This window comes from Perca flavescens, chromosome 4 (assembly GCF_004354835.1).
Source record: "Perca flavescens isolate YP-PL-M2 chromosome 4, PFLA_1.0, whole genome shotgun sequence".
In the NCBI taxonomy this organism is placed as follows: Eukaryota; Metazoa; Chordata; class Actinopteri; order Perciformes; family Percidae; genus Perca; species Perca flavescens.
Window position 1 is genome coordinate 32,354,180 of NC_041334.1, and position 239,213 is coordinate 32,593,392.

Below are 239,213 nucleotides of genomic sequence, written 5' to 3' on the forward strand. Positions count from 1 at the left end.
TTTCTTTCAAATTTTATATTGATCATCTTTTAAGGAAATTTAAATTAAAATTGGGCTTCTTTTTTTAGGAACCAATCCTATTTCTCCTTTAATGCCGGGAAACGTTGCTGCCACTTTCTTGCCTCTACTGGACTATGGGGATGTTTTGGACATAAACGCTTCGGCTCACTGTCTTCATCTGTTGGACGCAGTTTATCCACTTACATGTAACCTAAACAGTGCAGCCATACCCTACAATCCCAGGGCTTCATCAAACTCTCCATCCCCTCAGTCCGTAAAGAATTTAGTAAAAAGGTCTTGTCTTACTCACGACAATTAACACGACAATGTATAAAAGGCTCCATTACCTTGTATCTCACGTTATGGCCCCGTAGTAGACGTTTTTGTAAAAATAGGCTAACGATTGTGTCATAACCACGTGACTTTCTGTCGCATAGTAGAGAAATTACCGTATAGTGCAGGAGAAGCTTGCAGGCAGTTTATTTCCTTTTCATTTTCATGACTATTTACATTGTAGATTCTCACTGAAGGCATCAAAACTATGAATGAACACATATGGAATTATGTACTTAACAAAAAAGTGTGAAATAACTGAAAACATGTCTTATATTTTAGATTCTTCAAAGTAGCAACACTTTGCTTTTTTATTAATAAGAATAAAAAATAATAAATAAAATAATAAAAATTCCACTAATTAACCCTGACAAAGCACACCTGTGAAGTGAAAACCATTTCAGGTGAGAGAACACCAAGGGTTTGTAGAGTTATCAAAAAAAGCAAAGGGTGGCTACTTTGAAGAATCTAAAATATAAGACATGTTTTCAGTTATTTCACACTTTTTTGTTAAGTACATAATTCCATATGTGTTCATTCATAGTTTTGATGCCTTCAGTGAGAATCTACAATGTAAATAGTCATGAAAATAAAGAAACACATTGAATGAGAAGGTGTGTCCAAACCTTTGGCCTGTACTGTACATCAGCTGTTTAAATTGAATTACTAATGTTAAAGGGATACGCCACCGTTTGTTGACATAGGACTTATCACGGTCTCCCCTAGCTGTAGATAGCATGCATTGCATGCATTGTTTTAGTCCGGTGCAACACCGGCAGCGCCGCCGCTAGTTAGCTTAGCATAGTGAATGGAATCCTATGTTGCCCGTTAGCATGTTGAGAGTAAAAGTGAGCCAACAAAAGACAAAAAAACAACCTAATTACTTTCACTGAGACAAACGATGCGTTGGCCCACCTAGCCAGGGTAGAGGGTGATAAGCCCTATTTCAAGAAACAGTGGCGTATTCCTTTAACTTGCATTTTAGTTAGCAATAATTAGCTTGTGCCTATGTTATCTCCTTACATATATTTACGATCTCCGTCTCTGCAAGATTCTAAATGATTTAGATTTCTCTTGACACAGCTACCAGAAGACTTACAACTTTCAGACAGGTTGCTCAGGTCACATCTACGTCGTCAAGCTCAGGTGGGGGCTGCGCAGTAATGCTCAGCCATCACTGGAAAAGTGCCTCTAATAGACTTCACTGCTCTCCCGTGGAAGTCTACAGCGTCGCTTTGTCCATTAATTTAACTGTCTATGGGTAAATTGCATCTGAAATGGCTTTGAATGAAAGTGCAGTTATTAGAATGTTTGTCGATAAGAGAAAATATTAATATTTTATTTTCTATAATTCCCTTTCATTGTAGAAGAAGGTGACTCAGTAGCGCACTGAGTGTGTTCCCCTCTCTTTCAAATGTCGGTTTGTGTTCTGCTCTCTCCTTTGCTTGCCTGCAGTCTGTTGGACATCCTGCTGACACTATTTTAGCCCCTTTCACAAGGGTGTGCTGACCGCAGCCTGCCTTTGTAGTTTGTATACTAAATGCACAGCAGAGAGGGATCCCTTTTGGGCCCGTGGTTTCCTGAAACAAGCCATCTGCAACTGCTCTGCTCTCTACATGGCCTGAGGAAAGAGGACAGGCACAAATGAAGTTAATTCATATACTGTATGGACCTCAACAAAGAATTCATTCATTTTGTTGTCCTGCTGTGGACAGAATTACTTCGACCCATAAAACCTTTTTATGGGTTCCACTCATGGCAATTAGCCTCTCTTTTTGATGTCTGAGAAAGTCCCTTCTCTCAAAATCAAGGTCCATTTAAAAAAACAAAAACAGCTAAGGTTTATGGATGTTCATGTTCAACTGGTAGATTTGTCTTCTGCGCTTTATTGTTTGCTATTTCTTTCCATCCTTATTTCTTTCCTGCTTTCCATCTATTTAACCTAATGATCCATCCTTAGTATCTACATGATGGGGAGTCATGGCAGCTGATTATGATGGTGGGCAGTGGTGTTGGGGGAATACGATGCATGTTTAATCTCCAGGAAGCTTTAACAACATCTCTTTAATTATTAAATGTTTCAGTAACTCACTGCCAGGATTCTGATGGGCTGCAGGACAATAGCAAACAAGAGCGTTCCTAATCTTCACTTAAGATACTGAGCGTGCTCTGGGAAGTTTCAGTTTGCAGATGAAACGAGAAGAGGAAAGAATGAAAGTGGGAGGGAGAGAGAATGAGAGTAGAGGAGAAAGAAAATGGGAAAAACAGTGTTAATCCTAGTGCCATTTCTCTCCAGGTTGCAACAACATATATGGAAATATCTAATTTACTTACACAGAGGTTATCATGAAGCACTAAATATAAAGGTTGGCCTCTGAAAACAATAATGCATTACGGTATGTACATAAAATTGCATTGGTTTTATCCAGCTGTGCAACTGGCTCTAGGGGAAGCCTCAGGGAAAGGCAACAACATATTTCCCAATTTATGCTTTACCATGACTTTTACTCCAATGCGTGAACCATAAACTTAATCAAATAATAATTTTAGCTTGAGATGAATCGTGGAAAAACAAAATGTAAAGGTACTTTACGTTCATCTAAGAGGATGGATTTCATGTTCATTGTGTCAAAAAAGAGCTCTACACAGAATGGTAAAAAATGTCCAACTCTAGACTGCTTTCTAACAAACCCATTATTGTGGAGGTAAAGGGGAATCTGTTTGATTTACTGCCCTACATTTACATTTCATTAAACATAAACTCATGTGTATTACGCGTCAACATTTTACTGCACTTAACGTAGTAATTTCTTTACACTTCACACTGTTCAGATAAATATACTCTCCAGTCAATAGATACGTATCTCTACACTGGCAGTAATGAAAGAGCAGGCAGCAATTAACTGTCTGACACTCAACAGGGCCTGGTGAACAATAAGACATTTTTCAAGTAGTTGACTTGTCTGCAGACCTCTTGCTACTCTTTATACATTTTAGTGTATAAACAACATAGTACAGAAACTTGGACATTGAGTTCAAAATTACAAACCCTGTCATTTTGTCGTAATCAAATTGAGAATTACTCCAAAACCACAAAAAACGAATTCAAACCCACAAAATGACTGCATGCAGTATAACTACACGATGCCACGGCCAAATTTCTTCAGCACTGTTGAAATCAGGGAGTATTTCAATAAAACCATCATATAATTGTGTCACATTAAATTGACATAAGCATAAACATGTAATCCCTTAATCTGGAGTTGGCTTCATAAAAAGCCACTTTCGTCAAAAACAAAAAAACAACGACAACACTATTTTAATATTTCTGATTTGCTTGCCAAGTCAGGGGGGTCTGAAAGAGGCTTGTGCTGCAGCTGCTGGACACACTGCTCTTCTGCATTAGTGTCAAAATTAGACACTAAAATGGAGTGGTACAATGTCAATAAAGACCTCATGAAGTAGAGTGCAGAATTATCAATCCATAATGCTGTGATAGTTGTGATTTAAACAATAAAGTGCTGTAGTATAGACTATTGCAGACGTTGAAAGAAAAGGCTCACCTCTATTTGCAAACTCACTACATGAGGACCGGGCAATTAAATGAGCAACATATGAATCTGATTACATAATTTCCATTTCATTAGTTTAAAGCTTTTAACTGATGATTCCTTCAGGTTTTTCTTTTATCTGATAAGACAGCCACTAAGTGCTCTGCAGGGCAAAGGGCAGTTATCAGCCAGCCCAACAGCCCCCCCCCTAAGATTACCCAGCTTGCTGTGCTCCCCTCAGACATGCAAAAGAGTCAGTTAAATCAGATTTAACAGATTTTTTCTGATGTTTTCTGAGGTTTTCATGTTTTGTTGTCGTTCATTCAGAAATACTGCTCGAGTTTGGCAAGGGGAGGACAGAGCAACACTTGTGTGTCGTGACACTGGTATTGCCACAGATGCTCTAATTACAGTTTTCAAATGTTCATTTAAGGATGTCTCCAAGAGGTTTTACTTCCAATGGAATTGCTGGAATCTGGAAAAGCTCTTTGTGTGCATCGAACAGGGTATGTTTTAAGTCTGACTCTGTTGGAATAATTTCACTGTGATTATCATACAGAAACAATCCCAAATGTATTAAAAAATGCAGTCATTATTGCCTTTACATTTTTTTCTCTAATCATTTTACATATATATATCATCCTGTAACAGAACAATAGCTGTGTTATTTGTTTTTTAAAGATTATCTTTTGGGGGTTTTTCCCTTTATTTGAAAGTGGATAGATATGAAAGGGGGAGAGAGATGGAGGATGACACGCAGCAAAGGGCAGCAGGTCGGATTTGAATCCTGCGCCGCTGTAGGACTCAGCCAAGATGGGGCGAACACTCTTACTGGGTGAGCTAGAGGCCGCCCCATTGTGCTTCTTTTTTTTTTTACCAGAGATCTAACATTGAAAGTATGAAAGTCAATAATTATGTTCAAACGGAAAATAGGAGAAAATGAATGCTGCTTGATGAAACCACACATCTCATTCTTGTGTTATTGTGTGTAATCAGTGAGTTTTTCCATACGGTTTCCATGTGGGGCTACAGCTACTGACATCAGTCTCCTTCTCTTTCTCTGCCTGGTTGTTATAAAACTGCAGAAATCTACTAAGCAGTGCTCTCTGGACCTAGGGCATATGTTTTAGATGCTGAGATAAGCACCGTCCTGCACTGCATGCTTTGATGATGTTAACAATAAATGTCATTCTCTTTTGCAGATTTAAAGACTAAATGAACAGATGACAGAGGTAAAGAGAAAGGGAATCATTGTTTAATTTAAGATCAAATGTATCTCTAAGTAAACCCACAAAGTGGACCTCAGTTAGAATCATGACAGATGTACATTATGGACTTTAATTTCACTTTAGGCTCGTCTTCCATAGTGTCACTCCATCCTGTTGGATCTTGTCAGCATGAGCTTTTAGCCGGGCAGCCATTTCCAGTGTTTTAATCAGTGTTTATAAGAGAGGCTGCCTGACCCTGATATGGGTTGAATGTGGTAGCCCAGGGGAGCAGGGACCCGGCACCCTCCCATCCTGCCCGTTGAATGGAAATCAAACGGCAGATTACATCTTCAAACACAACCATGTATCATACTACTACCCAACCAAATCTTTAGACCAGAGGAACTCTGTATATTCACCATATCCTTTCACAGGAATCATCACCCCACACCCCACCCCACCCCAACACCACCACCATCCCCACCCCGCCCTCTTGCCTCTTGGCAGGAGTGACGACACAGCCGGTGAACAAATCGTTTCCAGCTCAGGTCACATTCGGGATGTTTAATCTGAGGGAAATCCAGATGTGCGCCACAAAATCTTTTGTTTATGAGGATTTTTTGGGGAGAATCTTGGAGATGCAATAATTTTTTTCTCTTTAAGGGGAGAAGAAACTTTAGACACAAAATGTTAGGCAACTGAACAAAACCAGAGGGTGACACAGTGCTGTGTCACTGAATTGTATCATGGAGTTAACCACTGATGTCCTTAAACTGTGTTGAATGTCTATTTGAAATGCCCTTGATCTTCTCAAACATACTATGACGCTTTCACAGGAAGTTCTATAAAAAGGCAAAATATATTTTGTGGGGACAAAAATAACCTAACATGGCTAATCAAATTTAGTATGACGAATTTAAGTACTCAAAGAGCAAGAATTCTAATCTCTTTGCTGTGTTGTTATTCTCAGGAAGATAGTGTGTCTGGCAGTGTGTGTGAGAGAGACACACACCACAATATAAATGATCCTATGGCAGTGTTTCTAGGAAAGATGTGATGAGCTCATAAGTGTAAAAGAGCTGAGCCATATGGTGGGTCACACTAAAACAAGGAATCATGGAAACACAGTGATCCAAGGGGGTAAAACTGGCTGACTGCAGAGAGATGTGAACGTCCATAAAAGTACTCCTTATACATACTCTTGAGCACATACTGCAGTACACATGATGTGAAAAAGGTGATTTAACTGAAGTTCAACAATAAGATGATTCTGGTACTACAGTGTAATCTCCGGGAAAGTCCTTTACTTTACGAGAGAAACTTTGGTTACCGTTGGTGACCATGTCTTCATGATATCACTTTACTCACTCTCATGCTGTAGGTTCCTGTAGGTTTGTTTAGCATCAAACTGGCATTGGATATAAAAAGATATCATTGAACATAATCAAGGGTTTGCGAAACCATCTAATATTGTCCCTCTTGTCTGGCGATTGGGTTGACTGGTACTGGCTTTGTCTGTGATTTCTTAAAAACATTTTTCTTAGTCTAAAGCCTTACAGGTAAAATAATGAAAGACTCGTCATCATCTCTTTGACAATATGTTTCCCTCTCTTTCCTCTGCTTTGACTCCTCTAACATGCAGGGGAAGCTCTGCAGGAAACAGAATCTGCAATTAGACCCCAAGTTTGTGCAATCCTGTCCAGACTGACATACAACACAGATTTACTGTCTAAATACTGTACTTTACTTATTTACTGTGGATCTTTATATGTATATTGAAAATGATGATTGATGACGGCATTGCTTGTTTGTCTAAAACTGTTTATATATGCAACAGCCTTCTTGTCTTCCACTGTTTTAGATCTTAGTATAGTTAATGTGCCACAAAGGTTGGGTTACTGCTCATATGTAAATACAATAAATAAGATCAGTTGACAAGGAAAAGAAGGAAGGATGGCAAGCAGACGGAAGGGAGGGAATGAACGTAGGATGGTAATAGAGAAAAAATAAATTGTGCCACAACCTCAAATTTGTGCTTTGGTACCATATTTGAGTAAATTAAGTTAATTACATTCCACCGGTTCTTAGAAAAGCAATAGTGCTGGATATGTGGGATATGATAGACTGCGGCATCAGTTTGGGACTGGCTCCAAATAAGTGATACTCAAATGCTGCCTGCTGCACCAACATCTGAGGAAAGAATACTGACATTTGCTGCATCAAGACCTTTCAGGACCAACAAACCGCCGAGGGGGCAAATATCATTCAATATCTGTGTGTTTTTGATACTGATGTGTTCAAAAATAATAGTGTAGAACAGGTCAGGCAGTGATTTTTAAAAATGCATCAACAGATTTACACACGATAGCTTCTTTTTGCTAATGTTTAGGTTTTATGTTTATTTATTTAAGAAGGGACAATGCACATTAATAGACATGAGCACTTGAGTCCAACATGTAAATGTGCCAGATTTAGCCATTCAGGCTAATTTGCAAATGCAGTCCCTTTCATTAGCCGTTTAGGACTAGCGCTATCATTGCCCCCACGTAATTAACTCAGTTGCTAGCAGGCTTTGACTTTGAATAGAATGCAACCACAAAATAATCCTCACTGCTAGAATAATAAAACGCATAGTACTCAGTGTTAATTTTCATTGGATTGGAAATGTGTTCACTTGCATTAGCTGTTGAATGAAGAAGCTGAAGGAGATGGGTATGGTAACACAATGTGAAGCAAGAAGAATAACATGTGAGCTAGCATTGTGTTCAGATGAAAGTTTTTCTGCAATTTATTTTTTCACCCAGCTGAGAGGGTAGGAGAGAGAGAGAGAGAGAGAGAGGAATAGAGAGAGATAGAGAGTGACAGACACACAGTTACAGACTACTCAGTGTCTTAAAGAAAACAGACAGTGGAGACAGGGGAAGAAAAAAAGCAATATCTGAGAACGAAAAATATGGACTTGGTTTGCAAAGGCCTTAGACAACTCTGTAATTGGTTTTTTTACCCTAACAACAATCATTATTGAACTTTCTTACGTTGCCTAAACTTAAACCAATCATGTAGAGCTGGCAAATAAAAAACAAAACCACTTACATGAATCATTTTTGTAACAATCATATGGATACAAACAACTTTGTCACGCTGGGGAATGCAAGAAGTTTTTTAAATGGATTAAACAACCAAAATGTAATGGATTTATTTAGTGGGTTTTGGAGGTGCTGGCAGGCGGATTTTATTACCTTATTACCCCAGCACATGTTAAACAAATTATGATAATACACTAGAACAGTGGTTCCCAACCTTTTTTCCTTGGCGCCCCCCCTACTCATGTCTAAGAAAAGCTGAGCCCCCCCGAAACCGAAGTTGAGGTAACTCTCCAGATAGAGCCTTACTTTCTTTTTTGATACAGAGGAGTTATCAGCACGGTTAAGATTCTCCTCCATGTTTCATTTATAAAATAGTGATGCCGTGGCGGCTGGAAAAACGAGGATACAACAAAATACTTTTGTATACATTATATATTGTAGTGTATTATCATAATTTGTTTAACATGTGCAAATATATATATATTTTTTTCCTCAACCTCAAACCAGATAAAGAATTGCGCCCCCCCTGTGATCTTTGCCGCCCCCCCTGGGGGTGCCCGGACCCCAGGTTGGGAACCACTGCACTAGAATATATAATGTATACAAAAGTCTGTATGAAAACTATATATTTTTGTTCTCGCTTAAAATTGTAGGCAGGCTATCCTGCCAAACCTCCGGGACCTCTTAACCTGTAACCCTTGCTGTCATCAGGTCAGCTGGTAGCTGCTATCATCCTTGTTTTTCCTGCCGCCACTATTTTATGAATGAAACATGGCGGAGAAACGTAAAAGTGCTGATAACTCCTCTGTATCAAAAAAGAAAGTAAGGCTCTATCTCGAGAGTTAGCTCATCTTCGGTTTCGGGGGGCTTTTCTTAGACATGAGTAGGGGGTGCGCCAAGGAAAAAAGGTTGGGAACCACTGATCTAATAGTATGTTCCTGAAAGGATATATGAACATAAGCTTGCATGCACTGTACATGAACACACAGAAACACACTGTGGACAACTAACCTCTATCCCTGTTGCCAATAATGCTGTGGTTTCTGCAGCAGTGCTCAGTGTTATCAATTAGTACATGGGAAATTATGGAATAGACTAAATAGTCTAGTTCTGTTTAATATACACTGGTTCTCTTTTCCTGTTTCCCTTTGATTTGATATGTCTGGTCAATGGCCTCATGTCCGGCTGGATGATCAGACCACATCCACATATTAACTCTGCATCTGCCCTCATTTATCAGCCGGTAAAGCCCCTCCCCCCATGCAATCTTTAAGGGATCTCACACACATTACACATCTGCAGCACTGGAAACAATTTGTTACTTATATTTAAGGTTACATTCTAACATTAAACACAGGACAAGAAACCAGAACTTACAAAACAGACAGGCTTGGAATGAGTTTGGTTGAAACTCAACCAATCACATTGACAGGAAGATGAAAGGCAAGTGTTAGAGGGGCTGGTGAAATCCTGACAGTCTCGTTTGTTATCGCCTGGTACCAATCAAACTGTCCATGATTTAAACTCTAACTCCATTTTTGCAAACCCAAGATGGTTTGTTTGTGATATGCATGGCATTCCATAGAGTTTCATGTGTTTACAACCTCAAAATGGTTATGGGCAGCTTTTCTGTCATTATCAAACCCTCAGTAAATCATTGAATTCCAGACATTTCACAGAAAGCTCAACTGCCTTCACAAAAACATCAATACATATGTAAATCAGGGATTGGTCAGCCTGCATGCGTTCATGCATATGTTTGCAAATATTACCAAAACCACAGCCCTTTAAAAAGCAATTTGTTATTTGTGTCTTGACTGATTTACAAGGAAATAGAACAAGAAAATATTTCCAAGCTGCAAAGATATACAACCTTTCAGTTTGAGGATGTTTATTAATTCCAACAATTGACCTGAGGGGAAAGAGTTTGTCCTGAACTCCAGCATGTTCCCCCTACTTCAGGACGGCTTTAGTTTTGTAATTAAGAAGGTTTAATTAGGCTTATCCTTTCATGTTGGGAGAAGCGTGACCACATTTGTGCATCTCTCTGTGAGAGCGCAGAGGAGATAGGGATTTAAACTGTGCCAGAATAACTGCGGTCCACCAACCACAAACCGCCGATGCATTTTATCTGTCTGTAACTCTCAGCAAGAACATCCTCGATGAGGTCATAAGATCAAGCTGAGAAAGGGCACATCTTGAATCTTTTCTTTGCACATTGGGAATTGCACCCTAGGAAATACTATGTGAACATTGATTAATTGGAGAAAATGGGGAGAAAGGCACACCAATCCGTTTAATTACTGAGGAGGCAGAAGCGTGTTTCAAAGTATACCAAATGTTTTTATTTCTAATAAATAAATCAGGCAGGGGCTTTAACTGCTGAAAGAAAATAAGGTTAATATACAAACAACTTCATAAAATGGTGAGGTGGGTAAATATATTTTTATAATAATTTAAAGGAACACGCCGACTTATTGGGACTTTAGCTGATTCACCGTAACCCCCAGAGTAAAACAAGTTGATACATACCCTTCTCATCTCCGTGCGTGCTGTAACACTGTCTGACGGCTCCAGCATTAGCTTAGCCCAGATATTTACTGTTTCCTTCACCAGGTTGTGCTACAGCAGAAAGACGGTAATGATTTGACATCCCTGACCATGGTGACCATACACCGACATTCTTTAGACCAATAAATAATCACTCAAGGGGACAATGAGACGCAGCTCTATCATCTGTATCTATAAACTGCAGCACCAAATAAACATACAATGAAACAGATACTTGCTTTCAAAACATCATGAATATGGATGTGACCACAGAAATTCACGGGAAAATTCAAGTCCCAAGTTTACTGTAACATAAGTTAAGTGTAATATATGCAATATGTTCGTCACTGGAGTTTCAGTACTGGGATTGTTCAATGTTCAATTGGTTGTCAAAGACAGCAGTTTCATTCATGCACATCTTTGAAACTTCAACTATTCAGAGAGATGAGGATTTCTGAAATTCTGAACTACTTACAGCTATATTCACGAGTGCTGTTCAACCTTTTTCAGTAAACATGTAGCTTGCTGCACACCATTACCTTGGTTCATCTCAGTGATATCCATTTCTAAAGTGTGTGAAACTTTATTCTCCAGGTCTGTTGACAACTTGTCATACAAATTCCTTGAGGAAGATAAGAAATGGGAAAGCAATGACAGATCTAGAAAGTGTGAGCAGAGAGAGTAGGTTTATTTACAGCTTAGCTGGAGGAGGGATGATCTCACAGACCAGCTGTATCTTGTAGGGAGCGTTAGAACAGGAGTAAAAAGGAGGAGGAAGGGGAAAAAGAGAGGAGTCAGATCAGAGATCATCTCTCATTCCCCAGACTCAGCTTCAAAGTCCTGCAAACACAGCAGGGAGGTAAAGCCACAAATGTGGCCTCCAAACTCAAGCAGAGATGCACAACATCTTTTCCTGTATGCATTTGCATACAGAAAAAAAGAGTTCTGCTGACTCTGTGAAATGAGCCGTCTGGGTTAGGATGTGGAGGAGAGGAGGGAGGGATGAGAAGAAAGTCGCTACTTGAGAGATTGTTTGTTGTTGTGTTATTAAGTCACACACAATCAAACACAGAGTAATTTTCCTGCTCTTCTAAATCTGCGTGATGACAGGTGTCACCTCGCGGCTCAGGTCTAACTGAGCTGTTTTTCATCGAGGGGCTTTCGAAGCAGACAGTGCTGTTTGTACAAGGAGAGAAGTGACGACAAGAGTTTGTGGCTGGTGAAGGTGTGCCTTATTACAGTTCAGATTACAAGTTAACGACTGGCTGGGGCGGGTACAGGATGGCTCATCGGAGAAGGAACATGACAGAACACATAATGCACCAGCAATGTGACACCTTGTACACATGCAACATTTTTGTGATATAATGCTTAGCAAAATTGAGTAGATCTTGGTCAAGAAGTGGCTTGACGGACCCTACTGATTGGCACTACTTTTTTCTCTACAAAACCTGACAGAAAAAAAAAAAACACCACAGGTTTTCAAAACTGGCAGGAAGCACTGCAAACCTCTTATTTCTAATGAACAGTCCTCCTCCTTTCTCAGCTCCTGTGTAATATTCCCACAGTGCATTGTTGTTATTTCGCATTCCACAAAGGTATTGTCCCATTTTTGTGCCGAGGTATATACCAGAGGTTTCCCAGTAAGTGGTGTAATGAGCAGGGGTTGACAGGGGTTGACAGAGAAGAATTAGTGCCTGCAGAGTCCCTCAGCTGGGGGCAGATGAGGGCCAAAGCCAAGGCCTTTGTCTCCACCAGCAGGTCCCAGTCACCAAGCACTAAAGAGAGGTTGTAAGTCCCAAGCATTTGGCTGTACACTCTGGGCTGCAGCAAGGGTACAATTGTATTGCAGATTTATTCCCGTTCTGTTCACAAAACCTGATTTCAAATCCTTAGCTTAGCCTCGTCCAAAATCTGGATCTCACCACTAAACACTTCCTTCTGAAACCAAGTGTGGAGTGGGAGCAAAACAGTTACGCTAAACTCAACCCTTTGCACAAACACACTGGGTAGGACCACAAAGATGTGGAGCATTTGTCAGGTTATTTAAAATCTGCTACTCCTATTAAATTACTGATGGAGAAAGCAGGGTTTCAAACTGGATTTAAAAGTGGCTCTTTTAGATATTCCAACACACACTTGTGTGAACTTATAGCGTAACTACTGACTCATTCCTCCCAGATCCAAATTTCCACCCACAAAGATGAAAGATAGTTCCTCTCAACAGCTTCGCTCCCAGGGTGGGAGGCTAAACGAGAACCTGGTGGCGTGGCAGAGGACCAGAGATGCAGATGAAAAGCTCTGTAGGCTGATAAGGAAGCTAGGGAGACTGGATGATGAGAAACAAGAAACATAGCCTGTAATGGGGAATTTGTGATTTAGCGGGTCTGCCTGCATACTACTGGCTGTGGTTGGCTTCAGTGACAAGACAAAGCCACCTAGAGAGAGAGAACGAGAGACAGAATAAGAGCAACGGGATGTGTCGCTAAGTTAGGGCATGATTAGTCTATCTCCATTAGTCCATATCCACGACGTTCCACTTCCGGGATTGCTCTGGTGCCGCAGGAAATTCCGCCTGATGTATGTCTTTTTCGCCGATGTCCTTGCGCTTTCTTTGTGTTGGAATTTTAAACTCTGGTCAATTTATGAGGACTATGGTTAACTGCTCCTCAGATCTCTGCAGGGTAAATTGAGACAGCTAGCTAGACTAGCTGTCCAATCTGAGTTTTTCTCCCCTAAAACAACTCTTGAATGTACACGTTCCACCAAAAGAAGCTCCTTCCCGAGTCTATTTTGCAGCAGCTCCGTGCAGAGCTAAGCGCTGCCCATGACGATTGTGATTGGTTTAAAGAAATGCCAATAAACCAGAGCAAGTTTTTCTTCTATCCCAGAATGCTGTGTGGACTAGCCAGACCCTCCTCCGCAGCACCGTTGATGTAGGTCTGGCAATACGAGACTAGGGCATGATAGAGCAATAGAGAGAGACTGACCATAAGCAAGTTTTAGAGATATCGCTACTCGATGCTCAATGTCATATCATTGGAGAAGTTTGATTATTTTGTTCAAAATTAGCTTTAGAAAATACGACAGGGATTGCAACTTTTGCACACAATGTTTGTAACCATAACCTTAAAAAAAATAGTTAGATTTTCGCTTTCTTGTCCACAGCTAAACAAGAAGATCAATGCCACTCTCCTATCTGTCTGTTTATATGGAGCTGTAGGCAGCATCCGGTTAGCTGAACTTAACTAGCTTACTGGCAAGCTCACAGTGAATACAAGAATAAGAAAGTTATTGCACTTGTGCTGGTAGGCTAGCATTTCCCCCCTGCTTCAAGTCTTGAGAGTGGTATAAATTTTCTCATCTAACTCTCGGCAAGACAGCCAATAAGCGTATTTGCCAACAACTTTTCCTGTAAAATCAACTGTGAACGGGAGAAAAAAATATTGATTTCATTGCCTTTCATCCACTCTAACAGTCATTTCTAAAAAAACTTTGGATTAGTTGGTGACTACTGAGAGACACAGGCCAGGCCTACTGAACAGATTGGAGGTTTATAGACAGATCTGTCACATCTTCAAAGAGCTTTTCAGCGCAGTCGTCTTTTTACACTTTTCAATACCTTATGGCTAAAAACAAGAGCCAAGTGTTCACACCATATGCCTGATAAAAAAAAAGAGCAAAGACAAACGTACAGGTGTCATTTAATGAGAGCCAGAAGAAATGAGAGCATATGTGTGCTTAAAAGTCATCTAGGGAAGTGAAAAGTAGCCAGGCAGCAGTTTTGATCTAAGATACCACAACACAGAAATATTAAGCTAAAACTAACACAGACGCAGGGGAAGAGGAGGAGGAGGAGGAAAAAGAAGGAACGAATGAGGGAAAAATGAAAAGAGCAAAATAATAACTGCAAATTCATCAGTTTACTCTGATCACATATCTACCATTACCCCAGGTCTGTGTCTTCAATCTCAGCATGTACACACACACACGTACACACACACATATGCACGCACGCAACACACGCACACAAACTCCCACTCACCCCCTACGGTTTGTGCTCCTGGCCCCATTCTACCAAACTGATAGCTTTAACATCCAGGGAATGTACCTTCATCAAAACACTCTCTCATCTAATTAACAGCCTGAACGCCAGATAAAAGGGAAAGGATGAGATGGTCTCTGTTTCACCCTCTAATTCCTCTTCTCTGCCCTACCTTTACTGCCAGGTTTTTGGAAGACGAAAAGACATGAAAAGTGAACAGAAACGATGGTGCTGCAAATGGCTGTGTGGTTTGAGGGCATCAGATATCATGACATGGAGCAAAAGCTACAAATGGAGTGAAAGTGACGAGACTTTCTTGCACCACCGAACGTTGTGCGTGGAGTATATGGGTTTACACTATGGTAACCAATAACGACAAAGACCTTATCTCTGGAAATGTGAGGAGATGATATTGTCTTTAAGAAGAGTTTACATTCTAATATTACAGACCTATTGGATTTGGGTATTTTAAAGGCTAATTCTATCATTGATTATAGTTAGTTATAATTAGATTAGATTTTCAAGCTAAAATCTAAATACACTAAAGAAATTAAAGGAATTTAGTATCCTCCACCCAAATTACCTCCAGGCAACAGCCCATATTGTAGGGAGATAAAAATGGATAGAAAATATATTTTAACTGTTAAAATAATTAATAAAGTGGGAAATAAAATACTAGAGACAGATTTTGGTTGGTGGCTTGTAAAAAAACTTCTCCGGAGGAATTTGGAGTTATGGCCTCAGTATTTCAAGAATCCTGTCTATAGCCCTGCCTGCAGGCATAGGCAATTGGCATGATATATAAGAACTGCTGCTAGACATTGGTCAACTTTAATAACGTTTCAGAAAAGAAATATCTTTTTTATGGCAGGTAATCTCTCCCCTCATAATAATGAAAAGTACAGTCAGTAATTGCCAAATATATTCTATCCAACTGAGAGTCACAATGCAGTCAAAATAAATCTGATCAATCATTACTGATGTTTTTGTTAATGTTTTTTTGTAACCTAATGGTGAAAAGCTTTTGGGAGACTAAGACCATCTTGAGGAGGATGTGAATGTACGCTTCTTCCGTGCAGCTGTTACTGTAAGCAACAAACTCTTGAAGGACAGTGTTTTTACTTTGTTGCTCTTAGATATATAACATATATATGAATTATACCGATATATAAATTTGGTGCCTAAACATTTGGGGTTAAATCCAGAATCTGGAGCTCTGCTAGTGCTCAAGAGCAACTTATTCTTTGAGTGTGTGTGTGTGTGTGTGTGTGTGTGTGTGTGTGTGTGTGTGTGTGTGTGTGTGTGTGTGTGTGTGTGTGTGTGTGTGTGTGTGTGTGTGTGTGTGTGTGTGTGTGTGTGATGGGGGATGCTGAGTTAGCATGGAGTGGCTTATTTGACTACTGTCAGTCTGGTGGGAGCATTCAAACACTCAAGGCCAAACTGCTCTAATAGCCGGTTGTGATAACCCCTCGTGACCCTGGTGTCTGACATCATCACTGCCAGACAGAGGTCAGTAGGACAGTTGTAGGGTCAGCTAGGGGGGCGCACAAGGGTGATTCATACGAATATACAAAGGCGGGATGAATGTGTGCGTGTGTAGAAAAAGATGGAGTCTGAGTGCATTTGTACAGTCAAAATGCCCAAGTGTAGCTGCCTCCGTCATTTGTCTTTCTTAAGTGTGGATATTTGGTAATATCTACAATATTCTTTAGAAAAACCACAAGTTTCAAGACGAAAACTGTATTTATATGAAATTTTCCATAATAAAGTAAAGAGAACTACCTCTGACTGAATGTCTGAGTCACACCCCAAATAGAAAATAATATTTAAAACAAATAACCCACATGTAGAACAGTAGCTTCAATAATGACATGACCCAGCTGCCATAAGTGCAGTGACGTCACACTGATGCTGTTCTTGTGTCAGACTCTGTAACAGTGGCAATAACCATAGCACAGTTGTAAACTCCCGAATTTAGCATACGTCACGGCACTTAAGTGCCCCAGAGAGTGTTTTCAGGTCTGCTACGTCAGCAGGGTGAAGTATGCTTTAAGAACGGAGGATTCCCTCTGTGAGCCCTGAGAGTCTGGGAAGTGTCACTGCAAGTTTATGGCCCTCTTTGTACACAACTGTTTGTGTGTTCGGTGCACGCAGAGACAGACGCACAGACAGACGCACAGAGGGTTTGACGAATAAATGCAATACAAGGTGATTACAAAAAATGATGCCAACAATATGCGTACGCAATCATGCACTCACACTCTTACATGTACGAATCTCTGTTTAATCTGTGAGATAAACACACTATTTTAGAGGAAGGATTGTATCTTTAACAGGAAAATACTGTATGAGAAAAAGAAAAGGAAAACGAGATCCAGAGATTTTCTGTGTGATTTACTATTTTTTCTGCACACCAAGCGAAGCAGTGGAGTATCCTCTGGGGTCGCTCCCTGGAGAAATCCCTACCAGACTGTGGAGAGGTTGGTCAACAGGGGTCACAGAGCATGCTCAGTGCCATTTTCCCACAGAACTGGCGCGGTTTATGTCCTTAGTTCTGCTGTGTGACCCTCTTTTACATACTGCCATGCTGCTATAGGATCTGTCACTTCCTTGAGACTGCTGGTCCGCTCTGCCCCTCAGTCTCAGCTAAGGCACCAACCAGCTCAGCTTTTTTTTAATAAAATGATAAATATATAATGATAAGATACCCTAAGAATACTATTTAAAAAAAGAGATCAAGATAGGTTATGAATTAGAACATGCAGTATCTCTCTATTTTTAGAGACAGGACTTTATCCTTTCTTTTTTGTCTAGCCCCCTCCCACCCCGGTCTTATGGCTCCAAGGCTCCTTCCAGGATGCATTTCCCAGTCAGACTTCATGAGGAAGTCCACGTCCAAGCTCATAGGCGTTTTGCACAACCCATCCGGCTACTAGAGGTATTAGACAGCCCCTGTTAATCACCAGCCCACCACCCCCTGCATTGTCCAGGACAGGGTAGGATGTAGGGGTGTGTAGGGAGCTCACACACACACCCCCTTTCACAATCTTTATTCATCCCTTCGCTGTAAGACGTCAGATCCTGGACACACACATGCTTACTCACACTTACCCTCAGAGGATGCGATACGGAGCAGCGAAGAATTCGTGGAAGGAACACAGATTTGCACACGCACACGCACACAGAAAATCAGTCACACACAACCGTCGATCTGGCTCCCCCCACCCAGTGTGCGTGCCTCATGCAGGTGTATGTCCTCACTTATTACGTTTTATTGCTCAAAAGAACATTCTATGAATCAAATCTTTTTGGCTGATACAAACAGAGGCAGGAAACACTCCTGTTTGTTCTTTTCTGTCTTTGTACATGAAGTTTTAAAGAGATCAGTCACGATTTATGGTCAAAACCACTCCCCTTCCTTTTCCAGTTGTCTTCAGCTCCTTTAACACAAGTCAGTCTTCCTGGAAAGAAATAGGTAGAGCAGTTCTGCTGGTGTCTCAGGTGATAAAACAGGCTCATAATAATGATAAACTTAGCAGTAAATGTGGACTTACTTGGTGGTCTCCTGGCTGGTGCCTCATGTATTTCTTACAGGGCCTGTGGGCCTCTGACAGTCTATATACAACTATGATGATAATTTTATTTTTTATTTTTAATCCAATGAGAGAAAAAGAGAGACCAAGAGGTCAACTGGCTATTGATCGTCTTTGTCCTCTTCTCCCTGTGGTAAATTGTTGCTCAGAGTTATCAAACACATAGAATGAAATACCACACATTATGTATTCAAGGCCATTTGTCATTGAGATACAGCCTCATGGATTGTGTTGTTTACAACATTGGTTTCACAAATCACGGATGATTGAAGATGTTCTCAGTGGCTGGAGAGACAGGAAAGAAAGGGAAGATTAATGAGGAATGTCAGGCAACTGCACTGTCTTACCTCAAACCTTTTTTGATTCATCTATTGCCCCTTGAGGACTCAAACCTGCTTCTTTCTTGGGAATTAAAATTGAGTTGATTCATTTTTGGTCCATACTATAAAAGATAGAGCGTAATTATTCACATGTACTGTAGGTGAAAGGCTTTAGAGCACACACACACACACACACACGCACACACGCGCACACACACACACACACACACACACACACACACACACACACACAATGTTGTTCATTTTATGTTAGTAGCAAGTGACAAACAAATGCCTACTTAGACACCCAGCAGACAGAGACTAATTTTAATATTTACCCTCCTACCTTTTTTGGTCAACACCAACTACTGAAAAATAAAACTAGCTCTAAAGCTGCTAAAAGCTTCTATGTTTACCAGCTAGTGGCAAACTTTGTCTGCCATTTGGTGCTGGATAGGTACAGTGGGTTCAGGAGTTGGTGGAAAACAAAACCAAGCTAAAAGGAGAATAAATATTGTACTTTATAGTTACATTCATTAGGTATCCAGAAATATGACTAAATGCATACTGATGTTGTTTAGTCTGCTGCATACAGCACAGAGCAGCAACTGTTTGCTGTCATGTTTGCCATATCAACTGTGTTTCAAAGCTTGTTGCACTGCCCCCAAGTGGTCAAAAGAAGACTGTAAAAAAAGAAAAGAAAAAGTAAAACATATTTGGAAAACTTAAAAGTTGTAAGCTGAGGCCACAGCTTCCATCTTACAATACAAAATCACTTTGGCATCACTGGACCTTTCCAGCTGTGGCAGTGTACCTAGAGGTAGGGATGGAGCCTGGATTTCTATAATGACCACCTTGCATGCCCACTTCAAAGTTTCCTCTGGTCAGCTGCTCCACACAAGTTGACTGCAACCAACAGGAAGTTTACAGCCACCACAATCAACTCAAAGTGTGCCTGCCTTTGTTCGAGAGGCCAAACAGTTTTTGTTCTACTGCAACAAAGAAGAAGTCCCAAAACAGAGAGCACGGAGAGAGTCTCAGGACTGTCTGGTGCCACTATAGCTCTGAGTACCATGCAAAAAGAAAGTCGTGTAAGCTAGTTTTCCACAACTCAGGCATGCTAACAATAATCAGGCCACACAAAAAGCTATTGTTTGTGGAAATGTTCATTCCAAATAGTATATTTCATTATTTCTACTTTGTTTTCTGCTACAGGCCAGTGGCGAGGTCAAAACGCAGATGTATATCTGATTTTTGTTTTTCTTGGCTGACTGCAGGCTTATTAGCATGCTGTGTGGATCTCCTTGCAATTCCCCCTGCAGTGGAGATCGACTGTGTGTGTGTGTGTGTGTGTGTGCATGTGTGCGTGCGTGCGTGCGCGTGCCCTGCCATGCCCTGCAATTCAGTTTGTGTACATTAGATACATCAGATAATGTCACAGCTCAATTATATATGCCAAAGCCACACATTTGGGACTGAATTAAGTCAGTTAATTTCAACAATGGCTTTATATTTTGGTGACTCTATGTGCAGTGTACATCGTAACACGACCTCATTGTGTTGTCTTGTGCTCTCTAATGGAAGCTGTAGTTCAACACAAATCTTTGTAACGATTAGCTTGTGCATTTCCTACTTGGTTATTACAGAGAAGCTGCTTTTAAAAGAGGAAAATAATCGTGAAAAGGGCCCATGAGAAAACACTTAACTTGTGCTAGCTCAGCATTTCTTTGCTGATGACTCTGTGTCCAGACCCTGCAGCCTTTAACTCTTAAGTCTTTAACTTCCCCATGCGATATATGAATTGGTACTTTGATGTTGTGATGCATGAAGGGCTATTCAAAAACACATCATGTGGCAGTCAGGCAGTAACTCAACTTGAAAGCAAGCCATGTGTTGTTTGTCGGACAGCCATGCTGTGAATAGGGGTGTGAGTCATGTAGTAAACACTGAATCGGCCCACGCAGGGCATCCCATCTTTTCTGTGCCCTTGCTGGAAGACTTTTTATATCATTCACAAAATCATCCGTCAATCTCACAGGCCTTACAAAACCTTTTTAAGGTTCGTCAGGTTTGTGTTTGGAGGTGCACAGAGCTCCCTCCAAAAGAGCAAACTAAGTGTGCTCAACTGATAAAAGTTGTCCACTCATCTCCAGTACAACGAGATAAATCACTTGAAAGTGTATTGCTTATTCAATAAGTCAATGTTGTGTGTATTATTTGAAATACACAGTTAAAAAGAAATCTGAAATGTGGAAAAAAGCATTTCTCACATGTAGATGCACACTTTCTAACCCCAACCCAAAAGATCTATTCAACCAACAGTATTCATGAAAGAGAAAAGCAGCTTGAATTCAACCTCATTGAGTAGATCTCTTAACCTATTTCATCCGAGCAACAGTAGAGGGCGTTTCACCTCCACAACACTGACCCTGAGCCAGCATGCTACTGCGTTACATCAGCTCACTCTCTGCTAGACTCAATCAATACCATGAACAAAGAAGCTTCAGATCATCATCTCCTCCTGACCCTGACTATGACAAATAATACACCAACATCCACACACAAATTCCTATGGTGACACATTGATCCGTCTCTCTCTGACAGAGTCCTTGGCCTCAGATGTTGAATGTGTGACACCCAGGCATAAAACCCACTGCTTTATAATGGAGAATGAAGGCGTAAAACGGCGGATTGCTCTCGTTTTAGAGCATCAGTCACAATCGAGCCTGTGAGTTATAGCTCGGGAGGTGATGGTAGGTCTGCCACAGAAAGTGGTCTGTTGACTCTGCGAACTGTCTGTGACGTTAGGTTGGGAGAGTGTGAGGTCTTAAACTGGCCACAAGATGACACTGTGGGACACGCACAGTATGTGATCGTTGTGCTGCTGACATGCAAACACATGTACTTTTATTGTCATTATAAAAAGTAGCTTTTTTCTAGCCTGACAAGCCAGACCCACATCCAGATGTTGGGTCTGGGAACTCACCATTGACAGGGCTCAATCTGAGGGGCGGGATAAACGGTTGTCTTTCAAATTCCCTCTGTACGCAATAGAATAGCGCTACAACCAGGCAGAGCAAAAAATAAGGTAGCAGAGCTAGTTGATAGATTAAACTTTTGCTGTATCCGGTCAGCAAAACTCCGAACACATCTTCCTTTTTTAAGAATGACTTCTGTGCCGTTCTTTTCTCAAAGATAATCTGAACTCCAAGTCTTGCAGAAGACCGCTGTTCCCAGCAGCAGCCATAAGCCCCGCCCACCCACTCTATACTCTATACTCCTTCCAGGCAGCGCTGCGATCGTTGACTCCAAGGCAACTAACCCTAACCTTAAAGGAGAACTCCGGGCAGTTTTTACGTTAATCTTGATTGCTATATGTATATGAGTACTGCCGATAGCAAAAAAAACGAGCGAATCGGTGCTAGCAACACGGAGCTGCTGCAGCTAATGCCGAGAGCTCCCACTCAGCTAAAACGGCAGTTGTTTTATGCCTTCAGTGAGAATCTACAATGTAAATATGAAAATAAAAAGGAAACACATTTGAATGAGAAGGTGTGTCCAAACTTTTGGCCTGTACTGTATATAGATAGATATTTTATTTATTGTATGTATTTATTTTATTTCTGTAGGAGAGACACCAGGGTAGTTGTGGAGTTGACCTTTTATTTAAAGTTTTAAATTTCCCGCTGTCCGCCCTGTCCAGTGGTTTTTTTAACCTTCTTTAAATATCTGGCCGTCTTTTAAACAGCCCCCTCCTCCCCTTTTTTTTTATATGACCGAACCCGGTTTTTTAAGGAGTTATTTAAAGTGTTTTATTCACAACAGTGGTCCCCTTGTGCCCATGCCCCTCACAGCACCCATCCTGGGCGCTGCGTTTTAACCCAAACCTAACCATAGCCTAATCCTAGTGCCTTCCAGGCAGCGCTGGGGGCTTAAAACACAGATAAACACGCCGAAAGGACCCAATAAACAGCTGTCCACAGAGTAAGTGATTATTGTAAACATGACGCATAGTTATTTTACGGGATAGATCGACCCATATTAGACCTGTACTCACACAGCAGTGCTTCGGCTGTGCTTCGCCCAAATATAGTCCCAAATCAATATCTGCCTAGGAAATCGTCTAGTCTTAATCTGCATTGCTATTTGTACTCGTTGTGAATACACAGGCCACAAGAAGTAATTAGGTTGTTTTTTGTTGGCTCACTTTTACTCACGACATGCTAACCGGCAACAAAGGATTCCATTCACTACGCTAAGCTAAACTAGCGGCAGCGCTGCCAGACTAAGACAAAAATGTGTTTGCCCACCTGTCTACATCCAGGGGAGATGGTGAATAACCCTATTTAAAAAAAAAGGTGGCATGTTCCTTTAAAGTTAGAAATAAATGTTCTTTGTGCGTTAAGGGGGCACTCCGGCAATTTATCTCTTGTGTGGTGTTCATATTTTTGTTACACAGCCAATGTTCCCGGGTCTGGTGGACCCACCGCATTATTAGGCTTTTAAATCAATACAGCCATAACAATTAATGCAAAAATGTACTGTGTGCAGTCATTGAAAATAAGTAATTTTTTTATGTTCTTCACAGAAAATGAGTTTTGAATGAATGAATGTTTGAGTTAGAAGAAATAATAAATAGCATAATTTTTATTTTAGCAAACATTGAAAATGGGTCCCACAGACCTGAACAACACACAAGGGTTAATATCACATCTCACATCTGTTGAAAATATCACAGATTCATGTCCCCCAAGTATTGATCCTGATAGCACTATACAAGTGGATGATTCTGAAAATGTTTTCTGCAGGATAACAAGTAGTACTATTATTATTCCAGTAACGTGTAGTACTAGTGCTATTCCAGTAACATGTAGTACTAGTGCTATTCCAATTATGATCAACAATAGACCACACAAAGTGGTGAATAGAGGGGCAATACTTAACAACCTAATTGGAATTAAAACTACCACTGCAATGATAGAAAAGGATAGGAAAATTAGATGTGGATTAGTGAATGTCAGATCTCTGTCTTCTAAAGCAGTACTAGTAAATGAATTGATATCTGATAATCAAATTGATTTATTCTGTCTTACTGAAACCTGGCTGGGCCATGAAGAATATGTTAGTCTAAATGAAACGACTCCTCCCAGTCATATTAATACTCAAATTCCTAGAGGCTCAGGCCGAGGAGGGGGAGTTGCAGCCATATTTGATTCAAGCCTGTTAATTAACCCTAAACCCAAACTAAATTATAACTCTTTTGAAAGTCTTGTTCTTAATCTTCAACATCCAACACGGAAATCAGTAGAGCCAATTATATTTGTTGTTGTCTACCAACCTCCAGGTCCGTATTCTGAATTTTTATCTGAATTCTCAGAGTTTTTATCATGTGTAGTACTTAAATCAGACAAAGTACTTATTGTAGGTGATTTTAATATCCATGTGGACGTTGACAGCAATAGCCTTACTACTGCTTTCAACTCACTACTAGATTCTATTGGCTTCAGTCAGAGTGTGCATAAGGCCACACACTGTTTTAACCACACCCTCGACCTCGTGCTGGCATATGGTATCAAAATTGAAGATGTATTAGTATTCCCGCAAAATTCTTTATTATCAGACCACTTCTTAATTACTTTCGAATTCTTCATACCCGATTATACGTCATTAGATAAAAGCTTCTATACTAGAGGCCTATCTGACAGTGCTATAGCTAAATTTAAGGAAGACATTCCAACAGCACTAAACTCATTACCTTGTTTTAATACAACAGAGGACCTGTATGTAAACTTTAGTCCCTCTCAAATCGACAATTGTGTAGATGGTGTTACGGCCTGCCTACGGACTACTTTAGACTCTGTTGCTCCACTAAAAAATAAGAAGATGAAGCAAAGGAAACTAGCACCTTGGTATAACTCCCAAACTCGTAAATTAAAGCAAAACTTGCGAAAACTTGAAAGTAAATGGCGCTCCATCAAGATGGAAGAGTCTCGTTTGGACTGGCAAGACAGTCTGAAAACCTATAGGACGGCCCTCAGACATGCCAGATCAGACTATTACTCAGCATTAATAGAAGAAAACAAGAACAACCCAAGGTTTCTTTTCAGCACTGTAGCCAGGCTGACAGACAGTCACAGCTCTACTGAGCCATCTATTCCTCTACCTCTGAGTAGTGATGACTTCATGAGCTTCTTTAATGATACAATTACAACAATTATAGATAAAATTCATCACCTTTTGCCCTCAACTTCTAATGGTTCACCTTTCAACGCAGGACTGCTAGAAAGAACGACTAGACCTGACATTTACTTAGACTGTTTTTATCCTATAGACCTTCAACAACTAATGGTAAAGGTATCTTCAGCAAAGCCATCTACCTGTCTCTTAGACCCCATCCCAACGAGATTACTCAAAGAAGCATTACCCGTGGTTAACACCTCTCTACTAGATATGATCAATATGTCTCTATTAACAGGTTATGTAACGCAGTCATTTAAAGTAGCCGTGATAAGCTAGCTACTGGCAGGATCGAGACAGGGACCAGGGTAGGTGAATTTAAACAATGTCTGAGTTGAAAACGCATCTTGTTGACACGTAAGGGCCCTGTTCTTGTGGCACAGACATATTAATTGCATTTTGTGTCTGTTAAGAGGCACAAAGGCACTCTAAAACTTGCCCCAAGCACTGCCGTTTTAGCTCAGGGGACGCTTGTAGTACGTAGCTGCAGCTTCTCAGTGTTACCTGCACTGATTCGGGTCGGGATTTTTTCTATCGAAAGTACTCGCGTAGCTATAGCGATCAAGATTAACGTAAAAATTGGCCGGAATTCTCCTTTAAGACTTATTTTTCTGATTGATCTCAATTTGTTAATGTTAATGATAAATCCTCTAAGTACGCGAGGGTTATGCATGGCGTTCCACAGGGCTCGGTGCTTGGACCAGTTTTGTTCTCCTTGTATATGCTTCCTCTTGGTAATATCATTAGGAAACACTCAATTAACTATCACTGCTATGCGGACGACACCCAATTATACTTGTCAATCAAACCAGACGAAACAAGTCAGTTAGCTAAACTTCAAGCATGTATTAAAGATATAACATCCTGGATGACCTATAATTTTCTGATGTTAAACCCTAACAAAACTGAAGTTATTGTGCTGGGCCCTAAACACCTCCAAACTTCATTATCTACAGATATAGCTACTCTGGATGGTGTTGTCCTGGCCTCCAGCACTACTGTCAGAAATCTAGGAGTTATTTTTGATCAGGATATATCCTTTAACGCCCATCTAAAACAATCATCGAGAACAGCCTTTTTTCATCTTCGTAATATTGCCAAAATTAGGAATATCCTGTCTCAAAACGATGCTGAAAAACTAGTCCATGCATTCGTTACTTCCAGGCTGGACTATTGTAACTCCCTACTGTCAGGTTGCTCAAATAAGTCCCTTAAGACTCTCCAGCTGATCCAGAATGCTGCAGCACGTGTTCTGACGAGAACTAAGAAAAGAGATCATATTTCACCTGTTTTAGCTTCTCTGCATTGGCTTCCTGTAAAATACAGGATTGACTTTAAAGTCCTTCTCCTGACCTACAAAGCCCTAAATGGTCAAGCACCATCCTATCTAGAACAGCTCTTAGTACCTTATTGTCCCACTAGAGCACTGCGCTCCCAGAATGCAGAGTTACTTGTGGTTCCTAGAGTCTCTAAAAGTAGAATGGGAGCCAGAGCCTTCAGCTATCAGGCTCCTCTCCTGTGGAACCAGCTCCCAGTCTGGGTTCGGGGGGTAGACACCATCGCCTCATTTAAGAATAAACTGAAAACTCTCCTCTTTGATAAAGCTTATAGTTAGGTTAGATATGGGTCTAAAGTGGAGTGAGGAGTTGCAGCGTCCGCCTAACCCGGCCCTCTCTTCTCTTCGTAGTCATCAGATTTATTGATCATATAATCAATAATATAGTGTGAGTAGAGGGGGGCGGGCCAGTACAGCCTCTCATCAATGTTTTCATTTGTTTCCTTTTGTATGCATCCTGTCCCAGAACTGCTTGTTACTAACCTAGCTCTGGGGAGTTTACTCCCCGGAGTCCTTATGTTTCTTCTTCTATGCTCTGCGATTCCCTTCAACGCCCGGCCGCGTCCTGCTGCGTCTGCTACACCCACCCATGCTCTGCAGCGCCACGTTTCATCCCGCAACGTCCTGCTGTGACATGAACTACAACGACTACCTTCAAAGTCACTGTTCCACTATCTTCAATGCGACTATTATCGCCTTCACTCCCCCAACCGGCCCCGTCAGACACCGCCTACCAAGAGTCTGGGTCTGCCGAGGTTTCTTCCCAAGAGGGAGTTTTTCCTCGCCACTGTCGCAATAGCCATTTATAATGCTTGCTCTTGAGGGAATTACTGTAATTGTTGGGGCTTTGTAAATTATAGAGTGTGGTCTAGACCTACTCTATCTGTAAAGTGTCTCGAGATAAATCTGTTATGATTTGATACTATAAATAAAATTGAATTGAATTGAATTGAATCTCCATAAAGTTGGATGACCAACAAGCGACTACAGATTTAAAAATAAGAATGGTCAATACAGATGCAGCACACACAGAGACATCCTGACATTTAGGTTCTAGTACAGGTTAAGAAAAAGACACTGTACCTTTAAGAAGGTACTGTCTAGCCATGGCCTAATACATTTGTGACACGTAACATACCTAATTAATTTGCCCACAGTGTATTGTCTTGATAAGAAAGATCTTTGTCGCCTCCAGACGGTCCAAAATTCCGCTGCTAGGCTCTTAACCCACACTAGAAAAAGGGCACACATCACTCCGGTTTTAGCTTCACTTCATTGGTTACCAGGGAAATTTAGAATACACTTCAACATTTTGGTTCTAACTTTTAGAGCCTTACAAGGTCAGGAGCCCCCATAGATCTCTGACCTTATTCAGCAGCGTACGTCCTCACGTAGTCTGAGATGTGGCACCTAGGCTGTGGAACGCATTGCCTCCTTCCGTACGTTGTTTGGACGGACTCAGTTACAAATTTTAAAACTGAGTTGAAAACTCTTCTTTTCAAAGAGGCGTTTAATTAGACTATAGTGTGGTTATGCCGGTTTTCTGCTTATTTTGTTTATGTACTGTAATGTATAAATGTTGTGTATCCATCCATTTGTTGTGAAGCACTTTGTGATTTTTATCTGTGAAATGTGCTATACAAATATATTTTACTTACTTACTTACTTACTATTGTAATTGTAGCCCCTTAAATTATGCAACAAAACTCAAAGTGAGAATGAGTGTAAATAATAAAAAAAGTGGGAATGATATTACTATTTGTTTTTCTCAAGGTACTCTGTGATATAATGTGACCATGGCAACTTTTCACTGACCATGGGAAGTAAAAAATGGCGACACAAGATGGTAACATTTAGACAAAAACATATTACTCACAAATGCCAAGTCATACACCTACTGATGAAAATGACAACTATTTCTGGGTAATTTATTCAGCTAATCATTGAAGTTCTGACTGCCAGAATAAACAGCCTCCTTGTCGTAATCTGTAATAAGTCATCCGTGTTAAAGATGACTTACCAAATAATGACAAATAATAAAGAGTGAGAGTAGAAGTTCCTTTAAAGACTAAACAAGGAAATTGCAATGAGTTTCAACATTGTTAAAACACTAAAGGGTTTGTCATTTTCAATGGTTTGAATTCAAATTAAAAACACTAATCAGAAGGTCTTGATAGTATGATCAACTTAGAATAATCATTACCCAACAACCGTTTTTTACCATACCGATTTCCAATCATTCCTGTGTAATTATCAGGCTCCAATTGGAAGTTATCAGAATAACCTGATTGAGCACAGTGTTGCATCTAATATACACTCATTTAGGTTGAATTAAATTAGACTGTACTGGGTTTTGTGTCCTAAACCTGCTTCTATTCGCTCACTGTCTTTGAAGTGTGACTGTAAGTGTTCTGGGAACTCAGGATCAAATCTCTCCTGTCTTCTGCTTTCTCCTCGACGAAAAAGAGAAGCAGCACTCTTCCACTCAGGATGACGATGATAATGAACCCTCTTCAGCTGAGTCCTGTCCATTAGCCAGGTCAAAGTGGAGCCCTTTTCTCTCTTTACTTATTATTGGGCCAATCAGAATTGCTCTTATAGTCAGGGGACCAATTACAGAAGCATCGTCCCATTCAATAAGAGCGCTTTTACTGAAAGGCCTGTGAATCAAGGAGATGGCTTCTTCAAAAACACCAACATTACATTACTAAGACAACCAGTGGCCAACCAGTTGCCTCTCATCTATCAGATTACAACCACCAGTCTTTTCCCAAACACCTGTGAGTCATGCCACAGTTTAACCAATCACACGTCATGTCAGCCGAAGGATTTTAAATAAGAAAAGAATCAATCAATCATAATTGCACTTCTTTTTCCATTACAACTGAATTCCAAACAGAAAATTAACAGTTAAATCATTTTGTGTTTCATCACATCAATTACATATCCACTGGCAATATGAAAGGCAGCAAGACTGAAAATAGCTACTGTTAATGGTTTTCTACGTGCTACTCATATAATATTCATCACAACAAACTATCACCCTTGCATAATATCATGGTGCACATATATCACATGTGAAGATAGGGGTTCAATTTGTGCATTCACATCAGAATAGAACACTGTTACTCGTACATTGCATTTGAAACATTAACATTTTGAATGTCAATTGGATGTTTACATATTTATTAAGCAGATTGTGCATTCAGAAATGTGTCAGGAGGTTGTTTATTTAACTATGTATGGAAGTTATACATGAATTCATCTAAAGATGCAGTGATATTGATATTCACGAAATGTGTCTGATCCCCATTTGCTTTTGTCTGACTACTAATGCAGTGTTTGTAGCAGTGCATGCATACATGCAAACATCATAACTTAGCCTTGACACATAGCATCTCACAAAATATTTGGTCGTTGTAAATTCAACAATCATTTGAATTGTGAGTGCTACTACTCAAGGTCCACAACCTACTGTGTCTGCATTTATATAACACTAACTCATTTGACTCTTTTTTGGAGCTATATTTTTTTTCTGATATGTATAAGAGTATTACTATTACAACTAGTTTAGTAAGAATGGATTAGATTTCCTTTTGTCTTTTCCAAATTCCTCACCAATTTAAAGGTCCAATATGTACTATATTTACTGTAATAAATCCAAAAATGACCCTAATGCGTCATCAGATATTAAGAAAACATGCTAAGTTTAAATACTATCTTTTCTAACAACAACGCTAACGCCAGAATTTTCTCCTTTTTGAAATTTCAATTCCGTGACGGAATTTCTGTTTATGTTTAGGTCTGTGTGTTGTTATCAACGGCCCAGTTTGACAGCCAGGCCGGGTTGCCAGATATACCTGTAAAAACGTAAACCCAGCACGCTACAGCTGTAACGGTAGTACAGCCATGAAAGCAGCAAACAAACGAACAGGATCAACGGAGATAGATTCTACCTGAGCAAAAAAAAAATGTTTTTATCAGTTGCGTGACCAGAGACGTAACAAACTCTGGGTAAATATTGGAGATGTATTTGAAAGATGGAGACTGCTTAGAGCCCAAAAGGACGCCGAGTTGGCTAATTTCCTCCTGAACAGGTAAGCATTAGCTTCAGGCTAATTTATTATTTGTCATTTCAACGTTCATTATATAGCTAGAGTACCCAGGTTGGTTACTCGCAAAAACAATTGAGACACAGCCAGTAAAGTGATCCCGACTAAGTGGTCCTGGCTAACGCCACCATGCTAACCCTGCTAACTGCTAGCGTTACCGGAGGACCAGGCAAGCAGGCCACGGCTGTTTTCAACGTGTAGCCTGTTCAGCAGCCGTAGCCGAAAACGGTGAGTTATTTTAAGCCGAAAAAGTGTGCCTGTCAGTTGGGCACGGAGCTATGCGTGAGCACTGGCTTTTATGACTGTCAATATAGCTAGCCTCTAACGTTAGCTACTCCGCTGTGTGTGCTGTGAAGTAATGTCTGGCTATGTGAAACAAGCGTCTAGCAACATTGTTGTGGATGCTGCGGTCTCAGCCTGGCAACCTCCGTGAACTTCAAGTCTGGGGGGGAGGGGGAGACAACTCTCTCCAGTATTTTGAATTTGTACTGCAGTAAAGTATTTTAAACACTAGCTGTCAGTATTACATATTGCACCTTTAAAAAAATCTTAATCCTCCTTTTCTATGTTGCCAAGGTAACACTCCCCCTTCCCTCCACAAAGCCTTTATAGCAACTTCAGAGCATTGATATTTAACATTGGTAAAATCTAAAAAAAAAAAGAAATTACGTTAAAAGGAAGGCAGATCTTTGAAGAATATTTTGCCTGCTGAACACATGATTGATTTCCTTTCCTGGATTACACAGTCAGAACACACAGATTGCATTATTATGCTCTTGACCTATTATGCAACGACCTGAGCACGGAACAGCAGAGCACAGTGCTACTTGACATAGGTAACAGATTATTTCTATTTCTGCTGAAAGGACAGTAATCTCATGTAGTATTTTATAAAGAAGGGCAGCTTGGCCACAACAAAAAGAATAGCAAGTATTGTGCTCACATTACAAAACATCCAGGTGCAATGCATAGAACAGAAGACATCTTACATCCAGGTGCAATGCATAGAACAGAAGACATCTTACATCCCAAACCTCAAATCTGTCATAACATGTTTGTGGCTTTATGATAGGGCTCGATGGTGTTTTAAGCCCCCAACGTCAACTTCAAGGCACCTAACCCTAACCGTTGCCTAATCCTAGTGCCTTCCAGGCAGCGCTGCCTGGAAGACGTTGTTGGGGGCTTGAAACACCATACACGATGATAGGAGGTGATCAATATCCTATCACCTCCTATCATAGGTTCAAAACTGCATACTAACATACTATTCATTCTAAGTATGGAGTAGAATTGAGTATAGTGCATTAAAACTGCATAGTTTGTGGCTTTTGTGACAAGAGAAATGCCTGGATCTATACTAAATTAGGAAGAATTTCTGAGTATGTGGCATGAGCTCACTGAATATACTGTTGGCAGCACAAGAGGGAAAGTCAGAGGATCATAAAGTGATCAAAACCCTTCCTCCAGATACTGAAATATTTACACCAACATTTACAGCAATAGCTTTTAAGATATTTTACTCAAAACCAAAAATGACAACCTTAGTTGTACTCACTTAGTGAGTAAATGTCAGGGGATCACCAAAGTCAACAGGCTGAATTTCTGCACACATATCCATGGCAATCCATCCAGTAGTTGAGATATTTTAGTCTGAATGAAGGTGGTGGACCGACTGACCTACTGACCGACAGACTGACATCGCCATCGCCATCCACCAAGTCATGCTGCCCAATGACTAAAGATATTGATTAGTGTAGCTTTAAAAAAAAAAAAGGCTGTTTACATATACCCTCTAGTATTCGGATATGTAAATATAGACACAAAGAAATGCTTATAAGTGCTCTAACTAGAGTATTAGGTAAGAAGTCTCTCATTTGTTTATTTTGTGGAAATATGAATCAAGCACAAAACTACCAGCTGTTAAGAAAAATTAAAAATCAAGTTCTTTTGGGATCTTTGGTTTGCCAAAGATATCTATCAAGTTACCACTTGGATAAAATAAAAATATGCATGATTTCAATTGAAGGAAGAAAATCCCCCATTTAATTAAAAAGGACTGACTGCAGTCTTATGAGGCACGGTGTCTGTGGATATCAGCTGCTGATTGATTAGTGTGGCTGCAGCCATTTCTCTACTTAATATAACCATCCACCACAATAGCCTCAAGCGTTACATCTACATCGCCAAATCCTATCGAGTGCTATTACTGTAACCATGATAAGAAAGACACACACTGCACGAAAGGCCCTTCGAGCAGCCACAACACATTCTTCCACCACACCTCTCTCCACGAGAAGGCCGATTTCCATGCGCAGCCGAGCATGAGACAGATACAATATTAGGACAAAGAACAGCTACTACATGGCTGCAGTGTGTATGTCCATAACATGACAGCAGTGGGTATCACAACAGGCTTGTTAGCTATGATGCTGAGCTTCCTGACAGAAAAGTAACTTCAGAATCTAGAAATGTTCATCCTCTCTTGAGTGAAAGCATCTTGGAATCCTGAGCACACAGCCAAAAATAACCCTGCACTCGTTTTCTTTTCATTTACTTTCCTCCCTCAGCCTTGTGTACACATCTGCTCTTGTCTGCTCTAGGCAGCTGGAGGAGAGAGCCTGTTGCATTGTTGTTTCCATGGCAACGGGGGAGGAGAGGGTCCCAAGGTCGGCGCGAGAGCACCGGGAGCCGAGCTGATGTGAGAACGGAGGCTTGACCCCGCTGGCTGTCGCTGTGCTGGGCTGTAGGCATGATGTTATTGGACTTTTCATTACCGTCTCTTCCTCCTGCCTGGCACTGACATGATGAATGGTCACCAGACAAGGGCTGTTAATCATTTCTGGGGTCGCACAAGCAATAAAACATGGAGCTCTGTTCCTGCATTTGATGATGAGAAGGAGTGGAGTATGTCCTGATAAAGATGGAGAGTTTTAAAGAGAGGGGAGCTGCTGGAAAAGTGGATTACATCCATTATTTAGGAGCTGCTTCCCCTTCACTGTGAGAGAGGAGAGAAAAAAGGAGGAAAGTGTTTGCAGGGTACAAACATCTCCTTTGTGCCTCTTTGTTGATGGCAGTATGTCCTGAATAAGACCCAATTCTTACACAAGTAAATAATTGACCTAATTATAGTTTAGAAAAAAAATTATGTAATTATAGGTACTTATTTAAAATAAAATCCTTTCTTATTGTAATCAGAAATCTTAACAAGTAAGTTGCAATGCATGTCTCCTTCACTAGGACAGGAAGCCAGAGCCATATATGTAGCCATGTAAAACCCTTTCAGATCATTGCATCAAAAGGAGTAAAATGCATTGAGGCCCTGTTGAATCGCAGAGAAACTAGGCCAAAAAAAAGCTCTGATATGATACTGTTTGATCATGAGGCTTCATCTCTGCTTCCCATTTGCTCCTAGGAGCTGCACAGATTGTGTCCATGGGGTAATCTTGAATGCACGCTTTTGAACATATAGTATTAAGTACCTTGGCGTGTGTTGGAGCAAGTGGAAGGAACTTCATATGATGAAAACTCAGATACTCCTCTTAGAGTTCTCGGCATGTTAAAACAAACGTTCATGCATCCAATGTCTAAGTGAGGGTGTGAGGAAGGTACTGTAAATATAGTCTCGCTTTGCCAGATCATCCACACGCTGCGAAGCGGAGGGGGCTCTGGCTACTCCACACAGCACTGCGGGATGGGAGAACAACGTGCTCTGGTTTATGGGCATTTCTTTACACCAATCATTGTCGTCTCGGGCGGCGCTAAGCGCCGGAAGGAGCCGCTGCAAATTAGCCGTGCGAGAGAATACTCAGGTTGAACAGACAGTCTAGTCTGGCTGTCTCAATTTACCCTGCAGAGATCTGAGGAGCAGTCGACCATAGTCCTCATAAAACCACCTTTAAAATGTCAACAAAAAAGAAAGCGGAAGGAAATGGAAATCGGCGAAAATACATGCATCCGGCGGAATTTCCTGGAGCCACCGGAGCAATCCCGGAAGTGGAACATCAAGGATATAGACTACTGTAAATACAACCTAAACAGACATTATCAGAAACTTAATAGACACGGGCCATATTGAATATTTAAATGCCAGTATTTTAAAACGTAAATGTTTTGAAAAAAGATAAAAGGAAGAAAGAACAAACATGAATGTATCTTAGACTGAATTCAGCAGTTGCAGTGTCGTGCCTCATCTGTCTCTATATCTCAGCATCAAGCACTGCCAGACAACATATTCCAGGTCTCTGCAGTAGTAGATCCCTATGGCATCACCAGGAGTGACCACTCTGTTCTCGGCTGTTTTCTCTCATCTCCCCCATTTTTGTTTCTGGGAGGGGGGAAAAAAAACAAACATGGCAGAGGCCCTCTCAGGCGTCATCATCATCATCATCATCCACCTACCGCTGTCACTGTCCTGAAATAGGGACGCAGCTTCTCTGCTCTCTATCAAAAGAAAAATCTTTAAGCAAAAGGGAGGAGATACAGGAAGAGGAGGAATGAGTGTTGAGGACAAAAGGAGAAATAGGGCATAGAAAAGGCACAAATCAAAGTAAGCAGGGAGAGGAGGAACATTTTTTTAAGACTGGTCTATCCAGGCTTTGATGTTGTGAAAGGATGGGAGCTCCTTACTTTACTTTTCTTCAAAGACTTCAAACACACACACACACACACACACACACACACACACACACACACGCTCTCAGGAGGCCAGAGAAAACAATGTCAGCCTCTCCACGTTCTTGTTTGCTCGGTACTCTCCAGACTCTTCAGGATACTTTTTCTACCTGCCACCCAATATCTGCCTTGCTAGGAAACTTAAACCTGCTGTAAACCTGACATTTTAATGACTTTAATCCCAAAATGATTCTAATGGCTGTGACAACCAAAGAGACCGAACCAAAACAACCACACACTTGTTTATTCGTTGAATATATTATTTTATTTTAACATAATCATCATCATCATCATAGTTTAACTTTTAATGTTCCCTTCATTCATTTAAAATGATCACCTCTGAATGTACACATACTGCAAACTGTCAAAAATATACAAACAAATGCAGGCTTGTGCTATAGTCTGGTCAAATGTCTAAAAAACAGTGGCACTGGGGGGAGAGAGAGAGACAGAGAGAGAGAGAGAGAGAGAGAGAGAGAGAGAGAGAGAGAGAGAGAGAGAGAGAGAGAGAGAGAGAGACATTGAAACCGGTAAAGACATGCACAGCATCATTGTGAGCACCGGTTACAGTGATCCAGGTGCGTGGTACTTCCATGGGATCCTCGTGGAAAAGTACATACATTTCATCATCTGACAGTGCGGCACAAAATGCCCGTCACATATCAAATCAAAAGCAAAATGTTGCTTGTTAATGGAACTGTTAGGCACATAATTGTTTTTTATGGTTTTATATTTTCTGGAAAAGTCGGAGTTACTGTAAATGTAGAATGCTTAACCAAAAACAATAACTGAAAAAAAGGAGGAAAAAAATAACATACAATTTAAAAAAAAAAAAAAAAAAGGAAGAAAACAGCTTTCAAAAGTCATTTTGGAATCACTGTCTTGTTAGTAACTCAACTTTGTTACATCATGTGTGTGTGTGTGTGTGTGTGTGTGTGTGTGTGTGCATGAGTGTATGTGTGTTGTCTGATGTGTGTGTGTGTGTGTGTGTGTTAGTTCACAATTGGGTGCATTTGTGTAGAACCAAGTGGTAATGTGTGAGTGAGTACTTGAGGTGTTTGTGGGTAGTGGCTGTGATTGGCTGACAGCCGTCCATCAGATGCTCAGGTCTTTGGGGCTGTCCTTGTAGGTCTTCTTGGGCTCAGGCAGGACGGTTGAGCGACTGGTGTTGCTCTTGAGCGTGCTGTAGTACTCTCTCACCTTGGCCGCTACAAAAGTGTCATCGTCCTCTTCGTCCTCCGAGTCGTCTCTTCTGAAACTCCTCACGGGGGAGATGTCTCGTCCCAGGCTGCGGGCTCGGTACTGTGGCTCGGGGGAACTGCCTCGGCTGGCGTAGCGCCCATCCCTCTCCGTCCTCTCGGTCGAGCGCCCCCTCAGCAGCGAGCTGTACCTCTTGTAGCCTAAATCGGAGTCGGGGGTGCGCACTCTGGGCAAGGTGTTGTCTTTGAAGGCGTCTCTCTGGCCACGGGATGCCACATCCGTTAGCAGCCTGTCCCCCCTGTAGGCTCTATCCATGGAGGAGGCTTTCAAAAGCAGGCTGTCCTCCCCGTACAGGCGCTCCTCCCGGCGCAGCGGCGGTAGCGTGGCCTCTTTGTTCAGGCGGTCCAGGGCTGGGGGCTCACGGAGGACGCTGTCCTCAAGAAGGAAGCTGGGTTCAGGAGTCTTGGGTGGCTCCTTCAACACGGACTCGCCCCCGTTGGGCTTCTCGTTGCTGCGGCCCCGTCTCTCTGGGGAGGCGTACCGGCGGTAGGGCTCTAAGGAATGGGCGTGGCGTCTGGTGGGGGAGTGGTGCCGAGAGCGGTGTGGGGACCTGTGGCGGTGAGGCGAGCGGTATGGAGAGCGGTGGCGGCGATGTGGGGAGGAGTGGTGACCTTGGCGTCTGTCTGGGGAGCGGCCGTGGCGGCGCCCCCCGTCGCGGCTATCCAGGGTGTTTTCTGCGCTGCGCGACCGGCCGTGCCCCTTGTTAGGTGAACGGTGGCGGCTACGGTGGTGGCCGCTGGAATGGTGGCGGTGGCCGTCGCTTCCTTTGTCATACTTCTTCTTGGACGCAGCCTTCTCCGTGGACTTCTTCCCCCTGTGTTTCCCCGTGCTGGTTTTCTTGTTGGGGGAGCGGTGGCGGTGGTTGGAATGGTGGTGCTTGCCAGTGCCGGTAGAGTGGCGGGTCGGCTCCTTCTTGCTCCGGGATGGTTGTTGGGGTTCTGGTGGGTAGTCGGATTCCGATGGCGTGTTGGTTGGGGGCAGGGCGCTCACTTCCGCAGCGTTTTGTAACCCTGAGGCTGGGTCGGCTGGGCTGATGTCGTTGGGGCTGCCGTCTGTAACAAAATGGGACATACAGACGAGGGCAGGGGGATCAAACATGCATCTTGAGTTAAAAAAAAAAGAATCTCCTGTCTGCTTTCACATTAACCATGCGGAATCACTCAGACATGAAGCTGAGAACATTTCCAATGGAAGCCATTCTGATGTTGATGCCAGCTAAGATGGCTAGTTGTTAGATGGCACAGCAACAGCCAATGAGTAAAACATTAGTGTAGCTTACGCGTGAGAATAAAAGGCAGTGACACAAAAAGGCAGCCAGTGCTTGAAGAGACTAGTTACCCACAACAAACCTGTTCCCAGGTCTACCTGGGGTCACCTCTCTGAAGCAGAATGGGAGTCGGCTGGTTGGGCAGCTGGACTGGAGGCTGGTCGGTCAATGTGCTGCATGTAGATGATGCTGCTTGACTGTACTGATTAGCCATGCTCTTTCATGCACGTTCATGATGCCCTAAACACTTTGTAAATGTTTACAGCAAATAAAATGCTCAAGATGAGATCCAAAAACTACTGCTATACTGCACGTGCGGTTTAAGTGGCATTTTATCAATAGGAAAATAATTAAATGTTATGCACAATTTTACATAGATTTCGCTTGTGCTACCTTAGCGACGTTCATCCGGTTATTCTTACTAAATCCTCTACACATGCAGCCACCAGAATGAGTTGTTTATCAGATTCTTAGGATTAAACTTTACAGTCATTCTAGCCAGTTGTAGGCTACTTGTAAATACGTCTTCAGGTCTACATTTAACTGCAGGAATACAACTACAGCAGAAAACTAGCAAGAGCAAAGAGGATGTTCTGTGATGGTCTAAAGTAGTGGGACTATCTAAACTTATAAACAAGAACAAACTAACACTCTGCATTTCACCTTTGGACGGGTTACCCAAAGGTTAAATACAACCGGGGCAGACATATGCATGGAAACAAGTATCCGTAACAGCGGCTACGGCAGCGGCGGTAGTGGCAATGTATTTTGGGTGGATGGATTTGTATGAATGGGGTAGAGCATGGGCATGGGTGGGTTGAGGCCACATCACACAGAGGATCAGGATGGCGAGAGAGCGAGACCGAGAAAGTAAGACAGGAAGTGGGAGGAAGAGCCAGACGACAGGGGAGGACAGTTACAAACCGTGGTCTGATTTTGGAGGACAGAGGCCTCCCCCATCTTGTCATTTCTCATACATGCAGTGAGATGGGGAACGGCCATCCCTGAAGGAAGACCAGAGCCCAGGGCAATACAGGAAGAAGGGAAGATACAAAACAAAAGAAAAAAAAACAGAAAAAAGAGAAGAGCACAGGGTTTAGATCGGTTGGAACCAACTTGAAGGAAGAAAAGGAGAATTAATTGTGTTGATTTTTTTTTAATGAAAAAAAAAGTGTTTATTTGATCATTGAGTCATTCAGAGTAAAGAGACAGTCCAGGAAATTACCCAAACCCTTCAGTGGAACCCATCAGTTACAGAGAAAAGTCCTGGAACCAAGCGCACACATACACTCAGACACACTAACCCACACACACCTAAACGTGGACACAGAAGCAGCAGAAACCCAAACCCCCAAAATAAAGACAGTGAGACTCACACACACAACAATAGCATATGAAGCAGTTTTACATTGCTGACAGAAATAAAAAAAAATAAAAATTAAAGAAACTAGGCAAGAGGTTGTGCCAACTAAAAAGTTTGAATAATGATCCAAAATATACAAGTTCACATGATGTCATATTGGTGCAGGTTAAGACAGCACATTCTTAGCGCAAATAAAATTACATTGACAAACTTTTCAAGACAGGCAAATGTATCTCCACTCAAAAGAAAAGTAACAAAAAGAAAACATTGATGATGACTCATGACTATCAATCAAAACTGGTCAATACGGTTAAAAAAAGGAACGTTCCATAAATATTATGGAAAATAGACAATAGAAGGAAAAAAAAAATCCAATTTACACTTTTGACAAGATCATGCAGCAATAGACTTTTATCCATTAATATGTGGCTTCGATCATGGCTCTGTACATGGAACAAAAATACTTGTAAAAATGCCTCTATTCTTTTCATCACTGTACAAAACGTCTATATAATTGGAGCGACTCTTTTTCTTTTTGAATGGGGATGGGTGGAGTTCCTATTGTCACAGCTTTTCAATTACATTAACAGTGGGTGCAAATAAAATCCATGGATTAGTGACAAGCACAGTATAGTGAGATTTTCCTCTTTGAAATGGCAAAAAAAAAGCATCAGACTGCCTTTTCTTCTCAATACAGGTCTCACTTAAAACCCTTAAGAGTTCAGTAGCTTACATTCACCTTCAATAAATATCATAAATATGCTTGTGTCATGTCCTAACCAAAGCTGTGAGATGTCCCATTTCATCATGGGATGCAATGGATCAAGTTTTCTTTTCCTCTTAACGCTAAATTAGTGTTTAAATGAGGATTTGGAGCCCTCAATATTACTTCTTACTCACAGGAAACACTGATTTGTTACTACTCTGGTTATTCAAACCCTGTAAACAGTTTCTGTTTTCATGGAGCACTGAAATCAGACCCACCACCATTCTGTAAAGTCCCAGCAAAGTGCTTTTGCTCAGTGGCCAGAAGGTGAAAAGTGACAGCGGGATGACATGGAAACTGAGAGCAGGTGACAGCAGGAGGGGGCAACAGCACCCAGGGGAGCAAGCTCCACCCCTGCTCCCCCCCCCAAAAAAAATCCCAAAGCCCAGTAGTGACCTCCACCAGAAAGAGACACAAGACCAACCAACCCCTTCCCCCTCCCTGGTGGGTTTGTCCCAGGGATGGGTGTAGGGTCCTGGGAGGGTAATATCGTTCTTTCCCCTTCGACCCACCACCGTCCACTGAGTGTCCCCTGGCTCAGGGCGTGAAGATGGGGGAGAAGGGAATGTTTTCGTAGATTGACCCACCATATTCAGGCACAGAGCCATCACCCCTCTTGAGCACCAGATGGGCCCGCCGGCCTCCACTCTTGATGAGCTCGATGGCTCGCGCATGCTTCATGCCCTTGGTGCTCTCGCCGTTGATCTCCAAGATTTCATCGCCGACCTACGGGAAAGGTAGAAGACCGTGAAGGAAAGGGAGAGAGAGGGAGGAAGCAAAAGGTGGGAGGCAGAGAAGAGTGACAAAATGACAGGTGAAGATGGAGGGGAGAGGAGTAAATCAGAGGGGGAAAGGAGACGTGACAAAAGCCAGAAGAAGGAGAGGAGACAGCAGAGCAAGGCAGAATGCAGAAAACAAGTGACAGTGGGGAAGAAGAGGAAAGATAAGAGGCACGAAGGTTCAAAGGGACACGATGACAGCAGAAGGGAAGGAAAGGGAAGACAGATTGAGGAGAAGTTACATATCAAATCTTCCAAACGGTAAACCGCACAACAGCAAAAAAAAAATAAATAAAAAATGTTTTCTAAGTCAACAGTTTCCAGAGAGGGCAAATTGCGTCGAAAAGCAGCAACTGTGACGCTGACGGAGGAAAACGAGAGAAAGAGAGAGGGGAAAAAATTGGAGCCAGAAAAACACTTTTTGCTTCCCGGTTCTTTGCCTCCACGCCTCAAGTTATCTGACAGTGCTGTCTGCGCCGAGGGAATTCTTCTCTGGCAGAATATGGATCTCTCTCACTGACACCTCTCTCTGCCTCACTGAGCTGCTACTATTAATAGCTCTGCTAATAAGGTGCAAAACCACAAATGTATATATTTATACATGCATGTACAAATGTGCTACTACATGCACACCCACACACTTCCTAACTGTAGCGTATTAATATATACCAAAAACTCTCTTATAGCTCGCATTCACAGTATCTGCCAACATGCTCTCTGCATATGTCTCGCATGCAAACAGGCGAGAATCAATTAACCCCACATTGTATATTCAATCAAGCAGCCCGGGGGAAATGCTACTGACTTAAACAATTCATCAGATTAAAGGTTAAATATTACAGTTTTATGACAGCTTCTGTAGCATGTATGGATGCCACTTTATGAGCTAGTAGAGAAACGCCAATTAATTAAAATGTACATATTCTGTGCACAGGTATGCTCCATGACTGTGCAATGTTTGCCTTGTGTTTTGATATTGCACTCACACAATGAACCTCTTATGTGCTCAAGCCTGGAGGCACCCGTGTTTGTATTCATATATGCATTATGTACATTATGCACAAGCAATTATATTGATAGATAATATTATTCTGATGGCTGTTAAGTCTATGAGGCAGTATCATCAGCCCCCTTGTTAATCAACAGTCAAGTGGCTTAGACTGCACCTGAATATGTATTATTCAGGTGCAATATTATCATATCAGAATCCGTACATAACATCTAGTAGTCAAAATGTAATCACGTTTGAGACAAGTTGTTGTGTTGTCAGTGTAGAAATGCGCAGCACTGTCTAAAGCCTATTTTTCCAATTTTGGTGTGTTTTTTTTTTTTTTCTAAATTGGTTCAGAAATCTCTCAAAATTCTTAAATTAAATAGACAATTTCTTGTCCCATTCTTACTGTTAACATTTGCAGTGGTGACTAGCAAGTACTGCCCTGATCAATAAATCCACCAGGTATGTTCCTCATCTCACACAAAAAGTAATAAGACATCAGTTAAATTAACAATAATTCACCCAAGTGTAAAAATAAAATAAAAAATAAAAGCACATAAAAACCAAATAAAAGCTACATGGCAGGATACCGAAGCTACTATATCATTTGCAATAACCTTTATTTAATAAAGTAAGTCCCATTGAGACTAAGGTTTCATTTTCCTGACTTTTACGCTCTAGTATGGGTTAGGGTTACTGAGACTGTCATCTTTCTATGTGTCTAAACGGGGCATTATATTTCACAACAGTTGATGATGTTTTGGTGTGTGAATGCTGTTGGTACACCGTGTCCGTACCCTCATCTTTCCGTTGCGGACGGCCGCTCCGTCCTCAGCTAGCCTCAGCACGTACAGATCCATGTTGTATTCTCTGCCTCCCCGCAGGCTGAAGCCAAAGCCTTTGTTGTCTCGCTCCAGGTCTACTGAGTAGAAGTCAGAATCCTGATGGAGACACAGACCGCAGGTTTATGATTAAAATTTGGTGTGTGTGTTTGTATTTGTGTGTGTGTGTCTCTCCTTTGAAGTGGGATCCTATTTCAGGAGCATGGGACAAATGCCACCTTCAGGAAAGTCACACCTATTTATAAGGTGTGCCAGACACTGTGGGTGTGTGTGTGTGTGTGTGTGTGTGTGTGTGTGTGTGCGCACATGCATATGCACTGCTGTAAGGATGCGGAATTATTGATGCTTTGGGCTCTGGGTGGACATTAGAGAGAGGGCAAAGCTAGAGAGAGAGACCGGGCACCACAAGGACAGGCAGACAGCCACAGCAGCTCCTGTCTTCACGCCCTCCTAATCTCCTCTGCTAAGGGATCAATGCTATCTGTGCAAGCCATCTCCACACCACCAGATTAATTCAGCAGCGAACACAGTGGGCTGAGGGGTTTACTTTGAAAGCAAACAGACTTTTCTTAATGCAGGGACTCCTGATAACGCCAGCAGGTGGACGATAAAGGAATAATAAACAAATAAAAATGCACTTTGCGTGTCCTTGGGAAGGTGGGTGGGTGGACTGGTGATGGATGTGTGAAAAGACAAATGCGGACATGGTTAGGAAGTTGACTGGACGGAGCGCAGATTGCTGGGTTGTTTGATGGAGACAGGAAATGGACAGATGCATGAGTGAAGCGACAGGTGAATGAATGGATGACCTAAATGGAGTGGCCTTCCTTACCTGAGCGGAGACTTGTGTAGGGGGTTGGGGAGGAGGGCCTTGTGGTGCTTTGAATTCAAACGATTCCTGTTTTGGTTTGGTGTTGTTCCTGAGGCAGAAAGATAGCAGTCAGTGTCAAATATTGTACATTATATAATAATATATGTATAATAGGCAGTTCATAATAAACGTAATCTGCATATTTTCGACACATCGTCTGAAAAACATTCTACTGACTGAAAGGTCATCATTTTATTTGGAATCTAAAAGCACAACAACTCAAATGAGTATCATGACACAAAAAGCACTTAAAAGCACTACTGTAAACAACATTTATTTCCAAAGTGGTCCTTGATGGAAACAACAACTTTATTTGTTTTGTACAAACCACTCAATATCCCATTGTGGCCCTTACCTGGCCTCAGGTGCAGCCTGTTGCTGAGGTGTGTGAGTGGTGGTTATAGTGGCGATCTTCTCCGCATTGGTCAACAAAGACGCGTTGGATGACTCTGAGGAGGGCGAGAGAAGGCGAGTTATTGCTTTTCATGTCAATCATCTGTCACACGGTCCAAGAACCTTTTTCTCACCCATGCAAATATAAAAACCTTCTCGCTACATTGAGTACATTTCTTCTGACATTTGCTTTTTGCATACAGCTTCTAATTTAATACGTTATCATTTCTATAAAAGAGTAAAGACTGTGGGATGGAATTATATCCATATTCCACATGTGGAACATTTACATTTTCCCGTGTTTATATTGGTGTCCATACAGAAGTTGACAGCTACAAACATTAGCTGACCTACAGGGAGCTCCAGCAGCTCCAGCAGCCTCCAGGCTTTCTCCACCACTTAGCCAACATCTGGGACACCGGAATAACACATAATAACACGCTTTACATTTGTGCTATCAATCATTTTTGTCGTGCTGCTTGTAAAATTGTGTTTCAGTGCACAGTGCATCTCACTGTGGACTGAAACTCCTCCTGTCTGCCTCTGAATTGTCAAACAGGAAACGTCTTTTATCTTAACACTAGTTCAATCATTTTGTTTTATCAATGAACCACGCTGAGCTCGACAAAAACACACCATCATTACATTACTCTTGCCACATAAAGAAACCTCTCTTCTCCTCAACAATCTTATCTTTCTTGTTTATGTACAGTAAAGGTATCCTTTATTTGAATACAACTCTCCACTCTCTTCTTAGTCCCCTACTCGCTATTCACCTCACGGTCAGTTCCTCTTATCTATTCATCTCCTCCACCTCCACCACTCTCCTTAGTCCCCGTTGGCTTAACTCTTCTATTGCTCAGCTGCCCACGAGGCGCAAAGTCAACCAGGCAAGCTGCAGCGTGGGTGGGGCAAGCGTTATTTCGGACTACGTTTAGGAGAACCTTCTTGTTCTGGGTGTACGCGAGTGAGTGATGAATCTTTCAGCCCAGTCCTCGGCATAAGGTCCGCGCTGCATCCACGAGAATTTCTGGCAGCAACAATTTCACATATTCTTCTGTTGCTCATTTTTCACTTTCAAACCGTCAAATTTGTCCCCGTAAACCCTATTCGGCCCTCCGTCTGCTCATCTGCATAACCCACTCCTTCCATTCTGCTGCCTCTCTCCATTAATCTCTCTACTCAAAACGGTTTTCTGTCTGGAAATTAATCGAATAAGCCCCCAGTCTTTCCGTTTCGCTGGCGACCCACTGCCTCTTTTCTCCTCTCTGGCTTAAAAACATTCACGGCGCAAAGAAAAAGCAGTGAGCGGTTTTTGTAATTTGTCTCTGGCCCTGGCAATTTGCCCTTTTGCCCTGAATGGACCGAGTTAGAAAAGAGAGCAGGTAAATTCACAATGAGAAATTCGGGAGAGGGAAAGAAAAAGGAGGAGCGGACGGGGAAAGAAAGGGAGACGTAATAAGAGTGGTGGGAGGGCTGTACTACACAATATACTCCAGGTTTTGCAAAGAAATTAAAAGAAAGGCACATCATATCATCTCAGGCACGTCTGTCTCCCTTTTCGTACACAATAGGAAGCAATGAGGTGTGCTCTAGTCTATACTGCAGAGACATAAGCTTTGATGAAGGCATTAGTGGTTTGTGCGTGTATTACTGTGGACCAGCAGGAACAGTTCCTGTTTTCCTCGTCATTGCAAAAGTATTGAGCATCAGTCGCTAAACTACTCTGGCTGTGCTCCCACACAGGGGAGAGGTGATTTCAATGGAAAGGAGCTGAACCTGATTTCAACTGGGAAGAACCTCCTGCGGTGGTATTTATGCAAGAATGTTTAGACAAGATAGATCCAGTCAAAAATAGGAATGCTCAGTCATTGTGAAAACTGAAGCAGAGAGAACAGTCACTCACAACTTAGAAACACAAGCCACAATCTTTCCCTGTCACTCTGTCTGTCTCCATGTCAGACAGCGTCTGTTTGTTTGACACATGCACATAAACCCGAACTTTCCGATAAAGCATATCCAGTTATTTCTCTCTGACGCCTTCTCTCTTGCTCTCTGTGTCTTCTTGGCAGAGCAATTTTGGATCACTGTTCTCATCAAGTGTTCTACGGGAATAAAAAAAATCTTCATCTATTAAGAAGTGAGCCGGAAAGCAACGAGCGGTGGACAAATAGCTCCAATTTCTACCAGTGTGCAGGTTGAAAGGGAGTATCGCCTTCCTCGCACACACACACACACACACACACACACACACACACACACACACACACACACACACACACACACACACACACACACACACACACACACACACACACACACACACACACACACACACACACACACACACACACACACACACACACTTAATTAACAGCATTTGTGAAGCATGCCAGGAGGAACTGTCAGCACAAAGCAACGAGAGCTCTCAGCTGTACCGCACAACATAATGTGCACAAACTTTTCCTTAAAACCACTTTAACAAAAAACACACATATACAGAGGAAGTTCTGCAGTTCTCTATGTATCATGGTATTTTAAAAGTGCAAAACGCAAAGGCTGGGAAAGTTCCCAAATTATCCCCAAAGAAGCAGTTCTGTCAACGCTGCAGGGAAAGTGTAGTCTGGCTATCACCAGACCAAGCTCAATCTTTTAAGATTAAACATTAGTCTGGGGAGTCTGCTCTGGATTTTCTACTGCACAAGAGGCGTGATCAACGGGTATAGTTCTAATGACTCTGTACGCAATTAGATAGTCCTTCAACCAATCAGACCAACGATCTGGGTGACGTACTTTGCAGAGCGAGGCAGAGCGAAAGCTGGTCAGTAGTAAGGCAAACATCCTTCTTTTGTAGGAATTGTTCCAGGGCAAGATTCTGTTCCGTTTTCAGAGAAAAGTTGCGTTTGAAATCTTTTAAAACAGCAGCGACAGCAGCATCAACGGGTTGCTGCGCTTCAGTGGCCGCCATGTTGAATGTAAACAAAAAGCTACTTGGACGCTTCTCTATCGTCATCGTGTTAAACCCGCCAATAGCGCGCCAGGTGGATAAGCCAGTTTGTGATTGGTTCCCGCCAATTTGTAACGGAAGCAGGAGAGATAAACGGACAGGTTTCCAGCCTGAGCTGCAGGGAGAAATCAAATCGCCGGCACATCGGGCTGGGTTTACCCAGTCTAGGGAGAGTGATGAATTGTCCTGCTCCTCAAATATACCCATAATAATACGATCAAGAGTTGATGATTGTATTGTTTGACTGCCGTTAATGTATGATTGAGCAAAGCCACATTGAGCAAAAATCTGCACTTCTACTTAGACAACCTTCATGAACACGCTCTTGCTCAATAGTTTGGCAAAATGTGAATTTTTGGCTCAAGGCTACCGACTGAATGTGATATTGTCAGAATGTGTGAGTTGAAAATATCCCCCACGGTTGTCAGCACCTTTTAGAACACTGAGGTTGCACTCTCGCAACAGTTTTTCAAGGGAATAGAGACTGTTAAACAAAATCAGAAATTATAATAAACTATTCTGTAGAGTGGAGTGCTTAACTGCCACCCTCTACTCACCGTCTCCAGGAATGATGCGTAGTGTGACGGTGTTCCCGGCCTCCTTGATGAGGTTGACGATGTCAGAGTGGGACTTGTTGGTGATGGAGCACCCGTTCACAGCTAGGATGCGGTCGCCGACTTTCAGCTTCCCGCAGCGGTCTGCTGGGCTCCCTTCGATGATGCGCCCTATTTTGTGGGGCATGGCCACACATGCATTGCCAGCTATAATCACCATTGTCAAGTTGTGATGTGTGATTCAGTGTGTGTGTGTGTGTGTGTGTGTGTGTGTGTGTGTGTGTGTGTGTTTAAAGTGATGTTGGATTGTGTTTGAAAAGAGAAGGGAAAGGAATGGGAAAGGAGCAGAAAAAGAAGATCAGAAGGTTAAGGGTTAAATCCCCACCAACAGCCAGCAGCCAGCCAAGCCACAGTAACTGAGAGAAACTGATCAGAAAAGCGACAGAACAAAATGCAAGCATTGGTATAGTAAGGCAAATGTGTGCTCTCCAAAGAAATCACTGGAGCTGGTATGCTGTAGTTCTCAAGCCTTTTAATGTAAAGTGTTCTCCAATGATTGAAAAAAACTAAATCTACCAAAGTGTTCGTCCTCCTGCACCCTTTCTGTCTTATCCTCCTGTTACACGTAGAGCTACTCCAGCACCACATTCCTAAAATGGATATCATTATTATATTTGCATGAGAGTCTCTCGGCAGTAGAAAGCTAATAATAATAAAAAAAAACTGTGTTGTGTCATCTGCATCCCAAACACCTGCACCCGCAGAAAGGTGGAGACGACAAACATACATCAGAGCTGACATCGCACCAACTACCCTAAGGTCTCTCTCTTTTTCTTCCCCCCTTTCTCTCGGTCTGCAGTCTGACATCAGTCACTGCAGAGTATAGGAGCGTACAATCACTCTTTCCTTTTCATTATTATTCATCTCTCCCTTCAACTGCCTTGCTCTCTTTTATTCCACTACAAACTTGTCTAACCCTGACCTCTTCCTGTCTTTTCAACTGAATCTAGCTGTAAAATATTAAGTGGAAAGCAGATGATGGAGGGACAGAGAAAAAGAGAGGCGGAGGTTCCCGTGGGATTTCTGAACGAAATAAAGTGCTTCTCCAAATACTAACAGTATGTGTGGACTGGCTTCATGTAGCCAATGTGTTTCTATTAGATTTTGCAGGTCAAATCAAATAAAGCGTTTATGCTGTCCCATGCTTTCTACTTTGGCCTGTGAAAAGGAGCTTTGCCACTTTGTGAGCCAACCTGGAAAGCTGAGCATTTCCCGGCCTTTTCAGTCCACCCACACCGACAGAGATAAGAGCACAGAGAAGAGGGGAATGCCATAGTGGTCTAGGCAGGAAGCCATGGCAGTTGGGCAAAGAGTGCACTGCATAGAAAAGACACTACTAGTTTGTAAAAAAGCAAAGTAGAATCAATTTGACCAGCTTTATATTTCAACAATACAATGATTCCTCTATCAGCTATGTGACGCAAAATAACCTTAAAAATGTAGACAAGGTTATAACGAGTCAGTGCATCATATGTTGTAAAATAAATAAATTGTATCCACACTGATCATTTGTCCTATTTATCCTGCTTGCAGCACTCATTCTCATTAAGTTGTCATGCTTTTAGTGCCGTCCTGCTCGGCCAAAGCCATTTAAGTTGAGCTGAATAATACAAATGCCTTATGTAAGACCCACTTCACTTGTGATCAATTATGAAAGCCTTGTGAAAGTGTGAGTGTAGCAGCAGCTGCAGGCGAAGAAAGGGTTTCAGTGTCTTGGTTTGACAGGCTCAGACGAAAATGAAAAAGAAGAACCAGTTCTTTGAAGAGAGTTGGTATTGATCTGGTTGGACTGTAAATAGCCAGAATCGGTGCTGGTTGTCAGGCTATTTAGTGTTCAGTGGTTTTATGGATGATACAAAGGCAGCCCATAAAGAAGATAAAAGACCCTGGTGATGAAAAAGTGTGTTTCATGTTTTGCTGAGTAGAACTGATTTCTGTACAATCAACAATTGCGTGTGGAGATATTTAGTTACGCTCGTCACAGAAAGGTGTGACAGCTCTTACCAAAAGTGGTGCCAGCTTCAGGCCGCGACACCGAAGAGACAATGACAAAACCGAATCCTTCGTTCTCGCCGCGGCGGATCTCTACGTCGTAGGGCTGCAAGGCGGAGGGGGCGTTGGAGATGGCGCTGGGGGGCTGAGAGGAGGTGGTGGCGACTGCCGCAGCGACCACAGCGTTACCGCTGCCTCCCGCCCCTCCCCCGCTGCCGATGCCGGAGGTGGAGCCGCTGCCAGAGCTCACGGTGTTTAGGGAGTTCTGGCTGCCCTGTGGGGTGCGCTTCCCCATCTCCTCCGTGAAGCTGGGCGCCTGGGTGCTGCTGTGGTGGGAGGATGCCGGCGATGGGGGCACGTCTCCCTCTGCTTTAACTACAGATGGCGGAGGGGGATAAGGTGAGAAAGATGAACATATATAGAGAAGGGTGATAAGGGAAATGGTGTGGAGAACGAGAGAGATTTATGGAAGAAATTAAGGGAGGTGAGGCAGAAGAGATTAAGGAGATGACACAAGTGAGAGTGTTTGAGAATGAAGACAAACAGATCAGCATTAGACCAGACATTGTTATATAATAAGTTCCGGAAGATAATAGAACAGAAAAAGCAGAGTTAGAGACTGCTGCATAATAGGGCAAGATATGACAACACAGCAAAATGTTGCATCATGTGTGCAATCTGAAAAAGATTGTAAATAAACACAGACAGTTTTCTCTCCTAACACAGCTAGTTCATGCTGATATGATAAAAGACAAGCTGGCAAGACACCTTGGGGAGAAGAGCCTCTGCAACAATCTGTCCTCTGATCTGTTCTGAACAAAAGATGAACTAAAGACGTCGTATCTGGACATTTCATTCCACATTTCATTTCCTGTGCAGCTGCTCACGGAAGGCGCCTCATATTCTCGACGCTCTGAGGCAGACGGGGAGCAGCAACGCACTAATGTATGTCTGCTGACAGCAGGCCGAAGGTTGACCACCCTCTCCATCATATTTATGGGCCTTTCTTTATCGCCTTCCCGAGGAGCAGTGTGGAGCTGAGCAGAGCAGTGAAATGGCAGTGATTGGGGGTGGGGGGCGTTTGCTAGCAGTAGCGGGCGAGCGCTTCCAACCAATACACATCCAGACTAATACAGAGGAAGGCGACCACTGCACATAGCGAGCAGGTCCCCGGGTCCCTGATGGAATTGTGATTAAAATAAATGGAGCTCATGGTGATGTGAAGTACACATAGTGCTTTTCATGCCGATATATGACTTTGTTGGCGAAATAATTTGTTAATTATATTCATAAATTATAAAATACACTGCTGATTTAATATGAAACTGACATGCAATTGATTTGTTGCAATTTATTTCCTTTCTTCCAACTTTCCAACCAAATTTTTCAATCGATACAGAATTGCCAAAGAAAATATCGTGTATCGATTTTTTCCCCCTACTCTAAATATTTGTACATGGATATCTATATCCATACATACTGTATATTCAGTATGAGTGGATGAAACATTGACTTTTGAACCCCTCAGCAGGTCTCTAACAAGCTAGCAGGTCTCTAACAAGCTAGACTGCTGATCTTTATCCCTCTTCCTTCTTACCGGTATAGTTGGTTTTGCGTCTAACAGTGAGGTTGACGTGGCCCTGCTTGGCAGCCTGTTGCATCAGTTGCACCACAAGTTGGTGGGACTTGCCCACCACTGCTGTGCCATCCACGCATATCAGTTCATCCCCGGAGCGCAGGCGTCCGTCCTCGTCTGCCGCGCCGTACTTCACTATGTGGCCAATGTAGATCTGAAACGCAAACAAAGTAGATAAAGGACACCTGTGAGACTGTGCTCACAAATCTAGATCATATACAGATAGGCAAAGATTGCCAAAAGGGCAATATATAATATATATAATTTTAGACTTCACACATGGAAGGAGTTCAAACAAAGCTTTAACTGAGACAAAAAAAATAATTAAGAAAGATATACTATTATGTACGTACTGTATATGCATTAAATAAGAATTCAAAGATGTCCCATCTTTTACAGCAGGCATTAAGTTGCCATGCAGTTGCAGGTCTGCTACAATTTAAACAGCATTATTGCGTCTTTCCTCTTCTTCCAAGCCTGCTACAGTAGTCACCCCAGCTCCAAAGTAAATCATTATTTCTTTTACTTCAAAAAACGCAGTGCAGGCCGGTGAACAAGAACAAACTACTTTGCCTCTTTAAGAAAGACATGGTGTGTGCATGGGATGGGTGGTTTTCTTTTTACATTGGCCAGATCAAAGTGATACTGTGTTGTAGAAATCACTGACAGATAAATAGAAAAAAAAAAAAAAATCTATAGATGCTGATCAGACTAGTGCTGGGAATGTAGCGTCCATTTCATTATTCAGGTTACTAAATCTTGTCAGTTGTATGATAGTATACACTTCACACACATATGAAGTGAAAATTGAGGACATTAAAAAGCTAACTAGACAGAATCAGCAGTGGGAGATAGAAAGAGTGTGAGAGAGACTCACCGGCTCTCCTGGCTCGTTGCCTCCTAGGATCCTGAAGCCGAACCCTGTGTCTTTCCTCCACAGAAAAATGTCCTGCTCCTGGAAATCTGGAACTGTGAAATTAACAGAGCACCATTAACATTTCTGCATTAATATCAACAGCCAGCCCAGGGGACTGCCTGTGTCTGCCCCAGTACAAGATGAGCTCAGCCCTAATATAACTCCCTCAATATCACCCTATTCAGTCAAAATACCATGGTTGAGCTTTGAGAGGACTGCAGAGAACGGTATGATCATAATGGATGCACCCATTGTTCTAAGGCAATCAAACCCCCTGCGTGCATATTTCAACATGCAAAAATTCATTCCCCCCCCCGCAACTGTTCCAAGCTTTGTCACCAAGATAGCACTTTTGCACAAACAATCTGTCTGGAGGCTTTGGGAAAAGAACAAACATCTGATCATCAAAAGATACAAAAAGATCTATTTTTGGTAAAGAGCATAGGTATAGAGCTTAAATAAACTATCAAAAACCAGAAAGGCTGCCAAAACAATTCAGAGCACCTTCATTCATTGGTCCCATAATTAGAAATGATCAGGCTGAAATTCCACTCTGAAGTCTGAAATAGCATAGTTTTCTTTTTTCTTTTAGCTTTTTTAAAACATTTTCAGTGACGTTCCCACGGCCTGGACATTTCTATTCAAATGGACTACACTGTTTCTTTCATGAGGTGATGTGTGACATGCAACTCCATTTCTACTCTTCCCTATGTTGGAGAGCACTTCCCACCCAACAGAGGTGCTAATACAGGCTGGAATACGCCATATATTATTAAGTATGGCTAGTTCACAGCCCACTCCCATCCACAAGAGACAGAAATGTGTGTATATTAGTCAAAAGAAAGGTACTGTGCTATAAAAGAGGCATTGCACTGCAGAGAATGACAGCTCATGGTTCATGTAGCAGCGTAGATGGAGGGTAACCTGACTCCGCCAGATGGATTGCTTCGCATTTGCTCGGCATATCCATCTGGGAACTTTCCGTTGGAGAACTTTTGGGAAGGGGCGGAATACTGGTTATTTGATTGGATGAACCATCTGTCTATCACCTATGTTGGTGATAGACGGGCCAAATCAACCAATCAGATCCACGAAGCGTATGAAAATACAACCACAAGCCCGCCCCTGCTGCTGCAGGCAAAGCATAGCTCGTAAACTCAGCATGCAAGCAACATGTCGGTAAAGGATATTTGCCATTTGTGTAACGAGAATTTAGGAATAAAAGTCACCATTTCAGGTTCCCGGACCATATTCCAAAAGAAGGATCCAAGAGAAAAAAAGCATTAGCGAGCGGCTAACAGAATTAGGGCTACTGCTGGCTGATAATACTGGTTAGCTGATTGGATAAACCATCGGTCTATCACCACCTAACCCACCTCAAAACCAACGCTGATTGGCCCGGTCGTTTGACTAACGACTCCAAATTTTCTCTGCCTCAAGATGCCAGACTGATCTGCGAGTGGAAAACTGGAGCTCGCCAGATCAGGACGGTCTCACGAGGCTAGATGGAGGGAGCCTCAGGGGGGCTACTGGGAGCCAGTAGATAGACGGAGCAAGTGTGCATGTGTGTGGCCTCACCTTGGTGTACACGTGAGCTTCTTTGCTTTAAGTGTGTGTATACTTATTCACATATTCATGTTATGTGCATGCATTTGTATGGTCACAGCTGTGTTGTATGGGCTGACAAACATGCACCTCTGAGTAAACTCCCAGGGAGATTTCCTTTTGCTTCAACATAGGCCACTGCTGCCAAGGCCACTGAAGCCACGAAGAGGCGGCAGGGTGGCAGAAGGCATAAACAGCCTGCGCCCAATCTGTTCCATCAGTCAACAGCTAAAATCCCTGCCACCTCTTTCCAATCTATCACAATGTAACCGTGGAGGAACTAGGAAAGAAAGAGTTGGAGGGTCGCAATCTGTACCTGTACTCGTGGGGTCACACCCTGCTCTTGTCGAATAATAGATCCATAAGTGATCCCCGCAGTGAGGCAACTGGCCGTGAATTAGGGGTGGAACGGTACATGTATTCGTACTGAACCGAAACGGTACGGGAGTCACGAATTCACACGGAGAATACACGGTATAAAAATAAAACTTGTGTGCAAATGAACTAATGTAATCTGTAGCCCCGCCTTAGCTCTGAAGCTCTGACTGGCGCCGCCTATGTAGCCGAGCTCCGCCTGTGTGCAGTTTGAGTCAGAGATAGCGCGAGTGGTGGCGACCCACAAGAGTTAGGACCCGCTGGCCTCTTTAAGATCGCAAGTTTGGGAAAACTTTGGTTTCCCAGTCAGTTACAGTAGTACAGAGAGTGGTGGATAAGACTGCTGTTGTAGATTAGTGTTCCATTTCCAGAGCCGCGTCTCCTAAGTTTTATAGCTGATTGTTTTATTTTGTTTACAAGTTACGGATGGAGTCTGGAGATGATGTGGGGTACTTATTGTTTACTGTTTACATCTTACTTTACACACTTCAGGCTGTTGCAGCTAGCTCAGGGGAGAGACCATATGACACTAGGTGGTACAGCCTGAGACATGCACAATAAAAAGCGTGAATCGATCAATATTTTACAAAGATGGACAGGCCTGTGGAGAGCTATGAGAGAGGACTGCAAATAACAAGCATGCATGGTTCAAACAGGGAAGGAATTAAACTGGGAACATGTTAAAACCAGACAATAATCAAAATGAAGGCCAATAAAGCACGGGCGATCCTCTCTGGCCCCTATTTTTTAGAGCAGGTAAATGCTGTGTGAGTTTTTAGGGTGGATTTATTTCTGCAAATGGAAATCATTCACCACATGGTGTGTTTAAAGACCTTGATCTCAGCAGAACTTTTCATTACAGCGAATGACGCGTAGAGAAATGCCTTTGCCGCAGTCTTGAGCCCTATGGGGTGTAATGTGGCGTGATTTACACCTGCTGATACAGGTAGGCTGTCCTCCCTGTCATTCTTTCTGTGCTCCTCTCTACTTTTCTATACGTCAGAATCCCTTGATCTCCCAAAGCCCGACCTGTCTCTTGTCCCAACATTTCTCTTTCATGTCCCATTTCTGTCCCTTCCCTCTTCGTTATCCTTTGTGCTCTCCTTGCAGTCCTCCCATTTGCACCGAGCAAACTGGCTTAGGCAATTTAGAAAACCCCTGTTAAGGCTCCTTCACCTTAGGACAGGTATGTAGACACATCCCCCCCTTAGTCTTGGTTTCTTTTTCTCTCCATCACTATTCTTTGTTTCCTTTTTAAATCAAACTATTGTCCTCTCAACTTGTCAATAGGCATCTGCACTCCTAACCCACGCTCAGCCCTTCTCTTCACATTCTCCATAGGCATCTAAATAATGAAAATCCCTGATAAGTGGTGCCTGGGAAAGCGATTAGATTTTCTCAGCCATTACAGACTCTGTTTTCGCTTTTCCTCTCTTGTTTTTTTTTTACACTTGACAGTGGACCTGAGGGTTATTTTTTTTAATTGGAGCTATCCCTTTGCTTTGGCAAGGCTAGAAAAAAAGGAGGGGGGTATGCAATCCACTGAAATCCACTCCACTATTGCTGCTAATTATACACCCATGTGTCTCTTACGGTAAGTGTAAAAGGGTGTCAATGGTGGCAGTGTCGACAACTGGACCACAGCGGAACCTATAGTAGCTTTTAAACATCTGGACAAAGAACATGTTGGAGACCACTGCTTCTAATGCTGGTTTGAAATCAATACTTATATTAAATAAATACATGTATTCATTCATCGTTAAATGAGAGGATTGATACCATCTCATGTCTGTATGCTAAATATTATGATAGAACCAGCAGGCGAGCTAGCTTAGCACAAAGACAAGGGGTTAACGGCTAGCCTAGCTCCGTCTAAAAGAAAACTAATCTGCCTACCAGCTTTAAAGCAATATTTTACTAATTAACATATTATATCTTGTTTGTTTAATCTGCACACAAACAGAAATGTAAAAACTGCTTTAAACAAAACAAGGCTGGCTGTCTGTTTCCTCTGTTTTCTGTATGAGGTAAGCTAAGCTAATCGCCTGCTGACTAGCTTTTTTATTGAGTGCACATATGTCAGTCGTCATTCGATCGTCTCAAGACAACGAATAAGCCTACGCCCCAAAATGCTGAACTACTCATTCAATTTCACATTTAAAAAAATATTTAGTTGACATTAATGTATATTCTACAATGCTATTTCCATCCTTAGTCAAACGTAAATATAGGTGAATATACCGTATTTGAATATAAACCAGTTACTTACATGCACAAGACTCATCTCTTATCCCAAATCTTGCTCCAAAACGTGCAGTACCATTTAAACACACCAAGGGTCTCCACTGAGCCAACAGCCCCATGCAGCCCTCATCCAACCGCCACCAAAAATGTATATACTTACGCCTACTTTCATACATGCTCCTGGACTGGGCCCAGATCTTAAAGGGGTCCGGTTTTCTTTGGATGGTCCCGTCTGCTGGGGAGTCCTGGGGCGGCAGGCCTGGCAGGGGCTGAGAGGGGGGCGGGGGAGCGATGCTCTCGCTAAGAGGGGGTGCCAGGGACGTGTGCACGGGAGAGTCTGTGTGGGTGCTCCGGTGGCTGGAAACGCTATGCTGGGAGCTGTTCTGACTGTCCTTTCTCGACAATTGCTGTTGGAGAAGCAGATCAATATCATTTGACAATTGAAAGGCAGCTGTTTCAGTACACTTGTGAACACGGATGCTGAACTGGGCGGGGACAGACTGGTAGGGACAGGGGGCAAAAAAGGTTATCGCATGCAAGGGGTTGTGGTTTGTTAATGGGGAATCAATGGGATGAAGATTAGAATACAATGACATTTTGGATCAGAGATTAAAATTTTTTTTTTTTTTTAAAAGATTAAAGATTGCTGCTTCTTGGGGTAAAAGGAAGCAGGACCTGAGAGTGAATATTGTCAACAATTCTTGTGTTGCTACTGTATTCAACAAAGAAAAAATAAACCTGTTTTATTCAGATAATTATTTTAGCATACAAAAGGGAGAAAAAAAAACCCTCAATGGTTTCTCATGATTAAGTCATTCAGCTGTGGGAGAAACAACTGTAGCTCAATTTACAAGGGGTACATTGCCTATTCCTTTTGTTAAACAGAGTGGAATGTATTAAAAAGGAACTGCATCCCCTGCTGCATATGGAAATATAGTCACAGTGAATAAAGCACTTGTGAGGTTTGAAATAAAAGGGGGAGATTTTACTGGTTAAGCCAGAAATGTAAAACTCTCCATAAATTGCCACTGGCCCCTCAATAACATGGGCACTTAAGCACCTGCTGGAGTATTCGAAGGGAACGGTGCTTAAGCATGCTAGAGCACACACAATCCTGAGCTCAAGTACAAGTACACTGCAAGTACAAGTAAAACTCCTTTCCATGACCCTTGTCACAATACCTTTCTTTACAGTCCCATCTTCAACATTGGGCAAGGGTTACTGACAAAGAATGAGAAAGAAAGGAAGCTATTTTCAGACAATAAGATTAAATGACAGCAGTTCAGTCTCTTCACATCATGTGACCTCCCGGTACTTCGGATGCGGTGGACAAAAATAAACCAGGAAGGGGCGGAGGCAAGCGGCTCATCTGTTCTCAAATATCAAAGTGTTTGGCCTTCAAAGTGAAGCCATGTCTTCAATAAATCCAGACTCATTACTCCCTGAATCAGCTCCACACACCTCTGCAATTCATGTTTATATTCATCACCCTTGTTAGACATAAAAGAAGCTTGACACTTTAGCAGATATTAAGTCAGAGCCGTGGATCCAGGTGGAATCCTTACTCCACCAGCGTTATGAGTAGAACCTCACTGCGTTGTGTGGAGAAGTAAAAATTAATGGATTCATATAATTAGTCACAAATGCAGGCCTTGTTTGGTGCTAAAGTCACACCTTAGGACTGAACTGATGCAAAATGATGGTCATTTTTATTCCATCGAACGAAATGGTGCCTCCATCAGCCAATGCGGTAGCATTTTCTTGGGTTTCTCTCTCAGTTTGATGTATACAAAGTCCAAATCCCATTTCCCTATCAAATGAAAACAAATCTCTTGTTCTTGATGGATCTATTAGATTTGACCTTCTGTAGTCATTGTGTTTTTCCTCTGTCCTCTGGGACTGGTCTAAATACATTGGTTTCTGCTGCTCCAATAACTGAGAAAGAAGATTGGAAGAAGGGAGGCTTGGGCAATGAAAACAAATCCTTGCTGCTTCCTCAGACTCAGCTCAGTCCTGCTTTTCCACCAGCAGGCCATCCTTAGGTTCAGTGCATTAGTGCTTTAGTGTGTTTTGTTGCATCCAACCAGCCTAATACAACCAAACATTATGTTAAAACATCACGTATAAACACTATGGGTGTTGCGATTCTCCAAATCTTCGATTCAATTTGACTTTTGATATTAAGGTCACGATTCGATTCTCGAATTAAACATGTTAAACATGTTCAACGTATCACCTCTATTATCTGCTATAATAATGCTATACCATCACCATTATTATCTAACAAATGACATACCCAGCACCAATAAGCCTACCACTATACCTCATTCCCCAAAACTTTCACCCCAGCTAAACAACATCACATACCATCCTAGTGTAATCTCTGTATGGAGGAGACTGCTCAAAACCATCCTGCAAAACAAAATTGACAAACGCATGTTTAGTCAGACACAGTCAATAGGGTCCCATCATTAGTGCAGCAGGTATCACTGGATCAGGCCGACTCTCAGCTGTGATCCTACATTCATCTCTCACACTGCAAGCTTAGCGCCCTGCGTGATGCGATCATCAGCGTGTTAGCAACCCAGCTCACGCTGTGCATCAAAGCCCCTCAACCAAGCCCCCTCCAGAGAGGTGGGGGTGCTGATGTTTAGCTCCAGGGATACACCCCCGCAAAGCACAGCATCCAAGGTTGACCAGACAGACCCACAACACCAGCACAAGTTACACCTAACGGAGCAGAGTTAAAGACGAGGTAGAGAGGAGAGGAGGTGAAATGAAGCCAAATAGCCTTATGACAGATACAGCATGTAGATAGAGGACAGAAGAGGGATGGATGGATGGGAGAGGACAAAAATATAGAAAAAAGAACAACTACTTACCAGTTTGGGGCTCTTTTTTGCAGGTGCCACACCTGTGAAGCCAAACAGAAATGGGAAAAAGAAAAAAAGGAGGTTACCAATGTAGTTTTACTATATCGTCCATGTTCAGAAAAAAGGAGAATGCAAAAAAAAAAAAAAAAAAAAAAAAAAGAAGAAGAAAGGAACAACAAAAGCTAACGCAGACTCCAAAACAATGTCACAACAGTGCTCATCTAGCCCTCGTCTCCTTCTCCCTCCTTTCCTCTCTTTCCCTGCTTGGCTCCTTTGCTCGCCCATCCGCGGCTGGCGTTTGGGGAAGGAAGGGAGGGGAGGGGAGGGGGGAGGGAGGGGGGCAGGCAGCGCGATCTATCTGCATCACTGCCGCGGCCAGCGCTCGGCTTGACTGGTGCAGCGGAAGAGTGGGGCCAGCCCCAAGGGCTAACCCAGCGCTCGCAAGAGCCTGGCTACCCAACGGTGGAGAACGCATGTGAGTGAGTGAGTGAGTGCGTGCGTGTTTGAGGGACGAAAGTGAGAGTTAAGAGAAAAGGACAGAATCCTGGAGAGCAACTAAGCCGGAGAATAAAGAGAGAGGAGTAGAGAGGAAAAGAGCGAGCTGTGCTCTGGAGTTCCTGGCCGTAGCATTACCCATGGAGAAGGAGTCCAAGATACTGAACATTAAATTATAGGCAACCGTCAGTTCCCCTCTTACTGAGACCATCTTCCTGAGTCCGCTGAGCGCCGCGCTCCGCTGTCGAAGGCTCCAGCATCTATAGGCAGTTGTAGCGTCCTCCCGTCTCTCCCTTTCCTGCTGTCTTTTCCTTTTTTTTTCCCTCTCTCTCTCTCTCACACACACCTCACTGCACACTGTCCTCCCTCCCTTTTCTTCCCTCAGCATCACCACCCACCCTCCCTTCCTCTTTCTCTCTCCCCTCCATCTCAGCCTCTCGCCCACCCCCACATGCTGGTAAACATCCACGCAGCTGCATACACACAACACAACACAACACAACACAACACAAGGGCATCAGGCGGCTTTGTGCGGCGCTACTCAACACAAATCGAAGTGTGCTTAAGGTATGACAGACGGGTTTCTGCTAGAGTGAGAAGAAATATCATTATCGCAGAGAAGCACATAAAGAAAGACTGACGGATGACTAAAATGTTAACACAGCCTGGATCTAGCCGGGGAAAATTGCTCCTTATGCACATCGCTGCCCTCTCCCCCTCCCTCAATCCCTCCCTCCCTCCCTCCCTCAACTCTGCACGAAATAAACAGTTGTGTGAAGTTATGGAAATGAGAACGGGAGAAGGAATGCATGAAACAAAGAGAAAATGCAATACTCGCGTTGTGTATTTACCTCTATAATATTCAAAATGCAACAACGAGTGGAGTACAAACCACACACACACACACACACACACACACACACACACTTCTGACATACAACAGGGGTGTGTAACACAAGTAAAGCATGAGTGAGACCAGGCAATGTCTGATCGAAGAAAATGGGCCAGTTTTGTGTGTCAATCCTTTAGGGAAACAGAGAGGATAAGAGAGAGACACACACACACAGACACGCGCACACACACAGACACGCGCACACACACAGACACACACACAAACACACGTCTTCTTTATCTCTCAGACATCTGGGTTTATTCACAACCGACAGCTCCAACTGTGTTGCGTCTGCAGCTTTTTCCTTCTCTCCATCCTCTCCCTCCCCCATCATCCTCCCCATCATCCTTCCCCTGACTCCTGTTCACCCCCTTTTTTCAATCAATAGGAATCATTCATTCAGGAACACATAGCAATCCCCTAAATCAGACACGGACGCAGATGCACACCGTCAGTCCCGAGGTATTTTCTCTGGCCTAAGCATGCTGTCAGTCAAAGTGTCAGGCGGTCGTTTGATTATCCTTCATCTATCAACTACAACTGATCTGCTGCTGCTGTCCGTCAATGTCTCTCAGCACGCTCTCTCTCCAAGCATTTCGATCAGACTCACTGATAAACAGAACAGACACGCCCGTGAAAGCGAGAAACAGACTCAGACACAAGTCAATTCTGGTCTTGGCAATGCACTGTACTTTTTGAAATTGTACCTTGGAATCTATAGTATATGCTTTACTGTAGAAGCAATATTACTAATTGAGATATTAATTTAAAGATATAGAGCTCAACTAAACTATAAGGCACTGATAGCTGTTGACAAATGAAGCAAAACTGTGTGCAGGTCAACACTACATTGGTAGGCAGAAGCAGTGTGTGCAGTGTGTGAAGCACCACGGTGTGTTTGAAGCTCCCAGATCAAAAAGCATTGTGGGTGTTTGGGCCAATCTCCAGTACCAATTACATACAAGAGGGAGGAAACAGCGGTTTTGGACAGGTGGGAGAGCTCGGCTGGCCTGAGTGAGAGAGCGCCAACTAAATCCTCAGTGCCACCAGCTTTCAAATAATGTACCAGTAAGCTCATTTTATTATGCTTACTAAATAAAATATGTGGCACAAAATGCATTCTCAACAATGAATAATAAAGGACTGCTCAACCTACGGGGCACTAAATTTGTATAATATGTGGTTTTTATGATTGATATATCAACTGATTATTGTGAATTCCAATTAAGCCAAAATAATAAAGTATTTAGTATATATGAGGATTGCAGTAAAATATTGTATTGAGCTTGACAGAATAACAGTGTTCTTGTTTTACTGCCTGAGGGGAAAAACTCCATGATTTTCAGTGAACACAACTTGTTGTTCTCTGTGTGACAGCCCCACAGCTGGTTAAGTCCCAACAGTTTGGGTGCATGAAGACGGTGTGTGGTGGACTCTTTTGCCAACACTGGAAATAAGGTGTGGCGGAACACAGCATTTACAATGTGTGAACTGGAAAGATGAATACTCCCTAAATAATTGCATTTGGCTGAACTGGTTTCAGGTTGACAAGAGGTACTGTACCCTCCTGCTTTTTCCCCTTCAACAGATAGATATTGTTGCATAAAATCTGGCAGCACACCAATTACTAAACGAAAGCCATTATTAAGCAGATTACGTTGTCCGCCCACAGTGCGTGTCTTTGTATGTGTGTGTTGGTAGATCTCGGCTAGGAGTGATGGCTTCCAACAGGCAGGTCCATCTGTCCCCGTGGAGACAGTGCCTGGTGACCGTGGGGAACCGACAGACGGTCTCCAAGGAGTAAAAGGCACACTTCAGCAGCCAGGATGTGACAGCGCTGCAGAGTACAGCTTTATTTAGCTTCTTCTGTGTGTGTAAACAGTGAAATTGAATGTGACAGAGGAGCATAGCAATGTGGCTAAATAGATACCAAAGATGACCAGGGACAGCATGCATGCTAAAAGTATAAAAACATATATGAAAAAACATACCTATATGTATGTTTCCCTTTATTAAGTCTTCCCTGGCTTTTAAAAAGCAGAGGTTAAATCTCCTCCTCCCACAATGCACACATCCATCCAGAGGAGACCCCAGCGCAGATTATCTGCCGAGCATTGTCATAGAAATAAAGGATGGTGCAATGGTGGAGATTTCTAACTCGCCCAACAGCTATGGAGGTGTGAAGACATTGGAGATCGGTGAGGGGTGAGGCTCACCTTGTCCCCTGTGCAACAAGCAGTGATTCACAGGCACACGCCTCTGGCAAGCCTAAAATGAGGGATGGTGAATCGTGGGCACCTGGCGGGCAGGCCGCTGCCCCATCATTGCTTTTGAGGAATGCAAGTGCCATTGGAACGTGCAGTCAGCAGAATTTTTAATGTGAAGTGGGCAGAAATACGACGCTTCCTGCACATATAGTTAATTGATTTCCTACTTTGGTCTGTGCAGGGACCCATCATCAACGTTTATCTCTTTCTAATGGCTGTGTACAAGACTGTCCACATTATACGGGCCTCGTGAATGTGCATGCCGGTAACTGCGAGTTTGTTTATGTGGGTTATGTAAGTTCACGTAATTGTGGGCCTATCAGTGTGTGTCCTCAAAGAACACTGGTCCGTGGAGTGCTTTTTGACAGGAGGTATTTACAAGCTGTCTGCTCACTAGCCCAACATTATGCCAATAGGAGCTATCTAGTGTGACGATGCTCCACTTGATGTTTTACCTTCTTTAAGCTGCACGTCAATGACAAAAAAAAAAGGAAAACAGACATTTCAAACCACTGTCTGTCTTCAAGGTTACAAAACATCTCTTTCAAACTGCACTTTAAGGCAATGAGAGGAAAGGCAGGCAAACAAACGTAAACAAGAGGAAATACACCCCCTTGTGCTTGAACACTGCGGCTGCTTTTTAAATAAATGCTCTTAAGATGTTTCCAAGTAGTCATGCAGATAATCTCAGGCCTTCGACATTTGTTTAGGTATTGAGATTACTATCTATTCAAAGGAGATAACGAAAGTAACTGTGCAGTGGAGGGGTTCATCAAATAAACTGACATTTGCAAAATAGTTTAACACCTCTTGCCTGTGTTAGTCCCTCAACCTGCCATTTGTCTGTCCGCTGGCTACGTGCGAGGAGAGAAAAGGTCCATCTCTCATTCTGAGAGGAGTGCAAGGCCTGATTGCCCAGCAGGGACTAATGTGCCATCGTTGATTGATGAGTCATGACGTGCGGAGAGAGAAAGTGGAAAAGAGAGAGAGAGCAAAGCATCATGGGGGTTACTGTGCCATTCTTTCGTCCTCTCTCTAATCCTCTGACATCCTTCCATCCACCATTCTCTTCCTTCACCAACTACAGCTGTCTTTCCTTCCATTTCCTGTAGATGGCTACAAGCAGCCCAAGCCCAATTTACCTTTGCATTTATTACAGCACCTGCCAGGCTTTACAAACAGGTAAAAAAAAAGAAAAAACGTAGAAAGACACTGCATCCATGCTGAGACAAATTGGGCTTAATTTTTCTTCAGCTGACTAATGACATGAACTGCTGGGCTATTGGAGGCTGTGTCTCAGAAATTTGACACCCAAACAGGTTTTCGTTGACAAAAAGGTTGTACAGCAGGTGTATGCGTCCCTATGGACCCTGTTACACTTACACCTTTTAAAAGGGAACAGGGGAGAGGAAATAAGCGTCTGTCCAATGGCAAGACACCAGGGGCCAAAAATGAATTATGTCAGCGCATCAGTGAGGGCAGGAGAAGACCGGCATGGGGAAATGAGCACATTAGAGCAGTGTAATTAGACAAATGAAAGAACAATGTACCACGAAACACAGAGCTGATTCAAGTACCGTAATAAATCATGCGGGTGTGCTTATAGGCAGTACTGTATATCTCAGTACAAAAATGTCTTGTGTGCATAAACTGTCAAAGTCTCATTACCTGACATTCTGACCTGTGGGTGGTTCTTCCTCTGTATGTATTAACTGGACCAAAAAGGGTCAAAAAAATTCATCATAGCTATCGTAGCTTGCTCATACAAAGAATATGAAAGACCCTAAAAAACCCTCAAATGAGATTCACATTGCCGGGTTTTCACAATGAGATCCATGAATCGCAGGTTCTTTACCTCAACGTTCAGCACACTGCCGCTTGTGTGTCATAGAAACACATGCTCCCATTTTCACACCTGCTGACTTGGGGACATGCTCATACATAGTGAGAATGACAGAGTGAAAAGGGAGAGTGTGCATCTTCGTGTGTGGGCCGCAGGGATTGGCTCCCATCTTCATGTGGGCGAGAGGGGGTGAATCTACATACTGACAGTGGGGGAATGGAAACAGAAAAGGGGGATGGAGGGTTGGAGGAGGGGTGGACCTGCACCAATTAAGATCAGGCTCGTTCTGCCTGGAATCCATAATTGGATGCATGACTGTTTGTGTTTGAGACTGACATCAAGTGTGTGTGGATGCGTGTGTGTGTGTATGTGTGTGTGTGTCTGTACATGCACCAGTGGAAGAAGAGATTCTTGATAGATGGAAGGAGAGTGGGAGTAAAGAGAGCACAGGAGAGAAAAAGATCTATGTGTATGATAAGCAAAGCTGACATCAGGACCCTAATTAGAGGCCAGTGTGCCTTGCTGCTACTGGTGGAGAGAGCCGGAGTGAGAAAAAACCGAGGAGAGTGAGAGCAGGAGAGTAATTAAGGCACCGTATCTCAAACTTTATGTTCACATGAGTGCGGCTGTGTGTGTATATGTCAGACATGTAGGAATGATGCAGTGTGATGTAAACAGATTCTTTATTCAACATGGGGAAATCTGAAGGAAAATGTGTAGGAATTCAGTATGAGGACAAAATAGAAACTGATACGCACATAGTGTATGTCCATAAAGGGTTGATGGAGCAAAGGCATCTGATCTTTTTCCTTAAATAATTCATTCACTAAATTAATTCTTATTTTATTTATTTGTAATGCCACATATGGTCTATCTAAAGTATTTGTATTTGCATATAGAGTACTGTATACACTGCATTGATCTAGATAAAGATAATACTAAAACAATGAGTAGATTAATCAATTAGTGGAGAAGTCCATCATTGTTTAAGTTATTTATCAAGAAGAACCACCAATTACTCTCTGGTCCCAGCTTCTCCAATTTGATAAATGTGATCATTTGCTGCTTTATGTGTGTTTTATATAATTGGAAACTAAATAGTTGTTGGACAAAACAAAACATTTGAAGATGTCTTCCTTGACTCTGGCATTTTTCACTTTCTCTACATTTTACAATAATTTGATTTATAGAAACAAAACAAAAATATGAATCAATAATAGAAATAATCATTAGTTGCAGCCCTAGATCAAATACAATTGTGGTTGTTCATATTGACAACAATTCATTAATGAATGAACGATGAATTAATTCTCAAATATGCACACAATTCACATCTATGTCCAGGCTAGATGGGGCTGGGTTTTATTCAGAAATATTCAATACTACTACAAGAGCCTTACCTAAATAACATACAATTTATGCATGTGATGCCAGGTTGTAGGACTTGACAGCTTTTAATACATAGAGTGCTGTGGACACATTCTTGCTTGGTATCTAAAAAACATGGAGGTTTGATTCCGAGCCCTAGTGCGGGACAAATAAAAAAAGAAGTATACACTGCACTAGTCCAATTTGTAATTTGGCTCACTAATTACTGCCTGTGTTGTGATGTTGGAGCCATTAGGCTCTTCATCAGAAAGGATCTTTGTAAAACATACAGAAGCCAGCACTTGGTACTTAAATGTGCAGATGAGAGAAGTGCAGTGAGCAGACTTCTGTTCTATTATTAATCTGCATGAAGCACCAGAAGGGCAGGTCCTGCTGTAAGACACTACGTATTAAATTGGCTTTCACATTTGTTTCCTGTGTTTGTGCGTTCCTCTGCTGACCGGCATACTTTGTACTAAACTGCCTTCTGTTTTATTGACAGCCCATTCGGCCCTTGCCCATGATTAGGCTGTATGACTTCATGAGCTTGTCTACACTAGCAAGATGAAGAAAAGCTACTCATTAGCAAAAGCCAGTGAAGGTGAGTGGAACGGTTTGGTCTGTGTGCGACTGGAGTGTGGATGTGTGTCAAGAAGCGAGACTAAGAGAGAGTGACAACATGGAGAAAGAGACAGAGCTACAAATTAAGACAGATCTAGAGAGAAACACTACAATGACGACTTGGCCGCCATTCATCTGACCAATTTCCGTCAACAGTTCTGAGCACTTAACCCTACAGAGGAGATAAAATGCACGTGTGCACACAAAAAACCTTTTAGTTACTTGAATTAATAAGCCCCAAAGCAAGCTATGGACAGTCTGACAGAGAAAATAGTCCAATTACTTGTATCACACAGTGCGTTTAGAGCTCTGGAGGTCTGCAAGTCTGAGGGGGATTGGAGGGAAAATACCAAAATTCAATCATTTCAGTTTTATCCTGCATTCACAGTTGCTTTGATTCCATTTAGTTCTTCTGTGCGACAATCTGTGTTCAATCAGAAACCATGACAAAACCTGGGTGGCAAACGTTGATTAGAAGCATTCACCAACGCTAAAAATGTAAATGACTTCAGCTCATACCAAGCAAGATAGCCAGGTGGGTGGATAAAAGGTATAAAGTGACTCGCCTTGACATGGGAATACACTAAAAGCCTAAAATAAACTACACATGTTTGTCAACCAACAGACACAGCAGACTGAAGCAGAGGGGAGTGAATAAGAACCTGGGCAGAGAGAGTAACTGAGTATGAGACAGTACACATTCAGACTCTCAGACCAGAAACACCAACTAAACCCATCTGTCCCATGTTTACCCTTTTCTCATAGTTCCTTCATCTCCCCTTTAAACCTTTCCTTCTCTCTGGCTCCTTTCAATTTCAAGACCGCTATAATCCTCTGCCTGTCAATGCTATTCAGTGTAAACATCTCACTCTCCTTTCTCACTTCTCTTTCAGCAAATTCCTCAAATGTTTCAAATTGCCATATGATATTTATCTTATCTTCTTTGCAATCTCTTCTTTGCTTCCAACCATTTACATTAATAAATGTGTGTCAATAAAAGAGCTTTCTGTAAGCTGGGGCAGCCTGTGAGGCAGAAGCCTATTATTTTTTGTCAACAGCATCGAACAGATTCATTGAAAAGGTTTTGGTTTGTTTCGCGATACTTCAACATAAGGGCACATAAATCAGAAACCTCCCTATAACTAAGTGTGTCTAGCGCTTTACAATACCAATGACAAGTTCACTGAGATAATAAGCATGCATACAGTAAGGAGGGATCAGCCTCCACTCACCTCTCTGCACCAGCATGGTGACCTCGCTGCCTTTGGGACACTTGCTGAGCAGGTCGACCACCTGGTTGTGGGACATGCTCTGTACGTTTCTCTTGTTCACCTCCACGATGATGTCACCCTCTTTGAGGCCGCGGCAGCGCGGGTAGTCCACGATCTGCTTCACTCTCTGCCCTCCGCCTCCGGGACTGTCGGCGATGGTGAAGCCGAAGCCCTTGTCTCCTTTCTCCATGTGTACGGTGATGAGCTCCGGTTGTGTTGCGATGGATGAGGCCAGGGTGACCACGTCGCTGGGGTAACCGTGCTGGGACGAGGTATCGGAGGCCACCTCTGCCGAGGGGCTGTGGGGTCGGGGCAGGCCGTTGAGGGGTGCTCCTCCGTTGGTCGAGCCGTTGTTAGTGTTCTGACTGCTGTGGCTGGACGGCGAGTCGTAGCTGTTGGAGGCCTCCTGGCCGTTGACAATGATGGGCTCCTTGTTTTCAAGAATGGCCACTGAGGTTACCAGGCTAGTGTTTGGGTCATCGGGGTCAAAGGGCAGTGGGTAGCCGCGGCACAGCTCCAAGTTGACCATAGAGCCAATTGGGATGGACTGGAAGATCTTTACAACTTGGGCATGGGTGTAGCCTAGCACACATGTGTCGTTGACGCTCACGATCACATCACCTTAGGGGTAGAGAAGAGGGAGAAGTTTTATTTTGTATCCAAGGAATGCATTTGTCAAAAAGCTTTTATTTGATACAAAATTGTAGCTTCCTTACTTATACACTATCAGCATGCTAAAGCAATATTTAAAAGCAGCATTTCTTCTTTCTAAACTTTAATAAATGTAGTCCACCAACCTGTCTCCATTTTTCCATCGAGGGCAGCAGGTCCATCCAGGACCAGGCTCTTGATCTGCAGGAACTCGTCTGGCTCGTCGCCTCCAACAACAGTGAAACCGAACCCCCGACGACTCTTTTTCAGCTTGGTATTAATGAAAGTCCCTTTCAGTTCAGATCGGTTCCGAGTAAAGAAAGGCTTCCCTCCTGAACACACAAACAGATAATTACTTTTAGATCTTTCTGATATACATATGGAACAGCACACACTGAACAAAGCAGCTTTGGGTTCTGTTTGCACGTCACCAAAAATGCTAAAAATGTTCTTGGTCTGGTGATATAATCTGGGTTTCAGTAAAATGCTTTTGCTCACTGGCATGAAAAGAGTACGCCTCAAAAAAATATGAACACTTTATCATTAATTTATACGCAACTAACCTCAACTCTTAGTGATCAGTGCAAACACGAACAATGAGTGGAAAGGCAATTGATGGTATATACTGTATATATATTAGTGATGTCACGATTCTCCAAATCGACGATTCGATTGGACTTTTGATTTTAAAAGGTCACGATTCTAATCGATTTTAACATTTTTTTACAACAGGGATGTCAATGCCACAATAAGAGCCACTAGATAGCAGAAGAGTACTGCAATGAGTTTCTGTTTTTCTTAGATAGAATAGATCTTTACTGTCATTGTTTTCAACAGCGAATTACAGTTTAACACCTCTCAATATGACAGTTAAATAGCAAACAAACAGAAATATAACATGCAAATAGTAAAATATGAAATAAAATAGAAACACGATGAGGTGGCACTATATACATAATGTTATTGCACTTCTAGTTTTTGGGGTTTATCGCACACAAGTCTTTATAAGATAAGATAAACTTTATTAATTCTACACTGGGAAGGAGGTGGAGAGAAGGGTTTGTGCTTTTGACTGCCTGGGGGAAAAAGCTGTTTTTTAGTCTGTTGGTTCTGGATCTGATTGTCCTGCAGGGTGATGTCCAGGGTGAGCGGGGGTTCTTTATGATACAGCTGGCTTTCTTTTGGAGTCGGCCAGTGTATAGGTTATGTCTCGGGGAAATGTAGAGTGAATGTCGAGGGCAAAGTGCTCGGTGCGCTTGGATCTTCTGAAATCCACAATTACCTCCTTAGTTTTTGTGGTGGTTAAGTCCAGGTTATTGTGGGAGCGCAATTGAATGCACCATTAGTTTAATGACGTGTACCTAAAGTCACCATGCATGCTACCAGCCAGTAAGCTACACTGTGTCTGTTGTATTTTCTTTCTTCGGACATGCGCAAGTAGACAGAGGTGGAGAGAGGAAAAATATTGGGGTAGTCGCCGATCCTGCTTCTGAGTTCAATAGTGAAAAGTCAGTATTTGTCATTCTTAACGCATGAAGGTTACATGATAAAAGCATTTGTATGAGAGAGGGTTCTGCCTCGGTGAACGGCTCTTGCCAACAAGATATCTCTGTCATTCAACACCGGTTGTGAGGGTTTAATTAACACGGAGATATGGAACACATTTCACAGTAGTGAGAACAATCTAAACCCAATTAATCAGTCATCCTTGTTCTTCTTGCTTTCTCTACCTCATTATCTGGCATTAAGGATTAAATGAAGAGAGATATGAGATGGAATCAATCTAAATTAAAAACTTGAGTGAGGAATTCATCCACCGTCTTCACCGTCGAGAATGTGAGGAATTGGCAACTGCCGTTGAATACAAGGACTAGCTGAGCTCTAACGGTTTATTGATACAAATAGTTTAAGCGATATTCACTGAAAAATGCATCACCCATGGAGTCAGTTAGTGTCCTTGTGTTGGTGTTTTTTGCGGCATGTGTGTCTGTGTAGTAGAGTAAGAAAACTGAGAACATAGATGGTGGCTTTATCCACGAGGGATCCAGAGATGTATGAACAGACCAGGAAGCAAGAGAAATATGAATGGGGGAGTTGGATAAAGAGATTTCAAATGACGCCTTTCTCTGAAAGAATATCAAGGTCGAGGACAGTACAAAGTAGCGAGAGACAGATAGTAAGATAGATGGACAGAAAGATGGACAAAACCCGCAACTGAACCAGAGCAGAGAATGGCGGGAGACAACACAAAAGCCAGCAAGACGCCAAATGTGATCTATAACATAAAGAGACTGATGAGGGAAAAGGAAAATACGTCCCACAGAGCAGCAAGGGAGAGTAAGAGGTAAAGACGGGGTGAGGCAGTTAATTCTCTGCCATGGCTGTGCTAATTAGAAAAGCTGCTAGTGGGAGGCTGGTATAAAAGGAGCTGGCAGGCAGGAGAAAGAAAGACAGTAATGGCTAGACACTGTGTCTGTAGGTGTGTGTATCGCTAAATGGTGGTTGAAATCAGGACATTATTTGATCCAGACAATGGAACAACTTAACAGAGGTTCCATGAGAAGCAACATGTGGCCACAGTAAACACAGAGGGGGCACGTATATAAAATAAAGCTGTACTTAGCAGAGTCATATTCGGTTTGTTGGTTATGAAAATATAAACACTGCCTTGAGCACTCTCTTGGAAAAATGTAGTCTACTGTACATACCAGATGAGTAGAATTGTATTTGACTTATTAAGAATTTATAACGAAATATATACAGAGAGCAGCTTTATAGTGTCAATTCATAACTGGGCCTCCATCTCGAAAAATCAAACACGGCCTGAGGCTCAGGAAAACAAACTACACCCTAAGTCATAATAAGTCGCTCTGGGTAACACAGCCTAGAAACAGAAAGGTAATGACTAATCCTGTTTCACGCTTTAGTTCTATAGAGATGTGAACTTACGTTTTTGCCCCATCGCGTTGGGCACTGGAGGTCCTGTCTTAGGGTCCCTGTAGGTCTCCTGGTTGGCAGCATAGCTGGCCAGTGGGGCCCCTGCTAACACAGAATCCTCGATCCATTCTGCAACAGCAAGAGGCACATTTTCTCTAGATGGGGTCTAGACAGTTGCATAGCAGCCCTACTGTGTGTGTTTGGGAAAAAAGCATTTTGCTTTCGATGACACTAGAGGAACTGATACATTTCCTGGTATGGTGTCTGCCTGATATCTAGTCACAAAACCTTCCCACAGAGCAACATGTGAATGGAAGTGGTTAAAAAAAACGCTTGACTACCAAGATATCATGTTAAACCTACACTAGAGCTTCAGATAACATGTAACCTCAGGTTAAATAAGTCGCACAAACTTCATGAAGCTTTTAACACTGTTTCTCATCTCCCTATTGAATAAAAATGGAGGTGTGTAAAAATAGAGCGACCCATTTCCTTACAATGGCTACTGCTTTGATTAATCACCTTGTTACGGCATCACAGCACTGATCAGACTACAACCCTTCATTAATATTCTTAACAGTGAGATAGAATCAATGCAGAAGAGGAAAAAAATGGGTGAAAATCCCGTTTGAAGGTTTTGAGTTCTTTGGAAGAGAGATTGAGTTTTCAGACGGGGGGAAAATCAGCAGGTAATCGAGTGGAATCGAATGATTTCTGCTGACTGAGCAGAAGGTGGCGCGCGACAGGAGAGTTCCCACATGGGCCGGCCTGCATTTACCATTAATCTCTCTTCTAGGGCGTCCTGTAAATGCATACGATTTAAAGTGCTCATATTATGCTCATTTTCAGGTTCATAATTGTATTTAGAGGTTATATCAGAATAGGTTTACATGGTTTAAAATATATTTTTATATTTTTGTTGCTACAGCTCCTCTTTTCACCCTGTGGGTTGAGCTCTTTGTTTTAGCTACAGAGTGAGGCATCATACTTTTATTCCATCTTTGTTGGGAGTCGCACATGCGCAGTAACTAGGTAAGGACTACTAGCCAGTCAGAAGCAGTGTATGCGTGCCACGCTAGCAGCTAGGCGAGCATTATAACGTGTGTTACAAAAAGTGACGCACGTTCGTCACGGAAGTAAAGGCTGGACTACAATAGAGCTGTTTGGAGCAGTTTGTGAAAAGTGTTTTCTGTTGGAGATGGTATGTCCCTTTGGGGTGGACTTTGGGCTTTTTCACTTTGTAAACCTATAACGTGCACAAAAAAATAACAATATAGGAAAGGGAAAAAGCCAAAAAGCATAATATGAGCACTTTAAGACAGGAAGCAAGAGCAACCTATGGTTACCTATTAGTTGTGTTTTGGCAGCTGTGTGAGCTAAATCATCCCTGTTATTACTGGTAGCACTCAGTGCTTTCTTAAGAGACACAAATTAGCAAAGAAACACCCTTTAGCAGGCAGGTCCTTTTCAGTTGAAGACGAACTTACCGGTCTTCACCCAAGAAAAAAAAAAGCTTTCAAGTTATTACCACAAACAAGTGTCCGAAAGCAGAAAACATAAATTAAATTGAAAAAGGCTGCGGTGTACAGCCACAAATAATAGTTATGCCTTTATGGAAGGGCACTTAGCAAATCATAAGGCAGTAGCAGGCGACAAGTAATACTGTAGCAATAGTTGCTATAAAGACACAATCTCACACACACACACACTTACAAAGACATATGCAGACAACTCAATCGCACACATGAATATAAAGAAAGGAAATGACGCCCTTGGTGGGGGCTTGTGAACGAACCTCGGATGTAGCGCTCACCTTCAGGTGGCTGCTGGCTTTGGGGCTGAGGCTGCTGAGGCTGCTGCTGTTCCAGCTGCCTGCGCCTCTTAGCCTCCAACACTGGATTCTCATACTGGGTCTTCCTGTTGATATGACTTTGGGACAGCGGAAGGATGAGTGAGTGGATGGAGGTTGAGGAATAAGAAATGAAGGACAGGAGGAATGAATAATAGGAACAGAAAATAAGAATAGAAAACAGGATGTAGGACAAGAAGTAAATATCAGCAGGAAAGTGGAGCGCAGCAGGGAGGGAAAACGGACACAGAGGAGAGGATAAGGCAATACAAAAGAGAGATAGGGTCAAAGAGAGGGAGGGGACACATGGTGATAAGCTCTGATTAATACACAGTGGCACAGTACACATGTATCCATCCATACTCACACAGGAACCCCTCTGAGACACATGCGTGACACAATCCCGCCCACAAATCACATCAAATAAATTTGATGACGACTTAATTCAGAGAAGCTAAAAACATCTTTCAAATCACAGACCAACCCTGGGAGGTTTCCACTAACCTATCAGCACCGGAAAATTACACCTGAAAGCACACACACATTGTACTGCAAATGAAGGAAACGGTGAATAATGTATATTAGGATAACATAAATATTGCAGGGACAAAGAGGGTAAGAAATTGAAATGCCACAGCATTGAGCCCCCAGGTGCTGCTTTGAACAACATCAAAAACGCATGAAACACATTTGTATTAATGCTGAAGCCCAGGGGCTTCACACAAAATTAGATGCACACATATGCACGCACGCACCCGCATGTTTTCCCAAATGGAAATGACACGAACAAAATGGCCTACATTTTCAAATACACAAAAGACCAAAATAGATGCCGCGAAATCTAGCTGTGACGTCTTAAAGCAGAACTGTACATCCATTAGAGCAGCTCCTTCTTACAGTAAGGTCCACAGTTTCTTTTCTTAGAATGAAAATGTATTAAAGCATTTCTATTAATTTTTTTTTTCCTTTCTGCATGTGCAGTGTCAGCATGTGCATTTGCATAGGAGTTTTCTTGTGTGGTGTTGGATTCTTTTACATACTGTACATCACTTACTCAACATAGTAGACCCCATACACTGGATCGTCTATTTTCTCCCATCCTTGTGGAAGTTCTAAAAATAAAAAAAAAGAGAGAGAGAGAGTGAGCGAGACAGAGTAAACAAGGAAAACTCAAGGCTGTGAAGTTGCAGGCAATGTATTGAGCCATTAGAGGGGAGGCCAGTAGAGACCTTTTGCCTCTTTATTGTGTCAGTCAGTCTCCAGGGCCAGAGGGAATCAACATCTTCACAGCCCCATCCCTCCCCCTCCCCCCCTTCCTTGTCCCCTCACACTGCTGACATTTCCACACATCAGATAACAACAGAGCAAGACCCCCTTGGGTGGGAATGGATGAATGAATGAATGGAGGAATGGAGATATGAAAGGAGGTGGGAGAAAGGAATGCTGATGGGGTCAGAGAGAGAATGAGAAGAAAAAAAAGCAAGGAAGGACATACAGGTGAAGGTAAAAAAGAGGGGGAACTTGAGGAGAGCAGGGAGTAGGCACAATCAAGGCTTTGAAACCATTGTACAAAAACACAAAAAAATACTTGATTTGAAAAGACCTGAGTCTGACAATGTGCAGGGAAAAGTGAGAAAATTATTGGATGTTTTTTCTTTCTCTTCTTACATGACATATAACCTCATACCAATGACAAACAGTCCATAGATTATGAAAAATACACACATTTCTAATTAATTTGATTCCTATAATAGTGAAAAGATACCTGCCCGTGGTTAAACACAATGGTAGTGTGACTGGGGTCTCTCTGTCTCCTAAAGTTTGTGTCTTTCATTTTTTACGAGTCACCTTTCGTGGACTAAAAGACTGCAACTTGATTCGAGTGAAAACCTGCTTCATTTGAGGAGATGACATTGAAAGTGGCTGCCTACTCACAGTGATGCTAGCACACATCTGCAGACACTTTTACAGACAGTACATGTGAACTTCGTCGTAATCCACGCTAATTGGGAAAATGTGTGACTACGACTGGGCCCACTTCAACAGCAAGATTGCACCATCGGGCAATATGTAATTGCCCGATGGTGCAATCTTGCTGTATTTCCACAGTGTTTGCCAGTGAAAGTGATGCCGTTATCTCCAAGAGAGCCATCTGATTACAGCAGCATTGATTATTGGCTGGCCTCCACATAGATAATGTCAGAGCCTTTTAATTGGCTACAAACACAGATTGTCCAATAATCATCTCCTGTAATGCATCAGTTTTACATATCACTACCCTCAGCCAATTTAGCCTCACCCTGTATAGATGGTAATTACAATCATCCAACTTGGAGAGCCACCCTCTGCTTTCTAAAGACGAAGTCTCTTGGTTGGAGTGGAGTCAAAGCAGATGCAAAAAAAAAAAATGAAAAAAATGAAAAGCCAGATGGGAATGTTTCAATTGTATGTACATGACACTACAGATTACAATTTGTCAGACCAGGTAGCCATGACTTGTCAGCTAAATAGATTTATTGCAACCACAGACAAAAATCTGCAATCTGAGTCGTCAATTTAAGTCTTGCAAGCAACTCGAGTTACTCCAATTCCACATTATTTACAGCTGCTAAATGCAGCTAACACAAAAGCACATGCAGCTAAAAAGAATGCAAAGGTTACAGTGACAGTATCGTTCTACAGGGTGAGCCCACAAAGTAGGCATGGTGAATTAGCCTTCAGATTTTTGAACTGGAACATTAAATGGAATGCGGTGCTGCGTCGCCTCGCACAAAATTTTAATCACCCACTTGATTTCACACTGCACTAGTTCTGCTCCTGGAGGAGCACCGGTGTGTGATTGCGCGTGTGTGTGTGTGTGTGTGTGTGAGAAAGTGGAGAAAGGACATAACCATCTTAACAATACATACATTTCTGTGATTGGAAACCCAAATGAGAAAGACAAAGAGAGAGAAATATGTCACTCATTAAGCCGTGTTTTTTCACACTGTGTCCCTCTTCCCACATCCCACCTTCCAGAATTTAAGTGGGAGTCAAGCATGATGAATTACATGTTCAACTATCTGCATCTTTATTTTTTGGGATGCTGTGCTGCGACTGATTTCTCTTGAGTAAGCATGTACCACAGAGGCACAGTATGTGTGTCTGTGTGTGCTCATAAAATGCTCAAGTCTGCTCCTCCTCAGAGAGTTGAAGTTAATTGCGTTCCTTTTCCCACCTCTATTGGATTTTGCTGATCAATATTTATTGAACATATTCATCCAGTCGAGGGCTGTCTTATGGTCTGATCTGATGGTTATAACATGAGGGCTGTTTAAGATGCTTAACAAAGGGAGCTGCTGACGAGACTGAAGATCTCTAGATGGCGGGTTCGCCTTTACGGTGTGTCGTCAACTTCTTCTGTCTGTTCTGTATTTATTGTTGTTGCTATAAACAGCTGCCTGCTGCTGGAAATAAGAGCTACAAAGAGGCTAAAAGCAGTGGGATAGTTCTCTGTGGGTGACCCTTTTCATATGACATTTAGTTATTTGACTCAATGTTAATATAAAAAAAATATTGATTAATGCAGCTTTAGCAGATGATTAAAAACCATATCTGATTCTGATACTTAAAATAGGGTTCCTGAATAAGTCCCTGACGCTGGGGCAAATCCAAACCTTTCAAATCCTTTTTCAACAAAACTGAAACTTGTTACAAATCAAGCTCAAAGAAGAACTTTCATTCTTTCACTTGTCAATACACATTCAGTGTTATTCCAAATTCTATAAAAAGACAAGAGGATAATATGAAATGTGTGTATGTATTCATCATTTTTTGCCCCTGTGTTATTAACATACTTTCAGGTCAAAACACGGTCATCATAAAGGGCTACTACAATCATTAATCAGATAGCTCCCCTAATAGAATGACATAATTCATTACCCGTGCATAACAGTGCAGGGAGCAGTCTCCAGACACCATTTATCCTGCACAAGTGGCCGTGCTGCTTTGTCTGATAGGCTAGTTAGGGTGTTGATGGGCCTCAGGAAAAAAAGGCATGTTGCTGTCTGGCTCAGACAGACACCCATTAGGAAATCATCATTGTAACAATCTTCCTCGGATCAGCCCTTGTCTCTTATGTATGAGTGTCTGGTTTGCTGGTGACAGCTGTGTTCGAGGCTGGCTTTCTGATCACACACAGCGTGAGTTGGTTAAAAGCTACATACTGAGAGTAGGCTTGGTTAAGGTCAAATGTCTGTCAGCGTGGCATAATGTGTCATTTATAGATGCGTCACTGTCACAGTCAGTCATAGTTTACTCATTTTCTAAATTCAGCCGAAACCTTTTGAATTGTGACAATGAATCAGATGTGTGCGAACTCATGGTGACACTGGCGGTGGGATGGTGAATGTATTTGTGTACCAGCAGAGAGGTGTAAAAGATGAAAGAAGATCTTACCGAGATCATTGTCCAGCTCCTCTGTGTGTACCCCTTCTACTCAGCAGGTTGGACAGCACAGCAGCACAGGATCGTTGTTAAATGGAAAGAGAAGGGGGGCAGATGGGGGCGGAAAGGTGCACATCTGTGAGTCACTCAACTACATCTGAGAGTTATTCAAGCCAGAGCCTTGTGACAAAAATATAATGTGACAAATATAATGTGACAAAAATCTCAAGGCATGTTTTCCCCCAAATTACTGGATCTCTGGGTGTGGTTTTGAGTTGGGGTTTCATTTTAACCTAAATAATAACAGAAAATTCCAGCTAATGAAATGATGACAACTGTTATCCCTAAGGTGGTCAGAATTTTAAACTTCAAAACAAAAAATACAAAAAGAAAAAATGTTTTAGCCTAAAAAATTGGATAATTATTTTCTCTTTTGTCTATTCATTAACAACCCACACACAGTGCTGGTACAGGAAAAGTCACAGAACACATACCAAGATGTTTGCAATAATGTTAATAACATTACTAACTATTACAAATCCTAAATGTTTTTAGATCTAATCGGTTTAAAACGCGTAGTATCGGAAAAGTATCAAAAAAGTATTGATACTTTTGACAACCTCGTACCTGGTGTGGAAGCCACAGATACATCGGAAAATCTAACGGCGTCGTTTCTGGATTAATAATCTCACCTGGCAAATTTGCATGAAATGCATTTGGTGTTGGTGGGGACACGCCATTAGTTATCACATTTCATTGTGGGAGTAGTAATGCATCCTCCAGAAGGAAATAAATGGAATGTATTTATTTGTCTGTGTTTGTATGCACCTATTTGAGGTTTAACATCTATGAGCAGGCACGACACCTCAGCGTAGGTCAGGGAGGGCCGTACTTTTTTGGAGGTAAGTGAATGATGCCGTTAACTCCATGAAGCTGTGGGGCATCTTGCTCTGACAAGCAGCTAAAAGAAGGAGCACAGCAGAGCAGTGCCGCCAAGTGACTGCTCGCCATTGACAACACTGACACCTAAAGGCTGCTCTTGTATAAACATCTCTGATTTTCACATCAACACAGCATTGTGAAATAAGTTAAAGAAGGTGTTTTCTAACCCATGTTTTTGGTTGGGAACTAGAATCTAAATACAAGGCTAGATGATTGGACACATTTGTGAAAAGGATCTAACACTAGTTATCTTTAATTTACTCATGAACAGGTGACAGTCCTTCAATAATAACGAAGAGAGAGTATGGGAGAAACCTTTAGCTTTACAATTGACAAACAAAACAAAAATAGAAGACAAGATTAAAAGTCAAGGAATGCCTGAAGTCCTGTTCAATATTTATATTGTTATAGTAAATAAAATTCAATTATAGTAAAGGTTCAGACACACAAAGCCGATAATCGGCCGTCTGACAGTCTGGCGAGGTCAGTGACTCGAGTCTGTTCGGTGTGTTCCGTGCCGTCGTCCGTCCGAGGGGCCGTCGGCCTTCAGTTTGGCCGATCTGACATGTATAATCGGCGGGGCGGGCACTGCCGGCAGTCAGACTCAAATGACCCATCTGATTGGTAGAGTGCTAACCCGGAAAACGAGGAGCGGGATGAGCGGGACTAGAGTCTCTCAAAATCGGACAAAAATCTTTTAAACTGACCTTTGTCGATCTGAAATGAAGACAGATTCAGCAACTGCACGGCCCATTTCTGGCTTAAAATGTTTTCAAAAACTTGTTTCGGTGAACTATTTTAGTACAATATGAGATTGTATTCTGAACAAGCCGCCATGACAGTCTGTCTTTGAATTTCCGGAGAAACCAGACCCACGTGACGTGTTTGTACAATCAGCTGCCGGTTTTCATTTTTGGGTGACAATACAGATTAGTGCTGCCTGCTGTAATGGAGACGTATTACGTCTCGTCGCTTTGGTGTGTTCCGAGGCACTTTTTTGACCAACTCGGGGAAACTGATCAGTCCGACTGCCTTTTCTGCCGAGGGTCGGCCGTCTGGTTGGTGTTTCTCGACCTTAACACGTACTGTATGTGGAGGATTTTACATAAAACACACATAATCTCGGAGGTAATCATGCTCAAAGATGAACGTACCATCGTCTTCACATTCTTCCAGGGGTTTCTGAGGCTTGTCCAGGCACCGAGGGTCTATCCAAGACGTGGTCTTTGTATTGTGGCTAAACAGAAAATGCACACAAAAAATTACAAAAATTACCTTGAAGTTATTGAAAAAAAATGGAAAAATCTGGTATGTAGCGAGAAGGAGTTCTAAGAATTTGACAGGATTTAAAGATTATAGTGCACATTTTAAGATGATGAAGATTTTGGTGGTTTATAATGAACTGAAGGGTTGTGATCTGTTAATTATATTAATGAAAGTCAATAGGACTGAAAATAAGTGCCTTCATAACAATTTTGTCCACAAAATTACAGCCCAAGAACACACAAAGAACTCTAGTATACTTTTTTCTAGGAACATTTACTTTGATAACAGACTTTTGGATGTACAAAAGCTGTTGTCTGTAAAGCACAGAATTAAAGTCTTTTATAAATCACTAACCCTGGAATATCATTTAAGAATCTTCATTAATGGACAACAGAATCTCATAGGGCCACAGTACGTATTACAGTACCTCATGAAACTCAGTATTTTGAATGTGTTAGGATCTAGGTCTAATGAGTAACAGTAAAAATGAGCAAAATGGCGCACCTATAAAATGTAACCAGGTCGCCGTCTGCGGTTTACCCGTGATCAATTTCTTGACAAAGTTCTTTCATGTAGATTTAATTTCCCATATTCTTATTCAAGTTTACCTATAAGCCTTAAAGTATAGTGGCTGCATGTGAGTAACTTCTTCTTGGTTTATGGGCCATTATGTTGTTTGTAATGTAGGACTTTCATATCTACAGTACAGGCCAAAAGTTTGGACACACCTTCTCATTCAATGCGTTTCCTTTATTTTCATGACTATTTGCATCGTAGATTCTCACTGAAGGCATCAAAACTATGAATGAACACATATGGAATTATGTACTTAACAAAAAAGTGTGAAATAACTGAAAACATGTCTTATATTTTAGATTCTTCAAAGTAGCAACCCTTTGCTTTTTTTAATAACTCTGCAAACCCTTGGTGTTCTCTCAATGAGCTTCATGAGGTAGTCACCTGAAATGGTTTTCACTTTACAGGTGTGCTTTGTCAGGGTTAATTAGTGGAATTTTTTCCCTTATTAATAAAAAAGCAAAGGGTGGCTACTTTGAAGAATCTAAAATATAAGACATGTTTTCAGTTATTTCACACTTTTTTGTTAAGTACATAATTCCATATGTGTTCATTCATAGTTTTGATGCCTTCAGTGAGAATCTACAATGTAAATATTCATGAAAATAAAAAGGAAACGCATTGAATAAGAAGGTGTGTCCAAACTTTTGGCCTGTACTGTATATATATCTTTTTTTAAATTCCACACTTTCTAAAGTTTTTAATTAGTGTCCAAAACACCGTATATTATATGAAGTAGAAACATGGATCTGCAACTACATCTGAATAGGTAAACGTATGAAAGCCTGAGAAGTTTCTATACTTGATGTCTGATTACAAACTGCATACTGTATGTACATACGCACGCAATTTCTTTTTAAATATCAGCTCTTTAAATGAAGCTCACACAATGGCTACAGCAACATTCACCAAGAAGTGAACACTGACGACTGTAAATGCCTTTAATGAGTTACTTACTCTATGAAGTAGACCTCTCCGTTCTCGGTGTAGGCCATCTCCCAGTTGTCAGGCAGAGGTCCCAGCGGGTCCTCCGGGGGAGGATGGCTCAGGTGAGAGTGTGACTGCTGAGTGCTCTCCGTGGTGGCCGATGGTGAGGGGGTTCTCCCAACGTAGGGCGGGTCACTCTTGCGGGGGGCGAAGGGGTGAATCTCGTCTAGTTCACTGGAATCTCCTGGAAGATTTAAGGCAAACAGGACTTGGTGTTAAGAACATTTTGGTTAAAAAGGATGCTGAAAACACTTTCAGGAACAAAAAAATGAGCAGTGAAAACAATTTGGGTGCCACTAGAGGAGCCTCGAAACCAAAGATGTCAACTACAAAAGGCTTTTGCTGAAACAATTGCTTTTAGCTCATACTTCCATGAAGCATGAAGAAAAATTTTTTTCAGAATAGGGACAAAAATGGAAAGGGAAGGGTGTCAAAAATTACAATGTTACTGTCATTGCGTTTCTAAGAGTCCACATCAATGAAAATCTTTTACCTGTGCAGTCCAAATTCTTCCAAGATGAGAGTAGTTCAAGAGTTTTTAGAAAGCTTTATCTTTGCTCCTAGAAAGCTAGCTACACGACTGTGTCACACTTCTTACAGCTATAAAGACATTTACTGAGTGGGCAGTTGACACCTAAAACCGTGGCCTCTGAAGTGCTATCACCTAGTTTCCTGTTATCTCATTTTCACACTCACACTTGACGGGCGCCCTCAGAGCTCGCACAATCACAGATGGCAAATAAACAACTTTTGGTCCCACCTTCTAGAAACTGCATGCAAACAAACATGGCAGAAACAGCTTAAGGGCTGAGTCAACCTCCTTACAATGCCCACTGACCTACTAACACACAAGATGAGATATCAAAAAAGGACAAAATAGTAATACTATTAATGATCACTAACAGAGCACCTTACAAAAAAACAGCATTGACGTCAGCATCACACATCCAAATTAATCTCCCTCTAAGACACAAACGCAAATGACCTACCAAGTACTAATGATATCATTAAGAATCATTTCAAAAATGGAGGCTGCTCAGTCATCCACCCTCTGCGGTTTGCAGCCAGATGGCACTATTTTACATTTTTAGGCGCATAGATACAGGCAGTTGTAGTCAAACCCAGAGACCACTTACTCACCAATCAAAGAAGCTCTTGTATTCTGCAGCCCCTCACCACACCAAAGTGCTCTCTGCTGCTCTCTCTTCCCCTCCTTTGCGCTCTCTCCTACTTCTTCATTTCCTGAGCTTATCCTCCTTCGCAAAATACAATCCTCCCTTGCTTCTCTGCCTCTCTGTCCAATCCTTTTTAGTCTTGCCCACGTTGGCCTTTCCCAGCCACTCCCTCTTTCTATTCAATGTCCTGCTACCTTGTCTCCACTTGCATCCCCACCCACTTTATCCATCAGAATTCAGTTTCTCCTTCTCCTTTTAAACAGAGCTGCAGAAAGGATCCCATTCTAGTGCTATAATCTTAAATAAAACACAACACAGCATGTTCTCAGGCTGCTGTTGAAGACGGCTCTGCAAGCAACTGCCTGTGTACTCACTGTTAAAGTTGTTTTAAGAGTGTCCACACCAGCAAATAATAATATTAATAATAATAATAACAATTTCTATAGCTAAAGGAGCACCTGAATCATCGTGTAAGTTCTGCAAAACAAGGCGTTAATATACAACTACAACTAGTACAAAAAATGACAATAAACCAACAATACGCGGCATGCAGCCGGTCACATGACAGCTGCTGATTAGTTGCAGGCAAAATTGTGAGAAGGTGGAAACACCTAGACAGGTGAAGCTAGCTAGCCTGTTCACACTGTGTTGACCAATGCCAAATGTGGCACTTCATGTTGGCCGTTGCCTCTGCAAAGATGCCAAATTTAATTTAGTTTGGAGTATAGTTCCAGCCTTGAGGCCTGTTCCGGCCTGGTATTTTGTATCCAAATAAAGAAAATTGTGCCTAAATCCATTGGAGATGGACTGATGTTTAAACCTGGCTTCAGAATTTGTTTTAGATGTGCCTTGAGTGACCGCTTGTTATTGGATTTCACCTCTGTACTCACAGTGTGAAGCTGCTTAGCAGAAAACAATGCACATCTGTGCTGAACCAAACAGCGAGAGAAAAGGACTGTGCAGGCGGTTTAGTAGCCCAGCTTGAGTCCAGACTTCAAATCAACTGTATTTGCAGGGTTCAGCATTCATATTGCATTTCAATATTGCACAGTCTGAGTGATCAATTTTAAGTGTATCTTTTAATGTGTTTTGGTTGTGGCAGGTTGCTTCCATTATTGATTCACCTATCAATTATGTTCAGAATAATCAGTTGTTTAGTAGATGTGAAAAACTCAATTATAAGTCACAACAGTCTTATGTGATGGCTTTGAAATTTCTTGTTTTGTCTTACAACTATATAAAACCCAATAGTATTTACGTGAAGGGGTATTCCAGCTATTAGGTATTGCACCCGCATAAAGTTGGGGGACCTGAGAGTGACAGATAAAACAATACAAGGATAAATAATACAGCGTGAGAAAAGCACATTGCTATTGCCAGATGGGTGACAACTTTGTTTGGGTCATTTTCTGTAACCAGTGTAACATGAAGCCATGTTGGGTGGAATTAGCGAGCTAGCGAGCTAGCTAATTAGCGCTGCTTGGTCCCTCCGCAATTTGTAGTCACCAAATCCAAGCAGAGATAACCTTATTTGCTCAGACTTGACAACCCCCTCTTCGAGAGTCACAAAAGACATTAAACAAATGTTTTTACAGGCAGAGTAGTACTCGTCATTAAAAGTCTCTATTTAATTAGAACAATAAAGCAAATTGTTATATTTGAGAAGTTACAATAAAGATTCTCCTTTCTACTTTTAGGACTTTAAATCATGTTGAATATAAAACTTTGTTTTACAACTAACATCCTTACTTTTAAGGCTTTAGTCTGGCAATCTCACTATGGCTAAATTGTGCTCTTGTACTGGTCCCTGTAAAACCTGTAAAGGCATGCATCTATTCCACTGTCCTCTCATCCATCAAGTAGTAGGGTGGCAGTAGCTCAGTCCGTAGGGACTTGGGTTGGGAACCGGAGGGTCGCTGGTTGAAGTCCCAGTACGGACCAAAGTACAGAGTGTGGATTGGTAGCTGGAGAGATGCCAGTTCACCTCCTGGGCACTGCCAGGTGCTCTTGAGCAAGGCACCGTACCCCCCCCAACCGCTCAGGGCGCTGGTCCAGCACTGGCAGCCCACTCACTCTGACATCTCTCCATTTGTGCATGAATAGGTCCTGAGCATGTCTGTGTGTATTTCAGGCCTGTGTGTAGTGATTTCTAACAAACAGAGTGTAAATTGTAATTTCCCCCCTGGGGATCAATAAACAGTATAATTAATTAAGTAATTTTCCTGCCTGTACGTACCTGTAAAGCTACTGTTCATGTCAGGAAGGTCCTCGTCGTCCTCCTGCTGCTGCTCTCCAGGCCCTATTCCAGCATTTTGCATGTCATTGTAGGACTTGGTGCGTTGGGGAGTGGAGTTCTGCGAGCCCGGCAGGCTACCGCTGAGCCCGTCGGACAGTGGGGCATCACCGCCGCTACTGCTAATCACTTTCCCACCAGGGGGCTGCACCGGTGGCTTGGGTGTCCCATAATAGTTACCTAGGCAATGAAAGAAGGAGGCAGGGGGGGGGGGGGGGGTTAAAAAGACAGAGAAAAGAAGGGCATTTTAGTGGGAGTTACAGCCTTTGTATGCAAATAGAGAGACTGGGTTTGTCTATGGGACAATTTGAATCTCTGAAGCAAAGCTACATTTCTTTCTTGTTTGACCCTAATAAAGTTCAGACCACTTCTTTTTTGACTTAACCACAAACTGATGCATGTTTAACTTTAATTATGTTTCTCGAACAATATTACAAAATTTTTCATCATTAGAACACACATAAGTTGGTATTTTGTGAGTCCTTGAGTACCAAGAAGATACCAAGTAATGTTTTGTACTCTGATTCACAAGCATAGTGCTAGTTTTCTTCCAAGTAGTTTATAAAATTGTCTGAAGACATTTAGTGAAGCAGTTTGCAGACACATCTTCCTCTAGAGCCAGTACCACACTTACAGCTAAACTGACAGTTCCAAAAGGCGAGAAAACGAGCAGAACTGATTTATTTGATTTATTTTATTTTCATCTAAAGTTAGACCAGGCACACATAAGGAGACTGTACCATCTAAATAGCAGAATATAAGCAAACAAACATCTTAATGTGACAGAACAGCATCAAAAATATAAAGGTTGTGGAAAAAAGAATTTTCACGTTAAGGTGGCGAAATTACAGTCAAATTGGCAAACTACAACTTTAAATGCCATCATGTCTGCCAAGAAAATGGTTTATTAGCAGCTGTCTAAACATTTAAGATGGCCCTAAAGAGCCAACAAAAATGGTTTCATTGTATTCCCAGACCAAAACACGATAATTTTACTGTTGAAGACTGATTGGCTTCTATACAGATGATTCATACTTTGAAGTTCACAGTTAATAAAACCTACAAACCAAGCGGAAACCAGCGGTGCTGAAAAAGTGCCAAAAACTGCAGTTGATCAAGTATACAGTCTATGAGTCAAACATAGTGATGGAAACTTTCAGGTGTGGGGGTATTTGTGCTGGTCTGTTGCCTAAACACCACAAGAGTTTATTCCATACACGGACTTAAACTGGAAGCTAGTTGGGTAATTTTTGTCATTTTTCAGTCACATCCTCACATAGTCCAAAACAACATGGTGTGTTTGCCCAACATGGTGTCATCTCACAAACTGAATTTAAATTGAGAACTACAGTAACTGAGATATTACCAATGTATTTACTGACAATACACAGCCGTGCACTTACAAGCCAATGCTGCCTATAGGTAGCATATATCTCTGTGAAGAGCTCTAAACTTTGGAACTCATTACCATCTGACATCAAGACCTGTAACTGACTTTAAAGTGTTTACTTTCAAGCTCAAAAACTGGTTAAAAACAAACCAAAACTGTACTCATTTTTAATTATTGTAAGTAGGTAAGAATTGTATATGATATGCATGTTTAGATTCTTTTTATTAGGACTGGCGTTGTTTATATATCATGTTTAGATTTTTTTTTTTATTATTTTGAATTGAAATAGTTAAGTATGTAAATTTTATTGTGTATAAAAGCCCAACCAGGGACTGGAGTTGAAAATTAGCATCTGCTATAAACTTTTTATGCAGCACTTCAGTGACAAGCTTTGTTTTGACACTACTTTGTCAAATAAATAAATAAATGAAATGAAAAAATAGAAGCCTTTAAAGTGAAAGGAAGAGGTTTAAAAACTTCCGATTTCCTTCATACAGTCATCGGTGGAAGTTAGTAAGCTAGTTGGCCTTGTTTGCTCCTCCTTGCTTGCCGTCAGAGGGAAATTCTTTGTTATGGAACAGTGAACAAGCTAAGTGGACACAGCAGACAGTTAATTAAACATTTTCTGACTGAATGGAGGTGATGTATGGTAGTGTTGGTGTTTACAGTCCTTCCAGTGTGTCTGTAGTGACTGGTTTGGTTTATCAGCAAAGTGTTATGTGACACACACTATTTGCCATGGGTCATGATGTGTAAAGAATTCTTTGGCTTTGTTGTCTAGGGCAAAACTTCAAAACTTTCAAAACTCTCTCACTTCCTGATAAAATGGACTCTTTTTTTTGTCTTTCTTTTAGCTTTCTTCTTTTTGGATGGCCAACATGTTGGAATTATGTTGCATTTTTTTTCTCCAACAAGTAGAAAATGGGAACTGCACCTCTATGTGATAAACTGTAGCATCTAAATGAATGCATTTACAGCGGTGACTTTGATACAGAATCATAATTTTTGCTTTGATTTGAATGTTTAATCTTAAGAGACTGAATACAGCTTATACACTGTATATGAAGTCAACGTTTTTTTGTCCTAAAACGTTACATGCTAGTAGGGAGGATGATCGTTGCGCTGGGAAAGGACCATTGAAACCTTTCAAGACTAGGTTACCCACACATGACGACTATTTCCACCAACAATTGTATTTTGTTTTTGCAGCAAGAAAAGGAGCACATACTTGACGACTGGGTAGATATAAAAGGACAACACACAAGCTAGGTATGTCGTAATTACAGTCGTGCCCCAAGGCAACTGCCAATCACTCATCACCCTTTTCAACTTTCAAACTCACTTTTCTCGTCTACTTCTACTTTAGCCGGTGTTTTCCAATATGTCCGAGAGCTACTTCCAACAACCCCCAGAGATACAAGGTAAACATGTTATGGAGGGCTTTCTCACCTACATTTATGGAGGACAGAGTGATTGCAATAGCGGTGCATTATAAAAAGTGAGAGAATTACAATTTTTCCATTTGAGAAGAATCTTCTGAAGTTGTCCTTTCTGGAGCATTGCACTATGATGTACTGATGAGACTAGCTGTTCAGACATTAGTATATCTGCCGTTCTGCAATGGATTTCTTTCAGTGTAACGTCTTGAATGTCGATGCTCTTTGACTCAAGGGGACAGACACCAATACTTGACTGTGGCAGAGGGGACAGGCGTGATTTGAGCACCGGCTGGAAGCAGGGAGGAAACATGGTTCCCTCCTGGCTATGCCAACAGGTGCACCTGTCAAAAAGCAGGCTGTTTGGCCGGAACAGGGACACTGTGTCTGCTTGCAGATAATGTACCATAGGTGGGTCAGTTTAAGCAATGGCTGAAGGTAAAGAGGAACTTAGTTATTTTCTGCCATGCAAGCTGGCACGCTGTCCAAAGTCAGGTTTAATCGTATTTGACAATTTAAGTATGTAGTGAACAATAAATGATATTGACACACAGCGAGAACAAGAGTGAAAGTTGCCCGAGAACTCCTACATACAGCCACTAAAGGTGTTCAGTACATTTGGGTTACTGAAAGATTATGGGAGTTTGAATGGAAGTATGTGGAGTCCCACCGTATCCCTATGCCTGCAAGCTTAGTTTAAAATGCCACTTATGTTTGCCGTTGATGTTTTAGGTATCTGAAACCTATAAGACTAGCAAACCTCTCTGAGATTTTATCCGTAGTTACAAATAATACACCCAACCAAATGTGTGATTTTCTAATTTACCGTCATACGTTCCTATCTCCAACAGGGTCCCACTCTTCTCCAACTTCAGGAAGTCCTCCACTGAGAGGAAGTTGTAGTCCACGCCAGAAACTTCTCCTTCACGCGGGGTGCGGGTTGTACCTGGAAAACGAATCAGAGAGTTAGCAAATTAGACAATAACAAGAAATGCAGCTGGCAATTTCTGCTGGTGTGTAATAATTGACTGGCAGCATTGCTTTCATCTCACTTCATTTCTTGTATTAACTCAGATAAGTTTTTCCTTTTTTTTTTTTAGACTCACCATTTGAAAACTGGTTCAGCAGTCTTTTTTTTTTTTTTTTTTTTTTTTTTTTTTACTTACACTTTACAATATTTCAGGGTTTAAGATAAATGAGATCGGCAGTAAGTCGGACTCGTTTCAGGTGAGGGTTGGCCTCCGCCAGGGCTGCGCTTTGTCACCAATCCTGTTTGTAATATTTATGGACAGGATATCGAGGCGTAGTCGGGGTGGGGAGGGGTTGCAGTTCGGTGGGCTGGGGATCTCATCGCTGCTCTTTGCAGATGATGTGGTCCTGATGGCATCATCGGCCTGCAACCTTCAGCACTCACTGGATCGGTTCGCAACAGAGTGTGAAGCGGTTGGGATGTGGATCAGCACCTCTAAATCGGAGGCCATGGTTCTCAGCAGGAAACCGATGGAATGCCTTCTCCAGGTAGGGAATGAGTCCTTACCCCAAGTGAAGGAGTTCAAGTACCTTGGGGTTTTGTTCGCGAGCGAGGGGACAATGGAGCGGGAGATTGGTCGGAGAATCGGCGCAGCGGGTGCGATATTACATTCAATCTATCGCACCGTTGTGACGAAAAGAAAGCTGAGCCTGAAGACAAAGCTCTCGATCTACCGGTCAGTTTTCGTTCCTACCCTCACCTATGGTCATGAAGGCTGGGTCATGACCGAAAGAACGAGATCCAGGGTACAAGCGGCTGAAATGGGTTTCCTCAGGAGGGTGGCTGGCGTCTCCCTTAGAGATAGGGTGAGAAGCTCAGTCATCCGTGAGGAGCTCGGAGTAGAGCCGCTGCTCCTTTGCGTCGAAAGGAGCCAGTTGAGGTGGTTCGGGCATCTGGTAAGGATGCCCCCTGGGCGCCTCCCTAGGGAGGTGTTCCAGGCACTTCCAGCTAGGGGGAGGCCTCGGGGAAGACCCAGGACTAGGTGGAGTGATTATATCTCCAACCTGGCCTGGGAACGCCTCGGGATCCCCCAGTCGGAGTTGGTTAATGTTGCTCGGGAAAGGGAAGTTTGGGGTCCCCTGCTGGAGCTGCTCCCCCCGTGACCCGACACCGGATAAGCGGACGAAGATGGATGGATGGATGGATGGATGGATGGAGATCGGGGTAATACAGTGTCTGGGAGATAGTATTTACAATGCTATATAACATGAGATTTTTTAATACTGGTTTAAAAAAAGTCACAAATAACGTGATAGCAGTCTCCAAAAGGCATGTGCTCCATTATTTGCTATGATCATCCTTCACACTAGGGAAGAGTGTGAGGTATCGTACTAGCACCCTAGTGGGATCTTGCCATATGTAGGGTGAAAATGGGAGTATGTGTGTGGTTTGGCATGTAGCCTGTTAGATTGTAGCACTTCTTTAATGACTGACAGTTGGCCAGTGTGGCGTCAATGGTAAACAGCTTTACAGCTGAGACAATAGTGAGACGACAACACTGCTAATTTAACTGACGACAAAAGTCATGCTGTATTCTTTTTTTTTAACACTCTGCTTTCTTTGCTCTCATCAATCATCCAATCTTTGCCTCGCTAGTGCACATTTCCACGCTATCTGACTACGTTTCCTTGCTCACTCTCTACTGCATTTATTGTGTCCTACTACAAAAAGGAAATTATTCTGTCAGTGGCTTGAAAAATGGAATAAATGTAAGAATCTAGATAGTGCTCACGGCAAATAATCTTTCTCATCTTGTTCTGACACACATCTGTTTGCCGACAACTGAGGGCTTTCCCTTCTATGCTACCTTCCCTTCTCTCGCTTCCATCTCTTGATCTATCCGTTGTATCTCCCAATCACTGACTCCAGTGGGCTGGTAAGCAATAAGCTGATAAAAATAGATGTGTGGGGATTGGGGGAGAGGCTCCCGTTGCAGCCGCGTTCAGTGACACTAGTGATAAATCACAGATGCGCGGCCCCTAACTCAAACAAGCATGCATTACACTCACACAAGCATTCAGTAGAAAGGCCTACATGTTGCAGTGTCTGAAGACACTGAATGTCTCACAAAATATTTGTGACATTATTCAGTTCAATCAGCCAGCTTTTACAATCACAGTTTAGTTTCATATTTGAGCTCTGTTATAAGCTACTGTGTGGGACACAATAGAGAGGGAAACTCCGGTTTCTCCTGTTAATCACTAGCACTTATACGTTACTGCCCACAAGATTCCAAACTCCACTATTGTGACTAGACACTCTGGCAGGAAGAGGAAATTGATCTAATGTCAAACAAATCCCCTCAGAAGTCTATGAAACAAACAGTCAGTCCACTCATTCCCAGGCAATGAGTCTTTCACAGAACGTCAACCTTGGAGAGTCCTCAGCCGAGCCCGAGCGTTCAGCCGACTGTCAGTTCACTTCCCACACAAAGATGGCCATTGATTGGACTCCATTTAGACACTGCTGCTCTTAGAAAACCAAATAGGAAGTGGAATTGTGACCAGTGTTTCAAAAGGGATAGAAAAGCAGAGCTTTGGCTCAGACCCAGGGGTGAGACACTGTCATCGCTATATATGCCTAATTAATTCAATCCCCCCCACCACCACCACAAAAACTCTATTGACAAAGCTGTGAAATAGAGTGAGAAGGAAAGACAGTTGGGACTGACAGTCATGCAAAAAGAAAAGACTCCTGCCTGGAGTTGGGATTTAATGAGCCTAACAACAACTAAAATGCAGAGGAAGCGAGAAGCAGGGAGACTACCAAAGCTAAGAGTTAGCATAATCCAGCTACTTGCACATACAATAAAGCCTTGAAGACTTGCTGTGAGGGTGTTCATCTACTCTAGTGCTGGCTGGGTCGTAGCTTAACAGCTTCAACATCTTCACAAGCTGAGATGGGTGGGTGGGCATTGTGAAAAAAAATAAAAACTGATCATTAGCAATTCAAAAAAGATGATCAAGGAAACAAGTGTTGAGATGTTGGCAGGTGTACTGTAGCGTAGGGAGCTCAGAGTCACTACTGCTGCATCAAAACACATGCCCAAAATTAACACCAGCAAACGTACCATGACCTGTACCTGAATAACACGCAACAATAAATGCTCCAGGACTGTATGTTCTTGAAAGCAAACAACAAAGAAAGAGAAAGGAAAGGAATCTTCTGTGTATTCATGCATCATACCACCAGGCCTCTGCTGTTGCTAGGGACAACCCAGGAAAGATAGGATAGAGAGAGAGAGAGAGAGATATGGGGAAGTTTGTCCTCCAGTGATGACGCAGTCCTCTACATGGTCTCCTCTGGTTTCACAACCCCCTTTTCAATTCCGCAACAGAAATATGAAGTACTATGGAGGTATGACTCAAAGGCCTGGTCCGTATGAGAAAACATAAATGATGCATGCACAAGAAAAATGGGAGAGTGGAAGAAGGCTTGAAAGAACGGAGAGTTATTGGAAGAGAATAAAACTGAAGAGAAAGTAAAAGAGTGAGAAAAACACATGGACTGCCACGATCCTGACAATGAGCTCAGTCTAAATAATATGGTATTCTTATTAAACGGTTTACATAGGTTGCTTAAAGGGCTGAGCATCAATAGGTAAATAACATATTTATTAAGCAGCGACTGAATTGTTTACGGTTAGTTTAACTATAGAATTAAACCTCAAACCTCATCTTTCTGTTGTGTTGCCACAGTAGTATATCCTTTTGGCTAACTTAAAAGGGACAGGGATTTTTAATCTCAATGAGGCTTTCCTGGTTAAAAAAATATTAAACAAAGTGTGTCACAGAATACAAAAAAGAAAGAAAGTAAATATATTCATTACATGCTGCCTTTTTTAGTGCTGTACCTGTAAAATGTAAATTCTTTATCTAATACACAGCATTTTCAATCAATCCCTTCATGAACCCAATACTGGACTAAAAGCAGCGAAACCTAGGGCTGGGCAATATATCGATATTATATTGATATCCTGATATGAGACTAGATATCGTCTTAGATTTTGGATATCGTAATATCGTGATATGACCTAAGTGTTGTCATTTAAAGGTTTTAAAGGCTGCATTACAGTAAAGTGATGTCCTTTTCTGAACTTACCAGACTGTTCTAGCTGTTCTATTATTTGTTTTTTCCCCACTTAGACATTATGTCCACATTACTGATGATTATTTATCTAAAAAAATATATATCTGTGAAGATATTTTCTTAGAGCACCAATTGTCAACCCTAGAATATCGCCGCAATATCGATATTGAGGTATTTGGTCAAGAATATCGTGATATCTGATTTTCTCCCTATTGCCCAGCCCTAGCGAAACCTCCAAACATCAACCATTATGCCCCTTCACAAAGGGAGTATTCGTTGGAAGGCTTTACTTTATATTAGATCTGTCCTCCCCCTTTACACAGTACAGGGAAATATTCAAAGCTCATGTTTGCTGTCAGAGCAGTTGCGAATGTTAACTAGCAAGCCAATTAGTCTAGCATTACTTGATTCTCTATAGGGAGGCAACAGGCAGTTGGGGGACCAGAGTGCAATAACTCTACCGCTGAACAAAAGAAAGCATTTTGTGAATGTTCCATGCACTGTATGTAGAATACTAATTTGGCATATGTGAACACCTAAGATTTAAAACTGCAGTGAAGCAGCAGCCTAAAACTTAGAGCACTGGTGGATACAGAGCAGAATGGTGTTGTGTTTAACCCTCAAAACACCAGAAAATGAGTCAGCTTGGGGAAAGCGCGAGAGACTTGAACACTAGTGCTATATGTAAAATCTGTATTCACACCGGACGACGGTTGACTACATACTGGGTGTTGCTGAAAAATGGCATTGGCCAACTAAACGATTTTAGTGGTTTTGTGTTCGAACATGTGGAACTCTACGTAACCATAAATAATACTTGGTTCTGTCCCCCCCTCTCTCTCTCCGTCCATCCTCCTGCCTTTCCCCTTGACACCGATAAAGGCAGAATGCTGAGCCACCTCTTCCCTCTGGCAATCCAGCAAAGGGTTGAGTCAGATACCAACAGTCACAGAGGGCTGACTTGTGTGCACGTATGTAAATGACAAACTTTGGCTTGTGATGGTACAAAAAGGGTTGGGAAGGAAACACCTTTGCTATAATCAGCAGCTGTTTCACCCCCTGCCAACCAGCACATGTACACACATACACACACATACACACACACACACACACACACACTGACAATGGGGAAGGAGGTGCGTGGCCACCAAATGGCACGGTCTGGGCTAAACGGGAGCTGTGGGTGGAGGGTAATCACTTAATGGAGCTTTATGCACCCATATCCCCTGCACCCACACACACACACACACACCCACACACACACACACACACACACACACACACACACACACACACACACACACACACACACACACACACACACACACACACACACACACACACACACACACACACACACACACACACACACACAACAGCCACAGTGGGAGTACTGTCTCGTCTATGCTGTGAACCACCTATGGTGACCAGATTAGACCCCCATAACGAGGAGAGCAACTTAAGAGTTCAGTACCTCTGCACTGTACAGTTATTCAACCCCAAATAACAATTTTGTAGTTAGGGCTAACCACATCACAGCCATACCACAAAAGGGAACCATGGGGTGGACCGCGTTACCACTACTTCCATCAATCATCAATTGTTTCTCCCCATCTTCTGAGAGTGTTGCCATCCTGGTGGTGTTTATGTAATTTCATCATTAAACAGATATGACTGCCTTTCTGCGGCCAAATTTGACAATTGGCCAGTGGGAAATAGCTTTAAATAAGTCTCCAGTGACACAGTAATAGTAAGAGCACTTTCAGACTGACCGCAGCACTGTGACAAAACAACCCAAGCATTGTTGTGGGTGTGCTGCGACAGGTAACTTAGAAAAGTTAGCATGGCAACAATCATTTTCTCAAAGCTTTAGGGATACTTTTAATATGAGGTGTTGCCCAGGTGTTCATTCTGGAATGTGTCAAAGCTGCTGTTATCATTCCTGTGCTAAAGAAGAGTAAGAGCCAACAATTACTGGCTTGTGCTTCTCAAAGTAGTCATAATTAACAGCTCAGTCATGGGCCACATGAAATTCAGTCTGTCCATCTCATTAGACCCCTCCAGCTTGCTTCTTGCTCCAACTGGTCCACAACCGTCCCTATATAACGCAAGGTCTCAACACTCCACAGTCAAGTCGGGGTCCCCAACAACATCTCCACTGCCAACACGCAGTGGTGGTAGCAGTAGCTACTGGCCTACTGGATATCAGCCCCTCTCCTGAAGAAAGAGTCAGGAATATCACATTTCTCAGTGTGGACCTTATTAAGGATCTTACCTGGGGGAAATCGCTGATCCTGTTTTTGATTTCGATAGTTGAAATTTGCGTTAAAAGCATTTTTTTTTTTTTTAACCTGTCTCTTTTCTAATTACTAGCCTCCTTTAACACAGCCTGTTCAAGGTGAGAATGTTGTGCCATTCTGTATAAAACCAAAAGGTATAAACACGGAATGGGAGGACAGAGTTTTCCACCATTAATACGGCAGCAAAGGTAGTCTTATAGCCGAATCGATGTCTGTGTAAAAGGGACAGCCGGCAGGGCAGGACCCCACACACACACACACACACACACACACACACACACACACACACACACACACATATAAACGTGGAGTGAATGTGAGAATTACATTTATAGCAGAGCTAAAAAAAAAGGTTCCCATTGGCATGCTTATGTTGCTCTGTGTCTTCAGGATGTATACGGGTAACTGTTTGCTAACACTACTTGGCAAACAGATTATATTTTAGGGCTTTGATTCTCCAAGTTGGTTTTGGAGTTTGTCTGATGCTTGCTGGTCAAAAATCGATTAACGCACCTTTAAACATTAATTAGATCATACGTAGCTCAGAATTGAACATGTAGTGTTTCTGTTGAAAGGTAAAAACTGCTACAAAAATTCAGAATTCAAATGTTGTTGTTTTTTTTAAACAATTGGCACGGTCAATCAGAAATGTCATGCCTCCCACACACACACACACACACACACACACACACACACACACACACACAAACAAACTCTCAGGATTGGGCTGATCAACGACAGAGAGCATCCAGTTACACCACGATGTCTTTCAAACCGCAATCAATATATGACAGCAACTGGTCACAACGCTCGCTGTGACCTTGGTCTTCCCAGTTGGTCTACGCCGTCACTCAGCTTACAGAGGATCAATATCAGATTGTCTCCTCTCTGTCATCTTCCCGTCATCTCAACTGAATTGATTCAACTGGAGGTGTTTACGGTTCATATCTTGGTTCAAGGATCATGGTTTGTATTTGTATTTTTGCTCAAGTTGTCATGTTGAATGACACATGCAAACATTACTAGAAAATAGCTGACTGTTGGGCTTTTGAGGACTAAAAAAAAAAATAAAAAAATTATATTACTAGCTCTCCTAAACAGTCTCCACCTAAGACTTTACATAAAAGCACAGACCTACATTTCCTTCTTTCATTGTACATTGTATCCATGGGTCACCTATCTAGCTAGTGCCGAACAGTAGGGAGGCTCTTACTCTACCTTTATGGGGATACATTAGAGATAAAAGTCTTTGTATGTCTTACACTGAACAACACCTACACATCCTGAAATAGGCCTCATGATTTAAATATTGCAAAACAAAATGGATTGCTTTATTGCACTTATTATATGAAAGATCCTCACCTCTCCCCTTTTCAAGCACAACTAACGCTCACTGGCAGACAAATTAAAGTGCCTCATCTATATTTAATTGATGCCAGACTATTTGAAGGGAGCATCTGCCCTTCTAGTGGCATGATAGACTCAGACTAAGGTTGATGACATTTGTGAAGGCAGAGGATGACACTAAGATTAGATTTGAGAGTACAATGACATTATATAAAAGACCAAAATGACTACATTATTCAGCAATGCATCACTGAAACATCTTCCACAACACGATGAAAGACTGAGAGGTAAATTATGATCCCTTCAATTGTGCTATTTATTTCAGGAGGACAGAAATGTGAAGAGAATAATGTGCTCAGTTTGGCAACAACTACAGTACGTTTAAATGACAGAGGAAAACACGTGATATTAAAATGAGCCGTCTTTCTTTAAAGCAATGGCATCAACACACATTGAAAACGTAAAAGGAGGCTGTACAGGCATGCACACAGCCACAACCCAGCTCCTAAAAATAACCATGTGTGAAAAATCTGTTTATTTCCTACACTTGCGTTTCCCCAGAGCAAAAGAGCACCCTGGGCCCGCATATTCCCCAGGCCTGGCCTTGCATTTAAGCTGTGACCTACATTTGATTCCCTCCACAAGGACAACGTTGGGCTTGACTCCTTCGACGACTTTGGGTTTATAGCTGGGAGCCAGGGAGTCGTCTTGTTTGACATCTTCATTGGATCCAGTTTGGCGGCGTAGACTGGCATTTTTCATAAGTCTGTCTTCATCTTGCTTAAATCTCACCACTTTTTTGAGTTTGAAAGGTGCAAGTGAACCAGACCGTAGTACTTCTTTCATATTAGTACCAGGTTTCCTTCTTTTTTTGCGGACTCCAAAACAGCCACACAGCTTTAGAGAAAAAAGAGTGAACATGACTATATGCTGGTTCAACCAAATGAAAAGGAGATCCAGGTGAATATGTCCAAATATCCTTGAATGTCACTCTTCAGACAGTGAAAACTGTCACAGCACTGTGGTAAAAACACGCCAACTCTTTGTTTGCTGAACAAACTAGTAGGAGGACCGTGCCCTGACCCCAGGGCTCCAAAGACCTTAAAGGGAGTACCGCTGAAAGATCACTCCACCAAAAACCAAGTTTTAAATATCCACGAGCAAAGAACATGTGGACTGAGAGCGGGCTGCCGCTGCAAAATGTATAAAACGGAAACACGGTTGTCTGAGAACATGGATAGTGAGCCGATTGGTAAGAACAACCATACCAAGGATCCGAAGTAAAGGAAACTATAAATAAAATGGTTAAGCAATCTAACTTGGATTTATCTCGAAAATCTCTTTGCCTAAAACTGACAGCGATCAATGTTCCCCTACTCTACACTAATGACACTGGCCGCCTCACACATGTCGGTGTGGAACTTCTGATGATATAACAGCATCAAACAAGACCAATTGTGTTAATGCACACATACCTTGAATGTCACCCTGTATGGTTCCTGTATGCTTTGCAATATTCTGCACTCTGCAGCTCTTTCTGTGCATGGAATTAGTATGTTTTGGCAGCATCTATCCAGTATAATAATGTTTGTGACAGGTTACTAGTAGTCTCAAAATTCTTGGAGGCATTTAAAATGACTGTTGTGGAATCTAACTGTCATTGCAAACTACACTTAATTTTTTCCTCATCATGCACCATTAAAGATGAGGTACTCTGTGCCCTGTTGCTGAACCTGGAATTACTTCAAGTCAAGTGGGTTTTATTGTCATTTCAACTATATGTATGCATATGTATATAGTGAAATGAAACAATGTTCCACCATGGATCAAGTGGTGTTACACGCTGACCATGCGGTTAAATTTAAAATATATAAAAACGACATTTGAGACAGGCTACATTTAGTGCACATTGTCACACATTATAGATGTACATAAAGTGCAATTACTACTTAAAGTAGAGTATTTAAGACAGACAAGGGACAGGACAGACAACGAAAGACAGGGCATAAGCAGACTTGGAACAGAGCACTGACAAAGTTAGGTTCACAGTGAGGTGGAGGTAGAATATATAGAATTTAGCAGCAGAGAAAAAGTGCAGGAGTTCAGTTCAGTGTGAAAAATGTGCAACATGTTTTGTTGTTCAACAGTCTGACTAGCCTGACAAGCCAGACCCACATCAAGATGTTGGGTCTTAGAACTCACCATTGGCAGGGCTCAAACCGAGGGGCGGAATAAACGGTTGTCTTTCAAATTCCCTCTGCACTCATAGCCAACCAGAGCAACGCTAGTTGACAGATTAAACTTTTGCCGTATCCGGTTGGCAGAACTCAGAACACGTCTTCCTTTTTTAAGAATGACTTCAGTGCTTAACTCCAAGTATCTAGAGTCTCGCCCAAAGCCGATTCGAAAGACCGCTGTTCGCCAGCAGCAGCAGCAGCCAACTTCTTTGTTTTCAAGTAGCAGGGAATTCACGCGGATTCGTCGCAACTCTGCCGTCCTTATGTTAAGATGTTGACCAGAATTTGGTTTTTCCAGCTCGCAAGCCAACGGAGGGTGGCTAGACTGACCCTGGGTGGGGTGCGTCTAGATTTCTAGGCTACAGTCTGACTGCTGGAGGGAAGAAGCTCTTTCCCATTCTGGAGGTGCGGGCAGCTATGCTGCGGTACCTCCTACCTGATGGCAGTGAGGAGAAGAGTGCATGGGACGGGTGTGTTGTGTCCTTAACAATGCTTATGGCTTTGCGCAAACAGTGGGTGTTGTAGATGTCAGGGAGGGAGGGAAGAGTACTTAACATCAAGGAGGAAGGTGACTTGACCAAACAAGTTAGTTAGTCTTAAGAAGAAATACCTACCCTAACACTGTGACATTTAAGAGGTGCCTAAAAGCTCTGTTTTTTTTAAAACATGTCTACATAGGCCAAGAAGACTAAGATAATTATGAAGTCTGCGTGTAGATTCTGATAATTTCAGACACATAGGGAGTCAAAAGACAAATAATGTGACCAAAAAACATTACGGTCTCTCAAACAACAAATAATCCAGACAGTCGGCCCACACTACACCCAACAGATACACAGACTTCAGTATGACCTAGATACAGATTGTCTTCAAAAGTCAGAGGGTTCAGAGAAGCAACATGCACTGTAAGGTGGAAAACACCTATAATTCTGAGTATTGTGGGTTCCTTTCTTAGGCAATTGGAAATGCAGGACTGAAAATAACATGTAAACAAAATAATGTGAAAGACATTATTTGTTTTCAGCATACTCCGCATAGTGAACTGATCAGCGCCATGAGTGAAAAGTAGGCCATCATAAATGTGTTTGGCATGATTCATTATCATAATTGTTCTATTAATAGGCCTAGCTATTCTTATTCGGCTTGTGCTGCCATGCAGGTCATGCAGGACATGAGTGCATTTTAACTAGACTGCCATGGAAACAATAGCTCACAAACTCTGACATTTCTTCACAAGACACATGAATCATGAACAAACAGAGTTAAGTGTATGTGCTAGGTTAGAGAAGAAGCCGTTATCTATAAAGCTTGATTAAAATTTTCGTGACCCAGTGGACAGCACAGGAAACTTGTGGTACTCCCGCCCTCTGCTCCATCTCTCCATTCTGAATCTTTCACTCCTCCACTTCACTCTTTCCTTTCTGTAACACTAGCAGCTCTCTTTTTTTTTTATCTTTAAGCCACTATTAATCTACTCTTACTTTTATACAAAGAATCTTAAGGAAGTGAATACCACAGACTCCGCCCAGCCTCTGATCTGCTCATTCGAGCTTTCTCGGTCTCCAGTACGTTTGGCAGATGTGACGAGTGCCTGTGTGGCCGGGCAAAACTGTTCCTGCTTTCGCGTTTGTCTGGAGGACAACTGTGGTTTTTCTCAAGCCGCCGACTGTGTCCTGCCAAAAGCCCAAACTCCATTTTGCTGCTCTGATGTTGATGATGTCATGTAATCCACAAGTACACCAAATAACTGCTGCTTCATTCCTCTTGGCTGCCACACTCATTTAAATGACCAGTGATACCAAAATCCAGACTTAAAGATTAATGGAGATTCTCTAATATTTGACATACAGTGAAACAGGACTCAAATGTTTTAGGCGGGCTTGACTAATGAGAATAACACAAAATACACTGTATACTACTGATAATATCAATGAATATCTCCTAGGGCTGGGCGATACGGAGAAAATCAAATATCACGATATTCTTGACCAAATACCTTGATGTCGATACTGCGATGATATTGTATGGTTGACTATTGGTGCTTTAACAAAATGTTATTTACACAATGAGATTTTTGATAAATAATCACCAGAAATGATTTAATGACTTAGTGGGTAAAGGTAAATAATAGAACAGCTAGAACAGTCTGGTATGTTCAGAGAATTACATCACTTTACTGTAATGCAGCCTTTAAAACCAAGAAAAGACAACACTTACCATATTACAATATCCAAAATCTAAGCAGATATCTAGTCTCATATCGCGATATCGATATAACACTGATATATGGTCCAGCCCTAATATCTCCTAACAACCACTGATCACCCATATAAACCCTTAAATGCCATATTGATACTTGGAGTTGATACTGATGGACTCAAAATCGATGTACGTAGCAGAACCAGAAATATCGTCTTTTTCTACTTCAAGCATTTTTCTTCCTTGTCAAAACTTGAAGCCTAAATTACCCATGATGCAACGCAATTGCTGGCAGTTTGGTCAAAGATTCGGTTGCGTTTTGCCCACGTCTGTTAATATAGCCCGGAGCCACTAGGCTCAAACAGAGATGAGTTACAGAGGGCAAGTGAGGTCACTTCTCCACACTCCTGTAAACAGACTTTGACTTCCCCTTTAACTAATCAACTTAAACATTACAACAACGTTTGTAATGTGTAATAAAACAAACCAATATCAGTTAACCCTCTGGGGTCAGCAGCTTTAGAATACATTTCTCATGTATAGGTAAAACCTGAGGACTGTGACACTGATGATGACCGGTCTCATTTTGAACAGCAACTCAAGCCAGCTAAAGACCAACTAGAGTAAGTGTAAATATTCCCTAATTATTTCAACAACAAAAAAATTGACAACAATATTAGAGCATGCCAAATTGATCCATGTGAGAACACCCTTGAAACCCAGAGGGTTAAAGGGTGGACTCTTTTCCCATGTATTGGTGTCTAAGTGATACTGGTCCTGTATTGAGCAAGAACGCTGTAACCGGGCTGCGATGTAACCCTATAAGGCAAACGCACATCGTCAATTTATGTCTGCTTTTTCTGCCACTGACGGGCTCAGCTTGTTATTCTAAGTGTCTGACAAGATTATGTAAAGGATCCCTACAGAGACAGAGCTTTTTTGTTAAAGAGTAAGATCCTTTTTGTTTAACCAGAAACAGGGCATGGAGTCTGGTGCGTTTGGCGACAGTGATTTCGGGGCTTCATGCCTCATGTTAAACAAAAAGGATCTTACTCTTGAACAAAAAGATTGACCTCTGTAGGGATCCTTTCCATAATTTTGTCAGACACGTTAATAATCTGCGAATGTCAGTGGCAAAACGAGCACTTTTCTGACATCACTTGTGGACATAAATTGAAGATGGAGGTGAATTGCACATTAACTCTCTGCGCATATCTCACGTGACAAAGTGGAGCAGAGGGGTGAAGCAGTGGGCCAATGTGATCTGCACGCTACCAGTTCTGGCTCCCTCTCTAATAAAGACGGGCGCCTCAACATATAGCAAGCAAATGTTTTACCCAAGTCATAGTCTAGATTAAGTGAAAATGAAATTGCCCCATCCTAGTAGTGGATAGAATTAGCCCGCTGTCTGTCTTTCAGAGAGTCAAGTCATTTCACTTCCAAGTCAAACTCATTGCATGTATGCCATTTACTATATTTTCTACACAAAAAGAACACAATGGAACTATGCAAAATCACAATTTACCACAGTTTCTCATTATATCATACATCAACACTTTTACTCTGCAAGGTATTTATGGTTTTTCGACTTATGGCTGTCAGGGATAACACAGGAGGACAGTAATGGAGGTAACACACATTGCTGTGTATACCATACAACTGTATCTATTTTTTTCTGGTGTAATCTGGGAAACATGGTTTTACAAAGTGGTTATGTGTAGGTTTACTGTAACATCTACTTTGTGGAAATAAGTGGCCATGTAAAGAATATTGTATGTAGCTGTTAGATTCTGATGGAGACACGATATGGGTAATGGCCCTGCCTTGAAAATCTGGCAACATTCATACACCCAACTGTTGTGCAGAAGCTATTACAGAAGCATTTCTCTAAATCTCCACAATTAACATGCTCCGATGTCAAGCTAGCCAGCTAGTCCACATCTTCCAAGAAGATACGGAGGCATGTCTTCATGGATCATTTTCAAGACACACACGACTGCATGCATGTGCGTACACACAAACACAAGGGGAGGGCTAGCAGACTGCCGTCATATTCCCAAACCAAAACAGATCCATCCACCATCTTCGCCACAGCTTGCCTGCCAGTGCTTCTTTTTTTTTTGGGTGAAAAACATGCACACGAGCACAGACAGACACACACACAAATGCAACCGGGGTGACGAGCTGACTGGGTTTTGTCAGCTCTGCAGGGGGATGGAACCATCTGTCCCAGTAAAGGGTTAATCCAACCAAAAGCACAGGCCACAGATACCAGCATTTTCCAGTCCTCAAATTTGTAGCTACATTCTGGCTATGTTTTTTTTTTTCGTTTTAGTTTTGTGGGTAGGAGGAGGGGTTCCAGTCTCCAGCCTTACTGACACCCCAACCATCCCACTTCATTCCTCAAACCACACAATCTCAGCCCTCTCCATGTGGTGGTGGCAGGGAATTAAATGTTGAAGGGGGGGGCAGTTTTAGCTATGTTTTAGCTAGAGTGTTTTGTGTCGGGGGGACACAGGGTATTTTTACTGCTCCGGCTGGCCAAAAGAGGCTTGCAATGAAGAGACGATTCACATACACACACACACACACACACACACACACACACAATAGATCAAAACAGGCCTTTCTCTGGACCTGTGACATGCTCATTCCCCCCTCATAAGCAATGCTTTCAGCTCTAAATGCTTCCCATACAGAGGTCGGAGGACCGGGGGAAGGGAAGAGAGAGAGATTAGAATAAGAAGAAAAAAAAAACCTGAAGGGCCAGTAGTGCAGTGTGAAGCTAAATCAGCCAGAAACCTGCCTGAAAATGCCCCCCCTACACACACACACAGCCGGCCTTTGTCTTTTTATTCCACCCAGAAAAAAAAAGCACCACGGGCAAGCTACTACCTACAGCAACATGGAAATGGAAAAGAGAGGCTTTAAAACGATACATTTAGAGGGGCGGGGAGAGAGTGAGAATGGAAGGATAGAGATATGGTGGGGGGGTGTCAGCCAGACACGAGATGGATCGAGAGGGAAAGAAAGAAGGAGGGAGGATGAAGGAGAGGCAGAAGCTAATCTTAGCATCCTGGAAGCTCCAGACAGACAAACAGACAGGCAGCAGTTTACTGCTGGAGGTAATGGCTTCCAATGTGATGAAGCATGTCAACAGATCACATCGCCTTAATACAGACATTGTAGAGCTGGAGTGCTTCCACCACAAACACACATACTGTGCACACGCACACACACACACACACACACACACACACACACACACACACACACACACACACACACACACACACACACACACACACACACACACACACACACACACACACACACACACACACACACACACACACACGCGGTAAGTGACACTTTGCACAAACACACATACATACACACAGGCATCAAACCGGGGCACAGATAAACACACGCAGACACGCGCATACCTGAGACAGACAGACGCAGACAGACACACACAGCTTCCGTTTGACCACAACACATCAGCCTCCATTACTGCCAGCGATGTGCCTCCGTCTCTCTCGCTCTGCTCCTGATGCCTTCCGCCTGATGCACAGCCATCCTTACCGCCTGCCTCTCCATCTCTCTCCATCCCAACCCCCAAACCATTAAATCACAGCAACCCTCAGCATCCCTTCTCAAAATGAAATCACAAAAACATAATACCTCAGTTAGGGAGCCTGTGAGGGGCTTCTCGTCCTCCCCCTTACAGTCCAGAACAACACCACGTCGACAGGAGACAGTGGAAGCAAAAAAAAAAAAAAAAAGAAATCCAATCAGGTGTGGATGAGTGGAAGAAAACCCACTGCAGATTCACTTCTCCTTCTCCTTTCCAACCTCCCCGTCCTCCTCCCGTGTGTCTGTCCTCTGTCCAGCTTTGGCTTTGTGATGCTAAGCTAATGGGAGCTAAGCAGCATCTACACATTGGCTTATGGTGTGCTCCGTCTCATACCCACACAGACACACACACAAATGTTAGGCTTCTGTCTCTCTCTCTCTCACACTGACTGAGCCCCGCTGACTCCCGTCTCTCAGGCACCCACATGCACCCGCCCACCCCTCTCTCTCTCTCTCGCGCTCTCTCTCTCTCTGTTCACCCATACCTTCTTCTTCTCACAGTTCCAATGAGTTTATTTTTTTCTCTTCCCTGTTTCTTTTTGCCCTTCCCCAGCCATTGATTGTACACAAAAACTCATACACATGCTCTGGGTGTTTAACAAGTTCTAGATGACTCATCGTTGACATGTTGTGAAGAGGACAAGAGTCAGGAGAAGAATCCTAAAGGCAAGGAGGTCTTAGGATTCATACAACATTGAACATAAAAAATGTACTAACCAAAACTGATTATGCTTAGTCAAACTGACCAACTGGCACACATCTGTGCATGTACAAGTTAAAGAAAAAAAGACAACTCTGCATGTAGGATTCTTTTGTTATGCTCTATGGTCAGAGGAGGGGGTTGGGAACAGCAGTGAGAAAAGTCAAAAGGGAGGTCAAACAGTGTATGTGATGTGCCATTTTCTGTCAGATACCCCTTAAATGCATCCCAAATCCATACTTTATACTACTTCTAAGCAGGTATTTACATGTAAAACTCACAAAAGTAAGAAGTAAGTTAGTATGCATACTATATGTACTTGGTTGTTGAGTGTGGTGTCGATGGACACGTTTGTTCCACAATGCAATGTGTAGGGCTGTCCCCAACTCAGAATTTTGTCGCTATTTGTTCAATATGATTATTTAACTATTCGTTCCTTTTTTATTTTGTAAGGTAACCTTATTCAGCATCAAGCACACTCTGGTTGGTTCGGTGAGACATTCAGGGTGAAAAAGACGTTCACGTAATAAAGTAAACAAGCCAAGGGTTATAAAATAAAAACATGGATGCTCTGTAATACAAACCAGCGTGAACCATGACAGCCAACTTTTATTAACTCCCATATTGACGACAGCAGCACATAACAATAGCATCACTTCTTGTTTTTACCTTTCACAAAAAAAGCCCAACTCAGAAGAGGCAACTTAATAAAATAGCTTACACTATATAACAAAATTTTTTGCCGACACTAAATATAAAACTAAATCCAGAGACTATATTGTATCAAGTTGCTGTGACCTGTAAATTCACCACTTCTAAGCGTAAGGACGGGCATCTCCCTCTCTGGGTCCGGTTCTGCAGCTGCCTGTACCCATCGCTGACATCTTCACCATGCGGACAGGATGACTTGATGTAGTGGATTGAACGTAACTGTATGTATTGTACTATTACTAGTGCCCGTTGAAATAATGCCTGTTTTTGGAATGGGCCGATTGCTTGGCCTCCAGTATTGCTGCTTGCAGCTTTCTCGAGAACTGCTGATCCAAATAACTCCACACTGCGCTTCCTTGGGTCCTGAGCGATACACCTGCCATGACATAGTTGCGTCCCCTAGCAATGAGGACAGAGGGAAGGGGTAGAAGAGTATACGCAACATTTGCTAACAGTTAGCTATTTGGGAACAGGCTATTTTCGGGAGCAAAAGCATAAAGTTACTCTTGAAATGGTTGAATTTGCTACATGTAGGATCTCCAGCGTGTCTTCTTCATCTTAATTGTTCTGTAGCGAGCGATGGAGAGAATGCTGTACTCAACATGTCGTTCGGCATTTTTTGTAACAGTTAATGGTGGTCCCCTCGCAATACACTACAGTGTGTACATAATGCACTACTAACAGGCCTTTTCCATACACACAGGCTGGCTCAGCTTGACTTGGTTTGACAGCACAGCAGGGATTTGCATGTCCATTCCAAAAAGGGCTACTCACTTGAAGGGGTGTCTTTAACTGATGATGTGCTTGAGTTGATGACGTTTAAAAGCAGCGGGCTTATCCATGGCCGAGACTAGTTGTTAAAGGAGCAGCAGTGAAATGGTGGATAAACACATTTATTTCCTATACATTCTATACACAAAAAAGCTTGGAGGAGGGTCGGTTGCACTTTGACCCAACTCTGGAGATGGCTCATCAAATCAAACATGGTTTGATTGGCCGCAGCCAAAAGGTGCCTATAGAAAAAGACCATAATAAATATGTCCCATAGATCTTTAGAGTTTGCACTCGACACTGCATTTCCTTGAAGTTTGAAGGACAGAAATTGAAGACAGACATACAGACAGAGACTCCTTCCATTTTAGTTTGATGATGGCATTTATAATATAATCATACATCATACACAGTTAATTGTGCCATTGTCAGACAGAAAGGCATCATTATCTGCAAACTCTTATAACCATTTCTGATTGGTCAAAACAGACTCAGAAGAGAGGAACAAATAAGCATCCACATTTAGAAATACATCATATACTGCCTATACTGACGAAAAGGCCTAATTTGCTCAAACTACCTTCATGCCTACCGTCCTACATTTGTATGCAACAGTGTCAGTGATCGAGTGTGTGGGTGGGGCAGCGGGGGCTATGAATCTGGGGGACTCCACCCATTATTGACTCTTTTGTTTGACAGCATTCCTTTGACTCTTCCTAATGCTGTTGAGCTATGCAAAAAACCCACCAGCATAAACTCAGCTCCTATTGTTTCCTTAACAGCCTCCCTCTGATCAACCTACAGCATGCTGGAATCCCCTAGTCCAAATGTCATCAAACTGATACTGGTATGGTGTTGTGCCTCTAGTCCCTCCCCAAATGGACATGTATGTAAACAGGATTTGAAAGATTTGAAACACATTTATAGGGGAAGGACAGCAAAAATAGAAGAGAAGATTTTAATGTACGTATATCACAGTATATTGACTAAACTCAACTTAGCCTATCCAACATACAAAAAAATAATATATGAGCCTCAAAGGAATAGTTTAACATTTGTGAAATACACTTATTCACTAAGCTCCTGGCTCTAGCTTAATATTTAACAGACATATATGGACAGGTGTCAATCTTCTCATCTAACTCTCACCAAGAAAGTGAATAAGCACATTTCCCAAAATGTCAAACTATTCCTTTAATTTAAACAAAATCTAGACATAGAATTTGTTTCTACCAGCTAATAGCAACCAGGTTATAATATATGCTTAACAATTTATGAAGGAAAACAAATCCATGCCATCAGTCGCCTAACTAGAGTTAGCAAGAGTCTAACAAAGGAGTCTTACTGAGAGTGTCTCCTTACTTTTACAGCGTCCACTCAGGTCAACAGAGAGTCAGTCCATGGATCTACCAACTACTCCAGAGTCTAGATTAACAGTTGTAATACAACAATTGCATTCAACTGTGGCCTTCACGTGAGCTGTAGGGTGAAAGTCCAATGCAGGGCAAAGTAAACTTTCCTTTGTGATCGTGTAATTCAACTGAGAACTGGTAGAACAGGAAGGACATGGCATTGGAAAAACATATCTAAATGTGCTCGCCTAGGCCTGGACAGAAACGACATCCCTTGCGTAAGGCATGTCAAACAGCGAACACAGAGTATTGACTGACATACATCCTTCTTCCTACCTGATAAATGTCAACAAAGCTAAAAGGGTCTCAAGTTTACTTCTAAATCTTCCTTGAGCTTTATTTTTTCCATCTTGATTTTTCCATCACCTTCTGGTGTTTAGAAATGGCACAGTGAGCGAGAGCATTTCTTTTGTTCAGGTGACACAATGTGATTGCATCTTTGGATGCAACCAAACCAGCAAAGCTGCTTTTGTTTCAACTGTCGGGACACACGCAGGCAGAAACATGCCCAACTCGAATAGCACAGTTAAGTCCCATACAAACACAAGTGATAGATGCGTACATATGTTTACGTTAGCTTGACTGGCTAGCTAGAGCCGGCATTGATTTGAGTGTGTCAGAGTGCTTTTGCATCTCTCCATTCCTCTCTCTCTCTCTCTCTCTCTCCATCCCCCCCTTCTTCCCCCACTCCCACACCCAAACTCCACCCCACCCCCATCTCCATCCCCGTGGCTTCAGCCCACACCTCCCTCCGAGGCGTCCTCTTAGCCTATATACGGGTCGTCATGTCGCCTGTGCTGCTAGCCCCGCAATTCATCACAAATGCACGTGAAAACGACCCTCTGCAGACCCTCGCTCATTTGAGAAACGAATACCAAACCATCAGCATTACAACAATTACAGCAGACAATAATTCCACTTGCCTAGATGCAGGAGAGACCAGAGCTCCCTTTTCAGGGCTCGCAGACCCAATGCTGAGCTTTAAAATCAGGTACAACTCTCTTCTTCTTCTTCTTGCCACTGCTCTGGCAGTCAACCGGCAAAATGAGATAAACAGAGTGATACAAAGGGAGAGAGGGAGCAGCAGTGGCAGTGAGAGTAGGGGAGGCAACTGTGTCATGAGTTGAGGGGGTCAGAAATGAGAGCAGGATAGAGAGGGGGGTGGAGGGCTGGTGGGGATAATGGGAGACTGGGAATGCTGAACGTGCGGAAGGGGTGACCACAAGGGAAGCCGACGGACGCCTCAGCAGATGGGGGAGGGTGAGAGGGAAAGAGAGAGTGTTATGGGAAACAACTGACTTTTTGGAACATGTGAGAGACAAAACTAGTTTAAGTTTACAACCAACTTCATGGAACTTGTACAACTACCTGAAGGTCTGGTGAACTTCACTGCTTTATAAATACTGATTCTCCTCAAACTCTGTAAGTAGTTTTACATTGTGTTAGGGATTTCTCCAAATCTTTCTATAGTCTATGTTAGCTACTTTTTTAAGGGGGTAGCATGAACCTCCACAAGTATTATGCCTCTTTTCCACTGCATGGTACAGCTTGACTCGCTCTTTTTTATGTTTTCCATTGACAAAAGTTGTGGCTAGTACCTGGTAATTATTTTGGTATCACCTCCGTCTAGGTTCCAAGCGAGCTGAGCCAATAATAATGTAGAGGGTGAAGTCAAACACTGCAAACCACCGATTGAGCAGAGAGAATTGTCACTTGCGGGACATGGTGTCCCGTGTCCTGCACAAACTAACTAACCCATTTTTAAACAGCCACGCTACCGTCAATAGCCACCGCATTTTTTAAATTAATTTGACAGATGTTTTTTTTAAATGGCAGAAATGTTCCAAGAGGACTATGGCTAACTGCTCGTCGGACCTCTGCAGGGTAAATATAGACAGCTAGCTAGACTATCTGTCGAATCAGAGTTTTCTGTTGCATGTCTGAAACAACTTTTTAACGTCCACCAAAACAAGTTCCTTCCTAAAGCTATTTCGCAGAGGCACCGTTGCTTTGTCCGGCGCTTGGTTCGTGATTAGGGCTGGGTATCGTTCAGAATCTTTCGATCCGGTGCCAATTTCGATACCTCAGTTCCGATACCGATTCCTAACGATACTTTTTTCGATACCATATGTTTTAAAATCCATTTCAACATCAACAAAAACACAAAGCTTTTATTTTCCACCTTAATTGTGAATCTAAACAGTTATCAAAATTTAAAAATTCTGGTAAAACTGCTCACTCAGAGTAACATTAATAAAAGTGCCTTGCCTTGCAAGCTTAGCCTGTCAGTCAGTCATCAGGGCAGAGAAACCACCGTTGTGGCTGCTTGTAAGAGGAAGTGTAACGTCAACAGCACCGCGATCGCTTTCATCATTAATATCATATCGCAGCAAACGCTGCCTGGGTGAAGTTTTAAAAAAAACTGGAACCACACTTGAAACCAACCGTGACTCTCTGTGACTTCAACAAAACTGCAGACAGTTTACTCTGTCCGCACCTCTCTGTGTGCGTGCGTGTGTGTGTGTGTGTGTGTGTGTGTGTGTGTGTGTCGGTCGGAGCTCCCCTCTGTGTCGATATGCAGAGAGGACAGATAAGCTTGCGCTTACGCGCTCAGACGCTTTTGGAACCGAAATTTGCCACCGAAAGATAAAGAATTTTTCGATACTCATAGGATTGGAGTAATTTTTTTCGATAACATAAAAGTATCGACGTTCGGCACCCAGCCCTATTTGTGATTGGTTTAAAGAAATGCCAATAAACCAGGGCACGTTTTTCTCCCATCCCGGAATGTTGAAGAAGATGTGAATCTTACTTCGCAGCGCTGTGGAGATAGGTCTGGCAAAGCGAGACTAGGTTACGGATGAAAGGATCCAGCAATAGCTGTGTAGCATTGATAATGATGTCATGACACTTACATGCAGCAACGCTATGACAATCAGCTAAGAACCCCACCTACATTGCAAGAAATGCACTTGGTACCAAAGGTGAGTCGAGTAGAGTCGAGCTGTACTATGCAGTGGAAATGAGGCATTAGTGAAGCTAGATAAATGATGCATCTAATCAGAGAAGATGCCACACCATGCCCAGGCCAACATGGTGAGTTAGAAGAGATAATGACTCAATGACTTATGTACATGGAGAATTAGCCATTGAAGAAGAGACGAAAATGTCTCAGGAATGTGAAAGCTTCTATGTCTTCAATTAGAGCACCATACAATTACAATTACATTACTGGCATATTCATTAAAAAAACATTCCCGATACCAGCTTTAAAAAAAAAAAAAAAAAAAAAAAAAATGTGTTTGGAATGTTAATATTGTTGCATATTATATTTCTCCAACTGCGGCTGCAACACTGCGGAAGAACAACCAGTGTTTGCAATTACGACCAGCTGAGAAATGCACAAAATTGTTATTTTCTATAATTTAGTCAAACTCACCAATTATGAGTTTGGTTGAGATTCATAAAATAAAAATAAAAAACAGATTGGGACTTAAATAGAGGGATGATAGAGGTAGGAAAAGCCCTAAAAACCACAGACACACTTGTCCATCTGTTTCTCCATGTGCTTGCTGTGCATTATTCACACCTACACCTACACCTGCTCACGGACAGTGCTTTGAACAACCTTTGGACATTCGTCAACATGGACACACACTGACCTTTCACAATCACAGGCCAAAATAGTCACAGCAAATCCATCTCACTTATGAATTAAAACTACATAAATAAACATATGCTTTCATATACAATGGCTGGGTTTGTCTTATATTATTCTGGGACTGAAGGGCATAAGGGAGTACTTATTCATGGACTCAGTGCCTACTGTAACATGTCTTCCCATAACACAAAAGGGAAAAAAATTAAACTGCAGCAAATTATTTGTAAATGTAATATTCCGGTGTGAGTCTCACACTCCACGAGTGCAAGACAACAAAAACTTTACAGTCCCATAAAACACATGGCCTGGGGAACACCTTCATGCTTTGTTTACTGCTAACAACACCATGATTTTTACTGGTGTGCCATAGACCACTCAGGGATTAAAATGGTCATTATGGTAAGAGACCCCCACCCTCCACCAATGTCTGGCTGACATATGGCAGTGGAGGTAACACAGATAAAGTCCCTTAAACAAGCCTCCTGAACACAAAATTGTAATTTGCGTGAGAGGGCCATGAATAAACTAATTGAAAAGCCAACAGATGAGAACCATTTAGGTGAATATTGAAGTGGTGCAAAGGAAGTAGAGAAAAATAAAATGATGCATGAAACTTGCATACAGCCCAGTCATTTCTGCAGTTGCACCTTTTTATCTACTTGTCTTGTCTCTTCCCCTCTTTTCCCCCTTTCTCTCTCTTCAAAAGGGAGGCATGCTGTGTCTAAAGCCAGTAGGGATTTCCAACTCTGGTATCATGACAATTATGAGCCTGGCTTTGATTGGTCCACGCAGTTGATTTTGTGTTATATGCAAATCAGGAATAACAACATAAGATTGGCATCATGCAGCATGATTCATCAGGCCCCCCACACACACAGAAGGGGTTGCACAGTTACCACTTTCATCACTCTACTATAATGTTCATGCCAGATCCTTAGCACCAATAGCATCTTCAATGGTTGTTTTTCATAGTAGGGAAGAAAACACCTCAAATATCTACTTCAACTTTTGAGCAGCAGCAGTTACAAGAGAAATATGTGGCATCAACAAACAAATATACAAATTCAGATCTTTGCTATATTGACATTGTCAGGCGGGAAAAAGTCAAAGACACAAGCCTGTTTCCTGGATTACACAGCCAGTTCTGGCTACAGTTCTGATACTGGTTAGTGATAGAGGGTGAGGGACTTGGATGAAGCCTATTGTGCTATTGATCCCGTGGACATGAGATACTAGCCTATTCACTGTAGAGTCACCAGAAAAACCTCTAACGGATCAGACAATATTAGTAAAGCATACACTTGTGTTGACTGAATGTTATCAGCTTGGGAAGCAGGCAGAGAACTCCATTTTAGCATGAAGATGGGATGATGTGTGATAAAACTAATCAACATGAGGCTAGTTCCAAGGAGGGTATGAAGTAATCAGCCTGGCTAACTGTACGGCCAATATTGGTCAAAAGGCAAGTGGAACCATGCTCGGATTAGACTGAAATAAGCAGCCTTAATTAGATAACCATCCAGTGTGTCTGTGTGAGGCAGCTATACTCGCAATCATTACATACAGTAGATCTAAAACTGATCATGCCTGGAGCTGAGACACTGACCTCAGTCACCTCAGGGTTTGTTTTTTTTGTTTTTCATGAGGAAGTTCACAAAATAAATGGCAATCTTTGGAGCCACGATGATGTTCTGTGGGAACTCACACAAACAAAGTGTGTCAAAGGCAGCATATAATCAGGAACTCAAAGAATGGCTCATATAAATGCAAGGAAATAGAGAAGACAGTCGAGCAGCGGATAAAAAAAACATGAGAAAAAGGAATGACAGAGTAAGGTTCAAGACGGTCATGGACTCACAAGGCACGGCGTGACGGTAGAGGTTGTCTCGGATAGTCTGCTGCAGTTCGTGGTCAGGCGAGGATTTCTGGAAGCGCTGGCTCAGATAATGCTTCAGGTCCTTGTTCAGCTTACTTCCTGTCATTGCGAGCACAAACAGGAAAGCATGTGGTAAGTGCATCAAAACAACAACAAAATAAGGCAAGCAGACAGGAGAACATCACAAGAGTCAAAATGACGCTGTTAGAATTCACAGTCAAGTGTCAAACGGCCACACAGTTTGGCTCCCACAAAAAGAAATACACAATTGTTCCCTGCAACCACAGCAAGGCTAGCTGCTGAGTGCATAGCCATGAATTGTACACTTGCCATTGTCACTCAGAGGGGTAGCTGGCTGCAGACTCTCCTTCTCCAACCAGCCGTGGCTAGCCAAAAAGCTACGACTGCTAGCACTATGGCTAGCACTGTGAATCAGCCCTCCTACCGCTACGCCATCTGGACCTCAGACACACATTAGGCTACTGAAGGGCAGCGCGGCTGGAAAGTGTCCGTATGTGGGTGTGATTGATTCTGAACGTGTGTCTGTTTGTGGCCATTACAGTGAGTGTCCATATTACAGGCAGAGCTACAGTATGCATGTGCAAAAACAACATAAACAGTAGGACATCATAACAGAAAAAGAGTCACACAAATAGAAAAATTAGGGAATGTACAGTATCTGATGAATAGGACACTGTCTTGATCTAAATTCAATAGCAATATGGCTTCAGGCAACAACAAACATCACAATATCACGTTCTATATTAGTACATGGCCCATTATTTATTATCCAAATGATTTATCTCCTCCTTGCATGGCTGCTGAGACCATTTTTAGTTGTCTTGGGCAAACAACCATAAAAGGCCCTGGATCTTGTTTCCATGGAAACTGTGTGTGTGTGTGTGTGTGTGTGTGTGTGTGTGTGTGTGTGTGTGTGTTTTAATAAGATGTTTGAGATTGTTAGCATAGTACAGGAGAGCATTCTGCACCGGCTGGCAGAATGATTATAGGTTCATATGATACAAATACAATTAAATCATAACCCAACACACCCCACAGAAATGATACAACTGCTTTTTATTTTAAATGTGACCCAAGGTGTTGTCTGTCATTCATATCAACATATGTAACAAGAGTGGGTAAGATGCAAAAATGTAGTTATGGTCACATTGCTCCGAATCAGATGGTTAATGCTGGTTGAGAAGCTGTAAGGCTCACGCTGCAATTGAAACATTTAGTTCTACACTTTTAACAAATAGTACTGTCTAAAATGTCACTCTCTAAGAGAAGTATTTAAATGCTTGAATTGGGTTTCTTTAAAAAACAAACTAAAAATTATTTGAATTATTTGAAAGCAAAGCTCTCACATAATTCAACATTTTTCTTTAAAAATGTGTTTCCAGACTTAGATAATTTTATGTTTTGATGTATTTTATTGTGAGAAAGTAATTTTGGTTTCATTGTACTTCCTTCTTGAATCCAGGCCCATGTCTAGAAAAATATTTAACTGAAGTAATGAGTGACACATTTGATGAGCCATAATTAGTGTCATGGACAATGTAGCCGTTTGGGCAACAGTCTGAGTGGAAAGGTTGAGTCTTCGCCCCTCCATCTAAGCGCCTGCTGGGAGGAAACTCCCCTCCTGGCCCTGTCCCATCCAGACATATCACTGGGTTGTAAATCCTCACAACAGGTCACAAGCCAACGCTCAGCCCAACAGAGAGCCTAATGCACACCCTTATGCGCTCTTGTGCACACCAATTACCGGAAGGCAAAGGGCATTCCTCGCTGGCAGACCCCCAACTGGCTGGTTTTCATTTGGAAACCTGTGACATGAAAAACTTAAAAAGAACTACCAAAGGTGCCATTTAGGAAGAGATGAGAGTGCTCCTGGGAAGGATTCAGGCATCAGAAACAACAGGTACCCAGTCTTAATAATAGATAGCTACAATTTGTTAGCCAACCTTACACACTCATATCAAGTCATATTCAAATGGAACAAAGTTCATCAACACACAAAATCGTGTTTTACCTCATAAACATATATACATTGTATTGTATAATACAACATGTTTCCCTGCAGAATATATCCATTAATTTTACATCTTCTAGCATCAGCACTACTTGTTGCTCACATTCTTCATGGTATTGTTAAAAGGGCACTACAGCAATTTTGTATTGCACTTTCAGAAAATTGGGGCACTTGCTAGGAACACATTTAAATCAGAATTGATAAAACAGAGGCAAAGACATTAAGTCCTATATATTCTAGTATGGGTCAAGCTCCCAAAATTGCAATTCCATTTGTTCGGTGTCTGTATAAATGTCCAGTCTAAAGTGCAAGCCCCATTCATTTTGAGGTTTTTGTACTTTCTGTTAATCAAACTTTGGCTAGAACTGAGCGAGCTAAAAAGAAGTTGACAAAATAAAAAAGGAAATAAATCGACTGACTGTGCTTTATATAAAATGTGTTACAATATTTTGGTTGGTAAAAAGTTCTTAGCATGTACAGGTGAGTCATAATAATAATAATAAAAAGAAGAAGTTAATTTTTGGACGGTGGACAATGTGAGCAGTGTTTAACAAAGCTAACTTAGGCATCCTGTGTAGTTGGTTGATCACTGGGGTGCAAGCAACATCACCTCAAGGAGCTATTACATAAGCTTTAATCCAGTTCCGTAGATTTTGTCCTCCTCTCACTCTCTCTCTTTGTTTATGCCTATCTTGATGAAAACCATGTTGTTTTCATGAAAATAAGCATAAATCCTTCAAAGGCAGAACAGTGCAAATGACGGGGCCCTGAAGGAACTGCTGCATTGATGAATGAGAGGAAGGTAATCACTTAGGGACGTGTGCATTTAGTAGATAGCACTATTTGTCCTGCTGTTTTTGGCTCCTTTGCAGTCATGAAGTGCTGACATCAGGATGTCCACTGTTCAGCACCTGGTGTGAATGTATTTTATTTAATAGTAGGAGTCTCCGAAAAAAAATTCGGACCAATGTCTAGTACTGACATGGACCAACACCTGGCTTTAAAAGGACTAGTGCAGTGCCTGTCAAAAATGTGCCTGTTTGGAACGGGCCAATTGCTTGGCCTGTGATATTGCTGCTTGTAGAATTCTTCAAAACCAAATTGTACCCCCCCCAAAAAAAGGACCCCAAACCACTTAATATGCAATTCCACTGTATAGCCTACTACTGACTTACAGTGTAGGCTACTTCTACATCAGAGGAAGACATTGTACTACTATATTTACCTGACAGAGAACGCTGCAGATTCAGAATGTAATCACAAAATATCACAATGAAATATGGAGTAATCAGACATTAGCCTCATGGACTTATGGCAGTGTGCTACCCACCCAGCCTGTTATGAGAGCTAATCAGCACATATCTCCGTTAATCAACAACCAGAATCGCGGAGAGAGGGAGAGAGAGAGAGAGAGAGAGAGAGAGACCGTGTTGTCTCGTGTCGTACGGTCGTTAACGAATTTAACATTTCAGCAATGGTGTTCATTTCCATAAAGGTTCGGTGGCTTGACGGTTAACGGTGAAGTATGGATTTGATTTGCAGGGTATTTTGGCGACGGTAACGTTATTAGTGTTGTAAATTAGCAGTAGACTTAATTAACTCGGGGTGAGTCTGAAAAGTGCTGCGTCTGACCAGTTCAGCTCTGAGATTTTCTCGTATCACAGCGCTGTGAAGGAATAATCTCAGAGATTACGTTATGTTCTGCCAGCTCACAGCAATTGCAGGAAAAGAGTCAAAGGCTGTAACACCCACCCACCCACCCGCTGTTGTAAAGTGTTCTGCATGTGGCGTCTGCATGTGATGTGCAGGTTAACTTCCCCCCAAACACGGACACACATATATGATACGTCTCAACTTTATTAGACAGAGCGTGATGCCACTTACAGGCAGGCTATCTGTCTGCCACTTGTTGTCTGTAGCTGGTTGTGCTTCGCATGTGTGGGATTCTGAAACGTCCTTAAATTCGGGAATTGTTGTTTATTCAAAGTCAAAGACAGTCCAAAGTAGTGCTTTTTGTTGTGGGTCTGAGATGTATGTCACATTTTAGCTGCCAAAGCTCCGCTGCTTTCTCCCTTCTCTGTGCTCAGTCAGTGTGCAGTGTGAGAGGGGGAGTGGCCAGTGGCTAGAGCGGCAAAAGCCAATGTGTGCTTCTTTTACGGATATATATTTAACGATATCTTTTGCATTTCTAATCCAAACAACGTCAAACCTGGCACTGCACTTACTCGTGCCCGTAGCAAGACACATGTCAAGTGTGAAATCCATCGGACTAACGGTTCAAGAGATATGCGCGACACACACACACACACACACACACACACACACACACACACACACACACACACACACACACACACACACACACAATTTATAGATAGATGATTGATTTAGACATAGTAGGAAGCTGTTTGGCCAGTGTGACCGATTGTGAATTATTTAAACGATTATGTCTTTAGATCACACATAACAGATCTTGCCTTGCCTGTCATATTCTGATTTCTTGCCCCCTTTAAATGCCCACTACCTTCAACAGTGTCCTCAATGCCCTCACAGGGAGTGAAAGATGACCATTAGCTTTTCAATGGCCTGTGCTGGGGTGTTGGCTTGGACCAAAGTATGCATGAGGTCTGGGAATCAACTCAAACTCATTTTTGTGGTTACCCAACATAATATGTTGTTTCTGGTCTAAGGTCAAATACTTTTACATCGCATTTCCTTTCCCTTTTTTTCTTTCCTGTCCACTACTTAAAACAACAACAGACTACTTTAAAACCACTCTTCTTAAGTGCACCCGCAATGTGTGGATTTCAGTCTTTTGGTTGGCTCCAAATTGGGCCTAGGTTGGTCCAACTGTAGTATAAATACAGTCAACTGTGTTATCTTAGAGACTTCTATCCTGTGGATGCTTTACCATGTGCGAGAAGGTCAAAAACATCACCACTTCCCTCAATTTAAGCCTTTAAAGCAGCTAGTCAGCTCCTTCAAACCTATTGCAAAAATGTTAACACCATAAGTCCATTCACTGCTACTCTGGTGCCTTGCTCTATTTTGGTACTGTGTGACAAAGCATACTGGCCCTGATGGTAAACAAAGGTCACTGTACTGATCCTGAAGACTTGGAAGTGGACAGACTTGATTAGACTGACCTAAAAAACGATATAGACCCGAGATGTTTAGATTGTTTCTTTTATAGCTAATTGGGTCATCAATGCCTCATTACCACTGCACGGTTCAGCTTGACCTTTCTCTATTTCGTTTCCCACTGTGAATCGTTAGTACGCCCTCAGTGTAGGCAGGACTCTCAGCTGATCAACATAGCTATGCCGCATGACACTGCCATGACGTTATCTTAAACTTAACACTTGCTGAATCGTTTCATAGGCAACCAAAACAGAGGAATGTCTGCACTTTGTCGATTGTACGGCGTAGCGTGTGGCGTAGTTTTGCAGGCTGCCATTTCTTTTTTAGATCTGGGTCGAGTGAATACAAAAAAATTGCGTGCGCTATTGACGGTAGCTTGGCTATTTAAAAATGGCGGGTTTGTGAAGGATGTCCCGTGTCGCCCAGGTGACAATTCTAATTACGATTCTTGCTGACCAATCAGTGGTCTGCAGTGTTTTTAACTTTAAGTAGAGGCACAGCTCACTTGGAACCTTGACCGAGGTGGTACCAAAAAAGTAGCAGGTAGTAGGTAACTATCTAAACCTTTGCTAATGGAAAACCAAAAAAAGAGCGAGTTGAGTACCATGCAGTGGGAATGCAGCATTAGATTCTTGTGGCTTATCATGGCTTCATTTACTCCCTGTATTTGGTATTAACATGAATCAAATATTGTATAGTACATTTTGTCAAACTGATGACCAACTCCAGGTGCTTAACCACAATGAAGTGCATTTTTTTATTGATTGATTATCTAAATTGCATGCAACATGCAACAAATAGCAAGTAAGCAGGCAGCAAGGCTGGGTTGGGAGAACATTTGGCCGCACACCCAAATCCCTTAGAAAACAAAATTAGAAAAGACATATCCTTCAAACACAGCCCACCTGTTATAGATTTTCCATAAGCCCCCTAAAACAAGCAAGATTTTGAGGAGACATGCAATCCATGGCAGAAGGGAAGTGGGGGAGAAGGGGTTTATGCAAGGGAGAGAGAGAGAGAGAGGTAGAGTGTGTCGCACAGAAAGAACATCCGATTAGACCAAACAACACACCAAAACAGTTCTAGACACAGCTGAAACGTGAAAAGCTCCACTACTTTCCAGGCATCTCCCATTCAATCCGCCCCTGCACCCCTTAGCTCTGATCAGCCAGCCAAGGCCCTGCTCAGACATGCAGAGCCAGACATGGCACAAGCCAGACCCTGCGCTAGCAGTTGACATCTGTATTCACAGCATGGAAAAACCAAACTTCACTGAAACTCTATCCCCCTGCTTGTAGTGGGAAAGGAAAGGTTTGACCGATTTCTGCTGATTTGGATATGGCAGGAGTCACGGAGTTGTACGGCCCTTCACGCTCCAGACGAGTGGAGCCATTATATAGCGGGGAGTCCCGGAAACTTGCTTGATATTCAAACCTACAGCTACTTTAATGGTACATAGAGGTCTTTGTATGATCCGACTGCCGTTCCTGGAATTAATCTTACTTGTGTGTACTGTAGAAAAGTAGCTGAGGCTGTCGATTCCTGACCTGGGCTGAGGCAAAACCTAAACTTACTTAACACTTCATTACTTTCACTGGAAGAACCAAAAAGTAATGGAAGTTTTAAATGCCGTCTGTATAATTCACAGGAAGAAATTCACAGGAAGAAATTCACACGAGAAAGAGGATCTGTGTTGTTCCAAATTACTGTTTTTAACTTACAATATATGCAAAATATAAGGCCATTATTTACAATTTTCTTACGTTTGTACACACAGGATAGAGATGGCGGAGAAGCGGAGCGGTGAGAATTTCGGCTCTGGCATGCTTTAAACTCATGGTGTGAGCGGCACCCGAGCGGGGGATATGGCGACACTTTAACTTTTTTAAATAATTTGCCCTGTGCTTCATCCAAAATCCTCTCCACATTGTAAAAACTTGAGGTGGTGATTGCTTAACTTTTTCTAAGGGCCATTATAGGGTCCAAATTTTTTATTTCTCCAATTCTTTGTTTTATGAACTAAAACATGAAAAACTAATAACATTCCTATCTGCCGTACTTTGTGTTTAGCATGCTAGCATTGTCACTGTGAGCATTTAGCATGCTGACTTTAGGATTAGGTTTAAAGCCCCAGTGTGCCCAAGTTAAGGTTCTTATATACTGGACGCAGCCCAGCTGGCGCTTACAAATGTGACGTCATGAGATCGCCGTGACTATTTATACCTGCGCTGGTGGTCGCGACACTAGTTGCAGTCTTCTCCTGAACAGCGGTGGCGCTAATGAGCAAAGGCTACCGACGTTGCCCTTTCTACGGACTAGAAGAAGAAGAAGAAAAAGATAAACAACGGCAGAACTGGCAGCAGCATTGCCGTCAATGCTTCGATTTGATTCAATGACCTACTTCGTCGGATCGAGCCTTTCATTCACCATAAAAAGAGCTCATCTTAACCCAGTAAGTTTACCAGACAGACTTGCAGTCACTCTGAGAGTCCTGGCATCTGGTTGTCGGCGAACTCATTCAGGCTTCCCGTTTCCGCTTTGTCGCGCCGCTGAGAAAAAAAGAGCCGTGCTCGCGCGCCATAAATCCGACGCGCTGGCCGGATATTACATCATTTTGGCGTCACGATGTCGCAAGCCACCTTGGATGCGTCTAGTCTAAAAACCCCTTAAAGCATCCTAGAGCCCGTGTTTCCACTATATGCAGTACATTTAGTAGCACCGCGGCTACTAAATTTGAAAAATATGAAAAGGTCATTTTGCAGAGGCATCTAAGAAAGTTCTAACTTCAATCAGCACACTGGGCAGTCATAGACACAGTCACCATCTTAACACAAAGCACCAGTCTAAGTGACAAAGCAGAAAACAGTCATATGCCAGGATGCCAGCCTGTTTTACACTAAGCCAAGTCAGATTTGGCAGCGCCACCATGTTTGGCTGGGCACTGAGTGTTGTATCAACGTAGAATACACAAACAGACTGGCATACAAGGTAACAAACAATTTTTTTTTTCTTCCTCTCTTCAATTTTCTTTTTAACATCACAAGGGACATGTTGCCAGGCAGAGGCTATGTTTAGAATAAAGTATTCTTTCAGTGGGCTGTTTATTGCCATATTTAGTATCTCCAAAATGGGACATAGTAAAGCTTTAAATTAAAGGGATTTGTGCCATTCAAACCTGACCTACTACAAGTTATATTCAGCTACGAGACATACACAGGCTGTCCAAAGTCATGTCCTAAGTAATCAACTCTTAAGTGAGCAGTCCATCCATGGCTCTAGTTAATCAGATAATTAGGGCTAATCACCATTTAATTGATTCAACCAGCAACAGCTATCTACAGTTAACATTTTCATCGCCACTGATCAGAGCTTAACCATATGTCCTAATGATTAGGCACATGTAGAGTAGTCAGAAAGATTTCAATCTGACCCTTTAACAGTGATTAAGGATTATTCTCTATCCACTAAAAGTGCACGTACGCCCAAAAGCCAAAAATGGCGTACGCCAAAAACAATTCAGATTTATAAAACCGTGTGTATGCACATCTATAAACAATGTTCCCTTTATTTAGTGTTTATATGTTTACAACCATTTGGGATTGTTAACACCTTGCCAACACAGCATCAACTAGTGGTATCCCCAACCCCGAGATACGTTCGTAAATTGTTAGCAAGGTTAAAATTTCAGGCTAGTAAAAGCACTGTTTTTTGGTTCACTTCCCATATTTAGGTCGGATTGCATTCTTACCTAAAGTGAATCGAACTCTAGTGCACATGGTAAAGACCCTGGTGGTCAAGCGGGCCAGAGTTTGGTTGTTTAGTCTGGACCAGAGTTTAGGGTTACATATTGACAAAATGTGATATTGCGATAGATATTAATTTAGATATTTTTAAAAACATATATAAAATTACAAAAGTTAAGGGAAAACGCATCAAAATAGATTCATAACAAATACAACACAAGGTTTATTTCAACCGACGGTCACATTGGACTGGTACAATATGAATAAATAAATAAATAGATAAATAAGGACCATGTCTACAGAACTGGACATGTTTTACTGGTTGGACAGTATAAAATAAATAAAGAGAACAGGACACAACTTTTCTTTCACATCTCTGATTCATTCCGTGTTGTTGTCTATTTCTTCACTTACACTGTCACGCTGTCGAAATATGCGCACACGTGGTACGCTCCATAGGGTTTGTCACGTAGTGGACGTGTGCAAGTGGCACGGTAACAATGAAACATGATCATTATAGTGTTTCAAGCGGGCTCTAAATTGAACACAACTAAGCCACACAGCCAACGGATATATTGCGATAACGATATTGAGTCGATATATCTTGCACCCCTAGATATAATATTGCGCAACGTGATATTGCGATAACGATATTGAGTCGATATAGCTTGCACCCCTACCAGAGTTCGAATGAGCTTTCATGCCACCACAAACGAACCAGACTATCTGAAGAAACACTCGGTTAAAATGGACCAAACTGCTGAAAGCAGGTGTGAAAGCAACTTTAGTATGATGACTGACCCACACTGCAGCCAGGAATTATGCAAATGAGAGAAAATGCAAATGGTTAGAAAATCTTTTCTTTCAAGCTCTTAAGTAAGGCAGTTGATAATAGCATTATAATCTGTAGCGCTTTGAATAAGGAGTCCCAAACCATACTGCAGAGATGTGGAGACCAATCTTTCATATTAACTGAGCACTGAAGGTGTGTGCGTCTGTGTGAACATCCCTGTCTCTGAGCTCAACACTACCCCCTATGTTCCTCTATTAGATGTGGCCTGCATCACACAGCAATGGCCGGGCTCTGTATCCATAGCAACAGCTGCCAGATGAGTACAGATTGTGGTGAAGGTGGTGATGGTCACAGCCAGTCATCGTCTGCTGCCCCCATCTGGTGTAACAGGATGTTACAAAAACAAAGGAGAGATCTTCCTAACACAAATAGATTCTGAGCAACACTGGTCTCGTCACAAGTGCATCAGAGTTTGCAGTATGAATGTGCTCCTCAGTGGAATGTGATGCACTCTACTTAGAGGACTTCAACGTCACAAAAACAACCACATGGCACTATCTAGGCAGGTCCTATTAAGTCAAAGCTTGAAAAATCGGTCTGGATATCTGTTCTGAGATCTGTGTTTGAGTTGATGGTTTCTCCAGCACCCTGCTTTATTTGATGGTTTATCTTTTCCGTTGCATGACAGGGAGGATTTCTAGTGGTCTCACATGCACCAATATTCTTCCAACACTGTCATGCAGTAGCATGTATGCGTTAACGACTGCAGTCTAGATACTACCATACTCATACACACACTCATACACACATATTCTTGCAAATGCGCATGAACCTTATGAACCGAAAGTGATAAGCAGCTTTCCAATAAATGCTTGTATGAGATGGTGAAGCTCTAAATTGAGGACATGCAATCAGACACTGAAATAATGTATATGAATATGGCTTTAATCGGTTTTTTATCTTTATTTTTTTAATATTTGTTCTTGTATTCTATCTTATTATGTATTGTATAATCTGTACATGTGCTGTGTGTCTGATATGTTTCTGCTGTAGCACTGATATTTCCCAATTTGGGATCAATAAAAGTCTATCTGTCTATCTAACTATCCATGAGCCCAAACTGTCAAACGGAGGAAAATCTCTTGTAACCAGCGATGTCGTTTCCCCCCCACTACAGCAAATAAAAACTCAAAGCCTATCATGAACCATACTCACTCCTGTCCTGATCATATCATAAACAGGACCGGAACAGGAACTTTTTTGTGATATTGTTACAGAAATCATTATCCACCCAAAATGGGAAGAAATACATAAAGAATATAATGTTTTAGCCGCTCAATAACATGCTTCTTTAAATTCCCTGAGCTGCTGATATGTGTGAGCTTTGTATTAATCACTGTGGCTCACACTGCAGTCAAGGCTGTGAAGACAGACAAGTCCCAGAACCTGGTGGTCTTATCCGTACAGATTTTTATCCTTTGACATCTGCTCCTTGTTGAGTCGAGATAGAAAAACACCAGATCCAACGCGGTCAGGGTTAAATCTCCGACACACTGTCAATCCTGTCTATACGGCTGTGTGTCCTGGAGCTGCTTGCCTGTTTACTATGTTCCAGATTGCTTTCATTGATCGTAGTTCTCCACGCAGGGAATAAAATCCTCAGATGATTCATTTCAGCACGTAGAGCAGCAAGAGGGCTGTGGTAGAGGTGTCAATTTACCTGCTGCGATCTGACAGTGGATTGAGGGCGTACTGTACATGTGTGCATGCGCTACATTTGATGTTTCACGTGTATTTCTCTTTCGTGTGCGGCGATTTTTGAAGTCCATTATTCACACAACACGAGTGCCGATCTAATTTGGCAAACATCAGCATTCGCTAGCCAAGTGCTCAAATACAGCGCCCGCATTATGATTTGTGGGTGCTGAACGGAATACTACACGTATAGGTACTATACTCTTTGTTATTATTATTCTTGTGATGATACCTAAATACAGTATGAGCCTCTACAGTTGAAGCTGCCTCCAGAAAGGCTTTTGAATGAGACGATCCACTGACACAAAGGATGGTTTTGCATTTACTGTCAACAAGTATGGCAGTAGATGAGATTGTCAAACACTAATATTTAAAGTCCAGAAATATGAAAAACAAAAAGGTACAAACCAATAACTATAAAAAAGGTCCTTACATCCAGCTACAACATTTAAACAAAAACATGAACAAAACAAAGTGACCCTTGATTAACACCAAATAGGAGGTCTCTGCTAACCTTCTGTAAGGCCGAGATGTGCCCAGCTGATGATGTGATTATTGACTGAAGGATGCGTAAGCCAGTGAGGAACGAGTATTTTGGAGGTAATTACCTCTCCATCATGGCCACTCCTCCCTGACAGGCGGCATTTCAAGACCAATGGGAGTATTAGTCTCCTGTGACAGTCGAGCTGATTGGGTCCCAGATTTAAAACAGCAACTCCCCCTCCCCCCCCCGGCTAAGAAGGCAGATCAGCACTTTCACACAAAGACGGTGAACATGAGTATGAGAGAATAAAGAAAGACAGAATGGGAATAGGAATGATCAACAGAACAGAGGAGGATGACTTGGAAGGTAAAGCTGAGAAATTAAAAAAAGAAAAAGTGTCCCTTTAAAGGTTAATATGACCAAAAAAAACTAACATATTTACAGTCAGTGAGAATTGTGACAATGAAGGCCTTATTGTGTGTGTACAGGGAAGACATCTAGACACTGATAAGGGGATCCTGGGACACTGCAAGATTAATCCTTCACACATTTCAACTATCATTTAGCAAAGTGCTTTTCATGTTCAAACACAACCAAAGAGGCATGTGTCAGCAAAAAGAAAATCATTCAAAGTCTACCATAAATAAAAGCTGCAAGGCAGTGTTTCTCTATGAATTGTATTAAAGCATCACATCCATTTACAAAATAAAAGGAATTCTCTACTTAATTTAATGATTTAAGTACTGTTTAATTTAAATACCATGAAAAAAGACTAGTGGTGCACGATCAGAAAATGTAACGATTCGATATAAATTTTTAGGCTCAAGATTCGATTCAAAATCGATTTTTAATTCAAAAACGATCCCGAAAATGCCCCAAAAAAAAAAAAAGAAAAATTCACGGTATGTAAATGTAGTTACTTTTCCCATGTGATTGCAGTAGACCTACAATAAAAAAATTAATAAAAAATTAATAAAAAAGAATATGAATTGATTTTTGGAATTCTATGAATCGCTTTTTGAATCGGTAGAGCTTGAATCGCGTTATGAATGTGAATCGATTTTTTTGGCACACCCCTAAACAATATGTTTATATTTTGTCAAATACAGTCAGCCATGTCTGCAATATATATCATACACCCATATGGAAGCAAACACAGACAAATGAAAGGTTACTAATCTATTATGTACCCACTTTTGCAAAAGAAAATGCTTATATGTCAAATACTCTACTTGACTCAAAGGGCTACTCCACCGATTTATCTTGCATAAAGTTGGGGGATTTTGTTAGGAAAAAAACTTTATTTAAAACAGCAGAGTCCAAGATATCCTGAGTTATAGTCTCTTGGTTGCGTCAATCTCCACAAATGCCATAATGCAACTCAACAGCTCTCATTAGACCTAGTGAATGCTCATTTCTTTCAAACTCCAAACCCATCCGCAATATGATATAACCCTGATGACATCATCAGGATTATATATTACTATATATATATATATATATATATAAACTTTGGAAACCTCCTCCAATGCCATTTGTAAAGTTAGTAAAGTTAAAATTAAACATAACATGATATATCAATAGAAATGTCATGTCCTAATTTAAAATAATTAATAAAAAAAATGTTTTCTGTCATTAAATTGCACATTTATGCAGCAAAATAATAATAATAATATAATATAATAATAACAAAGGATATCTATGTCTACAGAAACTACAGAGGCTCAAGGAAAAATATCAGAGTATCAAAAAAACAACAATCCAATGTAAAGCAGTAAAACAAAGCAATCCAGAGAAAAAAATAAAAGGAAAGACCATCAGCAAATTACTACCAGAGCTACAAATGAATAACTATATAAACGGATGACTAAGCTGAAAATTTCCAAGTTTATTAGGCCTTAACAGTGGTGAGATGTATTACCATAATATCGTCTGGCCCCTCTCCACCCCTATTCCGTTTCACGGCAAGATAAATGGGCAACTGCTGGGGTGTAATCAGAGGCAGTGTGCTAAGTCACCCCAGGCCCGCAGTGGGTGAACACTGCACTGACAGACCAACCGCTGGTCACAGCCGGGGAGGGAGGGCAGGAGAGGGTGAGGGTGAGGGTGATGGAGGGAGGGATGGAGGAATAAGGTAGACAACAGGAGGAAAGATGGAGAAATTAAAGCTAGAGGAGCTGTACATGTTAAAAGCAGGGGGTGTATGAATAGACACCAAAGCGGTTAAACAAAAAGGGGATAAGACAGCAAAATAGACGGTAATGAAGAATAAATAAAAGATTAAAGAGATAAGACATATTAAAGACAAAGTGGGAGGTTTATGGAAGTGTATTAATATCCGAGACAGAGCCGGAGTGATATCCAAAGGGTGAGGCATGTTCCTACTGTCGGTCTACAACTGTGTAACCAGCTGCTGGGACTCTGTGTCTTTAACACGGATTTGGACACATGGGGGAAAAAAAGAGTTGGTTATTGTCCATGATTAACTAGCGCAAGCTCATTAACTCTGCCACCAGGGGGCATATGTCACTCAGGATCATTAAGTGTGAGGGACAGCATGTACTTGTGTACATGTGTGTGTGTTTATACTGATTGCTGGCTGCCGGTGTGCGAGACCTGTAGTTGTAGGTGTGTGTAAGAGGGTTCCTGTAATAAAGCTGATCACCACAGCTGCCTTCACAGATCAATACGGTTGTTGAGCTGATCGGAGCAGGGATCATGCACCGAGGTGAAATACTGGCTTTACAGAGGAAAAGCAACTGTACTGAACTTCCCAGCGCTGGGTTGCACGAGCTTACTCAATATATTTGATGCCAACAATTCAAATCCCTAAAATATTCCATTTAAAATGAAAAAAAAAAAGAAAAGAAAAAAGGAGTTTGGCATTTTTGCTTGATAAATGACTAATCATTTTCTGTTGATCCACTAAGAAATGAATCGACTAATCATGTCAGCAACGTTACAGACATTATTATTGTTATTACAGTTTTATAACTGCTATATAAAGCATCTACAAGATACTAAATTATATTTCTTAAACTTATGAGTTAACATTATGGCAACATCTAATATGTAATTAATTAATTGTCAGCTTAAGGTTACATCATGTAAATTCATGTTCAGTTGAAAATGTGGCAAACGTCAGTTTAGGTTCCTGTGTCTGTGGTTATCACTACTGATCAGCCTTGAGTTGACTACCAGCATTGTCCACCATTTCTTTCTGTCCTATCCTTTTCATCCCAAGGTCTGCAGTCTGCTTCTCTTCTTCTCTCTCTCTCATCCTTTTTCTTTGCCTCTTCTCTTCTTATGTAATTCCCCCTTTCCATCCTTAAAATCCTTATTTCCGTCCTTCTACCACACCCCTTGAGCTGCTGTCATCTTCTTCATTCCATCCATCCATCCATCCATCCTTCCATCCATCCGTCAGTTTCCCTCATGCCTGGAGAGGGCATGACTGACCCACTTTCTTGTCACCCTGTTACACTGCTGACTCAAGACGCTCTCAAGATGTTGTGTGAATGCACAACTATAGACATGCAACCATGCTAATGCGGATGAATACATTTCGCAACACATGCATACAAAAGGGACACTCAAACACACCACATCTGTTCACTGATCTAATTTTAGAAACAGGATGGGATCAGGCATACACATGCACACTAACAAAAGAAACCGGCATAAATAGAGGTAGAGGGAAGGAAACACTTAAAACATGCATCTATTCATCATGTCTGACAGGACACAATTAACACAAAATGAAAACACAAGGTTATTATAACCTTTGTATTGAGTACCGCAGATACACAATCCATATATTAAAACCGTATCATTTCCACATCTTTGTCCATCATCGTCACCAGGCCTGTGGGTTATTCTTATCAGAGGATGCATTGCCCGCCCAACAACACTTCCAATGAACAATCAGCAGCAAGATGTACATACCAGGGGACACAGAAAAAGAAACTATCAAAAAAAAGAAAACCTCCTTTAAAAAAACTTTTATACAAGTACACACACATACATTAAAAACAGTGTGTGTTTCACGCTTGTGGGCTAATGGGGCAGCAGTCGCTGCTGGTTACGTCTACATTGGTTTCTGGGTCAGCATCAGGCAACGCTCATCCAGCGCTGTGTCCCTTAACAGCTGACTCCAGGCCAGACGTGGAGGCAGGCACAGACAGAAACTAACTAGAAATTAACTTAACAGCAGTTTTTAGTAACAAACCACCATAGCAAACAATATGTAAATAAACACAAATATTAGGAACTATATCTAGCCTACTCAGTTTCATCCAAGATAAAACTTCCCCACCACACCTCAACACAACGAGATGCATTTGCCCTGTGAATAAATTACATGCACCCAGTCACCAACAAGCCATGTTGCGAGCAAACTTCATCACACACAATTAATGAGCTTGGAAACAGCTGGAGTGTCTACATGGAGAGGATTTCATGTATCAATTACTCCACATTGTACTCCTGTCTTTGCAAGTGCAATGTGAGGCTGTATGTGTGTTGTGCAATCTGCTGTGAGGAGTGAGTGAGTGAGTGAGTGAGTGAGTGAGTGAGTGAGTGAGTGAGTGTGTGTGTGTGTGTGTGTGTGCGGTTACTGCCTGTAAACAGAAGCACACGCATATTGAAATATGAGCTATACTTATCTGCAGTGTCCTAGAATGATGAGCAAGATGAAGCCCAGTTAACCGTGAGAAGAGCTTTGTGTGAGTTAGCGGGTGCTAATAGTGTGTGTAACTGGGTTGCTCAGCTTGCTCTTATAAAGAGAACACACCCATACGCACAGGTACGTGCACAGACATTTGGAGGGGCCGGGGCTCAAGTGAAATAAAGGGCACTTCTTATAATTATTTATTAAAATAAACTTCTTTGACAGAAAATCCATATATATACATACATACATACATACATACATACATGTATGTATGTATGTATGTATGTATGTATGTATGTATGTATGTATGTATGTATGTATGTATGTATGTATGTATGTATACATACATACATACATACATACATACATACATACATACATACACCCGCTCGCGGTGTGAAGCGCGTGTCCGCGCTATTCTCGCACATGTAGGGAACCTTGTGAATTAACCTGCAACATGTCAGCTGTTTGGAAATTCTTCAGCGTATGTGCAGCACAAGGAGAAAGTAGGGCGTGGAGGGACGACACCAAAAACAAAAATCTAATTGTTTTTTGTTGGATATTGGATGTGAAAAGAAGGAAATGGTTCTAACATTGCTCTTTAGATGTGTGTGAATTTCCCACACCAGGAGTAATTTATATAGTTCTATTTTATAGTGATCCATTATCTGTTCAAAAAATTTTCTATGTTCTGTGCAAAATGTTCTATTAAAGCTATTAAAGAATATATATATATATATATATATATATATATATATATATATATATATATATATATATATATATATATATATATATATATATATATCTTTTTTCTTTAATAGAACATTTTGCGCATATATCTATCTATCTATCTATCTATATATTCATATACACTTACTATATATATATATATATAGTAAGTAGGGCAGTTGCTCAATCCCCTTTTGATGTTTGTGTGTGCTTGTGCCTGCATTCGCACATAGTGAGTGTGGCAGAATCTGCTCACAAACATGCACAGATGCATGCTCAAAACTCTCAAACACTGTCGCCAGCGTATTACGACGGAGGCTCATGCTGGAGCGGGCCCAGGTCCGAGGACTAGGCCGGTAGTTTGCAGCCTTAATCCTCCACAGAGGTCTACTTCCAAACCCTGGTGACGACTCACTCACAGACAGACACACCTTCCTCTCTGCTTCCAAACAGTGTCACAGTTTCTACTTGGTTGAACGTCTGCAAAGAGAACTGAGGCAAATGAGGTACAATGGACAAGTTGATGATGGATGATACTCATGTTCTCAAGGGGACAAATCCACCTTAAGTAGAAGCGAGAGTTAGGAAACTATGCCATTTTAATTTTGAAACCAAAAAAATGGATCGATTTAACATATGTTCGGGGTGAATGACACATTTGTACTCAGCAGTGTGCCACTGAGCCATGGGAGAATGTCAGCCAAAGATGAGGATGAGGCTGAGAGTGGAGCAGGGCAGGCCTACAGTATTCTCCAGACAGACAGAGACAGACAGACAGGGGATCAGCTGGCTGGGAACCGTCAGCCAGTAATCACTGTCAGCAGCTCACATTGTACACGATCGTGTGCCTGAACATAGCAATGCAAAATGTATCCAAACTCACAAACACATGGCTGAAACACCAGGGGCTAGATGTCTAAACAAAGTATACACACAAAAAAAAACACACCTATGCCTTTTCTCATACACAAACAAAAGGAAGAATGTGTGCACCTCGGGCATACTTTAGATCCATTTGTACAAACGGTTATCTAGAGCAAGCCAAGTGTGACGTGAAGTAGAAATGGGGGGCAAAAAGGCAGAAAAACAAAACAGCCAATGTCATGTCTTGCATTTAGGTTTCATCATTTCTGCCTTTGTCTGCAGTTTTAGTCGTGAATCTATACAGTTTCATGCCCCAGGTCTTGGGCCTTTCCTTATAGACAAACCCACACACTGACACTGACAAAAAAAAGTTGAAGAGCTCCATCTTTCACCGTGACAACGAATACTTAACAGAACAAAGAGATAAACACACAGTGAATAAATGTTGCCCACCAAATGACAACGGAACCACTCCCCCACGCAGGGAGACTATTGATCCAACCCTCTGTTACTTTTGTGTGTGTGTGTGTGTGTGTGTGTGTGTGTGTGTGTGTGTGTGTGTGTGTGTGTGTGTGTGTGTGTGTGTGTGTGTGTGTGTGTGTGTGTGTGTGTGTGTGTGTGTGTGTGGGGCAGTTGCAAGTGCTAATGGAGGTCAATTCTGAAGTCGGTCCCGATTTGTCTCTCCCTCTACCAACATTTCCCACAGTTCCTGTTCACATCACACTGCAATTTTAGTTCACGGAGACAAGAAGTAGTAAGCCTCACAGAGCAGCTTACAACACAGACAAATTATCTACAACCTCCATGTTTGGGGGCCTGATTAAAGGCCAACGTCCTTACTTACAGGACGTCTGTATGCCATTTTTAAACATAAAGCAAAATTGATGTGGGCCAAGTGTTCCGAATACTTACATGCCAACCAGGCGCCACTTCTGCTATGTCAAAGGCAGAGGTAAAGAAAATGAGGATGCTGAACTATATGGTAGCTTTATTTTTTTGTCTGTAATCAAGAAATTTGGTTATTTGGTGAACGGCGAGTGCAGACAGGCATGGAGTCCAAGGTCTCAGCTGTCACTTTTATAAGCACCAGCGTGAGTTAAAGTTTTTTTTTTTTGCTGTACACTTGAGATGCCAAGTTTGAACAGAAAACCTACATTACAAACTGGGATTCAACAATTTTGCAGTTTGACCAATATTAAAGGAAAGGATATCTCGGCCTTTGTTAGTTTGATTCGTGGAATCAAATTGTGTGCTGAATGTATCTTTTGGCATAACTTCAGGCCTAATGCTGCGTTCCAGGCAGCCCGTAACTCGTGTTTTCACAACCTTCTACCAGTGAAAGTGTCCTGGAACGGCAGTCAGACTCGTAACTTACTACCCGTGAACTCGTACCAGATCGTTGTACTCCCGGTTCCAGTTTTTGACGTCACACACACATAAACAACAATTGCGACCCCCGTTGATGCTGTACAGACGCCGTTTATTAACAGTGATAAGTAGAAATAAATAGACATAAATAGGCAACGTAAAGTAACCTAGATAGCTAACGTCAATGTTAGGTAGCCGCTAGTTAGAAAGGTTTGTGGTGACTTTGCCTGGAACGCTACCAACTTGTGAGTCGTGACTTGAAGTCGTAACTTAAAGGCTAAAAACTGTGTCTGGAACGCAGCATATGTACACCTTCTGAAGGAGATAGGGAGAAGAACGGAGCAAGAGAAAAATTTGGAATTTGGAAAAAGGGACACTGAGAGGACAGTGAGGGGAAAGTAGAGGTGGGAGGAAACAAGGCAGGAACAACCACAAAGAGGGGAGGGACATGCAAAAAACAGAGGAAGGGAAAAGGGAGTGATGGGGGGGGGAGGAAGGCATGGAGGCCTGGCAGGGCGCCAGGGCAGGGAGTGTGCCACAGATGTGCCCCCACCACCCGGGGGGGGGGAATGTGCTGAGTGGCCAGAAACTCCCTCCTCACACGCACAAGCTCCACCAGCTTATATTTAGCCAAAGTCACCAAATGACGAGGACCACCCAAGGAACGACTGTAGAAGAGACTGTAGCTGTCAATCACATAGTCAAGTGTTTCTCAGGCCTCACTTGGCTGGTTGATTCAAAAGTATTCACTCTGAATAAGGGCTCACTTCTTTTTTGACACCCAAACTATTGGTGACCCTTTGTTCATCTTCAACACAACAAATTATAAAAAGGTATTCAGGAGCTCAGTTAATCAAATCAAACGTATGTGACTACAGGAATTCACGAGGTAGGTTGAGGAGAGGTGACAAGACTTCTCCACATCAATATTCCACTGACCATACTGGATCCTCAAACATCAATAGGATGGAAGAGTATCAAAGGATGGATTTTTGCCTTTTTACTGAGTTACATAAGAAAAGACCTTGATTGACATCTTACCCCTATTTTCCACCAGGCTCTGCGCTGTGTTGTGGTAGCGCCGCGACCCCCCGCGAGCAATCGCTGCCATTCAAGTCAACGCTTGATATTCCACCAGCGGCGCCACGGAGCGTCCCAGAAGCGTGCGTGAAGCGGCTCTCCGCTCCGCTAAAGATAGGCTACGTGACAGGTCTATTTCCACGCAAGCCGCGGGCTGTTCTGACAGCCGGGCAGGAAGTGAGACAGCGAGCGTATCCAGTCAATTTAACCAAAAGACACCCCAATGTCATTTATGTCTCTTTTCCAACACCACGGACAACGAGAGATTCATCTTGGAGGTGGAAAAACATAATACCACATCACAGATCTTTTTCTTTTTTTATAAAGACAACACCAAAAAAGATAAGGCACGGTGCCCAGATAGCTCAGTTGGTAGAGCGGGCGCCCATATATAGAGGTTTACTCCTCGACGCAGCGGGCCCGGGTTCGACTCCGACCCGCCGCCGTTTGCTGCATGTCATTTCCCCCCCCCCCCTCTCTCTCCCCTTTCATGTCTTCAGCTGTCCTGTCAATTAAAGGCCTAAAAATGCCCAAAAAATGCAATAAGAATCTATAATAAGAAAAGAAAAGAGAAGGCATGGAGTTTAATTACAGGAGTGCCTGGAGTGTAAGGTAGATACTACCTTAATAAACACAGGATTGTTCTGTAAAGTACTTATAAATTACAATCAAATCTGCGAGTCGGGCAGGCAAAACGCTCCGCTTCTGAGACGCTCCCGGTGTGGTATGTAGCGTAGCGTGGCGGAGGACGGAACAAAACCGGAACGCAGCACAGACGTGGCCAGTGGAGAATCGGAGTAACTGTAATCCTCAGCGCTGTGGTTCAGCCACCAATATATATATATATATATATATATATATATATATATATATATGCACTTAATAAGCATGCACCTTCAACGGAAGTGCTAAACAGATCGTTTCTGTCTTTTTGTCTGCTCGACCTAGCCCCTACGGGTGGAGATGACAGGTGGCTCACTGGGGTCTTCCATGCTAAATATGAATACACTCAAAGTACTATAAATATGTCCACAAGTGTCTTATCCATGAGTGAAATAGATGAAAGTTGCACTGCAAGAACACCTCCCCCCTGTGATCCCGCTGCCGTTTCTTGTTAGCTTTATCTACGGCGCTTTAGTGAGCTGTGAAGGCTGGAACCTCACCATGGCTCTGGAGTTTTAGGAGATCAAGAGGAACGGAATGGAAAATGTACTAAGTGTCTGTCACAGTGAGCTTGGTCGGAGCTCAAGGGATTGTGGGCCATTAAATAAGTTGGGGGGAAAAAAAGATGTCGTCATTTTTACAAATCGGCAAAGAAAAAAAAAAATCCCATCTGGCTTTAAGCCTCTGTGATTTTATATGTGAAGACTCTCCACCTGTCCACGTCTCAGCAGCCTCGCAACACCTTGCTGTATCACTGCTACTACCATCATCAGGCTTCTGGTATGTAGACAGACACAGTCATCTACTGTTTAAATATTATTTTAAACCCCCCCACTGAACAGACAGCAGTGCGGAGACATCTACATCTTTATTTGTGTCCTGGCAGGTGGGGGAAGGGAAGTGTGCTTTGCTGTAAGAACAACAATCTTTATGATGTGGGAGACAGGGGTGGCACATTCTTCATATTACATGTGTACCCAATGCACAGTAGAGGCTGAATTTTCTTACCTGATGGAGTGATGGAAGAAGAGTCATCATCGTTGCCAAGCAACATCAAGAAAACCAGGATCATGGAGGAGGGAGAAAAAAAGGGAGAAGAAAAGGAAACATTTTTTTACAAACTGGGAAGATGAGCTTGGTTTACATGAAGACTAAAATCATACCCGATTAGGCATTTCTATGGGACATGTATTCAATAAGAGTGCTAGGAGTCTATTGGCATGTTAGCATAAACGGTGCTTTGAGCTAAATGCTACTGTACGTAAACATGCAGATGTTTAGCAGGTGTAAAGTTTAACCATTGTTCACTATCTTGGCAAAACAAAGCACAGCTGAAAATGAGGGGAATGTAATCAACGTTTTGTAGGTATTTGGTCATGAACCAAAGTACTGGAGAAGTTAAAATAGTGACCTGATGATGGCGCTACATGAAAAGTTAAGGAATCACATCAGTGGTTACTATTCACCCTGAGGAAGACCTCACTATCGGTACCAAACTGAATTAGCCATCAATCCAAAAGTTGTTTGAAACATTTCACTAGAGGCTGTACTCAATATTCAGGAAAAAGAGGAGCCTGGGATTGCCTCCACACAGCTCGCACAGACTCTCCCCTAACTCTTCAAATACCAGCGCTTCATCACGGCCCTCGGCGTCTGACACCGAAGCACAAGGCACTCACACGCATGCGGCTATCAAAACAAAGAACAGAAAAGCTTGGATTATAACACACACACACACACACACACACACACACACACACACAGAGAGTGTGACTTAATTCTCTGCTCAGGATGCCAATCAGCACTATATCTTTCCATAGCAAATAGTTCCTCACTGCTATATTAATGTTCTGAATATCGAGTACAGCCCCTTTAAAACTAATGCCAACCTCATGGTGGCATTTCATCACTTAAGTCATTAGGATGTATCTTCTGGGCACCATGCATGCCTGTACAAAATGTCATGGCAATAACAGTAACCGTTATAGACAGACTATCTTAACTTAACATTGCCATCAACAGAGCCATGCCGCTAGTGGGACTAAAATTGAATATTCATTGTTGTCCCATCTACTGTAACTTCTACATGTAAAAATATTTTAAAAATGCTGCATAAGGAATATAAACACTGCCTAGAGAGCAAATCAGGAAATTGACCAATTGGACCTGAAACCAAGATAAAACTGAGAAGAGTTGTGCAGCGTATTGATACAAGGCACAATCTACATGGATTTTGCCCAAATACCACCCAGCTGACCGATGTGCTGACTCTGAAGCTTGGTACCTAATAATCCCTATCACAGACAACACATCCACAAGGGGCCATCCACACAGAAACGCTTGTCCGATCGTCCAAAACGAATGCTGTAAACGCACTGCCTGAAGACGCATGTCTCTCGGCCGTGGCTTGGTAGCATTCCATTTTCCCCCGACTCATTTCCTGGTTCTCCTTCCCCGTAAACAACATGAAATCAAGGAGAGGGTTAACTTTTCCTACTAAAGATGTCTCACTGTAGTCAGAAAGAACAGGGGAGACACTTTGTTTCTCTCACTATGACTCTAGAGTCAGTACTCGCTCCGAAGCTAATCGCCGTCACTCTCTCACAAGTATAAACACCAGGCCACTTATGTAGGCTACGGCGAAAGCTCTGCGTGGAGCCTCCGCAGGACCATAAAACGGCCTTAAGACTGCCTGCATCTCTACAAGCTCTTGTAAAGTCCACAGAAAAGGACACCTTCAGCAAAACTGCAAAAGTAAACAAAGGTTAAACAAAAATCCATAAACTGAGATGACGAACATGGGCACAACTAAAGCTTTCACTTTGTTCTGGACCAGCACAGTAGAGAGTTTCAGCATAATTTCTTTTCAGAATTTAAAGGGGGGGGGATAGGTGATTAGGATCCAATCACAAATCATCTCAGTGTAAGAGAATCTGGCCTCGGTGACCCAAGACCAACACTTAAGGGATTCTGTACTAAACATCATCACCATGTGCCATCACCACAGGTCCTGGCAAGCCTGAGAAGTCACAGATGAAAATGTGGGTCGCGTTGGAAATTGACTTTGTTTTAATTAGGTGTATGGGCTCATGGTGTTGATGTTAGCGCTCATGCTAAGTCCCGGGCACAGTCAGAAGCCTTAGCGTTAATTCAAGAAATGTGCGAGAGCCAGACCCAAAGCTAACATTACACAGAGCGGAGGCTGCTGAGGCTACAGACGTGTTTACCTTAGAGGGTGGCTGGGGAAATGGAGAGGTGTAACTCAGCAATACTCTCAACTCATAAAAGCTAAAGAAAGACATCAAGACTCATCAGCACTAGTAAAACACGGACACACACACTTTGACACGGACACATGGACCCAAAACTTACATAAAAAAAGGGGAGGGGGGTAAAAAGACTTAATAATGTTCAGGTGCACATACATAAATGTTAAGTTGCACAGGGTAGGTGCATCTCTAGGGCTGTCCTTGATTAAAGAAATTTTATGTCAACTAATCAATAAGTTAATTTAATCAACAGATCTGTAAAACTGAGTTTCTCCACAAAGAATCATGCAAAAGCAGCACTTGAAATCTTATGTTAACCAGAGATGTGCTCATAAGTTTCATGGAAGAAAAAAAAAAGTCATTCAGCATCTAATCGACTAAAGAATATTTAGTCAACTAAGACGAAAAACGACCGATTAGTGGACTATCGACTAAGAGAGGGCAGCCCTATTTACATTACACATGCAACTGCCAGCTGCCACATTTAAAAAAAAAAAAAAAAAAAACTCATCACATCCCTCCTCTTGAATTTGATTTGAAGTCAAACTAAATCAGAAATAAAACACAATTATTCTGAGCTTCACTGAGATCTTGCTTTTCAAAGAGCGTGCTTGAAACAAGTACATTTCTGTTTATTTAGCTCTACAATCTGTTTGGGTGACAATGTGATAGGTGTCTACAAGATAATGAAAGATATATCACAGTACTTTGCTCCTCATAAATTCAATAAAGAGTCATTTGATGCTAAAGCAAACCTAGGCATGCTAAGAAAGGGGGAAGAAATGAAGCCAGGCTCAGCACTATTTCCACCACTGCACCCTCATCCTATACTCTACCTCCGTCTGTACATTCACTTGGAGCGTTCACATAGGATATTAAACCTGAATTTAGTGATTTGTTTGGTCAGGGGAACAAGCTGTAAACACAACACTGACATTTGGCCATTTGATTAACGTAAGTCCAATATTCACTCTCCTGTAAGCTCTATTTTGGTCTCCACTGACTTGTGAGGGAAATATCTGGCTCTTTAGCTGCTAAATGTTCCATTATACTTAGCACCTATAGTCACCAACGTTGTCTGTATGTCTGGTATTTGGTGCTGGGCAGGTAGAGTACAGAAACGATGATGATGAGAGCTGGGAGTAGGGTTGGGTACCGAAACGCGGTGCCAATAGGGCACCGGTGCTGACGTAAACGGTAGTAACGAGACTGAATAAGAACGAAAATTTTGGTGCCTCATTTCGGTGCCTGACTTTACACTACACTCGACAGCCGGTAACGTTAGCCTACCTTTAGCTAGCAGCTGGATTAAACACGGTTAAAATGCTGACAGCTAATGTTAAACAGTGTAAACTGTATATCACTGTAGAGGATTCCAACAGCGGGACGTAACCGTCTGCTCTGCAGCGCAGCAGCTGCCGTTGTTGGAACTGAACAACACAGACGGTGCGTTCGCTTAAAAACAGGTAGCCTTGTGGTGCATTCAAAGTTATTGTAAAATACAGTTTTCCCATCTGGTGGTTGTTTTTGTTGTTCAACAGCAATTTACTGGTGAAATAAGTTATTTTTATAAGTTATATGTTATTACATTATTATTAAATCTTTAATTTGGACCATATGGCAATAAACTAGCCGATCTTTAATGTCGCCAAATGTTTAGTACCCTTCTTTTTTTTCTTTTTACTTTATTAAAAAGTATCAGTTCAGGCACCGTTTAGGCACTGGCACCATTTTAAAAGTATCACTTTAGCACCGGTATCGAAAAAAAAAAAAAAACGATACCCAACCCTAGCTGTGAGAATGAAGTCTTATTATAGACTTCATTAGTGCTGCTTAAATATTACTATTTATGCAATGGTAAAGATTGCACAAAATTATTTTGACAGCTGGGTGAGCAAGACGTCTACAAGTATCCATGGTTGACCGTAAGGACTGGCAAGTCTTTCACACTGTTTACCAGTTTATTTATACCGCCACCCTTCACAGAAGGCACTTTCCACAGCTCTGACTGAGAGTTAAATTGGAGTGACACTTGGGAAAAGTCCACAGACAACTTTACCGAGGCAGAAACAGACAAAAGGTTTGCATCATCCGTGGCCATGGCTTGGGTTTTAAACATCAGGCACTGAGAGGAATACAATTAACTGCAGACGATGCAAAATGACAGTTGTGACAAATGCTACACAAGCATCTGTTTGTTTCATTGCCTGCGAGGGTAAACAACTTGTTGGTTTTTGGGGGAGGGCGTTACTACTAGTAGACTCTGTCAACATAAGTCTATCAACAAGGTAGACAGCTGACACCTCTCACAACATCACATCCACTGATAAAGTGAAGGAAAAAGACCAAAAAGGGGGAAGAAGAAAGAAGAAGACATCTGACAGGTAAAGGTAAGAGCCTTGCTGAGGAGAGGAGGTAAGGGGTGTTTGTGAGTGATGCTTCATGATGAAAATAATATAATATATTTCTGCCTACTCAGAAATTTTGCCTCATTAATCACCGTTTTAAAGGAGGAAGCCATCTCCCGCCGCAGAAAAAACTAAATTCTCCAGTAACTGTGAGCAGGTAAAGCCCAGATTATGGTGCCGACTTGTAGTGAGAGAGACTAAATGGAGAGAGAAGAGATGGAAGAGCGAGAAAGAGGAGTAGACGTTAGGAGAGAGTAGGGGGCGGGCGTGACACTGACGAGCTAATCTAGAGGATTCATCAAATAGACGCAGAGAATGACGAAGGAACGATGAGAGACAACCAGAAACTCAGAGAGGGCAGTTGTGAGACTATTTGCCACACACTGTCAGACATGAGGCTACTTCTTTTTCACTGAGCTGGTCAGTCAAAACGCAGCATTAGTTAAGTCAATTTAATTCCCACAGACAACAAGAACAGTATTGATTAGGGTCAGTATAACGCTTATGAGTTCAATTTTCTAAGCACAAACGGACATTTGGAAAAACAGAAAAATGGGTTCCAATATCCAATTTTTCATTTTTTTCTGCCTTGACAAAAAAAATTTGATCTTTAAACTGGTTTTATTCAGAGGATCAGAAATTTAGAAAATTAAAAAATTGCGTCCGGGCAATTATTCAATACTGCAATGGTATTCTCTCCCTCGTTCTGCCTAGCTACGCCCCGCCCCCCCCCACTCGAAACCATCAGTTGCAAGCACCTCTGACCCCAAAGTCTATCAGTTTTTTTTTATTTTGGTCCATATGCAGTTAATGACCTACATATTCCGCAAAGTAGAGGAAGAGAATACCATTGCAGTATGGAATAATCGGAGCTCAGACGCAATTTTGAAATTTTCTCAATTTCTGATCCTCTGAATAAAAAACTGAAAATTGGAAAAACAGGTTAAAGATCCAATTTTTTTATTTGTCAAGGTGGAAAAAAATGAAAATAATTGGATATTTGATCCCATTTTTCTGTTTTTCCAAATGTCCGTTTGTGCTTAGAAAATTGAACTGATAAGCGTTACACTGACCGGTTAGGTTAAAGAAAATGTTTAATAAAACAAACTACAGTCCAACATACCAGGTACTCAGCCAGTGAGGGAATGTGGACTGTGTGTTTGTAAGGCTGCATTGCTTTTGGCGGAAAAGATGTTTTATGTTCTTAGCTCACGTTAACTTTCACCTAAACAGACAGGTCAGGTCAGCATACAGCACAGGCCTCCACTCACAGGGAGCTACAACTATCAGACCGCAGGAGTAAAAACACAACTCCTTTCTCCTTCTCAAAAACACACAAACACTCTGTTTCTGCCTCATTTTTCAGTCTTGCTGATGTAGCCAAAAAACGTAGTAATTAGACGTTATGAGATTAGCGGTGTTAAAAGCGAGTGTGTGTGTGTGTGTGTGAGAGGGAGAGAGAGGCTCTGTTGTTAGTACCAGTGTCAGCTCCAGCTGCTAGCTGACAGGACAGGGGCAGAGTGTTAACTGTCAGCCTTGTATGCAACTCCGTCCCATGTTTTCTCCCTCCATCCCTCTCTACCTCACTGGAGAACATCAGGAGTTTGCGAGTTCAAACTTAGCCTAGTTGAAATTGAAGCGTTTACAAAAGCCGAGATGGGGTACCGAATTCAATTCTTTTTAGGCACCGACCGAATTGCCTCTAAAGTATTGAGTATCCAAAAATGCCTCGCCATTCAATACCCAATTTCAACACCCAAGGAGTAAATCTCCTCGGCGTCAGTGAGCCAATAAGCATGCAGCATGCGTCTAACATGATCTAATAATGCTGGTGATTGGCTGTCTAACGTTACATGGCGTAGACAGACGCAGGAAAAACTCTACTTTGCGCACATAGACAGAATCATGTAGAAGGAGCTGGGAAATAAATAAAAATATTTGTGCTGTAATGTATCATTTTGTAATTTATTTTTGTTTTACAAAATTGGTATCAAAAAAAGTATCGTTTAGGAACCGGTATCAAAGTCACGATATTGGTATCAGTACTGGTATCGAAAATGTTGGAACAATACCCAGCCCTATGTACTCGTCACAGATTTCAAAAGGGGTTTTATCTGAGCACACTAACTAACTGCCAGGATTATAATGCAGTTTAAGAATTATGTAAATTAGGAACATTTTATAAGACATTTCCTAAAAAAATAATGTCTAAACTTTTCTGTACTCGATATTCAGGAAAAAAGTGGTCTGGCATTGTCTCCACACGGCTCTCACAGACATGGCGCGTTTATGCCCCCATGGTAATAACAGGGACCGCCCACGTGATTACGTTGTTTTTCCGACTGCCAGCGTTCACATGGTCGGGATGCGTGTTCTTCTTCTTCTGTTATATCGGCGTTTGGCATAACAACTTGTTGCATGCCTGCCACCAACGGTTGGCTGTAGCCTAGAGCATCAGGTGTGTGAAAACATGGAGGCCACAATAACAAAAGATTTTCTGCTGTTTTCTTATACGAGCATCCAAACAGCATATCGCCAGGTGTTTGTTTGTGTTATCTGCAGGACAACCAACGGGAAAGGACACGGATAATGTGTGTGTTTTTTTATACATGGGCCTATTTATGAATAATTGGAAACAGGTTATGTCTGTGTATGTTTCTTGGCAGAGGCGTTTGTCACTACATCAAACGTCAGTTGTCAACAACGCGTCACCAACTGGGAAACTCGGTTAGCAAAATCTAGCCCGAGTTTCCCACCTCTGATTCCCACAGGAAGTGACGTTAATGGTGACGTTTGCACTGGGAAAAATGTGTTTCCGATGTCCATGAACACACAGTTCCCCAACACACAGAGGGAGTGTTACCTCATTCTCTGCTCAGGAATACTCCACTATATCTTTACATAGCAAATAGGCCTAGTTGTTTACTGCTATATTAATGTTCTGACCATCGAGTACAGCCCATTTAAAATAGGCTTACAAGCTACCATTCTCAGTAGTTGTTATTTATAAAAGTAGTGCAGCTTACTGTGGCAAATTATATGGATATTAACAGCGTCATAAGATATATTAGGACTGCAAAAAAAAAAAGATCTATGAATCAAAGTGCAAAACAAATAGTGCTGTCTCAGTTTACTAACATGTTTCTGAATGGATGGTCCATCACTACAAAACAAATAAGTTTTTTGTATTATGTGGCAATTGTTTGCATCTCAAAATAGCTGATATTTGCTGTGTGCAGCCATGCCTCACAATTATACTGTAAATGAGTTGGAGAAGCACTATCAGAATGTTTGGAATTTGGTCAAATGGCCATAGGGCAAAATGGTGATAAATAGCTTCTGTAATAACATGTACGGAAAGTACTTCCAACACTGTTCACAAGAAATGAAACAAAAATAGTTTAGATAAAGACCCAGAGGATATTGGGTGAGGAACAAGAGGAGGAAAGAGGAGAAGGAATGCAGGGAGGATATGAGTCAGAGAGTAGGGAAGGAGAGGGAGAATGTCAGGAAAAGGGGTAGGGGGGTAGGGGGAAGAGGAAGAGAGGGGTGGAGAGGAGAGGAGAGTTTCATAGGTTTGCCAAAGTCTTGTGGTTCTTCTCCTTGTGCCCATCTGCTGCCTCTAATGGATGGATAAGGGATAAGAGAATCAGAGTAGAAACTGTCTACAGAGAGAAAAAGGGAGATCCATCTTTCCCCAAATGAGATCTGCCATGAACTCTGGAAGAGAAGAGGAAGACTAAGATAGACAGAAATACCCAGAAAGAGACAGGAGAGGAAAACACACAGAGATAGCATGGCAAACTAGGATGACCTGCCTGGACTCCCTCTATTACTGCAATCACATTATCTGCTCTATCAGATGTAGACGCAGACAAAAGCACTTTTTTAAAGTTTATATTGAATAAAAAAGACTTTAATTTGAGGTCAAACGTGGAGATGTGCCTACAACTTTGCAAAAGCTGTTTTTGCTCTTTTGTGTTGAAATCTTTCAACCAAGCACTATTAAGAAGTAGAGAATTAGTTGTCCATTTATATGCAAATGAGCTTTAATCAGTGACAGCTCATTGAAAGGGGTGAATGCAGTGAGGTGTGACTAACTCCTAAATCCACTAAAGAAGTTGTGGATAAGATGGCTGTGTGAGTGATGGGAGGTGAAGCAGAGAGCACGGTGAGCCAGTGTGCTCGCTCCATCAGAAAGAATGGGAGATCTTCACCAGCTCGGCTCATCAGCCCTCCCATGACTTAACGAAGACGAGAGTAACGCATTAAGCATGATGTATGGCTACAGTTAGGAGAATGCAGGGCCAATAGGGTAGGTGCATGAAAAAAATTGATGAGTAAAGTTTTAAATAAATAAGCCCCAAAGACGCATCGACATGATATCAGGTCTGAGGACGGCTATTCCTTAGCGGTCTTCATGGGAGTTGGAGAAAGAACTTTTAATTTACAATTCAAATGGGTCAATGGTGCATTTTATGGTAGTAGGTTTTATTTGGCTTAAGTAGGGTCTAAAGCCTTTACAAACAATCCTGGATCCAAACCAAAATCTACCCATGGCCCAAATTTCCACCAAATTTCCTTGGAAATGAAATTGAAATGCACCCCTGCAATACTATGGAACTATGGACTTCCTAAAGTATATCATGTTTTCATAATGTTGAATACTAAGAAGAATTAGTGCCCTATCTATAGCAGGTTTTAAAAAAAAAAAAAACTTGGCTTTGCGAAAAAGGAAAGCCTGGTTGAATATAAAGGGAGACTGCATTATAATTGTTTCTAGGCAACAATATGGGCTGTACAGAGCTCTTATCAATCAAATTGCTCTTCTATTCCCCAGGACCCAATCATTTGCATAAACTAGCATTTAAGGTTGCATTGCTCATTTACTGGTGTGACCCAAACTATATTTAAAACATATAAAAACTACACATTTGCATTAGCTAATCCTATTACCAAATTAAAGTAGTCAGGGTTCAAAGGGACTAGTGGGCTGAATATCAGGATATCATTTCCTCCACCCAACCCAAAACAGCTCTGACATATGCCGACATAAGTCTAAATAACAAACTCTGTAGATATAGACATTGTCTGTAAGATGCCTGTAAAAACTCAAATATCAATGACATTTTTTTTACAAGCCTGTGATGTTTCCAAGCAAAAACATCATTGTGACCTATTGCTTACACTTTTAACATGGAAACATACTGTATGTGACTAATCAATAGCAGAATAATCACTAAAGAATGTAGGCTAGATGTTTTTTTGGTCACATACTGAGTTTCCAGCAATACCAAATGGACAATACAGTATACTAGGGGTGTATGATTCAAAAAACGTCACGGTTCAATATCAATTTTTAGGCTCACGATTCGATTCAAAATCAATTTGATTAAAAAATGATTCTCGATTTAAAAACAATTCACAGTATGTACATATAGTTACTTTCCCCATGTGACTGCAGTAAACATACAATTAAAAAAATAATATTTTTTTATTATTATTAAAAAATATGAATTGATTTTTGGAAATCTATAAATCGATATTGAATCGGTAGAGCTTGAATCGCGATTCAAATGTGAATTGATTTTTTCTGCACACCCCTACAGTATACAGTACTATAGATACCAGTGTTCCTATAACCCAATATCTTGTCACATATTCATGGCAATACAAAACTGCAAGACCAGCACATTTCAAACCCAGGGCCAAAAAACTATTTTTTGTTGGTGCCTGCCAGAAAAATCAACCTTCCTAACCACTACAAAAGTTCTCACCATTTCTTTTTAGTGACCACAGGACACACAGAAAATTCCATAACTTCACAGCATGCAATCCCCCATTACAGCTAACCAGAGCTGAAGTCAATAGCAGCAGGGGACTCAGTGGGGAAATCGCGCCTGATGACATAAATGTAGGAAAAGCAAACACTGCAAGGGAGTGGATAAACTTAATGATTCGGGTGTGTGCGTGTGTGCGTGTGTGTGTGTGTGTGTGTGTGTGTGTGTGCGTGTGCGTGTGTGTGTGTGTGGGTCAGTCCTTCTGTAGCGCTACTTTGTGCATGCGTGCATGACAGTATGCATTCCAGACGGAGAGAAGCACTCTGAGGCAAGTCGATGCCGAATGACAGAGATGGAACGAATGAGAGTCGTGCATCAACAATTAGTCAACTGCAGCCCCCACCTCTCATAATACCCCCCCATCCCTCTTCACCCTTCTCACTCCGCCTGCAGGGGAGTCTGTACGCAAGGCTGCTGAACTAGAAACAGCTCTCCAAACAACTGCGTGAACGTACCGACTTAACCCCTTGTCTACAAACTGCAGTTAGCAATGGTCATCCAAAGCTTTCATGTTTCATGTTTTGTACTTGCTTATCAGCTTTAGTAACATGCAGTGTATTTATATGCACAGCAGTAACTGCATATAATTAGTATGGTCTTACCCCGGTTAAGTGAGTAACTAGGTTATGCCAGTTCTCCCCATATAGTACATGAGCGGGGAAGAATGACAGGAGTAACTCTACCTACGGTACAGTAGGTGGCGCTCTGCCAAGGCACAACTGGTCAGAATAAGCAGAACGAGCCAACAAGCCCTCTTAAAGGTCCCATGACATGGTGCTCTTTGGATGCTTTTATATAGGCCTTAGTGGTCCCCTAATACTGTATCTGAAGTCTCTTTCCCGAAATTCAGCTTTGGTGCAGAACTACAGCCACTAGAGCCAGTCCCACAATGAGCTTTCTTTAGGATGTGCCATTTCTGTGTCTGAAGCTATTGAGGAGGAGAGAGGGAGGGGCAAGGTGGAGGGTGGGGTTGTGGCCTTGACCAACTGCCACTTTGCTCGTTTGAAAGCCATGATGCCTCTCTCTCATGGGTTGGCCAAATTCTCTGGGCAGGCAAAGCAGAGAAAGGGGAGGTAACCTTGCTTGTTATGACCTCATAACAAGTAGATTCCAAAATGGCTCATCTGAGCTTTCATTTTCTCAAAGGCAGAGCAGGATACCCAGGGCTCGGTTTACACCTATCACCATTTCTAGCCACTGGGGGACCATAGGCAGGCTGGGGGAACTCATATTAATGTTAAAAAACCTCATAAAGTGAAATGTTCATGCCATGGGACCTTTAATACATCCAAAGATCCTCTATACTAAAAGATAGCGCATTTCAATCAGCGCCAATGGTATGAAACCAAAGGGGTAAGCCTCTCCTCGGAACTTGTAGCTCCTATGGCGCTATTTTGATGCTACCAAGCCATCACCTCCCGTTAGCATTCCATTGACTGCCATTCATTTTGGCGCCACTTTGACAGCGAATAACTTTACATCTGAAGCGCTTAAAGACTATATTTGTCCATTGTTTATTTCTAAAGAAACACAACAATGTATAAAAGGCTCCATTGCCTTGTACTTCACGTTATGGGTTTTTCTTAAAATAGGCTAACGATTGTGTCATAACCACGCAAATTACTGTTGCACAGTAGAGAAATTACTGTACAGTACAGGAGAAGCTCGCAGGCAGTTTCGACTCACATTAGCTGTTTAAGTTTAATTATTAATGTTAACTAGCATTTTAGTTAGCAATAATTAGCCTGTGCCTATGTTATCTCCTAACATATACATACGCTCTCCGTCTCTGCAAGATTGGGAATGATTGAGATTTCTCTTGGCACAGCTACCAGAAGACTTACAACTTTCAGACATGTTGCTCACATCACATTTACGTCATCTCTCTCAGTTGGAGGCTGCGCAGTTAACGCTCAGCCATCACCGGAAAAGTGCTTCTAATATCCTTCACTATCATATCGTCTCTATCGAGAGCAGAGCAATGGAATCTGTTGGTCCATTTTATATATGTCTATGTATGAAACAGTACACACTTCCTGTCTCCTAAATGGGCGTGGCCTAGTTTGAAAGTGTAGTGAACGTTGGATGAAAAGTTATATTTGTTTAACTTATTAATATTTTCTCTTGCTAACGTTAGATATTTACACAGCCGTAAGACATATTTAGCATCACGGAGAATAGCTTTGTTAGGGTGTTCACAAATGTTAGTTGACGCTAGCTTATCTGTGTTTGGTCCTGAGACAGAAACAGGTCTCAAACTAAGTTAATTTTCTCCTGATGTGTCGGTCTGAAAAATGCCATTTTAGTGTCAGAATGTTTAGGAGATATGTGGCTTGTGAAAAATGTGTAAAATGTAACAACGTAATGTTTCAGTTAAACACTCTTGTCGCAGCGTAGGAAAGCACACTTTTCTTGCCAAATGAGGGACAAATTTGTTCTAAATTTGTTAGGCTCATTATCTAGACGCAGTGTCGCATGAAGGCATTCATTTTATTATGTAAGGTGGAATTAGCAAGCTAGCTAACTAACTAACGTTAGCCAGCGGCCGCTACTCGGTCCCTCCACTTCTTTGCCCAGACACAGCGTTGACATCCCCGGAGACGGACAATCTGTTTGCTTGGCGGAGGGATTTAAGCAGATGGACCGGAGGCTGCCGCTGATCCAAGCAACGTGTTTTTTTTGTTATAGCAACGGTCACAGCGCTGACGGATTATTTCCGGGGTTGGGAGGGGCAGTTATAACCTAAGAGCATGCGCAGACGCTTACATTAACCCGACCATACTCCGGTTAAGGTGTATACATGCAGGAATTCCCCGGTTCCTGAAGGAGTTCTCTAGGTCTGTTAACCTGGGTTATGAGAGCTCCGATTTTAACCAGGGTAAGATGTTTACATGGCGTTTGAGAAACCAGGGTATTCCCTTAACCTGAATACTGTTTATTTGTAAACTGCATGTAAACCCACTGATGGTTACAACATCTGTCCTTTCACCTTCCAAATATGCTCAGATAGATTGGCTTGATTGTCATTGATGAAAAATATGGCCTAACAACGTTTTTCCCGATGTGGGGGTCGGCATATGAAACCAGTTAAGTTATTTTGGGGATTTTCCCCCCCTAATCTTTGCTTGTTTTCTTGTGAAATACTGTATAGTATTATTTAAATTAAATTAAACAATTGCAAGAAGACATTGCTTCACATTAAGGGGTCACAAACAAAAAGTGTTGGGAACCACTGGCCTAACACACCACAGTGGGACTCTTCTCGTAAAAAGAAAAAAGCAATATATGGTAATAAAAAAAATCCATTCAGCGGTTTGGAGTAACTTTTGTGAGCCATTTCCCTAAAGAGTAATAAAGACAACTTAAAGTGAACTTAAGGAATATGAGGGAGTTTCTCCTGGCACACCATATGAAGAATAGTTGAAACTACAACATTAGGAGGAGTGAAATGTGTTTGACTTTGTCCCACTGACATGCACTGGATTAACAGGGGAATTACTGCGTTTCAAAGAACTCACTCAAACTCAAAAGGTGATCCCTCTGTGGTCAAGTTATTAACTAAAGTCAGCTCCCGACACATACCTGAACATTCATGTTAAATTACTCATACAGTATATCCCCTTTATGGCTTCATAGGCAATTTACGGTCATTAAAATCCCATTTGGCCAATTGGTGATCACTTATCTATAACCTTGTAGGGATGGTCTGTAATGACGTAAATTAATTCTTGATCTGGCAGCTACTTGGAGTAGCAGTGTTTGATAGCCCACCGCAGCAGCAGTTCAGTAACTCAGATAGATCAATGAATCAACAGGTCAGTGTGGACACAGCATGGGTTGTAAGAGTGTGCGGTTATATTGGTGAGTGATTAATTAAGCTTTAGCAAGACATCAGCATTGTGGCCTCCATGCCCCCATCCCCATCTCCCACACCTTCAGATTCCCACAAAACATTCTGATCTGAAAGTACTGAAGTTGTTGGGGTTTTTTTGTGAATAAGGAGAAGAGGGCTGATTAGACAAGACAGCATGGGTGAGGGGAGAGGTCAAAAGGGATTGCAAGACAGAGAAACTGAGCAGGTATCAAAGAAAGACCACCTTGAGTTCCTCTACATAACTCCATGAGAACATTAATCAGTGGCAAATGGACCATGGCGCTCAAAGGTCTACACCACACACTGCCGTTTCAGTAACATTTTCAGCATGGCAGCAAAATCGATTAATTTCTATGACCTGAGAACATTTAAACAATTTCGAAAACTCACAGTCTAGTGAACACTGAAATAGGCTGTCAAGGGTCAAGAAATATACGTATTACTGAGAATGACACCGAATACCACAGTACAACCTGATAGGTCATATCGTCTCCCTGAACTTGCACATATTATTTTCCATGTTAATAGAAAAATATACATAATCATTTTTACTAGGAGTTTATCTAACCCCAGTCAATTGCATCAGAGTTTCATTGTAGCATAACAGTGAACGCAGCCCTCTCTTTCATTTAAACTGAGGTAGCCTGGTGGGGGTCCCAACGCAGAGGGCCCTGACATTAATCTGTTAGTCATAGTGGACTTTGTTGATCATATTTAGTGTATCATCTTTGTTGATCATATTTAGTGTATCATCGGTACCTTAAGCAACACGTCCACACCAACGTAGCCCTGTTTGTTTTTCGGACTGAATCCCCCGTTATAAGCAAACATTACTTACAGTTAGTTAACTCGGCTTCACTGTGACACGTGAACCAGTCACAACTGCATGTGGAGCGCAGCTCCAAAATGATGTCATTTTCACAATCTACAGGTTGTTGGGGGAGGTTTTAATAAAAGGTCAACCGCTGACATTGTTATTGAGAACACATGCATAAAAACTTGCAGAGAGACTTTGACCCACTGTTAATACTGGTACTGTACGCTGATCCCTTACGTTGTACGAGCTCAGTTACAGTGCTAAATGGCTGGAATGTAACATAATGGAATAACATGAAAGCCTATTGTAAATTACCCTCAAAAAGTCAGGATTAAAAGAGTGTTTTTACTTCACATGCTATGTTAAAATGGCTAAAGTGCATCAACAAAAATAAAAAGGGTCTTTTAGCTTAGTGTGATTTCCCCAAAGAACCAGGTTCATACACCTCCTAACAAAGCCAGTGGCTTGAGAAAGCCTGTATGAATCTAAATTGTACTAAAGAAAGTAAGTATCCTTCTAATAGCAACATAAAAAACATACTGTTATAATTCAAGAATTACACACAACTGCTTTTAATAAAAGACTGGGTAACAGTAACATCATATAATGTATACAATGCAAGGTTGAAGCATGTGGTCAGAATTTGAATGTGTACTTTTAAAGCACATAACAATGCATACCAACAGAGCTACGTTATACTCTATCTCTCTGAGTCTCTCTGCCTTCCACTCTTTGCCAAATCTACAAACCCATAACATCAACAAATGGCATTGGTTAGAATTATTTCAATGTCTTTTTAAATCAGATGTAATGCATATGATCCTCTTTTTTATTTGGCAACATTAGGGACTGTCAATGCTCTGTTATTTCTGCACTGCACTTCCAAGAATGAACTTTGCAATTAAAGTTGCGTCACCACTTCTTTTCCTGAGACTTTCTTGTTTGAGTTTGAGTATGTGTTTCTCTGTTCTTGGGCTGTTGAGTCTTGGTGGTACTAAACTAAATACTACATTATTTGTATGTCATTGCATTGCTGCCTGCATTCTATAGTAGTACAGAGTAGTAGATTTCCCTGGAAAGACCTGCCATACACAAAGTTTTAAATCAGTAAATACAAAATCTTTAATCATCTGGGTGTAGACCAAATCATTTCACAGAGACACAGAGACTACTCATTAAGATTCCTTAATGAAATATATGAAGATAAGTAATGTAAAGGTATATTGACCAAGTTTAATTTGCTGGAATTTTCACCAAAAAAAATGGGGAAATAAAACCTGGGGTCCTGCGATTTCTATCAGTGATCCGCTCCAAATAAAAAATGGCAGTGCACAGGTCTTAATGTTAGTCATCACTCAGCACCAACCGCATTAGGCCAACAGCCTCATACTTTCTTTGCAGATCCATGCTAACAATGTAGCTGCGGGGGCTTCGCTAAGGTAAAAAGGTCATCAGAGATGGTAAATTAGGCTAAAGCCATCTAATGTACTGTGGGCGAAAAAAAATCGATGACTAATCGAGACGTATAAGGAGAGAGGTTAGGATGGCATGCTGGGCCTTGGAAGAAGGAGAAATCATAAGGTTACTGTATAAGAATGCATGTAAGTGGACTGCATCTTAGGTCATTTAAACATGAGACTTCACAAAATATCAGGACAAAGTAAGAGACAGCAAAGACAATATGGGTGGACCCCCGTCATGGTGACTCAAGTCAGAAAAGCCAAATGCACATGGAATTTAAAAAGCAGACGCTGCATTATCTTAGGATCCATAAAAATGAGATTCACAACCATGAAATAATGTGAATCCTAGCATCATAAGGTGGCCACATAAAACTGCATACTGAAAGATACGCTATACATGCCTATGGAGCCTCGTTGATGCTTGACCAATGAAAAACTGCCGTTGGCCCTTAGTTATAGCCGGGTTGAGCCAATCCAAACATCGTTTGCCTTCTGCCTGAACTCCTACTGGCTGGCAGTGATGTTGTGAAGGAACGATGGACAAATTTGTGCTGAAACTTTTTTCCCTGTGTTGGCTTAGGACAACTTTTTGGTCTGCTCCACTGAAATATCAGCTCTCCGATACAACCCACTCAAGTTTGGGTAGAGTGGAGAAGATCTCCGATAAAACGGTCGTTTTGGTGCGTGTTCTCTGATTCTATCAAACTCTAAACAAGGCTGCTTTGTGATACAAACACTCTACTCGCTGCAAAGTTATTTAATTACTGAACTTGTAAAAATGTGGAAAGACTGTGAACCTCGGGCTATTTAATTAGTATTCTTAACTCGCTATCGGTGCTATCACGCCCTATTATTTGGGATGCTCAAAGAGGTCTGCCAAGGCGAACACCGGCACCGTTTGCAATTAAGGAAACAATAATGACAAAGACGGCGATAAAGCTCTCCATTACAGTCGGTGCCGGAGGAATCTGTCTCCTGATAACCTCCATTTGATTGGACACTTTAATCAAAAGGACCAAATGTCTGTGTTCCAATCTTATCATGCACCAGAGAAGAAGAGAACACACTATTGAATTAGCTTCAAAGTGAGCCCGGAGCCTCCATGCCCTCACAACATTATGCCTACATCTGCAGAGCTGCAGTGCAATGCCACTTCGTCTTGTTGTGAGTAATATCTGGCGCAAAAAGGGACGAGACGGAACTGGATCTGTGAAACCTTAGCGGAGATGCATTTTTCTTCAGGGTCAGTCACTGTTTCTTTTGCTTTTCAGCCTCTCTTTTCACAAATGCTGTATATGCACTTGCTTCTCATTTTCCTCCTTCACGTCTCCTCATCTCGACCAGCCCAACTCAGCACTTGGATGAGCATGTAGTCTGACTAAGTTTTGAGTACGCACAACTGTAAAAAGTTGCATCTCCTCAGAAGCACAGATGAATCAGGTTATAAAAACATAATTGGCAGCTTCTAGGTGCTGGTGTTACCATAAAAAAACACCTCAAGGCGCCTGGAACACTCTACAGCCATAGACACATAGCCGATTGAAAGCTGAGGTAGAGAAATCGCTGTGAGGTTGCTGTCAAAGTTTGAGAGCTGGGCAGTAAATAAAGTTAGCTTTGATTCCAGTCCACCATGTCAGGAGGCTGAAGTGCAAACAAACAGTCTCAGTGATAGATTTGTGAAGAAAAAAGTTGGAAAATCAATAGAGGGTGAGTGCTAACTCAGGTGCTGCTTGTGCAACATTTGTCACAAAAAAATGCTCCATAAAAATTAATAAAATTGCAATGCATCTATATTAAAACATACTGATGAAGCTGTTGTTTATATTCCTGCTGGCTTCGCGCAGCCCCCTGCATGCTACCATTATTCATTTACAGATGACAAGATAAAAAAAAAAAAAAAAAAAAGACCTGTTTATTGTCATCACCTTATTGCTTATTTGCATAAATCACAAACGCAAGGCTGCATTTGAGTGGCTAAGAGAAGGAAGCACACAAAAATGCAATTGCTCGTTGGTGAAGATGGCTGGCAACTGACTAATCACATCTCCCAGCGCCAGGACAACACAGGAGCTCACTGCAACACAATTGCCTGCTAGCTCTTTAACCTCAGTTAAAGTTCTAAATGTGATACAGAAGTAGGCCATTACTTTTGGAACCTACTGATATGCGATCAGTAGCCTTATTACTTGGTCTGAAAAATTCATATTTCATCAAATTCCAGGTTCTCTAAGTAAATATCCAGAGCTGAGCGTTGTGAACCGATAACACCCCATAAACAAATCATTACACTAACTGTCCCTTAATGATGTGAGAAGCTGCTTCCCTGTCTGACAATCTCAAGGAAATCTTAACACACTAAGGGGTGGCACTGCAGGACAGCCAGCCAAATCAGCTGGAAAGTCACATGATCTAAATACAAATACTAGTAAAATGTAACCAATGGCCTTAAAAAGGAGAATAAATCAAATCAAGATGAGAGATGGCATGTTTGCGTGAAGATTGGCAGTGTAAATTGATAAACACACAGACATAAACTCAAAAGTATGATCTTTTATGTTCGTGGGCCTATGAGTTAACCTGCTGCTGACCACAGAGTTCTCCGTGCCAGCTGCTGACATGCTCAGTCACCTCTACGCAAATCCCTCACATTCCACAAATGAGTGCAGAGCTGACTGGGGCTGGAGCGTCTCTGCCCTGCAGACAATCAACCCCTGCCCTACTAATGAGGCCCTTTAATTAGTCATTAAACACGGGGACCGGCCAGTGCCTTTTTGCCCCGACTCTCTCTGATCAATAGCCATGACATTTCTGTTCTCAACTCCTCTAATTGCATTTTGGGGGAAAGCGATGGCAGTTTTTATTCTGTTGCTGTTCCAATTTAGAAGAACAAACATAAAAACTCACTGACCTTAAAAATGAATGATACAATGCCTAATGCATAATGTAGTGCAATCCGATGTAAAAGCTGTGCAATACTAACTGACACTAACACTTTTTTTTGTGTTGGCTTTGTATTGGATTGCATTGTACTGAAATGTGCTCCCAATATTACTTCACCAATATTCACACGAATGGGAAATGTTGGAAACACCTTCAAATACAAAGGCAATCCATCACAACACCACCACATACTAACAGCCCTTGACCGTAGAGTTGAGTCAACCAAATGTGTACCATAGTTTCTTGTTGTCTGGTCACTGAATATATGGCACAAATACAGAGAGAGTGACACGGACACAGGTGCTGAGGAAAGGGGGTTAGGGCTAGCTATTGATTTGTGTTTGTTTGTGCTGCGACATCCGTTCCTAGAGTTCCCTGGGTGCGTACACGTGTGTGTCGACAGCATGCACTGGCCCCCGGGCTTCTGGGCTCCCCATGTCATCAATTACATGGAGCCACCTCCAAACTCTGTAACATCCATTCTTGCGCAAGCCCCGCCTCTCTGCTGGTGTAGCATAGCAACCAGAACTGTGGGGGACACCGCTGAGGGGCGGGGCTCCGGGCCCTGTGGCACAACCTCAAGGGTATAGCGATGGATGATCTGTGTGTGTTTTATCAATGCATGTACACATTCAATTTACTACCTGAAAAATGAGCTACAATGGGAAGCAAACATGAAGTGAATGGTAACTCAACCCTCTCCTTATTGCTTCTGACAAAGCACACTGTGGCACAATCAACCTCCGGAATGACTTGCATTACATCACTCCCCTCTGAAGTTCCCCCATCTCCATAAACCAAAGTGGGATCAATTACGGTATAATCTCAAAGCGGGGGCGCACACCACACCACCTCGGAGTTTTATACATGGTGGTCGTAACCCACTCCTGACCTCAGCCTGACTAAATGCCCTGAGCTGCTGCCAGCAGTGCAGCTAAAGCACAGCTGGAATAATAAGCGATGCACCGGCAATGACACAGTCGTCAAAAAGAATGCGTGGAAGCTAAGCAAAGTTCTATGTGCGGTGATAAAAAAAATAAAATGATGTGTGGAGGCTAAAGTGTTTATGGCCCTTTTTACTGCAGTTCATACGACTGGTCCTGAGATCTTCCGTAACGGGAATTGGAAGTGACAGAAACATTACACGGACACGTCAGCCGACTCTTTCTCACAGTCATTTTTCCATCCCCATCTCTTCCACTGGTCCAGTGATTACAGAGAGGCTGAGGCACCATATGGCTGCATGCAGCAGCAGCTACCACTGAGACAAAAGCAGCTGGCCAGCCCCTACTACACCCCCCCCACCCACCCCCCTCACACACACACACACACACACACACAGCAAGAAGTGTGTTCCAACTTTCAACTTCCTACGTGCAGCAATTTAACGTGAAACTGTTAAATTTGCATTGTGACAATGAAAAAGCAAGACCGTCAGCAGTAAGACAAATAATTACTAGACTTTGAACTGCATTTAATATGCTCTGCTTCCAGATTTGAGAGGAAATGTGCAGTAGTACTTATGACACAAACGGAGATCGCGTTATGCTATGTGTTTGGTCTGGTGCAAACATGAAAAATAAAACTTTTTTTTCTAATGTTAAACAATAAAATTCACATGGCAGGGAGAAAGATGAGGCGCAAGTAGCAACATCTTTGCGAGAAAAAGCACTTGGCTTTATGGGGAAACCACTGGCGTGAGATAAAGGCTACCAGTCGTACCAGCAATGGTTTACGTCTCCGTTTCTTTCAGTTTTCATTTAAAAGTAGTCTAGGATCTAGTGGTCTGAGAAACATCAGGTGGAAAACAATCAGATTTCTTTCTCTAGCACCTCTATTTATTTCTCTTACAACTACTGAAAACATTCTGAAAACTTGTGTGGAAGGATGGGAAACAGGACAAGAAGAGGACACTGAAATGGTAAGTACATGCTGTACTCACTTTTCTTGTTTATCTACATTTCCACGACACATCACAGTCATACACACGGTGAAACAATCTTGCTAAGCAGAGGTGTAGAAACCGCTTACGACATTCACATTAGAAAAAATAAATAGTACTTTCATTCTTACCATAAATACAGGCTGGTGAAGGAAGCTTTTCTCTGCCTCTCAGCACTTCCATAGCCCACCTCAACAATGACATCAACCTCAGCAATAGGACTAGCAATAAAGCCCTCATATATGAATAGATTACAGCGAGTCCTGTGTTTCTGAAACGTTCCCATCTTGCCTTGAATGGTGTAATAATCGCAGAGTGGAAAGATTGCTCTTAGCATTGTAGTAGTGTTTGTAAAAAGCATGCCCTACCTGAGGCCAGCTATTAAAACTCTGATTGTTCAGGGATGACAAATACAACTTCCTAAGAGTTCTTATTCAGCTGAGAAGGCATTTTCCTGGGAAAAGGGACAAAGGAAGGATCTTACCTTCATCCGATCTTGTCCCCAAAAAGATTGTTCAGTGCAGTGTGGCAATATTAGGCCATGTTCCTGTCTACACGGCAAGTCTGATTGAACTTGTATGGGACACTGGCTGGTGCCTGGGAGTGTGTACATGCATGCTCATTTGTCACAATGCCACAGTGGGAAGGGCCATAGGCATGACCCTATCACTTCACAAAACACCAAAATCGAATGGGTGATTTGGGATGGGAAGTTTCCATCAGCACACTGACACATGAAGGAGAGCTGATAATTCACAGCTGAACAAAAGACCACCAATGTTCTTTCAGGATATCTCCTTTGTTAAGTTGTGTCAAAGGGTTGGGAACATACCATTCCTTGAAAATGGAAGTGGTGGCCTGGGATCAGAGCACACATCTGTTGTTTGTACAGCTATTTTTTTCCTCCTAAAGAGTGGAGGAGAAAAAGGGCCTTGAGAGTGCTCTCCGAGTGCCTTAACAGTAGATTTGATGGAAGATCAAAGAATAAGCAGATAGGGAACTGAACATGTGAACACTGAAAATTAAGCTGGGCCGTGCAGCATGAAGGCAGAAACTGGCTGCATGTGTGAATAATGACATCAGACCACCCACACTCCAACTGAGCAGGTCCAACCACATATGTAGCATTCAGTAAGTATGTCTTTCTTCAAGTTCACGCACGCACGCGCACACACACACAGACACACACACTTGCATTCCTTGTTTCACTCTGCCAAACTGGACCTAACTGGCCTCTTTTTTTTTTTTTTTTTATACATCAAAGTTAATACAAATGTTTCTTGTTCTATTCCCCAGAGGTCATACATGAAATACAAAGCCCCAGTTCATACAGTGTCTTCTACAGAATTTAAAACACAAAAGTATACTAAGGCCATGACTACTCCTTATGTAGGTTCTTATTTAGGTTACATGGTTGCAAAACAAAACCTAGTTTATAGACAGTGAAAAGAAATCTTGTTTTTCAAATTAGTCAGAGGAGCTGAGGAGCATTTGGCCTAGTATACACAATCCATCACAGCCTCAGAAGACAAAGCAGGGGGAAAGTGTGAAATGTCAGACAGACAAGAGCGATTGAGCGCAAGTGAATGGACGACAGGAGAAGACCAATAGGAAAACTAGGGTGAGTGGAGTGGATGGGAGGGAGGGAGTGATTATGTATAAGACACAGGTAGTGTCAGATGAGACAAACACATACCAAGTCACCATCTGCGTGCCACAGTGGCGTGTGGTGTGTCCTCAGATAACCCCCTTTAATTGAGCGAAGAGATAGGGGCCTGATGAAGCAGCAATTAATCAGCCATCAGTCACACATAAAACAATGCAATACAAAATTCCTACGGAACAATGAGCCACATTAAATAGGAACACAAGGGGTTAGTATCAGGAGCATTTACGATTACTCAGCAATGCCTGGAAAGCAGTGGAACTCTGAAATGAGGCTCTTTCAAGGCAAAAGTGTTCCATGACGTGTTTTTAAACCATGCAAGGTAACAATAAGGAAGAATATTTATTTCCAGGAACAACTTTTCCGACCATGTTCCAAATTTAAGGCTCTGTATCAAATAGTGTATATTCCATACAGTATGTGCCGTTTTTTTTTTCTGCTCCTTGTGTTAGCTAGAATAGCATTTTTATTTTATTTTTTATTTTTATTAGGGATGGTTATGTCGATCGGTCAACCACTTTGGTCCAGACTGAAATATCTCAAAAACCTTTGGATGAATGACATCCACAGGATAAATCCTGCTGACTGGGGTGAACCCCGGACTTTTTATCTAGCACCACCAACAGGTTAACATTTTCACCAAAGAAATACCTCTACAATAATCAAGATGACCTGGCATTCATAATCTCCAGAGGATGAATCCTAGGCACTTTGGCGATCCCCTGAACAGGTCAAAATGTGTCCGATAATGTTGTTTATGACCAAACACCTGCCAAACGAATGACATTCTCATCAGCTTCTTTGTTTAGCAAATGTGAGCATGCTTACACCCTTACCTAAGGCGGTGAACACGGTAGACATGATTATACCTGCTAAACATCAGCATGTTAGCATTGTCGTTGTGGGAATGTTAGCATAGCTGACGTTAGCATTTAGCTCAAATTCCACTCAGACTGACAGAGCCCCTAGTGTGGCTGAATAAACGGAGATGATCATCAGGACAAAGAATTCTAAATCTTCTTTTGTCTTTGTAGAGAGCCTTTCACACAGTACCTTATTCTATACACAGAACTGCACCAAACCAAAAGGAAAGGTTTCCCAAAATGTTTTGGGAAAAATGTATTTGTACACTGGTTAGTAAGTAAGGTAGAAAGTATGGATATTAACACCAAAAATCTGCCCATTCATCTTCTACTGTCGGGGGGGGGGGACGTTGGGGATAAAGGTCTTGCTCAAGGGTACGACGGCTGCGATATGAAGCAGCAGAGTGCGTTATTCATCAGCTCTCCTGCAGCTTTCCAGCCAGTCCTGACAGCCCAACCACAAAGCGTGCTTTTACAACTGCTAGTCTCCTGCCTCCTCGGGTGTGATATTAACTCGACTGAAATATAATATTTAAAAGGCGGTCTGCTGATACGAAGTGTTTCAATTAAGCAACTCAACAAGCTGGCTAACAGAGTGGCTGTCGTGTTACTGGCTGACTGCAGGCTGAACTGGGGTCCAGGTCCCCGAGGGGAGGAATGCAAGGCATATGGTTGTGATTAAAACAGGAGCAGCAGAGCACAGCGTTTACATTAGCATGCTGCCTAAGGGGCTGAGGAGCTTTATGAAGGGCTGTGCCAGTCACGGTGCTCAGTGTGCCATGCTCACAGTTTACAGAGGCTCAACTCAAAGTTGAGACCATATGAAGCAGAAGTGTATTTTTCTACCGGGTTGCTGTATTGAGCAAGTTTATTCGTTTGCAACGAGATTTGACGTCTCTTTACTGCTATACCTCAGCATGACGAAGCGTCGAGACAGAAGAGTTAGGGGTCACTTTATTAAACGTTGCAAGAAATGATCAATTCATATGAAAGAGAGTCTTTATGCTATGTCCCTCTGTTATGCCTGTGTGCCTGTCTGCCATTTAAAACTGCTTCCATTCTGTTGTAGCTGTTCACAATTGGTGTACCACATGGAAAAAAAATTATGTATGAAATTCATTAATGATAATTTAAATTCACTTTAAAAAGGAGAGCGAATAGGGCACCCAGATAGCTCAGTTGGTAGAGCAAGCGCCCATATGTATGTTTACTTCTCCACGGGTTCGACTCCGACCTGCGGCCCTTTGCTGCATGTCATTCCCCCCCCTCTCTCCCCTTTCATTTCTTCAGGTGTCCTGTCAACAAAGGCCTAAAATGCCCCAAAAATAATCTTTAAAAAAAAAGGAGAGTGAATAATAAATGACACAACATAAAACTATGTTATTTGTTATGTTGCTAAAATGACCTAAGGGCATATTTCAAATTTGAACATCAATGTTTATTTTTGACTACTTTGTTGGATAAGATAACTTGAGGAGAGGTTAGAGAGAGGGAGAGATGGATGAGGAGGAGGGTTTGTCTGAGTGTGTTTACACTCCTCCTCTTGGGAGCAGTGGGAGGGAGTCATTATTACAGACGAGCACCCGCATCGGACACATTTGAGCGTGCAGCATATCCATCACACACAAGATCACGCTCACAAACTAAGGCATTACAGCAAAAAAAATCCTACCTCAGACACTCTCTTGTACTGTATGTCATCAAGCTGTGATGTTCACTGCGCTCTAATTTTTTGGGATGCAGTTTTAACTTTGTTGAAACCAAGTTTCCTGCAACCAGCCGCATCTATACTTCTAATTTAGTTAGGGAGAAAAGATGCATGCGCTTGTTGCATTTGGTTGGGTGTTTTACACGCAAAGTATGAGCAAGAGCAGGAGCATTTTTATGTTGTGGTGATGCAAGAGTCATTCCGCCTTAAAGGGGAACTCCCCCAATTTTACACATCAAAGTCGGTTTACAAATGTATGTGAAAGCCTTTTGTAGTTTCGGAGGGAGCTGCTGGTAAATTGCCTCAAGTGATGTCACTTGATATAAAGACTACAAGTTTGAAAAAGCACCAAAGAAAGCTGGGGGTGTGGAGCGTAGCCGACCTCTTCATCTGTGCAAGAGGCTCGCAAATTTGTAACTGCACTGTCGGCTGTCGGCGAGTGTGGCCAATGTAGGCGCCTTGTTTGGAATTTTTTTTATTTGGTTTTAAATTGGTGGAGTACTCTTTTAAAGTGGAGCGCGTCTAGTAGCGGCTTAGCTTTTGGGTCTACTAAGGCTTTTATTGGTGAACAAATCCCTTGGTCTTCAAAAGATTTCTCTGTCTGCCATAACTACTAAATATGGAATAAAATTAGCCCTCGCTCTTGAACTCTGAGGAAGTGAAACTAACACTTGATGTTCAACGTTGATAATTGGGAAGTTTTTCCTTTCCTTGAACCCACTCCGAAGCCATTTAATAGCAACAACCTTTCCAGGTCTCAATTCACTATATGTATTTTTCCACAAAATACAGTTTATTGAAAACTAGGCAAATATTAAAATTAATGAAGCCAATCCAATGTAGATGTTGGAGAGCTCTGCATCAAGAAGGAACAGCTTTCTTTTCATGGTTTCCTGTAGTGTCTTGTATGATATCCACATAAAGAGGAGCTTCAGTCTCTAACTGTTGGACAGAATTTGGACTCCATCTCATTATCCCCAGCATGAACAAAAATTGCAATTTTCAGCAAACAGCTCCAGGCACATTCTTGCTCAAGACAACCCTATAGCTTAAACCTTCAATGAAATTCATGGTCACCTTTTTAAGCGTTCTAATTGTAGATACTGTACGAAAAATACTTAATATAGACCCGGTAATGTGCTTTAGGAGCCTCCAGTACATAACCATTTGTCATGAGTTTTTCCCTATAATTTAGTTACACCTGAGTGGATGGAATATCACATATCAACAGCACACATGTACACATCTCTCACCCAGTGCCACTGCTCCAATCCATTTATAGCATATTGCCCCAATCTACAGTACACAGCATGCTGCAGATTGAAAGCCATGGTGGAATCTGTGAGGGAAAGAATGCAATAATAACAACAACAACAACAACAACAACTACACACTTCGCCCCAAAACAGGAAATGAGACTGATTTGTGGCTGCTGATTATTGGCACAGTCCACTTTGGGCTGATTAGACAGTGGGATTGGCGGGGCACGTCCATTCTTCCTGACATGAAATATGGAGGTAATATCTGTTGCCTTCTGTTGGAGGATCCCGACAGCTTAATGATTCAGCCAGCGATGTCTGACAAACATGCAGAAACACGCACACGCACACGCACACGCACACGCACACGCACACGCACACGCACACGCACACGCACACACACACACACACACACACACACACACACACACACACACACACACACACACACAAACATGGAATATAAACCACCCCATCCACCTCTACATTACTGCTATTGAATAAAAAAAAACACATAACTATTGTGGTTCAAGTAAAGCAAATTTGATGTTCCATTTATGTCTCGAAGAGATTCACAAACACTGTGAATACCTCCTTCACTGATCATTTTCAAAAATGCATACATCATTTTTTTGTTCGTCTATTTGAGACATCATTTCTGATAATTATTACTATTTTTGAAATAGTAAAAGTTCCCAACAACCAAATCCAATCAATATTAACACCATTCTGTCAACTAGCTCCACCTCCTCCCCCAATATCCCCACTGCCATCATCCATGGCCTTGCTTTGGCCTTGTTCTCATTGTTCACCTGCTGTGTATAATTTAAAAAAAACGTGACAGCCCCGCTAGAACAGTGTAAACACGGCCACTGTTTAGTGTGGGAACGCAAAGAAAGCCAGGCACCCATAGCCCAGTGAGGAAGGGGCCACGAGATGACACTGACCCAAGACAGAGTGACACGCCTGAGGGTAAATACCCAGGGGGTGGCGGATCTTCCTTCACCCACTGGGAGAAGAAGTATTAAGAAAAAATGAGAGAGAGGAGTTTAAGAAGGAAAGGACTGAAGCGGGAGAACAGCAGTAGCATTAGACTGGGTCTACCCTCATGTGATGTAATTGGATTGCTGGCAATATGGGCTTGGGGAAAAGGATGGAGGACAGGAGGAGGTGACTAAATGGAGAGAGAATGAGGGAGATGAGAGTAGGAGGAGGGGTGCAGCGCGACAGGGAAGAGGATTGATTTCAGTTTGAACGATGGAATGAGTCTCAGGGGAGGGGAGTGAAGGGGCTTGGTTGGTGGAAAAGCCCCGCCAGTTTTCTCCTCTGCTCCTAAGGGCTCCTTCGGCTCCGTAAGGCCGTGGCAAGAAACCACACACACCCAGACTTTATGACCCACAACATTTTCTGTTCAATCAGTAAAGGAGAAAGACAGCTCCCCAGGGAGAGAAAAAGAAGGAGAGTGAATTAAGTTAAGGTGGGTGTGAGCTAAAATGCTAATGAGAGCAAAATGAGGTAATCTCTCCTTGTTCTTTCTGGTTCCCACGACTTGAGGCATAGGAAACTCGTAATCTTCGCTTGTTATTTTATTTTGTTGTATTTTATAGAATGATCAAAAATGTACTTGCCTATAAAATAAATTCAACCACAAAAGGAGAGGCTGCTACAGTGTGCTATCTCAGACTGATGAGTGGGTTGGTCTGTGCGATTGAAGCCAAGCATGAAAACACAGACAATAACTCACTTAGGATCTTTATGTTCATGAGATCCTATTGTTACACTGCTTTTTTTTACAATCTACATGTCATATTACCAGAAACAGATGTTGTCGGTTTGCAGTTAGAACATCTGGAGAAAGTCAACTTTGCCAGGTGAACAGCCATCAAATGCTACACATCCATGATACATTTCTCCATCTGTTGAAGCTCAACCTATTTGTCAGCCAGGAATCTTTAGTATTTGGCTCAAATTTCTAAATAAAAAGGTCTTTCATTTCAAGCAAAAAAACTTGAAGAAGTTTCACAAGATGAGGAACATCCTACACCTGAATTCGACTTACATTGTCCTCTGCCTGTCATTTATTACCACTACAAACTGACTGATGGCTCTGTGGTTGACCTAGGCTGTGGTGCTGAGCGATCTTTCCACAGTCAGGTAGACTGAAATACCTCCCTGTACAGCTGGCGCTTAGCAGGGCAGAAACAAGTCAGAGAAATGGAACAGAAGAGCAGGTACACACACACACACACACACACACACACACACACACACACACACACACACACACACACACACACACACACACACACACACACACACACACACACACACACACACACACACACACAAAATAACACAGATCCAGCCTCTCTTCCTGTGTCTGCTCTAATTCATCTGTGTCAGGCAGATGGGAAATGTGTAGTATGGGGTGTGTGTGTGTGTGTGTGTGTGTGTGTGTGTGTGTGTGTGTGTGTGTGTGTGTGTGTGTGTGTGTGTGTGTGTGTGTGTGTGTGTGTTCTAGCTGGCAAAAAGCGTGAGTTGGAGGTTAAGCCAGGATCACAGATTCGATGGGCGATTTCCCCCACATTTAGGCGCACGGCACTGAACCTCCGAAATACCAGTCGGTTACATTTCTGTCTTGCAGAGGTCACTGACACTATGAACTATGACCGCCTGATGGAAAGGAAATCTACAATGATTATACCAATTTAGCTTGGCTAGCATGGCTAAATCAGTAGACAAAATGGCAATCTTCCATTGAGAACAATGACATGTAGCCAAGTGTTAAGGACAAAAATATTGCCTACGGTTGACATTTCATGAGCAAACAGTAGCTGAATACAGACCCACTGCTGACTCATATCCAACAAAGACACAATCGCCCGGGGAAAACGGTTTCAAAATATGGAGCCGGTCTATGTTTAGAGCGACAACACAAAGTCACTTTTATGACCTTGTTTGTGCCTTTTGGCGCACAATGATTTGGGCAACAGTAAAGAGCTGTATTTAGACCACAAACTAGCACGTATGCTAGTGCACAGTCAGTCTCACACAGACACACAGACACAGACATACACACAGACACACACAGACACACACACACACACACACACACACACACACACACACACACACACACACACACACAGCCTGTGGTCAAGAGTCTGAATACTTAGAGAACAAAGCAACACATTTTTCCTCTGCTCTTTTTTTGCAATGTGGAGCAAAGCTATGACATCATTTGTTTAAAACTGCATTCAAATACAACTACCTTCCCAGCAAAAACAAATCCTGTGGAAACATTAATGCTACTTTCCCATATTTCTCTACTGCTCTTCAACTCTCTAAACTCGGCATTCACTTACATCTTGCAGACACAGCGTACATTAAGTACAGCCTGCATTTGTTATATGTGTGTTTCCATCTTAGTCAATTTAGATACAGGATTAGCTTCAGTGATAAGTGTACCTCATTGCTAAAGCTTGATTAAAACATTTCCACATGTATAATGACTGAAGTAAGTCATCGTCAGACAGTTTGTCATGCTAATCCCTTGGCCTTCTCTGTTCTGCATGCCGTAGATTACTAGAAGCTGGGACTGAAGCGCAGCCAGCCTATAGCTTATCTGTGAGGGCAAAGGTGCAGGAGAGCACTGATGAATCCACTTCCTAGAGCTTTCTGGTGAAACTACATGCTTCTATTCCCAAATGAGAGGACTGGAAAGAGGCTCTTACTACAGTAGAAAAATCTGAATGAAGTAGTAAAAGGTTAAATACTACTCCTATAAATCTCATTTAAATGTAGGGCTGCAACTTCAATTAATTTGATTATCGATTAATCAATTGTTGTTGTGTCTGACCAACAGTCTAAACCCCCAAATTTAAATGTACTATTATGTAAAACAAATTCTCAAATTTGAGGAGCTGGAACTATCAAATATTTGGCATTTTAGCTTGGAAACAAAAAAGAAAGTATAAACTGATTATCAAAATAGTTGCAGATTAATGATCAATGAATTGACTAATTGTTGCAGCTCTGTTTGGACTTATATATGGACTGATATAATAGTATAGGGATGGATAAGCTCTTTTATATTAATACATCTGAATGCTTGACTTGATTTTTGAATTATTAACACAAATTTAGAAAAGAGTTAAAAAAATAAAAATAAATAATGATGTAACCTCCATGGACACCTTAACCATAACGTATTGTACTGTGAACCTGCCAGTGAATGGATTTCAATAAATCTATATTTCATATACATCTTTAAAGGTCCCATGACATGGTGCTCTTTGGATGCTTTTATATAGACCTTAGTGGTCCCCTAATACTGTATCTGAAGTCTCTTTCCCAAAATTCAGTCTTGGTGCAGAATTACAGCCACTAGAGCCAGTCCCACAACGAGCTTTCCTTAGGATGTGCCATTTCTGTGTCTGTAGCTATTGAGGAGGAGAGGAGGGGGGCAAGGTGGAGGGTGGGGGTGTGGCCTTGACCAACTGCCACTTTGCTCGTTTGAAAGACATGATGTCTCTGTCTCATGGGGGGGCCAAATTCTCATTGACATATATAAAATGGACCAACAGATCCCTTTGCTCTGGACGGAGACCAGTGAAGGATATTAGAAGCACTTTTCCAGTGATGTCTGAGCGTTACTGCGCAGCCTCCAACTGACAGAGACGACGTAAATGTGACGTGAGCAACCTGTCTGAAAGTTGTAAGTCTTCTGGTAGCTGTGCCAAGAGAAATCTCAATCATTGCCAATCTTGCAGAGACGGAGAGCGTAGGTATATGTAAGGAGATAACATAGACACAGGCTAATCATTGATCACTAAAATGCTAGTTAACATTAGTAATTAAACCTAAACAGCTAATGTGAGTCAAAACTGCCTGCGAGCTTCTCCTGTACTGTACAGTAATTTCTCCACTGTGTGACAGTAAGTCGCGTGGTTATGACACAATTGTTAGCCTATTTTTACAAAAACGTCTGCTACGGAGCCATAACGTGGGGTACACGGTAATGGAGCCTTTTGTATATTGTTGTGTTTCTTTAGAAATAAACAATGGACAAATAGAGTCTTTAAACGCTTCAGCTGTAAAGTTATTCGCTGTCAAAGTGACGCCAAAATGAATGGCAGTCAATGGAATGCTAACGAGAAGTGATATTGTTGTAGCATCAAAATGTTGCCATAGGAGGTTCGAGTTCTGAAGCCAAGCTTACCCCTTTGGAAACAACCCCCAAACTGTATTCACATTTTCATTGGCTTGTTAGCATCAAAGTAGCGCCATAGGAGCTACGCGTTCCAAGGAGAGGCTTACCCCCTTGCAAATTCTCTGGGCGGGCAAAGCAGAGAAAGGGGAGGTAACCTTGCTCTTATGACCTCATAAGGAGAAGATTCCAGATCGGCCCATCTGAGCTTTCATTTTGTCAAAGGCAGAGCAGGATACCCAGGGCTCGGTTTACACCTATCGCCATTTCTAGCTACTGGGGGACCATTGGCAGCCTGAGGGAATGCATATTAATGTTAAAAAAAACTCATGAAGTGAAATTTTCATGCCATGGGACCTTTCAACAAAATAAAACAAAAAGTGTCCAGTCAGTGAGCTCAACTTCAACCAGATGTGGACAACAATGCTGTTGTACCTTGCTGTCTATGCAGACAGACAGCAGGAATGTGGTCTGTCCATACTCAGACAGCTAAACAAAGTTATCTGACTGCAACATCATGAGACTAAAAGCTTCTCTCATCTCCCCACCACTGTTTATCTACCGCTTTCCAAGTCACTGTGTGTGTGTGTGCGTGTGTGCGTGTGTGCTTGTGTGCGTGTGTGTGTGCGTGCGTGTGTCCATTTGTGTGGGAAGATTTTATTTAGTGATCAGCCAAGCCCCTGGAGATGACCGGCGCCTTGATTTAGGACCCCGCTGCCGTGACAACCAAAAGGTCACCTGACACCAATCACCTCAGACATCATGTTTACACTCTCCGGATGAACATAGGGGACAAGAGTGGCGTGATAGAGAGCGCTCAAGTGTGCCATTTAACCGGGCTAAAGACACACAGAACCAGACTGTAGAGAGACAATCAATCTCTTTGAAGTGCCGTCTACAGTGAATACGCAACTTCGGACACTTTAAACTGGGTGAGACCATTTAAATACTGAGTCCAGAGGAGGTTTCAGTGGCTCTGGGGAATTTGCATTTACCAGTGAGGAAACAAGGGTGTAATAAAAACAGGGACGTATGCGGGTGTGGTCACACAGGTAGTTTCCAGGAAGCACAGCAGCCTCATATCCATATCTCGCTTCCCCATCATCCTGCGTTCTGCGCTGCTCAGTGCACCTGAGAGGTGTAGTAGAGGTGTAGTTTCACCCCAACCTGTCTGACTGGATCAGCAGGTGTCAACACACACACACACACACACACACACACACACACACACACACACACACACACACACACACAAGAGATTATATCATCAGATACTGATCATTAACGTGTGCAACAACTTATTCATGGAAATTGCTTACAAAATGCATCTCAATTACTGAACAAAGCCTCGTCCACACCTAATAAATGAGAAATGCTGTTCAAACAGAGTTTGTCTGTGTGATCCTGTGGCTCCTATGACAACTGAACTCAAACCATTCATTCATTTTTTTCTTATGTTCCTCTTCTGATGTAAACGGCTCATAAAGTCCTTGGGCTGTTCACTGACAGCAAAACTAGAAACGTGAAGATAAACAGCCGGGACTAGCTGTGTAGGATTCCAACTATTCCTATCAAAAAAGACACTGCGGCTGCATGGAGCTAATAAACACAGACTCACCGGCAGCATGGGTGGCGCCTTTACTGCAGGTGACTATTTGTCTTACATCTTTTGGAAGACAGAATGGAAAATGTGAGAGCTCATATCCTTCTAGAAAAGTTGGCAGCGTAAATATCTGTATTTGAATGGATAAAGGAGTGTCAGTGTTTCAGGAATGGAAGAACCGTGTTGATCGGACATTCGGAGCCTTAGTAATGTCAAGAAATATTGATTGTACAAGTTACAACATGAAACAAGTTCACATTAACAGATTTTGTAACTTATATTATTAATCTTTGTCTCATTGATTTTGGGGTAATCATGCTTGTTTTGGAACAACAGTTCCCATAATATGGGGGCTTTGGGGGATTTAAATGTACATTTTGCCAATTGGCACCATTAAAAGTATATTGAATTTGCGTTTAGCAGTTCCTGTTTGGAATGCACCAATAGATGTCACTGGATTACTCTGATACTGACGAACATAAAATTGTGATGATACCAAGGCAAGCTCTAGTTCAGGAGCGTCTTTTTTTATGCGCGATGGACATCTGAGATAATGGTATCCTAGGAAGATGTAGGCCACACTGATTTAAAAAAAATTATGTGTATCATGTCTGTGTGTTCAGATTTGACTGAGTTATGATGCAGAAGTAACTGTGCCTTTATATGTTTTGAGGAGATGAGACAGCTATTGACCAATGAGACATTGTGGTTTAATGGTAGAGAAAGGGAAGTTGAACATGAATAATAAACCAAACAAATATATGACTTGCATCATTGTATTATCTTCAAACTAAAAAAATGGATGGCACTGGATTAGCCAGTTATCTCCAGTCACCAGTTGACAGGTTTTATGGACATCCATCTGAGGGGCTTGTTTGTATTTGAACACAGGTAATAAAAAAAAATGCACCCTAGCCAAACGTTTACATCAAGACCGGTCAGACTGTTGAACATGTTCTTGAAACTCACAACAGTGTCCCAACCGTGTCTCAAACTCTACCCTACAAAGCAGGACATGTCCACAGTACCTCTGCGTATCAACCAGAACAAAGTGCATGGTGCATAGAGGTGACACAATGGATTGAGGAAGTGACACGCAGGAATTAAAGTGTGAGCAACGGAGAGTCAGAGATAGTGAAAATGGATGTATCTAAAGGAAAGCTGAACTACAACAACAAAAAAGCCCCTTCAAAAAAGGACACAAGAACTCAACAGCAGAGCTCAGTAACGTATGACAATGCTGAAATGTACTCCCCGTATCGCAGTCATTCCCACTCCAGTTTTCCAGCTGCTTTCTGTGATAACATTGTTTAAAAGTGTGAGGTGCTTTCTGTGGCCCTCAAGAGCCTTGGGACCAACACAACACTTGCAACAAACCCCCCGCTCTCAAAACTACAGAATCTCCAGCTGCGAGGAGACAACTGCAAACAGGCCTGTCATGTGCACTGCTAAAAATAAAAAAACAGTCAGTATGACCGAAAGAGAGGATTACTTGTCCACTGTGACTCAGCAAGCAACTAGGCCACAATCCAGTTACAACTGTCCCCTTATCAGCCCATTTACATCAAGAAGAATAGAAATCAACCGCCCCTGAAAAGAAACAGTGTGTCTGGAGCACTAGGATCCTAAGAGCCCCACAGGGAAATTAGATTTCTCGTCTAATTTATGAGCTCTGGAGCCAAGCAGAGCTTGAGGTCATGGAGGGACGTCTGTGTTCGACAGCAATCTTCTGCCTATTTGCGCCAATGGGTTTTTAAGGAAATAGGTGATTCTCTGTGTTAAATACAGATTGGTGCAGTACATGACTAGTACAGGAACGGTCATCTCCTGACAAGGTGCATCGAGTGGAAACTTTAAAGAGGGGTGGGGGGTCTGAGAGATAGAGAGAGAGAGAGATCGTATAAAAAGGCGTGCTGATGTTGAACACTGCATTTACAATGATGCAGTTTCCTAGGCTAGGGAGATTCAATTCCACAAGCAGACATAAAAGATGCATTGTGTTCGACCATCACTGTGGCCCTCATTCGCAGCACACAGTTTGATTTGATAGGCTTTCTGCAGTCACAGTTATGTAAACTAGCCCTATCTTATCAGTAGCACTGATAAATGATGTCAGGTAGGTTAGTATAGGGCTACAGAAGTCAGTGTAGCCTATATGCTGAGGATATGCATTCAACCCAGTGTGGGGGAATTTCCAGAAAAGACCATGTTGTGGTATGATAAGACAAAGGGGAAAGCTTGGACAACATCAGGTCATGCATAGGTCACAGGTCAGGGGACGAGACTATTCGGCCAGTCTCTAACAACCAGATGTATAATTAGGTTTGTCTCTCAGATTCAGGGAACCTAGGCAGCTGCATGATAAGGGAATGTTTTGTCTCAGGACTGTCTCCTTTTGGAGGTCAGTGGGCCAGCACTTTTGCTCACTTCCCAGAGAGAGAGAGAGAGAGAGAGAGAGAGAGAGAGAGAGAGAGAGAGAGAGAGAGAGAGAGGCTGAACTAGGCGTTAGCATCTGTGTTTAGGTGCGTGCAGTATCTTTGTCTTAAAGGTTCAGCTCCAGCATGAGTTTAAATACAGAGAGTTGGGACGGCACTGCACGATTACACATCGTCGTTAAACTGTACTGCCTGCTTAATTGTCTCCTCAATTGAGTGTTCAGTAAATGCTCCTGTGTAAGTCATCAAGGTCTCCCGAACCTTCTTCACGTATGTGAATGTGTAAATGAGTTGTGCTGCTCCTGAGTTTTTCCTTAACACTCAGAGTTAATAGCAGGCCAGGTGAAAAAGTCTATCCTTTCCTTCAACACAGCTAACAAGGTCTCCACGAGGTTTCCTACAGAAAAATGAATGAATTGAATTAAATGATTGTGCCTGTGAAACTTCCCTAGAGTCTAGGGGCCATTGTTTCCTCCGCAATCCCCAAGTATAAATCCAGTAGACAAGAGGAGAGTTGAAAGCAAGGGGCAGCAGCATTTGCTTGAGTATGAGCCATACTGGGGCCCTTTAAAATAACTGCCAGTGACACACAGCAGACACCTGAGAGACTCAACTACTAATCTTGGCCAGCTCCAGCTATGTAAACAGAGCATTCCTGAACAGTACAGAGTGCAAGGGTGTGTGTGTGTGTGTGTGTGTGTGTGTGTGTGTGTGTGTGTGTATAATGCTGCAGCGATAGTAGTAGTGGCATTACCAAGTAACCCATGGAATTCAGACACAAAGTCCTGCTTATTTGATCCAACACACAGCTAAAAATCACATGATGCCCACATAAAACCCTTGCAAATAGTATTCAGCATTCAGTGTGCTGCTGAGCAGTCGTTAGATAAACTGAAAATACAGGCATGATGACAACAAGGCCTGGAGGGTGTGTGTCAAGTCATAACACTGCTGTATGACACAATTTTCATATGGGTATCGTCACGGTGGCCAAAACTAGTGGTGCGACATTCGCTCCACAAGCCTACACCAGTGTACATTTGCAATGAACATGCAAGAATTTAACACTGTGGAGTAGGAGATGTGATATCAGATAGATAAGGGTGCCGATTTGGTTACCAAAAGCACAAACAACTGCTCCAGTTTGATAGTACAGCCTTTCTGAAGTGTACATTTTTTGTGAGGACTGTTTTTTTTTTTTAGTGGCTCCGGAATTTGTTAACAACATTTATGTGAGAAATAGAGGTTTCTGCTTAAAATATTAAAACTTGAGAATAAAGCCAAGCTTGTCCGTCTCATAACATTTGTTCACTGCAGCACAGGAAGGCAATTTAGTCAGTATTTCACGGTGTCAAGTCTCGAAACTAGACTGGCAACATACTGCTTGGAAAAAATATATACTTTAGAGGGATGCTTCAACAAAACTGCAAACCCCTACAGGAATATTGTAGTGAAACCACAACAGATTAGAATTGAGTCTTTGAGTACAACACAGTCCTGACAAGAGAATACAGAGAAAGGCCCCCCCATTAAGCCTCTGCTGTCAACAGACGGTAAAATGGTTAAGTCTGGTGTCGCCTACGTTTCAACTGATGTCATTCACAGAAGGATGGGTTTTTGAATTATAAAAGCAAATGGACTTCTTTCTTGTAAGTTCAGCTTTCATTAGAATACTCAACTGAGTCTATTTTACAGCAACTGCTGTTGGAGGGAGTTCAAATCTAAAGTGGATTTAACTTGATATCAAATTCACCAAGGAGGGGCACTAAGGAGAGAGTCGTGCGGAAGATGTAAAATATCTTCTTAAAAAGGAGGAGGATTATCATAATCATGTGAAAATGTGTAGTTAATGTGTGAAAATTTACATATAGAGTAAACTGCTGTAATACTGGCTTAAACTTCCAAGATCTAGCATCACATTTACTAGCTTAGGTTATTATAATTTATTTATTTTTAAAGCAGGGCAATGGCTATACTACTGCCAGACTGACTGACTGCTTTGCAAATTCATAGTAAAAAATAAATAAATAAATAAAAAAGAACCACATCGGACAGCCTTGATGCTAGTTGGGATGTACAGTATCTAAATTAAGTTTTTGTCTTGTGTTCAATTAGTGTGGACATTTGTGTTCAGGCTGTGTTCTGAACACAAGAACAGAGTGGGTCAGCTGCTGACATTGAGATACAGAGGGCACGGTGGCGTTGTCACATAACCAGACGTCACTTCAAGAGACTAGACATTAACATCTGTGACGGATGCCAACAGTGAAGAGAGAAGGTGGACACCAGTGACCTTAAATTAAGACCCAATCCTTTCCCTGTCTTTGCTAATTAGTCTCTGCTTGTCTCATTAAGATTCTATCCATAAGCGGTCACGTTTTCCTCACTGTACTGGTTTAATGAAGCTTGGACAGTAAGCGATGAGTGTATAGATTGCGTTTGTCTGTGAAAAATGAAGACATAGTTCTACATTCACACCACGAGTCTTAATGCTTAATTTGGATTTTTTTTGCTCAGATCAGATTTTTTGGTTTGGCTGTTCACATCACCTTTTAAAATGTGGCCTATATCGGACTCCAGTGTCAACTGTTTGCGGTTTCGAACTGACCCGCATGCGCAAAAGAACAATAACAATGACATCAGACGCAGCACGCTGTCGCACTGAAGTTAGGGAGGTTATGGAGGAAGTAAGCATTTCATTGCTTTTATTTCAAAATGTTTGTGTAATGGATGCAGAGACGAAGCCAGGAGTGGTGGGACTGCGTTGTGAATAGCTTCACAGAGACACAGTTGAACTCCCGCTGGCGCATAACTGTGACAAATGTCGATGTAGAGTAGACTGACGTAAAAGTCACATCAAATCCACCTTAGTTGGTTGGATTTGGGCCATTTTTGCCTGCAGTCTGAACGTAGTCAAAGTTTCTCTATTGTAGTTTCCATACAGTACGTGTGCTGACCTTTAAGTGCTCAGACGCAGTGGGACAGCGTAACTTTGTGCTGCCATTGTGCTTGGTACTACTGATCAAAGCAGGAAACCCGCCACAGAGCTGAACTGTGCTTTTAAGGCTGTTTGCAAATTGGGTCGGATAAAATTAGCAAATAATTTTTCTCATTTCGACTTTCAAGAGCATTATATTCTGCTGCGTGGCCAATCCCAAATACTATGACTAAAGGATAAGAAGAATTCCTTTGAGTTTAATCAAATTTGGCCCACATTATCCGTCTCAAACAGTATCTGAACTAACTCGGCTAGCAACAACAGTCAAAGGCCAAAAGAGGTCATGATAATATTGAATTGAAACCATGTCAGAAAACTTACTGTATAACTGGACTGTGCTAAATATGCAGCATGAACATTAAGTAATACACAGAACCTTTCTCCTACGTCTGCCTCGAGCCGAGCTCACTGATTTTGCACAAATGAGCATACACCCCTCAACTTCAATTTCAGCACAATCAGTTAAAAACTAAAATCATGACGTTCTGCATTTGTTAGTGTTTCAAAAAGGAAGCAACGTTAACATTGTTGTTATTTATTTTACTACGTTGCAGTTTAAAATTTGCACAATTAAAATGGTTTACATTCTGGGGCGGCCTCTAGCTCACCCAGTAAGAGAGTCCTGCAGCGGCCCGGGTTTGAATCCGACCTGCGGCCCTTTGCCGAGTGTCATCCCCCATCTCTCTCCCCCTTTCGTGTCTATCCACTGTCACTATACAATAACGGGAAAAGCCCCAAAAAAAATTATATTTAGGGGCCAAGCAAACTCTATAGTAATCAAAGCCTTCAGTGTACATGATGACATTAAAATTTGTATTTTCCATGTACTGACAGTAGAATACAGCCACTATAAACCTATATAAAAAGGTCCAGTCATGCCAAAGAAAAATTAACGTCCAACAGCCAGTATATTAAAAACCTACTCTGATACATATTTTTGGTCATACCGCCCAGCACTACGTGACTACTGGAAACCACAGACTTTAAAGTGAGTGGTACAGGGATCGGTGGTCATGGAGTCAGGGGACACACAAGCACAGAGCCATGTAGTCCGACACAGGGATATCAGATCGTTGTGATAGCTGTAAGACACAGTGTCACTTGGCCCTTAGCTGCTAAGCACTGGGAGGCCACCTGCGAAGCTGATGACACAACCATATCTCCCCTGTCATCATAAGAGATTATCAAAGCCACTTGATGTCCTGAAGGCTTCCAGCTAACACACATGCTTTCTCAATCAAGGATGCTGGTCACCCTCACACAGGCTGATATTTCCAGATGGAAGAACTGCAGGCGCCTTTTTAACAGTGTATTTGCCATCTAGCTACAAACTGTACAATCACATGAAGATCCCCATACACAAAACATAGATTTCATAAACACTGCTTACCAGGTCATTTTTAGTGACAGCACAGCTAAATGAATTGCAATTCACTGTCATTTTCTAAGGGATATTAAAGAAATAGTTAGACATTATGGAAAATATGCTTATTCACTTTGGTCCAAAAACTGAAGTGTGAGAGTGAAAATTCACCATTTTACAAGGGATTATTTTATTGGCCAGGAGCAGCTACTACCTGTCCCACTGGTTGCCTGGCAACTGCTCTGGGGCCAACAGTCTGTGTTAAATGGAAAACTGTTGTTTTTATGCTTAGTTTTCATACAGAACAAGTTATATTGTGTTGGTGAGCTTAACAAGTGCAGGTACGGTAGACGGATTGAGTTACCTTTGGAGGCTAGTTGTTTTCCCTGTTTCAAGCCGTTATGCTAATCTAAGCTAACTGGCTGCTAGCCCCAGGAGCAAATTTCCCTTACAGAAAGTAAAAAAAAAAAAAAAAAAAGCATTTTCCCCAAAATGTGCAAGAGCAATAGCACTTGCCTTACTGGCTGCATATGCATCAATTGCCAAAATAGCCTACTTCTGTGAAGAACACCACCGCTGTTGGATCATAAAGAGATACTTCAACACCCTTCTCGTCATTTCCTTACCATAAACCTTAGCACATGTTGCCGATATGTCTTCCCAACTTTAAATCTTTTTTTCAGCTAATTTTTGTACCCATAATTCAGCACACTCTCCCTTCACAGTGACTACCACGAACCACATAAAGCTGTCATCCATAACTGCTGATGTGACCTGTTGGAACGCTTCTTTTCATTAGGACTTAAGCAGGAAAAGGACAGGGTGGGGGCCCAGTCAGAATGGGCTGCCCCTTAATAAGAGCAGTCACAATTCCCGTACTCAGACGACAATGAGTGCGGAGAGAATAAATAAAGACTTGAGAGGGGAGAGATAAAGCGAGCAGACAAGATGAATAGAGCAGCGAAAGATGAGGAGGAGGAGGAGGAATAAGGCAATGTGGTTCAACGAGGCATTGTACTGAGTCACATAATTGCCACTGCAGGAAGACCCCAGGATTTTGGGCCTGTGTGTGTGCATGTGTGCTCACTGCCGTGGACAAACAGACAGACTCGTGTCTAAATCCTCTTAATCAGGGCTAGACTGTTCTCTAAACCTGTAGATATCGTATCTAAACCCTTGTTTAGTGTGCGTGTGCACATGAATGTGCATGAGTAAGCTTCCCAAAGACTTTAAATTAATGGGATTTGTGTAAACAGACCCCAAGGCCTCAGAACGTAATTAAAGGTAAAGAAAAGAAGGAAACAGACAGGGGAGGAAAGGCCTTTATATTTCAAGGAGCCTGAGAGATAAAGTAAAGATTTTCTGGGTGGAACCATGACTAGAAAGATAACAAGCCGATGATTAGCTTTAACCACAACAAATTAACTCAATGTAAGCTTCCGAGTGCCTTTTTACTATCTTGTGTCTGAAAAAGTGAAATATGCTGCAACATGATATTACAGAAACATGTGGAGGAGTTAAAAATGCACAAGTACTTTATGTTTCGCTGTGCAAAAGTAAAGTCCCTGCTGGATTAAAAAATTAAAAGAATACATGAAACTTTCATTTTTTCAGAGACTAGCAGAGTTTTTTCTTGGGAAAATCCACTTGCTACTGGGTCTAGTCTCAGCCATATTAATGATGCCCACAGCCACTACCAATCCCATCACTTTGCATCCTAGTCTGCCTGCTGCAGGCATAACCACATCTCATCTGATATTAACAGCAGCAGAGTTGACAGAAAGATGTGGCCAATTCGGCCTGTCTGGCACGCAAACGGGCACACATGCATGCACGCACACACACCATTGCTATCTGCAGGCATATGATCCCATCCCTTGACTTAACACAGGACACAGAACAGAAGTGACTAAGCTCAAACGTTGTAAAGACTGTGAAGCATCCGCTGCTTCTAAAGTCTAGTCAGCTCAGCTACTGACTTTGCATTTAGAATAGAATAGAATGGAATAGACTTTATTGTCCCCTAGGGGAAGTTTGTCACGGACTCAAAAGTGCGTAGTGCATAGTAGTAGCTGCCATTACAGACAATAGATACACATAAAAATACAAATAACAGCTAAAAACATACACATAGGCTACATACACACAAAAATAAAAAAAATGCAGAACACCGGGTTATTGCACACTTCTCAGGCCTATTACAAATCTTACAATCTATTTAAAAATTGTATTTAAAATTTGGATGGAGACTGGTACAAAGGTTTTTTTTATTATTTGTTGCATTTACTGTTCAAAGCGTGGCTCTGGTTCTTACTGGTTGGTTGAACAGCAGGCTTGAGACACCCACTTCAAAGAATGCGACACACACACACACACACACACACACACACACACACACACACACACACACGTTAGTTAGCAAGCCTTCAACATAAACAATGGAGAGTGATAATCACAGAATAGAGGATGTGATTGAGTGGTAGGGCCAACACTGTAAACCACTACCTAGTAGTGCTATAGGAGGGGGCAATGGGGGGGCATAAACGGCTTGTCAGTTAATAATCCGGGGCGTGGTGTTCCAGTGTAAGTCATAGATTTTTAACAGACTTTTGGGGGTTTCTGGAGAAAGAAAATACTGAATTTTCTCTGGAAAAACGGGAAAATAACTTCTGTTTTAATGGACACTAGAAATAGGGCCAGGTTGATGGTGTAATAAAGAGCCCATACACATTATTTACTAACTCAAAAAAGGTGGATTTAGTGTTAAAATACTTTTTAAGCAACTGGCAACATGCAAATATCAGAATATTAATGCTAAAAGCTTGGATTAAGACTTTCACCTGCCCTGAGATTGGAGGCTTATTAAGTTGAATTTAAAACAGTGATGGTACCTCCCAGATGGGGGATTATGCTAACCAAGCAGTCGGACTGACAGTGTGGGACTAAGTGAATGCCTTTTGAGTAGATTTGTCAACTCATCCTACACTTTGGCTAGGTTAACAGTCACCTTACTGAGCCAAAGCAGCCTGATATTAAGCTTTGGGCTTTAACTTCCCTATTTGTTCGGACACTCATAAGGAGCTCAGCATTTCATGGTTAGGGTTACCCAGCTGCCTTAGACATCTATGCAGAGGCTTTGGTTTCCAGGGTGGACGCCTAATAAAGGTCATTCAGAAAAACAGCAATTCATAACGTCATGTTGTCATCTAACGTTTAACGATCTAACAAACGGTTTCTCTTTGGTCCTGGTGTTCCTTGGTATTCGCGACTCTTTTCAAGTCAATGTTGTCAACCGTGTCTAAATCTTGATGTATTCCTCAGAAAACAAACTCCTCAACTGTGTGCATGTACACAATTTGAGGATACTGGACAATAGCAGTCTTCAAAGGAAAAGGAACTGCCCCCCCCCCGATCCCCACCCACCCCCCTACCCTACTAAAACTCACTCATCGTAAATTAGTTGGTCTCTCTCTTCCTCTGACAGTGTAACTGCAAGGGACAAGTGTGACCAATTCCCATTCACACTCAATACAACAACCTACACTTGAGCTAATTAGGGGAAAAAAAGACCATTCTTCAGCAAACAAGAAAAAAAAATAAAAAGACTGCACACGTGCATATGTTCCGCTCTAGTGGGATTAGAAAAAGCGCTGCATTAGTGATACAGCATTTCATGGTCTATTTAGTCAGTGACTGAGTGTCCCCCCCACCACTGTATTTAAATGCAGAGCTTAAGCGGAGCACCAACACACAAACACAAATTCAGCTTAAAGTAGGCAAGATGCTTATACTGTACACATGTGACTTCTATCTCTCCCTGTTTCTCACTCTCATACCACACACACACACACACACACACACACACACACACACACACACACACACACACACACACACACACACACACACACACACACACACACACACACACACACACACACACACACACACACACACACACACACACACACACACACACACACACACACACACACACACAGAAATTGAAGCCAGAGATCTTTCCTAAAGCCTGCTATGAGGGAGGAAGTGAAGTTGTTCCACCGCTGTCAGAGAATACAAAGGTGGAAGAACAGTTTGGGGCGAGGAGGGGTGTCCAACTTCCTGCTGGGAGAAAGGAAATAAACACTTCCATATGCAATGCCTGCCAGAAACACTACATGCACACAGAGCTTAAAGTTAATGCAGTAACACAGTGCTGTAAATTTGAGCAGCGCTGGTAAGCAACTTGCACCGCCATTATGAAAGGGAGAATATTTTCTGCTTACAGAAATTTATAGTTGTGAGGCCTCGTTCATCACACCAGCTTCATGATATAATGCTGCTTGGGAAGAAATACACTCTTCCGAAGCGATTCAATTCCTGATTGGTCTGGGAGAGCAACGGTTGGTTTTACGTAAAGAGGATTCAAATTGTGCGTGCGTGTGTGCATGCATGCTCAAATGCAGCAAATGCCATATTGACTGGAGTAACCCACACAAAGCATACCTCCTGCCCAGGGAAACCCATGAACTCTTGTGCCACTTTCCATGTCCAGAAAGCATGTACACATTCATACGCGGAGATTGGTTTTACAGTGCTCGTGAAGACCTTTGTTGGCGACAATCCCTAGCCCCTTGATGTTATCAACACACACCTAACCCTAAACTTTATTACAATTCTATCCTTAAACTCAACGGCCGTCATCTTTCTGTCCGCATGAAAAATACAGTACAATAACGCATACACACTATTCTAGAAACTTTGCCAATTATCCACACACACCCAACATGTGCACTAACACCAGAGAGAGCATGACACTTATCTGCTCTCAATCAGAAACCTCGCTGTTGTGACTGTGTGTATAACGAGCACGCGTTTGTGCACCACTGTGTGTCTGATCCATAGTGTTACACAGTGATTGTTTTGCACATGTGGAGCACTAGGTTATCTTCATAAGGACATTATCCATAAAGAAGTCCCGGTGTTTATCAGATGGACATGTCTTATCATTATGTGTATTTCTGTTTGCATACCCAACATACTGCCGGTCATTATATTATTATTGAACTGCGTTAGGACAAGGTCAGTAGCTGCTGGTATAAAAGGATGAGGCGTGAGAGTGCATATGTGCGTTTGTATGTTATAGTCCAAAATTACATAATCCAGTTATTTTCCCACAGTTCTGCCTGATCGATACACTATGAAGTGGAGTGGACTTCTCATGGCTTGGACTCAGCAGCAGTGCACAGGGTGTGCGTTCTGCAGCGAATGTGTGTGTGTATCCTGAACGTTTTCACTGATACCCAAAGCAAACAATACAATCTCTACAGCAGCACTGGTTAGAGCCTTTTATCAGCTCAGACCGAAAGTGTGTGTGTGTGTGTGTGTGTGTGTGTGTGTGTGTGTGTGTGTTTTCACATGTCTGAATAGAGCGCTGAAGGTCTCAACCTAACAATTCTCAACAAGTCTCTTTATACGGTTGGCAATCAACAGCAGCAAATGCTTTGTGGATATTAGTGAGCCAAGACACTGCAGCTGTACCTCTCCACACATCCCACTTGATTAAAGTGAGAAAATGGCACAAGCTCTGGGTAAAATTAGGTCACTTCGATTTTACAGATGGCCCTTGTTGCGCAGCATATTTTCCCAATTAAGGCTGATTAGGGAGAGAAATTCCCAGACAGCATAAATTATTAAAAACTTGAAATGGAATCTGATCATGTGACGTTGTATGGCGGTGACACCCAATATCCCCAGATGGGTCCTTGAAAAAAAAAGGGAAAGCTGGGAGCCCCCGAGACTTCTGATTGGTTCAACGTGAGAAGAGAGTTTCCTCCTATTGTCTAAGTCATCACAATGTGCAGAAAGGACGGGGGTGCATAATCAACACTGGCTCATGTTACAAGACCGGAATTTTTGACATTCTGAATTCACACTGGTGATTCCATCAACAGTATTTACATCAGTGCTAAATAAAACTACCAGACTGTTTTCTATTTACATGCTCCACAATAGGAAAGATTCAAGAGAGGCTTCTAAATCCAGCACTCAACAACAGGCACACTTTTGAAAAAGATGTCCACCACTCGGCACTAGGTTTTGTTTACCGTCTGCCACCGTTTTCTCCTGCAGAAAAGAGTTTTATCAGAACACACTACCCCTGCAGTTACTGTGTGGGAGAAGGCAAGTTACCGACAGCACCCGCCACAGTTTGGAATCCCCAGGAAACTAGTAACTCAAGTGCCTGAGCGAACAAAACTGCAGACATCCTGAAAATTCATAGTAGCAAACAATGACTGTCCGAACTTTTGATCTGTTTAATCCATTCTAAAACATGAAGACCAGCACTTTCAAACTGGATTAAAGCTCCTACACCCCTATAATCAAACCACACAGGTGTTTCATGTATTTTGCTTGATTAGAACTCTTCTTAAGACTACAGACTCAGACCTGTCCCGTCAGTTTTGTTGCACTAGTCAGAGCATCGACAGTATATTTTAGGGGTGTGCAAAAAAAATCGATTCACATTCTAATCGCGATTCAAGCTCATTCAATTCAATTCACAGAATTCCATAAATAGAGTCATATTTTTTTATATTTTAATTTTTTTTTATTGTAGGTCTACTGCAATCACATGGGAAAAGTAACTACAGGTACACACTGTAAATCGTTTTTTTTTTTTTAAAATCGATAATCGTTTTTGAATCGAAAATCGATTTTGAATCGAATCTTGAGCCTAAAAATCAATATCGAATCATTTTCTGAATCGTGCACCCCTAATATATATATATATATATATATAAAAAAAATAATATCAACTGGCGCAATAAACATCGCAAAAGGTTGCGACATATCACGACAGACACTCCGAGATTTCTTGAGTGAGTTGAAAGAACATATCAGTAGAAAACTGCCCATAACTGATTTTCTTTTTTTTTTTAAGTGGTGTTGGTGTTTTATATTCAATTCAATGTTCAATGTGTTCAATAAAAAAGAATGGTGGAAATGATTCCTTTCATTCGTTTTAAATTCAACAAGCAATGGGTCCTATTTCAGCAAAATACTGAAACCAGCAGAAATGCAGAACTGAGTTCACTTAGATATCTGTTTATTTATCGCAAGTAATATCATTATCGGGATATTAAACGTTATCGCATATTTTCTTGATACGTGCAGCCCTAATCGACAGCATACACCTTTATTAGTACCTTTATTTATTAGTTAGTAGTTAAAGGACTTCTTTCACAAAAGACATTTTAACCTGTTACAGTAGGAAAAGCACAGGTGTAAACGATGGCCCTGCTATTTTGCCTCACTGGGACCTTTGAATAAAGCAGAGCCATTGTTGATGTTATTAGTAACACTATGACAAGTCAAAGTGTCTGCTGTGAAAGTGGCCTACTGAGTTTGGTGGCATCACATGCACCAGCATATCTCTGCCCATCTTCAATCTAATGCTGCATTCCAGACACAATTTTTAGCCCGTAAGTCACGACTCACGACTTGGTAGCGTTGCAGGCAAAGTCCTGACAAAGTTAGCTAGCGGCTACCTAACGCTGACGTTAGCTAGCGTAACTAGCTGATACTAGCGATTTCTGGTCGGTGACATATTTTAGGCTTAATTTAATAAACATAACCTGTGGTAGTACACAATCATATGTGTATTGTTTTGATTACAATGTGCGGAGTTACTTTACGTTGCCTATTTAGGTCTATTTATTTTGCACAGTTAATCCATCGGCATCTGTACAGCATCAACAGGGGGTCGCCATTGTTGTTTATGTGTGTGTGTGTGTGTGTGTGTGTGTGTGTGTGTGACGTCAAAAACTAACTAACTGGGAGTACAACAATCTGGTACGAGTTCACGGGGAGTAAGTTACGGGTTTGACTGCCGTTCCAGGGCACTTTCACGGCTAGAAGGTTGTGAAAACACGGGTTACGGGTTGCCTGGAACGCAGCATTAGTAGAGCTTTAATTAGCCAATAAGTGAATGCACCGGTGTGTGGGAACGTCTTCAACTTTAGCTTGTTCTATTTGTGCTCATACATAATTAGGACTGTTGCCAAGTTTTACAATTCAAAGTATTTAGAAGCATGTGACATAAAAGGTGCCACATGGAGAATTTTTTTTAAACGAAATTTAAGAACCTAAAAGCCTGAAGCCTTTTTATTCCAAACAAAGACTACATCAGGTGAAATGGTAAACAAACCCACAGCCAGAAAAGCAGGAATCAAATCAGAGCTGGGCCACGTATTCCATTAGCCCCGATGCTCCCTATCCCAAACAGGATATTTACATGTTCAGTTGAAGGTTTTCTCCTTCGCTTTACATCAATGTTGTGTGTTTTTCTTTTCCTACTTTTATTCACTGGAAAAACAGTGCATTCTGTATGTGTTTTTTGCCAAAGTGATGGCAAATACAATGTGACACAAAATGTTATAGGCTATGTAGGTTGGGGCTGCCCAACTTTCTAGTGAAGTAATACTGCCCTGAAATTAAAGCGGTAGTATTTTGATGCTGAATTCCACATGTAGCGCCTTTAAAAGCATGGTGCCGCTGCTGAGTAGACCCAGCCAATATCGCTTCCAGCGTTCACAGGTTCTGAATGTGTGAAACTGTCCTTGAAGAGTTGCTGCTCTTTTTGTCTGTCTCTACAGGAAGTTAGTGTGGCCCCGGCTGGCTCTGAGCATCCCCTCAGCGGTCTGCTTTGCCACGCTGGGAGCCTGTCAGAGTGGCTCAGTATCAAACTGCCCTGCACTGCTGAGTCAAGCTGACCATGAACTAGCCAGACCAGCCACACTGGCCTGATGTTTTGCATTTCTGTTAGGTGACTGATGTTCCCATCCCTGTTAGGTGCTTGAGAAGTGTTGCTAGTCTAACCTGTTTGAGAAATCAACAACCTAAAAAGACCCAGGCCAACTCAGATGTTGCTTATTACCTGCTTGTTTAGTACCTATGTATAAATTAATGATCTCTTAATTTATTTCATATGATGTGTATGGCTTACTTAAAATTGAGGGTAAATTGACCCTCAGCTCACATATGCTGTTGTAGCCTAGAAAATATCCAGGTATTATCTGGTATTCATACAGTGATCCAGTGATCCAGGAGTCAACGTTTAGCCTAATAGACCTTTTTCGGCAGACATTTTGACATGTCATAGCCTAGTAGGAAAAGCACAGGTGTATTCAAAACCATTAACGTCGGGCGGCTGCATTCCACTTAGGAGAGGCCCTGGTATTGTGCATGCTGACTCACTGAAATAGCTTACTGGGACACTTGATGTAATTGAAGGTTTTCAATTTCAGCTGTGCTTTTCCTACTATGACAAGTCAAAATGTCTGCTGTGAAAAAGGTCCATTGGGATAGCTTAATTCTATATAAAGAAATGGGACGAGTGCCCACTGTAAGGACATGATTAGTTCAGGTGTTGAATGTATTGATCACAGTAAAAGGGTGTCTAATAAGCTAAAATGACGTGAATTGACATCATTGGTTTCTTAACATGTGAGCCATTTCAAAAGGTTGGTAAAGAGACAGAACAAAAAGGGAAGATGAATAATAATATTTGAGAACCTGTGATGTTTCTATCCCCCTGGGTCCGACAGGTGGTATTTTTTTTTTCCTAGTAGGCCTATGAAAAAAAAAAAGTAGACTACACGCCAAACGCCATTCAAAAATCTGTCAATTTAACGTGGCCTTGCTCATCGACAGGTGTACAATGTCACGACTTATTGAAGTTTTCACCCACTCTTGAGTTGGATAGACCAATATTTCGCCTGGAGAACATATTTCAACATATAACCAACTTCAACATTACCCACAAGACTTCTCGTTGGAAGCAAAGCCAACTTTAACGTTTCTATTTTGATTAACTTTTAAGCTTAATTGTACGTTTCATGGGTGCCGAATTTGAGAGGGCTTCCTTCTGTTTCAATAAAACAGTCACAGAAAAACCTGAATCCCTGTAGTTTTTCCGAAAACTGATCAACATTAAAAAGGTTAGAAGTTTGAACGGAGTTTTGCATGCGCCGCTGCCTCTCCCAATCCTTACCTTGCCTGACAGTTTTCAACCTGACGGGACCTTTGCAGTTCTTTATCACTGTACGTACGTCGTACAAGGGTAATCCTGAAATGGAGAGATTCTCCACCTCCAGCAGCAGTTCTCCTTCATTTACTTTTCCAATTTTGTAAACCACGGCATCCTCGTTAACTTGCCCGATGTAGGCGAACTCGCCGTTCTCCGCTCCGCCGCGCAGTGGCACATTCAAGTCGCCGCTGGCATCTTTCGAGACGGAGCACTCGTTTACTCTGAAGGTCCAGTGGTTTTTCTTTAGCACGGGTTTGGACATTGTCAACAGTTATGAGCCGACACCAAAACTGGCGGGCTCTGCCACTTGGATACGGAAAAGTGTACAGCAGGAATGCCTCTCAGAAAGTAGACTTGTATCCGAATGAAGTGCAGCAAACTTTCTTTCTCTTCCACAGAAACATGAGTGCCTCTGACAGCGTTGTCCCACCGCTCTCCCGGGATGAGAAATCAAGCCATTCCTGTCGGCTCTGAAGTCACCTGTGTAGATATTGTTTTCATGATTCCCTTAACACCCCTGTAGTTTAATCCACCTTTGTCGATGACATCTTACATCTGCCACGGGTCCAACTCTCTCGTCTCGCGTCCACTTATTAAATCCTCTGTTGTTTGTATAAACTCACTTTAAATGGTGTTTCTTTCGCGACTGCACTCTTTTCTCTACGTATTCGACCTTTTTTACCCTTACCGACTCTAGCAGCGTCTGACAGCCGTTCTCGGCTCGTTTAACCAGGTACGACGCTCTCGTGTACTTAGCTGAATCACATTTCCAGTTCTGGGGCTCTGCTGTGGCGCCGGGAATGTGTTGCTGTTCGTGCTGCATTCAAGTGGTGTCGGATAGTTCTAGATAAGTTCACACGAACGACTCAACAACAATGTGGCATACAGCCTAGCCTACTTATGTTAAAATATGGAAATATTGTTAGTATAATATAAGTAAAATGGAGGTGGAAATTTTCCGTAATCCCTGACGTTTCGAAATGTAAATGTATACATGTTTTTACTACATTTTAAATACATTGACATTCAATGTATTGAAATACATTATTTCATATTTGAATTTTAAAAATTCTAATCTAATTTTAAATGTATAAATTCAGTCTGAAACTCTAATAGTCCAATTGTAAACTGTGTCACATTGTATAGCTAGGCTACTATACTGTATACTTATTAACCATGTTTTGAAGCAGATACAATGTTTTAGTTTGAGTATCGGAAGTCTGAGTCGACAAAGAGCACATGAAGGCAGCAATATTACAATGAGCGCATGCGTGCTACTCGGGGCAGAAAGGGCTATCTTGGCTGTATGCCATTTACATAAAAGTAATTTTGTGTTTACTCCAATCAATTCAATCTATTAAATTGAAATATAGATCACTTTAAAATATAAAATGTATTGATATGTCTTTGTCAGACCTTTCCATTGCAAATATTTGTGTTTGTGTTGAGATTTTTGTCAAGGACTTGTCATTATTTGACCTGATACTTAAAGTAAATGTGTTATTCACACTTGAATGGCCATGAGGTGATGGTTCTGTCTTAAATGCTAGTTGCCAGCCAAGGTTTATACCTGCAATCCAGCATGACTGGATTCCTGCATTTCAGGCTAGACTGGTTGGTTTTCATGTGTGGGTGAAACCTCTCTTTGGTGTGTGCTTGCGTGTGTTTGGCCCTGACGCAGTGTTTACAGAAGTATCCCTTACATCATACATATTTTGTGAATCAATCAAGCTGCAGAAGGATTTGGACTTGGTTTCTATTCTCTAGCGAAACAATTTTATATCTACGTGGCAAAAGACTTGTTGGCAACATTATCAGTCTCATTAAAAAGTATTATCATCATTCCAATAACCAACACCACCCATTCTTGCTTTCTTCACTCTTCAAGTGATAGGGGAAAGAGGTGATAGGTATGGATATACCAGGTAGGACAATGGTATAGATGGACAATCAGCCCACTGTCTATCCGACAGTGGGCTAAGACAGCAAGGATGACTACACTGCTTGATGGGATCAGATGGGCCAGGCCTCTCACCCAGGGAACAGCAGATGAGCTTTTCCCAACCTAAAAATAACAGTGAAAGTACTCTTGGTCTCTTGGGAGGAGAAACCATTGGCCTGGATGGGACGGGAACTATTAAGTGCACTTTTAAGATGAAAACGTACAACAATCTTCATCCTTCATCAGCTGCTCATACATGAAATGCATGAACAATAAACATTAATACAGAAAAGTACTTAAAACATAACACAAGACGCAAGCGTCATGAATTATGAACATCTTCATTCATCTACAGAGCACCACAGCACTAACACTGCATTTCTAACTGTCCTATACAAATAAAATAAAAGCATTAACCAGAGGCAAACTACTAAATAGTACAAGAAACAAAAGAGCTCCTTTCTCTGATGGAGTTTTCCTTCAGTGGTTTGGACTTTCTGATAAAAGGCAAAACAACTTAGGGGAGGGGAAGGCCATTACATTTTTGTACACAATTTATTCATTATGCCAAGGCGGAAGAATATAGTACTTGGGCGGAGTGATATGCTCGCAGCAAGCCTGTCTGAGAATATAGTTCCCGGTTTGTTTACTGTTAGAAGATGGCTGTGTCTCATGTTACGTTGTTTTTTGTACACGCTGTGACTCTACAAATCACAACATGTAAATAGGAACATGTTGGTGTTATTTTGTCACTTTTGTCACAATTCGGAGCGGTAGGCTAGTTGGAACCAGTTACCTGCAGGATCTGTGCTAGGCTAAGCTAATGCTGGAACCGTCAGACAGCGTTACAGCACGCACGGAGATGAGAAGGGTATGTATCGACTTGTCTTACTCTGGGGGTTACGGTGAATAAGCTAAATTTCCAATAAGTCGGCGTGTTCCTTTAATGCACAGGCTTAATATAAGCTCTATTCGTGAGGGTTAACACCGGCATTATTCCAGTCTGAGTTCTACTGTAGTGGTTTGAGGGCTGATGAGAAGTAAAGGGAGGAAGAACTTTCAGACTCAGAGAATGGGTTTTGTGTGTGTGTGTGTGTGTGTGTGTGTGTGTGTGTGTGTGTGTGTGTGTGTGTGTGTGTGTGTGTGTGTTTGAATGTGGATATGTGTCAGTCACTTCAGAAGGCTGACCTCCAGTGTGTGTGTGTGTGTGTGTGTGTGTGTGTGTGTGTGTGTGTGTGTGTGTGTGTGTGTGTGTGTGTTTGCCAGCTCCTCTGCCAGCGTCCTGTCACACAGTGTCACCTAAATCGGATTGACAGAGGCAGACACACTGCCACAGGCCCACAATTTCCTCTTCCCTTTTTCAACCCATCCATGTGTCAATGTTTTCTTGCTAGCGTTTGCTGCCTCTGTATGTCACTGTCATGTTCTTTCTGTCCATCTTGCCCTCTCTTGCACAAATTAATATGCATGCAATATTATACATCACCACAGGATCTAGATTTTAAATTCAGCCCCACAGCGTATCCAATACATTTCAGCGTTGCTCATGAGGAGTAGTATAGAAAGTTCAGGACCTCGTGATGGAGAGCTCTCATTATAGCAGTGCATTCACACTATCACTTTCTGTGATTGTGCCGCTATTATGACAGCATATGTAATGAGGAAGACCTGGATAACAATGGTTTGTTTAGCATAAAAAAAATATATTAGCCACCATTTCCACTCACTGCTTGATGTGCCTGGTGGCACCGCCGACAAGTAATGACAGAATAAACTTAATGGCCAACAGTAATAATGTAGCCTTCAAATCTGACAGCTGCGCTCAGTTGACTTTAACGCTACACTCTGGCAGTCCTCCACCATTAGTAGCTTTCATATAGTCTCGCATTGCCACAGCGCAGCTAGCATTCATGACGTGCACAGTGGCTGACACATCACTTCTGATTTCAAGTTCTGGAATGTGATGTTAGGGTCTGTCCCAATACTCACAGCTGCAGTATTTGCCAGTTGTTAAGAGCTTACTTGTGTCAATCTATTTTTCAATATAAGTCAACAGTGCCCAAGTGCCTGTAATGATTGCAAATGTGTGGAAGCTTTTCAGAAGTCATCGGGACACGTTTGATTAATGAGGTCATCTTATCACTCAGACAAATTCATGCCTGTGTGGCTATGGCTCAGATGATTTTATATTTATTTTTTACATAAATTAAGATACAACTAAAATATATAAAAAAAAGCTCACATTAAAGTGAAATGAAAGAGTATGAAACAGTAAACTGAAGGAGTAATATTTAAAGTATTTACATGGAGTTTTCAAGCAAAATTATTATTGTACATCATAAAAGAGACAGATGCAGTTACGTAATATTTTTTTTTGACAGTCACAGTGGTTCCTGTGTGAGAAAACGTATGGAATGTTTTGCCAAGTCAGTAATGAGCTCATACGATAGGATTCAGCCTATTATATAACATCATAGGTTCATATAAGCTAATGATGTTGACTTTGTCTGTCTATTTGGGATATTTTTCATATGAATGAAGTTTGAGGATCCTACCAAAATTACATTGAGTTGGGATATTGTGAATAATGTGAAGAATTTGAATTACTTATTATTTAGCCAGCAGTGTGGCTATAGGGATGGCAATCGCAGTCTGTTGGTCCACCACTTTGGTCCACACTGAAAGAGAATTCACAGAGACACCAGCATGGCTGTAGACTCTTTATCGTATTATTGCTATACAGTACATTCATGCTGAATCCAACATGAATTTTCGATCTTAAGAAATTATTTGAGTTTGTCGCTTCTGAATAATTTCAGAATTGGAGGATTTAAGTGGAGAGTAAGCAGAAAGAAAGAAAGAAAGAAAGAAAGAAAGAAAAAAAGAAAGAAAGAAGGAGAGGATATGATGCTCTAAATGAATGGCTGTCATAGATGTAGAAACAGAGAAGACTGTATAATGTGATGTGGCCTGACACCTGACCTTTCAACACATCCATCCTGGAAGGAAACTCTCTCCTTTTCCTACAGGTCCTCCCTCAAAGCTTCCTTCTGTTTTCAAGCTTCCACTGCTTTCCCTCTGACATTTCATATCTCAATCTTTAATGGGTTTTTTGCCATTTCTGCAGACTTTTTGTACATCACATGACATGCAATGAACTTTGTATAAATATTTAACCAAACACCCTATTTCTTTTTAAGTCTTAGAAACTGTAATGGGTCAATGTAGCTGCAAAACCAAAAAAAGTTTTTTAGGGCACGTATATCAGTCATGCTTTGAAGGATGAGATCAAACTGTTGCGGGCCTGTCGTTGCACCATCTTCTACATCAAGAGACAGTGTTGTGTACAGTAAATTTGTGGGTGTAATCCTATATGCAACCTGCAGGCCACATATGACCTAATTTTATCTGTTGCGTGAGATCGTATCGATGCACCATTTTGCTGAAAAGGCAGCATGTGCATCACGCATAAGTCATTAAAACCACATGAACGTTTTATATCTGAGGCCTATCTGTGCATCGCAGCATAACTCCCAGAGATGCCCCCGCATTATGTAACAAACAAATTTTGCTCGAGTCATGATCATGTCTGTATCATGTATCTGTGCTCATCACTTAGCACGGGCTCTGTAAATGAGGAGGGTACTTTTTTCTGCTTTAGATGCCACTTTAATCTACTTTACCTCTGTGCCCTGATAATGCCTCATTCATTTTAATATCCACAAAGTGTAAGAGAGAGAGAGAGAGAGAGAGAGAGAGAGAGAGAGAGAGAGAGAGCTAGGGGGAGGACAGAGCAAAATCCTTCTTTTAACTAAAGCAGCACTGCAAAGCTCAGTGTTGCCCTGGAAGATTAAGGATGAATGGCTCGGCACAAAAAGGCCATCAGATTATGTGACTGGGCTGCGGAGAGCTGTCACATCCCAACCAATGACAGGAGGGGTTTCATAACAGCGACTAATAAAATACTTGGTATCATTAGGACTCTGTTCTACTGTACTAAAATCTCATCTAAATAGAGTTTTGTTGCATCAGGAGCGAGCAGCAGAGGCTGGGACTCTGACTAAGGGCCAGGACAGGAATGGGACATTGATTTAATTATACACATTATTCAGCATATTTAACTGCCTTAATTCACGTCAGCACATTCTTAAAGCTGGCTGTGGTCCCAAGCAATAAAACATCAGCTGGATCTGGATGCTGCGAATGTTTGGCTCCCCCATAACTTTGATGTAGCACAGAGCAGCATGCCCCATACTGCTCTCTCAGAAAACACTTTATATCTTTATAGATTCCCAAAGACATAAAAGGATATGTTATCTTTACATGTACTTGTAGGCCGAGACATTTACGTTCGGGGATCCATTTTGAATATGCGTCCTATCCTATACAGTCTATGGTCCTATATTAATACAATAGGGAAGCGTGTTTACTCTGTTGCTATAACAAATACCCCTCCGCTTAATCACTTAGGTTTACACGCTTTCGAAAATGTCAACAAATGAACATCTTCTCCAACACACTGAATCAAAGACACCTCACTCACTGTTACCCTGCGGCACTCAACACATCTCGCAAAACTACCGCCGGCTTCAGTGATGCCTTCAGACGTGTGGCACATGGGTCATCGTGTCAGGAGCGCTCCGAACTGCCCTCCAAAGCTCCTCCCGTCAATGGGAACCCAGAGAGGATCATCACCTTTTTTGGACTGGCAGCTGAGCAGAGTTAAGTATTGTTTTTTGTATCTGCATTTCCAGAGCCTAAGGGAGGGGATTGACCGTATTTAGATGAAGATTGGTAGACATTTGTTTAAGTGAGAAGTTTTTCTTCCCTGCTTTTTCTTAAATATACATAGAAGAATGCAAATCCTCATCAAGTCACAAAACTCTGTAAGTCTCTGTGTTTAGAAAATGGTGTCGTCCGGCGACTTTCGCACGCAGAAACGCAAGTGAAGATAATGAGCTATTCTGGAGAGTCCATCATGTATATTTAACCCTCCGTGTCCTCCTTGGCTGAAGGTAACTGGGTGGAGGAGGGGTGGGCGCAGCGGGGGATCACGATACAAGCTTGTTTTATGTGGATGTAGTCTCACATTGCTAGACCCTCCTCCACAGCGCTGTGGAGGAGGATCTGGCTAGTCCACACATGGGAGGGAAACGTGTGTTCTGGTTTATTGGCATTTCTTTAAACTAGGGATGCACCGAACCCAGAGTTCGAGTTCCGGTTCGGGTTTGGCCGAATATTGGCCTTTTTGACGGCATTCGGTTTCTGCCGAAACCTTAGGATTTATTTCCACCAAACTGAACTCTACCAAAGAGAAGTAACAAGAGGCGAAACTCAATAGAACGTTCCATTGCAACAAACGCAACCATGAACGAGCTGCAGCTCTGCCATCTTGGACTGAACGCAACACAACGTTGTATTGAGTTTCGCCTCTTGTTACTTCTGTACTCTTTGACTCTTGCACTACGCTTGCGCTACGCTAGTCGACGTAATGACGCCGCCGTTGATTACGGGAAGGTGTTTACGTAGGTGGACCGTTCAATGCAGTAGGCTGTGAAAAAGTGAAAATGGAACTTGTGAGCAGAAAAAGTGTTGTTTGGCAGTACTTTCAGTCAAAAGAAGGTGATTCAAGTCCAGCTACTTGTTCAATTTGCGATGCCGATTTGTCTCGTGGTGGCAAGGGCCCTAAACAACACACAACATCGCAGCTGTTAAGACATTTGCGTATGAAACATCCGAAAGAATACGAGTTGTGCATGAAGGAATCAAAATGCAGCAACTTCAGGTACGGCAAAGGAAGGACAGCCACAGCTAAAAACTTGTGTTAACTAGACGTTGTTTACTTCATTAATGTATTTACTGTGTTAATGGACTGAGAATGGGAGAAGGATTCGGTTCGGTTCGGGGTTCGGTAGAACCTTAACCAGTGGGTTCGGTATTCGGCCGAACCCCAAAAATCTGGGTTCAGTGCATCCCCACTTTAAACCAATCACAATTGTTATGGGCAACGCACAGTGCCTCGGTGCCACTTTTTGGTGGAACGTGTACGTTCAAAGGTTGTTTTAGTCGTGCAACAGAAAACTCAAATTGGAAAGATAGTCTAGCTAGCTGTCTGGATTTACCCTCAGAGATCTAGGGAGCATTTGACCACATTTAAAATTCTGAATTCTGAATTTCTGGGGACCACGGAGCAATCCCGGAAGTGGACGGTCATGGATATACACTAATGTGGATGCAACACAGTTTTGTTGTCGTTACTTAGAATTCCTCATGGGGGCGACCGAAAACTACGCACTACAGCTTTAAGATGTGAGCTGTTACCTTATTGTGCTCTCAGACACATCAAACAAACCCTTCACCTCCAAGAAGTGCCAGGAGTTTTCATCTCTGTATTTTTGAATTTGAACATCTTAGTCAAGAAGATGCCGGAAATGGAGTAAAAAGATAAATCAAAGAGCAGAGAGAGGCAGGAAGCTGAGTGTGACTGGGTTAGGTCACATGTGTCATGTTAAAGCAAAACTAAATAATTCAAAGCAACGCAACACAATGTCTGAACAGAGCGGGGCTCGTTCTTTGTGCTCTGCTACAGACTCCCACGCCAGCTCCACAACCACAATGCCTGGAATAAAACAGAAGCAAGTCAAGTGGACATTTTAGGGTTAGAGCCCAGCTGTACAAGCTAATGATGTACTCTGCTTGACATGTTCCATGTTTTAAAGGGAATTTGTGAGGAACAACCTCTAAAGTGCCATACTGTCATTTAAAAGAGATGATCAATCATCACAGTTTGGGTATTTTCTGTACTACTAAGCACAATAAATGACACCATAGGAGGCATGAATTATGAAAAAGACTAAATGATGGGATTGTGAATAGGACAGTGTGCTGTAGTCACAGATGGATGGTTTATGTGAGGACCATACGATAATCGTTTTGGCCAGTCGTGTGTGACTAAAGACGCACTTTTTTTATACCCGGTCCCAGGGTGAAAAAATTCAAAAACGCCACCCTTGCGTCTTCGTTTGGACAGCGAAGCTGCATACTTGTGTATCGATGATGTGATCGCCACACCCCTTGACCCTTCTTATCCCGCGAAAACATCTCATAACAACAACAACAATTCACTATCGGTCCACACAAACGATTCTGGTTTCCTTGCACTAGCCATTTTCGTCGTCTTCTTCTTGTGTTTAGTTTCTTCTTCTACTTTCTGTTTGCGCGCAAGCTTTATGCGCATGCTCCGCCTCTTCTTCTCCGTTTTTGGTGACTTTCTGTAGCAGAAACAGCGCCACCTATAGGCCTGGAATATGAAGTAGCGTGTTGAGTCATTTACAAATGGATCCGTTTGGAAGCAAACATTCTTGAAACGATGCCAGGGAAGACGGGGAGGAAAAACTTTTTTTGGTATGTGTGGACGTGGCCTAAGTTTGGCACAAAAATGACACAATTATATGTCCAAAACTCTCCCGTTGGCCTGTACTTTATCCTCACAGCAACAAATAAAGTGTATAGATATATACAGTAAATTATTTGTGCATTAAAAATCTTATTGGAAAACGGGTAATAGGAAAAATTACATTTAGGACATTTTAATCTGGATTTCTTTCAGTACTTTATGCCTATTTGTAATTTTATTATCTAAAGCTTTGGAGTTGCATACCACCACTCCTATTGTTGCTGGAACACATCACTGTGTCAGATCGGATTTCGTTCCCTATTCATTTCTACGAGGAACGGGGCAAGATGGACGATGAAAGTCGCAGATTGACCCGCTTTGTGCAGAGTTCTATCAGCTTAAGAGAGTAGGTGGGATTGACCTCTCATTTAGGAAATATCATTTGTTTGCTGTGTATTCTTGTTAAACAATTCAAGCAGATGAGGAGGAGAGATGCTATGTGGCTGCAGTGAGAAAGATTGATGCCAGTGAGGTTTTTGATAAGAAGCTGTATAGTTCACAGTTGTTAGCCCGCAAGCTATGCTAGCTCCCACAGTTGGGTCTAACTGTACAATCCAGCTCACGTTACTTCCTGTCTCAACAAATTGGTATTATTTAATAATGTGATCAAGACTGTATGGGTTAGGTTTGATTGACATTGACATAGTTACACTATGGGAGAAGTAAATATCACGTATGCATCTTGGAGAGACAGAGAGTGTCTGAACTGGGCCAGTACTCACCAGCACTGAGTACCCTTAATTCTAATTATTAACAGTATTATTAATAGGCTGATATCATAGACTATATACAGTCTATGGCTGATATTTATACGAAAATAATATCAATATCAATCATGATTTATTGGGAGAAACCAGACAATTCTATGTAAAATCTGACCTTCTGCTCTCCCATATAGCCCAAATGAAATTATCTTTTGAAAATGTTATATGTTACACTGTGACGATCCAGCTGTGAGATTGGCAGTCGAATCAGGCTCCTTAGATCGACAAGTCGACTATTCAGGGTGTTGATGTATGAGTATGCATTTGGGTGGCAATATCTCAGTCCGTATAGAGTTGGGTTAGGAACTGGAGGGTTGCTGATTCAAGTCCCCGTATGGACAAAAGTATGGAGTGTGGACTGGTAGCTGGAGTGATGCCAATTCCCCCCCAACCACCCAGGGTGCCTGTCCAGCAGTCACAGCCCACTCACTCTGACATCTCTCCATTGGTGCATGTATAGGTCCTGAGCATATGTGTATTTCAGGTCTGTGACTAGTGTGTAATAACAACAGAGTTTAAATTGTGCACTCTGTCTGAATTAGGGTACTGGCCTCTTTTTTTACTCCAATTCAGGTACTGGAGACAGATGCATTTACACCTTTTCGGCTAGAATGTGTCTCAACATCCGGAGTTGGTTTGAGCGACGGATTTCAGTCTGTCTATTCGTTGAGAGAAACAATCCTTTTCAGCGAGACGTTACCTGAAAGATGTAGCCGCATTTGTTGTACATGCCATTGAGAATCAAGAGTACTATGCTTGTTTGATAAAACTTGCGAATGTATTTACATTTTTCACATGGCCCGTATGCCGGACAGACTGTGGAAATAAAATAATCACAGTAAATCGGTGAGTGCCAGTGACTTCAAAGCAGCTCTCCAGCGGCCTGTTCTCACTGTCAGCCTTGAAATACCTGTCATGTGGTCACACAGTGGCAAACAAGGCAACTATTGTGTCCAGGTGGTCCTTTGTTTACTTGACCTAGCTGGGTTGCTTGGCATGACGAGATACCAAAGCACACAATGAGGGGAGAGGGGCGGAAGGGTATAGTGGCCATGGCAAAATACTCACCACATTAGGCATGACTCCACCGCAGCTCTGTTTGGGTTTAGTGGGAACTTGATTTGGAACAGATTGACACCTTGAAATGTGTTTTGCACACTGTACAATGGCCTTTTGTAGTCAAGAGATACAGTACCTTCTCTGTTGAATTTACATTTCACTCTACATTTTGGTTTCTTGCAAAATGTACCAAATAGATAAGATAACTATATATTTTTTTTTAAATAAATCTGTAAATATCACACTGTTAGGCTACTGATGTCCTGTATCCTTTCATATTTCACCCAGCTAGTGGAGCGTTTTTAAAAACACAGAAACCAGAGGAATCTGGATGAAATCCAAAGGCCACTGAACAGTAGGGTACCTATCTTTTCTTTATACAGTATGTCGCTAATGTTGATTCCCTGTGGCTGGACAAGGAATCGTTAAATCAGAACTTTCAAGGTGATCTTTGCTTGAAACTGATTGATATGATCTTGTTTTCTCAAGCAGTGGGAAAAAAAACATTTGGGTGTCAGCAACGAAAGCATAAAGGTCCCTTTTATTTTTCCATAAAATTAAAGTAGAATGATTGGCTGGACGGAGAGGGTCACAAATGAAAACATTTGTTCTTTGTTATGGAGGATTTGGCATGATATCATCCAGGGCAACAAGCAGGCTTGCCTGAGTGTGTATTAAACACTAGTGGAGGAAACATATGGGCCCGTCTGTGTCAGTGCAGGTGGTTCCCCTCTAACTAATTCAAGCAAAACGGACCCGCTCCATCAAATGCTCAACAAAGAGCTTTGTTCCGCAGCAGTGGAAACTGATACAGTCCAGCTACATCTGTTCTGTGCACTGTAAAAGCCAAGGTTATGGATTTATTAAGTGTGAGTGACACTGACACCTTGTGTGTACTTTCTGACTGTATGCAAAAAAAAAATTATATCAATGATGAATCATCACCATAAGACTTGCTGAATATGAAAATGCAGAAATTAAAATGGTGTGGCTTGTATGCACTCATGCACTTTTATGCAAACATTTACTTTATTTAATTCATGAAATTAAATGAAGCTAATCTCTTATATTAGATTTGTTAATGGAAACACAAATGCACTAGCACTATAGTCATACACACACACACACACACACACACACACACACACACACACACACACACACTGTACATGCCTGAACTAAAAAACACACATACCAGAAGACACACACACATCTTCCAAAATTCTGGCCCTTTACTATCCAACAGGCAGACTGACAATAACAACACAGAAACAGGTGAGTGGCCACACCAACAGATTTGCAAACAAAAATACACATGGTAAATAATTGATAAGACAAAAAGCATTAACAGAGGCGGGCAGATGAGCGAATGCATCAACAGACCGACTGGACCCTGGCTCCACTCACAGCCAGCTGACCTGCCTGCAGCAGTGTGTGGCACTCTAACTATCCTCTCTCTGCAGAGCAGCATAGAGCTTTGCTTTGTACATGAACTCAACATGGATCAGAGGAAGGTGGAGTCAACATGAATAAAAACACTTAACTGAAAGAGAGATGGACAGGGACCCGCTACTACTGTACATATAAAATTAAGTTGAATATTCAACTAGGCCTACAATAATGTGTAGTGTGGCCTAAAGCTTTTATACATACATTTTAGTGCATAGAATACTATGCTATTAAAATATTAATAGTTGGCAATTTAAATAAATCATCTTTTATGAGGCACAGTGAATCTTTAGGATGAATTGTATCTGTGGGTGGCTATCTTACCTAGAGGCCAGTAAGCCTATCGTCAATGGGGATTTATACTTGCTAATACAGTTTTTTTCGATTGCTAAACGACAGTGGGCACAACTGGAGTAACATGTGCAAAACTCTAACTCCAGTCTGCACAGCAGCAGTTCACGTGGACCAAACTCTAGTTCGTTTTTCATTGCTTGAACACAGTTTTCAAAACTCTACGCACTTATCCCATGACTTTAACCACAACGTGCACAACACTGTAGATTTACAGCACTTTGTTCAAATGCTAACACACTGCTGTCAAAACTGTTAACCACGCATTCAAAACAGAATAGATTTCAGTCTGGTGCCTATCAAACACTGCTGATTGCAATTTTAGCTGAAAGCCTGTCTTGTTTTAGACTAGTTAGTCAATATATACGGTATTTATATAGAGAAAGCTCAGAAAGCCTTTTTTATATACAAACACCAAATAAGAATGAAACAATTATACACTGTACCGTTTGAGAGAAACAGGTAAAAGAGCAAAGATACCAATATGTCCAGGTAAGATGTCTGAGGTTATGTACACAGCTATAAAAAAAGTGAAAAACAATATATCTTTACAATAGTAAAAGTGCGTTCTTACTGTTTTTCAGTATATATTTCGTATTCCTTCTTTTTTACCTTATGTAAAAATTGGTATGATATACAATCTATTATTATCAATCAATCAATATTATATCAATCTATCTAATTTTTTCCTTAAATAAACTGTTGAGTAGTGTCAAGTCACTCAAATTGTTCAACTATAAAGATGAAAATGTTTGTAATGTCTGTATTGGTGTTTGACGCTAGTGTTTTTACTCTCAGTGTGTACTGAGTGACAGTGTGTGTTATCTCAGTGAGGCTTGTGCATAGTGTTTGGCTGCACTGAGCCTGTTTTGCAGCTGATGTGAACTGTTTAGCTCAGGTGACTGTTGGTAGTGCAGACTGTAGTTTGAGTTTTGCACATGTGACTCCAGTTGTGCCCACTGTTGTTTAGCAATCGGAAAAAACTGTAATATGTGGGAATTATGTTTAGACATTTTAATTTTTGAAAAAAAACTTTAAAAAATTGACGATAATTTGGAGGCCCCCCTGCAGTGACTCTGATGTCCCCTTAGGGGTCCTGGACCACCCGGTTGAAGATCTCTGTCCTAAACAGTACATTAAAGTGCCACAAACAAGGGGCTGGACAAGATAACAGGCACACCTTACAATATAATACAAGTACAAGTACAAGAGCCTTGTAAGATATCGTAGAGGTAACTTTGTGAAGCATGGAGCTTTTTTTGCTGAGACTTCAGAGAGGTATACTGTTAATTCAACTCTGTTCTGATTTGTGAGGCTATAGTTTGTGGTGAAGTAAAGGGGGTGAGAGATTGCAGGTGTGCACACTAAGGTCACAAATCAGTGATCGGTCACCTAAAATAGTCCACAAATAAGCACATACATCCCTTTTTACAGTGTATTCATCTTTACCTGTTAAATAAATAAATAAATGTATCTTTCCTGTAAATATTAAAAAGACGTGAAATGTTATGTTGTGTTTTAGAGGGTCAGTCTTACATAGTTTGCATGGTGTTAGTTTAGTTATAAAACACAGATTCTGATAACGGTAGTTTAAATAATATAGATTTTGTTAGATTAACACGTAATCTATGAATTTAAAAAAAATATTCCTTGAACTATGAAGTCTTTTGTAAAAAAAAATATACATACACATATTTTACATCGGAGTAGAGCCGCTGCTCCTTTTGCGTCGAAAGGAGCCAGTTGAGGTGGTTCGGGCATCTGACCCAGGACTAGGTGGAGGGATTATATCTCTAACCTGGCCTGGGAACGCCTCGGGATCCCCCAGTCGGAGCTGGTTAATGTTGCTCGGGAAAGGGAAGTTTGGGGTCCCCTGCTGGAGCTGCTCCCCCCGCGACCCGACCGGATAAGCGGATGAAGATGGATGGATGGATATTTTACATCATGATAATTAAAATGAATGAATCTGAAAACTTTTCACAGCCCCCCTTGCAGTGTGCCACGGAGCCCACTTTGAAAGTCCCTGACTTTGTTAAAGGTCCCATGGCATGAAAATTTCTCTTTGAGGTTTTTTAACATTAATATGCGTTCCCCCAGCCTGCCTATGGTCTCCCAGTGGCTAGAAATGGTGATAGGTGTAAACCGAGCCCTGGGTATCCTGGTCTGCCTTTGAGAAAATGAAAGCTCAGTGTACCAATCTGGAATCTTTCTCTTAATGAGGTCATAAGGAGCAAGGTTACCTCCCCTTTCTCTGCTTTGCCCGCCCAGAGAATTTGGCCCACCCATGAGAGAGAGAGACATCATGGCTTTCAAATGGGCAAAGTGGCAGTTGGTCAAGGCCACACCCCCACTCTCCACCTTGTGGGACTGGCTCAAGTGGCTGTAATTCTGCACCAAAGCTGAATTTCAGGAAAGAGACTTCAGATACAGTATTAGGAGACCACTAAGGTCTATATAAAAGCATCCAAAGAGCACCATGCCATGGGACCTTTAAGCACTGCAAGTAGCAAGTGTTGGCATGGATTTCCAGACTGTACAAAATTATATTTCTGGTGTTTGTCTGGTCACTTAATGGGTGTAACATGATGCAGTCCTGCAGAAACAAGCTGTAAACATAACATTGACATATAATCACCTGTTAAAGTTTATTATGGTAAACTTCTTAGCAAACAGTTGTCTATTTATGCATCCAGCAGACATGGAGCATCATCTGCACTATGTTTCTGGCCACCTGGTGAATAAGTCCAATATTCACTCCAAGTTATTTCAGTTTCATTTTGTATTTGTGGTCTTTAACCTTTGCCTCTATAAAGATTTAAATCAGTATGTCAGTATAGTTCTCATCTGTGCCTTCCACACCAGTAAAAGTGTTCTTCGTCTTCCATCCCCTAGTTGAATAAAGCCTTGGCAGAAGTCCAGGAGATATAGGGGGGAGATTGGGCAAATTGTCCCCCTGAGAGAGCGGCTGTGGGCCTGTAGGGCGAGGGCCACAGGACCCGGGAGTGCAGTGTTATTACTATTCTTCAGTTATGTATGTCAAGCCTGTATAATGTTTCACGTGGCGAGACAGGGGACTAGCCTGGGAGAACATTCAAGTGAAGGGAAGTGAGCAGTCAGGAAGTGAACAATAATTCAAGACAGAACTCCCAACAATAGAGGGCCTTGAAATGTGTTGACTTTAAAGCACATCATTTATCCATGAATCCATGGGATCCCTGTGGAAAATATATATGGGCACATAAACAATATAGAAAGGTCATGCTTGAGGTTTGAGATGGAAAAGGTGCCTTTAACCAAATTTCTAAAGATATTTTAATTCTTTGTGTCACTACTTGAATCCATTGTGATAGACATGAATACAAGCTGACCCAAACTGCTGTGTTCCATAAAGATCGAGACTTCAAATGTTTTTAAAGCAGAGATCTTCAATAGGGGGTCCGGGACCCCTAGGGGGTCCTCAGAGTCACTGCAGGGGGGCCTCCAAATTATTGTCAATTTTTGAAAGTTTTTTTTTTCAAAAATTAAAATGTCTAAACATAATTCCCACATATTATTAGCAAATATAAATCCCCATTGACGATAGGCTTACCGGCCTCTAGGTGAGGTAGTCACTAAGTTAGCCACCCACACACAATTCATCCTAAAGATTCACTGTGCCTCATAAAAGATGATTTATTAAAATGATGCCAACAATTAATATTATAATAGCTTAGTATTCTATGCACTAAAATGTATGTATAAAGGCTTTAGGCCACACTACACATTATTGTAGGCCTAGTTGAATATTCAACTTAATTTTATATGTAGAGTAGTAACGGGTCCCTGTCCATCTCTCTTTCAGTTAAGGGGTCCTTGGCTTAAAAACGTTGAAGAGCCCTGGTTTAAAGCCTCCTCAAAAGATGCTCTGAAGTTGGATTATGCTGGTGGAGTGTCACTTCAGACTGATTACCAAAATATCAAAAGCTGTGCTATGACAGTCATTACGGAGGTTACCTGTTATATAGCAAATCGTTACATCCAACATTGTTACATACAACGTCCCATTTATTATGTTGGTGGATGGGGAGCTTTTTATGATGACATGGAGTCTCTACTGCTGCATTGTTCAAACATTAGCAGTAACATCAATACCACTCTGACTGAAAAGCCAATATTGACCGTGGACCCTGATATTAAAATGAATGAGAAAAGAGTGTGTGTTAAACAGGGTAAACATCTTCAGGGTTGAAATCTTCATCTTCTTCTCCCTTTGCTAATGGCATCGTTAAACACCACAAAGGGGATGCAAATCCATTTATTTCTACTTTGACACTGCTGTGTTTGAATATTTTATGTTGTGCTATTTTCAAAAGCGTTAAAGTTGAGACAGCGTTCCAACCAGAAACATGTTCATGCGTACTTGTGCCAGAGCTCACATGCACCAGATAAAAGCAACTCTTGCACACTAACCACACACACAACCTTGTTATGCCTTTTGTGTAACTCTGGAAACAAAGTGATCCAACTCAGTGAGCAGTCAATAAAGTGTGCTGGGAGAACTCAGTTGTTCTCTGTGCTGAGCGGGATCCTCTGCTCTGTCACGGTGCCGCGCTGTGCGTTTACTGTCCTCAGCAGGAAGCTTCCTCGCTCCGAGCCATTGGCTCTAAAGCTGCAGGTCTTCATTGGCCTTTCACTGTGATCCAATGTGGCACTGCTGCTGCACTGACTCAGGCATGTACAGTGTGTGTGTGTGTGTGTGTGTGTGTGTGTGTGTGTGTGTGTGTGTGTGTGTGTGTGTGCAGGGGTGTAGCGCAAAATTCTGGGCCCTGTAGAAAGTAATTCTCTATGGGCCCCACCCCGCATCCACAGCTATTCATTCTAGCATCTTTTTGGGCCCTAATCACATATGGGCCCTGGGTACTCAGTCCCCTTTACACCCACAGTCCGACACCCCTGTGTGCGTGTGTGTGTGTGTGTGTGTGTGTGTGTGTGTGTGTTTGTAGATCCATATCAAAGTAGAGGATGGTATGAGAGAATCGTATGTATACTCTACTCACTTGAATATAGATATTCATGGAGAGGATGTGTGTTTTTGCGTGAGTGTAGTGTGCTGATGCTGTACGTGTTGTTTAGGTCAAGGTTCGTCATCATGACAATGTGAGAGAATGCATTTTCGCAGGTTGTCAGGACCGTTCTCTTTCCCTGGAGGAGCGGCACTCTCATAATCAGTTTTAGGATCCTTGGGGAAGAAATCTATGTAGACTGGAGCCACGTTAGCCCCCAATGGCACACTAACCCAGCAGACGGTATAGTAGTAGACCACTGAATGACATTTTGGTATACTCACTTTCCGGCGAAGGGGTGCAAATGTGTTGTATCCATGTCTTTGGTTTTTGCATCAAGGTGTGAGAGAGTGATAGTTATATAGTTATAGTGGGAGCATACTATGGGCAAGAGTGAAGAAATCCACTTAGGAAAAAGTGAGTTACTAAAGCACAACATTGTGTCTGCATTGTTCACACTAAAGGAATCTTTGAGAAAGGCACTGGTATCTCATCACGTCTTCCTCAGTGGTTTTCTCCCCGCGAAAGTAAATTTGTAATGAGGCCAGTGCACCTCTTTGAAAAAGTTTTTATGCTGCTAAAGTAAATTTGTAGCTGTGCTGAAAATATTGTTGACATGACCTGAGGTCATTTATGTTTGGCCTGTTATCATGGGGAAAAGAAAGTGCTTCATCTCATAATAATGCACGGTGCATGGAGGGTATATCACTTTTTTTTTTTTATCTCACAAATATTGTATAGGGTATGAACTTGTCTTATGTGTATGTTACGGAAGTCCGGAAAGGCAAGGTGAAAAGTTATAACCTGAAAAGTTTCACGTTATAACAATAAATGATCACGTTATAACGTGAAACTTTTCAGATAAATAGTATATTGTAATAACAAGACAAGTTTTGTATGTTGTAATAATGTGAAAATATCTCATTAAAACGTGATGCTGTATAAAATGATATCCGTAGCTCAAAAAGCTCTAGCAGCACTTTACTGAACTCTAAAACTTGTTGGATATACTGTAGTGAATAATAGTTCATTCCAAGCAGAACAAGTATAAGCTTTTAACAGCTTTACCATGAGGCTGCTGCTGCTGCCTCCAGACAAAACAACAATTTCCCTGATGCCTTTGCACTCGGTCCCCCGCCACTGTAGCTTACACATATTGATCTCCATAAACATGCTCATAAACTACCTTTAACACCTCTCGGCCCTGAGGCTTACATAGTGCCACTGGGGCCCGCAACTGGAGATTATGTGGTGTATCTAATAACCTCTTGGCAGCATTTGTCCCATCTCTCTCTTTCTATAGATGAGTGGTCAGTACTCACATTCCCATAGTGCCTCTTCTCTGATTTACTACTTCTGATTCTTCCTCTTTTAGCCCCATACTCCAACCATCAGCGTTCAAGTGGCTGCTCAACACATGGGAAAAAAAATGCTCTACTGATATTGATCCCTCTGACACACACACACACACACACACACACACACACACACACACACACACACACACACACACACACACACACACAATCTCAGGCACTCTACCCTTGAATAAATAAGGCAGGGCGGAGGCAGCGAAAGACAAACAAAAGACATGTTATGGATGTGTGTGAAAGGCTTGCGTGTATAAACACTATGTGCTTTATGTCCTCATGTCCTCATTTGTTTGCATGTATATGTGTGTGGTACCCATAAAAAATACACCAACCCACCTACCAAAAAGGCTTTGCATCCAGACGTGACCAGACAGGTTGAAGAAGTAAACAGATTGCTATGTTTTCTGTGCACTGTTATTCATTCAACAGAATTATTACCTTTATCCCGGATAGCAGGTAATACGTGTGAGGGAGATGAATGAGAAGTGAGTACAATTGACTATGTAGAAGCAGAGTAAATGAGAACCCCGAGGACTGAGTTTACTGTAAGACTGGTCATGTTTGTGGATGCACACAGTGCAGAGCAGTTCCTCTGTGACATGGAAAGTATTTTAATTCAAGGGGCCATACAGTGTATATATATATATATGGTCAGGTGAAAATGTACAAGTTGTGGAAAACGTTCTTACATTATATATTATATACATTACATATAAATGACCTGACCAGTGGTGGAATGTAACTAAGTAAGAATTGTACTTAAGTAAGCATGGGAGGTACTTGTACATTACTTGAGTACTTTTACTTGTAATACTTTAAGTACATTTTCAACTTACTTTGGTGCTACCGTCACTCCAAGGTGGTTTGTAATCTGTACTACAGCTAGTAACATAAAAGGTAGAGAGAATAAGATAATGACTGAATTGCACACTTCAGATTTTTTGTTAATTCATTATAATGTTTGTATGATTATTGGTATGTATGTATGTATATATGTATTGCGACAGCCCTCTTGACTTCCTGTTTGGGCTGTCTTACCCTTTCAGGAGGGAACCAAGAAGTGCATCCCTGATTATAACTTATTATATACTCTAGTTAAAAGTGTTGTCCTCTCCTCTTTGTCCTTCCCTTGAGCCAGACTGTGACAGTATGTACATAAGCTACAGTATGTGTATATACTGTATATGGATATTATATTATTATTTTCCTTGTTTGAATAGGTCTACTTGAGTATAGGAAGCTCCGTGTAAGTTCATTCAGGAAGACTACTATGCTTCACATTTCTCTCTCTCCCAACCTATTTAGCTGCATTGACATCAGCTGAATGTGGGCGTTTACCCTTTCAGTTAAATTAACCAGATTTTTTCCACAATCTCTGTGAGCTATTCAAACTTTAAATCTGTCTAGGTAAAAAAGAGAGAGTTCTCTGCGCTTATGCAGACCACAACAATCCGGTACAACCAAGGCAGGACAAAACAGTGTAAAGTAACAAAACACAGATGAGTTCTTACTTTATAGTTTTACTTTTTAAGGTGCTTAACAGTGACTAACGTTTCGATATAAGGTTACATCTTCTGTCTACTCTCTGCTGCTGTCAGTTGTCATTTCAGGCAAAATCGATGCGACCCTCCTCCACCCCATTCACCTCCAGTTCTCATCATTCATCACCCAGGGTTCCTCCATCAGAAGCCCTGCTTCACATCACATCCATCCAGATCTTCAGGCTTCCTTTATCCCTTCATCACCTCCACCAGTGTCAAGACTCCATCGGGGGGATATTCCTATACATCCACAGCCTCTATACCCCTTATAAATTAACATTGCGATGGCGTCTAATCGCCAAAGACTCAACATATCAACCTATTATGCACCATGTTCATTAAACTTATTTCACTCTTAAATGAAGTCTCTCCTGATTTTATTTATTTATTTTCTTTCTTGTATATGTATGTATGTTATATGTATTTTATTTTTTACAAATAATCAAATGTGGATTTTTTTATTATGTGCATTGTTTGTAAAGTCCTTCTTAAGTTTCTTAACTTACTAAAAACTTAAAGTGCTCATATTATGCTTTTTGGCTTTTTCCCTTTCCTTTATCGTGTTATATATCTTTTTGTGCATGTTATAGGTTTACAAAGTGAAAAAGCCCAAAGTCCACCCCAAAGGCAGTTACCATCTTCCAGAGAAAACACTGTTCACCAACTGCTCCAAACAGCTCTATAGTAGTCCAGCCTTTACTTCCGTGACAAACGTGCGTCACTTTGTAACACACGTTATAATGCTCGCCTAGCTGCTAGCGTGGCACGCCCTCATACTCTGCAACTGACTAGTTAGCAGTACTTACCTAGGTACTGCGCATGTGCGACTCCCAAAAAAGATGGAACAGAAGTGTGATTCCTCACTCTATAGCTAAAACAGAGAGCTCAACACACAGGGTGAAAAGAGGAGCTGCAGCAATGTGCAGTACAACAAAAATATGGTGTTTTTTGAAAATTAAACCACATAAACCTATTCTGGTACAACCTCTAAATACAATTATGTGAAAATGAGCATAATATGAGCACTTCAATGACTTTATACACAAATGTAGGAATGGATTAGTCCTTCCCGATCCTAGTTGTTAAGTCAGAACAAGAATGAGATACTGCAGAAAAACAAACCCTGTGATAAGTGCCGAATTACAGTGCTGCCATCTGCTGCTACACAATGCACAATGTGAGAGAGTAATCATATGCTAAAATCCCAAAGAAAACCCATCTCTGGCTGGGTCTAACTCTCCAATCCAATGGCTACTACAGTATGTTGCCTTATTTTGAAGACAAGTTATCCCAAACCCCAACAGCACTCTCTCAAGTGGAAGTACATTAGTGGATCTGCCTGTTAAATTGCAGCGTGACAGATTGGTGAAAGAGGACCACATTCTCCTCTTTGTCCGCAGCCTTTTGATAGGATTACAATGCGAACCAGTCAAGGGAGGATCACTGCATATATTTACTATAGAACTTGTTTAATAAGATTAGCTTTATTGTATCCTATCAGTCTCAGACGTAAAGCTTTACTGGCTCATTCTTTGCACAATCTGATAATCTACTGATGCGATCTTAACGAGCCAAAGCCCTCGAAATAAAGGAGTGAACCATACGGCCAGAGAGCATGAGAAAGTTTTTGCCAACACACTTTTTGCTTTTGAATATTCAAATTAAATCTTGGAGCATGCAAAAACAGATGACTCTTTTCGGATGTCCGTTTTCGGATGTCCGTTACCATACGGCTTTCTTTGTGTTGTAATTTTAAACTCTGGTCAATTTATGAGGACTATGGTTAACTGCTACTTAGATCTACTCAGCTGCAGGGTAAATCCAAACAGCTAGCTAGACTATCTGTCCAATCTGAGTTTTCTGCTGAACGACTAAAACAACTTTTGAACGTACACATGTTCCACCAAAACAAGTTCCTTCCCGAGGCTATTTTGCAGCGGAACCGTGGCTCCGCTTGGTGCTTAGCGCCACCCAAGACAATTGTGATTGGTTTAAAGAAATGCCAATCAACCAGAGCATGTTTTTCTCCTGTCCCTGAATGCTGTGTGGACTAGTCGGACCTTCCTCCGCAGTGCTGTGGAGACTAGGTCTAGACTGAAATATTTCAACAACTATATAATAATAATAATAATAATAATACATTTTATTTATGGGCGCCTTTCATAGCACTCAAGGTCACCTTACAGTTAAAACAAGCAAAAATACAGTTAAAAAGGCAAATATAATTAAAACAAACACATTTAAAAGATTGAGATAGAAACATTAAAATAAAGCAATCAATCCATTATTTTTGATAGAGAGTGTATGATGACTTTGGTGATCCTTTGATTTTGCCTCTAGTACCATCATCTAGTCAAAATGTGTCCAATATTTTGATAATACCTGCAAAACTAATGCAGCCTCAGCTGAACTTTGTGTAAAATACTGATTAGCAAATGTTAGCATGCTAGCACGCTAAACTGAGATGGTGAACATGGCTGAAGTTAGCATCCAGCTCAAGGCACAGCTGTATCTTTGCACAGCCTCACAGAGCTGCTACCATAGCTGTGTAGACTCTCGTTAAATAATGCAAAGCGATGTATTATTATGAATTAAACTCAGTTATCTCAGTGTGCTCGTTGTTCAAGCCTGTAGCTCATTTCCTGACTTGGACCTCAGTTCATAGCTGCATTGCTTTGTCCTGTCAACTGTTGAATATGAAACAAACTTCAGGGGTTATTTCAGATGTGTTTTTAAGATAGCTGCCATTAGATTAAGCACATTAAACTGCATGACTTTCTTGACATCAAAAGAACAGAGACGTGAAATACATCTTAAATATATGAGATACTTTCCACTGAGCAGAAAGCCTCACAGGAAAGTGGATCAGAGATCAGTGTGAATATACCTTGAATCAGTCCCTCCAGAACACCTTTTTTTTGGCATCGCATTTATGTGACTGCAACACGAAAGCATAATTTCTTTCAGACTTTTATTTCAGCATGTGAACACTCACACTGACTCTCAAGCTCAGGAGGAAGATGGTGACAACTCTGTCATACCATTAAAAAAGATCAGCTTTTCCACATATCCATTCATCTCTCCCTCTCTGTCTCTTTTTCCACTGTGTCTCCGGGCAGGTAAAAAATAATCCTCATACCCAGCCTATTAGTCACAGAGGATTAGACCCCTTGCAGAGATGGGAGGTGAGCAGAGAAAGAGAGACAGTTTAAATGCCCATGGTATTATAAGGTAATGTTCAGGGGCCCCAAGGAAAACAGTCATCCATGAAACTACTGTACATAGAAACAAAGATACATTTTCATGAATGGAAAACATTTCCAACATTAAAGGTATTGCTTCACGTGCAATGAGACACGCTTATACAGTATGTGCAGGCAAATGCCTTGATTACATACTGTTCATGTTTCTTTCATTCATTAATTTGTATCTGTGTGTGCATGAGAGGCAGAAAGCACATTTTGTGTTTTTAAACAAATCCATCCTTCTTGTACAGACTCCGTGATGAATTGCAGACTCGGGCCAACTTTGTTATCAGTGTGGATAAAGATCTCTCCACCTCCAACCCTTTGAGAAGCTCATTTGAAAGTCAAGAGTCATTTATCAGCATTTGATCTAATTAAACAACCTGGAGCTGGGATAAAAACAGGGACCAGCCATTATCCGACTGACTCCATTAGCGACGAGCGCGGCATAAAAAATCGCTCCCCATCCTTCACAACTTTAGGCCAACTTTCTCACTCTCTCTGCTCCTGCAGCAGCTGTTAATAAATTTGATCTTGTTTTCATCTCGCCTTTTATTGCTTTGCTGCTGGCCAGTTCTCCCACTGTTAACTCTTGCATCATACCTTTCTCTCCTGAAACTTTCATGTCATCATTGCTGACTTGTTTAGGCTTCTTAATTCCTGCTCCCACAGGTCAACTTTATTTTTAATTTAAGTTTTTGCAAACTCTTTTTTATTGGTGTTTTTAGCAGATTGTACAGAATTCAAGATTGTGATTGTACAAGTATGTTCAGCACTCCTTATAGAGAACAAAGGACAAGGGGTATTTGTATACCAGCACCTTGGCATAAATGCTTTGAATAAACAGTAGGACAGTGGTCGCACAGAAGGCACTTAAGCATTACGTTTGTACTTATACATAAGAAATACACACACAGAACACCCCACTCCCCAGAAAATAAAATAACAACATCATCTTCCTGGTAAAATTGCTTTCAAGGGCTATGGTTCAAAGCGAGGTTGAAAGATGACTTTTTTTATACAAATACATACAAGGAAAAAGAGCGATACAAAGGGTGATAGTCAGATTACCTGAGGCTTCAGGTCAATTTTAAGATACTAACATTATCATTATTATTATTATTAACATTTCATTTTGGCAAAGTTTTGTTCCAGTAAGTTATGCACCATAATAACGTTTAAAAAAATCCGCGTGTATATATCTATGGTCCTGGTAGGCTTAAATTGACTTAACAGCGCCACCTGCTGTTGTGGATTGCGAATTACAGGACATTTGTTAGAAAATGTACCTGTGTTTGTGTGTGGATCTGAGGGCATTTGTGTGTGGATCAGCAAGGCGGAAAGTTAGTGCCAAAAGTCACGTGACAGTTTTTTGTACTTGTAGAATTTGTTTTGTACTTGTAGGATTTTTTTTTGTACTTGAAGGATTTTTTTTTTTCCGTACTTGTAGAATTTGTTTTGTACTTGAAGGATTTTTTTTTTCCGTACTTGTAGAATTTGTTTTGTACTTGAAGGATTTTTTTTTGTACTTGAAGGATTTTTTTTTGTACTTGAAAGATTTTAGTTTGTACTTGCAGGATATTTTTTGTCATTGAAGAAATATGTTTTTGTATGTGTAAAACATACTGTATTTGTTTGATAGGTAGGTTTCTTATTTGCAGAACAAAATGCATTAGTTTGTGAATGATGTTTTGTATTTGCAAACCACACTGAGTTTGTTTGTGAATCGTTGGGCGTGAGTAAAACACGTTTTTTGTGTGTGTGTGTGAGGTTTTGGCATGATTCTAACTCCATAGATCAAGTTATGGCCAGAAACTGAGTCATGAATTACGTTCTCCTATTCCGAAAGTAAGTGTTTCACATGAACGCTGTGAGGCCTTAGTGCAGTGCACCAGAAGGAGCGCCCTGCTTTCACAGTAATCTATGATGCATGGGTTTTAAGTGGATTCATAGTTTGATATCAATAGCCTGAGGAAAACATGTATCAATGCAGCCTGAGGTCAAAGATCCTGTGTTTCAGCTGGAGAAGTTTTCACATTGGAACAGAATGGCGTGTGCCCCCTCTGCTGGTAATTTGGTGTATAACAATATGGCTCATGAAAATCCTGAAAACTAATTTCTTCAAAAGAAAATTCTTTGCTATTGAGAAATGTCCGTCCCTGTTTTACCAAATGACATGACTGCAAGAATTTGTTATTATTACTGAGCATAGTTACACTGCCACCAGCTACCCCAGAGTGCTCAGCATATTTAGTAATCATTGAACACATCACAGGAAGCCTGCAGGCATCTGGGAACATTACCATTGGGAAAATTCGGTGGCAGCAGTTTCCTAAAATGGGCGATGATGAGGAGACCAATTAGGATGAAAAGACACATGGCCTTCCCTCAGTGGAAAAAGATAACATTGGAGGAAATTTACTGGTGGAGTGTAATTAGCCATGTTTACTGTCCAAGCTATTACCTCTAATTTGTGATGCTTGAAAACAAGCCGTTTATGGTAATGGTCCCTTGCCTTGTTCAGTAGAGTTAATAATACTAGTGTTATGTAATTTCATGGGAGTGGGAATCAATAATGGAAATTAAAAAAATAGATTGTCACTTAGACAAGTTATTTTTTGACAGTTTGGCAGGTTGGGAGGTTCTCGAGGTGGAGCTAGTTTTAACTACTTCAATTATAAACAGTTGGGTAGTTTAGTCCAGTGCTTCCCCGCCTGGGGTCGGGCCCCTTAAAAGGGTCACAAGATAAATCTCAGGGGTCATCTGATGATTAATGGGAGAGGAAAGAATAAAAAACAAAGTTCTGATACACAAATCTGTATTCACTTTTGGTTTCTCAGTCTCTTACCCATGTGAGAAGTTCAGAAGCGTCTCTTGCTCTGGTTTGACAGGGCTTGCAGGTTTCATTGATGCTAGATTGTCATCAGGTAGAGTGATTTTGATTTGTTTTGGTTGCAGAGTTTTGTAGGAATGGTGGTGTGCTCTGTAGTACATTGTTGAATTTCGTAGTACAGTATATTGACAACAAGAGTTTTGTTAAGAGGCTTTTGATTAGCCCGGTCCTACCAGACTCTTGTACATTTCATTTGTACAGTCTGGCCACTCTCCATTGACAAGTGTTAACTTCCTTGAAGGCGGGTACTCTGTTGAAGTTTAAAACTATTGGCTCGTTAACGTTTGGTCGTGATGTTGGCTTAGCATCGCTAGCGTTAGCCTTAGCCAACTCCTTCACCATTAACGGAGAGAGCTGGAAAATCTAACTTTTCTGAAAATTGAGCGGAAGTATGTAGGAGGGCGGAGCCAGGCTAGGTTTTGATGGGATCTCAGAAAATAAAAATGGGATACATTTTTTGATGTGGCCCAAAGTTTTTAAGCAGAAGTACTGTAGATATCCATGCAAAAAGGTTGAGAAACTGTAGACTGAGACTTTCCACTTCCATTTACCTGACATCTATAGCTATTAGTCTTTCAACCCACAAAGAAAAATCAAACTGAATAAGAACAAAAGGATTGCATTAGAACAGGGAAGGTTGCAGCATTTCAATTCATTGCTGCAGAGCAAGCATGTAACTTGCTTTGATATTAATAGTTGTTAAAGATTATTACTGTGTCCCAAATTAAGTGCTTTTCTTTGACTCATAACTGACTTGATTAGGAGACAGGAAGCAGTATTCAACAAGAGGTTGTTGTCTAAAGAGGTCTACTCTCAGGAGCTGCATAAATGTTGATGGAACACTTTCAAAGAAGTAATAGAGTACACCGAAGCTTACTTTAGAGGTCAAAGATTATAGAAAAGCTGAAATGAATAGTGATTTTTATGAGCATACGCATGGTGGCAGAGGACAGCCAGCCCTCTAATGGGGCCACTGACATCCCTCAGTGGGTTGCCAGTTATGCTTCAGAATGGGTCAAAGATGGTTAACGTAAGAAACCACGTCATACAAAGGAGTCTCCACCGAAAACCAGAACCCAGTGTATACGAGAACTATAAAACAGTGAAGAGTTCCTCAGAGACACGAGTGCTTACCAGTCATCACTAATGAAGGGAATCCTAGATTCACTTTCTTATCCAGAGAACAAAGACAGGCACCTACATTGTGCTATTTTGCCAGCCACTACCCTTTTCCACCCATTATAAATCACAATACAGCAGCCATTTAAAAAATCCCACTCTATGTCCTACAAATGAAGGCTGCACAGCCTCAGTTAATATTGATGGAGGCAATTATGGCAAAGATGAAATGCGAAATTAGCATGTTAATGGGTTATTATCACACAATCAAGTACATTGGTCCCAAAAGACTTTCTTCCTATCCTGTGGCTTGATGGGAACTTTCCCATGTGTTGAAGACGGAAAGGAACAATATATAATGCTTGACAACTGATTAATTGGAAGAATATGAATTATGAATAAATGGTTAATGAAGCCATATAATATTTTGTCCAGTGGCTCAATCAAACTAGACACGTGCTACTGTAATATGTGACTTTGTCGTGCAATCACTTTTGGCCATCGTATCATTATATAACTATGTCCCAAAATGTTAGAAGCAATATGTATCTGAGAGAATTGCTCATTGCAGATGACTCCACTCCGGATTGCCTAATCTGACGTTATCCACATTCCACACAATGTAGTTTTACTGTACCATTTGACCACTAGGTGGCACTCTGACACCGCAGCAAAGCAGCCCAAGCAGTTCAGATGTTATTCAAATCTAAAGGTTAGCTTCTTCCTCAGTGCTCACTCTTTACTGTTTGAAAGGTCATCATTTGCAAGCAGATGTAACATTTATGTTGCTGAATCATAATCGTGGTCTGCGACAGGGTGTGGAGTTGATCACTATCACAGTTTGGATGACAGTCTAATTTTCAGACCCTTACGAAGTTCTCCAACGTAACCTGAAGGTGAATGTGGTGAGAAGAGGGCCATACTAATGTTTACAGTGTCCCCTCTCTCCTGTTATGCTCAGAAAATCTGTGTCCTTTGAGTTTTCCAGCAGCATGAAAAAACATTTTTCACATTCACTGTAACAATTTGTCAGAGTTCTCCTGAAAGCAGTGTGTCACACTAGCGCCAGATTGGAGCCAGTGTATCAGCTCATGAAGGGATAAATCAAATGTCAGTGTGACAGGGAACATATGAGAACAGATCCATATTTCTATTAGGCTCCACAGACAGAACAACATGGAACTGGATTGCCAAGCATATTTATATATGTTTGTGCATATTTTACTGTAATGTAATGATATTCCTTCTATCTTCATTGGCCTACAGAGAAAGTGAAAGCGATAGAGATGCCCCAATCGAGGTAACACATATATGGACAGACATACACACACACTATCCGCATCCTCCTCTCCCATTTGATGTGTATGTCCTGAATTGATCCATACAAACCGAATAGATCTGAGCTACATGCTTTTGCCACCAGAGCCACTCCAAGACTTCTCATTCTGGCTGAGGCGGGGGCGGGGAGGGACTGGTGTTATTGATCCATCTGCAGCTGCCTGAAGGGAATGACGGTCGTTGAAAATGAAATCTACTTGTTCACATCTGGTCCCTTTAGCACAGTGCAGGCTATTGGCAGGCCACACATCAAATGTGAGCTCTCAGACCCACGTGACACAGGTGGACTGAGCTGTACTCTGGGGTGTAGTAGTAGAAATTACTCTCGGTGCACCAGGGGTGAAGTTTAAGCCCTGTGTGGTTAAAAAGAAAAATTGTAGGACGATCATCATAACTGGAGGGTTTTGATTTAAGGTTTATTAGTTGAAAGGTAAGCACGGGGATAAGTCTCTAACCAACTATGCACTTTTCAATTTTAATATCTAGGTGGTTATAGCATAAAAAATGAATTTAGGTGATGACCAGTGTTGTGTGTGATGGCTCTGTTATGGAAATCTGAGAGGTTGGCAGTAGTGGTGTGTGATAGTTGAAGGCAGTTAACATGGTAACGAAACAGGGTGAGCAGTAGAGTAATAGTAATATATTAATAATAGTAATAGTAATATAGTTTGAATTATGCTTTTTTAAGGCAACATTTTGAGGAAGTTTAGGGGAAAATATATATATTTTTTAAATTATTCACAATATACCATGGCTGGGCATTACACCTCACTGTGGCCGATGGGAGTTAAAAAACCCACTACACTATATCTGCTGTTCCCACCAACTGTAGTTGCAGTGGGTGTCCGGTCCAAGAGGACAGTGATAGGCCCACTACAGCTTGATGCACCTGTTTTAAAAGAGAAAAGACTTCAAGGATGATGAGTCACTGGGTTGTTTGGCAAATGCACATCTGGTTAACTTCCACACTTCTGATAAAAAAAAAAAAACACATACAGCGCATAGCCTCTTCCCCGAAACTTTTCATTGAGAAGCATTAGGGACTGTTCCACACACACACACACACACACACACACACACACACACACACACACACACACACACACACACACAGTCCCAAATGGGGCAAAGGAATGGTGGAGTAGTGATCCAAACTGAGTTTACTGTCTTGATTCCAAAATTCCTCCTTGCTCAACTACAGCAGATCTTTAGTGTCTTATCTGCAATCATCATGACACTATAGGCAAAAAAAGAAAGACAGTGTGTGCCAATGTCACTTTCAAGTGTGTGTATATAAGAGTGAGAGAGTCTTAAAAGAGACATGCATGAGAAAGTTGTACGGTGTAGCATGAGGTTTTGTGGAGTGTTAAAGCAACACTGAGGCATCAGCCACTAGAGGGCAATCAAGCCTGGCAGGGATATCTGTCACTGCAGACACAAAGAAAGAATGGCATTAGCGGAGTTAATGAGGTGTGTGTGACACAAATCACACAAAAATGTTCTCTAATGGGAAATGAGCATAGTATGCTACACAAGGAAGAGGAAAAACTTTTTTTGTACTTTAAAGCAACACCAATGTTATTTTGTACCTTAAAATAATGTTTCCTAAATCGTTTCAGTGGTTCATCAACTCGTAACAGGGTGAACGGCACTTCTGCATTTGCTTTGCGGCCCTCTATCTGCTAAAACCTCACTATGCAAGTTTGCCAGATCGGGTAGAGGATTTGTAGCCTCGTGAGACCATCCTGATCTCGCAAGCTCCAGTTTTCTACTCGCAGATCAGTCTGGCATCTTGAGAGAGAGAAAGTTTGGAGCCGTTCGCCAAACGACCGACCAGTCAGCGTTGCTTTTGAAGCGGGTTTAGGTGTGACGCAACGAGAAGCGACTGTTAGTCTAAACAACATGGATGAGATGAGATGAGATGAGATGAGATGAGATGAGATGAGATGAGCGTAGCTATCGCGCAAGTTTTATCCAAATTAGAAAGTATTCCTTCATTTAAAGAAGAGCAAAAAACGGCACTGGAGGTTTTTCTCTGAGGAAAAGATGTTTTTGCTCTTCTCCCGACTGGTTTCGGCAAGAATTTGATCTGATTGGTTGATTTGGCACGTCTATCACCAACATACTGTAGGTGGTGATAGACAGATGGTTTATCCAATCAGTTAACCAGTATTTTTGCCCCGTCCCAAAAGTTCTCCAATGGAAAGTTTCCAGATGGATATGCTGAGCAAATGCGAAGTAATCCATCTGGCGGAGTCAGGTTAGCGGATCTGTAGTTCGAAGGAGAACGGTAATGGACAATTCCACTTCCAACCTGTAGGGGGACCGAAAGAGGAAAAGTGCTTTGGTGTTGCTTTAATGTTATAAAATGTTAAAGGTGCAATATGTAATATTGTATGTAATACTGGCAGCTAGCGGTTAAAATAGTTACTGCACTACCAATTCAAAATACTGGAGAGTCGTCTCCCCCGCCCCCTCCTGCCCAGACTCGAAGTTCACGGAGGTTGCCAGGCTGAGACCGCAGCATTCACAACAATGTCGCTAGACGCTTTTCTCACATAGCCAGACATTACTCCACAGCACAGCGGAGTAGCTAACGGTAGATGCTAGTCTCACATAGCCAGACATTACTCCACAGCACAGCGGAGTAGCTAACGGTAGATGCTAGTCTCACATAGCCAGACATTACTCCACAGCACAGCGGAGTAGCTAACGGTAGATGCTGGCTATATTGACAGTCATAAAAGCCCGTGCTCACGTGGAGTTCTGTAACCAACTAACAGACACACTTTTTCGGCTTAAAATTACAGTATGAACCGCTAAAAACACAACAACCTCACTGTCCTCTCCACACAGTGCCAGTCAGGCGCACTTCCTCGGCTTAGAATTACAATACGAAACGCTAAAAATACCACTACCTTGCCGACGGAACACACTTCATTGGCTTAGAATTACGGCAACAATCGCTAAACACACTGCAAACTCACAGTCCTCTCTTTCCGATTTACAGCCCCCCTCTCGTGGCTTAAAATAACTCACCGTTGTCGGCTCCAGCTGCTGAACTACACATTGTAAACAGCCATGGGCTGCTTGCCTGGTCCTCCCGGTAACGTTAGCAGGGTTAGCATGGCGGCGTTAGCCAGGACCAGTCGGGGACGCAAAATTACGAATCCCACTATGGCCACGCCAAGACCCGCCCTATGAAGCAGCTCGATTGGTTGGGGTTAGGCATTTCACCTCGAGTGGTTAAGGTTAGGGTTAGGGGATTGGTCAGGGGATAGGACCTGTACATGTAAGCATGGACGCCTGGCCAATAGTAGTGTGTGAACGCTATTGAAGGGCGGGTCTTGGCGTGGCCATAGTGGGATTCGTAATATCGCAGTCGGGATCACTTTACTGGCTGTCTCAATTGTTTTTGCGAGTAACCAACTCGGTTACTCTAGCTATATAATTCAATGTGAGTACACAAATGTTGAAATGACAAAAAAAGCCCATCCCTACTAGCTGCGATAAATTAGCCTGAAGCTAATGCTTACCTGTTCAGGAGAAAATAAGCCAACTCTGCGTCCTTTTGGGATCTAAGCTGTCTCCATCTTTCAAATACATCTCCAATATTTACCAGGGGGTTGTTACGTGTCTGGTCACGCAACTGTTAGAAACATGCTGTTTTCTTTTTTTATGTCATGTAGAATCTATCTCCGTTGATCCTGTTCGTTTGTTTGCTGCTTTCATGGCTGTACTACCGTTACAGCTGTAGCGAGCTGGGTTTACGTTTTTACAGGTATATCTGGCAACCCGGCCTGCCTGTCAAACTGGGCCATTGATAACAACACACAGACCTAAACATAAACATAAATTCCGTCACGGAATGTAAATTTCAAAAAGAAAAAATACTGACATTAGCATTGTTGTCAGAAAAGATAGTATTTCAGTTTAACATGTTTCCTTAATATCTGATGAGGCATTGGTGTCATTTTTGGATTTATTACAGTACAAATATTACATGTTGGACCTTTAAGGTAAGTTGTTTCATCGATCAGGCATGAGAAACATCCCCCATTCTTCCCCATCAGATCATCTCATATTGAATGTGTGTTATCCATAGGGTAGAAAAGTGTGTTTTTAATGGAATATCCAAAGCGCAGCTATATGTGGTGAATTATAAAGAAGTGAGACTTGGTGAAGTGATTTATCAAAGGGTACAGGATGCTGCAAACAAAGCTCCCATGATTCATTTTGCAGCTCTTTGTGAAGTATTGTTGTTTGGGTGCTCTCACCTTCGCCTCCTCAGCACTTAGGCCATGACAAATGCAAGTGCCATCTGTGACTAAGGAACAAAAGCAGCAAAAGGCCAGTCAGTTAATACCAGTGTAGGGAGGAAGTCAGCCACACTAGTTGTGATGAATAGATACCGTATTTCCTCTGAGATAATTTTGTATAAGTTGCTTTCTGTGAGGAGACTGGCTGTTCATTTCTTTCCCGCTTGCAGTCAGCACATTTCGTCAGAGAGGATTCAACCTGCTGGCTTGTTTTTGTCTCGCATCTCATATTGTGGCGCCTGCACATGCAGAGACACCATGTACATTTTATTTCTATGGGAGACACGGTCTACACATGTTGAGGGCTTACTGTGTTTGTTTTTACTGTGGACTTTGTGATGTCTGGAGCACTGGCCCTAACAAATTTCCCTGTGTGGGATAATAAATCTGATTCTGGATGGCACTTGCTCTCAGACACATTTTTAAATGGATGCTAAATATTGATACAAAGATACTGATACACAGTAATTAAAAAACAAATGTCCCTTTTTTACATCGGTATACTCTTAAAAGGAACCCCGACTAGTACGACATGTTGGCCTTATAAGATTAACGTGGGCGTCAGCTATAAAAAGGTGCTACAAAAACACTCCAAATGTTTTGTTTTTTGTTAAAAAATGCAGAAAATATGTTCCCTCGTAGGCCGCCATGGTTATTTACGTCGCAATGCATTCTGGGGGTAGTGACGTGTATTGGTTGTGTACCCACGTACCGGCTATTGACAGTACAGTAACAGCGAGATGAACACGTCTGCCGTTCAGCCTTTTCAGTTTGACCGTAGGCTTAAAGGACGAACCTAGGGGCTAATAACAGATGTGTACCAACTCTGTCGTTCTCTGGGACATGTTTTCATGCTAATTGATTGTGTTTGGACCGGTTAACCTAGCTAACAACGCTAGCTAGTATTTGGGGCACAGGGAAATTAAAAACAAATCGCTATTTATACCACAAAAAAGGCTCCAAATATCACCAAACTTCAACGGTTGCATAGTGATTGTCCCTACATGTTAACTGAAGCCCTGAGAACTTTGTAAGTGTACAGACGAAGAGCTGCGGGAGCTCCGTGAAAGGGCTACGAGAGAGAGAGAGCTACCGGTAGTGCCGCAACACAGCCTCGTACTTCGGGAAACTGGTGGTGTACCTGCGGACATTGTAAAGCTATGGCCACCGGACAGGAGTGTCTGTGTTGCACGGAGTGGGACCTGTTGCATCACGACACCCAAGAGACGCTGTGTTTTGTACAATCTGAAGATTCCCCCTCTCTGATGAACAGGGAAACTTTTTTTGTCCTGAAAAAAAATTGGAGACGGCGACCCAGACCAGAGGGACAAGATGGACAGTTATCCACTGAGTAAGTAAACTAGCTAGCTAGACAAGTTATGTTTACATCGGTGCGATTATTTCAGATATATTGTGCAAACTACCCCAGAATGCATTGCGACGTAAATAACCATGGCGGCCTACGAGGGAACATATTTTCTGCATTTTTTAACAAAAAAACAAAACATTTGGAGTGTTTTTGTAGCACCTTTTTATAGCTGACGCCCACGTTAATCTTATAAGGCCAACATGTCGTACTAGTCGGGGTTCCTTTTAACAAACATTTTTGGAGTTGTATTCTGTAATATCTTTTAAAGTCTTATTCTTTTTTTTATCTTATTCTTATATATATATGTATATATATATTTTATACTTCTCCGTGAACCATCACCTTATCGTGGTGGAGAGGTTTGTGTGTCTCTGTGAACCTGAGGGCTGTGTTGTCTGGAGCTTTGTGCTCCTGGTAGGGTCTCCCAAGGCAAAGTGGTCTCAGGTGAGGGGCCAGACAAAGAATGGTTCAAAAACCCCAATGAAGAAGCAAGGTAGAGATGGAGTGACCCTGCCCGGAGGAAGCCCGGGGCCCCCGTCTGGAGCCAGGCCCAGACGGGCGGGCTCGTCGGGCGAGCGCCTGGTGGCGGGTTTGCCACGGAGCCCGGCCGGGCACAGCCCGAACAAGCTACGTGGCTCCCATCTCTCCAGCCCATGGGCCCACCACCTGTGGGAGGAACCGTTGGGGTCGGGTGCGATGCCACATGGGTGGCAGTGAAGGTCAGGGGCCTCGACGGACCAGACCCGGGCGGCAGACGCTGGCTCTGGGGACGTGGAACGTCACCTCTGTGGGGGAAGGAGCCGAACTGGTGCGGGAGGTGGAGCGCTACCGGTTAGATCTGGTGGGGCTTACCTCTACGCACAGTCTCGGTTCTGGAACCATACTCCTGGATAGGGGTTGGACTCTTTTCTTCTCGGAGTTGCCCAGGGTGTGAGGCGCCGGGCGGGTGTGGGGATACTCACAAGCCCCGGCTGAGCGCCGCTGTGTTGGAGTTTACCCGGTGGACGAGAGGGTCGCCTCCCTCGCCTGCGGGTTGTGGGGGGAAACTCTGACTGTTGTTTGTGCATATGCACCAAACAGGAGTTCGGATATTCGGCCTTCTTGGAGACCTTGACTGGAGTCCTGCATGGGGCTCCAGTGGGGGACTCCATTGTTCTGCTGGGGACTTCAACGCACACGTGGGCAATGATGGAGACACCTGGAGGCGTGATTGGGAGGAACGGCCTCCCTGATCTAAACCAGAGTGGTTGTTTGTTGTTGGACTTCTGTGCTAGTCATGGATTGTCTATAACGAACACCATGTTCGAACATAGGGATGCTCATAAGTGTACCTGGTACCAGAGCACCCTAGGCCAAGGTCAATGATCGATTTCATAATCGTTTCATCTGATCTGAGGCCGTATGTTTTGGACACTCGGGTGAAGAGAGGGGCAGAGCTGTCAACCGATCACCATCTGGTGGTGAGTTGGGTCAGGGGTGGGGAAGACTCTGGACAGACCTGGTAAGCCCAAACGTGTAGTGCGGGTAAATTGGGAACGTCTGGAGGAGGCCCCTGTCCGACAGACTTTCAACTCACACCTCCGGGCGGAGCTTTTCGTGCATCCCTGTGGAGGCTGGGGGCATTGAACCCGAGTGGACAATGTTCAAAGTTTCCATTGCTGAAGCTGCGGCGAGGAGCTGTGGTCTTAGGATCTTAGGTGCCTCAAGGGGGTAACCCACGAACACCGTGGTGGACACCAGTGGTCAGGGAAGCCGTCCGACTGAAGAAGGAGTCCTTCCGGGATATGTTATCTCGGAGGACTCCGAGGCGGTTGCAGGGTACCGGAAGGGCCCGAAGGGCTGCAGCCTCTGCCGTGAAAGAGGCAAAGCAGCGGGTGTGGGAGAAGTTTGGAGAAGACATGGAGAAGGACTTTCGGTCGGCACCAAAGTGTTTCTGGAAAACTGTTCGCCACCTCAGGAGGGGGGGGGGAACCATCCAAGCTGTGTACAGTAAGGATGGGACACTGTTGACCTCCACTGAGGAGGTAATAGGGCGGTGGAAGGAGCACTTTGAGGAACTCCTGAATCCGACTAATACGCCCTCTATGTTAGAGGCAGAGCTGGAGGATAACGGGGGATTGTCGTCGATTTCCCAGGCGGAAGTCACTGATGTAGTCAAACAACTACACAGTGGCAAAGCCCCGGGATTGATGAGATCCGTCCAGAAATGCTCAAGGCTCTGGGTGTGGAGGGGCTGTCCTGGTTGACACGCCTCTTCAACATTGCGTGGAAGTCTGGGACGGTGCCAAAGGAGTGGCAGACTGGGGTGGTGGTTCCTCTTTTTAAAAGGGGACCAGAGGGTGTGTGCCAATTATAGGGGTATCACACTTCTCAGCCTCCCTGGTAAAGTCTACTCCAAGGTGCTGGAAAGGAGGGTTCGGCCGATAGTCGAACCTCGGGTTGAGGAGGAACAATGCGGATTCCGTCCTGGTCGTGGAACAACGGACCAGCTCTTCACTCTCGCAAGGATCCTGGAGGGAGCCTGGGAGTATGCCCAACCGGTCTACATGTGTTTTGTGGATTTGGAGAAGGCGTATGACCGGGTCCCCGGGAGATACTGTGGGAGGTGCTGCGGGAGTATGGGGTGAGGGGGTCTACTCAGGGCCATCCAATCTCTGTATGACCAAAGTGAGAGCTGTGTCCGGGTTCTCGGTAGTAAGTCGGACTCGTTTCAGGTGAGGGTTGGCCTCCGCCAGGGCTGCGCTTTGTCACCAATCCTGTTTGTAATATTTATGGACAGGATATCGAGGCGTAGTCGGGGTGGGGAGGGGTTGCAGTTTGGTGGGCTGGGGATCTCATCGCTGCTCTTTGCAGATGATGTGGTCCTGATGGCATCATCGGCCTGCGACCTTCAGCACTCACTGGATCGGTTCGCAACCGAGTGTGAAGCGGTTGGGATGAGGATCAGCACCTCTAAATCGGAGGCCATGGTTCTCAGCAGGAAACCGATGGAATGCCTTCTCCAGGTAGGGAATGAGTCCTTACCCCAAGTGAAGGAGTTCAAGTACCTTGGGGTTTTGTTCGCGAGTGAGGGGACAATGGAGCGGGAGATTGGTCGGAGAATCGGGCGCAGCGGGTGCGGTATTGCATTCAATCTATCGCACCGTTGTGACGAAAAGAGAGCTGAGCCAGAAGGCAAAGCTCTCGATCTACCGGTCAGTTTTCGCCCTACCCTCACCTATGGTCATGAAGGCTGGGTCATGACCGAAAGAACGAGATCCAGGGTACAAGCGGCGAAATGGGTTTCCTCAGGAGGGTGGCTGGCGTCTCCCTTAGAGATAGGGGTGAGAAGCTCAGTCATCCGTGAGGAGCTCGGAGTAGAGCCGCTGCTCCTTTGCGTCGAAAGGAGCCAGTTGAGGTGGTTCGGGCATCTGGTAAGGATGCCCCCTGGGCGCCTCCCTAGGGAGGTGTTCCAGGCACGTCCAGCTGGGAGGAGGCCTCGGGGAAGACCCAGGACTAGGTGGAGGGATTATATCTCCAACCTGGCCTGGGAACGCCTCGATCCCCAGTCGGAGCTGGTTAATGTTGCTCGGGAAAGGGAAGTTTGGGGTCCCCTGCTGGAGCTGCTCCCCCCGCGACCCGACACCGGATAAGCGGACGAAGATGGATGGATGGATGGATGGATGGATATATTTTATTCATGCATTTATTCAATTAATAAAAAAAACACATACTTCAATAAAAAAAAAACAATACCTCAAATGGCAACATTCATGTATGCACATGATTGTGAGGGGCCAAGCTTGCTAACATTAGCTAATTAGCATTAAACACATTAAGTTTTGGCAAACCAACCCACAGGTAAACATTGCCATGCCCATTGCCATTCTGCCAATGTGGCTAGCCAATAAATACGCCTACATAAACCTTATAATGTAGCCTAATGAAATTGTGTCAAAAATCAACATTGGACCTACAGGATGACATATAATATTCAAAGCTTTATCTTCAGAGATTTTGTCAGTGTAGGAAAAAGGTTGTGACAGCGGATGCCTCTATAGTGGCCACTGCCACTGGACAGCTATAACACAGATGTGATTACACACGCCCCGACCAACCAAATCCATCACAGTTCAATATGACAGCCCTTCCCTCAGCTCACCTGCTCTTACTGAAACAACGACAACCGGGGCACAGATTCCATCAGCGTGCATAGTGGTGAAATTGATCACTGCAATCAATATCATCCAGTGAAGCCATTGTCACTGCTGCTGCAGCAGAGAATGGAGGCATCAGGAGTGCTTTGCCTTGTCTTTGAGCCATCTATCTTTAGGCAGGAGCTAGGCATGGGATCAATATGCTACAGGCAGCTCATTTTTCACTGGTAAGGATGAGAGGGCAGAGGGGGAGAAAGGAGAAGGGGAAGATGGGATGATGACAAGGCTTTGCAAAGCTCTCGGGGGGGTCAATCCAAGAGAGCAGAGAGCGTGGAGCAGAAACAGGTGATATGGATGCAGCCAAAGGTGAGAAAATGAGAGAGAAGTTTTGGGTGTGACGTAGGAGTCAATAGTGCAGCAGCGGCTTATACGCTACATAGACGGCAGCGCAGCCTGACAGCTTGTCGATTCAGTGAATTTATAATGAATGTTCTTTTATTCTCCTCTTTCTCTCTAACCTTTCTCCTCTCATTTACTCCCTTTATCTCACCTCCCTTCTTCCTCTCCTCCTGTCACCTCCCTCCTCTCTTCATTTGGAGCATCACTCCCACCTTCCCTTCCCTCCCGCTCTCCCTCCCTGTCACAGACTCATGTAGCCTATCATCCTGAGAGTAAAAACAAAGAGTTATATGAAAGGCGCTTAGTCGTATTTCCTCCTGCCCCTGCTGTTGCGGTGTCCTAATGATGCAAATGTTAGGCCGGCTAATGAGCAAGAGTTATGTTTTGGCTGAAGTTTACCGCGCGGCTCGACCACCCTGTCTCATGAATAACATCACGGTGTCAGACTCAAGATGTGTGTTCCTCTCAGCTCACAAATAATGGCCATTACAGATGGTCCTTTCTCAAATTACACACAAGAAAAAAAAAAGACAACTGTTGGTCCGAAGGAGCAACTGGGCCTTTAAAACGAAGGTAATGAAAATGAATTTAAAGAATTTAAATGTAAGCAATCTGCCCTGTCTGAAATAACACATACACACACACACACACACACACACACACACACACACACACACACACACACACACACACACACACACACACACACACAAACCGACAGATGCAGAATGACAAACAAAAATAATTCACACAGACATATATTGTTTTATTCACTTTGAGACACACACACACGCACACACTCATAGGCAGAAAGTGTCTAAAAACTTCAGGTAGAACACCCTTTCACTTGTGCAAGTCGCATAACCTTTTGCCTCTGAGTTCATTCTGGCTGTCAACTTACACACACGCCTCTAGAGGAGAGTGAAGCCAATAGATGTTGGCTCTGTGTTATTACAATAACCCTTATGGCTGCTTACATTTCTCTCCCTCCCCACATCGCGGCTTAATCCTCCGCGCTTTTGCCCTTCAGTTTTTCAAAGACAGCCTGCAGGCTAGAATTGCCCTTTGCTGACTTGTGGCTGACAGTGAATAAGTTCCCCTCTCGTCTCCTCCCTTTTATCTCTGAGATCATACTCTGAGTGGGTCAAGATCAATGGTGCTCCCTGCAAATCTACCCAGACTCTGGGTGCTTCTCATTGACCTTACACAGGGGTAACTGAACACTCCGACTCTCATCTAGCCAGCTTTTACATTAACTTCTATGGATAAATTCACCCACTGCTCGCAGGGCTTTTATCAAAAAGTCATAGACCATGTTGGTGCAGACCAGTTGCTGCTCTATTTCATTGCTTCTATAGGCCTCAAACTGTAAGCTTCACTCCTGGCACGTAGGATAACTGGTCAAACTCACTCAGGAACACATTAGGTGAAGCTGACGTTAATCTTGTAAGCATTAAAAAGTAAAATAGTGTCATCACTGCTGAATAGATAACTAAATGGTTCAGAAGCAGAGTTAGCCAACTTTTAAAAGTAATACACTTATTGAAAAACTGATACTAGGTGGTCCAATCTTGTTAAGAAACTTCTATGATTTGTACATTTGAATGCCACTTTAAGGTTTGGTCTAATGAGACTTACAGGAATAGAGCATTTGGAGCACAAATGACAAATATCCCAATAACCAAGGACATGCTGTGACAGGGTGAGAAATGGCTTTACATAATGGAACAGACAGGACTCTGGACACTGCAAACTTCTTGACAACAACAGAGAAAAAAAAAATCAATTTCAGGCATGGCATAGAATTAATGTGCTGTATTGACTGGACTGAGGTAAAGTCTTCCTCAGGAATGGGCTGTAATGTAATTGTGTGTCACAATAAATAACCATTGCATTTGTTCAGTGGAGTAAAACAGAATTAAATAACATGCCTAAAACAGACCACAGCAACAAAGACATCCTTACACGCAGTGAAATATATTTTAAAGGTGCTGTAGGTAGGATTGCGAAGATCCAGGACTTAGCCAAAAAATTCGAACATCAACAACTTCTCAGTCCCTCCCCCCCCTTTCTGCTAAAGCCCAAAACGGTCTCCTAAGCCCCTCCCGCCACAAGGGAGAATGAAGGTGCGTGCATGAGCAGTGATTGACACGCAGTCAGACATCCCCCCCTGGCCCTTATTGGTGCATCTGAACAGGGAGCTGTGGATTTTTGGGAATTGCACTACAGGCTGTAGATGGAGCCAGAGGAGCTGGATTTTTTATTTTTTGTATTACCTGCTTCATGTAGTTCTACTCGAACATAGGGTCAGTTTCAGCAAATATGACAGAAAGTTAGTTTTATAAGTCTTACCTACAGCACCTTTAAAGTCTATCTTATGAAGTGCTGCATCAAGACAATAAAAGCATGAGAAGCCGTGTGTAAGTGATGCTACTGCCATCCTCGGGCCTAATACAAATCAACACAGCAGAGACAGCAGCCCGGTCCAGATCCAGCTGCAGCTCTCACATCCAATGGGATTCCTGTGAGACCCACTGTAAATACACTGGTCCAATTGAGTAAGGCCACGCATCATACAGATGTCCTTGTTCATTTATTTCCACGTTTTATCGTAAGACACCGTGAAAACTAAAAGAAAAATAAACACATAAAATACAATAAGTCAAATGCAATTCCACCAATCATTTCACAGTCTCTGAAACACGTTTCACCAACTAGACGGGCCCACAATGTTAGCTTCACAACAATACAGTAAATGTAAAGAAAGTACAACAATATTAAACATAAATGTGACAAGGCTGAAATACAAGGGCAAAATTACCGTGTGCGCTCTTGAACCGTGCATAATCTTAATTTGAAGCCGTACATGTGTCTCTCTCTGGCACGCTTGCTCTCTATCTGTCTTCGACCCACAATGCAACAGGTGTGGCCTTCATTAAACTCTGGTCATTTGACCTCCACATACAAAAATGACATTTGTACTACAGAACAACATTCAAACCCACTTATTTTAAAGTAAAATATTTTTGTACAATTTTAAATTGAACATCCCCTTTTTAAACTCTTATTTATTAGATTTTTAATGTTTTTTAAATATGAAATTATCAGAAATATAGACCAAACGAGCAAATCTTTATAACACTGTCCCTCAGACAGTTACACTCCCATCAAATTACTATGATTTATGACACATTTATGGAAGCATTTGAATAAATCTAGTAATTTCCAGAAATAAACAACTGGTATTTTATACCTCGCAGGTCAACATTGCCACTTTAAACTCTCCTTACTTGTAGGTTCTTAGATATTAGTTCCATTACAACAATTTTAATTGTTTTCTACAAGTACAACTAACTTATGAATAGGTCGCTCAAAAATGGATGAGCTAGTAAGTCTTTGACCCTCTTTCTTGAGCTTTCTGTTTCCCATTTGTATTGTAACTTTACGCATGACCCATCTTCATCTTTACACACATCTAGTACCCTGCCAATTCTCCACTCATTACGGGGCACCTCATCTTCTTTGACAATGACTATATCGCCAATCTGCACATTACGCCTTGCAGAGTGCCAGCGTTGTCTGAGGATAATGTTTGTCAGATACTCTTTCTTCCATCTACTCCAGAATTGTTCTGTCAGGTACTGTACCCTGCGCCACCTTTTCTTGGCATACACATCTTCTGCCACAAATTTTCCTGGAGGAGGAAGCGGAACAGAGCTTTTCATGGTCAGCAAATGGTTTGGAGTAAGTGGTTCTAGACTTTTGGGATCATTGATGCTGTCAGTAGTGAGGGGACGACTGTTTACTATTGACATCGCTTCATAGAAAAATGTTCTTAAAGAAGCATCATCTAATCTTCCAGCACTCTTGGAGAGGACACAGCTGAGGACGCCCCTAACTGTCCTTATCTGCCGCTCCCAAACCCCTCCCATGTGACTAGCATCAGGTACGCTTCATGATAAAGTCACAATGTTTCTCAGCCAGGTAAGACGTCAGCCTGTCTTTATCAACTTCTTTAAAGGCCTTTGTGAGTTCATTTTTAGCCCCAACAAAATTTGTCCCTCGATCTGACCTGATTTGTCTTACAGCTCCACGAATAGCTATAAAACATCGCAGTGCGTTTATGAAGGCATCAGTTGTTAGATCTTCTAATATTTCAATGTGGATTGCTCTTGAGGACAGACAGGTGAATATCAGACCATATCTCTTATGCTCTTTACGACCCTGTTTAGTCAGAAAGGGCCCAAAACAATCCATCCCACAGAAGGAGAATGGTGGTGAGGGATCGACACGGTTAGGAGGTAGATCTGCCATCTTTTGTGTTTCTGTAGGTCTGCGAGCTCTTCTGCATGTGACACATTGTTTGATGTAGCTTGCCACAATTTTGCTGCCACCCACTACCCAGTAACCATGTGCTCTGAGCTCATTAAGAGTCTGTCCTCTGCCTTGATGCTGACTTTTTTCATGACAGTAACCTATGATCAGAGGTGTAATAACCCCATCTCTTGGTAAGATTACCGGATGCTTCAAGTCATGAGGTAAGGAGGCCTTCTTTAATCGCCCTCCCACTCTGAGAACACCGTCTTGCATTACCGGATCAAGCTGGAACAACTGATGGTTTTGTGGCAGTTTACCATGATTCAGCATTTGTATTTCCTCTTTGAAGGCATTCTTTTGAGCTAACTTCACAAGTACAAGACTGGCTTTCCTTCTGTCTTCTACACTTATGGGTTCTGCTGTTTTTGCTCTTTTTGCCAGTTTCTGGATTCGAGCAACAACATTCAACGTTGTATGCCATTTTGAGAAGCGCCCAAGTCTTTCCAGAAAGTTTTCCTCCTCGACTTCTGTCTGTAGTGCTTGTATTACTTTGACTTCTGGATCTCCCACCATAAGCTGTGGAGTTGACTTTTGGGTGACAATTTCTCTTTCCCACAGGAATTTTGGTCCAGTGAACCACGATGAATTCATCAACTCAAATGTTTCTCTGATTCGTTGGACTCGATTAGCAACGAAAACATGAAACCTGCGTGACTCGTTGTTAATGTAGCCTAAGACTACCTGTGAGTCTGTCCAAAAGTATTCTTGGTCGATCTTGAGCTCCAGCTCCTCCTTTAACATACTGCCAACTGCTGAGGAGACCACTGCAGCTGTTAACTCCAGTCTAGTTATAGTTACAACTTTGGTGGGTGCAACCCTAGCTTTACCTATGACTAAGGAGCAATGCACTTTATCTTCTGTCACAACTCGGATATATGAACACTGACCGTACCCATAACTACTTGCATCCGAGAAGTGATGCAGTTCAATCCTCTGTACCATCCCTAGGTTTTCAGGAACAAAGCATCTTGGGATCTGGAGTTTCTGCAGATTCTGTAGATCGTTCAGCCAATTCTCCCATCGAGGCTTTAATTCTGCAGGCAGTTGTTCGTCCCATCCAATGCCCTTTTGGCACATCTCCTGCAGTATTTTCTTTCCCAGCAGAAGGAAAGGAGCCAGGAAGCCTAGCGGGTCAAACACAGAAGCGACTGTAGAGAGAATTCCCCGCCGTGACACTGGCTTCTCATCCAGGGCAACATTAAAGGAGAATGTGTCACTGTTCGCACTCCACTTCACTCCCAACACAGTCTGAACTGGGAGTTCCTCATGATTGAGATCCACATCCTGTACTCCACTGGCTAGTTCCCTGTCAGGGATAGACTCCAAGACTTCTCTGTTGTTTGAGATGAACTTGTGAAGATGTAATCTCCCTTTCGCACATACATTTTGCGCTTCTCTGACTAGTTTGATGGCTGTGTCCACAGAGTCTACGCTGATCAACCCGTCATCAACATAAAAATTCTTTCTTATGAAGTTGGCTGCTGCGGGATACTCCTTCTCGTTTTTGCTTGCGAGGTACTTCATTCCATAATTTGCGCAGCCTGGAGAAGATGCTGCTCCAAACAGATGGACCCGCATTCAATATTCTTTTGGCTCTGTCTTTGTATCACCGTTTTCCCACCACAGGAATCGTAAGTAGTCTCTATCCTCTGGGCTTACATGGAACCTATGGAACATTTTTTCAACATCACAGATCAGTGCGATTGGGTGTTTGCGGAACCTGCAGAGTACTCCTGTCAATCCGTTTGTGAGGTCGGGTCCGGTTAACAAGTGATCATTCAGAGCTGTGCCCTCATACTTGGCTGAGCAATCAAACACAACCCTAATTTTTTCTGGTTTTCTAGGGTGGTATACTCCCTGGTGAGGAATATACCAGACATCTCCTGCCCTGGGTTGGTTCTCAGCTTTCTCTGCATCCCCATCTTTAAATACACTGTCCATGAACTTAATGTAGTCATCTTTGAATCTTGGATTTCTCTCAAATTTTCTCTTCAGCTGCTTCAGCCGCACCAAAGCCAGACGCTTATTTTCTGACAGTTGTGGGCGTGTCTTAAAAGGAAGAGGCATCTCAAGGTGTCCATCTGCATTCTGGTGTATTTTTTCATTCAGTAAATGCATGAACTGAATGTCATATTGTGATATGCTCTTTTCCCCTGGGTTAGTATCTTTGAAGTCAGCTTCAAGGGCTCTGATGACATTGGCTGGTGTCAATGGTGGAAGTTCCTTGACAGATACCCGATGGCACAGACCGGTCACTTCTGTTGACTTTGCAACCTGAGATGAATTGCCAACAATGCTCCAACCCAGGTCAGTTTTGATACCATACGGCTCACAGTCACCTCCTGTTATTACTCGTCGTGGAGCCAAGGCTCTGGGGCAATCATAGCCTATGAGGAGTCCAACCTCACACTCCATCAGCTCTGGTATTTCCTGTGCTATTTGGGTCAAATGTTTCCACTTTTTGGCAGTTTCAGGGGTAGGAATGTGAGAACGTTCAAGTGGAATGAAGTCTCTGGTGTAAGCAGGTGGCAAGTTGACAAAGCTTTTTGAGGTAAACCCTCTAATTCTAAGCCCACTGACTCTTTCACTCTGAACAATGGAATCTTTTCCCATCATAGTGGTAAGCTTCAACTTGACTGGCTCTGAACCCGCCCCCCATCTTCTCACTTACCCCTTGGTCTACAAAGGTGTTGCTACTCTGCGTATCTAGTAGGGCATACACTAAGGTCTCTGTTTCAGGGGTGGTGACTGAAGAAATCCAAACAGGCACTATCATGGATGTGCTCCCACCTTCACCTCTATCCACGCAGCAGGAAAGGGAAGATGTGTTTTCTTCTGCTTGCATAGCATGAGAAGAAGATGCGTCTGCTGTAGCAGATCGGTCCTCGTGAAGTGGTGTTGGATGAGGTTTCTTACATATGCCACAAGCTGCTTTATTCTTGCAGTTCTTTGCATTGTGTCCCCTCCTAAGACAACCAAAACACAGGTTATTGTCTAATCTGAACCTTTTCTTTTCCTCTGCAGGCTTACCGGAGAGCTTCTGGCATTTGTGGATGGAGTGGCTCTCTCCACAGCATAGGCATGTTACTGGGTTAGAAGAGAATGCTGATATGCTCACTTTCCTTGATCCATTTGAATCTTTTGAGCTGTTCTCTACAGCACTGTTTGTTTTCAAACTTGACATTGATTTATCAGATGTATCTGCTTTCACATTTGTACTGAATGCACTAGCCTTTGGACGTTTTACATCTCTTAGTGGCCTTTCTTCAGGAGACTTTAAAGCTTGAAAGGATGTCACAGGATTGCAGGCTATATCTGCTTCCTTTGCTAAAAAGTCTGCAAACTCCTTGAAATTGGGATATTCCTCTGTTTGTCGCAGCTGCTTTGTGACATGGCGATTCCAGCGAGAGGTCAACCAATCTGGGAGTTTCTGGAGGATCTTTCGGTTTTCCTCACAGTCATTCAATACCTGGAGTCCCTTGATGTGAGGCATGGCGTTGCTGCATGCTGTCAGGAAATCACTAAATTGTCTTAATTTCACTGACTCTCTTGAGCCAATCTTAGGCCAGTTGTTCAATTTTTCTCTGTATGCACACTGGATCACAAAGGGATGGCCGTGACGAGCATTCAATGCTTCCCATGCTTGATTGTAAGCTTCATCATCCTTTCTGTAGAAGGCTCCTTCTACTACGGATCTTGCCTCACCACCGATGTACTTCTGCAGGTAAAACAACCTGTCCACTGGATTTATACATCGACGTTCTATTAGTGCTTTGAAATTTGTTCTCCACTCTAAGAACTTAAGTGGGTCTCCTAAAAAGACTGAGGGTTCAGGTGTAGGAAGTCTTGTAAGAAACATTGCATCATGCAGGGCTTGTACTAATGATGATTCCTTGCTAGTATTGGTTGTTTGTTCATCATCATTCTTATGCGTTTTTTCTTTTTTAATTTCTTTACGTGGTACTGGAGGTGTTGCTTGGTCTTCGCTGCAAATCTCATTTGAGTCCGCTTCAGAGTATGCCCTAAGCTTAGCAGCTATCACATTAAGATCTCTCTGGTTTTCCAGTCTTTTAAGTTCTTGCTTTTGTGCAGCAATTGCCTCCTCCATATTTATTTCAACCTTCTTTGCGGCCAGCTGCGCTGCGCACTCCGCCCTTTTTGCTGTTATGCTTTGCTGTTCTGATGACTGTGAAGAACGGTTTGAGTGGTGGCTACGAACAGTAGATTTGGTCTTTGAAGACCCAAATATTGACTGGGCATACTCTCTATCCAGTATCACATGAAGTCTTGCGTTTTCTGCTTTAGCATCAAATTCCTCTTGCCCTACTTCACTCATGCGTACCTTCATTAGCTCCATCAAGTCTCTTGATACCGCTGAGCAGGAATCCACCTTCCTTCTAATCTCAGTAGAGGGTGTTGATTGAGATCGTATATTTACGCACGCATCTTTAACTTGTTTCTCTAGCCCTTCCACGGCATCCATCATTTCACTCAAGTCTTCATCAGAGCACTCATCTTTAAGATTGATGCGTGCAGCTTTAACCTGCTCTTTCCATTTTTCATACAGTGTTATGAATTTACCCTCATTTTGAGAGGTCTCTTGTTGCTTCAGCTCCAGCATTTTTGGGGTTAACTTTCTCTCTCGTGAAGATCTCCTGAGGTTGTCTGTCTGGGAGGTGTTAGAGCTAGGCTCAACTGTTGATATTTTTAGTATCTCTATTTTAGCAAGAATTTCACCTATACATATTTCTAGTCTCTCCCTTTCAGCTTCCTCTGTTTGTGCCTTTAACTGTACTCTCAAACTGCTTAACTCCTTTTGCAGGGACTCTATTTTTCACTTAATTTGGCACTTGGTGATTTTTCATCCTGAACTGACATTTCACAGATTTTGGAAAATGCGCTGTATACATCAAATTATTACTAACTGTACAGGTAAACCCTTTACAACTATGTAGTTATCATTGCGATCGACTACTATTTCTATTCACTCAACTCGTTAAGAGTATTTGAACTCTCAGATGAAAGCTATTACCAATAACATTAAAACATTAATAACAATTAGGCCTACACTGATAACTCAGGAACAACAGTTGGGCTATAAAAACAAATAAAGTACCCTATCGTTAATAAACCAGTTTTTTTTTTTTTTTTTTTAACAAGTTTCCTTTTTTTTTTTTTTTTTTTTTTTTTTTTTTTTTTAGGATTAATGAGCGAATCTCTCTTAATGAACCAGTAGTTTGTTTATCAAGTCCCTTCTTTCAAACTGTACAAAGGTCCATAAAGAAGCACAGAGTAGCACAATCAAACCTGGCGCTGTCTGTGGAGCCGCCCGCTTTGTGTTGACAGCACTGGACCGAAACAGTTTCTGCACTCTGGCCAGTAGAGGGTATTTGCGGAGCTAGTCCTCGCTGTGGGGGCCTCTATTGGCGAAATCGCGGCACTCTCCGCCCTGTCTCAGGAACGACTCTCCTTCCTTCTTCCGTGGATCAGCTCGCCACTTCTCTCGCTTCTTGTCCGGTCACACGCTGCCTCAACGATGCTTGTCTCTCTCTCTCTCTCTCTCTCTCTCTCTCTCTCCCGGACACCGCTGCTCTTTAGTAAGACTCTCACTTTAGACTCTTGGCCATGCTGGCGTTACGTTTTCACTGTAAATACACTGGTCCAATTGAGTAAGGCCACGCATCATACAGATGTCCTTGTTCATTTATTTCCACGTTTTATCGTAAGACACCGTGAAAACTAAAAGAAAAATAAACACATAAAATACAATAAGTCAAATGCAATTCCACCAATCATTTCACAGTCTCTGAAACACGTTTCACCAACTAGACGGGCCCACAATGTTAGCTTCACAACAATACATTACAGTAAATGTAAAGAAAGTACAACAATATTAAACATAAATGTGACAAGGCTGAAATACAAGGGCAAAATTACCGTGTGCGCCTCTTGAACCGTGCATAATCTTAATTTGAAGCCGTACATGTGTCTCTGCGGCCACGTTTGCTCTCTGTCTGTCTTCGACCCACAATGCAACAGGTGTGGCCTTCATTAAACTCTGGTCATTTGACCTCCACATACAAAAATGACATTTGTACTACAGAACAACATTCAAACCCACTTATTTTAAAGTAAAATATTTTTGTACAATTTTAAATTGAACATCCCCTTTTTAAACTCTTATTTATTAGATTTTTAATGTTTTTTAAATATGAAATTATCAGAAATATAGACCAAACGAGCAAATCTTTATAACACTGTCCCTCAGACAGTTACACCCACTTCAACAAGATGGACGACGGGTACCGAGCTTCAAACTGGGCACAGTGGGTCCGGGCTGAATAAAGAGGTGGTGGCCCCTCGCCGGCTCTTCCTTAATAGGAGGCGCAGCCTGGCTGACAGCAGCCCATAAATAACCCAGTCGGCGTGTCACTGGAAAATAACACACTCACCTGAGCCAACCCAGTCTCACGGCCTCAGCGCACTCACTCAACAGGAGCATGAGGGAGAGGTTAGACGCAAGAATATAAGGGTTCAGAGTTATGGGATGGCAACACAGGGGTGTGTGAAGGTAGGTCACTGAAAAACTTATTTTGAATTTTAATACATTTGTTATTTTCATATCACTGGAAATGTATTGTGTACATGAATCGGTGGTATCACATTTGTGGTAAAATTAAATTGAAACATTAGGCTTAATAGTGCCAGATTTTACATTAAATGTATTGAGACAGTATTGTAGCCTAATCTTTTTCAACCATTCAAAAATGTGACTTTGTGTCCTCGGCTGGTTCTTCTGCCTAAACGTCATTAATTTTTCTTTCTCTGGATTTGTCAGAAGTGGAAACCAGAACTCGCCTTCACACAGACACAGAGCTGTGCAAGCAAGTGATGCCACTTTGCACTTGCAGCGCTTAACGCAACCCTTTTGATGCCTCTGCTAAGGGGTGGGGGGGGGTCCAGTGAGGTTCATTTAGACCCTCATCTGTCTTGTTCAACTCCAGCTGGTTGGTGAAGGTAATGCAGGTGATGGCAGTAGTGCCTGTCCCCACACATAGCCTGCCGGTAAGCTGCCTTCCCCATATGTTGTTCCAGACAGGCACTGTCACAGTTGGTGGAATCTGCCTTACATGTTTATGTCACAAAAGTTTATTTCAGGAAATTTTGACAATGTTGCATGTACTAGTTCTGTCATAGATCAGAAACCTCTAAATGCTGTGTATTTCATTTTGAGGTATCTCGTTTGGTGCTATGGTCAATGTCAACAAGTCCTCTGTGAGCTGTGGCAGAACCTTCCAGGTTGCTGTTTTTGTTGTTGCCATGACCAACAAAGCCAGACTGTCACACCCAGTGTGAGCATGGAACATTGGAAGTGCACATGCCTTTGCAGATCCAAGGCCTTTTGAGATATTATGTGCTGCAAGGTATCTGCATGTTCCAAATGCAAGCCATGGTACAGTGCCTTCTTTGAGACTTAGTTTGCACCACAGGAACAGCTAGCACACCTCTGAATCAACAGTACAAATCAATATCGTCTGACGGCCGTGAAGTGCAGCCTTCTCATGGCTGCATGGACACAGAGAGGACAAATCCTGGTACCTTTACTTACAATTGTAAATAAGCAATTAAACGTAAGCAACACAACTCGTAATTTTACATGTTAACAGAATATGCTTTGTTAATATTCGTATATGTGCCAAAAGTGTGATTTAGAGACCTGTTTCGCTAGCAATGGGAGTGATTTGAAAGAAGGAAAAAGTTTAAAGTGCCCATATTATGAAAAAAATCACTTTTTCTGGGATTTGGGGTGTTATTTTGTGTCTCGGGTGCTTCCACACGCATACAAACTTGGAAAAAAAACATCCATGCTGTTTTGAGTGAGATACGGGTTTCTGAATGTCTGCCTTCAGTCTCCGGGTGAGCTGTTCAAAATCTGCACGGCTTTCTACGTCAGTAGCCGAGACGAGGTGGCAAACCGCTAGCATGCTACCTCGTTCTCAGTGGCAAAACACTGCTACAACACACACCAGTTCACCATAATCTACAAAAGAACTACTTCCATGTCCCTGTTCTGCAGATATTCCACGCAAAGTTGGAATGCGCCCTCGTTTAGAAGAAGTCTCCCAGCTAATCCTGCCTTGAACTAACTGAAGTTAGAGAAATAGCCTTTCTTTTACTGTCTATGGAAACAGCTAGCTAGCTGATTATGGTCCTTACCTAGCTACTGTGCATGTGCGAGTGCCAACAAAGATGGTACAGAAGTAAGATGTCTCATTTTGTAGCTAACACAGAGACCTGAACACACAGGGTGAGAAGAGGAGCTGCAGCAATGTGCAGTACAACAAAAATATGGTGTTTTTTGAAAATTAAACCATGTAAACCTATTCTGGTACAACCTCAAAATACAATAATGAACCTGAAAATGAGCATAACTGGCGCTTTAACCAACTGTATTCTGCTCACGGGAGCAAAAGA

General features: G+C 42.1%; 1 protein-coding gene across 6 annotated transcripts; it reads right to left on the reverse strand.

Annotated features, from left to right (window-relative positions):
* Positions 1–35,972: 35,972 nt before the first annotated feature.
* magi1b (membrane associated guanylate kinase, WW and PDZ domain containing 1b) lies at positions 35,973–187,379 on the reverse strand. 6 transcript variants are annotated; one of them, XM_028575252.1, is made up of 24 exons: positions 186,531–187,379; positions 113,475–113,591; positions 88,350–88,469; positions 84,641–84,877; positions 81,200–81,413; positions 79,555–79,637; positions 77,471–77,506; positions 74,088–74,145; positions 72,998–73,113; positions 71,197–71,313; positions 68,394–68,579; positions 67,558–68,217; positions 58,849–58,880; positions 58,334–58,378; positions 56,127–56,373; positions 51,704–51,795; positions 50,788–50,980; positions 49,203–49,565; positions 47,142–47,309; positions 43,540–43,633; positions 43,146–43,233; positions 42,269–42,412; positions 40,286–40,424; positions 35,973–37,354 (listed from the first exon to the last, which is right to left on the reverse strand). In XM_028575252.1, the coding sequence occupies exons 1-24, from the start codon at positions 186,826–186,828 to the stop codon at positions 36,138–36,140; spliced, it is 5,064 nt and encodes a 1,687-aa protein (XP_028431053.1). In that variant the 5' UTR covers positions 186,829–187,379; the 3' UTR covers positions 35,973–36,137. The 6 variants fall into 6 exon arrangements, with proteins under 6 accessions (XP_028431053.1, XP_028431052.1, XP_028431049.1 ...); XM_028575251.1 differs by having other exon boundaries at positions 56,133–56,373; positions 72,980–73,113; XM_028575248.1 differs by having other exon boundaries at positions 72,980–73,113.
* Between the last annotated feature and the right edge of the window lie 51,834 nt (positions 187,380–239,213).

Bases quoted from the DNA above. Each gene is read 5' to 3' on its own strand.
- magi1b (XM_028575248.1), bottom strand. From the start codon at position 186,828: ATGTCCAAACCCGTGCTAAAGAAAAACCACTGGACCTTCAGAGTAAAC. The intron at 68,218-68,393 runs GTTGGTGGACTA...TCTACCCCTAAG, and splicing joins CGATGGAAAAATGGAGACAG to GTGATGTGATCGTGAGCGTC. The intron at 56,374-58,333 runs GTATGTGATGTT...CTTCTCCAACAG, and splicing joins ACAGAGATTACACTAGGATG to CAATTGTCGAGAAAGGACAG.